General features: G+C 42.2%; 7 protein-coding genes and 1 long non-coding RNA gene across 13 annotated transcripts; 3 read left to right on the forward strand and 5 right to left on the reverse strand.

The window, feature by feature from the left end:
- Positions 1-21,795: 21,795 nt before the first annotated feature.
- On the forward strand, positions 21,796-58,819 carry znrf2b (zinc and ring finger 2b). 2 transcript variants are annotated; one of them, XM_076737154.1, is made up of 5 exons: positions 21,796-22,735; positions 39,352-39,447; positions 52,876-52,981; positions 53,532-53,604; positions 53,705-58,819. In XM_076737154.1, the coding sequence occupies exons 1-4, from the start codon at positions 22,324-22,326 to the stop codon at positions 53,587-53,589; spliced, it is 672 nt and encodes a 223-aa protein (XP_076593269.1). In that variant the 5' UTR covers positions 21,796-22,323; the 3' UTR covers positions 53,590-53,604; positions 53,705-58,819. The 2 variants fall into 2 exon arrangements, with proteins under 2 accessions (XP_076593269.1, XP_076593270.1); XM_076737155.1 differs by having other exon boundaries at positions 21,832-22,735; positions 54,143-58,819.
- A 79-nt stretch (positions 58,820-58,898) lies between these two features.
- nod1 (nucleotide-binding oligomerization domain containing 1) lies at positions 58,899-66,367 on the reverse strand. Of its 3 annotated transcripts, XM_076737150.1 has the most exons (12): positions 66,251-66,367; positions 65,372-65,570; positions 65,053-65,227; positions 62,299-64,111; positions 62,108-62,191; positions 61,939-62,022; positions 61,748-61,831; positions 61,387-61,470; positions 61,214-61,297; positions 61,043-61,126; positions 60,859-60,942; positions 58,899-59,306 (listed from the first exon to the last, which is right to left on the reverse strand). In XM_076737150.1, the coding sequence occupies exons 2-12, from the start codon at positions 65,546-65,548 to the stop codon at positions 59,234-59,236; spliced, it is 2,826 nt and encodes a 941-aa protein (XP_076593265.1). In that variant the 5' UTR covers positions 65,549-65,570; positions 66,251-66,367; the 3' UTR covers positions 58,899-59,233. The 3 variants fall into 3 exon arrangements, with proteins under 3 accessions (XP_076593265.1, XP_076593266.1, XP_076593267.1); XM_076737151.1 differs by lacking the exon at positions 61,748-61,831; XM_076737152.1 differs by lacking the exons at positions 65,372-65,570; positions 66,251-66,367 and having other exon boundaries at positions 62,299-64,107; positions 65,053-65,098.
- A 2,125-nt stretch (positions 66,368-68,492) lies between these two features.
- Positions 68,493-94,184, reverse strand: enpp2 (ectonucleotide pyrophosphatase/phosphodiesterase 2). 2 transcript variants are annotated; one of them, XM_076736156.1, is made up of 25 exons: positions 94,122-94,184; positions 93,443-93,548; positions 88,832-88,987; positions 87,025-87,150; positions 86,045-86,105; positions 85,729-85,826; positions 85,492-85,571; positions 84,749-84,868; positions 84,161-84,216; positions 81,572-81,637; positions 80,421-80,493; positions 80,137-80,245; positions 79,912-80,037; positions 79,602-79,633; positions 79,268-79,395; positions 77,172-77,247; positions 76,901-76,988; positions 76,598-76,770; positions 73,578-73,623; positions 73,030-73,169; positions 72,232-72,367; positions 71,714-71,791; positions 71,416-71,548; positions 71,064-71,217; positions 68,493-70,297 (listed from the first exon to the last, which is right to left on the reverse strand). In XM_076736156.1, exons 1-25 carry the CDS (start codon positions 94,137-94,139, stop codon positions 70,127-70,129), a joined length of 2,550 nt encoding a protein of 849 aa, XP_076592271.1. In that variant the 5' UTR covers positions 94,140-94,184; the 3' UTR covers positions 68,493-70,126. The 2 variants fall into 2 exon arrangements, with proteins under 2 accessions (XP_076592271.1, XP_076592270.1); XM_076736155.1 differs by having other exon boundaries at positions 73,578-73,713.
- A 1,294-nt stretch (positions 94,185-95,478) lies between these two features.
- On the reverse strand, positions 95,479-118,854 carry taf2 (TAF2 RNA polymerase II, TATA box binding protein (TBP)-associated factor). The gene is made up of 28 exons (XM_076737784.1): positions 118,576-118,854; positions 118,350-118,499; positions 118,149-118,203; positions 117,560-117,720; positions 116,943-117,061; positions 116,604-116,745; positions 115,215-115,446; positions 114,237-114,421; positions 114,011-114,124; positions 111,746-111,845; positions 110,676-110,761; positions 110,413-110,548; positions 110,140-110,294; positions 109,408-109,522; positions 108,293-108,402; positions 108,011-108,076; positions 107,615-107,741; positions 107,385-107,510; positions 105,308-105,448; positions 104,627-104,737; positions 104,314-104,507; positions 103,752-103,891; positions 103,319-103,388; positions 102,399-102,508; positions 98,047-98,276; positions 97,131-97,295; positions 96,867-96,969; positions 95,479-96,755 (listed from the first exon to the last, which is right to left on the reverse strand). Exons 2-28 carry the CDS (start codon positions 118,397-118,399, stop codon positions 96,457-96,459), a joined length of 3,642 nt encoding a protein of 1,213 aa, XP_076593899.1. The 5' UTR covers positions 118,400-118,499; positions 118,576-118,854; the 3' UTR covers positions 95,479-96,456.
- A 4,865-nt stretch (positions 118,855-123,719) lies between these two features.
- Positions 123,720-131,396, forward strand: cndp1 (carnosine dipeptidase 1). Its single transcript, XM_076737015.1, has 12 exons — positions 123,720-123,828; positions 124,303-124,413; positions 124,775-124,918; positions 125,436-125,598; positions 126,509-126,597; positions 127,246-127,443; positions 127,604-127,688; positions 128,192-128,352; positions 128,433-128,597; positions 128,703-128,844; positions 129,941-130,088; positions 130,792-131,396. Exons 1-12 carry the CDS (start codon positions 123,754-123,756, stop codon positions 130,868-130,870), a joined length of 1,560 nt encoding a protein of 519 aa, XP_076593130.1. The 5' UTR covers positions 123,720-123,753; the 3' UTR covers positions 130,871-131,396.
- An 881-nt stretch (positions 131,397-132,277) lies between these two features.
- Positions 132,278-161,017, reverse strand: LOC143324478 (uncharacterized). The gene is made up of 3 exons (XR_013077467.1): positions 160,590-161,017; positions 146,662-146,728; positions 132,278-133,689 (listed from the first exon to the last, which is right to left on the reverse strand). It is a non-coding gene; the product is annotated as an uncharacterized LOC143324478 (long non-coding RNA).
- A 54,734-nt stretch (positions 161,018-215,751) lies between these two features.
- On the reverse strand, positions 215,752-224,960 carry abhd5a (abhydrolase domain containing 5, lysophosphatidic acid acyltransferase a). The gene is made up of 8 exons (XM_076737489.1): positions 224,919-224,960; positions 224,268-224,348; positions 222,569-222,654; positions 221,467-221,842; positions 218,413-218,567; positions 217,822-217,933; positions 217,500-217,686; positions 215,752-215,988 (listed from the first exon to the last, which is right to left on the reverse strand). Exons 1-8 carry the CDS (start codon positions 224,948-224,950, stop codon positions 215,899-215,901), a joined length of 1,119 nt encoding a protein of 372 aa, XP_076593604.1. The 5' UTR covers positions 224,951-224,960; the 3' UTR covers positions 215,752-215,898.
- Positions 224,961-225,193: 233 nt separating this feature from the next.
- ano10a (anoctamin 10a) lies at positions 225,194-259,241 on the forward strand. 2 transcript variants are annotated; one of them, XM_076737486.1, is made up of 15 exons: positions 225,194-225,233; positions 226,771-226,836; positions 229,027-229,179; positions 229,273-229,470; positions 231,258-231,392; positions 232,778-232,897; positions 233,210-233,394; positions 233,596-233,980; positions 234,952-235,007; positions 235,130-235,204; positions 235,398-235,583; positions 235,719-235,910; positions 236,291-236,419; positions 248,368-248,484; positions 257,877-259,241. In XM_076737486.1, the coding sequence occupies exons 3-15, from the start codon at positions 229,047-229,049 to the stop codon at positions 257,916-257,918; spliced, it is 1,953 nt and encodes a 650-aa protein (XP_076593601.1). In that variant the 5' UTR covers positions 225,194-225,233; positions 226,771-226,836; positions 229,027-229,046; the 3' UTR covers positions 257,919-259,241. The 2 variants fall into 2 exon arrangements, with proteins under 2 accessions (XP_076593601.1, XP_076593603.1); XM_076737488.1 differs by lacking the exon at positions 225,194-225,233 and adding an exon at positions 252,191-252,207 and having other exon boundaries at positions 226,706-226,836; positions 257,877-258,080.
- The last annotated feature ends 6,401 nt before the right edge of the window (positions 259,242-265,642 follow it).

A 265,642-nucleotide genomic window follows, 5' to 3' on the forward strand; every position in this document is an offset into this window, starting at 1 on the left:
TGATACTGAGTGCTGATTTTAAGATTAGATGCTCATAAAGGTTACAATAGCAATGACCTTTAAATGTGTGTTAACTGATCAGTATTCAATAACTTATAAGTGAGAAATCATTTTATTACTAGAAAGTACAGAATCAGCAAACTTGAACCATATTTGTTTGAAAAGCACAAAAGAAATCACAATAATATGAATTTCTACAGATATCCTAATCTGCATAATAGAGATTAATTCACTGCACTGCAGTGTGTAACTGTGTCATTGTTGATTCTACCACCAGATAGATGTTCACCATTTTAATTTAGCATGTTGACATGCATTGACTGATAAGCACTAAACATCAGTTCCAGGTGAGGTTGGCGGGCATGGTTTGCAGTAATAAAGCCATAAAGTCATAAATCAAGGTTTTTAAACTGAGATTTTGACATCATGATGGCTTCATCCTCTTGGGACCATGAATGTATGTCCAAAAATTTACGATAATCTCTTGCTGAGATATTTCAGTCTGGTTAATAAAACTTTTGTAATTATTATGTTTTAATCACTCGATGAACATCAGATGACCTGTGTTCAACTGTGTTACTCTGGTGTTGACCGTCCATGTCGAATACACAATGCACAAAGGCTGGGATTACTGGATTACTGCAGAATGGATTTCAGGTCAGGGAAACAGTATACATGTGTAATGCACAATGCTGCAGGGATATAATCTCTACGAAAATATCCATACACTCCTCATCTCTGATAAAGAGAGGGGTTTCCAGCAGAAAGGTCTTGATAAACCTGCAGTCCACCAGCTGCTCAGCATGGAACAGCTGACAGACAGACAGGAGTCACCGAAGACCAAATCAGAGCTAAAGGAGAGAACACTGCTAACACATTTGCCATATCGACCTTATAGGCCTGTAATATGTTTTGTTTAGAGCTGTTCTGTTGCCTCCAATTTTGAACTTCCATTTGTTATTTATGGCCTGACATTGACCCGCAATGCCCACCCATCCACGCCAATTTGTGGTCAATGAGCATTATACTGTATATATATTAAATTAGATTAGATTAGATTAGATTAGATTAGATTAGATTAGATTAGATTAGACATACACAACGTGCCACGTTCTGCTTAGTTGGCTTTGGCCATGTTATGGGTGTTGATTATTTAATAAATGTTAATCCTTTCCATTGAACCGCGTGTCTCCATTGTTTTGTCATGGCTCACGATCCGGGTCATGAGTTAAACTCCCTTGTATAGGCTGGTGGTAGGGAGATCTTCTTTCTTGAGTAGAAGCCATGGACTTATAGATTGTTCACTCTTTGGGAGTTTACTGTTGAGGTTGCAGTCATCGTAGTGAGCTTAAGCTTGATTTGGTCTTTGCTGGCCCTCAGCTTGTCAGCTACTTCACTTAGAATGAAGGTTGAGTCGCTTTGAGAGTCCAGTAGCACATACACAAGGACTTCTTCCTCTGGGCAGGTTGTAGATGAGAGCCAGACAGGAAGTATTACAGAGGTGTGTGTGCCAGCCTCACCAGCGATTGTTCTGTGTGCAGTAGCAGCTGTGGTTGTTACTTCAGGAGGCTCTATCCGCATGCAGGCATTTCTTTGAGTGGTGGCCAGGCTTGAGACAACCAAAGCACAGCTTGTTTTCTTTAACAAAGGTTCTCTTGAACTTCCTCCTTCATGAACTTTCTGCATTTGAGCAAGGTGTGTCCATTCTTCTTGCAGAAGACACGTCATGACCTCCTTTTCACCTGAGCTTGTAGCCAGTACCTTTGCTCCCATGGTCCTGTTCCTTTTGCCTCTTGGGTTCTCCACTTCGCCTTGCTTGAGAGAGAGGTGATGGGGTGACAGCCAATTTTTGCTTCTTTGATTAGGAATGCAACAAACTGGCTGAAGGTGGGGAACTGGCCGCTCTGTTCTTGTAGTTCAGTAGACTTCCGATTCCACCTAGCCGTTAACCAGTCCGTTAGCTTGGAGAGAATCTTCCTGTGTTCGTTGCAATCATTCAAGATTTCCAGAGCCTTTAAAAATCAGTGAACGTTCTGAGCTCGAGGCTATCCGTAGGTCCCATCTTGGGCCACACGTGGAGCTTGTCTCTACACGAGTGTGCGATTGTGAATGGGTTTCCATATCTCTTGTCCAACAGCATCCATGCCGCAACATAGGCAGACACTGTGCCGAGTAGGAAATAGCCATTGATTGCTTTCTTTGCATCTCCACCCACATACCTGCGGAGGTAGTAGATCTTCTAGTCGATCAGCGTTTCAAATGACATTCTCCAGTCACTGTACATCAATGGATCCCCACTGAATACTGATGGTTCAGGGATCGGGATTCTGTTGATACTCACAGCATCTGCTAGCACCTTGACGAGCTCTGCTGTACTTTCATTTGGGGAGGTGACCACAGTCCTCGGTGAAGAGAACACATACGGGGATGGAGGACCCATGGGAGCAGGCTCTTGCTTGACTGTTCTCAACTCACTCTCCAGTATGATGTCTTTCTGTGACCTCCACTTGATCATACACTTGTATTCTTGCTTGTGCTGCATTTAGACCTTTCATTGTCACCAAATGCTGTACCTTTCTTTGCCTTCCATCCAGAGTCCTTTGGAGAGCTGTGTGTTCAGCTTTTAATTGAGCCTTGAGTTTAGCTTCCTCCTCTTCTCTCTGGATTCTTCTTTTTAGATTTTCTGCTTCTCGTTCCATTCTTATTTTCAACTCCTCTGCATCTGTTTCCAAACAACGCTTTACAGCTGCTGCCTCTTGTTCAGCTATTTTCTTCTGAGCTTCTTCTTTCAGTCACTGTATTTCCCGTTGTTCTCTTTCTTGTTCTTGTGACACTTTGAGAACCACCTGTCTTACAGTGGCATCAGCAGCAGCTTCTTGTCGTCTTTCAGTGGACCCACTTGTATGTAGCAAGGTCCTCTTCGAGTCTGAGATAAGAGAACCAATTGTAGAGTTGAATAGAGAACCTGCTTCAGGCCAGTCATATGCTTTGCTAACTAAGCTGCAAAATCAACAAGGACTTTTTACTAAACTTTGCACATCCAGAGATGCAGCTGTCAAGACAAGTTATGTCATACCCCACAAAATGGCTAGAAAAAGTTAACCATTTTTTGAAAAAGAAAGAATGCAGACATTGTCAGACATTCAGCCAGATTTCAATGCACTTGTTCAAGCCCAAGACAGACTGGATTTTTCCACTGAACGAGTAAAATGAAGTGAAAAAGAAATGAAGACCACGGCCCCCTTGAACGGGGAATCGAAACCATTTAGACCTGCAAATTTAATATTCATAATAATAAAGATTCTTTCGTTAGAGTCGCCAGTCCCTGGGGACTTTCTGGGATACGGGGAAGTACCGTCCACAATCCTACAGCGATGAAGCAATAATGTAGGAAGTGAACACACTTTTGAGGGTTCTCCTTCACCATTTTGCTTTCTTGCCAAACTGCTTTCTTTTTGTTTTAGGAAAGTAAGAAAAAAAAACAGTTAGAGGCTTTTAGCAGAGTTTCTCCCCATCATTCTGGTATGCTACACGTTAGGATTGGTGCTTCCTAGTGTGACCATTGATCATCTGAACTGCACGGATCTCACGCTGCCCCCTGTACAGGGGGCGCTGGTATATCAATTGTGTCCCACCTACCCAGGATGTTCAGCAGAGTGTAGAGCAAGCTAGATTAGAGCATATGTTATGAAAATAAGAAGACATCGACCATTACTCCAAAGCGAAAACGCAATAACTAATGATATGAACATATATTTTCTGTTTATGTGTATGTTTAAACTGCTGCTGCAACAAAATGCTTCCCTAAATTGTGATATGTACGGTAACGTTATAGTCCTTCACCGAATTTCCCTAACAAATGACGTCACGAACGCTGTGATCTCCTATTGGCCTTTACAATGCGTCCAAGAACAATAGGTGAATGGACTAAAATCCTCATCGCTACGTTGCAACATCGCTATTAAACATGCGTCGTGAATGTGTATTATTGTAAAATGTGTACATTTTGACTTACTGATTTGTTTAGAAACACCCACAAAACTTATGAGAGTCCTCTGGAACAACAGTGACCTAAGCTTTCGGGCTGGATAAATAAAAAAAGAAAAGAAAAGGAAAAAAAGGAATAAAATTTAGGCTTATGACCTCATGACCTTTAGAATAATTTGCATAACTTTTTGGTTTAATGACAAGAAACGTCAAGAAAAGAGCAACAAAATATGAAACTTACCTTCATAACCCAAGGTCAAACTCATCCCGTGTCTGCGGTCACTGTTGCCAGATCTCTGAGGAAAGACAACTCCAAAAACAAAAAAACAAAAACAAAAAAAACAAGAGGATTATTAATTTTTATAAAATTGAATTTGAATTTTTATAAAATTGAATTTGTGTCAGCATCAAGTTATTTGTTAATCTATGGTGTTACTTTTGGATTTTATTTGATTGAAAGGAGGGGGCGGGAGGTGGGACGATTGGAAAACTGTTTAATTGGCTTCTGCGTCATGTTTTTTATTTTCTCTAAATTTGTCTGTCCACCTAAAGAGAGCATCCATGAAGGACAACACGGCAGAAGAACGGGATGCTGAATTAAAGCGAGCCAAAGAGTCTCAAAGACAGTGGACCAGGGTTGGTAGACGCTGGGAATACCAGGAGGTGTCCTCCGTGTTTCCAGATGAAGCATCTTGCCAGTCACTGGTTGACTACCTGAAAAGCAAGGGATTCTTTGTTATTGGTGAACCAGTGGAGGACCTGCAGGGTGCAGAGCCCAGGTTGGTTATGCTTATGATTTGATTAACATTTAAGGTGACTCTTTTTTTTTAATGTCTCAAATGTACATGTCCTATATCTTAGTGTCTTATGATTGCATCTCCTATTTCCATCACCTGTGTGTCTCACTGACTCAGTCACACACACACACACACACACACACACACACACACACACACACACTGACTGCCTGACTGACTGCCTGCCTGCTTCACTCATTTACTCACTCACTCACTCCCTTTTTTCTTCCCAGCTTCCTGTGGTAGGCAGCGACTGACAGAGGAAAAAGTAAAAGGCATTGTGGCCAAGGAGAAGTGGGAAACAAATGTCCCATGTCTCCCAGATGTACTTCCTTAGAAGGCTGGCATCCTTCAACATCTGCAAAGGATGCTGCAGATGTTCTACCAGACTGTGGTAGCAAGTGCCCTCTTCTACGCAGCAGTGTGCTGGGGAGGCAGCATCAAAAAGAGGGACGCTACACATCTGGACAAACTGGTGAGGAAGGCGGGCTCTGTTGTGCGCACAGAGCTGGACAGCCTGACATCTGTGGCAGAGCGACGGGCGCTGAGCAGGCTCCTGTCAATCATAGACAATCCACTGCATCCGCTGCACAGCGTCATCTCCAGGCAGAGGAGCAGCTTCAGTGACAGGCTGCTGTCACTGTCCTGCTCCACTGACAGACTGAGGAAGTCATTCCTCCCCCACGCCATGAGCTCTTTAACTCCATTCAGGGGGGGAAATGTTAAACATTAATATCAACATTCCCCAATGCTCTCAATGGAATCTGTACAGCACTATGTTCAACATGTACCTTAACTTGCATTCTGTTTGCACTGGACATTTAAACTCTGGACATCTCGTTAAAACTCATTTAAATATTTGACATTTAAACTTGCATTCTGCTGCATTGGACATTTTTACCTTCAATTCTGTTTGTACTGGACATCTTTACTCTTAATTCTGTTTGCACTGGACGTCTGTACTTTTAGTCCTATTGCACTGGACATGTGGACATTTATAAAATTTTTTACCTTTAACTTTTAACTCCTTGCTTACTTAAATTTGTGGAATATGCTGGAACTTGTGAATTTCCCTTGGGGATGAACAAAGTATCTATCTATCTATCTTCAGGCGTGACTCTCCCCTTTAAAGACAGCCATTGAAGACAACGAAGCCATTCTCAAGTCAGTGGTTGAGCAAAAGTGGAAGGGGATCAACTTGAAGGATTTTGGAGAACCGAAGGGTATAGGTGAGGAAAAGACAGAAAAGGACAATGCAAACTTTCCTGTAATGACTTTGCCGTTGCAGCAAACAGCTGTTTATGTGTTTTTTTGTTTTGTTTTTTGTTTTTTTCTTTTGCTTTTCTATGCAGGTGTCATTGCCACCATGCCATTCTCCAAAGGAGATGTCATCTGTGATTTTCACGGAAAGCTCATCTCTGAATCAGAAGGGAAGAAAAAGATGGATGAAATGCAGGAGGGAACGATGAGCTACCTCTTCCTCATCAAGGGTAAGCTTGGCACCAAGCTCTGCATCGATGCGCAGACCTTCCCCTGCGAGTGTCATCCTGGCAAGGAAACCTTTGGAAGGCGCATGAACCACTCTGACAAGGCTGTCAGTTTGAAGCCTGTGGTCTTCCAGTTGAACTTTCCAGACAGACCCAAGGACCCTGTCCTGTTCTTGTTCAGTTTGTTCAAGTCAGTAGTTTAGTTCATTGCTCTTTATTGTTTACTCATTTGTTGTTGTTGTTGTTGTTGTTGTTGTTGTTGTTGTTGTTGTTGTTGTTGTTTACCGTCCTGTTTTGTTTTTGCCACAAAGGAGAACGCCTTGAAGTTTTGTTAACATAAGAGGGACAAAGAAAGGGTTACAAAAAAAAGTGGAAAACACAAAGGCACTGTCTTTTCTTAAACTCATTTATTTGAGAAACAAAGGGTTTAAACATTGAAAAAGCGACTGCAGGAAAAGGGCATACATTAAATACTGCATGTGAAACATTCCTTAATGATAAATGGGATAATTGTAATCACCAGACATGAGGATGGACACATTTATTGCCCTATAAACAGCTACAAGAACAAAGAAACAAATAAATAAATGAATGAGTAAATGAATAAATTAGTTAATGCTTAAGACAAAGAAAAAGGGGGCAGGTGCCACAGAATGCATTTCATTCTACAAGAGGCATGTCCAAACTATTCTGAAAAAAGGCCGTGTGGCTGCAGGTTTTTCCTCCAACCAATCAATAGCACACAGTCTGACCAATCAGCTGTCTGAAGACTGGGATCAGCTGATGAAATGAGTTGAGTCTGTTGTACTGCTGCTCGGCTCGAAAGAAAACCTTCAGCCACTCGACCCTTTTTCAGAATAGTTTGGACATGCAGAACAAAAAAACAAAGACAATGTCGAAGATGAAGCACTAAAACACTTTACTTCTGCTAACAATAGTCATTGATTGTATTTCTATTTGATGTGAGGTCAAAATCAAAGCTTTTTAATGGTTTGTAAGTGTAGGACTAATGATCGTTGTTACTTCCTAAGGTGGGTGCAATGACTTGTTTTGTCCACTAGATGGAGAAAAGTGACCACAGATCACAACAGTTGATCTGCGTCGAAGTCTAGGACCCACTCCTTAAGAACAATGAGATTCTCCTATAACACCTTGAGCTTTGACCTTGGACCCTGTCTTTCTGTCTCTGTCTGTCTGTCTGTCTGTCTGTCTGTCTGTCTGTCTGTCTGCCTGCCTGCCTGTCTGGCTGTCTGGCTGTCTGTGTCAGTGTGATCCATAAGTCCTGTGCTTTTTCATTGCCGCATATTTGAATAGACCAGGCTTTGAAACACTAATGCTGGACAGAGCAGAGTAAGTGTTGGATATGTTCTATATATTTTGAAAAATTGTATACAAGATATAAAATGTTGATGGGATAATGCTGCATTACACTCTTGTCATTCTCTTGCAGACAAACTCCTGGCTGCTCCGGTTGTCTCTGTCCTCGACTGTCTCATCCTCCCTCTCTTGTCTCCCCAGCCTCCTATCTGACTCTGCAGCTGGATCTGGATCTGGAAACAAATCTAAAGGTAGTCTTATTCCCATCTGTCCTTTGACCTTAACCAGCCTTCGATTCCCCACCTCCCTTCATGTTGCCTCATCCTAACTACTCTGTCTGTATCTGCCAGCCTGCCTGCCTGCCTGCCTGTTGTCGCCCCCTCCGGTGGCCGCTGAGGGGACCTGCACGGACCACACTTAGGATTTGGCTGTGAACATGTGCTACGCCCTGCAGCATATGTGCTGAGGCAACACATGTGATGCATGGGCCGGCCTGTGCCTGCCCTCCTGTGGCCGCTGAGGAGATCTGTTGCTACACACTACAGCATATGTGATGAGGCCGCGTATGTGATGCACCAGGGGGCCCCCAGGGACACTCCGGGAGCCGCTGAGGGGACCTGCATGGACCACACTTCGGATTTGACTGTGAAAATGTGCTTCGGCCTGCATGCAGCGTATGTGATGCCCACCTCAATATCCCTGGGAGGGAAGGCCGCCACCACTCGTGCTTGCTGTCGTTTTTGTCGTTTTTGCGCACCAGGCTTTCATCCCTCTGGCACCTTTGTGTCAAAAGGTATTCACCAAAAACAGCATGCACCCGGGTGCATTCCTTCTAAACCTCCTATCCCTAACCCCTTACCTAACCATCCCATTTGACCTTTGACCTTACCCTGTCTGCCTTACCCCTAACCCTAACCCTATTCCCCACCTCCCGTCAAGTTGCCTCATCCTAAACGCTCTGTCTGTGCCTGCCTGTCTGCCTGCCACCCTGCCTGCTTGCCTGCCTGTCGTCGCCCTGTCCAGTGGCCGCTGAGGGGACCTGCACGGACCACACTTAGAATTTGGCTGTGAACATGTGCTACGCCCTGCAGCATATGTGCTGAGGCAACACATGTAATGCATGGGCCCCTATCCCTTCAGCACATTGCCACGCACTGCAGCATATGTGCTGAGGCAACACATGTGATGCCTGCCCTTCTGTGGCCGCTGAGGGGATCTGTCGCTACACACTGCAGCATATGTGATGAGGCCGTGTATGTGATGCACCTGGGGGCCCCCAGGGACACTCTGGTGGCCTCTGAGGGGACCTGCACAGGCAGCGCTCGTGCTTGCTGCCATTTTGAAAGCCTCTCCTCCAATTGGGGTGGGGGGGTGCACGCCAGGCTTTCATCCCTCTGGCACCTTCGTGTCAAAAAGTATTCACCAAAAACAGCGTGCACCTGGGTGCACTCCTGCTAAAACCCCCTATCCCTAACCCCTAAACTAACCATCCCATTTGACCTTTGACCTTACCCTGTCTCTGATTCCTCACCTCCCTTCATGCTGCCTCATCCTAAGCACTCTGTCTGTGCCTGCCAGCCTTCCTACCTGCCTGTCTGCCTGCCTGTCGTCGCCCTGTCCAGTGGCCGCTGAAGGGACCTGCACAGACCACACATAGGATTTGGCTGTGAACATGTGCTACGCCCTGCAGCATATGTGCTGAGGCAACATATGTGATGCATGGGCCAGCCCGTGCCTGCCCTCCTGTAGCCACTGAGGGGATCTGCCGCTACGCACTGCAGCATATGTGATGAGACCGCGCATGTGATGCACCCGGGGGCCCCCAGGGACCCTCCGGTGGCCGCTGAGGGGACCTGCCGGTGGCCGCTGAGGGGACCTGCACGGACCACACACTTAGGATTTGGCTGTGAATCAGAATCAGAATCAGAATCAGAAAAGCTTTATTGCCAAGTACGCTTTTACACATACGAGGAATTTGCTGTGGTGAAATTGGTGCATGACACATCCACTAAAATAAGAGCACAAAATATAACAATTTAAATATATATACACAAGTCTGTTTTTTGTTGTTTGCTATTTTCCGGAAACAGTCTGTTTTTCAGAAAGAAGTCCAAGTTGAGCGTTAATGTAACGCATAGAATTATATTTATATCAATGTGACAGAATGAGTCTGAGGTGGAATGTGAAGAGTGTCGGGGGGGTTCCGGGCCTTGTTGATAAGGCTGACAGCAGACGGGAAAAAACTGTTCTTGTGGCGTGAGGTTTTGGTCCTGATGGACCGCAGCCTCCTGCCAGAGGGGAGTGACTCAAAGAGTTTGTGTCCGGGGTGAGAGGGATCAGCCACAATCTTTTCTGCACGCCTCAGGGTCCTGGAGGCGTACAGGTCCTGAAGAGATGGGAGATTGCAGCCAATCACCTTCTCTGCAGACCGAATGACACGCTGCAGTCTGCCCTTGTCCTTGGCGGTGGCAGCAGCGTACCAGACAGTGATGGAGGAGGTGAGGATGGACTCAATGATGGCTGTGTAGAAGTGCACCATCATTGTCTTTGGCAGGCTGAATTTCTTCAGCTGCCGTAGGAAGTACATCCTCTGCTGAGCTTTCCTGATGAGGGAGCTGATGTTCTGCTCCCACTTGAGGTCCTGGGAGATGATAGTTCCCAGGAAGCGGAAAGACTCCACAGTGTCAACAGTGGAGTCACAGAGGGTGATGGGGGCAGGTGAGGCTGAGTTCTTCCTGTTGTCCACAACCATCTCCACTGTCTTTAGAGCGTTGAGCTCCAGGTTGTTCTGGTTGCACCAGGTCACCAGATGGTCAACCTCCCACCTGTAGGCGGACTCGTCGCCATCAGAGATGAGTCCGATGAGGGTGGTGTCATCCGCAAACTTCAGGAGCTTGACAGACTGGTGACTGGAGGTGCAGCTGTTTGTGTACAGGGAGAAGAGCAGAGGAGAGAGAACACAGCCCTGGGGGGATCCGGTGCTGATGGTCGTAGCGTTGGAGACGTGTTTCCCCAGCCTCACGCACTGTTTCCTGTCAGACAGGAAGTCTGTAATCCACCTGCAGGTGGAGTCAGGCACGCTCAGCTGGGAGAGCTTCTCCTGAAGCAGAGTTGGGATGATGGTGTTGAAGGCAGAGCTGAAATCCACAAACAGGATCCTAGCATAGGTTCCTGCGGAGTCCAGGTGCTGGAGGATGAAGTGGAGGGCCAAGTTGACTGCATCGTCAACAGACCTGTTGGCTCTGTAGGCAAACTGCAGGGGGTCCAGGAGAGGGTCAGTGATGTCTCTGAGGTGTGAGAGCACAAGGCGCTCAAAGGACTTCATGACCACAGAGGTCAGGGCAACGGGTCTGAAGTCATTAAGTCCTGTGGTCCTTGGCTTCCTGGGAACAGGGATGATGATTGAAGACTTGAAGCAGGCTGGCACGTGACATGTCTCCAATGAGGTGTTGAAAATGTCTGTGAACACTGGAGACAGCTGATCAGCACAGTGCTTCAAGGCAGATGGGGAGACAGAATCCGGTCCAGCTGCTTTCCGGGGGTTCTGTCTCCTGAAGAGTCTGTTGACGTCCCTTTCATGGATGGAAAGAGTCGTCACTGAGGTGGGTGGGGAGGGGGAGGGGGGGGGCCTTTAAGGTGGACGTTGGTGGAGGTGACTGGAGCTGGAGCTGATGTGAGGTGTCGTGGGGGATGGTTGCTGGACTGTCCCTTTGTTTTTCAAAGCGGCATCAGAACTGGTTCAGGTCGTTGGCTAGGCGTCGATCGTTGATGGAGTGGGGGGCTTTAGGCTTGTAGTTTGTGATCTGCCTGAGCCCTTTCCAGACAGACACAGAGTCGTTAGCTGAGAATTGGTGTTGGAGCTTCTCAGAGTACAGTCGTTTAGCCCCTTTCACCGCCTTGCTAAACTTGTACTTCGACTCTTTGTATCTGTCTTTGTCCCCACTCCTGAAGGCCTCTTCCTTTGCCAACCTTAGCTGCCTGAGTTGGGCTGTGAACCAGGGTTTGTCATTGTTGTAACTCACCCTGGTGCGTGATGGAACATAGCAGTCCTCACAGAAGCTGATGTAGGACGTCACAGCCTCCGTGTACTCATCCAGACTGCTGGTAACAGTCCTGAACACATCCCAGTCAGTAGAGTCCAAACACGCCTGGAGATCCTCCACAGCCTCGCTGGTCCACTTCCTTGATGTCCTCACTACAGGTTTGCAGAGCTTTAGTTTCTGCCTGTACGCAGGAATCAGGTGTACCATGACGTGGTCAGAGTGGCCCAGTGCAGCACGGGGGACGGCGTGATAAGCATCCCTGACTGTGGTGTAACAGTGATCCAGAATGTTCTCCTCTCTGGTCGGGCATTTGATAAACTGTCTGTATTTAGGGAGTTCGTGCGAGGTTACCTTTGTTAAAGTCGCCAAGGACAATAACTAAAGAGTCCGGGTTGGTCCACTCCACACGCAGTACGGACCACACTTAGAATTTGGCTGTGAACATGTGCTACGCCCTGCAGCATATGTGCTGAGGCAACACGTGATGCATTGGCCCCCTATCTCTACAGCACATTGCCACACACTGCAGCATATGTGCTGAGACCACGCATTTGCTGCACCCGGGGGCCCCCGGGGACCCTCCAGTGGCCGCTGAGGGGACCTGCACGGACCACACTTAGAATTTGGCTGTGAACATGTGCTACGCCCTGCAGCATATGTGCTGAGGCAACACATGCAATGCATTGGGCCCCTATCCCTACAGCACATTGCCACGCACTGCAGCATATGTGCTGAGGCAACACATGTGATGCCTGCCCTTCTGTGGCCGCTGAGGGGATCTGTCACTCCCCTATCCCTAACCCCTATCCCTAACCCCTAACCTAACCATCCCATTTGACCTTTGACCTTACCTTGTCTCTGATTCCCCACCTCCCGTCAAGTTGCCTCATCCTAACCGCTCTGTCTGTGCCAGCCTGCCTGCCTGTCTGCCTGCCTGTCTGTCTGTCTGCCTGCCTGTCATTGCCCTGTCCAGTGGCTACTGAAGGGACCTGCACGGACCACACTTAGGATTTGGCTGTGAACATGTGCTACGCCCTGCAGCATATGTGCTGAAGCAACACATGTAATGCACTGGGCCCCTATCCCTACAGCGCGTTACTACGCACTGCAGTATATGTGCTGAGGCAACACATGTGATGCATGGGCCAGCCCGTGCCTGCCCTCCTGTAGCCACTGAGGGGATCTGCCGCTACACACTGCAGCATATGTGATGAGACCACGCATGTGATGCACCTGGGGGCCCCCAGGGACACTCTGGTGGCCGCTGAGGGGACCTGCACGGACCACACTTAGAATTTGGCTGTGAACATGTGCTACGCCCTGCAGCATATGTGCTGAGGCAACACGTGATGCATTGGCCCCCTATCCCTACAGCACATTGCCACACACTGCAGCATATGTGCTGAGACCGTGCATTTGATGCACGCGGGGGCCCCCGGGGACCCTCCAGTGGCCGCTGAGGGGACCTGCACGGACCACACTTAGAATTTGGCTGTGAACATGTGCTACGCCCTGCAGCATATGTGCTGAGGCAACACATGTGATGCCTGCCCTTCTGTGGCTGCTGAGGGGATCTGTCACTACACACTGCAGCATATGTGATGAGGCTGCGTATGTGATGCACCCGGGGGCCCCCCAGGGACGCTCTGGTGGCCGCTGAGGGGACCTGCACGGCAGCACTCGTGCTTGCTGCCGTTTTGAAAGCCTCTCCTCCAATTGGGGTGGGGGGGTGCGTGCCAGGCTTTCATCCCTCTGGCACCTTCGTGTCAAAAAGTGTTCACCAAAAACAGCGTGCACCTGGGTGCACTCCTGCTAAAACCCCCTATCCCTAACCCCTAACCTAACCATCCCATTTGACCTTTGACCTTACCTTGTCTCTGATTCCCCACCTCCCGTCAAGTTGCCTCATCCTAACCGCTCTGTCTGTGCCTGCCTGCCTGCCTGTCTGCCTGCCTGTCTGTCTGTCTGCATGCCTGTCATTGCCCTGTCCAGTGGCTACTGAAGGGACCTGCACGGACCACACTTAGGATTTGGCTGTGAACATGTGCTACGCACTGCAGCATATGTGCTGAGGCAACACGTGATGCATGGGCCAGCCCGTGCCTGCCCTCCTGTAGCCACTGAGGGGATCTGCCGCTACACACTGCAGCATATGTGATGAGGCCGCGTATGTGATGCACCCGGGGGCCCCCCAGGGACACTCTGGTGGCCGCTGAGGGGACCTGCACGGCAGCACTCGTGCTTGCTGCCATTTTGAAAGCCTCTCCTCCAATTGGGGTGGGGGGGGTGCGCGCCAGGCTTTCATCCCTCTGGTACCTTCGTGTCAAAAAGTATTCACCAAAAACAGCGTGTACCTGGGTGCACTCCTGCTAAAACCCCCTATCCCTAACCCCTAACCTAACCATCCCATTTGACCTTTGACCTTACCCTGCCTCTGGTTCCCCACCTCCCTTCATGTTGCCGCATCCTAAGCGCTCTGTCTGTGCCTGCCAGCCTGTCTGCCTGCCTGTCGTCGCCCTGTCCAGCAGCTGCTGAAGGGACCTGCACGGACCACACTTAGGATTTGGCTGTGAACATGTGCTACGCCCTGCAGCATATGTGCTGAGGCAACACATGTGATGCATGGGCCAGCCCGTGCCTGCCCTCCTGTAGCTACTGAGGAGATCTGCCGCTACGCACTGCAGCATATATGATGAGACCGCGCATGTGATGCACCCAGGGGTCCCCAGGGACCCTCCGGTGGCTGCTGAGGGGATGGAGTTACTATGTGGTGAGATTCCACTTGCCACATATAAACTCATCTCACGACACAGGAACTTATTTGTCCTATGACAATTAAATGCAGCACCCCTGTGGATAAGGGTCGTGCATCCCGGGGGGGCAGCAGCAGTCGGATCTTGCTGTCTTCCCGGTAGGTGCATGGGTTATGAGCTCTGGCATGTGCCATATCAATTACTTAATTTTAAGGGGTGAATTACGTTGTCTTATATAAAAAAATATAACTCCCGTAAGGTTGAGCACGTGTCTTTTGTTTTTTATAAAAAGTTGACTGTTTCTCTTTTTTTTTCGTGTTCACGAAATTGGCTAGTGCTACACGTGTAGCTAACCTGCACTTTCTTTTCATTTTTCATTTTCTAGATGTATATGTGTGTGAGAGAGAGGACCAGGGCTGACTGTGTTAATTTTTCTGCCAGGTACATTATATTTTGTTGTTGATAATTTTATGTCAATTGTAATATTGGATGAGCAGTCGGATCTTGCTGTCTTCCCGATATAAAATAAAGGGCGAGTTGCAAACAGTGAGGGTCTTCATTAGATAAGTTACACAACGCAACGAGAGGAAGGGAGTACCACACCGCTACACCTGCACAGACCACACTTAGGATTTGGTTGTGAAAATGCACTCCGGCCTGCATCGCATGTGATGCCCACCTCAATATCCCAGTTGGCTGCTCTGTACTCCATACTTGCCCCCCTCCTTCCTCCCCTGGTCCCCCCACATTATCTCCTTCATCCCAGACTCACCCACTGACAGACAGCACTCAACCACACTTCAGCAATGTAGTTTTACCATGCAGTAACACCATTTCACTCTCTCCATCAGCAGATACTGCCACCCGCAGATGGTAGCACGGTGGCACAGTGGTAACACTGTCGCCTCACAGCTAGAAGGTCCCGGGTTCAATGCACTGTGGGCGTTGGGGGCATGTCCTCCATCATGCCTTCAGTGCCTGCTGCCCTTTATCTCGAGGAAAGGGCCTTTCTGTGTGGAGTTTGCATGTTCTCCCGTGTTCACCTGGGGTATCCTCCATAAAAAAATCCCACTAAAAACATGCAAAGAGATCACCACCTGACCGAATGGTGACAAGAAGGAACTGCGTCCCCGGGCACTGCTGTCGGCTGGCCCACCGCTCCTGGTCTGCTGCAGAGGAAGAACTTACCAGATGCGGAATGCGGAAGAACAATTTCACCGAAGCATGCCATGTGCATGTTATGTCGTGTGATTAATAAAGTATGTCTTAGATACATCACTTCACCACGAGAGGGAGCCAGAGCTGCTTGCTACAGAGCCCTGTGAGCCAACACCACACATGGAGCTGGAGAAAAAGGCTGTGAAGAGAACAGTGAACATGAAAAGTCATGAACTACCTTCACTCACAACATCTGAGCCTTCCACCTCCAACTCCCACAGGGCGTCTGTGGCAGCACCTGGCTCCAAACACAGATTAGAACCACACGGACACACATGCACATTCAGAAAGCTGTAAAAATGGTCGCTGGAGGTGCAAGGGGGGACCCTGGTCATCGGCGACTCCAACCTCTCCCGCATCCCACCCTTCACAGATCCCAACATACAAATTGACAGCTATCCCGGAGCCACCTGTCATAACATAACAGAAATTTTCAAAAAACTCACCCCACAGACACAAGTACATGCAGACAAAAGAGAGACTGTCCCCACACTTTCCCGGCAATTTACTTTAAAAGTGAGCCAAAAGTGAAAACGGTAGTGAAAACACAGTGTGGGTTTACTTTTTATCTGCTCTTTCATTGGCTGTGTCATATTAATAATAGCAATAATAATAATAATGTCTTTCCCTGCAGTGATGCTAGTTACACCATTGAATTACGTACATTGTTAAATGTTAAGACATAAAAAAAATTAGACTTGGAGACAAACATTGTCAATAACAAGCAAATCTGTTTGGACAGGATCGGAGACACTGTTTTTGTTTCGTTAACCCTCCTGTTGTCTTCTTTTTTGTTAACTACCTTTGTCCTCCCAGTTCCCTTCTAGCAGATGATAAATCCATAAATATATATCTTATCACCTAATGTTGTGTTTCATCTTTTTATCAACTCAAATTCTTGTGAACAACACCAATTTTGAACTTCTATTTGCTATATATGGCCGGACATTCACCCGCCACGCCCACCCACCCACGACAATTTGTGGTCAATGAGCATTATACTGTATATGTATTAGATTAGATTAGATTAGATTAGATTAGACATGTTGTGCTATTTTTCACAGATTACCCAGTTTCAATGTCTAACAAGGACTTTTGTTTTGAAACCACTGAAACTGATTAGATAGTGCAACAAAATACCATGTTCCCGATCAAACCTGACTGGTATGATTTTTAGTAGAGAACAAAAGCACACAAACAAAATCGAGCCAAAGCAAAAAACAAATCTTCTTCTCTGTTTCTCTGGGTCCTTTTGAAAAAATGAAAAGCAAAATAAGATAATTGCGAAAAATCTTCACAATCTATGACGTCACGTGTTTCATTTTCATCTCCTGATACCTCCTCGGCAAAAGTATCTTCAGTGTCATTGTCCTCCCCTCTCCCCTCCTCATCAGTGTCATGGTCAAAGATATAATCTGAAGCTTCAGCCATTGTGCTGCCACAGAATTGAATTTAGAGACAGGCCTCAAAAAAGCTTTATATACAAGATCTGCAACAATGTTCGAAACAGGTGTGGTTCCCACAGGAAAGCAATCAGACCGCACATACACACAGTACACACACGTATGCGCTCACACGTGACACACACACGTAGACACATACACACACATGCCTCTGTTTTATACACTGATCATAATCTTACCCATTCATTTTTAATGACCGCTCATTTTCTGACCATGAAGACCAAGGGTGTACAAGTTCAACACAAACATCAAAAAAAAAAAAAATCTCAAAATTCATTTTGTGTGTTCAGATGCCATGTGTGAACAGAGTCAAGGAACCTTATGACAAACAGATGAAATTGTCATTCAGTCAGATTTGACCGTGAAGATGACAGGAGGGTTAACCTTTATGCACACAAGGGTTTTTGTGGCTGAAGCATAATCGATTTCGTCTGTGCTTAACAACAATATGAATGTAGAGTATGCTGCTTGGCACTGTGGTGATATCATCTCTTATGGCTTATGTGTTTTAAATTGACCTCAGATCAAATAAGTTGCACATGGGCTTCTGGGCACAGACTTTTATTTCATTTACATTTATTTTTGAAGGTAAGACATGAGAGAGGGATGAAGTGGTCTGTGCTAACAGCTCCATTATGAACTGTTAGTACATGGGCGAGTAACAAGCGATGTAGCTTGTTACTCGCCCATGAAGGGCTTTGTGTACAAGGAGCAGGACCTTCAAATCACGTCTGAATGTTAGGGGACGCCAAATTAAACTGAAACTATGAAGGTATTGAACCTTCACAGAATACTGTCACATTTTAGAAGCCAAAAACATCACAACACAAGTGAAGACACATAAAAAGACTCAGACCTTTGTATGTTCCGTTTATTTATTTAGTGATATTTTATTTAGGAATTTAAATGTCATTTTTGACCCCTGGGAATTGCAACACATGCTCTTCATCTCTGCATTAACACTGTACAGTGGTTTGATGACTTTTTCCTCTGAATAACTGAAGAATCACACTTGCGGACATTGTCATCGAGCTGCAACATAATGAAAATGCTGCTGTTTTATTAGATCTGATCATTGATTAGATTAGTCTAATTCCATATTTACTGCAGGTTGACTTTGTAAATACCGTTCTTAGAATCCTGTGTCTTGGTGGACAGTTTTACTTTGTGTATCCAGTGATTCAGAAGCTTCCCAGCACAGACTAAGTCCAAAAGGATTCCTGCCATCCACCACCAGCAGCACCAGAACAATGCTACCACACTGACAGCTGATTCAAACAAACACAAGCCGTTGAGGCTAATGTAATTGTGGTTTTGCTGTGTGACTGCTGAGCTGCCCCGTCCTCCTCTTCATTGCGTAGGTGGTGATGGATGTTGATCGATAGACATATAACCCAAGCTATTTCCACACAGAGGAGATTAGAGGGATTAATGCAGTCGAGGGTGAGAAAACCATTCACCTCGCACATCGGCTCTGTCAACCTTGCTGTTGTTGACAGGAAGTCATTCTGTGCTCAAAGCCATTAGAATCCCTCAAAGCCGGCACTGAAGTTGTCCTGTTGACTTACCGCAACGAATTTATGTGTATTTAGTGGTTCATGTTTTACAGAAACAAAACCATGTCAACCACAAACAAAACAGCCAATGAGAAGCTGTGTCTTTGACGACTGTTTTACCATTTGTGACAGCTCAGACCAATCAGATGCACCGCAAACACAGGTGGAATCTGCCATTTGAAAGCAGAGGTGAACTGTGTTGTCTGGTAGTACTTACCCTGTCTCAGTGGGAGCGAACAGGACTTTCTCACAGGGCACTCGCTGTCCTGTTGTGTTTCCTGTAAACACAAGCTGCTTCTATTGGAGTTGTGTCCTCTTTTGAATTTAGTGGATAGTATATCGAGCATCGCAGCACAACATCCTCCTCTGCTGCTTGCATCTGGGAATTGTTTTCATTGTTATGTGTCCAGGAGGTGTGCCAAAGTTTCACTCTCAGTTAGATGTCCACTCCCCTTTGCATGCATATGCAAGAAAGATGAATGTCTGTGTAGCAGCTTACTAGGACTACTGCATCTGTACAGTGCAGCACCAATTTAATTATTGGAACACAAGCATTTAAAAGCAATGTATTAAGTTACAAAGTCATATTTGGAACCAGAGAAAGCCATTAAGAAATTGACATTTTTAAGCAAATATCTTTGTGTGAAATTTGACCTCTTTTGTGTACTTAATGTTGAAATACAACAGAATATGTTAATTTGAAACAATCTGTCTAAATACATGACACATGACTGACAGGACATAACCTGATAGGTCAGAGGTCCAATCAGTTCTATGCATGCATGATTGCTTTATTCTTGGCAGCTCAAATGTTCATGGTTGCATTTTTGATCTTGAATTGTAGTGTTTATATTATTGTAATATTATATAATTCAGATAGGTGGTTCTCAGTGTGAAATATTTCATTGCTTAGCAGAAATCTTTACTGTCTTTCTTTACAGCCATCAACCAATCTGGGCTCTTTGTGTACCATAACATCTGCAGCCACAAGAACGTTTCCTATAGCAATAACTTCCATTCTGCAGGAGAGACTGTGATTTAAAGTCATTGTGCAACAGATTCAAACAACAGGCAGCAAAATTAAAAGAGGTGAAGTAAGTCCTGGACTGAAGGTAATAACTGTTGACATCATTTGATGGATGGAATTGCAAAAACAAGATGGTAACAAATAAAAATTGTATAATTACGCGACTCTGTGCCAATAAAATACAACAAGAATTCTGCTTGTTGTTATCTGCTTAAAAACATTAGAGTGAGGAGTTCAGGAGGAAGACCATACATGTAGGTGAGACTCTGGTTGTTATTGACGTTGTTGCGCTGCTGCTGACGTCATCAGACGCCGAGGTCCGAAGTTGATCAAGTTTCCGTATGGATACACAATCACGCCACAAATAATCCCTTTGGATTTCAAACTAAAAGCACGACTTGCGTTCCGGTGATGATAATGACGGTAGATTGAGTTGCACGGTATAAACATTGCATCATGTTGTGCCCTCTTCAGAGGAGTGTTTACATGAAATATGAAGTGAAATGAGTTGTGCTAGTTACAAAATGTCCTTTTAAAACACAGTATACAGTACCTTTTACAGTATGATGGAAGATGTCTGTTTAGAAACTTGATAAGGTTGAAAAGTATGCATAAACTGAGAGGCATGTTTACTAAACATAAATGCGCATTCAGTCTTCAGCAAAGCGTGTCAATAAGTTGCTACGCAGCTGAAATTAATTTTGTGTAAGATTGCAAACACACTGTAAATACTGATATCCATTGTTTGGACAAAGCAGCAGATTCAGTCCAGGCCGGTTTGACCTTGATCTGCGAGTCATGGAAGTCATATATCTGTTTTTCAGAGAGCTTTTTACACATGAACCAGACAACTACAAGTGCTGTAGAGTGTTATTCTTTGTTTGTATCAAACTATGCTGAAGAGTCTGATGTCTTTCTTGTTTATGGTGATATAGACATACAGTGCAAATGTTTCTTCAAGGTTAACCTGTATTGTCACTTAATGTAGCAGTAGAGATCTGTACAGCCTACCATACATACAAGATGACATATGGTGTATGTGGCATCGTGCAAGGCCCTACATCAACAAGAAAACTACAAACCACACTCCATTAGCAATATTACATTCTTTTTTATCATTGGATCAAGAATTTTTGCATTTTTTTAAGTTTAAGAATGATTTATAGTTCACATCTGCTCACACTTTTGCAAACCATGTCATAGTGTTTCACATTTTTCGATGTGTTTTCTCTGCTAACGAGCTTGGGGTCATGGTAATTCGTCTCAATAAACACGACTGCTTTTATTGCTGTTATTTATTGCTGTGTGTTGCAGTTAACATGCCGGCTACATTAAATGTGCCTTACTATGAAACAATAAGTGACAGTAACAACAATAAAAACACTTATGATAATCATTGTGATAAATAATTATCTAACGTAGGTTACAAGTCTACGGGTGTATACTGCTTTATTAGAGTCTGACTGATGTGTCAGCGCATTTTAGCTTATCACAGACATATCTGTATCAGCCAATAAACAAGCAGAAAGCAAAATAAAAATGTCATGTGTTTGAGGTCATTTTGATATGGTGTTGGTGTTACATAGTTCATCCACCAGAAAGCATTTAGCCTGTACAGGGCCTCATGTTGCACCTTCTACTGAAATTGTGTTCTCTACTCCTATTACACTAATTAGCTAATATTAGCTAGAGTAAGTTAGCGTCAGCATCTTCATATTTTAGTATATTGATGTTAGCATTTAGCGAGAAGTACTGCTGTGTAGTCTCACACAGTATCCGTAACATGGCTGTAGACTTTTGGCTTGTTCAATGTTGAAATGTATTGCTCAGTTTATTAATATTGATAACAGTATTGGCTTCCTGGCAGTATAGGTGTCCCTGTTTATATAAATTAACACAGAATATAAGAAACACCACTCAGTGTAGAGACAGCACCATAAACTACAGCCTCTAAGATGACAATAAGCAGCACCTCTCTAAAACATTCTTTTTTTGAATCAATGAAAACTACAGCAGGTAGGATTTAACTGTCAATGTTTTATATTGAAAATTGTCAACGTTAACATTGACAATGTCAACGCAGACAGTTTCCAGTATAAACCACCGCAATGGCTTTATTTTGAAACCTCTTCGCGGAAATACTACTCAGCTCAGCTAGCTTGACGGCTAGCCTGTGCACCGAGTCTCCTTGGTGCCGCTGAAAAAAACGGTTTTGTGCAGTGCTTTCTCCTCTATCACTTCCTTTTGAGCAATTTGTTATCAGGCGGGGAGGTGTGAGGAGCCCGACTCGTCGCTCCTTCATGCTGCTCGGGAGCCATGGCGGAGCGGACCCTAAGGAGGAACCAGCGGCCGGAGCTCAGCGGGTTCCCAGCAGCGGCTCAGACGAGCACGGATCCCCGTTAACGTTACCTGCAGCACGGAATACTATGGTGACGGCTCCTAAAGTTTTACACACATCTTTAGCTCTTGTCACAGATGGCCGGTTCAACTTTTCACTAACTTGTATTTCCCTAATGTCGACGGGATCGTAGCGGCGCAGAGTTAGTTCTGCTTTTCTTTTCTTCCAGTGTCAGTCCTGTTAACCATCTGCCTCAGGCGTAAATCTGGCGCACCGTCCCGCAGTGGCTCATAGGACGCCTCTTTAATATTTCAAAGCCGAGTCACTGGAGGTCAAGATGGGAGCAAAGCAGAGCAGCCCGACCGCTAATCCAGCTGCTAACGGACGGACCAGAGCCTACTCCGGCTCGGATCTGCCCTCCAGCACGTCCAACAGCAACGGCAGTAACGTGAGCAGGACCACCGCCGGCGGTGTGAGGTACCACGCGTACAGCGCGTCCGGAGCCACGTCCAGCACCAGCCAGCACCTCGGTGCCAGGGCGAGGTCTGTGGGGGGCTCCGGAGGCTCCGGGACCAGACCTCAGTCCAGTATCAACATTCCGAACAGCAGCGGAGCCTACAGCTCCCAGGAGTCCGGCGGCAGCAGCCCGGAGGAGGCGGCGGACAGAGAGCGCTCAGGCGGAGGGCACGAAGGTCCGCGGCTGCTGATCGGATCACTACCAGCACACCTCTCGCCTCATCTGTTCGGAGGTAAGAGGGCAGAGCCCCCGCGGTGTGTTGACACAGCTCAGTGACCGATGATGGTTTACAGGCTTGAGGATGGGGGCAAACATTTCACACAGTTAATATCTGCTAAACAGCTGATTTCAGAGCAGCAGAGTGAGCACTGCGTTCAGACTGATGTCATCACGTGACAGCAGACCACACATGTGCTCACCAAATAAAAAATGAAGACAATATAGCAGAACTGGAGCTTAGATTGCTGAGGTCATGACCCCGAGCAAGAAAGTCTGCATTGGCCAGGGAACGCTGGAGTCTATATAATGTCTTTAAAATAGTCTTATGTAAATAGACTGAGCCCAAACGTAGAGGAATCAGCCAATAAGATATCCAATGTGTGTTCGTTTTAGGAAGTTGTAACGTGTAAACTCCCACGGATGAATGCTCAGATCATGACCTGAGTGACAGCTCTTTGCTGAAAGTGTTCATCAGTTCCCTGATCAGGTGTCAGTCAGGCTGCTGCTTTCCTCTCTTCACACTGTACGTTGAATACTTTGGGGTTTTGGACCGCTGGTTGGACAAAACCAGCAACTTGAAGACATCACACCAGCTCTGAGGATTTGTGTTAGGGAATTTTTAAAACAATTTTTTTTGTCAGTTGATGTCGATGAAGCATTTAATGCCACCTTTTCAACTTGATCCATACTCAAAAAGCACAAAGGTCCACCAGGAAACAGGGTAGTGTTGATATAATGTCCACAGACAGTGATGGAGAAGCCAGCCATTGAGCGAGTGTCCCCCGCTGCTTTTCATGGCATTCATATGTGAGGACGATGACTCACACGTGCGAGAGGAGCCAAACATCGTTAAGATAAACAGTGTGAACGTCTAATTGCTGATTTCATCGATTAGCCGGAGCAGCTGCACTGACCGGAGCCCTCTGACCACTGAACACATGGTTGAGGCCCTAAAGCTAATCAGGTGACCCTGTCATCTGTTCTGATGTCATTACCCACACCACAACAGCATCCACGGCTCAGCCACAGCTCTCCTCGTCGCACGCTGAGGTTATCCAATCAGAGGGCAAGGCTGTTTTTAGGTGGCCAATCAGTGCTGCACAGGAGGAGTTCCTCAAGTAGACCTGAGATGTTTTTCTGTTGTCGAGCTGGTTGTTCATGTATTTTGGCTTTTTGTCCACACGCATGCTCAGTTTGAGGTCACTGTGAACGGCTTCCAGTGTGAAGATTGTCACAAGCTGATTGCAGAGTGTTGACGTGTGGACAGGGAGAGCAGAACTTTTGGCTCGTGATGACCGAGTGCGCGCCGTTATCTCCTTTGTTTGACGTTGCATCGTTATCTTCTCTGTTGACGTGGGGGCAGTTTTCTGCAATGGCCGATGTGGCCAAAATAGTGCTGGTGCTAACTGGACTTTTCATATGTTTACACATGAATGCACACTTTCATTTTTATTGAGGAACAGAGGCATCGGACGGTTCTGCGGAGGTCACTGCTACATAATCCAACCTGTCCACCAGTGTCACCTCTGGTCCAAGGCTGTCTGTCTGTCCGGTTATGGCTATTTTCAGGCTTCTGATTGGCCAACATGTCTTTAGGGTGAGGGTTGTATCACCACCTGTTGGTTTTGTTCTTGACAGCACTTCAGATGTTTTTATTTGGCTGCAGATTTTTTTTTACCAGTGCTCTTCTGGATGTTTTTTTTTTTTATTGACAACAATCAGCGTTTTAGAAAAGTTGTGTAAAAAAAAAGTGGACTGGGCTGTAGTTTCCTGTTAAACTGATGGAAAAGTGATGGAAAATCTTTGCTCACAGAGGAAAGATAAAAAACTCTCCAGACTCTTAGAGGTATTTTAATAGAAGATGAACGATAACAGGCCTGTTTGAGATAAATTCTGCCTCGCTTGGAAAGTGGATGAGAGCAGGTGGTTGCAGCCGGGAGACGTGACAAAAAGCTGCAGCCATGTTGGACAGTTTCCAGCAGAGTAAAGAATATACAGGAAGTCACATGAACAGTGATCAGATCCTGAGTGAAGAAAATGGGATTTATGACACCAGTCTCTCCAGCGTTTACTGAGTCACCAATAATGGTTGCTCAGATGATGCTCTGCTTAATATGCTAATAAAATGCCTGATACTGAAAACAGTTAAAATGTCCTCACAGTGAATGAAGAGAGGAGTACAAGGCACATATTCCCAGTGTTGGTTTGTCAGGTGTAATTAGACTGTCAGAGCTTAACCTCAGTTTGTACAAAGGCGCTCTCATGTCGCTCCTGTGAGCAAAACTTCAATTCTGTCTCATAATACAAGTATACTTACAAGAGTGAAATAGCAGAGAGGTTCTGGTGTGTCTGCTTTGCCCTCACATATCTAACAGGCGTTCATTTTGCGTGCTGACGTGGTGATTATAACCTGCTCTTGTGCAGCAGTCAAAGGGCAGGAATTTCATGCCAACATGTATTTTATGTGCTAAAGTTCCTGTTGTGAAGGGGGCTTCTCTGCTTTTAAGCCACTCTTGGAACACTCACAGTTCACAGCTGTGTGTGAGGTCTCCGTTAGCGTTGCCATTGCTAAAGCGAGAGCACGTCTATATGAACTTCACGTGAGATGTTGCTCATCACACAGTCCCTTTGGTCTGTTTATTTTATCATAGTGCATTAAGGGCTTAAAAAAACGCTGGTAGGTATTTATGTCAATGTTGATGCAAGTGAGTTTTTACTAAAACAAACACTCTTGCATGCACAGTACTTGCACATGCGGCAGGCTGTGTACACAGTTTGTTAATTCAAGTGTGAGTCAGCAGACAGGCGCCTAATAATTAACTCAACCCGTCAAGTTTCCTTCCTCTATAATGGTGCATGGATGAATCAATAGTACACACTCACACACACACACACATATGTGTCTGCAGGCTGTGCTAGCAGGTGGCGTTCTCTCTGTTAATGGTGCTGCTTCTTAATTTAAAGACTCAAGATTTAACAGTCTAAATAGTCTTGATGAAAATACAGCAGAGCAGCTTTGTAGTATTGGAGCCAGCAGCTCACCGATCGATCAGTTTGTTCAGTGAAGTGTGCTGAACGCTGACGGAGCACGACGCCTCTGAGAAATACACAGATTAGGTTTAAAACCACGCCGGATCAATTGTGCACAACAACCTGATGAACGACACAACACAGCCTGTATTTCACTGCATGTGCGTGTGTGTGTGTGTGTGTGTGTGTGTGTGTGTGTGTGTGAGGGAGCGAGAGAGATGATGTGTTTGGAGTTGAAGTTGTCTCCACCCAAATATACTACTACTGCTGAGGAACTACTTTCCCCAGAAGAAATAGTCCCACTGGAAAGTGTTGACACTGTGTTCTGTGGATGAACAGCGACAGTCAAATGAATGAATGAATCATGAACAGTCAAAAGTGAAAAGTGAAAAAATGACCGGCTCTCAGTACCAGGCCGTCAGATACCGCTGTATACAGTGTTTGAAGCCCAGAGCAACTTCTCTGTCTGTCCAACATGTCCTCATCCCAGAGACGCACCAGCCTTTCTGACAGGGTTAATGTGGTAAAAAGGTTTCAGTTTGGTTAAGTTTAGGCTTCAAAACACAACAGTGTACAACTGACATGTGTGTTTACAGATACACACTCTCTCTCTCAAACACACACACACACACACACACACACACACACTCATTAAATCTTGACTGTGCTGTCTCGTCTTAGTTATTGAAAAAAGGTAATTGATGAATATATTTCATCCTAGTTTTCCTCGATTCATTTAACACTAATGTTGGCTTTGGCTCTCTATTTCCATCAGGAGTTGGTGGAGACCAAAACAGAGCTAAAAAGAGAAAAAGTATTGGACTATGTGGACAAAAACGTGACTCAAAGTACTGAACCTCTCTCTATCCTTGCTTGTGATCGACTGAGCCTTTCCAGGAAGCCCCTTTATACCCCATCATGATACTATCACCTGTTACCAATCAACCTGTTTACCTGTGGAATGTTCCAAACAGGTGTTTTTGGAGCATTTCACATCTTTCCCAGTCTGTAGTTGCTCCTGTCCAACTTGTTTGAAACGTGTTGCTGCATCAGATTCAGAATAAACAGATATTTACAAAAATCAATGAAGCTGATGAGGTCAAACATTAAATATATTGTCTTTGTACTCTTTTCAATTCATTATATGGGGATTAGCAAATCATCATATTCTGTTTCATGTTTCACACAGCGGCCCATCTTTTTGTATAATCTGGTTTGTTCGTATCTAGATTATCTAGATATTTAGATTAACATCTCTAGAAAGGCACACCGTGCCCTCAGACTGACACAAAATGGTCTGAGTTGATCTCTGAATGTTTGCAAATCCTTGAATCAAACCTAATCATAGAATTCAAAAACCCTGGGAAAGATTTATGGTGTGCCTTCATTTCCTGGACAGGCCGTCTTTGTGCACAGTAAGATAATGAATGTCACAGTCCAAAGTCTGTAACCGTTATGTCTGGGCTGTTTGCAGAATTTCCGTCCCTGATAGACCGTCGGCTCATGATGGAAATGCTTTCCTGTTGTCAGTGTGTGATTTGAATGGATACAGCTTCCTATTGCAGAGTGTGAGAGCAGCTCAGCGGCCTGCTTCGGATGGATACAGTTCGAAACTGTAGCAAACGTTTGATTTCATGGCTGTGCTCATAGAGGATGGAGCTCGGACTGACAAATTGGATTTAAGGACCTAAGTTGCTGTTTCCCTACGAAAAGTAATTACGGCTGGGTCAAATGTAAAATAAATAAATAAATAATTCTTTAAACTGTATTCTGTACATATCGCTCTGCATCACAACAACACCAGCTGCAATATTCTTCTGTAATATGCATTTAATTTGACTCGATATCCATTCTATACATTTGTATGGTGGCCAAAAGCCATGCAAGTAGGCACAGCGTGACAGGCAGTCACACCTCTGCAGTGTTCTTACCCGTCGCTGATTACTGTGAAGTGGCACCAGCACATATCGGGTCCCTGGACACCACGCTCCATTATCTAACAAGCACATTTCCATGATATTTGCTGGGCATATTCAGTTCTCATGGTGATCCACCCTTTTTGCGCTCTTCCTATAGCACCACCCTGAGAACAAGCATTTCATTTTCAGACCCCTACTGCTGTGGCTCAAAGAACCACAAAATGACTTGGGACATTCTGTCCTGAACATTGGTGTTCTCAGGGAGCGACGCTCGAGATGGTGAAGAAGCTACTGGTACGCTACTCTTGCCTTAGTGGCACATGAGTGATATACCCCGTTGACTCTAGGCTGTTTGAATTGGCCAAAAATGACATTGAAGATTATTCCTTCTAAAAGAACACAAAGATTCCAACCACTATAGGATATAATGAATATCTGTTTTTGTGCATAATGTCGATAAGGAGGCAAACGAGTACGAGAAACATACTACTAGTGTATTACGATCTAGTAGTCATCCCAAGATTTTAAGAAAATCAGAAGCTTTGAGTCCACACACTTTGTGAACTGTTTCTTTTGTTGTGCTGTTGGTGTCGAGGAATAAGTCTTGTAAGGCACATAAAGGATTGCTACAGAATCTTTCTAGGACTGAATCCTGAAGAACTACAAAACAGAAACACTGTAGGTAGATTATTACACAAGGCCAGACTGCAAACAGCATGCAGCATTTGTCCCTGTTTGACCTGCGGTTAGACAGCACCAGCTGTCTGCTCTTGTGGAATACTATAACTCACCTTACGCTGTCTTAGACTGTTAGTGTGACGGTGAGCCGCAGCACCAACCATATCAATGATTACTGAAGTTCTCAGTTTAATCATTTGTGAAATGCACTATGAAGGATTATTTTTGATTGAAGTTGTAATATGGTGATTCTGAATCAGTCAGACAAAACATTCCAGAAGCAATAATAACCTGATGACACTGTCAATGATTTAGCTCCTCTCAGCTAATTTAGCGGTAACATAATGTGCACATTTCCAGGTTCATACTTTCATTTGGGTGTGTACTAGAATAAGTTTACAAGTGTCAATGATCAAAAAACTGTACGTTGCTGCAGCACCTCTGTTCACCCTCTGTCTGAAACACTAGTTTTAACTCCAAGGCCCCCTCTCAAAAAGCCCAGGCTGTTCTGATTGGTCAGGTCCCACAGACCTGAGCCAGTACTGCCCGTCATCCGCTCTGTCAGTGTTTTTGCAGCCAGGAAATCACTATAACTGAGTTTAGCTGTATTTCTTCTTAAATATTACCACAATAAACGCTTGTAAACTAAAAACTTCACTGCCAAACACGTTAAGCAGGAATCTGATCTGTATTAGCTTCACTGCATGTTGCAGCTGATATGGTTACATGGTTACAGCTGATATGGTTATGCAAACATTACAGCTGATATTACAGTTATGGTCTAAGCAAGCTTGTCGCTGGGTGCTAATCCAAGTTCTACAGCGTTGCCAAGCAAATGAATTCTTGCAGTTTTACTATTTATTTTTCACACAGCCGTATCATTACCTTCAGGGCATGTCCATGAAGCAAAATTACATGCAGCAGCAACACACACACAAACACACAAACGCACATCCTTATGACAGCAAAGCTAATGCTAGCTCAACATTCACTGCAGTAACGTTCTAAACTTCAGCAGAAAGCAACATGAAAAACAATTAGCAGCGTCCAGCCTACTACTTTCAATGTTCAGCTCCCTTCAAATAGGGTTTGTTTTAGCGTTATAAATTCAGAGTGTAGAGCCACAATATTTTCACATCTGATTTGGTGAATAAGGGTTTATTTCAACCATACCAGAGCTGGTAATTGTTGGAACAGTGGAAAGACTAACGAAGATGGTTTTGCTGAGTTTTGTGTTTTTAAGTGTGTTTTATGATGATCTGTAACGTAGAGTTACTGGTTTTGAAAATGAGTTCTTGTGGCTTCAAGGAAAGTGAAATAATGGCTATTTCTAGTTAAACTAAAAGGATCTTACTCTTTCACAAAAAAGTCCATCTGTGGAGATATCCTTTCCATGATGTTGTTACGCTTTTAGAATAACCATCTGAGCCTGTCTTTTAGTGGATGTACTTTGATGGCCACTGTTGCCCACCAGGATTATGTGGGCAGCCCACATTGCAGCCCATTTTGTGACTGCTGGCTGAGGCAGTCTACTGAGCCAATTCCAAAACCTTTTGTACCTGTTAGTCATTTAGACACCAAATTAAGGCACAGGTTTAAAAATAGTTGTTATTATATTACAACATTGGTCGAACACATGCCCCAGACTGTGAGTGGCTAACTGACAAGATAGACAATAAAACAACATACAAAAGGCAAGTCAGGTGACATATTTTTCTGAACAACCGTGAAAAAGTGTATTTTACATTATATATATGACCTCTGCTTTGCAGACAGTCAATAGTGAAGTAACTCACTGACAACTTGGGTGATTTTTGGTGTGACATTTTCAGTTTCACATCTGAAACACCTTCAACAACTGTTCTATGAGCCTAAAGAATAGTCACCTGTGCGAGCAATGCCAAGGTCAATGTCAAGTATTGTTGATGATATCATCATTTCTGTCTTGATGGTCTGATTCCCATCTGTGGGTGGCAGCTTGGGTGACAGTCACTGGTATTTTGTTTGTTTTTTAATGGTCCAGTCACTGCAGCGTTTGAAACAACTAAGTTTTAGAGCAAAATCTATTTCTTTCAGTATAATCTGTGCAGTCATCTCATTTGTTTACACGGTCAGAGTAATCCATGAATAGAGAAAGCTAGTATTAGCCATTCCAAAAAAAAAAAGCAGTGCAATGGTTTTGAGATGAATCAATGGTACAAATACATCTTTTGAATAAACTGTGTGAACATATGAACATATTGTCCAATTAGTGACTGTGCTAAGCAAGCTTGTTAGCTCAGAGAGCTTTATTTCTGCTCCACAGTTACTGTTTTATTGAACAAAATTGTGTATAAGAGAGAGCTAGCGGTTACCTCGCCAGTTACAGTGGTTCACCAACTGGCGAGTCGTCACTACGCCACCAAGCTTCTAGGACTACAATATTTCACAAAGATGGTTTTCACTGTCCCACTCACTGGTATGCATGGGTACATAACCATACAGGAATATGCATGTCACAATATTGCAGGCTTTAATACTCTGATACAGTTAAAAAAGAGTTTGGGGTTCTGTAATAATCAATGAAGGTGTCCTCTGCAAAGCTGCCATGATGGAAGTTACACGTTCCACATTTTCGTACATATGGGATCAAAAAGGTTGATTCATATAATAAGTTTGGATTTCCCATGAGATATAAGATCAAGCTGTAACAATTGTATACCATAACTAATGAAGTGTGTTGTAAATACAACGTGGTCATTTTGTTTTTGTGTATTATTTTCGCACACAGTAGCTGCATTGTTTCATTCCTTTTGATGAAAATCAGCAGGAGGCTGTTTCTGCTTTGTGAGACAGTTCAAAGATGCTGGCTGATATTGTCCATCTGCAGAGCGAGGATGGATTTGTTGCTAGTCTGTTTCCTGTAAAGAGCTAAAGCCAGATTGGAGCTGTCAGAGAGGCTAGTGAGGAGACAAAGCACTGTCTGGCAGATTTTTACTGTTCCTATCATTATTCATTAACAAGGAAGCAGTGATGCCTGCCCACTCTGTCATACTGAGAACGGTGATATTGTGTCTTAGTGGCGAAATGTCCACAGGTCAGTGTGAGGTTCCAGGAGATCATGCACCACAGAGCTGAGCTATGATGGCGTAAACGGTGGTCAGTCCAGGTTAGCTGAAATCTATCTTGATGAGATAAGCCAGTAGCTACCTAACCTGCTCTCCTAATCTCCGATGCAGAGTCCCTTCATTTGAATACTGCAGCAGACCTGCTGATCTCTCACTACATGGATGTAGCAGCAGTTGCGACATCACAAACAAGTTTTTAAAGAGATGTTTTGAAGCTTGGGTTTGGATTCACTTCTCGCTTCCTCAGATGACACAGCTAACATGATAGCTTCCCTCCATTTTGGACTCTGGTTCTTCACAGGTCAGCACTGTAAAGGTTGTTAGCAATTGGTCAGTGACAGACAATGTTGAACTCTACATGAAAGCTCTTTGCAAGCCTGCTTCACTCCTACAAGGAATTCCACTGATCATGTTCCCCAAAGTTTGCTGTTGGTATGACCAAGCCCTTAGTCACTGACGTTAGCCAGTGCTAACTCCTCAGTGTGTAAATAAATGCCCACCTAAAGAAACACATCCTTCTATACTTGTGAGTTTAAGCCACCATGAGCTCATTAAATGACGAGACCAACACTGAGACAGAAAATAGCTGTCCTGTTTTGAGCCACATGATGCACCTTTTAATAAGTTAAATGATATTGATGTTTGAAAGTATGTTAACAGACTATTTGAGAAAAGCAGAAGAGAGAAAGCTCACACAGAGAGTAAAGTAAAACTGAAAGTCAACTTAATTTACTTTATTTACTGTGCCATATTCAATTATTAGTGAAGTGTATGAGACTAGACTGCAGAGTGGAGTGTCTGCCAACTAGATTCATTTGTTTGATGGTGTGATAATGAGTTCATAATGAGTGCTTAGTGCAGTAATTGATTTTCTTTTGCCACCCAGGGGCAGTTGAGTAAGGAGTATGCAAAAAATTAGCATATTATCCCCTAATCGCATTTTTAGTACTACCGTGATTGCAAACAGTTGCTTATTTGCAGATCCACTAGACACACGGAAACATTAGCAGTCACTTGAAGTTGTGTTTCTGGCCTCCTGATGAATGTAAGTCCAAAATGTACTCTCCTTTTAGTTCTGCTTTGGTCTCTTAAGCTGCTAAATGCTCCACTCTTTTCACCAGCTGGTCTCTAACGGTGTCTGTCTGCTGCTTGGTGCTGGGCAGATAGCATAGAGTGGGTTCATCAGAGCTCTTTCAGTGAAAACAGCTGCCTGCTGCTGCTGCTGCTGCTGCTGCTGGAGACAAGGTTGATGAGAGCGCTGAGACAAGTTACAAGCCTCACAACCAAAACAATGAGCTGAATGATGCCAAAACACTTCACAGCACTGAGGAGAACTGCAGGTGAGAGTTCTGTGTAGGTGCATCACTTCCAGCCCCACATACAACTATTGTGTCTCATGTTTACCACTGTAAAACATATAATGTATGTAGGTGAGAGAGTATAAAGGTGTGTGAGTGAGAATGATGGTGTTTATGAGTACAGTGCTGTTGAGATGAATCAGGATTTATGCCCCACACATCCTCTGATAGTTTTTGATTATCATTCAGTCAGCTGTTTTCAGCTGTTTTGTGTTCCAGACCTCCTGCTGACCAAAGCAGACCTACCACACACAGTCAGAGTAAAGGCACAGCAGGTAGTGTATTTTCCACACTAACTTGGCTAGGTTGACTGTGAGTGTATTCAGCGCCTGTTGTGGCAACACTCATACAGCCATGCCCCATCCACATGTACAGCATAAAGAGCCAGTCAGCAGGCACTTAAAGCCTTTGGTTTGTTTGCCAGCTGACTGTTTTTTTTACCCCCCTCCCACCGTTTTTCCTAAGTGTCCATCTGCCGAGTCTCAGATGGCACATGACTAACAGCACACACCGCTTGGTGGAACCTTTACTGTCACTTGCACTGACCACAATTGTAGAAACGGGAACAGTAGAAACAACTCCGACTCCGAAGATGACACTGATGTTTTTCACACTTCCTCGTTATTACGGTCTGAACGAACAAGGCGTATTGACTGTACTGCCGACGGGATGTGGTTAGCCTAGCTTCGCATAGCAACAGGAGGAAGGGGGGAACAGCTAGCTTGGCTGCGTTGAAAGTTCCAATACTAATACCTCTAAATTGATCATTGGGCTGTAACTGTTAAATCTGTACTCAAACACAAATGTAAAAACTACAATTAGTGGTTTTACAGGTAGTAATGAGCTCTCACTGTTTCTTGACAAGAACCAGGTCATCAGTCCATCCAGCACTTGTGTGAATCATCTCCAGCCAGATGTGGTCAGTTTTAGTAAAGGTCTCTGTCCAGGCTGCTACAAGTAACTACAGCAGGAAGCTGTGCACAGTCACTCCACCCAGATGTTGTTCGCCAAGAAACAGCAACAGCATCTAACAACAAATTGTTCTTACATTTATGCAGTGTTGGATTGCAATGGAAGGTGTTATTTTCTACATGACCTTACTTGGACCTGAGTAGGATATTTTGGTCTTTCCACGGCTGCCTCCTGGTGCTCTGTTCGTGTGTGATGCTAATGTTTACTGAGGGAGAGATGGAGAGACCCACCAACTGACGGAGGTAGAAGGCAGTGGTACATTAGCCTGACAGAAGGAAGGGCTCCCCTCATTTACCCTACTTAAACCCATTTCCCAGCAACTGAAAGCACATTTATTCAGCCCCCTCCCTCCGATTCTATTTTCACTCTACTTCCTTTTTTACCCTCTCCATGTCCCTTGGAGTGCAGGTGCCAGTAATATGAATTATACAGGCCAACTGTTCCTCAGCTCAGCTATCAATGGGATGACCCTCAGTGGTCTCCTGCATCAACTCAGCTCCCATGTCTGTTTAATTCCGTCTGGCCTACAGAGCAAAAGTGTCATTTACAGGAAAAGCTAATCTTTATTTTAACCGGTGGTGCATAGAATCAAACATCATCAGGATCAGAAAACCAAAATAATATGTCATTGGAACAACCTACAAATATTCATTCTGTTCACATTTTTACCTTTTGCCTGTGCTTCAGAGAACCTCAGTTTCCTGTAGTGCTCATTTACCAAACTGTCAGCAACACATGGCAGAGAGGAGCACTGCAGAACGAGGAAGAGAGGAGGTAATTTAGTCGCTCTTGATTGATGTCTGCCCTCTGAAAGACCTACCTACTCCTTATCTAAGCAATTTTCAACTCGAGAATTTGCCTGCCTTCGTAAAAACGAAAGCAAGAATTAAAGTGATTCTAAGAACCTGTGTTCGTGCATATGCTTGTAGGTGTTATAGGTGCTGGGATGGGTTGCAGCCAGGCTTGTCGATGATCACTGAACTGATCGATAAAATGATGATTCATAAATCCCATTTAATAGCATGGAGTCCAGGATGTGCTGATTCAGGGGCTGGAGGAGAGCTGAGTTAAGGACAGTGGATAATGAACACTGTACCCTGGGATGCTCTCAAAACAGCAGATAAGATAGGGATCAGTGATGTGGTGCTTATTCAGTCAAAACTCTGAAGAATCCTGATTGTGTGTAAAGTCTTTAAACTGTGGCCAAGTGGCTGTTGGCTTGCTCGCAGAGCTTTCAGCAGAACTGTATCTGTGTTTGTCACATTGGGGTTTTTTAGCACGTAGAATACAATGGAGGAGGAGAAAAGTGAATTCATGGAGTAGATAGGTTTGCTTTAACCTGTTCTTGGCGGCCATTTCATACACATCCTGATGTATTTCTTGTTATCTTTTAAGAAGAAGAATGAAAAAGAAAACAAAAAAACACTTCTATGAATTATTATTAGTTAGGACAGCCCCCAACTCTTCCCTCCACCAGTTTGGAAGTTCCAGGCACTTCCAGACCGCTTTTCATTGAGATAGCTTGACAGCTATTTAAGAGATTAGTGTTGTATTTGGAACACACATTCACGGCCCCCTCAGGAGGAAATGTAAAAACTCTGATCTCATCACCTTTCATCATCAGGTCCTCGTTTCTGTTTTCTCAATACTTTCCCATCAGCCTCAACTCTCATATGTTTTTAATGCTAATTTGTGAACGTTAGCATGCGAACATGCTCAGCTTAGTAAGCATAATTTCTGCTAAAATCTCTGTTAAATAACAGCATCCTTGAATTACCATTGTGAGCATGATAGCATGCTGATGTGTGCAACTCAACTCAGAGCTGAGTACAGCCTCATAGAGGGTGAAGATGGGTGTAAATGTCTTATTTCTGCCTCATCAGCATTTAAGGCATCAAGCATGATGCAGATAATTTACCTCATAAAGTACAATCGCTGCAGCATCAGTAGTTGAAATAGTACCAGCAGTAGAAGAGACCCTGCCATGTGGCGAAACCTCATCTCATTCATCATTATCCAAGATCTTGTACTTTTTCGTTCTGTTGGTGTTCTTTCAGTCTTTGTAGAGATGGAATTGACTGTTCAGTGCAGTCACAGCCACACTTGTGGGCTGTAAGAAGAGAGAGGACAGTGTAAATGTCATTAACTAGGGGATGATCTGCTTGTCAGTATCATATTTTGTAACTTCCCCAGAAGACAGAGTCCTCAGCGGGCTGCACTGTCATGTGCAAACATGTTGTAACAGGAAATGGCTTCCCTTTTTTAAAAATTTGCCCAGCTTTGACTTTCTGCCAGCAGTATTGAGAGTCGGTGGCTATGCTTAACGGTACATAAACCTCACCAAGTCAACACAAACTTACTTTGTCCTCTCTATTTTTTCATCTATGACACACAGCATTTCTGACTCCACTGATGAGATGCTGATGACATTTCAAAAACTTGGTTGCATCTCCCACACAGCAAATTAGAATAGATGTTTGATGAAATCTGCAGCTTCCCTCACAGATTCACCTCTAGGACCATTAATATATTCTATGTTGGATTTTCCACCAGTCATGTGGAAACCAGACGCATCTTCCCAAATGTTTTCACTCACTCACCCTAATGAAGGGATGGCCTCATTATTTGTGCACCCAGTCACTATGGAGCACTACAGATTATTACACAATGGTCTCGTAGACAGTGCATTTGTAAAATGCATCTGCAGTGAGGCTTGATATGAGATGCAAATCTTTGTTCAGATTTTTGTGACTGTTACAGACTGACCTGATGCGATTCTTTTGGTGCGAACAACATACTCACTGTTTATTTGGCCTAACTTTCCCATTTAATTCTCTTCGTCCCCTGTGGCAAGTAAGGCCACTGTGAGCTCCCTCCCATTGATCCCGATCCTTGGCAAGATGTTGAGCCTCAACCATACTTAAGGTCATCTTGTCAGGCTTATTCTGTGCCAGGTCATTCCTGGTCTTTCAGGTTTTCTTGTGCTTGAAGGAACCAAAGGATAACAGTTCCATCTCTCATCACTTGACCACAGCCACCCCATTCACATGGGAGCTTGTTTTGCCTCTGGTGTCACATACATCTGGTTTGGACTCCAACATGGTTTTTGGCCCAGAGTAGATTCTCGTTTGCACCCTGGCCTCCTGGAGGATTTTACCAGGGGTGGGCATACAGTCACTTGAGACTTCTCCTGAGTGATGAGAATCTGCTGAAGGTCCAGTGCTTGTTGGGCAGTTCTTTTTAGTTTCTGTAACAGAAGTTTTTACTGTGGGGCATTGTTAGCATCATGCCAAACCCCCAAAGGCCCGTTGCATGGATCTTGCACCTGTCTTCTCAATCTTACCTGCACACAAGCAAAAGAATTCCAAGCCTCTCTAAATCTGAAAAGCTGCATCTTCATCCATGATGACTGCACACATCCTCCTTGGCTCTTCAGTCTGTGGTACATCTGACCCAATTACTTCTTCAACCATGTCCTTGAAAAACATGCCAGCAAACAGATTTGAAAGATTTTCAATTTCAAAGACAAGAAGAACGAGCAACAAGCTCACATGCAGCTCCTCCTGCTTTTATAGACCGCATGACTTTGCAAATGTGTACATATTATTGGTTGTTGACAGTGTGGACATAGCCACAGAGCAGGGGACGCATGATTTAGTGCAGGGAGCATGCTAAGCCCTTAACCAGGACTGCTGTGGTGCTCTTTCATTTTAAACCAAGCTCCCACCAGCCTAGCTGTCAGGGTCTGAGACACAAGACTCTCCACCATTACAAAGTAACTGCAGAAGGAGAACAATGCTCATGTCTAACAAAACTGCCCTCTGTGACATGAGATGCGCTGCATGTAATTGTCGTTGAGTGGAAATCCAGCGACTCCAGTGTCATAATTGGTCTTCCTCTTTTGTTCTTCCTCTTCTTACTGAACCTAAAAAGATGCACTCCTCTCCTCAAGCAAGTGAAAGATCTTTTTGTCCCTCAGTATGTTTGATCCTCACGCTTTTATCAGAGCACACTGATGATGTTTAACTTCCCCAACCTTCAATCATCTGCTTGCATGAAGAGAGAGAAAACTTTTTAATGATCATCCTATTGCCTCATCATTCAAACATTTCCACCTTTATTCAGTGTTTTGGGAATTTACAGCTTTCATTTGTTCCTCAAGGCAGCAGATGTTTCGGATTGTGATACTTTGTTGTCTTAATTCACCAGTTGTTTCCAGTAATTCTGTGGGTATGAACCCCAGCAGCAGAGTTTGCTGTAGGGCAATAAACATAAGAGGAAACTGAAACATAGACATTGCTCCAGGGTGATAAATCCCACTTTTGTCATATTTCAGCCTATGTGAGTGATTTTAGGAGAAAGATTCTTCTAAGAGGCCAGAGTTTTAAAGCCACCAAGAGCAAGCATGACTGACTGACACACACACACACACACACACACACACAGCAATTTAATTTCCTGGACAGCATCCCATACAGTTTACCGGTTGAGTCATCACGGGAATACAGGTCGTGCTGAGTTTTCACTTTCAGCGTTGTTCAGAATGATTTTTGGAGTTGTGCAAAGCTGGAATTCCTCTTTATCCCTCTCTGAAATGAATGCACCTAGGCTATACATTCCTAATTGGCAGCAGATGGCCAGGAGATCTTGAGAGTTGGCATCCTGTAGATGCATATGTGTGTTTGTGTGTTGTGATTCACTTAAATAGGTCAGACAGGCAGTAGACAGCCTGCTTCTGGCTGCACTAATCTATTTATCCCGTCAGTATTACGACATGTGGACAGATTTTACTGTACTATACGTTTACAGTCGTCCGTCTGATGTGTCACCTGTCAGTGCGCCCTGTTGCAGAACTGTATGTAAACAGCTGATGGATGATGGATGTGGGCTGCTCTGAAGGTCGTTTGTGACATAGGGCACAGTAATGTCAGTGATAACTGCAACAACAAAATTTTGATAGAAGGGATAATTACAACCAGTTCTGTAACTGGAAACGTTTAGGGAGGATAATGTGTGTCATTATTCAAATGATTATCAATGAATAAATCTACGCACATATACGATCAGTGATGGATATAAAGTTGCTTTTTTTCCAATAAACTCATTCAATATTAGAATGAATTTATTGGGAAAACATCTTAACTGTGGGTGATTGCTGTTGTCATACATACTCAATGCACAATGCTCCATGGTAGTATTTCTTATGAAACGCATTTTGTAGCTTGTTATTTCTGATATACACTATTTTTCAATAGTGCTTCAGGTGGCTTTAAATTGTTTGTTACCTTTCACAACTATATCAACAAATCAGAAAATAAGTACCAAGCCAGTGAAAACTTCTACAAAGTTAGAATCCTTAAAGCTCTACAATGATTTTTTTATGGAATCATTAGCTACTGAGGCTAATACTGCCTACTACTCATATTAGCTATTAGTGTGCTGTACTGCACAAACTGACAAGTGATCACTGAAAATGTGGTGCAAAAACACCACAACAAATGGGGCTGAAAAGAGAAAGTAAAAAATTCATTCATTCATTCTTTGTTTGTTTTCCCTGTCTTCCAGGCTTCAAGTGCCCTGTGTGCTCCAAGTTTGTGTCTTCAGAGGAGATGGACCTTCACCTGGTCTTGTGCTTAACCAAACCCAGAGTGACATATAACGGTAGGACAGACGGTTACTTCTTAACTTACTTACAGATATAATACGAAGAAGGCAAGGACAAGCGATGCGTAGCTGCAGAACAATCAGTCAGCAGATAAAAATATAATATAAATCAGCATACTTTAATTAGAGTTAACTGAGAGTTCTGTATCCTAAACCAAAAAATCAGTATAATTACACACAATATATGACTGTATTGTGTGGGTGAGCAGAACAACGACAGTACTGTTACACTGAACAAAGAAAAACAGAAGTATCTGTAAATTTATGCATGATATTTATGCAAGATATTATGTGCTAATAACGACACCCTCCAACAGCCTTATAATTATCCTAGAGATGATCATCACTGTTGCATTCAAAAAATGGCTAACTTTCTCATGAAACTAGACGGTCACAGCTTTCTGGTTATGTAACTTGATCCTCTGTTTGCAGTCTGCTTCCCTGTGAAATCTTGTGTAATCTTTCTGAAATATTTCCAAAACTGTAGACTAACACTGTGGTTGCCTGAGGGCAGCTTCTTATTTTATTTATCAATGATCTGTTATACTGCTATGTATTTAAGGACACCACAACCATGGTTAATGTGACAAGGGGAAAATTTCATCACTCTGCTAAGTGTTCTTTTATTTGTTTGTTTATGTTTTTGTTGTTCTCTCTGCTAAACCCCTCTACCCTCTCCTCTTGAGACCCAACTTACAAATACAGGCTGATGTCACAGATTTGTAAGGGTAATTTAAAAAATCCCCACACTGAAGTTAAAGCCAGTATGATACAATCACGTTTTATGGCACATTTTATAGATTGCTCAGTCAGATGTCCCAGACGTGCAGAATGAATTCTCCAGTCAGACATGTGAGATGATAAAAATATATGGCCCCTTGGTCTGCCTCTGCTTTTTATAACACATCTGAACCCGACACTGATGTTGATATTTGAGTTCAGTCAATATTTGTTTTTCAGTATAAAAGCATAACCCAAAAATGTTTTAATGGTTAGCAAGGTATCCCAAAATCCAGTCACATTTAGTCACATTTAGGAAGCTAAGTTAGCTCAGTCTTGGAACTGAGCAGCAATTGTATGATGACAATTTAACCTCTGGGATCAAAGTCCGATGTTTTGGGGTGTCTGATGGAGCCAGCGGATATCTGGGTAACAAATAACACATATCCGGGCCAAGACTTCCTCTTCAGTCCGCTAGTCAATGTTTACAGTCTGATAAGCAATGTGAGATGCGATGGCAACATTTCAAGTAATCTCCATAAACACATATCTGCATATCTGTGTGTCGCTTTGGATAAAAGTGTCTCCCAAATGACTGTAATATGAATGCAGATAAATTGTAAATAATAAACAAATTGCAAAGGTGCAGTTAGGCTGTGGTTGTGCTAACCTAGCTTGTAAAGAAAAAAAAAGTTAGTACTGTCACTAAAAAACAACTATATTACTGTAAATTTTCAAATAGTGGCCAGGGCCTTTATTTACCTCAACTGGTATTTGTACATCAAAAAAAAAAACAGTTTGTTGAAACATTAAGTTATGATTTCAAAGAGTTAAAGGCATTTAACTGGTGAAGGACAAGATGACTATTATTATGAAGTAGTCAGGGTTCTAAATTAACTGGTGACCTTCTAAAGTTACCAGCCAATCAGAATTTCCACTAGCCAAATTTTTTCCCGGTGAAAATAAGAGAGATTATGAGTGCCACTTAATGCATTTGATCATTTTATTTACATTGTTAGCATGAAAAATGCACAGAAAGTACAACACATTATCATATACATGAAGCCACTGTTAGCGCCTACAACACAGTACATTTCAGTGAAATTTTTTTCTTTTTGAATACCCCAAACGTAAAGTTCCCTCTGTGTCTATGGAAGCATGTAACGTTACGTCACTCTATATCGTATTAAATGCACTGATTCTGAAATATGTAAATAGTAACATTCATTCACTTACTCACACATCCATGTGAAGTCAGTAAAAGGCCTGCCCTTTTTTGCGATGGCGTGGGCATTTCCCACGTCCCAACCACCGCAGCATTTAGTTTAACTTTACTCTTTACTTTTAGCTAGCTCAGTCTCCTTTTTTACAGTTTATACGCCACCGTTCATTCTTCTTCTTCTTCTTTGTGTTTGCGTTTCCGTGGTTTCTCGCGCGGGTTGCACTACAGACTGTAGTGTGCCTGCGCACAGCCAATGGGCGTCTTATACGTCATCACGTAGCATTACGACAGTGTTCATGGGAAATGTAGGACGGACTATCAGGGGGACAAATGACCAAGAACTGTAGAGCGGCTCTGACTGACATGATTGCCTAATGCATTACCGGCCAAATTGGCTAGTAAGTTTTTATTTACACCCGCCAATATGAATTTTAACCCCCATTTGGCGGGTTGGCGGGTGTTAATTAAGAACCCTGGAAGTAGTCACAGGTAAGTTTTACTTGTACTTACTGCTATCTCTAATCAAAAATGTGTCTAACAGTCAAGACAACGGTCATTTTCGGCATTTTGTGACAGTAGATCAGTTTGAAATATTGTAGGGAGTAATGGAACAAGAAGCGAGCTGTTAAGAGCTGCAGGTGACAACCTGGAACCCAACTTCTCAGCAAGGTAACAAACTTTTAGTTTTACTGTGCCCTGCTGTTCACTGACTTATGCAGTTTGTGGCATAAAATCAGGTCACAGTTGCTCACAGAATTGTGGAAAAGTGACAATTATGGCCCGGCTCCATTATTAAAATGACAGTTCTTTGTTTTGCTACCCCCAGACTTATGTGACCTGACTCACATTTACAGTCAGCACCCATAACTACAGGGGTTACCAAATCAACCATCTTCGAGATTGCCACTTTAACACACATCCACCCACAGTGACTGAAATTAAACGATAACACTTAAAATGAGTAATCCAGAACAACAAAGTGTTGAATATAGCATGATTATGTTGTTGAATTTAAAGAGATGGAAATCTACATCATGCCTGGTTGGCATGCACATTATATGACAGGCACCAGGAGTTTATCCATCCTCTTGGCTTGAGACCTGGCTTTTATTTGAGCAATACGGAAATTCATATAATTATGAAGTTTTGGTTTACCTTGATAGACAGAAAGGGGACATGGATCGATCGTAGGGATGGAAGGGGACAGGAGACCTCAGGGAGGGACACATGAGGAGAAAGAAGAGATTAGGTAAGGACGGGGCAGTTTACAGGCGAGGGGAGCAGGAGAGAGAGAAAGATGAGACAAGCTTCCAAAAAACTTCCAAACACAGGAAGTCTGGATGGGACCCAAATTTTCTGCATTCAGCATTTCAAATAGTTCCGGTGTTGTGCTGACGGCTGTCTCCCCAGTTGGAAAAACAACTGAACCAACCAGGCCTTTGTAGGTGGGATTACAAACAGGGAAATCAGCAGCCAGAGCCGGAAAAATGACACCAAAATGGTGACAACCGTGGGTCAAGACAGTTGTACAGGTTGTCGTAAGTTGGTTACTGAAAGAAATTTTTTAATTTCTTTGATATGAAAAACATTATGTTAACAGCTCCAAACTACCAGGTCCACGGCTTCCCTGTGAAAAATAAACCTTCTCAAAATAAGCAGAAAACTACCAACATGAATCTGATTTCAGACTGAATAATGAAGTGAAAGTGGCAGTTCACTCTGATACACTGGCTAATTAGCATCCCTGTGCTGAAGAATTCCATATGTGTTCCTTCGTAGTTTGGATGTCTTCAGTATTAATCTGCAATTTAGAAAAAAATAGATAAAGCAAAACCATTGAATGAGAAGGTGTGTCCAAACTTTTCACTGGTACTGTGTATCTATAACTAACTAAAAACTGATGATAATATTGTCCTTGCAGACATATTGGTTGAGCTGTATATGTAATTTCAGTGAACACACCAGAGTCATCAGAGATGTGTTCAATTTCACCGTTTGATTTGCTGAAGTCTTTTTCACTCCACAATTTGGGTTTTAAAGGGGAACTCCATTGATTTTACATATCAGTCTGTTTATGGAAGGGTACCACTGTGAGAGTGAAACAAAGTGTGTGACCAAAGCTGCCCATGTTGCAGTTTCATGTCTGTGTCTACATGTTGGTGAAAAGCAAGCATATCACAAGGCTAATCGCTGGCTGTGGCTTGAATCTGATGAGACGTGTGGGGATTCTGTCTGTGCTAAGATCATTTGTTTGAAATCACCTTGTCCTATGTTTCCTTCTCAGCATGGGTGACCTAGAACTCTGTGTAGAAATGTCATGTCTGCTCGAGAAAATGTTTTGAATATGTCAGTGAACAAGTTATTTGTCTCTACAATATGACCCAGTGCTCTGAACAGAAATACACAACTTATACATACACACTTTCCTCTACATTTCCTTCGCAGCTGAATGTTTTGGGGGGCCAGTTGAGTTCCTCTTTGAGTAAGCTGACTTCCTGTTCAGCAGTCACAGATTCCTCTCTCCTCCTGTCTACTGGTCATATGATGATCATGGTCTGATTGGTTCCCTGCAGTAGGGAGAGCACCAGTCAGCAAAGGATTGAAGTCAGTGAAAACACTGATATTGTCTTTGAGACACAGCACTTCCTCTAAGATGCAAGTTGCTTCTTAGATTGTGTGATAGATTAGGAATCTGGGGACTGTTCACAAACCTGCTTGTTTTAAGAGTTGGTGAGTGTCTGCGTTTATGTTGCTGTCAGTCCAGGTTTTTAGTGAACACTCTTGCTCTTAGCTGCCATACAAGGATACCATAGAACTTTTTCCATCACACTGTGTCCTGGAAAGGTCTTGCCCCACTAGTGACAGGGTTGACCATTACCTCAACAAGTCACCATGAAACATGGGTCAGACATTCTTGGTCCCCAGTGGAAGAGCTTTATGTATTTGGATATAGCTTGTGAAAAACATAGTGTGTCAAATTTAGGCTGCACTTATTATTTCAATGTGCCAGCTAACAAGACAACAGTTCACACTAACTGGAATATGATGTTTTCATGTATATTAAACTACTAAACAGCACTGATAATATGTATTTTTATTAAAGTAAGGTCTTGAATGCAGGACTTTTACTTTTCACAGTGTGGTATTATTACTTTTACTCATAGGATCTGAATGCTTCTTCCACTGAACATAGTCTGTATCTTTTATCATCAACTGAACCTCTGCTGTCTGAGATTCCTCAGGCCTGATACCTCTGAGGAAGATTAGCTTAGCTTTGAAAATTAAAAAATGGCTGTTGAACCAACAACAGGACAACACACTATCAACAGTTTACTGGGCCGTGTTGCTCAGTGCTTCAGTGATGATGAGATGGGAGCTGTCACCAACCTCTCGATTCTCTAGAAAGTTTGCCGTGTTCGGCCTTCAGGTGCTTTGCTAAATTCGTTGTTCTTTGTCAACCAAGACCAGACGCCAAGACTCTGCACTATAAGCAAATAAGCAAAACCTGCAATGTACCACTTAAGCTATATTCAACCAGAGCAAATGAGATGAGAGACAAGAAGAAGACATCACTGTAAGAGAGTGAGAGGAGACGGGACTATGTGGACACTCACTGTCAGAGACCAGAGCGAGAAAGTGCAGCTGGTCCAGCAGCAGATCCATACTGTGGAAAATGAGCATTGAAACCCTTTAAAATATTCAAAATCGATACATACTGAAAAATGGATATTTTTGACAACTGGACTAATCATTAAAATGTCATTAAGTTTTATTACACTGTCAAATGCTCTTGTAACACTGCCATGAACTTCCTCAAGCTCAACTATAGTGCAACATTTTAGACTTGTCATTAAGATGTCATTAAATGATATGAATTGGGAATATGGTAATTTTACTGCGATGATTTACAGATTTCCTGGCAGACAGTAGTTAGCAGTTAGCCGTCCAGATAGCATTTCTGTTAACGTAGCTGGCTCAGTCATGGGGAGTGCCACAAGCCAAACCCAAAATGGCTTCTCTGTCAAACTGGCTTCCATCAGTCTTGGAGGCTGTGTTCAGTTGTAAATTCACGTTCCTGTTCAGTCTAAGCACCAGATGTGCTTGGCCTGCCAAACTGGCCTGGGGAAATGCTTTTGGACATGGTCTAATGCATTATGATTGGCTGTAGGTTCAACAGTGTACAGGTACTGGATGTAATGGTACAGACGCACTGGATCCAATGAATGACATTCACATTTTCAATGGACAATGGATCTCCTGGTCTCCATGGAAAATGAATAGGACTGGACATCCATCAACGGATCCATTATGTCTTTATCTTAACACAGATTGGCTGTACATCGGAAAGTGTAGGCAGAGTAATGACAACAAACTTCATTTGCGCATGTACACCACATGGTAAGAACAAGAGGATTTTTTCTGCATTTGTTTTCTTGTCGTTTTCGTGCAACAAGGTAAGAAGAAGATATATTTTCACAGTTGTTTTCTCATTTAGTTTTCTTGTTGTTTACAAAATTAAAGCTTACAAGTGGCTGTGCTTTACCAGGTTTTACCATCATAATATTTGATGGAGAGATCTTTATGATTAAGATAAGATAAAACGTTATTGATCCTCCTACAGATTATGAAAACGTTAGTAGTTAGTCCTTAGTGTGATAGCTAAAGTTAGCTAGCGTTAACTAGCGAAGTAAACTAATTCACCATAAATGAGTATTGTCCTTTACAAAATCAATTGCTCAACAATTTGAAATTGATGTTGCAGAGCTTAAATTAACTAGATTTCAAAAACATGTGAAACATCTTCCACTTACAGGTGACTACTACTAGTTTTACTTTGACCTGACTAACATCTGTGCTTGTTGTAGGTGCACCTCTCCCCCTCCCCAACCCTTTGGGTTTGGGGGGAAATGGATGTGATGAATACCCCCCACACACACTTCATATGTGTCTCTGGCTTATTTCCCTGCATATTGGTCTCAAACAATGGCTAATGTGTAGTCTTGATGCTGACCCCATACGACACAACCCATCACTGAATTGTAATCAAGAAATTGGCCCAAAAAAGGAAATTTCTCCTGAGCGCATTTGGCATGAAAGCATCCGTGGCTGAAAGAAATCGTGTTGCACTACAAAGGTATTATTTGCTAAGCTAACAGTAGCAGAATTTGTTGTTCTGTTTTTTGATATGATTTTTTTTTTTAATAGAAATGTTTCTGGAATTTCTTATTTATAACTTGACATTTTGTCGCCTGGAACATTCAAGACCCAAATCACTTCCTACCTCATGTTACCTGATAGCCTGTTCCTATTTTGAGAACGGGGAGGTTAAAGGTGTCACTTCTCTGGGCAAACATCATTTACATGAGAGCCTTTTATTTGTCTGCATGCATGCATATAAGCTGCTTGAACAGGTTGAAAGGGGACTTTGCTTCCTGTGCTAAGTGGTTTCATCACAGGGAAGTGAATTTTGATCAAAAGACTGTCAACTGGGTCAAAAATGTTCAATGAATGTAGGCCCTGTTTGGCCCTTGGTTATGATTTTTTTAATACGGCCCCCTTAGTGTTTGAGTTTGACACCCTTGGCATGACATGTGCTGGAACATGAATAACATCAAAATGAGGGAAAAATTGAAAGATCACACGCTTATACGATATGTTTCAGCTCTTGTTGAAATGCTTATGAAAGTAATGATTTTTACCCCATTAATCAATTCAGACTCGACATTTCATCCTCTGAAAAATAAAAACTAGAAAGTCGTTGGACCCTCAGCCTCTGTACAAGAGGGCCATGTGTGTATTTGTTACTGAAATAATTCCAATTCCTATTCCTTCCATTGAGTGTCACATTCGAGATAGGAAGGGAAAACTGGTTCAAGGAGAGACTCTTAATTAGTATATTGTATTAATAGACAGTTGGTGTGAGATATGAATGCTGTAGACACAACTGAGGTTTCCTTTGTGAAGACAGGGCAAACTACTGATTTGTCATGATTTTGTAGCATGTTTGCCTTACTGAATTCCATTTGTTGGTTGGACACAGCCCATGTCCCAGGCTGTAGCAGTGCATTATGGGTAGCATGGAACTATTTAAAGAATTTAAGAAAAAAATCTATCTGGTATTCTATTTTAAAAATATCTGTACAGAAAGATTTTTATATTCAAATATTTCCATTGATATCTTTTCTAATAAATATTTGCCCCAGACAAGCATTTATTCCCATACCAGTTAAACCATTTACCTGTGGAATGTCCTGAACAGATCCCCCACCTGTTGTTCTGAACATTCCACAGTCTTTTGCTGCTCCTGTCCCAACTTCTTTGAAAAATGTTGCTGGCATCAAATTCAGAAAAAAAAAAAAAAAAAAATGTGTGTGTGTGTGTGTGTGTGTGTATATATATACACACACACACACACACACACACACACATATATATATATATATATATATATTTTATTTATTTATTTTTTTTTTTTTTGCTGGCATCAAATTCAGATATATATATGTATATGTGTGTGTGTGTGTGTGTGTGTGTGTGTGTGTGTGTATATATATATATATATATATCTCGGTCATTCCATCTTGCTGGACAGAATAAAGCAGTGGGTTGTCATACATGGAACTGCTGTCAGGTGGTTTTCCTCATATCTTACAAAGAGAACTTCAGGGTCATTAACAATTCTGTCTCATCATCATCTCATTTGTCATGTGGGGTTCCTCAAGGTTCAATTCTTGGTGCCTTCTTGTTCAGATCCCCCCCTCCCCCAATTTACTTGCTTTTCATGCTTTGTGCTAATGCGTTTATTTTTATTCTAAACTGTGAAGCACTTTGTAACCGCTGTTTGAAAAGTCCTGTATAAATAAAATTTTCTTACCTCTCACTTCCCTGTAGTCAAACTGTCCTTATAACATTTAATAGCATCTTAATGACAGGTCCAAGTTATACCACTGTAGTTGAGGTCAAGCAAATTATTCATGACACTATTACAAAAGCATTTGACAGTGCATTAGAACCTAATGACATTTTAACGATTATTCCAAATTGTACCACTGTACTGGAGGTCAAGAAAAATATTCATGTCACAATTATAATGGTCTCATAGAAGCCAATGTCAAAGCCAACCACATAGTTATATGTGGTTGGCTTTACAACACATTAAGCTAAGTACTTTCCTTATGTTTGATAATTAGGTCTGCTTTGGCATGTTTATGACAGGTCATGTTATCCTGGCCATTGCCAAGTTGTCATAACAAAGACATTGACAGGTTATGTTGTCTTTTTTAATGTCAAGTTGTCATAACAAAGACATCTCAATGTCAGCTTTGTATTAAAAATGACACAATTGACCAGCTGACACGTAATGACAACAGCCACAAACATGCACAAAGATAAAATTCTTATAGAACAATTCTTACATAACTTAACTCAGCTGCATTTGTCATCCTTCATGTCCATGGCCTGTGTCATGGCATGGTTATGACAGTGTCATGTCAGTCTTATGCATACACCTTCAAATAAAGTGTTACCGTGTTTTCTCACATCGTGAAGTGAGATCACACCTGCTCTGTGGTGTTTGTGGCCATTCCGGTAAGAGGATCAGCCGCTCAGGCCTTTCTGCTATCTGCCTGCATGCTTAACACACACGTACACACACACACACACACAAGGACACTCATGACCCTGAAGATCTGTAATCAGCATGCTGTTGTTTCTCACAGTTATTTGCTTTTAGTTTTCCAAGGACAGCCCCCCAACACACACACACACACACACACACACACACACATACAGAGTCACCAGCATGTGCAATATATCAGTTGTCTAATCGTTTCCAAACAACACCACATGGAGTAATGCTTTCTCTTGATAAATGTAATCTCATATGTTGGTCAAGTATAAACTGCAGCTTTGCTCACACTGATATAATTTGCTGACAATTGACACAGCTAATCTCAGTGACACTGCTGGAAACCAGCACAGCAGAAACAGGAAATGATATAGGTGAAAAGTCCCCAGACCTCACGTCAATACGACTTGTGGTTTGGCCTTGAAATACTGTGTATTTTCCCGCGCACGCACACACACACACACGAACCTCTGGTCCCTAAATATATCCACCACTGGTTCCTAACACAGACGCACACAAACAGCAGCTGTCGTGTGTGCATAACATCACAGCTCCCCCTGTCTGTGTGTGTTTCCGTAGGCCTGCTTTATAAAGCCTGAGATTTTTCCTGACCTCCATTGCAGATTTCTAACCTGCTGTGAAACAGACTGATGACACTGTCCGAGCCATGTTGTTCTTTCTAGTAAAGCCTAGACAAAGAAACAGCTCAGAGCTCAGTCTGCTGCAGTAAAAGCTGCTCTTTAAAGCAGCTCCTCCTCCATGATCCCTGGTCCTTCATGCTGGGGTCATTACAGAGGTCAAAGGTGACTTTTTTTTTAACTGCTCCTGTCTGGGTTTTTATCTGGGTCACCAAAATGGTTTTAGAAGGGAAGCAGTATCAATATTTTTAGACTGAATACACAGGTACATGATACTGTGTGAGAGTAATTAGTGGTACGTTAGAGCATTGTAACACAAAGCAGTTCCAACGTTTTAAAAAGCCTCAACACCATCATCAGACAGTAAAACTCCTCAGTAAAATAATAATGACATTCTTGAAGGTTTCGCAGCTCTTTATCAATCGACAGGTCGGTTGCAGATTCAGTTTCAATGTGCAAAGACAGGAAACAGGAAATATTTTGCATGTTTTCTGTCAGAATGAGATGGAAAGATTCAATTTGGTCTTAAGGAAGTGATTAGCCTAGCTTAGTACAAAGGCTGAACACTGCTAGCTGTTTCTGCTCCCCTTCCAGCCTTTATGCTAAGCTCAGCTAACCACATCCTGACTGCCGGGCGTTGAAACATTTACTACAGGGCCACAAGGAAAAAAAAAACAGAATTATAATTATGTAACTTAGCTCTGCTGCACTTGTCCTCATCATTCCCTGACATATCCAGGATTTTTGCAATAATTGTGAACTGGAGGAAGTCTTTTGGGGCCAGTGTGCATCATGTGATCCTGCAGTACTGACTGCATGTGATCCCACAATCAGACACACACCACACCTTCTGTCTCACTGTGTTTTCCTTTGTGTGTATTGACGGGGTGTGGACAACAATAATACTTAATACTTAATCAAACATTTTTCACAAAGCAAATATCAGCACCATACACTTGTTCTTTGTCTGCCTCTGAACATGTGAATGAATTACTGACCGGCACTGTCAGCGCGTTAAAGATGTTTTCCCTTCAGCTGAGCTGGATGCCATGTGCTGCAGCCCATAATAACTGGCTTTTCCAGGCATATGTGGGTTAATCCACTGTTACATAAGGCCAGTTCTAATGACACTGTGCGTTTTGCTGCAGGTGATTGGTTTAATGGCGCGCACACTGACTTCCACTTTAGACACAGACCAGTTCTGTGCATCACAGGAAAAGATGAATACTGCTGAGTGTGTATACATACACACACACACTGTTAACACACAGACTGTGTGTTTTAGATTTTAAAGGGAGTGAACAAGTTGATGCTCCCTTCAGGGACCTTTTGGAAATACCAGAATTACAACTTCAGCATGCATAAACAATATAAATAAGAAGGTGGTGCTGGAGAAATACAGTGTTTTCTGTTATCTTCAATTACAACAGCACACTTGCACCTTGTCCTTCAATGAGTAAACTTTATGTACACTATTCTAAGGAAGTAGTGGTGACATATGCACATTACTTTTTCTTATTTATACATGCATTTATACATACATATACATTTATAGCAATATTAAATTACTACTAGGTATTATTAGTGTATTTTTATACTATGTTATATGCTATATATGCTATATATAGACACACACACAATATTTACACATAGGACATATGAAATTCAAGTTCACCACAATCTTGATCAAATTAATTGTTGCAATAATCATCAAACTATGCTTAAAATGGCACTAAAACATACTTCACCATGTAACATTTTTTTTAGAGAGAGAGATAAGAGAGAGGACACGTTTATTTAGCGAACATCCTTTTTAGGAACTTCCACTCAATAAGAGCTGTTCTAGACGGCAGTCAGTTTAGTGATTTATCTTTTGCCAGGCGTAGGATAGGAAGAGAGGGACCGCACCGCAAAGTGCTAACGTTATAACATTACATCCCACCAGATGAAGCAAATTTGTAATATAGCTACATCGCTAACATTACTTGGCTAACCTTAGCTAAATTAACTTCAACGTCTAACTTAACCAACATTTAACACCGTGTTAGTTAAGTAGTAACATTCAGTCATTTTCGCTGGAGTTTGGTGAACAGAGCTGGATGGTGGTCACAGAGATAAGGCTGAAAATTGGAGTTGTTGGATTGGGGGACAGATACCTTTTTCCTGCAGGGTCTGCAGGTGGGCATCTCTTCTCCCTGTCTTTCGTTAGTTTGGAATCCATGGAATTTCCACACATTCCAGTTAGCCTTTTCTTGTGGGGGATATAATGGGAAAGACAGGCCTTCAGCCATGATGACAGGCTTGTTTTGGAACGACTGAAAAGATGTGAGCTCCCCCCGTGGCAATTCAAAATAATTCAGCAAATCAGCATAGGCCTGCGAGTTAGCTAGCTAATTGTATAGTACATATACTGCACATATAACACTTGCATGTATATACGTACATACACCGATACAGGCAGAAATATTATTGCTTTGTTATTAAATATGCACAGTTCTCTGTAGTCCAAGGTACTATAACATATGGTATATATTGTGTATGGCTTTTTAATATCACCCCCTTTATTTCTTATTTTATATGTATTTATTTCATACAAAGAAGTGTCTGTCTCTTGGAGTTGTATCAGCAAAGTTGGATCAGCAGTCTTTTACGTGATTTGCCAGAATTTATGTCTCATCATATTCCTCAATCTTTTGCAAAATCTGACTTTCATCTCAGTATTAAACAAAGAAACAGTGTGTGTCCTGAATAATGAAGACATTGAGTTTTTGTTCACTGTGTATTGAATATATGATGGTTGAGTATGGGTGTTGGATGTGAGTATGTGGACCTCTCATGATGGGCCCAGGCCAAATTATTAAGGACTACCACCCCTTGACGTACGGATCCATCTGTTTTATACACTGCATACCATATCTGGACAACTGGCCATGGGACCTCCATGAGCTTTGCCCCAGCACCACCCCAGGACAAAATGGGAACTTTGCACATAGCAGCAAAATTTAGTGAGAAGATTGCAATGATAGCTGTATACGCTAACTGTTTTGACAGCCTCCACCCTCAAGGCAAATATTATATTACTTTTTCTGTTTGGCTGCAAACTGACATGCTGAACTAATGGTAAATAGAGTAGTTGTAATGGCATACGTCCCTTGTTTGAAGTGTTTTGTTATAATCCTAATGCACGTCCATGCTGTGATGTGTCTGCTGTCTTACAGAGGACGTCCTGACTAAGGATGCAGGAGAATGTGCAATCTGCCTGGAGGAGCTGGTACAGGGAGACACCATCGCTCGCCTGCCCTGCCTCTGCATCTACCATAAAGGGTATGAAGCTCCATTTAGGAAAATGCGGCATCATTTTATTTCTCTCCCTCCACATGAGAAAGACGTACTTGAGTGCTTTTTCTCAGCATTAAAACGAAAATGCTTCAGTTTCCATCAGGAGGAATCTGGTAGAATGGGAGGAGAAAATCCTCAGCCCTCATTCTGTGTGAAATATCTTCAGAGTTTATCTGAAGATGAGGTTTTAGTTTTTTTTAGTTAGACAAACGAAGTTGGTGTTTTTTGTTTTACTGTCCCTCCAACACAGCTCAGCACAGACACACAGACTCTAACTTTGGATGTGGATGTCCACCTGATTTGAACGAGCTTTTAGGTTGCATTAGTTTGACCTCAATCAGTTATAAACATTCCAAATATAAATGCTGTATTATGACCTCTCTTCACCACTAGGTGTCACCAGATCCAACAAAACAAACTGATGCCACTCTGAGCATACAGCACATTGTGTTCTGTGTTATTATCTATCAGTCTGTTTCACACCCTTCCTTTTGTGTGTGTGTGTGTGTGTGTGTGTTTTTTTTTTATTTTCCAGCTGTATCGATGAGTGGTTTGAAGTGAACAGATCATGTCCGGAGCATCCATCAGATTAAAGCTTTTTTGCACAGGTAACGTGTTTCCAAACATGTCAGATGCTGGATTGTGTTCTTCGTGGTCACTTGCTGATTGCTTTTTGCTTAATGTTTCCTGTTGGTTGTTTGGTGACAGGCACTCTACAATGAGAGTTATCCTGAAAATGAAGTGTGGGTCCAGGGAGACTGCTGGATACTGTGACCACTGTGATCAGTTTAACCCCGCTCCCCTCCCCCCAACGATGTAGTACCACAGTGTGCCAAATCTCATTTAAGCAATCTTCAGGGATACAGACTGTGTTTGTGTTTATGTTTGAGTTGCACATCCACGCTCAGTCTCAGACTGGACAGACTGATCTCCACCTCACATGCTCTCCAGCCCTGACACTCAAAGCCACATAGGACGTTATGACGGGCAGGGCTCTTCTTCCTGAGTGGCCATTGGACAGCAGATGTCAGCTGATTGTACACCAGGACACTGGCGGAGGTGGACATGGGTCGGAGTGGAGGGGGGGTCAGGGCAACATGTGGATTAACCCTCCCCTTCTTACTCTGTCCTCCCTTCCTCCTTCAGCATCAGTGTCTACCAGTGCCTTGTTGTTGTGATGCCCAGCCACAGCAGGGCGGGACGGAGGAGTCCAGACTGTCAGCCGAGCCGTCTGGACCAACTGGACGGACCCGCAGGACCATCTCACCACAACTGCCATTCTACCAGTCCAGGAGAAACGAGCCAGAGACAGAAGAGCGGCAGAAATATCTGCCTGCTTGAGCAGCTCGGACATTTGCCGAACTGAAGCTACTGCAAAAATGGTGCCAATCAACTGTGAATATATTCCACACACACACACACACACACACACACACGCACACACACACACACACACAATCATCAGTGCTTTTTAATCATATACCATGGAGTAGAGGTCCTCAGGTACAAAAACCTGTCCCCAGTCCCGAGAAGGATCCCTGACTGTCCGGCCTGAGCCTACAGTAGAGTATTGTATTGCTGCCGCCATGACAAGTACTTGCTCAGTTTCTTGTTTTAACGACATTTTTGCAACATAACAACATACGGAAGGTTCTCGTTATAACAACTTCTAATGTTATAAGGAGAATTTTCCTTGTTTTAAAGAGATACGTTGATTTTGTGTAATAACGAGAACGTTTTGTGATATAACAGAATAAAGTGACATGTTGTTATAACAAGAAAGGTTTGTTCTTAAAACTGAGTCGTTGGTGTGTAGGAATAACAAAAGACACATCGGGACGTGAAAACTGTAACTCCATGCAATGAGTAGGAGCTCATAAGAAGAAATAACCAGGAAATTACAATTTTTTTGTCTGTTTTGCCCAACTGTTTTGTGTTACTTCATGAAAAAAAATAGCGGCTTTTGTTTCCATAAACTCTGTCCAAGGCAGATTTGAATAGACCGTGTATGAATTATTGCATTTCATCATACTTCAGTTGCCACAGATGACGATGGTTCCCACTCAGAGTAAAAAAAATGTGTTTAAAGTTCATGTCTGCTGTATCTTTCTTCTTGGGTAGAGCAGACGGTTCAGCCGATCCTTCCCTCAGTGATTATCACAGGTCAGCGGTGTCATGTCATAGAAATGGAACACAGAGGAGATTACAAGGAAGCTTCGTGGCTTTACACTGAAGTGAAGTAGGGCTAAAGATATAAATAAAAAAGTAAAATGAAACCTAAAGATAGATATAAACAATCGTCTTTTACTGTAAATCCACATTTCTAAATTCATTTGTTTCTTTGTCTTTCCATATTTCCTAACTGTAAACTTCCTCATGGTGTTTTTTTTTTTTTTTTGACCTCTAATGGACTTGGATCCATTTTTTCTGAACATGCACGTAACCTGATATAGAACCCTGCAGATAGGAGAAGGAAAGAAGAAGAGCATAAGCTAGTAAACACGAATGGAAACAAGTCAGGCTCTGCAGATGTTTCACAAGAAGGGAAACATATTCAACACGTTTGAAGAGTAACACTAAATGTAAACAAAACTCCACAGAGCCTTTACTGTAATCCTGTGAGGTTTCCTTGTAATCTGCTCTCTGTTCCATGTCTGACTGTTTGCTTTGTTCTGTGCCACCAGGACACCCTCGAAGACTCTTTCTTTACTCTGAGTGCAAACCAGTCTGCTGTTGTTAGAGCTGCACATTGATCCTTCAACTTTTGGTCCCCTAGTGACCATCTGTTCTACTGAAACTCTGTGGAGTCAGCGTCTAATGGGAGAAGTATCTGTGGTTGTCGTCATGCTGGAAGCCATTAACTTGCATGACTGTTGATTGGTCGACAGCCGATTGGCCTCAGGTCCTGGCAGCTTCAGTCAAATCTTCAACCAAGTGCATTCCTTCATACGGACCGAGCACCAAGTAAAGCTGGCCCGGGCACAGGCACACTGGGATGACTGGACCTTGGGTTTTCATGGGGTCAGGTTTGCCTGAAGACCTCTACCATGGAGGACCTAGAGTGTACAGACTTTTTCAAAACTAATTGATTTCAGTGATCATAAACCAGAGAAAATGAACTAATCAGTGAAATCACAGCGTGGATCCCAAAGCTCCGATGGAACTTGTCACCCTTTTCCTCCACAACCTCATTTTTTTCCATGACTCAGAACCCAGTGAACCACCGTGACGACTGTTTTTATACTGCAAAAACAAATACGAAGCTGCTTCACTTTCTTTCTTAATACCCACTTTGAAAGCAATTTTATGTAATATGAGCTTCATGTGAAGGTTCTTACATGAGGGCATGATGAAGTTTTCATTCAAATAGGTTGGGTAATGTGAGATAAGTGGCCTCCACTTTCTCGTGCTCTCTGTTCTCATAGCTCTCTGTGTGTCTTTAAAGCTACCTCTAGATAGGAACATGCGGTGATGGAGGAAAGGTATGGCAGAATATTTGGAGATAAGCTATCACTACCTTTTTTCTATTTTTAATACTCCAATTCTGAAAGTGTTTGAGGCATCTAGTCATGCAGTTGCAACTGTGGTATTTGCAGTCAGTGTATTAATCATATCATGACTGTTTCAGATAGAGTATATGGTACATATCAGTTTTTTTCATCCACCCAGTTGCATGTGTGTACAAGGTTTTTTTTCCAACCAGTCATAGAACAGCCGACTGTCCAGGTCAGTGTCCGATGAACTAAAGAGCTGCTAAATCCCAAATCCATTTCTCCACTATCTGAAAACTGTTCCTTTGCTCCTCCATTCTCAAAAACACACATGCTCTACTGATAAGTGGACTGAACATAAAATATGAATCATTTTATTTCAAGCCGCTTGAAAATCTGCTCCGTATGAGTCATTTTCATGTTTGGTCCTGTTGTCCTAACACGCTGGCGTCTTACTCTTTAGTTAGCTTAATGTTCCAGTTTCTATTTTAGAGACGTTGTGTTGAAATGAACCTTTCCCCTCTCTACCTTCCATCCTACGTGACAGGAATGTGGCATAATGAAAGATGCTATCAAACTGTATCAGGGACTGTAGGACAGTTATTTGGGTGCAGAGGGGGATGGATCATATATTTGATTTCATAAAGAAGGTCCTTGCCAGTGTTTTTAATATTTTATTTGGACCTTCCCCTTTGACTACAACACCCCCTCCCTGACTCCGATCTCACTAGATCTCACAAGGAAATACTGAAATAAAATCAGTTCAGGAGGACCTCCATGCTCTCTGCGATCACAATTCGCTGTCTTTATTTTTCAAGTTATGCCAGCTCTTCTCTGCTTGGGATAACAGCAACTGATCCATTTCTGAGTCATTGGAGGAAAAACTGAGACTGGAGTTTTGGGATCCACCCTAACAGCCAAGATCAGCTGACGCCTGTAATACTGTCCCACCACACAGTGGTGCTACAGAGTCACGTTCTCGGCTCGCAGCCACAGTCTGAACATTTGGCTGATTGATGGACACCTCACAGGGCTCACACTGTTCCTCCATCTCTCACTTTAATCGGACTTTTGCAGGCAATTATTATTCATCAGTACTTTCATGGCGGATCATACAGATGATTTCTGTGAGCAGGTCTGACACTGACTCGCGATGACTTCATTTCTCTCTGTGAATTTTAGAAGAAACATGCAACGGATCTGGCCTTAAGTAGATATGATGATGACATCCAGATATCTGTCCTTGTGGTTTCTATTGTTTCATTGTTTTTTTTAACAGCTGCCTGCGATAGCACAATGACTCATCTACCTACAGTAGCAAAAGAGAAGTGAGAAAACCTTTAAATTTATGAGAAAAATGAAGTGGTATACAGAAAAGGTTGGCGTTAAATTAAACCAGAACCAGAAAGAAGGCGTTTTAGAAAAGGTTCAATGCTGTGGTGTGAGAACATTTTAGGAGGTTCAAACTCTGAAGTTTTCAGCTCACATGGCCGTCGGAGATGTTCTGTTGTCATGGACAAGGTTTAGTAAATGTAAGATTTATAATATGTTGTTCTTGAATGTCTCTCCGGGCTTGGTGAACGCTTTCACTGGTCAACATGATTCTTCTGTTCTACACCGTGTTGACACAAATGTGTCATGTTATTTTGCAGTTACCAGTCAGCACTTCCCCTGTTTGCACATGCAGTGAGAAATTTCATGTAAGCAGTGTTGTAGGTGTTTGAGCCACAGCGCAGTGAGTTGAAACACAGTGGTGTATTGGCTCAGGTTTGGTTTTATGTCCAGTTTTTGTACTGGGCCTGAGACACTGAGGGTACAGTCCTGAGATAAGCCTTATATGAGCTAATTTAGAACCAGTGAAGCACTTTTTAGCGTTTTCATAATTTATTTCATGCCAGTTCTGAGCCCCACAAATCTTACTTAATGAAATGTAACAGAGATTGTGTGCTGTTCAATATGTGACTGACAAAGACATAAAACCCTAACAAACACAAAATGTGATGAAATATTTATTTTATGTATTACTATTAAGAGACAATCCTTGGGATGTCAATCATTCTCTTGCACTTATTCCATCTTTAGCTGATCCAAATTTTGAGCAAATCTCCAGCTGTCTAATCAGCTTGAAGAGGGTCCTGTTCTAGTTATTTTTCCAAATAGTTTGCTCATCTAAAGGTTGATGATGATTGTGGTCGTGATCTAATTATCCACACCAGGGAGGTGAATTAAAGGGGCTCTTCATTTGATAGCAAAAGTCAATTTACTTGTCATTTGTAGTATTACTCAGTCTTTTGTGGCCATTTCATGAGGTTCTAATGGGCTGGATCACTGTCATACCGTCGCATACTGGAACACTTCAATGAACAGAGTTGAACATTATACTGAACATTCATACAAAACAAACATGCACATAAAGTCTATACAAAGGTTATTAAGAAAAGAGTCAGTGGTTTGTATTCTTGTTCATCATTGCTTCCACTTCCTTTTTTCCTAACAGTCACTCAGGTAAACATCCCTTTTTTGAAACATGACACGCAGGTTCCTTCATGCAAAAATGGCTTCATCAACAATGAATGATGCAATTAAAATGCAGGATTTCCCCTAAAGCTGATAGTGTGACTGTGTGCCCCCAGTCAAACAGCTGAACTCGTACATACACACAGTAAACATACACACTACTTCTTCTCTGTCATACAGACATTACTCAACAACACGTGACATGGACATGTCTCACAGGAGTGGCCGCTCAGTGGAACCGAAGCCTTCTCTCTGCCACAAACTGTCGCTCTTCCTCTTCAGAGAGCTGGTTTCCTTTCACACTGCAACAACATGATCACACATCATCAGACATTCCCATTCCAAACACATTCATGGGCTCAGAGGAGAGTACAGCCTGTGAAGCATTTTTCACCTCCATGATTATTACAAATACTACATATTGTTTCATTAATAAAGAAGTGAAAAGGTTTGGCACTTGGGATTTATACTTATCATTTCAAACCATTCAGCTTATGTTTTTGTGTCAGTGCCACTCTTGGTTGCCATGACTAAACCCATTTAAACACCTGACACCACCTACCCTGGCCACCTAAGACTGACCAGTAGAGCAGTGAAGAGGGGGAGGCTTGTTCTGGAAGTCTTTTTCCCGTGTTCTGATTTCCATTTTCTTTTTTTGTAAATAACATCCTCAATGTTTCTTTAAGTCCCTTCCATTCAAAAATAGTTTTTTTTGTTCTTGTTCCTAAAGTTGAATGTCTGATCTTCCCTGTGCAGAATGATGTATTCCCATACATCATTCTGAAAGTCAGACACTAGAAGGCTGCTTTCAGTTTCATCTGTAAAGTGGAAACTTTCTCTGCTCATTGAAATCCAGTTTTAAAGAGGCGGACCTATGAGCTGGCTGGTCCAATATTCAACTTACAGTGTGTGATGTGGAAACTTGAAGCCTCCACTGCACAAACACTGAGAATGGACTTTACAGTGAAATGGTAGACATCCTGTGTCCAGCAATAAAATGTGTGAAATGAAAATCTTTTGCATGCAAGGTTTAATGTGGTGATTCTACTGATTCCACTTTTTCTTTTCTTTTTCTTTTATTTTTGTAAACAACCATGTCAGACACACATTAGGCAATTTTTATGTATGCCTTAATAAATGTGTGGAGGGGATCTTTAACATAGCTGGTTACAGGTTATTGGCATCAATTCCAATGATTTCAGCTTTGTTTCTAATCTTTACCATTCACACAAGGTTGGCAATGCCTGTCACATAATCTCAAGATTGATTCAGGATGTTTGTTACTGAAATGCACCTTGGAAGTCGTAACCACGTCCAATGGCTTCTACCTTCCATTTTTCTACCACAGTTGTTCGTCTTTCGTACTGACATTTCAACCAGGAGAGTTTCAGGCCCTTCCATGCCGTACAAGTGCTCCAGCTGTGAGGCACAGTAAATGAAGGGGATGTCTGCTAATGGATCAAGGGCTCCAAAAATAAGTCCTCCCACTTCACGACTCCACAGGAGAGTAGAATACATGTTGGCTGATTTTAGCACAATTGCATTTTTATGGAAGGAATTTATTTCACAGAATCATTGACACTATAAATGAGTAAGCTTGTGGTATATTTATCCAGGTTAATAACTGTATTGACATTATAATCTGAAGGATAATATAAATCAATACATCAGTATCAATGTATCAATATCAATCAAATCAAAATAAAATATAAATTGAGTCTATAAATACCAATACTCTGTTCCAATGAACAAGGAGACCCGCAATAAAAAGCCGTTTCAACAGTCGACATACTGTACATTACATTAAGGAAGTAAACATGCATTTTCACAGGCAGAAAAAGTTTCCTTCCTCACCATATCTCTTTGAACGCTGTGTTGTGAGTGAGGGCCTCCGCGAGGTGTCTGATCCCATCCACAGAGAACCGGTTGCTAATTAACCTGCAGACAAATACAAAGCAGGTGATTGTCTGAGCAGGGTATTCAACATGGTCTCATCCACGGAGACATCATGTCAGTAAATGCATTGTGCTTTCCTTACCAGAGGTGAGTTAAACCTGTGCTCGCTTTAACCAACTCAGCCAAGTGTGGAGCAGCATCATCAGTCAACTCATTCTGCACTAACCTACAACAGCAGAGACGTGTACTCGTATACAGAGCAGTACTCTTACAACAGTAAAATCACTGGGCTTAAAGTAAGTGACCTGCCTACCAGAATATTCTGAGGACGCTGTTCTCTTTCAGTGCTTCAGCGAGGCACTTTCCACCTTTCGATGTGATGCCATTGGCTGAGAGACTAGAACACAGAAACACAGAGGTGACTATTTAATCAGTGAGCTTAAATCAGTAGGCTTTTATTTTCTTAGTGGGTAGCTGCCCTCTCACCTGAGGTTGGTAAGCTTTGGGTGGTGCCTCAAAGCTTCTGCAAATGCTTCTGCTCCCTCATCGCTGATACTGTTCCCCCACATTCTGCAAGAAATACACCACACAGCAGCATCAGGAAGTGTCCAAACACAAAGTGCCTGCCTTACTCAGGCCAGCAGTGTCCTCAAAGAGAAAATGTATTGTTTTCATGCTTTAATTTCACACACACACACACACACGTACTTCTCTCCTTGTCAGGACACTCACTGACATGATGCATTCCCCAGTCCCTTAACCTAACCTTAACCATCACAACTAACGAATCTGGCTGCTTTCGTGAGTACAGCAGGATGAGAGAAGTTTCCCAGCGGTCAAGTCTTACCCCACATCAAATATAGAAGTGCTCTTCTGAATTGCACAGGCCAAGTACTTCCCCCCAACAGCAGTGATCTTGTTTTTACCAATCCTGAGCACAAAAGAATGTCAGCATCATTTTAACAGACACAAGACCATGACAATTATTACAACTATCATAATATTCAAATTTTATATTTGTACAAGTTCTAAACATACTTGAGGATCCGCAGCTTTGGACATTCCTCGATTATCTGAGCAACTAGTTTGGCTCCAACATCAGTGATGCCATTGTTGTACAGCCTGAGGACAGGAATATGAATTATGGTTAAATATTGCATTCCAGTACACTTTTCAGTATACTGGAAAAACCGACATGTATACTCACCCCAAAACCTCCACAACTTTGTGCTTACACAGCTCCTCTGCAAGAACCTCAATGCTGCTGTCAGACAGGCGATTGACACTCAATCTGAAGATGAGCAGTTTGATTAGATGAGTTGTGTACATGAGAAAATCAGCCTGAATATCCCTCATTAGAGATCAGAAGGTAATTAAAACCACGCTCAGACTTGTTACCTCACTATTGTCATCTTGCAAAAAGAGGGCTTCAGCTGCTTCACCCCATAGTCACTGATGTTGTTGTTGTCCATGTCAAGCCCTAAGAACTTCTGACGGTGCTGCAGCACAAAGTTCAGGGCAGTGCAGTCACCTGAGAACACGTTACAGTAACCCAGCTTGATGTAGCCAGCCGTGATGCCTTTCGCTGTCATCTTAGCAATGTCTTTGCTCCCTGTCTCAAAGATGCACCTCAGCATCCACAGGAAGTTGGGTAAAACATGGACTTTCTTGCCATCATCACTTTGGTGGTGAGGCAAGCCTTGGAGGTGGGACTTCACACTGGTGGAAAGGTAGGATTTTAGCAAGGCCTGTTTTTTCTTCAATAACGTGGGAGATACCAGATGCTCCATCAGGTTGGTGTGAACCTTGGACAGCAGTCCACACAAGAACAGATTAGTGTACTGAAGGTGTTCATTAGTTGCATATGGATTCTTTTCACTGGGCTTTGAAGAGCCACTGTTACAGAAGACACAAGGCAGACAGGATGGTTCTCTTTTCCTGCTGCACTCTGTGAAGAACTTGAGGATGGAGCTGGCAGCAGCCTGCTCATCCAACACAAGAGCAAATGCTGCCAAGAAAGACTGGAGGGTGATATGGAGGAATTCAAATGTGGAAGGGCTTCCACTGGCATCATACCCAGTGATGGGTCTAAGAAAGCCCAGGGGCAGATCCTCCTCTGTCAGGCCACACACAGTGGTCTCCTCCTGGCAGAAAATGAAGCTCCCTCGCTCCATACCCTGAAGTGCTAGTTTGGCAAATGCTGCGAGAGGCCTGAGCCCCCCTTTGAATGTCTCTGAAGCACACCGAGTGCTTTTCTTCAGCAGGGAAGGTGCAGGTGAGGATGCGTGGCTGAGGAACACCTCAGACAGCAGGAGAAAGATGTCGGTGAGTGTGACGCAGGTTTCAGGCAGATGAAAACTATCATGCATAGTGTGCAGGTGCCTAAAGCTCTTGAATACAATCCAGCAGAACAACGGTGTGGAGCACAGGCCGCAGAGGTGGGGGCTAGCGTCCAGCTGAACTGACACCAGCTCTCTGTGCTCCTGCTCCTTAAAGTGCAGATCTATGTAGGTCTTCATATGAGCAGGGGAGAACCCCCGCAGAGCCACCTTCTTTCTGATCACCCTACTCTGGATCTCGATCCCTGTCCGGGCAGTCAACACCTTCTGGGAGCCCTTGAGTAGTTTCCCACAGAGCAAGCTGATGAGGAGCTGGAGGGGGTGTGCCTTGTCTTCTGGGGACACCACTTCAGGGACATTCATCAGGTCTATATCCTCCTGAATCTCATCATAGCCATCAAATGTAAAAACAACCTTCTCAGGGAAGCGCAGGATATAATCAAACACCTCATTATCTGGATCGTGATCTGGGTAGCAGTTGTATTTGAACAAAAGGTCTTTGAGAGAGATCTGTTCTGTGTCCTTGAAGATGCTGAACATCCTACAGCGGAACTTAAAGAAGAAGATGGCATCCGTCTGCAGCTCTTTCTTGGACCACAGGTTCTGGAGCTTCTGCAGGAGGATGGATTTGCCCACACCGGCATCCCCCATCACATAGATGGTTTCACCTTGGGGATTGAAGACTGCATGGTCTCCCAAGAGCTGGTCCAGACTCTCCAGGAAGCCCAGACTCTCATTGCAGTCATTTAACAGTTCCATCAGTGTGTCAGTGTATAGCTCCTCCAGGCGGGTCTCCTCTCTCTGGCCATACGACATGATGAAGGAGGTGTCCCGGCTCATCTCATACCTCAACTTCTCACAATACCTGCTGACTTAGAGGAGGTCGACAGTGGATTAGTCCAACACAGAGTACAAGCTTTTAGTGGTCTTATTAGAACCAAAGTTTGGTCCAGTGAGTCATATTTATATTTAGGACCAGACAAATTTAATTCAATCCAATCCAAAAATAGAAATGTTTTTGTCTTTTATGTTTCTACCTTTTTGCTTTGCTGCAAACAAAGTGTTGCTCAGGGTGAAAAAGTTAAATGATATTACTAAATTTTAAAAACTTGATTCAAGTATCACATTGATTTTGCTTGCCCCGTATTCCCCCAGAAAGGCTAATGAGTGCAAATTTCCTATTTGTGTATTGTTTCACACTTGCATTGTTGCATACCTTGCCCATCTATTTATCAGACAGCTGTTAAAAAATAGACACACTTAAATGGATTTAACTACCCAACAGTATGTTAAATATTCAAGTTACAATCACCTCCACCAGTTTCAGCATTACATGTTGGTGCATCAGTAATCTTAATCCAATAGTATAATATATATTTGCAGAACTTTTAATTTTAATATTTAGGTTAATTAAACTGCTTCTGTACACAAAAGTTATAGCACCCAAATTCAACATTAGAACCTTCAAGATGAAGGAAGGATTCACTGCTGGGCAGCTGTTTTCCACTGTATTCCATTTCTCTAGGTTTACCTAATAAACTGTATAGCTAAGTGTATTTCCAAGTAGTTTGTAATCTCTAACAATTCTAGCACTTTGTTCATCCAAAACATTGTCATTTGCTGTGACTGATGGTCACTCACCTAACGATAGTCTAACAGAGCTAAACTAAGACTGCTTTAACTCTTCCTACCAGGCTCACATCTGCACATCAGACAAATGGGCCTTCTAGTGACAAAAAACATGTGACATCTAGGAAGCATGAAGAAGAACATTTCAGTGGCACAGAGCAGCATCAGTGATTGTAATACTTACTGGGATCTGTGTTAACCACTGTCATCACCGCTACATCATTGCTTGGGTTGTAGTTGATCTCTTTCAGCCATGGCTGGAGGTCTATGTATGCGTCACATACTTTATATATGATGTAAATAAAGTATTCACAGGCTTCCTCCCCTTTGCATTGGACTAGCTCCAAGATTTTGCGCACCTAGAAAATAATCACAGGAATAAAAGTCTGTGTTGGGTCGAATCTCACACACTTTCTAGTTTATTGTGAGTTTTTTTTTTTTTAATCAGCAGACATTTTACAGAAAGATAGAACAATGTATATTGCATTTTCTGGTTTTCCTACCTGATCAGTCTTGGTGACAGTCTGCTGGACGATCTCAACATCTTCTTCACAGAGGAAGCCACAGGCCAACAGGTTGTCCAGGATGCACTGAATACTCCTCAACCTGGACACCAGCAGCTCTCTGTGGTGGGTGAGGATGTTAAGGCAGGACACCCTGGCTTCATCCATGTGACCCATATTTACCGCAGAACTCTCACCTCTGTGGGACAACAGATGGCAGGGCACAGGTACACTGTACTGTGAGCTGCTTAAGCAAGACATGATGCATTCCAGCCACAGCAACTCACCACATCTTACAACAACATCCAGTGATGATACTTGTGTTTTGACGAGGTGGTGCATTCATGTGTGAATCAGAATCCTCATCAGGCAAACAGACTACATGACCTAGTCTGATGCAAGAATGGACACTACCTATCAACACACACTAACACAATGCATCTCTCACTGATAGCTGTTCAGTGGTTGTTTACTGGCTTTGACAAGTTTATCTTGCAATTATCCTCAGCTGGTTAACCCATAAAGTAATAACCAATATTTGAACATAATCCTCCCTCTTCCCTTTATGTGTGAATGGTTACTTTGTTCAGAGGACACGCCTCAGTGAAGAAGGAAGGAGTAGTTTCATATTGAATGAGACAGCAGCTTCATGTGGCATTACTTGTTTGCATTACCGATCAGCTGTCACTGTTCATAATGATAAATAACAATAAATTCCCTCTCTGCGAACGCAGCTCTGGAGACTTTGAGGGAATTTCAGGAGAACTCCAACTACTGAAGAAACAGCAGCTTCACCAGCTGTGTTTGTAATCTGTCACAGTAAAAGCTGACTGAACTGAACTCCACGACAAAGAATTCAGAATGAAGAATAAATCCTACCATTGCGTTGGCTCCACACCGCAGCGCTGTAAACAGAACATTCAGATAAAGACGGAGTGTTAAAGGAACTGGTTACTGCTCAGTGTTACGGTAGGCTGCTTTCTGTGCACTATGGCGACTGGCTGACACTTGTGGCTGAAGTTTTTTCGTGGAGGAAGCGAAAGTGCTCAGTGACGATTCGTCATTTCTCTCAGCCGTTTCCCAACCTGCCCGCGCTGCGTTCATGTTACCACCGAAATGTGGGAATTTAAAAAAACACCAGGAGATTTTACACAGTGTGAATAACTATTTACACATCGTGAGTTGTTTTCTTTTTTCTTTTTTTTTCTTTGTCTTTCTTCCCCCCACAATGTTATTACCAATTCAAAGGCTGCATGTTTTGGAGTTTCTTTTGCTCTCATTTCCCCATTGTGCCACTGCAATGGTATTTTACTTTTGTTTTAGAAAAACTTGCAGTATCAATTAAGGGAGTCCTGCATTTGACCTAATATTGTGTGACTGATGCTGACCATGAAAAAATGCCCCAAAACACTTAAAAGAGAGAGATTTATGGTTTCAGTGTATGGTATTCTCATATGGTGCATATTCCTTAATAAAGTTGTGGTAATCGAGTGACCTCACAGTGACTGACAGAAAACCTGGGGCGAGTCGGTCTCAGTCCAGCATGGCCTCTTTTTGCTTTAACAACACTCATGTTTGTGTTTATTATGGAATATAACATGTGGTCCTGATATTCATCTTTGGACAAGTTTGTTGGAAAGTAGTTGCAAAAACCATACTAATTTCCATGACAATTGAGCTAATTCTGTCTTCTGACTGAGGCTTTGAGACGTGGCTGAAAGCTCTTGAAAATTTCCTAGACCTTTATGTGTGCCACAAATTTGTGGTGAAAACCCCTAATTAGGGGGTTTTAAAGATGGTGGAAAGTTGTTTTAAATGCATCATGGGCTGCATGATGACAGACTCAGAATCATTAAAACACAGTGACTATTGTTAGTTATAAGGTCAATATAAGATCAGACTCATAATGATATGTGTAATATAATGCTGGATGTGCTTTAGAAACACTATAATGAATAGAAAACTACTTTTTTCCCATATCCATACACACTGATCTGCAATGAAGCACATGCAGCCTCTCTGCGCCTTTCATTGAAATGCACAGGCAGATCTAGAAATGAAAAAGCACTAACAGGTGAAGGAGCGTGGTCAGTCTCCCTCCTAAAGGGCCTGTGCTGAGAACATGTTGGCTCACACGTGCTGAAATATCCATAAACAAAATCTGACCTCACTGTGGTCTAATGAGATGGCTACAAATGACTTACTGTGAGGAATATAAGAAAATACTTCCTAATTTATTATGTATTTATTCACCTAATTACTGTATTTGTTCCCTTTCAGCTCGTATAAATCATGAAAACATGTTTGTGTGTGTTTGTGTGTGTGTGTGTGTGTGTGTGTGTGTGTGTGTGTGTGTGTGTGTGCGCGTGCAAGAGCAAAGAAATGTTTCAGCTGAGTAGTATATAGACTCTCCTCTATTATTATTTTACTCATTCAAATTCTTGTTTTTCTTACTATGACTACTTTTTACTTACTACTACTGCTTCTGACCATTCCAACTTCACACACAGACTCCAGAAAACACATCCCTCTTGTTTTATTCAGTGAAACTTTCTGACCTCAAATTTCTCAATCTTGTGGGAACTTAGATGCGTTTACTTTGGCAAACAGACTCTAGGAGTGTCCACGTGGTGGCAGTACTGGGTAATGGGACAGATCTTACATTGTACTTTTGGTGGCTGGCTCATGCGGAGGGACATGAAGCTGCTATTAATTGGACTTTAATAGACTTCCTTTCATCATGCAGCCATGTAGATGGACTGGTCATGTTCAAGCTGCTCCACTACAGCTGAGTTAGCATTAACTAAAGTGTCCTTTTATTTCACTTCATTTGAAGTGTATTTAAGTATATTTCCAACACATTTGTGATATAATACAATTGAACTGCAAGTGTGTCTTAATGCTCATGGATCACGGTTTTCACTGGTGTACTTTAGTACACTTAAAGCAACTATTTACACTTCAGGTATACTAAAGTATTACTCAAGTGGTATTCAAGGACTACTTGAATACACTGAAGTATAAAGTGTACTTAGTACTTTGTTCAAAAAGTATAATTAAAGTATGATCTTTTTTACCTGGGAAGCAGTTGGACCAACTTAATATGCACCACACTGCATTTAATAAAAACACTTGTTTATTGTGATGAAATTTACATAAAGCATAAATAGGTCAGTCTCACAGGTGGTAAATGCTTCGGAGAAAAAAAGGAATGAGTCATCATCATTGACATGATTGTTATTGTGCATGGAACAAAAAGTCAACATCACACACAAACACACACAAACACAAATAGAAAATATTTCAAATTCAATATACACACACTGTACACACACACACACACAAACAACAACATTGCATTGTCATTTCATGGAAAAACAGACACAATTTCATGTTAATCACTGAGCACAGACACACTGTTCAATGCAGACATAGTGTAAAGAGTAAACTTAACGTCAGACTGAGTGGGTCAGTATCATGGGAGGAACTGAAAACATGCTCCCACTGCACTGCTTTTATAATCCTGCCTTCATACTGATGACATGTTTTTGTCTGGGCCTGATTGTATTGACAGCTTTGTAGTGCAATTCAAAATTCTTTTACATCTTTAAAATGTGTCACAATTTTTACACATATGGGACATTGTTTTCTTTTTCACAAGAAAATTTTTGTGTTTTTATGTACTATCCAAAAAAAAACAAAAAAACATGTGCAATACTGCCAGCAGATAAAAATGAAAATATTAGGGAATGTAATGAATGTGAAACACTATATGTATATGCAGACAGGGCAGCTTGACCCTCAGGGGCCCCAAAAGATTTGCATGTCTGTTGCATTTTGGTATGATGATGAATTGCTAATTTATTTGGAATGTGATTTTAGTTTTTTAACGTGGTACCATGGTGCTTTTCACTAAAAAGCCATGTTTAATCAAACTGCCTTAAAACAGAAACCCTGGGGCCAGATAGTATTCCAGCACAGGGTTACTGTGGCTTTCTTGGTCAGGGCAATTTATCCAGCTCCTATGTGTCTGCTGTGTGCGCTGTACTAGACAGGGACTGTGTAAGTACACAGTGTACAGAGGATGGGGTTGAAGGGAGGGTGGTTGACTAATAGGGGCCTATCAGCAAAGGTTTGCCCCATGGGCCCCCCTGACAGGTTGATTTGGCCACACTGCTGGAGAGAAAACATTTCTGCTAAATCATGACATGAGGCAAAGGAAGCATGAGAAATCTTACAGGGCTGATGATGATTAATGGCCTCTCTGATATTTACACACCATGACGCAAAATTACTGGTATGGATTCAATTTGAGCCCTTGGTATATATAAACTGCATAATAAAATAAGGCAAACTAAGCACTGTGTTTGAAGTGGCAGAATGATAGCATATGTAGGTCCGATTCTTGATGTCTTTTCACTGAAGTGAAACAGTAACACAGAGCAGAGGATCTTTTTTGGCTTCCTACTGCTAAACAGAATAACCTGACGAGGACTGTACCACAGCTAGTAGCTCAGTGGTGTTGAAACTGTATGTCAACATGTGGATGAAATGAATGAGACAAAACCAAATGCTCAGTGAAAGGGCCACAATATGGATGCTGCAGAGCAGCTGCAGTGCAGCCATAGCTTCCAGCAAGAGCTAAAGCTGCTGTAGGTCAGTGTAATAGAGATGATTGCATCTCTTCCTAGTACCACATACATCCACCACAGTTGAAAAAGATCACTAACATAATGTTAACAGAGCCAGCAGAGATCAGATCTCGCTCTCGTAGGTGTGCATGTAGGTCTTGAGTGAGAGGATTTCAGCGTAGCTCCGGGTGGTTCTGCGGTACAGGTCCAAGCCCGTCAGGATCTCCACATCTCTGACTCGAGCTGTGTGCATCTTCATCAGGTCCTCCACCCAGCGAGACTCCTCCTCTGAGCTCTGCAGGGAGGCAGTGAGCAGCACAGAACCATTAGCATCTTCCCCCTCTGAGGGCTTTGAAACACTTCATAACATGCAACTCGGATGAGATTCAACTTTATGGAAGCATTCACCATAGTTCACATTCTCAAGAGATTGAGATGAGTCAATCTCATGTCTGTGTGTTAAATACACAGCTGGAGTTAACATGTGGTTAGCCTAGCTCAGCATAAAGACTGAGAACAGGAGGCAACAGGTAGCATGGCTCTGCCCAAAGTCAACTCACTAATTCACATATTATAGCTTCTTTTTTTTTTTATCTGGACACCAACAGAAATGTAAAAACAACCGTTTGTAGTTTTAGGGGGAGTTACACACTGGAACTACTTCTTTGGTGATCAGCCTGGCTGGTGTTCACAGTGATGGTGTCTAACATCACAGAGTTTTTCACAGTGAGGTTGCCAGGTTTGGTACCATTGTACCTGTGGAGAAACATGTACCAAAACCTGTGCTCACTGCTGTATCTGGCAACCCAGAGAGGGAGACACGGCACAGATGTGCTGAGCGGATGGATACTGCTGTTTGTCAAACGTGATTTTTTTACTGTGAAATCTCTTCTGGACAAGCAATCAGCTGCATAGTTAGACGCTGCTTAACAATCTTCAGAGGGATGTTATGTTTGGGGTGATAAGATAATGCAATATTTAGCCATACACTGTGTCTATTAGACTGTGCTCAGAGGGTAGTTTAAGGGTGACGACACACTGAAAGATGTGAAGTTCCTTACTTTGCAGGTCTCGTCATTGCTGGGTCGGTGTGGCAGAACGAAGGCAGCGCTGTTGAGAGGGCCGCTGCACGAGTCTGCAGCCTGTGTGAAGTCTAAGCAGCTGGTTAGGACCACAAAGTAGTGTGTGGGGATTGGTATCGTCCCACTTACATACCTGCAACAAAGGTAAAGCATAGGTGAGCCAGCTAAACTGATAATTATATTGATCTTAATGAAAACTACATGTGACACTGGAATGTCAGTTATCAATTTAGCAAATAATTTGTTTCCTTTTTATTTGTAATCCTAAACCATCTCAAATGAAAACATAAAAAAGTGTTAAGTGAAGTGTGTTTTGAAGTGAAGCTCTTACTCCCTTATCTTCTCAGCTGAGTCCCTGACTCCATCATAGTCGTAGTCAAATATGGGTCCAATGAGCACGTTCACCCCGTTTCTCTCAGTGGCATATTTCTTCACCAAAGCTCTCTGGAAGTAACCCCATATTTCTGAGAGAGAAGGATGAAAGAGAGTGGAAACAAAGAGACAGACAGAGAGGGACGAGAGAAGGGAACAGGAAAGATGGGATGTGAGAGCAGATCATAACATACAAGGTATCAGCAGGACCCCTGTCATCTAGCTCTTGAAGAAGCTCTATTCACTGACTGACTTACTCTTGAATGCAGGATACATGGGAACAGTGTTGGTGATGAGGACAGCGTCATATTTTTTGTCTGTGGTTGAGGACAATTCTGTTAATAAAGAAAGAAAAGAAACATGATTCAAACTATTTCAGGCGCAGTACTGTGTCAGTAATGTCACTACAGAAGAAAGGAATGATGGGAAAAACTATGAAAATAAAACCCGGGATGTAAGAAATGGGAATTTTCTAGCACGAGACCATCAGCATGAGTTGTTTTATTACTGTAGAGCTTTTGTTGAAAATTGATAATAATATAAAACTACAAATCAAAGACCTGGGTAGACATCCTTATTCTACCATCAGTTAATACATCATTTATTTTCCAATGTACTGATTTATCATTTAGTCAAAAATGTTATTAGGACAAAAGCCTGTCACAATCATCAGAGCCAAAATTGTGAATTTGTCTGATCAATAGTCCAAGACTCAAAATGTTCAATTTCACATGCATATTAATAAGACACAAAACAAGCTATGGTGTCAACATACGTGGTGGGTAGAGGAAGGCGTAGGTGATCTGTTTGTCTGCTCTGTAGTTGGTGCAAGACTGACTGTAGGCTGGAGGGACTCTGGTATCAGGTCTCACACAGTTAGAAAGGGCTTCAGGTAGAGGAAACAATTCTACCTGGATCACCACACACACACACACACACACACACACACACACACACACACAAACAGAGAGAACATGGGTCAACTGACATCTAGTTGCTATTCAGTTGTTCAACAGTCGTATGTCTTATCAGACCAGAGCAGCTGTCTGGTAGGTGAGAAAGGTGTAAACTGTGTACGAGAAGAAGCTGAGCTGGGCATGGAGTGTTTGAAGGACAGAAACAGAATCAATCCCATAAAACTTGATCTCTGATAGGCCAAGTCATTATTGGGAGAAATTGTTTCACATATTGTTTGTAACGAGTTGAAAACAAACACACAAACATGAAAAATATAAATCTGGAAGAAAATGCTAATAGCCACCAGCTATTAGCTGGTTAGGACATGACAGTAATAATTAATTTCATTAAATTACAGCAAATACTGTAATGTTGTATTTTGGGATATGTAAGCATTTTAGAAATGAGATGAATGGCCTTGTCTTTAAACCCAGCCATGCTTACATACAATGTTCAAAAGGTGGTGCTAGTTTTTAAGGCTATCTCTGGCATGCTGTCCTCCAAATGAGGTGCCTTTGTTGACTGTTTACTGATAGCTGAAATCATAAAATATGACAATGTAGGATAAATATGCACACATGAAGTCCAACCAGGGTGAGCGCAGGACGAGCAGTACCTGTCTGCTGACGGAGTATGATGTCCAGAGAGGCATAGAGAGGGCCTCGCTGTAGCCGCTGATGTAGTCACTGTGGTGCAGGATGGAGTATTTGGTACGGAAGAGCACAGCAGGTCGACCATACGGCAGGTTCCTGCTGTCTGAGAGAGGAAGAGCACAGAGGGACACAGCAGAGGAGATGCAGGTGTGTAACGGGACACCTTTAGAGAACACTGGAATTCAACGTGAAGTGAATGAACAGCGACAATCCATGCATGATGATCACGATGAAGGTTTACTGAGGAAACGGTGGATGATGTACTGTATATGACACATGACCAGTAAAGTCAGTGTAGACCAAGTATACATGCATTTTACATAGAGTGAATGTTTGGGTTGGTTAAATATGGTTGCATGGCTTTAAGTGTTGCTTTGGTGAATTTACTGAGGTACTCAAGAGGATTCATATTGTGTTCTAGTTATTTAACTGATTATGAGTTTCCTCGTTCTCCTAGGCTGATGTGCTGTATAAAGACAGGTCTTATTCAGGAGCATCATCAAAGACTGACCATCAATAGCTTGCCTCAGTCGCTGGTTTAGCTCCTCCACTTTGTTCTGTAAGAGACAGAGCCAGAGTGACTCCAGGTTATAGCCTCGTACAAGGGTCACTTTCAAACCTCTCTGGCCTCTACTTTTTACACGCAACTGCAAAAAGATCGGAGATTGAAACAATCTCTTGCCAGAGATCTACATGGGAATCACAAACACAGTACAGACAAAGTGACACGCTGCAGAGAAGGGCTGGGTCCAACTCACTTCCAATCCAAGCAATTCAGGAAGTGGATGTAAAAAATATGCTGATGTCTGTGCTGAGAAGGTTGTTAAATATGGAAGTAGAACCTCGATGAAATACAGAATTCCTTTTTGTTTGCAAATTAGCTACAGGCTTTGCTGAAATGAATTGACTGACTTGAAGGTGAATTGACTCCAGCTCTGCAGCAGAAAGCAAAGAGACAACACCGCTATTTCAGTTTCCAAGGAAGCTGAATAGAAGAAGCAATCAGGTAATTAGACACATTTTTACAAGTCAAAGAGGCTCATTGACACACTCACAAACAGACACGCATAAATGATCAAATAATCACAGATGATTGGCCCATGCAGATGATTCTTTTTACAGGTCCGCTGTGTAAAAAGACAAGTTTAACTGCACTGCAGAAGCAAAACTAAAAAGTAAAAACAGCATCTGTAATGGAAAGCCCTTCAGTCACTTGCTGTGCCATGTTTGGGATGTTTGATTGCTGCTACAAGAACAACACCCAGCAGGCCTTTCCAAACCTCTTCTCCAGACACAGTCTGCTCTAAAGATCAAGGAAAGACCCACTCATTTCTGTATTTGCAGCATTTGAAAACATTAGCATGATCCATTGATGTCAACTGAATGCTGCTGGGGACAAACAGACAGTGGTCTGGAGTCAAATCAGTTCCAGATTCCTCTTTCTGTGTTGTGACTGAAGGGTTTGAAGTGAAATAGCACTAAACATGAATAGAGTTACTACTGTGTTTTCTTGTGAAAAATACAGAGGCCCCAAGTTATGTTTGGATTGCATTAGATTCCTTGTACAAATACTTTCTCATAATTGTGACAGTGAACCTGTGAGGCTGCATTACAGATCCAGTGAAGAGAATCTCACCTCAAAGTTGAATCAAGAGCATTATCACTTGTACAACCCCGATTCCAAATAAGTTGGCATGCCATGCAATGCCTCTCCAGGATGCCCCTTTCATACCCAATCATGAAACTATCACCTGTTACCAATCAACCTGTTTACCTGTGGAATGTTCCAAATAGGTGTTTTTGGGGCATTTCACTACTTTCCCAGTCTTTAATTTCTCCTGTCCCAACTTGTTTGAAATATATTATTGCATTAAATATGACGATGATGAAGTCACACATTAAATATATCATCTTTGTACTGTTTTCAGTTGAGTATATGTCAAAGGGGATCAGCAAATCATCACATCCTGTTTTTCTTATGTTTTAAACAGCATCCCAACTTTTTTGGAATCTGTGTTTCACCTGAAGTACAACAAACATAATCTCAGCAAAGTTTCATATATCTTGATTTGAATTAGTTTCCCTTCTCATTTGAAGTGAAGATTTTCATTTTCATTCAGGATCAGCTGCGGAATGAGTGGCTGGATCAGCTGTGAACAGGCTTGTGCACTATTCCTTAGCTCTTAGTTACATTTAAAAGAAACAGAATCATTGAACAAAAGTCTTCACATCAAATGATCCTCATATTTCATCTTTCTCATCTCAGCCCAATCTAAAGTCTTTGGACTAAATGGAGGGATGATCTTCCTGTTAACATGGGTAGATTCTTACAGCTCCCTCCTATCTGTAATATGACAGTAGTGTCATTAGCATCCAGGCTAATGAGGTCACAGGCGGAAATTAGCTTTTAGCAATGCCTGTTGAATAAATAAAGTAAGTTACAGACATAGGTCTGATGGTACTGACCCTCCCTGTGAGAGCACAGGGAGTCTGAGCAGTGCATTGGTTCAGCACATGTTAAGTAGTCTCATGGTGAGTGGCCTCGGGCCAGCCACACAGTCAGGTTAGTCACACTTTGCTGAACTTTTTAAGGGCTTAATTTGGCCTGAGGGAATCACTTCAGTACCATATAAATCATATTTGACTGTAATTACAGAAGAGGGAGCTGTAACATAAGGTGCAACCCTGGAGGTCATGATATACAGGAAACAGTCTGAGAACATGCTGACTGGCAGTTTCACCAACATTTATATCAACAGTATTTTAGCGCTTACATACGCTGTAGGGAAATACTGAAAGCTAGGCGACAGCAGCATTTGTGTTGTAGACTCATCGTGTTATGATTCCGTGGCAGCAGCCACACCTTCTCACAACAAAACTGCCATGTTGCATAGACTCAGAAAGTTGTCCGTGCATATTATCATCACATTGAAGTAATACATCATCATTTTTGGAGATTGGCTTACTGACCGACTTACTTAGAAGTGATGAACACACAATCGACACCAAAAGTATCACCGTTAGCACCAGTGCTCCGTGCCAACGATTTATACTACTTAGGGAGATTTATTACATTTTTTTAGTAACTGAAACCTGTCTTCATTACATGGCCTCAAGATTTATACTGTTAAATAAATGAAACCTTATCCGCTTCACAAAGTGAATGCTGTCAGGCGTGCAGTAGGTTTTACTGCACACTCATGGCCCATCTATCCTGTGGAAACAAGGGAAAAACTCCCCGGCAGTTTAAAATAGTGAGGCCTAAAGAGGAGCATGCTTCAGTCAGGGACAAGTTATGTTGAAAACTGCTGTTACAACAATGAATCTACCTGCTATCACCCAACCTCATTTATGATAAAGTGTCAGCACGGAGTACCAGGGTAGGTGATGACCAGCATGTCTTTGGTTTCAGTGTTGTTATCACTAATCTAAGTGAGCTGACAGAGAAGCTAATCTCCTGAAGACCAGCATTCCTTTCTGCAGTGTACAGGAAGCTGGGCCCAGGTCTGCCGCTGAGTCATCATGGCTGACCTTGTCTTCGCAGCTGCAGCCCAGGTCATCTGTTCCTGCAAGAACAGGACCAGAGGTTGCCACTGGCCTGGAAATCTCCTCTGGCATGGTGGGTCTGTAGGGGGGGGCTCTCAGCAGGTGGTTCAGACTGCCACGAGTTCCATTATTCGGGGCTGGTTTCAGGCCCAGAAGATCTGAGAGGGAGACAAATCAATTTCATTTTGGCAAAGTGAAGAAATGCCAGTAACCACACATGTAACACAACCAGCGTTATGGCTACTCAACTCACATATTCATTAAAAAACACACAAAAATATGCCTTACCACACATGACATTGTAAAGCTCAATGTTTTCAAAGGCTGGAACTTTGGTCTTGAATTTAAACGTCGGTCCATAGCCCAAGAAAATAGTCTGAAAATGAAAGTTGAGAGCACATATCAATTGATTTGTCACGCCAATGCTTAGTATATATTAAGTGCAACTGTCCAACACTATGAATACTAATGGATTTTAAAGTCTAATCTTTTTTACTGCACTGGATATCAAACATCAGCCAGGTGGCTTCTTTATGCCACAGAAGATAATCAAGAGTACCTGCATGCTGTTAATCTTATTGTCATATCCATGGTCACCAGAGAAGCCACAGTGCCTCTTCCCTTCAGGAACTTTCCTGTAATGGAGAGCATGAGCCATACATTAATATTTGGACACTGTAGTTAGCCGTAATTGGATAAAGGTTAATACGTCGTCATCAAAGTAGTGATCCAGCATTGAAGTATCTCCATAGATATTAACAGATGCATGTTTGTTATAACTCATAATTCAAAATAAAATCTGTTTCAGTTCAATACAAATTCCTATAATGTAATACTATTGGTGCAGTTATATTCTGGCAGTGGTTCAACTGACAGTGATTGTAAAAGAGGAGGAAGACGAGGAAAAAAAACAAAATGGTTTTGTTTCTGACCGAGATGCTGACTTCCAAATGATCACCGTGTGCATGCCACAGTTGTCACACAGCACTTCAGAAGATGAAAAAAATCAACAATGGCTTCACAAATTATTATTTTAAATAACCTCATAGGTGCCAGATATCTGGATGATTCAGAGAGACCTGATGCAGTACGCCATCAGGTCCACACAGGTTTGAATGGGTTAAACTCGTGTTTATTGCTTATGTTAAATACAGCTGACCTGTATGTCCACCTACTTTAGCCCTCAGCCCAGGACTACCACTGCTTCACGCAACTCAAACCACAGTCCTCTAATTGAAAAACAGCCACTTCTTATTAAGTGTCCATTAAAACACAGCTTCCAGTTATACATCTTCATATATATGTGTGTGTGTGTTTGTGTGTGTTTGGCTGTGCAGGTCTAGGGGGTGAAGCCACAAGCATGTTAAAAATGTAACTGACTAGCCGACGGGGAAATGAGACAAACTCAGTATTTCATTTGGTGCAAGCAGTTAGTTGGTTTGGAATTTATTGGCTAATGTATATGTGCCAGCACGTGCATGTGTGTGTGTGTGCGCATGTGTGTGTATGTGAGTAAGTGTAAATGCTCCGACACTCTGCTCCCTGCTCCAGCGCCACTATTAGCCCGTCTGTCTATCTGAGCTGCACAGAAACCTCAAAGATCTCTTTCATTTCGCAGCCGTGTGTGTGTGTGTGTGTGTGTGTGTGTGTGTGTGTGTGTGTGTGTGTGTGTGTGTCTATGTGTGTGCACATCGTTAGCTGAGCTGTTTGTTTTCACTTTCAGTCGTGACTTCATGGTTTACTTTGTCACTGAATCTCTGCAGTAAGACAGTGTTCTACATCAAACGCCTGTCAGAGTCCATTTTAGCATGTCATTAACGTTTCAGCAGCTGCACTTTGAAAAAGACTGAAAAGGATTTCTTTTTTTTTTTTTACACAAGCGTGAATCAGGACAACACATCTTAAAACCTTTCAGCACTACATGTGTTAATGATGCGTTGATGGCAGCCCACATTGACATAAAATGTGTTTTTAAGTAAATCAAGATGTGCGGTAAAGAGCTTCACTGATGGGTGGGCTGAAAATGCCACATCAACACTGACTGTACACAACAGCAGAGCACGTTCCTGGTAGCAGATGCAGCATCAAATTGAAACTAAATTAGTTAGAAGTTCTTCTCCTGCACCCAGTCCACTGGTTTGGATTTAACCCTTTGAACTCTTGGCTGTTTGCAGGTGGTTTTAGCTCAAATCATTGACATTAGACTTACACTTATGAGTCACTGTTTGTCCTTGCTATGGTTTTTATGTATAATCATTTCCTCTCAGAAGTGCCATCACTTGGCCTCTGATTGGTACAGCGACAGATTTTATGATAGAAATGATGACACAGATTTAATTCTGTGTTTTCTGTCTGCATGTCCACAGGTTTGATAAATGTCAATCAATATGAGAAGCTTGTTGATAGACGCTTCACCTCTTAGTACTGTCAAAAACCACTGTGATGCAAAGCAGACTACTTCCTGCAGGTATGTTCCATCAGAAACATCCAAGACTTATTCAGACTATAAAATTTAACACAACAATGAACGTGTGCGTACTTATGTACACTGTAAGTCCATCTGACATGCTGAAAGGTATTTAAGTTTGTACAGTTGCCTAGTTCAGCTTCAAATCACTGGATGTTTAACTTCCTGTTGTAGTGGTGACGCTGTACCTGGCAACATGCCACTTCCTGTCCACCAGCAGGTGGATCTCCTCAATGCGTCGGCTGTTGGCGTAGTGCAGTCTCTTCGGCAGATGTTGCTTCATGTACGGCTTAAAGTGCTGGTCTGCCTTCCTACACTGGAACAAGGAAACGGTTATTAGTATTTTGATCTTAGAAAGGCCAGTCAGAGAGGTGACACACCGATCACCACCCAGTATTGTATGTTCAACCATTTCTGTGCTACAATAGTATGATTCTCTTCTTATTACATTTTACAACATTCTCCATCAATTCTTTTTAAGTTCACACAAGTTCTCCTTCTTCATGGAAGCCTGATACTTACAGTTAGATTTGCAACTACAGTCTTGGGGTCATCTGAAAACAGAACAGTGGTCAGACCAGTGGAAACTTTGGCAGTTGCAAATGAATACAGACAATGAGCAAAATGTCTATTTTGTAGGAACAAGATAAAACAAGGTTCATTTGATGTTCATGTTTGTTGATAATGAAGGTCTGGAGCTAAAAGTTCTGAATACAGTGAAGACTACATGAATAAAAGGGCAGACAGCCTGAATAATGTCAAATAAACATCTGTGGAAATTAACAAGAGTAACCAAAAAAAAAAGGATGAAATATTTCTTTCTGTCTCTCACATTTAGGATTGTTGGGGTATCTCGAGCGTATTCTGCCCAGAGACCCCGGGATGAGGATGATGTCATCAACACTGGTCATGTAGTTACTGAGGAACTCGGTGCGATCACAGTGGGCCTCCTCCATACCTGAGAGCACACAGGAGTGTGAGTGAGAGCAGGTGTGGCTGCCTGATCAAACCCATGATGAAGTGAATGAACAATGTTCTTCTGTGAGTGTGTCCGTACCATGATCCCCCACCAGGATGATGTTGACACAGCGGTGCAGTTTCATCTGTTTTAGTCCATCCATCAGCTGGCCAACAATTCTGTCAATCATCCTCAGAGGGTTGTTCAACTGAAACACACAAAGGGAGTCAAAGTCCAGTGAGTGTGTGTTCTGATGATACTTAACACTCACACACAGAAACTTTATGGGTGTTTATGTGTGTCTGGTTTGTGTGCTTTACCATGTACTTTCCATACATCCCCACACATCCCAGTTCACACACACAAACACAGATAGTACTCACTTCTGTGCTCATGGGCCCCACTTTGTGTCCATATGTGTCCGGCTGTTCAGAGTGCATGGCGTAAATGTAAGGCCTGAAACAAGATGCAAGGATCTGTGTGAGTGTGGAAGCTGCAGTGACTGTAATGATGACTAACGATAACTTTAGTCATGACGCGCTTTTGTCCAACAGGTTTCAAATAAAAGGATACATTTATAAAATACAATCCATTAAAGACGATTCGGATCTCCTACAGAAAAAAAGAAGCAATTTCTAGTTGGGGCCCCTTGTCGCACTTCAGATGTCTATGAGTTGCTAGCAATTCCTCCAAAGAGACATTTCCTCTCTAAACTTTTCACATGGTTTCATTTCAGGCATCGTTCCAGGCCCAATGAGGACAAAATGTATACATTTGTGCATTAGAAATTTGTTTTTTTCCCTTTCTCATCATTCCGTCATCTCACTTCCCGTCAGGTGTATCTTGGGGCCCTTTGGAGGGAGCCACTGGCCTATGCTAACTGTATATGAAGTAAAAAAACTCTGTACTGTGACAATAAAATGCACTTTGAACATTGATGTCAGTATTAACAACCTGATACTGTTACAGGCGACATTTCATTGCAGAACAAGTACTTTTACTTTGATACTTTAAGTATATTTAGCTGATAGTACTTATGTACTTTTACTTAGTAGAAATTTGAATGCAGGACTTTTACTTGTAATGGAGTATTTTTCCATTGTATTTTTTAATTACTTTTTTTTACATTTTAGGCATTAATGTATAGTTGATCATTAAGAAGCAGACATGCAACAAGTCCAAACAGGGGCACGGCAGTAATGTGGCACGTATTTGAACAATCTGACTACCAGGGCAACCCCTAATTTCACTTTCAGAACAAGCCTGGTTTAGGTTAAAACTTAATTTCAAGATTTTCAGTTTCAATGCAGAATACTATTTTGCTCATTTGCACTCATTAGCAAATTAACAGCAATACATATTTTCATTCCGAACATCCAGCAGTGTTACTGGATTATGAAACAGCTAACAGGATATGGGGATACTGTTTTTTTCCACTCTTGCTAAGCTGTGGCAAGAAGCAAAAATGAAGCATGAGAAGAGTGGAGGATGAAAGTCAATGTGAAGCACACCAAAGAAGAAAAACTGATTTCACCTCTCCCCTTCAGGAAGGTGGAGCCACTGCAGCATGGTCAGTATCCGCCTCTCCAGTGGAATAGCCCTGGAACACACACACACAAACACAAACACACACAATGAGAGCCACACTGGTAAACATCTGAAAACCATAGCTGTGAGTTTGAAAAAGCCAAAGACATAAACACAGACTTACGGTAACAGACTGGGATCCTGGTACCCTGTCCCCTTCTTGAACCATTAAACTCCAAACTGCTTCTTTAACTCTCAAAGAGCCTCATAAAGTTGAGGGTTGCAGAGGAGAACACATTTAAAGCCCCCTGACTGTTTAAAGTGTCTGAAAGTCAAAGCCTGCCTGTATGCTGCCTGGGAAGTGATGAGGCCACCAACCAAGCTGCTGGCTGTCATACAGTCCACAGCTGTCAACCATCAAGCCCAGGACCAAGGCGCTGAATGGGGCTTGATGTATGAGGCAGTGGGGGGCAGCACGGAGGAACAGGGAGGTGTGGTTGTGCTGCATTAACGCTTGACAGCAGGCTCCCTTTCTGTTGCTCTATGTTCATATTTTAAACAAAATGTTCCCCCTCCTGCTGTCTGTTTTTATCTACTCTCCCTTTCTTTCTTCTCCTCTCTTCTTTCTATCCTCCCTTGTTCTCTCCTTGTGTTTTTTTTTTTTTTTTTTTTTTTGGGGGGGGGGGACCTCCCACAAAGCTGAACCCAACGCAGACCTTCAACCAGCCTGCCATCTTAGCAACAATCCCTGGTCCCCATTACCATGCCAATCCCACAGTGGTGCTATAACACTAAACTATGTAATGTGTTATATGAAAAGGCTTTCTCAGCACACACTCTCTGCCTGCCTGTCGTATGTCCACCGCTGTCTCTTTCCCCTCGTCTTCTGTGTCTTTCTCACGTGTGCCAAGTGCAGGAAAAGCACTGTAAAGCACACTCTGGCCGCCGTGCTTCTATAGAGTGCTACATTTGTGACCCCGGTTCACAGAAGAATCCTGCATAGTGTAAACAGGCCCATTTGCACAAATTGCTGTAAAAACAGCCCAGCGCCATCCCTCTGCTGGGATCTGTCTCCTGCTCCATCAAAGCCGTCTCTGTGCTGATAGATGTGGGCTCCTTTGTGTGTCACAGGCTGCAGGTTTAGTGCAGCGGCCTCAGCGAGCAGCGGGAACATGAACGGGCATGTTCTGATGACTTTCACCACCAAATAATTTACAGTCCCTGAACGATCAGTTCTACGGTAAGGCATCTGCAGTGGTCTTTAAGGCACATTAACAGCAAACATGTTTATTTAAACTCTGGAGAGTTTACTTTTTAGTGCAGTTTGTGGGCAGAACGGAACATATGGGCTCAGGTGGTACTCCCAGTACCATGACCAGGCTCCAAGTAACCTGCAGTGCTGTTCAAATAGTAGTAGGGACATAATTCAAACCAACAGGAGGAAACAGCCCCATAACACAAGGTTTTATAGGTATGAGGACATTGATGTTGCCATCTGATAGGCAGAAATTACTCATGGTTGTGGAGCTTCCAATATCCATATAGGTCACAGTGCTCATTTGTGGCTTTTTATAAATGTGTTGTTAGCCGCTGCCAGAGTGGATAAGTACAAACAAATGGTGCGTTCAGTGTGTTAAACAAGCTGCAGCTGACCAAAAAAAAACCTGTTTAGAAGTACTGTCAGGTGAATGCATCAGATGCTTGAGATTGTGCTGTCTAAGGAAGTTAGTTTCTTCAAGTGAAGAGAGACTTTGATTGTGGGGGCAATTACAGGATGAAAATGACTGCCATGGGGAGGGGGCTGAACATTGTGTTTCACTTTTGTACAAAGCAAGGCCCTCTGCAGCATCATTAATGTTTTCTTCAACTCACAGATCTCTCACTATCATTTCATATTACATTTACATCACATTTTAACACATTTTGACTTCACAGGACTTCTGCTTTCTGTTTAGATGCATGAGGAAATGAAGGTAGACTTTTCCTTACTATTGATTTAAAAGCCCAAAATGCACCAGTAGCAGTAAACGTGTTGTTATCAAGCTGTCGAGATGACAGGTTTCCATCTCCAGAGAGCTGATCAAACCATAGAGATATTGCGGAAGGGTGCTGAAAGGTAGCAATTGATGCATGATGTATGCATCACTGTCCCACAGCTGTTCTGATTAAATGCATCGGTGCCGGCAAACACCAGACCATATTAGATCACATTGCATGGAAACAGCTTCAATCCCAGTGACTTCGATCAGAATGAAAAGTGTGCATGTAACTGCAGCAGTAGAGCCATCTTTCACCATTGCTGTTGTTTAATCAGGGTCAGAGAATCATCCATAATGGAAATGCATGTAGGAAATGCATGAAGTGTGGAAATGCATGAGGGTCTGTTTGGGGGTGTAACGAACAAGCATTGTGTGGGTGTTCTGCATGGAGTGAAAATTTCAAATAGTCTGTAGAAGTAAATGATTCCATTATTGATCTTACTGGGAAATATTCACTGAACACAAAGCATTGATAACAGAAAAATACTGTGCTGACAGAGCAAGGCTGTGAAATGTACTCAGGGGGAATACTTTGTGACTGAAAGCAGATGACTTACACAGGCCAGAAGAAGGTGGCAGCCTTCACTCCCTGCTTGACTGCTGTGATCCAGATCTAGGAGACAAACATTGGTCTCATTATTATAATGGTCTGACATAGTTCAGGAGGGTACTGCTGCAGTGTTACCCTGGACACAAGCATGAGAAACCCAAACCCATGGTGTACAGTAGGCTGCAGTGAAGATATGGAGTTCCAGACTACTACTACTACTACTTCATTTCAAATCTTTGGACTCACAAGAACTAAATGTGACCCCAACCCAGCTTTCATGATCACATATTAACAACTGTTGTTGATCAATGGACAATAAAGCCTATCAGACTTCGTTTGTGAGATCTGAGTCCTGCCATTCCTACTGTAGTGCTTCAAAGGAAAAGTCTTTCCTGCCTTTGTTGGCCTCTGATCTGTGACCTGTCAAATTAATTAGAAAAATACTAACGTTCAAAACCACCCACAAACATTATCCATCATCAAAGCAAGAAGAAAAAACAATCACAGCATTAATGAAGTACAGATGGTAAAAAGAAAGAGAAGAGAAGAGAAGAGAAGAGAAGAGAAGAGAAGAGAAGAAACAGACAGTACTTACTGGTTGTCCTCCCCACCAGCGATGATTGAGTTTCTCTCGGCTTCTCAGGGTGAAGGTGGCATCAAACACCGGGTCATACATGGAGTTGCCAACAATACCATGAGACTCTGGGTAGAGACCCTGAGAGAGATTCAAAGTGAGACTAGAGTACAGCCAATAATATTTGTCATTTAATAACCTGGTGGTGAACTGTATATTCACATTTACTCAAACACTGCTCTCATTTTTGACATACTTATACTTTACTTGTGTATGTATTTCAAGCTACTTTCTACTTAACTACAGTACACTTCTACTCTTCTACATTTAATAGTCATAGTTTCTTTGAGCTAAATGTGAATGTTAGCATGTTTGCTTATGTTACCACAAAACAGTTCAATGGAGCCTTGGTGCAGTCTAATCACTTCATATCGTACAGACCATAACTATGAGCAGCTAGGTGGCAACAACGAGTCATATCAGCCTCTTAGGTGCCACTGCAAATCAAATGCATCAGGGTGTTCTTACAGCTGCAACACTGGAACAACCACTTGGCAAAAAGCATTAATAAAATGTCAGCTTTACATCTGTAAATGTGAGCATACACTCATAGGCATGCTAACGTACTCAGCTTAGCCTCAGCTGCACTTTGAGCTTAACGCTACTGTTAGCAGACCGCTATAAGATACAGCCCAAACTATTTCTTATCACATGGCACTGACAACACCTGAAAACCTGACTGTCAACATCAGAGTGTGCCGTACCGTAGCCAGAGAGTAGAGGTTGGGGAAAGTTTTGGATGGGTAAACAGGCCTCATATATGGAGCGTGGGTTCCACATGTTCCTGAAAAGAAAAACAGAGCAAGCGGAACTCCCAGATTAGCACAGAGACACCCACTAATAGCATCAAATCAGGTCTTGATTGCCTGATCATAAACATCAAAACACATCAACATGCCGAGAGGAGAAGGTAGAGACCAGCTGAACCAAATCTCTCTTACTCAGTTTTTCAATGTTGGGTATGACAGTCTTTCCTCTCTTCACATAAGAAGCTCGAAATCCGTCCACTGACAGCATGATGAGTGGTGGGCGCACAAACCTGGACGCACAAACCCACACACACACACACACACACACACACACACACACACATCAGAGGAGGCTAGTTTAGTTCCCATATGGCATATAAGAACTTTTTAGAAGAAGAAAGAAACTGCACAGTGGTGACATGAGAGCGTGTCTACACCGAAGCTTTTCATCAAAATCACTTGACTGATTGATTGATCACTTTATCCTCCTTTACTGCTGTAAACGTACCCAGCAGGACATTCAGCCGTCTTGATCTCCTCACACTCATCCTGCAGCCATGAAGTGTCTCCTGAAAGAGCGCAGTCAGAGGAGGCAGTTAAAGAGACAGAATGATTTTGACTGGCACAAGCTGGTCCACGGCGGGTTTGGAACAGTGACAACATTGCAAAAATTGAAGTTGATAGTACAGTATTCATCAGAAACGCTCCTTTAGCCCCCGAAGCTGTGAGTGAGCCACTGAATGTGTTTGATTGACAGTTGAGCCAGCAGAGACGACCAGTGTGTTTGCATGCGTGCAGTGATAGAAGATGCTGCTTCCTACACTACTACAGACATGACACTCAGAGCCTACAGCTGACAGCACTAATGTGCCTGAATTCAACAAACTCTCCATTGTTTAATAGTGAAAGCAGACTTATTTAGACTTCTAGAGGTACTTTGTGTTGAGTTTCAGTGTTAGTCAGACATTGGATGGCATTATTTTAAATACAAGGAAGCTTCACTCCACACCAGCTGCTAATTGCTTGTAAAGGAAAAAAAAAAAAGAAGTCATTTAGAAACCTGGTTACCTGGTTAAAAATTGCAGAAAAATCAGCAGGCCAAAGCAGGTTTCTCTAACCCACTATCTGATTACATAAACCAGGTTTCTTTTTTACATGATTTAAGAATCGCCTACTGGTGAAAGCTGACCTGAATTCATGAACTTAAACTGTAAATAATCTTGGCCTGTTCACTGTAGTTTACAAGCCAGGAACAGACAGTATTTTGATCATGTGTACTAAAGAAAAATACCATAACCATCAGATTTAGCATCTAAACTGACTAATGTTGATAACTAGGTGAGAGTTTTAAAGTTGTTCCAGGTGACAGCTTGCTAGTTAATCTGCCCGAGGTTAGTTACGTAGTTCTTGGTGGTACACAGTATGTGCTGCAACATATGGAGCATTTAAGCACGCTGCATATAGGACAGTATGTTTACAGCTGCAAACCTTTACACAGTGTCTTGTAGTTGGTACAACAGTCTCCTCGGGCCAGACAGTCATCAGAGCAGTGGCAGGCGTGTTGTTCATTTCGAGTCTCCCCACAGCGATCTTTGCTGCACTCATAGCCTCCCTCTGTATACAGGAGCACAGCAGGGACTTCAGTTCTCATAAGAAGCAGCAGGGAATAAAAACTTCAAAACCAAATCTGATAGATTAGTGCTGAAACCACAAGCACTGAGAAATGAAAGCTGATATATTAATGTAACGGCGGTTTGGCTGCATGCTTCAGAGCTGAGCACTCCACAGTTTGGGACAAACACTGACAACATTACATGTATTCTGGCCAAAGAATCAAGATGAGAACACCAGACGACATTTGGAGCTTAAAGCAGGATTTGACACCATCAGGGTAAAAACCAGAGTAGAAGTATATCATCAGATTCAGGGTCAGGGAGGGTTACAGTGGTACGGCAGTGGTAAACCAAAGACCGCCAGACTGAGGGAGAGGACATCAAATCAGACCACCAAGACTGGAAGTAGCAGAGGGGGAAATGTTGACAGAGAGAGAGGGCAATACATGAAGAGGGAGAAACAGCAAAAAACAAGTACAGCTTGCATAATCAGTAAGAAATCTGCTCAGGCCGACATCAAGTACATGCATATTAAGTACATGGCTCATTTCCAGCTCATTCAGCTGAACTGCGCAGCTGGACAATCAGGCTTAAAAACGATATCCAGGTATTTATAAGACTTGATTAAAAGGCTCGGCAAAAGCACTTTGAAAATGAGAACGGTAATTAGCGTTATTAAGCCATGTCAGGGCAGGAATACACATTTAGATCCAAAATAATCAGGCTGCGTGGCAACATAGTGCAGACTACAGCTGTGACCAGCACTGAGGCAAGCACATCATCAAAGCAGGCAGGAGTGAATGGAAGCTTCAGACCCGTTAGTTGAGTAGAAGAAGCAATACCAGACTGTATAAAAACCCCATTACAAGTCAAAGGCATTCAAAATGAAACTTTAATACAGGTACCTCAGTGACTCTAGTTACAAGAAGTACTCAATATAGAAAATGCAGAGAAAATGAGTGTTTCATTATTATATCACTGGATTATTGTTACTGGTGCATTAATGCGGAAGTAGTAGTAGTAGTAGTAGTAGTAGGTACAGCTGTCAGATAAATGTAGTAGAGTCAAACGTAGTATTTCCCTGTGAATTGTAATGAAGCAGAAGCACAATGTAGTATAAGGCTGAAATACTCAAGTAAATTACATAGAACTTGAGTAAATCTTTGTAGTTGCTTTTTAATTAGACAACGGAGCTTATCCATGGACTTTTTCTGCTTCCTCCTCAACTTTCAGAGAACTGTCCTACTGTTCATGTCTGTGCTATGTGTAAAATATCTGTTGAAAACATGTAATAATGCGGTAAATCCAGGGCATCCTTTCTTTTCTCTCTTTCACACACAAACACATTCAGCCGAGTCGCAGCAACACATAAAAGTCACATTACATGGCTGATTTCCCAAATATTCTTGACCACCTGATGGATATTAAACACCAGATGTCCAAGGATTTCCTGCAGCTTAATGACAAAAAAAGAAAGAAATGTGAGACTGTTTGATTTGTCCTCTCTGACCTGACCTGCACCATGAGGTCAAGGAAGGCCTCTAAAGTTAAACTGTGAGTACAGTCTAGTTTCATTAGCTTAACTTTGCTCTTGAAGATAGAAGTATTAAGACAGAGGGGATGGAAAGCTACGCAGAAAGAAAAAACTGATGAGCAGACGAGGAGGGAGGACGATGGAGTACCTGTCCTGAGGCAGAGCTGATCAAAGTCCCAGCAGCAGCCGTTGTAGGTCTTACACAGGTTGTCACAGCGACAGTTTGGTGGCTCCTGCTCCGCCAGTTCAAAACACCTGTTCCTGCAGGAGCCGGACGTCGGCACATACTGAGACGCAGAGCGAGCTGAGGACCAAAGACACGCACATTCAGTGGGTGTTTGCAAGAATACGCTTTTCTGTTATTTGGATTTTGAAGAAGCTCTGCACAATCTTTATGCTTCAAACACTGCTGCTGCAACAGCATCAGTAAACTGCTGAGCAGAGAGCTGTCCATGTCAAACATGAGCACTCTGGTAGTATTTGAACATAAGAATCCCTCAGTTTTCTGATCATGGACAATGTTAAAACACAGCTGACGTCTCATCCTGAACTCTTTTAGTCAATGTATGTGGTCAAATGTGATCTGAGACAACCAATCACATACAGCTGCCAGTATTGACAGGCCTTTGTAGGATATCTGATCAATAACTGTAAATAACTTGTAAATAACACACTGATATTCTTACCGTATCTTTTATAAAGTATTGATTAGACGTTTGTACTAAATTATTAGTGTGTGTATGTGTGTCTTAATATACATCTTAATGTTTTTTCCTGTAAGTGTATCCCCATATATTTGAATGTGTTCAGATGATTGTGATGTCATCAGATATATATACTGTATATCACTGTACATGTCCCTCATTTCCTTTCTGTGGGTATTAGCCTAATGATCTGTAGTTGGCTAATAAAATCAAAGGGAGCCGTCGCAATTGTGTTGACACAACCTAACTTTGTTAGCTCGTGGGTCATGGTAGCTACTGAGGAGATATCAGGCCTGTGCATTCCCTGATTTCCCAGTGGTGCCCCAACGTCACTGCTGATGAACGCAACAAATTCCACATGTGAGTGGGATGACATGTTGGCATTCGGCCAGTGGGTGCAGCAATAACATCAGAGAGATCATCTTTAAAGTACTGTATGTTGTCCAAATATTGAATGACTGAGTGCATCGTCTTTAAAGGAAATTAAACTAAAACTAAAAAAGTACTGAAAATAACAGCAATTGAATTGTTTTTTCTTTGAAAATAATTAATAATAACTGTGGTAAAAGCTCTGTAAGCCCTGTGCCATCACTAAACTTTAAATCTTCTCCTGGGACCCAGCGGTGGTAATTCTATCACTCTATGGGGACACTGGGGTTCTACGCAACACAGTAATGCTCCTGTCCACTTCTGAGCCAAAGGACAGTGGTCCAGTTTGGATCCCAGCACACAGTGTGAGACGCCCCTGGCTTAACTGAAGACATCCTGGGGATCTGAATGTGAGACAGAGTGAACTTACTGCCACATTTCGAACAACGTGCTCCTTGTCCACTAACCCATGAGAAAACAGCCTGGCTCACAGAGAGAACCAGAGGATGCCAACAGTTTTTCAGCACATGTTTGTGTGTTCTCTGTGGACATGTGTGCGTGTGCGTGCATATGCACTATGTGGAGGAACTGAGGTGTAACACTTTAAATGATGTATGCTGCTCAGCTCGTTGGCACAGCGGTGTGGAGCGTCAGTCCCCTCGTTCCCATCAGCCTCACTGCTGCTCTGTTGCAGTGGGTGTGGACGACAGGTCAAAGGTGAACACTTTGGATGCAGTGTCCTCTCAGCTTGAACTCTAACTTCAGCCTTGCTAGTCTTCCTTTTGACAGGCAAAAAAGGCTGCACCCAAACGGAGGCTGAGACATTTTGAATTTCTAATCTGTGCATTTTAAAAGCAGAGTGAGTAGGAGTTTCCTAAAAAAAAAAAACAAAAAAAACAAGCAATGCACAGTCATACAGAAAGAATCTCTGTCAGTCATCACTGATGACCACTAGAAGCGTACAGCCGTGTCTGTATCTGCCCTCTGCCCGTATTTTCTTATTTTGCTGTGTTGAGGACGTTTCTGGACATCAGCCGTTGGGCAGTGGGTGTATAGCCCTCAGCCAATAAAAGCGTGCAGGGTGTGAGGGCGGGACTCCATAAAAACGTAGCGACCAGGCGCCAGATTGAAAGCAGCATCCAAGAGGAGCCCTTGAGTCGGGGAGGACGGAGAACTTTGAATGGAGTGTATACAAACCATGTGTGAAATAATCAGACAATGGAAAAACTCTTCACACTTACTCTTTAGGAGCAAACATGACGTTATCCACACTGACAGGTAACTCGACTGGACAGTTTTGGTGATTGCCATCCTGCATCATCAGTACTCACATGAGGAAATCAAATTTCAGTGACTGACAGAAGAAGTTAATGCAGCACTTTAATGCTTCTAAGTACATTTGTGTTCTTCAAGTAAAAGCCAAAGATGGTGCAGGATTTCTTTTTCACCCCTGTCAGCTGTGCTGCTCAGCAGCAGTGCACTCAGTGCTGCCTCTGCAGGCTGCTTGGTGTCTATGTTTTTTTACTTCATTGGCAGAAACCTTTCTGCAGAGCAAATTCTGTTTAACATTTGTATTTTCTCTCTTCTTACAGGTGCTGAGACTGACTGTAGCAAACTGCTTGTTATGCAATATGTTTGCATTTTTATCATTCACCATGTAACAAATTGGATGATCTGAGTGACTGAAATGTCCAGATTCTGACGGGCATCCAGGACTGTGATATGTCATCCTGCATCAGAGCTAGGATTATCCATAAGTGTTCAGAGATGGAAGAGATTTGAGTCTATTGAGCTTCAAAATAAATGAGTATAGGATCTACTATTTCATTTTCTAATGAAAAACTGACCTTCAGTCTGTTTGTGCAGTATTGTATTTTGTAAAAACAACTGCTCTTGTTTTGGAGTTATGGTGATTGTTTTTAGGAGTTGTGCAACTCTGAACTCTTGCAAATTCACACTCATGGTGTGCACATTTTTTTGGTAAATTCCTCTCATGCATAAAAGCAGCAAAATTAACAATAACCATACTCCAGACTGCAGCCACGGCCCGTCGCTGTGACAATCTACAGCACAGTGGAGCAAAGCTCTACCGTCTTGTGCTGACAGGGCTTGAGAATCTGGAGCAAAAAATGAGCTCCAATGCTCTCTTAATATTGACTCAAGGTAGAGCTACACAAACACACTCCCTCTCTTCATAAAAACACACAGGCCGCCCAATCACAGCCTCGCACAGTGATCCGTTGTAACTCCACCGCCGCATACTGCTGCTCGCTCATTTCATATACGCTGGCAGACACTTCATATAGAAAATAACCCAGCAAATAAGCGGAGCAGAAGAAATTCCTCTGGAGCTGCACTTGTGGAAAGTTGCTTCTCATCTAATTGCATGTTGTTCACGTTCAGAGGCGCGATGCTGGAGAGAGCCGGGGTGGATGTGTGTCACTGCGGTTGGCGTTGGGGTGACTGATTGCGCTTGAAGACTCACATAGGCTTCAAGATTAACTCGGCTCTAAAAACAACCTCAAAAGTCGTTTTCTGCATGTGTCCTGGAGCTGGAGCGTAGCTGTAGGCATGTCCTAACAACGCTTGGCCAAGATACATCAACGCAGGTCCAAAACACACTTCACATGGCCTGTGCTCAGACGCTTTGGCAACTAAATGAAAGTGTGTGACTTTTTGTGGAGATGCTTTACTGAGCACATGTGTTGTTAATGTGTGTTGAACACAGTTCTGAGAAGTTTCACATGCGCTGAATGCACCTTTGTTTTGTTCTCAAACATTTTACAGCAGAAAACCTCGCAACACTTCAGTGATGCTGGACTGCAGCTGACCATTATTTTCAGTATTAGTATTAAATGTAGTCCAAACATGCCATCACAATTTCTCTGAGGCCAGTGTGACATCTTTATTGATTTATCATGTCACTGGGATGGAACGATTGTTGATCTACTGTTGTACATAAAACTAGAGTGCACTTCGACTGAGGACGAACTACAGAGTGTTTCCTCCACTGCGCAGCGTTTAACAGCTACGTTCCATAAGTTCAGTTTTCTCTAACGCAGAACTGAAACAATTACTTTGCCTTTTGTGCTAGTAAACAAAATCTCTGGCTTTCTTTGGACTGCAGACCAAATGTTTAATTGATGAATCAAGAAAATTCTGCTCATTTTTGAGACTTTTCTAAAACCTTTGCTTATCTTTGGTGAAATGCTGGAGAGTTACACCCCTTCACAGCTCTAGAAATCCTTAAAATGTTCCAGGCTGTCAAGCTAAAATCACTGTTCAGTTCAACTGCTCACAGTTCAGACATGTAGAAGATGTTGCTACCACACATATCACTATAAAGGGGCATCAGCCGCACACTCTATTAAATAATATACGGCTTTATTCATGTCTAGAAGGAAGGAAATGCTCGTTTGGCTGAAATTCTATCACACCAAACTTCACAGACAGTCTAGATTCACTGCTTTCTCTTGTCAAAGTAATACTTCAATGATTCTTGTAGGAAAAGGGAATCAGTAAAACATCTCATGTTCTTTCCAGGTCAGAGATCAAGGTCAGTTACAGAATAGCCACCCTTAAGGTGGGAGGGATTCAGTACCTTTTTCAAGGCCGCCTCAGCTGTGAGACTGTCTGCCAGCTCAGGGTCAAGTGGTTCAAAGATGCTTGAAGTGCAGCGTACTCACACTCTGTCCTGGCTGAAGTCCTGTCCTCTCCTGAGCGTCTGGGCCGGTCGTAGACAAATCCTGAACACACATCAGTGCCACACAGGACTGACAGGATCCAAACGACCTGAGATAACAACACATTAGAAGAGTCATGTATGTAACTGCTGCATGGGCTTATCAAAGGTCACAAGGTTTACCCTCCATTAGAGAGCTGACACAGCAGGCAGAGACCGCATACTGTAACACGTTTTCAGTCGTCTTACTAAATGATGGTCAGGTGCTTTGGCTACTTTCAGATAATGCTACGGTTTTTTTTTTTGGTTGGTTTTTTTTTCGTATTTTGGTTGGCTTTCCACTTGGTGTGGATGCCCTGTCACACCGGTGACCGGTGCTTGACCGGAGCTTGGTTCAAAGTGAATAGGGACCACCCGCATCCGCATGACAATCGCCTTTGATAGTTTGACGAAACGTTGGCCACATGGAGTTGACAGACGAATCTACAATTGTTTTGCAAATGTTAGCGGCAGGAAGGGGGGAGGGGGCTATTAGGAAAAAAGAACTAAGAAAACCTGGAAAATGCCCTTTGGGTCACAATGAATAACGCAAAAACTATCAAAATGCACCGTTCAATGCGCGCTTAGGACGCACAGAGTGTCTGTGTTCTGAAGCGAGCACAGCGACAGGACTCTTACCGTACCAGTTTCTGCAGCAACATGCTCCTCTGTCGGCCTGAGCGACGTCCTGTGCTGGAGGTCTGAGAGTGAATGATGCTCACTTCGAAACTGACGGACCACCAGAGAGGCGGACCGCTGGAGAGGTTTGGAGCGGGAGGGGGAGGTGACTGAAAGGTGCGGACCGGCTTCTTATTGGCTTCGCTTTGGAGGAGGGCCCTCCTCTTCGCCAGGATTTAGATGAAACAAGGGCTGCAAGAAAGAAGGATGAAAAGCGGCAAATGCAGTATGCAGTCCGCGTTAGGAGCGGAACTTTGCCAGCTGCTCCGATCAGCCACAGTCCCCCATTTTTAATCCAGAATGTTTGACATCCAGACAGTTGAGTATTTGGAAGGAGGTGAGAGCTCATGGCTAACGGACGCCTGTTAGTGAGTTCAGTCAAAGAACCAGAAGGATTCCCTTATGCAGTTTGCACATTCTAACCACATGTGCAGTGATTGCACTCGGTTCATTTGCTGCACTAAAATGAATGAGAAACGGATTTAAGCCGGTGACTGATTTAATATCATCAGTCTGCTGAAGAGTGGTCGTTTGGTAAATGTCTGATGTGTCTGCACAGAACACGGTTTGAATGAAGTCAATAAATACAGTTGTATTAACAGCAATACGATTTCGCTGCAGCGTGGGTGAAAATAAGAAAATATTCTGAATGAATTACGAGTATATTATAGTAAATCTGAAAAGACACAAGAATAATAAACAAACTATTCCGATTCTTAGCCCCGTTATTATCTATAAATACTTATATCCATCCAGTGGGTTAAATGGGACAAGTAGCAACACATTCAAAGCAGCCAGGGAGGCTAAAAGTAAAACTAAATGTTTCCATGTAGCTCAAACGTCGCTCCAACCCACTTTCCACAGTCATCAATACACTTTGCCTTCTGGACAAATAGAAAAAAGAGATACTGTACTTTAATTCCATTTATTTGAAAAATAATAAAATCAACAAGTCAAATAAACATGACAATGCTGAAAATGTAAGAACCAGGTTCCTTTATGAAGCTACATCCATCATTTTCCTGAACGCTTGTGAATTCTGCATTAAACTGTTTAAACTTTCAATCTACTTTTCTGTCACTGCTGCTTTGTATCTACGGCATGTTTGTGAAAACAATAATGGCTCATAGCTTTTCGTGGATTATTGTGTTTAACAAGGGGAACAACACCCTTTAACTGTTTCTAATCCCAACAAGGCAATTTACACCCATCAGGGGAAACCTCGTAACACAGCGGAGAAAAGATTTTCCAGGATAACACATAAGTACTAAATGGGAATAAATGCTGACATTGACTATTTGATCAACGTCAAGACTCTTGAGATGAATGTTGAGACTTTGTCTTTTACTGTTTATTTTTAAGCATGACAAGATGAATTTAGGCTGATTAGATAAGAAACGCGTTTTGTAACACTTTGAATCACACTTTTAATACTTCTGTGGTTGTCTAAGGAGGGAATATAGAATTCTGCTTGTTCTCTTCGTTGTTTAAAACCACCTCATAAAGCTGAAGAAACCCAACCACAGATGTCTCTGAGGAGCTGAATTCAATCTAGTGAAAACATTCATGAATACAAAAGCATCTTTAATCAATGATGACAGTTTAGAAACAATAAGCGTTAAAAAAAAAACACTAGTATTACTTGAGTTTCAAAGGTACAGCACAGTGAAATCCCTCGGTTTAATTTTCATCTGCGAGCAAACAGGGAAAAGTCATTCGCACGATGTTAAAGACACCGGAGGCACAGTCCAAACAGAATGGTCAAATCCACACCACCATCAATCGACTTTCCCCTCAGAAGCCGCACACTGAATGTTGGGATTGAGCTGTGGGGATGAGGCAGACCAGAGTGGTGTCTTTTTTTTTTGGGGGGGGGGGGGGGGGGTCTGTGAGGTCTGTGGAGGGAGGTGTATGTGGTTGCACGCCTCAGACAGCCTGGAACTCCCACAGGCTGTGTGTCTGTGTGGCGTGAGGACACACCTCTGGAGGATTTACCTTAATGACACTGCAGCCTCTGTTCAGACTTCCCTGTTTCCTGTCTCAGGCCAACACTCACTGCTGTTTCTGCGGAGGAATTCAGTGCTGCCATTTATCTGAGTACAACGCTTGAACAGCATCCCTTCTTTCCACACTTTGTCCAAACACGTCTTCCTGTATGAAAACACTACTCAGTCATGAATATTTAGATCAGCTAAACATATTTTGCTTTACATTTTGTCTCTGTGCTCAACAGGGATACAAGCCTGCTACTGTATGACAGATGAGCGAAACAAGTGAAAACCAAACTCCCCTCCAGGTGTTTCAGTCAGACAAAGAAGGCGAGCGCAGGGACCTGCCGCTGGCCGGGCTGTTGCTGTAAGCATGGGAGTTGTCCCTCTCTCTGTCCTTCTCCTTGTCCTTGCTGTCATGCTTGTGCTTATGCTTGTGTTTGTGCTTGTGCTTCTTCTTCTTCTTCTTGTGCTCGTGGTGGTGGTGGTGATGGTGGTGGCCATGTTCGCCGCCGTGTTTGGAGGACAAAGAGGTGGTTTCTTTGGAAAAGGATGGCACCGGTGTGGCGGGCATGGAGAGCATGGACTGTTCGACTGACGGCGGCTCTTTACCTAAAAAGAGAAAGAGGACAAGCGTGTGAGGCACCAGGATTTGGGTAGTGTTTTCTTTTCCGGAATGATGTCAGGAATATTCTGTATTTGTGTGTGTGTGTGTGGGCTTACCTGGTGTAGACGGTCTCTCTAGTAGATTGAGGTGATGGTGAATGAAGGCCTGACTATCATGAACAGTCTCCATATCAATATCTTCATCTTCCATTGTGTTGAACTACAACAAACCAGAACTACACATTAATACGGGATAACAGAGCATCATTACTGTAACACAACATAGAACATTTCAGTAAAACAGATGTCCAGAAATGATCAGCCTGGCAAGTAAAGTAAGCAGGACTGCACAAAAAAAAAAGAGTCAGAGCAGTCTGTTACCCTGATCTTGTAACGCCCTCCACGTCCATCATCATCCTGTTGCTGCAGGATCTGTCCTGGCTCTGGAGGGGAGCCCAGTGGGGTCTCAGCCTTCCTCTTCAGGCCCAGAGGGGGCTGGCCCACCCCACACACCCCTAGTGAAATAGGATCTGGCTCTTCGTCCACCTGGAAGACACAAATGAAGAAACCTAATTATGTGGCTTAGTTTTTTTTTTAATAATTTCACTTGCAGCACATTGAAACTGTGCGTTTGAAACCACTGAGGGCATTTTCTTTAGCAGAACAATTGAGTAAGAATGAATTAAAAACCATCAAGTCAACATTTTTGAGAGCTTTGCAGTAGTTTCCAAAGTGTTGTCAGTATTGTCATTTCAGCCTGAGCTCAGGGTGACTACAGTGCAGGAGATGATGCTGCTTCAATCAGCTGCCAGAGAGATGTACTTATGGCCGTAAGAACAGTGCTTGACATTGATTCTGGGTACACCGGTGATGCAATGGGAATGAGGTACAGCCAAACACTACTGGCAGCTCTGTGGTACCCATAATTACACAGATCCAACCTAAGATAACACCATTTTATGAAGTAGTTGATATCCGTGTGCCATCTGAAAACTTTTTTTGTGGCAATACTAAATCAAAGACACTCAAAGAGAAGGAAATAAAGACCACCGAGCAGCTCACTGATTACATCACCACTGGCACAGAAACCAATGGAACTTGAGTTGTGGCGTGATGTAGTAGGTCTTTAACTGATGTGTTTGTTGGCCAAAATGACATGTCAAATTCATGGTCAAAACTACAAATATTGCCTGTCAAGAAATGACTTGAAATTTAGTCCATTCAGTAGTTCATTAAGTGCATTCTCCATTTACGCAAACTGTCCTGACATTTGCCACAAATGTCCCACACCACTTACAGCTGCGTAGCTCATGCCAACACCATGGATGCCTATGCTGGCAGGAGTGTCCATGATGGTGCCGACCCCCAACTCAGGCTTGATGGTGGGATTCAGAACAGCTTTCTTCTCCTTCAGGTTGAGCACGAGGCCTAGTTCTGGCAAGGGCAGGCAGGAGGGCCGAGTCAGGCCGAACAGCGCGTAGTAGAGGTTCACGGCATCACAGCGCAGCCGCCAGTCATGGGAGGTACCTGAGAAAAGAAAGGGCGAGGTGAAAAGGAGGTACAGACTGACAAGCAGGGGGTTAGGTAGTAAAGGCTCATTGTGTCACTTTGTAGTTGGAAGGATGGAAGGGTGGAGGGAAGTCAGAGGGAGGCACGTCATGAGAATGTCAGATGATGATGGACTGCATTTCAGTGCAGCCACCAGTCATCGGAGGAACAAACACAACAGCCAGCAGAGTAAGAGGGTCAGTATACAGCGCTGACCACGCTGAAGAGCGCTGACCGGCGAGAAAGCTGACAGGATTTGAACATCTCTCTCAAGCGCTCAACTTAGATCACTTTTTGTTTGTAAAAACCATGAACTGTTCACAAATGTGCACTGACATCTTCATTTGGATGATGATCACATCTTGGCGCTCTCTATGACAGCAGGCTCCTCACCCCATGTTTGTGGCCATTCCAAAAAAGCTATCAACACTTTTGCCTTCAGTTTGTGCTATAAGCCATTTCTTTACAGAGTATACTCCAGGGATAAATCCTGAGCTGCATGCTCTTCAACCACACATTATATTTGACATTCCCACAGAGACAATGTGAGCACAACTAAATCCAAGCTCTCAATCACACCAGAGCCAAAAGCATCAATATATGAGTCATCTGAGTAGCAGTGCGTTGAGAGCTGGAATGAATTCAACACCAATTACTGCTGAAGCTGACAATCCAAAGGCCAGGCGCCTCGCATGGAGGGTGGACTGTGGCTTCAGAGGAAGGCTGAAACAAATGACTGAGCAGAAAGCACTCTGCGTTTGTGTGCTTCCAGCACTGACCTTCAGCCAGTGACACATCATCCTGTGTGAGTGTGTGTGTTTAACACGTGGAGGGCTGTGGTTTATAACACATTTTCATAACATAGTATTTAAGGTTACCACACTCTGGTCACTCTTTATTTAAACTGGCAGCGCAGTCAGGTTGTCCGGCAGCCACCCGCGCTGACTGACCGGCAAACAAAAGTTCACTGGAAATAATGATCATCAATATTTTTCTTCATCCTTCAAGCCTGTAAGTCAATAAATGAAATAATACATCGCAATCAGAGCCCAATGGTCTTCAGGAATGGTGAACATATACTTGTATTTGGATTTGGAGGTGGCGTGTGTTTGGATTGGCACACTGAACCACAGACTGGCCTGGCAAGCGAGCTGAAAGACACATAGGACCCCCTGGAAGAAAGAGAAACAATGAAACCCGAGGACACAATAGAAGGCAGAAGCGTGTGCGTATATAGTGCAGGCACAGCACCAAAAAGTAGAAACTAACCTTGTTCAATTGACGACTGGAAGAAACAACCAAATAATAATGAAGCAAAAAGATGAGGAGCTAAATATTTCATCTGAAACACACCAAACCTGCTGTGATCCCACCAATGACAATGAACAAGAAGGACAGTAGAGCCAGTAGGAAGCCCACCAAATGGCTGTAACATGACATCTCCCAAACACACACTCATTTGAGAAAAAAAGACAAAAAAACAAACACCCTGCAAAGGTGTTGACGTCCTGCAGGAAGGACATTCTACAGGGCTTATACTGTAACCACTTAGCACCAATGATGAGGATGTGCACAAATCTTGAAACAAGAAAATCCATAATAGTCATTTATGAAAGACAAAAGCCAGATATTTGTGCCTCCAGGCTCTGCAGACTTGCTCTCTGTCTTACATCATTGTTAGCGGAACATCTTTTGTGGACTGCTGGTTGAATAAAACAAGTCACCTCAGGCTGCGGAAATCGATGATGGGCACCTTTCAGTACTTTCTACATTTTATGGAACAAACACTGGAAATGAACGTGCAGTCATGTGTATGGAAGTAAGCAAGCACATCTGGAGGTAAGCCAAGACTTGTAGCTATTCGTCACAATTCCACTCCAACAACAACACAATTAATAAGAAAAAGGAGAGAGAAGCAGTAAAATGTTGAATGATGTGGAACATAAAACAGAAAAAATTCAAAGTCAAATTCTCCTTCACTGCACGATGAACTGTAGCAAAGCCTGAAGGTTTGTCCTTCTTCTTCTCTAACATGGAGCAGAGATCAGTGCAAATCTGGACACCAGCTGACTGAGCCATACAAGCGCTGCATTACTCATTTGAAAACAATCATTTCAGGGCAGAACCGATTTTTTCACTGCGATTCCTTTAAAGCTAATTCAAATATCCTTGTGATCGATTGTAGAGGATTACAGAGGATTACAAAATCCAGATTGTGTCAGTGAGTTGTGCAACAGCTGACCATTAAGCAGTCTGACAGAAGCGTGTCCAGTCAAATACACGTGGCAGAGGAGACTAATGTACCTCTGCCTTTGTCCATCTGAAAGACAGAAAGCAGTCCGTTATCACCTCTTGATAACTGTCAGGGTAAACATACGCCTGAATAATATGATAATACTGTAAGGGGCTGTGGTTGGAATGGAGGCTGTAGCAATGTAAGTGCTTCTCTCTGTTTACTCAACATTGGGAACACAAGGTGTTTATGATTTTATTTTGTTTGTTCTTTTGGCAGCAGCACAGTGGCTCACTGGTTAGAAGACACGAGGTTCTGAACCGAGCAAGGTCCTGGGTTCAATTCTTGATCCTTTCCGTGTTGAGTTGCATGTTGTCCCCAAAGCTGGGTTTTCTGTGTCCGCTCTGCTTTCCCTCACCATCAAAAGCATTATTGTTAGGTTGATTCTCCTGTGAGGACGCTTTGACCAAGGCACTGAATTAGAACTGGAGTTGGTCCCTGGGCGCTGCACAGTTGCTGCCCACAGCTCCTAATACTTAAGATGTGTTAAATGCAGAGAATGAATTTCCTGATACATTGTACTGTGTATGACTGTATGTGTGACAATAACCTTGATTTGATTTGAAACAATTCAAACTGAATAAGCAGGTGTGGAAAAATCAGGTCCCTGTATGATTCATAAAGCCGAGGGGTGGTGGTGAACTAGTAGTCTTTGTCAACCTCCTTCCTGCCTGGTGACTGAGTTGGAACTCAAAGAGGAACCCTGGTGGTTCCAAACGTCCAAGTCACAGTGAAGGAGCCAACTGTGCTGCTGGGGTCTTTAAAGGCTTTACAAGTTCTTAAAAAATACTTTAAATGAAATCCACAACACAACATGGCCATAGTGCTTTTTGAAGCCACTCTGCTTTTTGAAAACATTCAGACAGCGCCAGCACTTCATGAAATATCCTCAGAAGTCTGAAAGCAGAAGTGAACTGGTAAAATGAGACTGGCTCCTGTTGTGAAACGTGCTGTTTTTCAGTGCCATGGCAAATAGGAACTGCTGGCTCTGACAGACAGGAAAACATGTGTAACGACCGGATGGTACCTACAAACATATCAGGTCTCTGTAGTAGTCCCTCTACAGGGAGAAAGCTTTCTACCTCAAATGGATTTACTTTGTGTCAGATGAAACCAAAGAAAATACGTTGGTGACTAAAATGTTCTCTTGGTTCTGGTGCATGCACTGTGTCAGTGACTGAAGCTCTGTGAGAGCAGTCCTCGCAAGAAAAAACTGGACGTGTATTAACGAAACTCAACTGTGTGTTTCGCCTGCTTGTGGTTGGATCAGCCCATTTGTGGTAGAAGGAAACTCAGCAGTAATTTGTTCTTGAGTGAAAAAGCCAAAGAGCAACTGGCCAAAACCTTTTGATCATTAGATGCATTTTGAATCCAGTATTAAGTTATACTATATTCCCTAAATCCATGAGACAACCGAGCAACCTTGGAGTTGAGTAACTCTAATACATATCATAAAAATGAGTGATGTGAGTTTGTCACCACAGACAAATGGGTTCATGTTAGTGCTGGAAAAAGGGTGATATTTGTTTTTGATGCCACAGTGTGCACAGGCTGGCTAGCACAGCATTTCTAATACACTTTCAATTGTGTCTGATCAATCATATGAATGACTTTTACACTGTTGAGTCATATACACTCACAAGCTGCTCCCACCAGCATGGCACACTACACATACAATAGTACGGTGGGCTTTTTCACTCTGTTATAAGTACTGTGCAGCGTGACTCAATGACAACAAAACGTTCTTAAGGATTTTACATGTTGTCTTTCATAAAGAGTGCAGGAATGTGTGTGTGTGCGTGTCTCACCTGAGTTCATTAGCTTCCAGAGCTGATCGACCAAAGCTTCGTTGCACAGAGTGGAGTCTGTTGTCTTAGTGAAAGGTGGGTTCTTACAGAGCATTCCCAGGATCTCATGTCTGATTGGACAACAAACAAGAAATACACAGAAGAAGATGATAATCCACGCTAGTAGTGTTTCTGTCAGCTGTACACTCTTTAACATTACAGCAGGTGAGGCTGGTCATTTAGACATACCAATGATCTCACATTCAGATGGAAAATACACTACACGGAGAAAACTGGAATCCATAGCTTTGCCTGTGCCAGACAGAGGCTGCATATGCAGTGCCACTTAAAACCGTGGATGCACCTTCTCATCCAGGTGTGTTCGCCTTGAATGGTTTTCAATTAACAGTTGTGCCTTGACAAAAGTTAATTAGTGGAAATTCTTGACTTCTTCATGCATCTGAGACCAGCAGTTGTGTTGTGCAGAGGAAGTGTTGGTATACAGTAAACACCAATCGACTGCTGTGGTAATCCAGATTATGGCAGGAACTGCTCAACTAAGTAAAAAGAAACCACAGTCCACCATTAGGAAGGAAGACCAAGAGCTACCTCTGCTGCAGATGAAAAGTTCATTACAGCTACCAGCCTCAGCAATGGGCGCACCGTAGATTAGAGCCCACTGGTATGACAGTGTCTTATGGAAGGTCAGTGTCCAGTTGAAGAACTTAAACTGTCAAATGTATTTATACATGAAACAAAGGCTGTGGATTTTCTCCCTCTTTACTAACACTGAAATAGTGTGTCATGTAATGACATACAAAACAAGAAAAAGAAAAAAAAACCCTGAGGTGAGATCGCTGTAGTTACAGTGAGAAAGAGTGTGTGATGCACAGCATGAGAGTGTGTCAGATGGTGCCTGTGTGTGCCAGCTGTTCGCAGACCTGACGTAATGAGCTGGGTCATTCTGGACCATGTTGAGCAGCCACTGCAACTCTGCTGAACTTCTTTCAACTGCAGGACAACAAAGCAGACAAGAGAGTGAGGTATATTCAACTGAGCAGAATACAAGAACATGTCACTACGAAAAACATCATCGAGACAGAACTGCAGGAAAAAAATCCCCACCGTGTTTCTTTCAGCGACACTAAATTAAAAACTGGGTATTTGACAGTAAAGCTCAGAGAAATAAGCGTATCATGCACATCCTATGAACACACAGACTGACTTAACTGGCTTCCCCAAACCTGTAACACAGACTTCAGCTGATATACAAAAAAAATCACTTGTGATGATCTCTGTCATCTTGATCAATGAGCTTCACAAGAGTGCTAATAATTCTCACAACAGCGAGCACATTTGTAATACATGTTTTACCTCTGGTATAGTCCACCAGAGCCTCCAGTGCAGCGACGCGAACATCAACAAAGTGTCCGTACTCGGCGTAGGACTTGAAGAGTGACGCGTCGCTGGGAATATGGCCGTTCTTCTGAAGCTGACGAATCGCTCTCAGACAACTGGAGAGTGAGAAGAGGAGGGTAACAGAGGAGATGAAAAATGAGGGATATTCCAGTTGTGTGTGAAATGAATGGAAAAGATGACTAACAGAGCACATTGCGCCTTTTCTATGGCAGATGGGTGTGTGTTAATTAACAAAACTAAAACGGATTCCACCTTAAAATGAAACTTATGCTGAAAGTTCACTTTAGGCAAACATCCTAAAAGAATTGTGGCTGCTTATAGTTGGAGATAAGATCACTACGTAAATATGTGATTAGCTGGAAACTGGACAGGATTCTCTGCTCTGCTGTGCAGCAACAGGAAGCAACATACCAACTACACTGTCATGTAAAAGTGAGATCAAGAGCTGCCAGGAGACGCATGCTTTAGGGGAACATGCGTGAAACAGATACAGGCACACACACACTCCGCTCTTAACCTGACAGTGATGGTGTTCCTGAAGCTCGGCAGCAGTTTCTCCATGTTGAGGAATCGCGTGATCTCCTCCAAGATGAGTCGGACGTCAGCATTTAAATTGTCCACTGTCCGCACCTCATTGTTGATGCTGATGGCTGGGGTCAGAGAGTTGGTCAGTGCTTTAATCAGATCTGCACGGTAGTAGTTATCTGAAAACTGAAGACAGAGACAGAACACCTGAAAATCAAAACTACTGTTCAAGGTTTTGCCCAAAGTCATCACTGATTAAGAGTCACAATGTTAGAGAAAAAGAGTGTGTGAATGTGTGTCTTTACTTTGTTTTTTCGGTTGTCGTTATACTTGATGAGGTCAAGGATGAAGTTGAGGACATCTTTGGGACAAAGGTTCTGGACATCTCTGAGTAACGCCATGGCAACAGGCATCGTCTAACATGAGAAACAAAGACGAAACAGAAATCCTCATACAATTAGGATGGAGAAATGCACATTGACAGCTCAATTTTACACTGTGCTTAAGTCCATCATGTGGCCATGTAGTTAAAGCCCAAATGAATTTTGAGGCTGATACCAACATCTGAATGGAGATAATCCAGAAACAATATAACATTTTTGATAATAATATTTGGTGAGACGTTGAACAGCTGATAAATAAACATGTCAGGTCTCTCTTATGGACAGAATATGCAACTGAAACGCTCAACAAATCTGAAAACATATTTGTGGTATTCTGTACTGAAGGTCCTTGTTACTAATCAGGCAAAACATACACCAACTCTGATCAACAGTGTGTGTGATGAGCTGAAATTGGGTGAAGATACTGCCTATGTTGATTTATCTGTGGAGCTCTACTTGTAAGGCCAAAACAACGGCTTTGATTGAGAGTTCAAGTTTGTTTCTACAGTCTGTCAAGAGCGACTTGATGGTTAATGAAGCTGTTAGTGGTTATGGGGCTGAGAACGAGTGTGTGTGCCTTCCAGTGTTGTTTGTTTGATGTACCTTTTGTAGGAAGTAACTCTGGAAGTTGATGAAGTTGTTGGTCTTGACGATGTTGGGGCAGCTCTTACAGCAGAACATTCGGGTAAACAGGGACTTCATAGCTGGCGGGCCCTGCCACGTGCTCACCATAGAATTGGCTATCTGCGAGGTTTACGTGCACACACGAGAAGAGAAGAACACATACTGTAGTCCATTACGTTTGCTCAGCTCTGTTCAAGCTGGACACCAACTGTCAGCTGTCCTTCATCGGCTGCCATCACAGCATAAAGCTGCACTCTCACAAGCTGTGCGAGTTGCCTGAGAAATGCTGCACAGAACACAGAAGAAGTCAAGAATGTTCTAGCTTGTATAACATTGTACTTCCTGTCCATTCAAAATTTTGTGGTGAGAACTGAACAACAAAGTTAAGACTAATGTACACATGAGCAGCACACGAGGTTTCCACAGGTATGAAGACCAGTGGCTCCAGTGGTGTTTGGGCTCCAACAGGATATTGGGGAATTTATGTTAATGTGGTAATATGGGGCTAAGGGTCACTGGCACAGGATGTTGTCATTTGGTAAGATAAATAAAGGGGGGCCAGCACACCGGAATGTTTTTGTGTGGTGTGTGTGCACACATTCACGAACACATCTGTATTTTTTGTGTGTCAGAGTTTTTAACATGTGCATGCGTTTGTCAGTTTTTATGTCCCCCCCTCACCCACCACCCCCCGCCGCCCCCGATTGTTGGCCCCAGGCTGTTCCTTCTTCCTCCCCACATTTTCTACCAATAACAAGCACGTAAATGCCATCCCAACCAATAATAATGCAGCCAACTCCATCTGAGGGTTCAAGTAAACCATATTTCACTTTGTGGTCAAAGTGGGTATGTAAGTCTATGAGTGCATGTGTTTATGTGTGTCTCAGAGAGTGTGTACATCTCTGTGTATGAGCTTGTGTCTCCATCTGTGTGTGCGTGGATGTAGTATATACCAAAGGCCATTACGATGGAGTCTGTTGGGGGTTCTGTTGCCAAATACAGCAACTTAATGAAAAAAGTGAAGTGCTGCCATTTCAACCTCCACTCAGTTTATCATGCTGTGAAAATATTGGTTCAGGTGGAGCCCGAATGGCAGAAATCCACTGAGGTTAAAGTTTGAATAGACCAAATCCAGAGAATCGAGAATTTCCTGTAGCCACAGAATAGGATTATTCAGTCAACTGAGCTTCAGCACAGCCAGGGATAAACTGGTGGGTGGCCTTGCTGGCTGGGAAGTTCTATGTTGTTCCCATCATGTCGCCCTTTACACAATATTTTTGAACTAAATGTTTTGTAAAAATGTCGATTTTTTACCATAATAATAAGTGAAAAGAGATGGAGAGGAAGAGGAATTCAGACAGAGCAAAGCAGAGTCATGATAGTTAGAAGCTCTTATATCTCCAGATGCTACTTTCCTGATTTTTCTTTACTGCAATTTTGAAGGTCACTGATTCCAGAGCAAATTAAACAAGCGAAGATGAGAAGATGAAAACCAAACTCAGCATGGCCAGATTGTTTTCCCACTGAAGTTACCCGCTGGCTGCCTAAACCATGTTTTTGTGACCTCTGACACATTTAATGAGTGGAAGCAGAGAACCAACACAACACCAGTCCTCTGCCTTTTGGATCCACACTTTCAATCCTTGAGATCATTTGCTTTACAGGAGATTTGCAACTGTTTAGCAAAAAACAGGCTGAAAACAAAATGTTCTTAGCGGAAAAAATGAATAGTGTCTTTTAGTACAACTGAACACTGAACAAAACATTCTTAGGTGATCAAAATGTTACAATTGACTTCCATGAATTGAACATGATCAAAGTTGTAGGACAAAAACACAGACATGGCATGGATACACACTGCTACACCTCTATCCTGAGTGACAGGTTGCTGTAGTAGTGACTACACCCTAAAGCGCCCCCTGCTTTATCATCTATTTTCCTCTAAATGGCACCATAATTTAGAAAAAACCAACATCTCTCACTCACTCTCACACACACACACACGCACACACACACACACACACACACACACACACACACACACACAGGTACCTACCTTGGCCAAGCAGAAGCAGGCCTGCATGCGGACTTTGTAGAAACACTGTTCTTGCTCCAGGATGTCTGTCAGAGCCAGTCTGGAGGCAGGAGTTGGGAACTTTTCCAATGCTGAGATGGCCTCCTCCTAGCAGAGAGATAAGGTCAGTGGTGGAATGTAACTAAAAGTACATTTACTCAAGTAAAGTACAATTCTGACATACTGGTACTATATTATTGCCATCAGCCCACCTGTGCAACTACATCCCTCTCATAGCGCAGCTGATACTGCCACATGAAGTCAGCCTGCTCAAACTCCACCTTCCTCAGAATGGACATGTCTGGGTCGATCCGGATCCAGAGGAGAGGAGAGTCAGCACTGCAGACGGAACAGGAGATGAACACTTTGAGGGAATGAAAAGAATCTTAATTCAACTCGTGCAGGTGCCTCCTGGCAACATGTCCCCAGACATCTATCTCACAACATTTCATCAGAACAACATGTGAGTGACATGAACGATGGATGTGAAGGCTAAGCAGGCAGAGGCACTGTTCCTTTCAGCTGGAAGAGTCAAGTAAGTTCTCAAGAAAGGACAGTAACTAAATTCTTAGGGAATACATCAAATTGTGACAGCAGTGATGTCTTACTCCATGGCTGACAGATCCATGTCAACTTCCTCTCCATTCATCAGAGGGATCTTCTTTTTCTTGTTTCTGGGAAAAGAAAACAACAGAGCAATCGGTGATTAGTAAACCAAGAGGTATGAGAAAACTCTGTTGCCTTAGTTGCTAAACATGTCATTTATAACACATATTAATATACAGTGCAGTACACTGATGTAATAATATGGAGAAATACAAAACATATTAAGTGTAAAAAAATATAGAACAGACTAACCATTAGAGAAAGAATGAGGCTACCGTACGTACCGTCTGCTCTTGGAGTGACAGGGGATGTCATGTTTGAGGCTGTTCTCCTCTATCTGCAGTGTGTGGTTGAAGGAGCCATCCAACTCCTGCACTGTCACCTTGATGGGACCCTGCATGGAAACCAAACAGACCCTCACAGATATGGAATCTCTAACGTTATTCTAACCTGCAAACTACAAACCAGTGAGGGGGAAAAAGGCGACAAGAATGACGATTCTTTTAATCACAATGTGTAACACCATGGAAGATGGGCCATGGGACAAGCTGGCACACTGGTGGACGGACACTCAGACAGACACACACCCACACGAGACAACAGAGGCCCAGAAGCAGTGCTAGAAGAGGAAGAGACAGAGCACGAGTGAGAAAGAAATGGAAAAAGTAGAGACAGAAGAAGGAAGAGAGAGGCACAGAGGGATGAGAGGGGACGAAGAGGCAGAACACACACCATGCCCCTCTTTCATTTTATTTTATAAGTCTCTTCACTCACAGAATCGTTTCACATGCATGTTTGCAGGCAGTAATAGCACACTGCAGAGAGACACTGTCAAAAGTAAAACTTCTGTATTGAAAATGTTACTAGTCCCAAAAGCAAAATTATTTACTATGCAGAATTGGCCATTTGAGAATAATACATATCATATTTATGGATTCTAATTACTGATGTTGATGATGTGATTATATTACATTTGACTATATTTTGTAATGTTAATCTGACCTTGCAAACTAAATAGTAACCAACATGTCAGATAAATGCAGTGGAGGACAAAATGCAATATTTCTCTCTGAGGTGTCGTGGAATAGAAGCAGAAGTAGAAATCTCAAACTTGTGAGGTGAAAATCTGAAAATAAAAGCTCACCTCAAGTTTAATAGACCCAAAATGAACCCACACAAAATGGAAGAAGATTTTATATTGTTTTTCTGCTGCTCTGCACTGTAAAGCAGTCTAGGTTTGTGACCAGATGTATATCGTGATTAGAATTGCAAAATCTCATCTGAACCTGTGCATTGCTATAAAAAAAAAAGCCAGCAACCAGCTTCTACAAACTGACTTTCATCTGCTCTACACACAGACAGCACACGCAGTCCATATGCTGTATCTCTCATTACTCACCACATATTTCTGAGTTCCAGATGATGTGTAGTCCTGACGGATCTCCAACTCTAGCACATTCCTCTTCCTGTTGAAGGCAAAACTGCCAAAGAATTTCACCACAGCACTCTGGTCCCTGAGCACAAAAAGTTAAGACTAAAACATGCAGATAACCAAGAACAGGTGGGGAAAACATAACCATTTAAGAGTGGAGGTCTCAGCTTAAGGTGGTGGTCAGTTACTTATTATATTACAATGATGCTTCATGATGCTGTAGTAAGTCAATCTATTCAAGTCAAGAGTAAATTATAAACTGGTTTCAGATTTCTTTTAAGTAACCTGGGCTCTGCTTACTTGCAGTTTTTGTTCAATTCTGGTTTAAAACGTTATCAACAGAATGTGAATAGTCGACAGTTTTGACGTTATGTCAAAGACATCTGTGTATTGTGTTGCAGAGATACCTACTGAGGTTAGCACAGTAGACTCCAGTCAGCTAATAGAGCCACTAACTGCACGGCTAACTGTGATAGCTAGCTAACGCAATTAGTAGCTACAGCCACAGATAGCTACAGCAAAGAGTAGGGTGAGCAGCAGTTAGCAGTTACTCCCCGTGATATGAGGCCCCCTGTTTGTTTGGAGTGACCTTCAACAGGTGGCCAGTTCTTATGTATTACACCTTTAATGCGTAAAGTCACACAGTACAACCAGTTTATCATCACCACAAACTAAGATCCATCAGAGACAAAAGGATACACCCATTGTTTGATGAGCGGGCCGATGTCTTTGCCAGAGACATTGGAGATGGACTTGAGGAAGGCGTGAGTAGACAGAAGCATCTGACTCCACATTTGACTCTGGTACTTCTGGGATGAGGCTGTGCTGGCCAGGCTCAGAAGCTTGTTGAAAACCTACAGGGTGGAAAGGACAGCAGAAAACAAAGGATTCACATGAAGACTAAACCAGATTCTGTTATGAAGTCAACTCTAAACCATCACAGACGCAGAAAACAAGAGAATGCTGGTTAACCTGCAGCATGAACTCCATGCTGATTCGGTTTTCTATCAGCCTCATCACCAGGTGGGCCTTACACTGGAACATCTTGTAGTACTCCCAGGACAGTGTGTGAGGGTGCTTGATGGAGAAGTGAAGGTGTGGAGTTGGACTGAGGAGAAAAACGATTGGTCAGCATGTCATGATCCAGAAAGTGACTTCTTATGGAAACTTCAAACATGAAAACTAAATGACTTCAATTAATACAGTGGGATCCAAACTGAAGCTGAATGTATTACTTGTCCTTCTCTTTGCCTCCACTGAAGGTCGGGTGCAAAAGAACCCCCCCCATCTTCAGCTCATAGTCCACAATCTTGTCCAACTCCTGGAAACAACAGAATAATATTTAGTGACATTTATGAGAAGCTCAGGAGGAAACGTCATCATCTAACTTTAGTTTTAAACACAATTCTTCTTGCCTTCTTCGCATCTCATGCACATCATTTGTAGGGCTACAAATAATGATTAATTTCATTATTGATTAATCTGATGATTATTTTCCAAAGTAAGTTGTCCATAAAATGTCAAACACTGAAAGGTGCCTACTATAATTTCCCCAAACCAAAAAAACGATATATTGAAATTGCTTGTTTTGTTCTAGTCTAAAACAAAACAAAAAAAAAAAACAAAATACAAATCTATATATATACTGATTAACTGACAATCAAAACAGTTGTCAATTAAGTTTCTATCAATCAAATAATCAATTAATTGACTTATTTACGCAGTTCTAACGAAATGTCAAAAAACAGTGTCCAAAACACAAAGATATTCAATTTACAATAAAACAGGGTGGAGAAGAGCAGTGAAGAAGCTGGACCCATGGACCCATGTATGAACTGTCGGGTCATTTCAACTATTTTTACTGCAATGATTGAAACGACTCATTGATTATCAGCATAGTTCCCTGTAAGCATCTAATCATATCAGCTCTGATCATTTCTAAGATACCTTACCTTCCCATGGCACCTTAACCACCAGTTCTGAGAGCGTTCAAATCATTATTAGAGTTTTATGAAATATTAGGATTATTATGGTACAAGGAAAATGAGCAGTGGCACTGTCACACAGCAAAGGTAAACTATTAACAGTTTCAAGGCAAAATATGAACTTATCTGTTTAGATTCAGTTCAGCAGGTGACTAATTGATTGATACCATGACACTTCATATTGTTTGGGGAAAAGAAAGTCTCCGTTTTGTTGGGAAAGTAACAAATACTGATGACAAAAACAGTGAGTTGGGCTGTACGCCACCAATTCCTTAGGGAAACCTTGTAAGTGTCATGCCAGTGGAAACAGGAACGGTTACCTCTTTGATCCAGTGCCGGTACTCATTGACTCCAAAGGTCTTCTTCAGGTAGAGGCCGTAGATGTAACCCGAAATTCCTTTCAACACCCACTCATCAGCCCTTTAGAAGGAACAACACATCATGTCACTGTAGCCGACACTTACTAAATAGAGATCATTAAAAAACATTAAAGAATTCATCCATGATGAACTTAATTCCCCTCATGATTTATGGTATATGGTCAACCTTTTAAGGAATTACTCAGACTGAAAAGCAGACAAACTGCTCTTTAACTCCATGAATTTAAGTGAATTATTCAGACCTCATTTACGCTTTCCAGAGCCTATTTTTTGCAAGTGATTTATGGTGAAGAAGTGTGCAGCCTTTTCAAAATGAAGCCAGTTTAAATTACATTGTTCAATGTTCCCCTTTCTCCAGTGGTGTGGTGTGCAGTTAAAGGCAGTTCAAGGCATACGCTATTATGAGAGTCAACACCTTGAAAGAGACTTGGCTGTAGTCTGACCATCCATGCCAGCTGCCCACACTGCTTTGTGCTCTTTGAAAGTGGCCTTAAATGCTTTGAGTAAGTTTTACTGTGAGTTTTACTCGTGCTGCGTTTCCAGGAAGAAACTTGGCATGGCAAGCATCTCTCATAAATCTATCAGCCTGGATTTATTGTATTGTATAAATGGAGACACAATACGCTGATTCAACCTTGGCGGTTTCACCACTTAAGGCTGAACTGAATGCACTATGGCTTATGTAATTAAGATGATGTCATCTGTTTAAGTGCATAATGGAGAAAAGTTATTTTCCTACAAAGATTTGATCCACTTGCCTTAAAACTCTATGGATCATATCATATAATTGATCAGTAAAACCTGTGAAATACAGTGAAGCTCTGAATTTCCTTCCTTTCATGATCTCAACTCCCCAGATGTTAGAAACCTTTCTTCAACAGTACCCCAAGTTCAGGGTTGGAAAAAATGCAAAACACGGTTAAACACAGCAAACTAGACAACAAAACGGTCAGATACTATAGATCAGGTCTATCTTCATGTCAGCAGACATTCATGAAGAAGCAAACCTGGCTCACTTTCTATTAGACAGACACATGAGGCAGAGGTTAAACAGATATCCAAGGTCTTGTTTTTCTCAAGCTCACAACCACCTACACTATTTATCAATACAATTTTACAGATCTGGAAAGGAGCAGTTTCTCTTTTTTTCTTCTGCCTTCTCTTTCAAATGTCTGACAGGCTACTGAGCAGGGCCTGTTTTCAATTACAGGCCCCAGTTAACTCCCACTCTGATTAATTGCTAGCAGGCAGTGCCATGCTTTGCTAAAATCAAACAGATCTGACTTCGCTGAGATCTTTTCTTACACAACACCCGCCAGCTCAACAACATCAGCAGACCAAGGCTCCACATCTGATGTGTGTTTAGAGGTCAGCGAGGAGAGGAGGAGAGAGAGGAGGAGGATGGAGAATGAGATGAGGTAAAGGAAGGACACGCATGCATGTCACTCCACAGGACGAGCAGCTCTAGAGAGCGTTAAAAGTCCTTCTGATGGGCCTCTTAACACAAGCAAGCCCCCTGGATTATTCCCTCAGTCTCTCACACACTCAGACCACATTGGCCAAGTCGCCAAGCAGGAACACATCGATCCATCACGCTGGAGAATACAGGCCAGTGCTGGACTGACTTCTGACTCTTAGTACTGACAAAAGAGCTTAGTTCTGTTGTAAATCTCTCATCACCGGCCTTATAGGAAAAGCTCTGAGGGCTAAGTGTTACCATACTTCTCAAAAAGACCAGAACACAGTGGAGAGAACTTCTGGGCTCTTTGTCTGTTATGTGAGCACAGTTCCAAACAGTAATGACAGTACTTTTCCATTACATACAAATCTGGCCTCTGAGGTTAATCAAAGTTACTCAGTCACAGACCACTTTGAACGAACTATTAACATGCCATCTGATCACATCTGAAGGCAAAGGTATTCATACCTGTTTTTAATGACCACATTCAAAGGTGGGCCTCAAAATATTTTGAAAATAGAATTTGTAGTGATTTTAACCCATCCAGAAACAACAAGCAGGAGCTCAAGGACATTATCTCTTCAATACATGCCAGTCACATTGGTGAATCATCTTTCAGGGATATCAGACCCAGTGATCCACTGCTGGACACCACTGCGATGTTTTCATTGATGTAACATCTCTAGTTTTGTTGCAGCTTTGTTCAGTTGCAGACACCCTGTCTCAAGCTTGATGCTGACTCTCACCATGACATCCTGGAGATGAAACAGCCAAAGAACTGCTGAGCCAAGGCCTGGGCCAGACAGCGGCGCGTCTGCGGGGTCTGGTCTATGATCATGGCGCTGTGGAGCAGGTTGGTACTGAAAAACACAGGCAACAAATGAAGTTGAGACAGAAAGAGATGAATACGGTGAATACATACAGTATGACTAGATCAGAGGCAGAGTTGGGCACACAGTATCTCATGCTTACCTGAAGATGCTCATGGAAGCATAGGTGGACACTTGTACATAGGCCTCATCCACAAACACAGTCTTGAAACAGGCATAAGGGTAGCGGCACGTCAGGATCTCCTCATAGAACTCAAAAATCTCATGCAGGTAAGACATCGAGTGTTTGAGCAGCGGCAGCAGTTGTGGCAGGCAGAAATGGGTCACCTGAGAGGGGGCAGCACAAAGCACAATGTTGAAGTTGTTAATTTGGCATCTTTCAAAATGTCAGGAAGAAAAACATGACAAATACCCAAAGGAAAAGGCTAAAAGTTCAAGGACACTCTATTTACACAACTGTTTAAAGTTAGCTCTCCACTGAGAACACAGCAGTAATACTAACATCTGTTCTCTTCTGTCTACCAGTCACATTAGTACAATACCAAGGGTGTCCTTTTGTACTTCTTCAACTGCATGTACTGCAGTTAATTAACACATAACTTAAGTGGGGTGGCCATAGACCACTTCTTACTTCACTGGACTAAAATAAAGTGGTTTGCTAGAACCATGGAGATTTTTGCTATTTTCTCATTTTGAAGGGCTGTTTGCAGTGAAGGAAATGTGACCTTCAACACTGTTACCTTGCGTTTAGGGACATCTAGTGGTCATTAGTAGAAGCTACAAGTATGGACACATAACTGGTACATCACAACAGACTTGTAGTTAATAACTATTTGATGAATCTCGTCATTTATTTGTTGAAATAAAATACTTATTTTCCTCTTACTACATGTTTCTGACTGTTAGACGAGCATATTGGAAGCAACTATGTGATTTCTTTGTACCTTTGAACCATAAAGTCTAAGTGGTGCTGTGCTCACTGTTTGATTTCCTATAGCTAAAATGAGACGTTTCAGAAAATGAATCCCAAATAATCAATACAGACATCATAAACAGTGACATGAGGGATGGTGTTTCTGCATGTTCCCAGACGACATGCAGAAATATCACTCAAACCCACCTCATGCATGTAGGGATCTACGAGGATTTCAAAGGGCCCCACAGCCAGGGAGATATTGGGGGCCGCAGTTGGGATGGGGAGGACATAGTGGAATGTCTTTTTCCTCATATCATGGGTGTAGATAGTCTCCACCAGATCGCCACAAGACACCGCCACCATGGAAGCATCCACAGTGAACTCCAGCTTCCAGGTACAGAGCTCTGAGTAGGAGTCTACACAGGGGAACCAGAATCTGGAGGATGAGACAATCTAATGAGCTCTGAGCATAAACACATAAATGAATGCACTCACAACTGCTGTTGTGGGCTTGCTGTATAAGTGTGAGTCTGCATGACAGCACAGGCAATGTCCCGAGAAAATACTGAGAGAGTAAATAGCTTTAAAAACTGTGACATGCTAACAGACTACAAGTAGGAGGCTTCATTACCACGTAATTAAGACAACAAAGGTTTGAAACTTTAAAAAATGTCAGACCCTGATTGGCAGTAGCACATCTAAGTCAAAAGAAATGAAGTGTTTTTCATTGTTAGAGCCTCGACGTGATGTTGGACAAGCTGTAAACTTTCTGAGGATTTCGTCCATTGCTGGATTTCTAGCCTCCTTTAAAGGTGGAGCGACGATGACGATGTTTTCAGTCATATACTCAAACACAGGCTGTCACGACCAGACGAGCGGAAAGGTGCAATGAATTACAATGCTGCAGTCTGCAACATCCTGAAAACCTGACAGTTCACACCAATGTGACTGGATGAGACGGTGTATTGTCTCCGTAGCAACGACTTTCGGTACTTCTGTACTTACTGCCGGCTTATATAATTTGCGGCATCTTAAAATATGATTGATAGTGAGATACTCGCTTCAGCTACATGTCTAGGGTTGATGAAACAGTGAAAACATAAATGGTGTATGGGCACAGTGTGTGGTTGAGCTCCTGAGAGAGAGCGAGCAGCAAAGAGTGACGGTGAATGCGAGTGGAACAGAGGGAAACGTTGGAAGTTAAGTTGTCAGTTAAGCTGTAAAATTTAATTCTAAGGCTCATGTCACACAGACGCGTCTGTTCCTCAAACGAAGTGATGAGGTGAACATCTCTTTCCTCCATCCAAAAGTCAACCAGCTGACAGAGCAGACCAGCTAAAAGCTGTTCAAACAGGTGACGTGTCTTATGTTCTAACAGCAGCCACTGGAGACTTGACAAGCTGAGTCGCAGGCGACACCATCAACCAGCTTGAGTCAAGCTGATTCAGGGCAGCTCACACTGCTCAAACATTTCCCTGGAAAGCTCTAAAACGGGTTTGTTTCGTGGTGAATCTCTGGTCTGAACTGGGCGTTACTGGCACTATGGAACTGAAGAATATGTTGTTATTTGGCTGTTCGGGTTAGTTTCTAGACCTGGTAGAGTTCTGGTATCCAAAGGAGAACACATGAGCTGCTCTCTCCGCCATGCTGCCTTCCACATCAGGGACAACAAAGTGGAGGCCTCCCTTTGGCTGGTCCAGAGAAAATTCAATGTACACCTTCAACACTTTCAAATCTGCAAACACAAGACAGAGAAACACTGGTATGTCAGTTATGATATGACCATAACGATTCAAGCTATCAGGCAAGGAACTTTATTCAGGAAATGTTATATTTCAATCAAACATATTAAAGGGAATTCTCTGCATTACACACATTAAATGATCGAATAATCCTGTGTGCCATCCTATTTTTTGGTGGTCACAGTCTTACCATCTCCTTGCTTCCAGAGTTCAGAGGGAACTTTGATGACCAGCTCGCCATGTCCTGCATCAGGGTCCACAGCACTCACTGCTGCTGTGTAGGCACTGGAGAAATAGTTGAGGTTCCTCCTACATACACACACACAAAGCATGTGCAGAAAATGATCATAGTGCCTCCACACTGTACAGTTCCTCAGACAGTGATACTGATAACATGTCCAGCTCTAGTGAAATGTTACAGCTACACACGTCTAAATGTGAGCAAATAAGTAAACTGTTTCTTTCTAATGCAACCAAATGCATTTCCTATTTTCTCAAAGCTAATCTGGTAATAAGGACATCTGGAAATTCAAATGAGAACGCATTTACTGATAAAATAACCTGATGGCTATGAAGCAATTTAATACTCACACAAATCAAGATAATTCATCACATTGACACAAAAATCTTGTAAATCCAACACTGCCATAAAGAGGTCTATTAATAAGTACACAGTGTTGAGGTGACAGATCTAATGCAACACAATAGGATTTTGTTTGCAGAAGCTTATGTCACAAATGATAAGATATGATTTTATAACTCCAGATGCCACTAAGATCTAAGATGACAGTGCACTGATATACTCACTGCTTGGACTCATGGTGGCACACCTCCAGAGTGGGATCATTGTAAATGAAAGGGGCTTCGAGCTCATTGACTCGGACCCTGTAGATGCGGCACTGTTTACTGTTAAGCTTGATCCTGTTCAGGTTGACCACTGTCGGGAAAATGGTCAGTTCAACATAGCCCTAAGGGATGCAAGAGAGAGAATGTCAGTGAAAATTGTAACCTGAAGCTGAGGTGATGTTCACTGTGTGGATTAGAACCCCAAGATGTGCTGCATAGACCGGTTTGTTCACCCGAAATGATCAAAGTTTTTCCTCGCCTTTGTGGCTTTTCTTACATTTCACATAATTCTGCAGGGCTGTAACACATTGAGTTATTAGACTGACTATGTAATAAACACCTTTAAATATATATATAAATTACTTTTTAATGCAATTAATGATTGAATTAGTGTAACATGAAAACAGGTGGACAAAACTGAGGAAACACTATTGTCAAGCCGTTATCACCAAACGTCACCTATATAACAAGGAGTACTTGTGTGGACCCTAGGAAGCTAAATTCAGAATATTTATCATTCTGTGATAGTCTAACTGTGTAGTGTACTCACAATGACGGACTTCCTCTGGAAGTTGATGTTGTTGATGCACACAGTCTGGTGGGTCGTGGAGGCAGAGACAGAGTAACCATGTCAGTATGAGATGACAGTCTGAGCTACGAAACATGTGTCTGTGTGTACTCAAGCAACTTTGCTATCGAACATTCATTCATTTCACGCTACCAATGACTAAAACATACAAAAGATACTTATAATTTAAAGGGGCGCGGACTCTCGAAGCCTTTATCCTTCTTCCTGTTCATCCTTGTTTCTTCTTGTTGCGCCTTGACAGAAGTTTGAACATGTCGCCTCTCCGCTCCGTGATCGCTCCTTCTCAGCAGCCCTGCTGAGCTAGTCTGCTGGCTGAAGAGGCAGAAAGCTCATGCATTTGCCAGACTCCATAAAAGTTAAGAAAAAGACCCCCAACACTAACACTTACGTTATATAGTAATAAACAACCAGCGCTGTACTTTTCCCTGTGTAATGAGAGCTGGATCTTCGGTTTGCAACCTCGGAGACTACCGTAATTGTTACACCGTTGTTACGGTAACCACAGTGTACGTATCCATGAATGTAAGTCAGCCATGACTGCCAGACGATATTAAATACAAAAGAACAGGCTCATACGATGATTGCTGCAGTCGCGGTGCCTCAAAACATCCAAATATATCCTCTCTGTCCGGCGGCTCATTGCACCGTGAATGGAACATCAGCGTGTGCAGCCATTTTGTTAGTAACCTTTGAACTCCCGCGTAAAAATGACAACAAATACATATTTGTTTTTTTCAAGAGGCATGCACGGAAATTTTTATCACATATATATTACAGGTCACATATAGCTGTTTATTAAACAATTGCAAATTAATCTACTTTTAATGTGTAAAAACTGGAGTTGCGTCATACCGGGGCGTAGCCTTTTTTTCTAGGGTGGCGACGGAAGGTCACGTTTGTTCATCCAATCACAGCGAACACGCCTTCTTTGACGTCAAACTCAATTGGATAAGCGGCTTTGAATAGGTTCCTTATGATTGGATGCTTTCGTCGCCGTCCTAAGAAAAAAAAAAAAATTGCTGCCGGGAAGTGCACAAGGTCCGCGGGAGCGCGCACTGCAAAAGCGTAATACATGGGTTTCTTTGAATGATATCAGAACGATAAGATACTCTTCAGTGTTGGCGAATGATACGCCTTTCCCTAAGTATGTGGACACAGGAATCAATCAGTTTAATCAGCACTTTTTAAGACTTCTTTGGCTTTTTAGGCAAGTAACGTATTACTGTTTTCCATTTTTCTGTGTATTGTCATATATGGTAGTTTTTTTATGATAACTGTGACCCGCGGGTGATTTAAGTAATTCGTGCTATATATAGTATTTGACTGATTTTTTTATGTATCGGATGTAATGGCTGCATAATGTTTCTCTTGATGTTTTTATCTTTTTTTTGCCGTATTCACTGAGGCATGCTTTGTCCCCTAAATAGGAGTGTCAGACAGTATTGTCCACCTCTTCTCTGATTGGTCCAGTCTGAGAGTGGATTGACTCTCAATCATGCAAATCACATGAATGTCTCAATATATTGCTTGCTCTGACATGTGATGGTTATTTGACAATGCCTGATGAGGATCTCTGTTTGATTGAAACACTATTAAATTTTAATTGCTGGGAATTGCAGATCTTTTGTCTTATTTTTTCCTTTTGTAAGCCTATGGATCGTATCAGGGAATATGACCCTCTGCCTCTTTATACATAAATGCAGGGAGACACAAGACGTGGCAACAGACAAACAGGAAAAGCAGGAACAGTGGATGTCAGGGACAGAACAACTCAAAACATGGTGAGTTGAAACAGAACATGTGCTCATAGTGCAACAAAATGCATGGAAAAAGTCAACTTTTTCCAGCACCTAACAAAAGATGCAGAAAGTGTATGGGGCACTTTGAGGCTGCACGAAAAACCAAAATGTTGAGTGAAGTGATGGCAGTGAGGGACAATGATGACACATTTTTTTCTGGAAGATCTGATAAAGCCAGAAACTACTGTGATGCAGTAACCTGATTCAGATGATCAGTGGCTAGTGACACTGCCAGTAAATAGCAACCATGTGGTGCTCAAGATAGAAACTGCAGCTGACATCACCATAATGTCTCAGCATACATGCAGTAGACATCCACAAAGCCCCCAGTTGATCAGAAACAGATGCAGTGCCAACACCCTACACAGTGACGTAAAATGCATTGGTAAATTCTTTGCCTCAACCTCGAATGCCTGAATGAAGTGGTTAAGCATGAGAGATACTGAAGGAAATTACTCCGAAGGTAACTGGTGGCAAAGTGTTCTCCACATTGGATGCATCAAGCATCTTCTGGAAAATCCCTCTTGCCCCAGTAGCCAGAAGCTGACCACGTTCATCATTAATGATGACAAATGCCCAACCTGCTAAAGAATCCTGATGGAGTCACCATCACCACCAGACGACATCCTGTTATTTGGGTTGATCGAGGAGGAACATGATCGATGTGTGAAGGCAGCCTTGATGACCAAGTGTCATTTTGGCAAGTCAGAAATATTCTACTTCAGGCACGTAATCAGTGCAAGGGGCATAAATCCTGACCTGATCAAAGTGAGGGCCATCATGGAGATGCCATGTCTTGACTAATGTCGGGGAGTTGCACCAAGTACTTCGGCTCATCAGCTACTTGGGCATGTTCCTACTGGGTCTCTCAACCACACCACACCCAGTCACTGAACTGCTCAAAAAGGAGAGTGAGTGTTCATGGAGTGAACTCCAAGAACAAGCACTGTAGAGCACCAAAGCTATGCTCTCATCAGCAAGAACATTTGCCTTATATCACTTCAATATGATATTCAATATTCAGTGCGAAGGTGGTTGGCACAGCTCAAGTGTTTTGCCAGAAATCAGTCAAATTGGCTGCCAGTGTTGCGACCATAACTTTCTGTTTGCAATCTCATAGACGTAGCTACAAATGGTAAGATGCCTGACTGTTACTGCTGACTTAATCATGCATGAATTGTATAAAACATGTTCAACAGATTAAGTTACACTTCTGGGGAAAGTAAACAATTGGATCAAAAACAAAGACACGTAAAATGGGATCTGTGCATTTCTGATTAAGAAACTTGTCCCCACAGGAATTAAATCTTGACAAATATTCATTTTATACATAGAAATGTCATCCCCAGCCTCCACCTTATGACACATTACTGAAGTATGTGGATCACTTTAGAATTCTATCCAAGTACAGGTTTTACACCAAGCAGAAACCACTCAAATGGCAAATACATGCTGTTTGCAATATCAGAAATACATCAAAGACGCAGATATGCAAAAACTGTGTATAGCAAACACAGCATTGGAAAATTGGTGACCCATTAGGTTTTAAAATATGTGAACCAAATCCCAACAACACAGTTTTTTCTTTTGTTAGGCTTGTAAATGTGAAATATTTTGATTATCACTTTTATGCATATTACTCACACTCTTGTACTAGGAAGCCACACTGTTATAACACATGCAAAATGTGATTTGGCATTGTCTTGCTAGAATAAGTTGGAATGTCCTGAAAAAGATGTCATCTAGATGGCAGCATATGTTGCTCCAAAACCTGTGTGTACCTTACAGTATTAATGGCGCCTTCATAAATGTGCAGGTTACCAATGTCATGGGCACTAACATGCCCCCATACCGACACAGATGCTGGCTTTTGAACCTTGTGCTGCTAACAGTCTTGATGGGCCTCTTCCTCTGTAGACCAGAGATCACAACATCCATGACTTACAAAAACAATTTGAAATGTAGACTCATCGAACCAGAGCACGCTCGCATCAGTCCACCTCAGATGAGCTCAGGTCCAGAGAAGTCAGCAGCATTTTTGGATGTTTTTGATGTATAGCTATTGCTTTGCATGGAGAAACAGCAATTACTGCATTTACTCACGAGGTTTTTCTGAAGTGTTCCTGAGCCCACGTAGAAATATCGTTTATACAACATATAATGTTGTCGGTTTTTAATGTAGTGCTGCCTGAAGGATCAAAGGTCACAGGCGTTCAATTTTGGTTTTCAGGCTTGCCTCCAACATGCAGAGATTTCTCCAGATTCTCTCACACCTTTAATGATATTATGAATTGAAGATGGTCAAATCCCTAAATTTCCTGCAATTGTGCATTCAGAAACACTGATCTTAAAATAGGTTTTCGCGAAGTGACCCCCGCTCCATCCTTGCTTGTGAAGGACTGAGCCTTTCGCAAATGCCCCTTTCATACAGGTGATAGTATCATGATTGGGATACTTCCACCTGTCACCGGTGAACCTGTTTACCTGTGGAATGTACCAACCGGTGTTTTTGGAGCATTCCACTACTTTCCCAGTGTTTAGTTGCTCCTGTCCCAACTTGTTTGAAATGTGTTGCTGCATCAAATTCAGAATAAACATTACAAAAATCAATGAAGCTGATGAGGTCAAACATTACATATGTTCTCTTTGTGCTGTTTTAAATGGAGTATACGTCAAAAAGGATTAGCAAATGATCACATTCTGTTTACACAGCTTCAGAATTCTTTTGGAATTGCGATTACATATTAATAATATTGACCTACATAATTCTTATTAAAATAAAGTTTAGAAATGACTAATATCCACTGGACACACTTTAAACTTTATCATTCATGGAGTTTTGTTTGTATCCGATGGATGATGAATGTTTGATTTGATTCAGATTCAGAGGAACAACAAGTTAAAAATCCTTTTCATTGTGCAGGGGATGGAATATTTACGTACATATACACAGTGTGTGTGTGTATCTATCTATCTATCTATCTATCTATCTATCCATATGTGTGTGTGTGTGTGTGTGTGTGTATACACACACATATATGTGTGGGTATGTATGTATATGTATGTGTGTGTGTAGCAGCTGGGTTTTTTTTTTTTTTTTTTTTTTTTTTGAAGATTTGGTTCTTTTTTTGTTTCAAATCCATATTGTCAGTTTCTTCATTATTAGTTTCTGTATCCATGCACATACAAACTCCAACAATACACATTTCTAAACAGTTCCAGTTGCCAGCTCAAAGCTTTGGTTTTTTTCACCCCCTGTAAGTTTTATTTTCATGTGAGTGTGACAAATCCCCAGGCTCTTGTCCTGTCTCACACTGGGACACACGGAAAGAGACAGGAAGTTTTTACCAAGGACAATTTATCCAATGAACATCAAGAGGTGATGGGATTAAATATTTTCAATTATTTTCAATAATCTAATGTCAACTAGGAATGCTTACAAGTAGCTCAATGTTAAGTTCAGCACAATGGGACACCTTCCTAATATGGAAAAAAAAAAAAAGCTGCTCCACTTTTCTGTAACTGGGGGTTTGCTTGGAGATTCCAAAACACAAACAACAGGAATTTGTTCATTTCACCATGCTGCTTTTGTTCCTGCTGACCCCTGGTGTGCATTCTTGGAGCGGGATCAATAGATTGAGTGTAATTCTTGTGCCTGTCAGCAAGAAAAATTTAATTTGTCAGCTGTCTTGGCACTGTGTCAGGAAATGTTTGACTGTGTGACCCCGGGGCCCAGTAGGAGCGTGATATGAGGGGAGGGTATATAAATGTCCACGGAACAACACGGGACCACAGTCTGCCTGCCTGAGAGGACTGTCACACACACCTCCAGCAGAGAAAAGGTAAGACCACAGGCCATCCACTGAGTGCAGCTGCTTTGAAAATATCCACAGATGAGTGTGATGTTCTGTAAGCTGATGAGCTGATGTGTGTTATTTGGGAATTGTGGAATTTCAAAGACCTGAGGAGGGGTTCATATTCTGTCTTTCCACATAGATTCCAGAGGGTGGGCTGTGAGGTTGATTTGACTGTTTTAATAATAATAAAAAAAAACAGGCTACACCAGTCTACATTATATCCTTCCTATGTGGGGTTGACTTGGAAGCAGCATTTGGACTAGAGCTGGAGTGATCAGTTGACTAATTGATCAGTCAATCAACAGAAAAATAATTGACAGTCATTTTGATAATCATTGATGATTGATAATCATAATGATTCCATATGCTGGGGGAGCTTCTGTATAGTCACATGTAAGTGATGAGCTTTTATAGAGCCATCTGCAGTATCAGTGATTCAGTTTCTGACTCTTTCAACAGATGGATCTTCTAGTTCTGCCCTCCATCCTGCTGGTCATTTCTACTGTCCATGCTTTCCAGTACACAGAGCTGGTGCAGTACGTTGACAGTCATCAAGAAGAATATGTGGAGGTACGTTATCTTCTTCATCCTACACTATTAAGAGTCCAAGCACTAGAGATGCGGAACTGTAGTTGTTTTTATTAGGATTAGATGAATCCATTGCACATGGTAATGGAAGTCATTGTGGACTGTGGGTGATAAGCACGCTATAGCTACTGTTTGCTACGTGAAGTCATTTCATCTAACTATTTTTGGAAACTAGGCGGTGCTGTTCCTTTCCTGTCTTTAATTCTCCCACAAAGTTGACAAAAATTCCTAAAAAGTTTGCAAAAAGCATGTGGTAATTTTGTGGATCAGGGATATCAGACATCATTTTGACAATACAAACCATGGTTATGGCACTCACTTTGTGTGTGTGTGTGTGTCCTAGGCTCTGCGGGATTGGGTTGCAATCGAAAGCGACTCCAGCAACATCTTGAAGAGACCAGAACTACACCGCATGATGGAGATGGTGGCTCAGAAGCTGAGGCTGATGGGAGGGACTGTTGAACTGGTGGACATTGGAGAACAAGAGGTCAGTGACAGAGCAAACCAGCGCTTCCCTGCCTTTCACACATGCTGCAATGCTGAGATATTAGAGCTTTGTATATAGTCATCACCTTAACTGGTTAGTAAATACTCTGTTTTTAAAACGAGCTGCTCACTTTAAAAGAGTGACGGAGCGGTCAGGACCTCCTCATTACTGACTGAGACACATCAAAGCTGCTTCCCAGACTCATTAAACATACATAGTGTGTATGAGGTCAGAGTAAAGGTCAAGAATCTCAGCTTTTCATCAGTAAATAGGACCAACATAGCTTGAACTGCGTTATGCTGCCTTAGTAAATGGTAAAAACAATATCTGATGACCTTTTGACATCAGACTACATATACATATACAGTGCTCAGTGTTCAGTACTGGTCAGTGGCAGGCTTTACTGTTGCTACTCCTAAAAACAGCTGAGGGTGAGTTGAAGTGATTGATAGAAAAAAAAACATACGTATTACTGCAGCAGTTCACGCTGATGTTAGCTCTCCTTTAACGTCTGCAGCTTCCTGACGGGCAGATGTTAGCGTTGCCTAAAGTGGTGACAGCTCAGTTTGGCAGCGACCCAAACAAACACACAGTGTGTGTCTACGGTCATGTGGACGTCCAGCCAGCGAAGCTAGAGGACGGCTGGGCAACGGAGCCCTACAACCTGACTGACATCAATGGTAACAGCCTTTCAGCTATGAGTCACCATTACTAATTCATGCTGTGCAGCTCAACACTGTTCAAACCCACAGAACTTCATTTCAAATTGTAGTGTTTTCCAAAGTTACCAAACACGTCAGGCTGTCTTGGGTTTGAATATTTCAGTCAGTGTAAACATACAGCAGCTTCATGCAAGAAATGGAACTATCTGGTACACAGTATGTATGTGATACTGAGAAAATCAAATGATTTTTCTATCCTTAAAACTACTTAAGGGGAAATTCAAGGACACGCGATGTTTACTTTCTCAGTGAGGTTACTGCTAGTTAACTTCAATCATGATAATCTGATGTGATGCTCAGGGATTAGCAGAACCAGTGAGGGTCTGACTGATGTGGTTGTTTGAAGACCAATGTGGATATTTTCTATGAGCGTTCAAATTGCTCCATGTTTCACTCCAGAGTGTTAAAGTCTGTGAAACAGCTTTTTTAGATGCTACACGGCATTTTTTTTTTTTATTATGCTTTGTAATATCCTGTATTTTATCTCCACCTTGAGTCTGAAATAAAGTTTGAGCTGATATAAAGTATAACAATAATTTAAACAGGAACAGTATCAGTCAGGGCACATTATAATGAAGAATTCATTTTAAAAGGGTTACTTTACATGAGTGAATAAATGGGCAAGAGTAACCAACACTGAGCCGTGTTGGCAGCTTATATATATTAACAAATGGGAGTGAGTCGGTTTAAGACGTGTTTTTATGGATGATCCTTGATCACAGTTAGTCTCAAAGGGCTTACAATGTCTACATTAATTAAGGTGTACAGGTCAGCGCAGCGGCTGGGAGCATTCCATTTAATATCCAGCTCAACATCACCCCTGTCCTACTGAGAAGCCGTACTCATTCACTGATTGTTGTGCCTGTAGGTAACCTTTATGGGAGAGGAGCATCAGACAACAAGGCCCCAGTTCTAGCCTGGATCCATGCGGTGGAGGCTTATCAGGCCCTCAGTATGGTGAGAGTAAACTGACAATACCACTGTACTGGATAGTTTTTCATGCCACAGATAAATAAAATCACAAATGTGTGAGGGAGTCAGAGCTGCAGAGGGCTTGTGGGACCAAAGGACAGATTTGAGCATTTATTTGCAAATCATCTTTGTCTTGAAAACACTTGAGATAAGAGAGAGACGCCTTGGGCAAGATCGACCTAGAACATAACTCCCATTTATTTGAGCAGACGGTTTGAGTGGAATAGAATACTTGTGCATTTAGTGGGGACAAAATGCATACCCTCAGGCTGGTAAGAGAGCAGCGCGGAGCTCCAGCCAAGCTAACGTGCACAGTCACTGCTGTATTTTGCAGAGTCACTGCACCAGTCTATTCCTGCTACCCTCGCTGCCACTTCGTCTTGGGAAAAAATACACAGTCGAATGTGCACATCAAAAAGGCATCAGCCAGATGCATTAAGGGGAGAGGAATTCTGTAGGTGTTGACCAGAATACTGTCATTTCACACGCAGCTAATGGCTCATGATTTTTAGAGCCTGTAAACCCATTACAGTTTATAAAAGGCATTCTAGGCAGGCTGTTTTTCTGATGAGATCCTCTGAACAGCTCATCCTCCATAGTGCAGATGTAACCGTCTTCCTTTCTGTCCACCAGGAGCTGCCCGTGAATGTGAAGTTTGTCATTGAGGGCATGGAGGAGACAGGCTCTAACGGCCTGGACGCCATGATCCTGGCCCAGAGAGACACCTTCTTCTCTGACGTAGATTTCATCATCATTTCAGACTGCGGCTGGCTCAGCCCACGGCCCGCCCTCACCTACGGCACCAGAGGCAACTGCTACTTCTATGCCGAGGTTGTGTATGCACACATACAGCAACACAAATCCAAACTGAAACATTCGGTTTCCAAAGAGCTTTGTCTGATTCTTCACTCATACAAATGCTCTGCAGCCATGTGTCATTCAGCTTTTCTTGGCTGTCTCACTGTGCAGACTTCCTCTGGTGTGTTTGCAGGTTGAAGGACCTAAACAGGATTTACATTCTGGTGTTTATGGAGGCACTGTGATCGAACCAATGACTGACCTCGTTGGCATTCTTGGTAAGTGTATTTTTAGGGAGTATACATTTAATCGTTCATTTAGTCAGTCACTCAGAGCAAGCTAGGTCACTGAACCAAGATCAGGAGGGCCTCAGCAGTATGCCAGGTACCATTCATTGAAGTGTTATTTGAACAGGAAATGTCATGACTTGGTTATCTCTTTATAAAGTGAGATTTTTATTAGCAACAAATATCATGAAAAGACGAAAACAAGCATTGTATTAGTCGGTCTCTGAAGACTTTCTGACCTCCCTACCCCGTCTGTGGCACTCAGCTCCGAGCATAGTTTCACTTTTCAAAAAAGGCTCCGCAATTTCTTTTAACAGCTGGACACCTTTGCTATTATCAAACATTAGTCAAACACAAGGAAAGAGTATATTTGTGTGGGATTATTTTCAGTGGTGGATTAATCCAAATTGGTAGGACTCAACTCAGTTATATCTGACCTCCAGACAGTGTGAGATGAAGCCCTGTCAGAACCACTTCATTCTTTTGTGTCTTAGACACACTGATCAGCCCCAGTGGTAAGATCCTGATTCCCGGGATCAGGGAGGCCGTGGCTCCCCTCTCTGATGAGGAATGGAAAATGTATCAGGACATCCAATTTGACATGGACAACTACAAGAACAAGATCGGTGTCACCCAGCTCATGTACAACAACAAGGTAAGAGCATAATCTTGAAAAAGGTCAGAAAAATCTACTCTGAGGCAACATGAAGGATTGTTGTTGTGTGTTTCCTGTAGGTGGACTTGTTGGCCCACATGTGGCGCTACCCCACTGTCTCCATCCACGGCATTGAGGGGGCTTTCTCTGACCCTGGCACAAAGACCGTCATCCCTGCTAAAGTTACTGCTAAGTTCTCCATTAGACAAGTTCCCAACATGGACCCTGCTATGGTCAAGAAACAGGTAAAACTGAATGGGAATCCTCAGCCTCAGCTTTTTTTTAGAATTAGCTAATATTTTCTTCTCATAAACTAGCGCTGCTCTTATCTCGTTGGCTCGGTGCTTTAGGTAACAGACTACCTTCACTCGGTATTTGCCAAGAGGAAGAGTCCTAACAAGCTGAAAGTCACCATGGTGATCGGGGCCAAGCCTTGGCTGGCTGACACTCAGCATCCTCTCTATGAGGCTGGGAAGGCTGCTGTCAAGAGAGGTAGAGAACACAGCAGGCCCCTCACACTAAACACCCATCAATGCATCTGACACCTTATACTGAGAGTCAAGCTGAAGCTGAATCTATAAAAATATACAAGTTGTAGTACTACAAATGCTATTAATGTGTCATATTCTGTCTCCTCTCTTTAGCCATTCTCACAAGAATATCAAATGTCAGTGTCAAGTCTTAATCTGCAGAACAGCCTCAACCTACAGCTGTCATGTATACAGAAGATACCACAGGGTACAGCAATCTGAGAATGGACAATTGAATGCACAGGTTTACTAAAGCTGAAGCCCAGTGCCTGAAACTGCAAGTTGAATAGTTCCCAAAATGGAATTACTCAAGTAAGGTACCAGTACCTCATATTTGTACTGAAGTACTTGAGTGAATGTACTTAGTTGATCCCAAGTGTACAGTGCAGCTAGCAGCCACTTTGCAGAGCCTAACAGAGATCCAAATAGAAAATAAAGTATGCAACTTATCACATGCTGCAGATGTTTTAGAATAGAACACTCATTCAGGCCTCTTAAACATTTCTTTCAAATTGCAGTAAGCTTTGAGTGTTCTTACTGGAGACTCTTAGTTTCTGTAAGAAGTTTTGATTTTTCTGGTCCCTTTGAAGGCATGACTTGACTTGAACCTTTTCACCTGTTCAACTGCATCTTAAGATTATTTGCCAGGTTCCTATTGTTTGTTTTGTTCTTTTCCATTACGGCTCAAAGGTTTTGGAACAAGCTGCCTGAGGATCTTAGGTGGCTGTACACCACATTTTATGGAGGTGGTTTTATGGTGTTACTTTTCATTACTGCGTTTGGCTTCTCTTTCATGACTCTTAGATTGCATTTATAATTCTTGGTATATGCCTGATTGATTTTATTTTAAATCTTTATTAAGTGCTTTGTCACTGGGCTTGAACAGAGCTTGATGCACTGTGTGCAAGCCAAGCAGACACACACCCAGGACCGCTGTGGGAAGTGACACATGTACAATAATTTCCTGTTCTAATGGAGAGAGCTCTTTTATTCTGTGGTAAGATACCTGGGAGCTCATTTCTACCACAGTCTCATAGAAAATCTCCTACTTTCTCCAGTTTTTGACATGGACCCTGATCTCATCCGTGAGGGCGGCACCATCCCTATTGCCAGAACCTTCCAGGATGTGACGGGGAAGAGCATCATCATGATGCCCATCGGTGGCTTTGATGACGGGCTGCACTCCCAGAATGAGAAAATGAGCAGGTCTGACTCCTCAAACTTTCATTTTACAGGACATTTCAAATAATACCTTTAATGGTTACTTTTGTATTGAGGCTGTTGGGCTGTTGAGATGAACACAAGGTCCAGGAGAGAAGCTGAGGTTTAATCAGAGGGAAAGAAGCAGGAATGTAAACCTCCAGGGCTCACAGTCTTCATCCACATCCCTGGACTGAAACAATCCTTTAACATAATATTCTCCACAGATAAGACACACATGACTGCAAGATAATGGGGAAGTCAGGTTACAATGAATCAAATTAAAGATCGGCATGCAAGAACATTAAGAGTGTCACAGAAAATAACAGAAGAAAGTCATCTAAGCAGAAACGGCTGTAAATCCTGAACCGAAAGCAGAGCACTGCAGACACGTTTAAGATCTCCATTTGATGTTCTGTTTTCTTCAGCTCACAGCCACACGATAACACACAACGTCACAAAGACAAATGGACGGCATCTGAAGAAAGAACAGATCGGATCAGATAAAGATCAGATCAGATAAACTATACAAGGTCACAATCACTCTTTCTGCTTATAACACAGCATCCCCACTGCGAGGCCTCAAGGGCACAAATGAAGACTGGATTTTTTATGCTTTGGCAGCTTCTATAAGAAGATGTAATGTACACATCCATTGCTGTGAATAATGGTGGAAATGTTCTTAATGTGAGTGTCTTTCTTCTGCCAGATACAACTACATTGAAGGAACCAAGTTATTCATTGCCTACCTGAATGAAGTATCCCAGCTGAAGAAGACCAGCGTGTAATGTTTCACGGCATCATTAAATGACCTCCTAAACCATTCCAGCTGCAGTGAGCTCTCCCTGACATGAGTCTGCTTTTATATTGTCACTGTGCCTTTATCTATCTTTCATCCATTCCTCTGTGCCTTACCAAGTTTTATTTATCTGCATCTCAAGCATCTCTCCCCTCCCTCTCTCTCTTTTCTGCTATTTCTCTGTCTTTCAGGCAGTGTAGTCAGTAAAAATATGTTGAAATGACGCCTTTATTCTACTCGTGAATGTAGACAAAAAGAGGAGCAAAAGAAAGTCTGTCTATCTATCTATCTATCTATCTATCTATCTATCTATCTATCTATCTATCTATCATTTCGACATTGTGAGTGAATGCACGTGCTACTCCTTCTGATTGGTCGAAATGTCTGAGGCGATCTCATGTTGCTGTTGCCGTCACTCACGTTACATATGTGGCACATGTTTATGCTCCATATAATGTCACACAGTACTGTAAGTGTGTGTGTGCGTGTCATGTAGTAAAAGCTGTTTAATGCAACCTCTGTGTACGTTTTTATGTAAGAAAGCGTCACCACGTTCTTTAATGAGTGCTGATAATGAGACAAATGCACAGGTTTTGTTTCCTCAGTCATGAGATGTTTATTTACCACTCAAACATTTACTGAAGGCTCTTACTTGTATGGTGACTCATTTCAAAGCCGACACTGAAAATCTAGATGGACGGACGCTGCACAGACAGATGTGCTTCTGCCAGCAGTGGCTGTTTGTATGGACAGAGTCCAGCCATTGTCCACTGAGAGAGCGCCGTACCCAAGACAAGGTCGTGTTCAGGCAGCGTAACACTGTTGCAAAAATATCCAAGTGAGCTGCAAATGTGTCATTAAAGATGTATTTCTTATACTGTAACACAGGAAACAGTAATAATAATTCCATTTGTTTGCTTTCTTTTTCTCTTTTCTTGAAATGAGTGTCGCTGTCTTATACAAAACAAGACGGACTAAGACAAACAACTGCTATTCTTTTTTTAAAGGTTATTTTTGGCATGTCACCTAGAATCAAAAGATAAGCTTATTATGACCAAATAACAGACACTAATATGGAGATTTTGTTATTGCACATTGAAAGTCACCAGTAGTTAAATACATTTGGACACACTAGTAAAAACATAAAGATACAGTATCCTCTTTGCAGATAGGTGTTAGAGATGATTACAGGTGCCATGTCAGCTGCAGCATTCCTCAAAAGAACATATATTTGCTGTATTCTAATGTACAGTCATTGAGCTAACACATTTCTGTTATCTTGCATGAGTGCGTTATATCCCAGCAGGAAGTGGTAGGGAGGAACCCTGGTGTTGTGAAGAAGCCGTGTCTGACACTTCAGCGGCCTGATTCACAACACCAGCTGACCCTCCCCACCCACACACACGCACACACACACACACGCTCACAGTACTGTGGTGCAGCACAGAGGCAGTGTGACGGCTGAAGTCAGGAGTTCATCTTCGGTGACTCAGTGGCAGAAACAAGCCACTGACGAGACACCACCCAGTGCTTCATCGTTCTCAGAGGGCGACAGGTACAGTGGAGCCGCAGCAGTAGATGGAGTGTCAACCATCTCCATAGAGACCATCAAGCTGCGATTCTGCATTAGAAGTAGTGAACTGATAATACTCACCTCGTCTCTGTAGTACCTCTATGTCCTCTGCTGACTGCAGTGGGAGTGACTGTGGTTAACAATAAGAAACACTCACTGCACAATCAGGCCAAACCAGGACAGAGAGCGGCAGGGGTGCAGTACACACTGTCTCCACTGGAGGGCACTTTGAACACAGCAGCTCTCTTCTCCACTGGCTCACTTTGAACCTGATGATCCAATGCCAAGCTGGTCACACACCATAACTTAGCTGGCAGAAAATAAGACATTTAAATCTGGAAAATTTGCTTTCAAGTAAATACAGGGTTTGAAAATTAGAGATTCAAAACTGTAGGATTTGACCAATGGAGAACCTCAGAAATCACATGGAACTCACTGAAATATCTGTAAATTGCTGGTATTATCCCATACACAGTAAGTAATTATCTTTAGCAAGACTCTTCCAGAAACTTAGCAGGTCCGCACGGTGAAACACAAGACAGTGCTCAGATGTAACAGTGCTCTATTTGGTTGCCTATTTATAAAGTCCTTTGGTATTGAGGACAGGGCCGTGATGGAGCTGAGAATAACTTTAGTTTCACAGCGACAAGCCTTAATCCACCTTGAAGCAGCCCGCTGTGTATGCAAACTGAAATCATGTCATGGGAAAGTGGGTTTACAGTAAAATGATCTTCAAGCATCATTTCTCTTCAGTCCAACATGCAGTTTCAGAACACAGATCCCCCAATACGTCTGTGCACTGAGATTATCAATAGAACCATTGTGGACAAGTTTGTGTATTGGGGTCAGGCTGCTATGATTTATGTCCTGAATTGATGATATCAAATCGCCAAAAGCAAAATAAAGTCATCTGATAGAGCAGAATTCATTCTTAGTCGTTCTATCAAAAGGAGAGATAACAGTGTTTTCAGTTAGATAGATTAGATTACAGATACACAGCTTATATGCAGCAGTGTGTCCTCTGCTCCCACTATACTACTGACTGCAGTGGCCGTGACGGTGCTTAACAATAAGGAACACTGACTGGACCATAAGGCCAAACCAGGACAGAGCAGCATGGGTGCAGCACACACTGTCTCCACTGGAGGGCACTTTGAGCACAGCAGCTCTCCTCCTCTGGCTCACTGAGAGTCTGATGATCCAACTCCAAGCTGGTCACACGCCATAAACTTAACCTGCGGGAAATAAGAGAGAAACAGGAAAATCAATTCATATCTGGAAAATCTGCGTTCAAATAAATATAATGTAGGCTGCTGTGATTTATGAGCAGAATTCATGACATCAAAAAAACACGAGAAACATAAAGTCATCTGAGAAGACAGAAGTCTGAGTCATTCCATGAAAACCATCCGTTAGATTAGATTACAGATAGGCAGCTAACATGTAGCAGTGTTTATATATTCAGATTGTTTACTTAAGTACCAATAACACGACGTCAAGATGCTGAATTACGAGTTGAAGTCTCGAGTTAGTAAAAGTCAAAATTAGTGGCCTAGATCAACCAAAGGGAGCCTGAATGTTACATTCTTATCTACATCTTAGTGAATGATATTGAATCATTACATCATGGGGTAAGGGCACCTGAGCGGTAGTAATGATTGATCTTTACCACAGATTTATCGTGTCATTCCAGTGATCGAACAGGCAGATTTCCAGGCTCTGATTAGCACTGTGTTTTACATGCCGTTAGATTGATGAGAAGCATTTGCTGATGAAATGTGGTGAGGCACTAAGTAGCATGAAATGAAAAATCTCAAGTAAAGTGACTCAAAATTATACTTAAAGCTGTATTTAAGTTTTTTTCGCCACTTAGTTGCAGGGCAAGAATGAACACAGCCTGACATATGATCACCTTATAAGGTGGACTGAATTGTCATTAGCATTCATGTGGAGTGGTGTCCCTGACCACCTGAAGTCAAATATTCACCCTATTTCAGTTTTCTTTTGGTCCACCAACTCCTGAGGTCGGCCTCTTTAGCTGCTAAATGCTGCACTCTGCTCACCAGCTAGTCTCTGACTGTGTCTGATGTGCTGTTTGCCGCTGAGCAGGTAGCGCTCAGTGGGTTTGTCAGGACTTTTTCACTGATAACAGCTGCCTGCTGCAGCTGGAAAAGAGGTCAAAGAAAGCATAGTGGCAGGTTGTAAATCCAAAACAATGAGCCATAAAGCCACAGGATTCTGCAGAGCTGAGGGGGCATGAAAGGTAAGGACAGTCATTGGATCAATCCAAAAACACAGATGGACATGTAGCCAAGTTCCACAACTGACATTTAGTATTCAGCAAACTGTATAACAGAGTTGTATATTCTTAAACCTCATGTAAAAGCCACTATATAAACAACGTAACTCCTCCTTTATCATCCTACTAATGACATGACTAATGACTCGATATTGTGCTGTTGAGGGTTATTTGTTCGGATCTATGCAAACAGTTCTGTAGCTCTGAAGCGAACCACCAGGATCATCACGAAGATTAACGAGGAAACAAAGAGCTGAATATCTAAAAGCATTTCAAACATTTCCTGTTTCCTCACAGTGGGCAACTTCAAATGACCGCCAGCTGTTGGGACTACAGGTGAGTCAGGTAGTTTACTGTACCACTGAGATGGACCACTGTTCGCAATGTTCCGCAGCTCTTGTTGTGAAATTGGGTTTTAAGCGTAGCCTTTGACCACTCCATTAATCATGCATTTGTCCTTCTGCCTGACCAATCCAGGACGGGTTGCTAATTCCTTCACAAGCTGCCGTGTCACACTCAACATAATATCCCAGCAATACATTTCTCCTAATCCCTTTTTATCAGGTTCGCTGGCCTTTCTGGTCAATCTAATTGCGACAAAGCCCACATAAGGGCTTTTGTGCCAAAAGAAAGTTCTTTTACGGTTTCAATTAAACGGCTGGGCCGGCCCAGCGGAAGCTCTTTGCCGAACGCCGTGTCCTTCAGACAAAGAATGTCACTGCGCATAATGGATAGAAACACTTCAGCGAGGAAGGAGGAAAAGAGGTGCAGAATGTGGGGGGAAAAGAAAACCCACCCAGCCACTCGCCTCACAATTTAGCTCATTTCAGAGCCAAAGGTTTCAGAGTTTTTTTTTTCTGGGGGAAGGAGCACAAAGATTTAACTAACAATCAAAACTAGCCTGAGGGATTATGAGCTGGAGCTGTGTGTGTGTGTGTGTGTGTGTGTGTGTGTGTGTGTGTGTGGTGTTTCGGGGAATAGAAACAGAGAGGCTCAGTTAAAGCGAGTTGTTTGAAGAAGTGCATCCCAGTTTCTGAAAAGGCGAAAGCAGTCAAGAATGTGAGCTTGCAGCATTTTGGCCGATGGCTTATTTAAAGGCTTTCATTGATTTCCATTGTGTTTGATGCTCCAACAAGTCCTAAAATTCTTCCTTATTCCTTTTTTTTTTTTCGTCAGTAAGGTTTGTCCTTGTCTTCAGCTGCTTGCATTAAATCTGCAGCCTACATATGATATGTTAATTGCAGTTTATAATACTTTCTTATTGGTCATCTGACTGAACTCAGCGTCACCATAAGCAGAGTTCTCATAAAGACCCTTGTCCAGCCTTCCAGATTTTGTTAGAGAAGCATATTTTTTCTTCATCCACTTGTTGATTCTCTTGGATAATAAAGTCAAGGATGGCAATGCCTTCAATACCAACAGCAAGATTTAAACAAATCACAACATACAAGAGTGATTCCCATTCATCCTGATGTATGTGTAATGCCATTTTTCAGCGTCAGCGCCTTTAATGTGCTGCAGAGAGGCGGAAAATAAGGGTGTGGAGGTCAATGAAATGAAAGAATGTGTGATTCCACTCTGATAACTAATCCTCACAACCTTTCCTTATAAACTGCTATCCTGTCTATCAGTCTTTAATGTTATGGATTGATAACTGGACATCCTGGATAACATGTTATTGTCTCACCTGGAGCTAAAGTTCTCACTGTCCCTCACTGTCTTTATAGAGTCTTTTAGTTGTTTAACCCTAAATTAAGTGCCATAACCAGGAGAATTCTGAGAGCAGGAAGCAGTTTGAATGAAGGATTGTGTATTTAACATGAATTTTCTGCTTTGGTCATCTAATTTGGATTTATTTCTTCTGCCTTGTTGGAACTGAGTGTAATTTCTTTATAGAAAAGCACTTTGCATCAAATGGTTTGTGCATACAGTACGTGCTGCATTTTGGAAGCGCAGCCAACTGTGTTAAAAAGAAGCTAATTTGAGTCACCAAAAACATTTAAATCCACTCCTTCTCTTGCAGTCCCACAGCATCAGGGCAAAGAGCAACGCTGACATTACTCCGCATTCAGGCTACATTTTCACATGCATGCTGTGTTACTACATACGGTCCCTCCAAACCTACGTCATCCTCATCTTATCCAGTCTCCCTGTCTGCTGGATCACGCCCAGCTGTCTGTCTGTCTGTCTGTCTGTCTGTCTGTCTGTCTGTCTGACTGCAGTGCTCTCGTCTCTCTCTGTCTGACAGGCCTGACAGCTCTCCTGCTGGTTTCATCTTCGTTCCCTTAATCACAATATTTTGCTTAGCAGACACCTTTGGAACGATGATTCCCCCGGAAACAAGACAATATAGGCGTAACACTGAGTGAATTCATTTAACAGAGGAAGTGAGGAACAATGTATTCCAGAGGAGACGATGATGCTTATCTTATGCACTCACTGCAAAAAGGACGACATACGGAATAAATAACTCAGGTATATATTTTGCACTTAAACTATACGTGTCCCAGTGTTGCACAGTGCTATGTGTACGTCTTGTCCCCAGTCTTTGTTTGACTGCATCTGAATGACGTTTCTCTTTCTTTTCTCATGTTTTTAATGCTGGCATTATGTCTTTTGTCTGAATGAAGTTACAAAAATGGATCATTTTTATTTATTTATTTTTGCACACAATGAACATGCAGCCCATCCAGATGGTATCTATTTTTTGGTTTTGTTTTTTGTGTCTTTCTGTAGCAGAGGATCTGCACCTCTTTCAGTGAAATATGGAATTCACTGTTCAGTTTTTCCATTCAAGTGTGGCAGCTGGAACGAGAACATTTTGTGCCCTTGTGTTTTTTTTAAGCAATATTTCTAAAAATTGTTGTCTTGCAGTGTCCTCTGTATGCAGTTTATTGTGTTCTGTCGAATACTCTTTAAACAAATTTGATTTGACTTTGAGAAAGAGGCTCTGAAAGTCAAAATCAAATGTCTCATACCAGTCTAACCTACTCCACTACAGCTCTGTATGACATTCAGAACATTAAACCTGCTGCACACTAAACGGCCTTATTGAAGGTCGTCAACACGGACTCCATTTTTTTTTCCATAAAGGAAAACATTCCCAGTTGAACTGAGTCGAGACAATTTTTGGCACTTGACAATAAACATTGGCAGGACAGGATGCCCTTGAGCAGACCACTTAATTCTGCTGCACTGCAACTTAGGTCTTAATTTTGTGGTTTCGACCATCGTGTGTATCAGTTATGTTAACATGGTACTCACTGAAGTCATCCCTAAGATCTGGGAACATGGAAACATCACTACCATGCAGCCCACAGGACAGGTATGGAAGCAAAGGAAGGCCAAAAGGATTTGAATCGTACAAGCAACCAACTTCCACAGTTTGTACAATAAGGATTTGTTACTGACATTTCTAGCGTGCTCTGCTTTACCTTTAAATAAAATGGTGAAGATCAACTGAATAAGCTGTTGCCTTTTCGCAGCTTCCCAAATGTCTGACTGCTCATGTTTTTGTCTGTGGAATTAAAGAAAGATAATAATTTGAATTTTTGTAATAGACTGAGTACTGAATTCTAAGTTTGAACCCCGACCTATAGGACCTGTGGATTATATTGAAACTTAGATACCACTGCATTTAGACAGTTTGCTTAAACATTTTAACCTCAATAAATCTCAACAGAATATTTGCGATTGAATTTTTTTTTTTTTTCCTTGAAATTGTTCTTTTTTGTAATGTCAAATATTGTCCAAGCTTGTTTATTATCTATCAGAAATTCTGTTTCTGATGAATTTGTCATCTCGAATTTTGGTGTCTGAATTCACCATTTCAATGGAGGCCACTTGATTTTTTGACTCAACTTGAATTTTTAGATACAAAAATAATCAATCTAAGCACCTTCAATAGAGAGGAGTAGTTTATTTAAAGATTCAAATCCTGATGGCCTTTTTTTACTTCCATATGTGCTGCTGTTGAATTACGTTGTTGTAACATCCCCATGTGGCCGGATTTCAGCATTTTTGTTCATACAATGTAACCATTACTGGTAGAAATTATATCCAAAAATAAGACCCAAGTTGCAGTGGTGGAAGAACATTTACTTAATGGCTACACTTATACGTTTTGAGGGAAACATACTGCTGACTGAATTATGTTTTGTATTAACATAGTGAGGAAATGTTGATACGGCACCTGCAAGTCAAAAAAATGTTGATACTGAACATGTGTTCACTGACAATGTATTTCATTTGATTTGCACCGAAATAGGCAAACCTGCACTGTACTGTCCACTCATAGTGACCACTGCATTATTCAACTTTTTCTGCTTATGTTTAGGCACTGACAGCAGTTGGTTAATGTTCAGGAAAGATCATCTGTTTTAACTCAGTCAGCAGGAAGAATGATCTTTCTCTAACTTTAACCAAAGTGCTTTAGACGACCACAGTCTGGATTCTGGTGTCCAGACCTCCATCCACCCGACTACCTGCCTGCGGCTCAGCACAGTATGCAGATGCAGTGTTTCAGTCACTCACACAAATGACTTTGAACATAGTCCAGGCAGCAATTACATTTGTCAGCACAACGTAAATACCAATGAAATTAGTTGTACCTATACTTTCTAGGAGACAGGGTTGTTACATATACTTCTACTCGACTATGTTTCTGAGGGAAACATACTTATTATTTTTCACACCACCGCATTTACTCGACAGCTACAATTGCTAGTTAGCTTGGAGATAAAGGTTAAACATACAAAACATATTATCAGATATTATATAAATGCAACATACTGTTATAGATTTAACTAGTCACCAACATAAAATGTAGTTAAAATTAGCTTTACATGGACTGGCTACAACTCAAAATACTGAGTATACAGTGATACATCTCTAATCAGAATGCGATAATATAATACCTAATACTTCACTGTTAATACTTGAAGTGCATTTTGCTGTTAATACTGATGAACTACTTGCAGTTGAGTAATTTTACTTTGTCTTTGCTGTAAAGCATCTGAATATTTCTTCCACCTCTGCTGAATTGCATCAAATCAGAATTATCCTGTAAGAGTGGGACCTTTTAGCACCTTGACTGCAGACTGTGTGTTCTATAGGGGGATCCCCCCCCCCCTCAACTTTCCCTCAAAAAGTAAAAGGTAGAAAAATCAGTGTAGCTGGCTCAGTTCTTTTCAACAGGGTTTTGACTTCATGGCCAACAGCCAGATGCTCAGTGGCAGCGCTGCAGCTTGGCCACAGCTTCTCTGAGTGCAGCCAAATAAAAAAACAAAACAAAACAAAACTGGCCATACCACACCCAGTTAACATTGCTATCCCCCGGGTCCATGTCTCCCCACCTCTCCCCCCTCCTGTTAGAGCCGTCCATCCTTCACGCTGCTTTCAGACAGCTGTGCTTACTCTGCACTACACAGAGAGGGTGGGAAAGAAACAGACGGGGAGAGAAATAGAGTCTGCCTGCTGCTGGATAAAAGCAAGCTTTTTGTTTCCTAATGGAGCCTTGCCTATTTTATTTAGATCAGTCATTCAGACGGCGCCTGACATTGGCATCATTGATTTAACATCATTCATTTTGTAAGGAGGAGGAGGAAAATGAGGAGATGAAGTTGGCTGACACTTCTGAGAAATGAGGAGAGCGACAGATCTGCTGCATTCAGTCAAGTCATTCATTAAGTTACATTCTTTTTAATAAATATATAAATTTAATGTATGCTCTATAAAATCATAGTCTTTTGATTTAAGTTTGCCACCATTATAGGCTCTTTTCATTGCCAGAGCAGATGTTTTCCTATTTTAAGTTTGTCTTGTGAATTAATTCTGACTGAAATTTCCATCACATGCAGCTTATTCTTCAGCAGACTTGCAGGAAAATTGAAGCTATTTCACAGCCGCTGAGAAAAAAATAAATAAATTTAAAAAAAACACACACACACACACACACACACAAAAGAGATTTACAAACAAGCTCGTTCAGCTTTGGGCCTGACTGACTGACTGACTGACTGACTGACAGCGAGGAATATGGGCAGTTTGTGAGGAGACAGAGAGAGGGGCTCCGTGATCGGCGGACAGCCAGATTGAGTCGAGTATTTTCAGCCCCAGAATAAACTCAAGTCTTATCACAGGAGGAGCAGCTGGCTGCCGAGCAGGACAGGTGACAGAGATGATGCTGACAGCAGCCCGGCCTGCCAATCCAACATCTCTCTGGATCCCCAGAGCGAGGGGAGAAAGAGCTCCGCTGATAGACGTTTGAAAGATGCCGTGCAGTTAGAGTAGCGGTCATCGTAAAGTCACAGCTATATGAACGATTTGGAGATTGGCTGAGTTGCATTTGCTAAAATTTCACAGGTTGTGTAACCTGGCAAATGCAAAAGCTGACTTCATGACAGGCATGATTTAATAGGATAGAAGTCTAATTATACAAATGATTTGGATAAACAAGCTGAAATCTCTTCTTGTTTTTAAACTGTGGAATACAGCTAAGTACAGCTACTGTGTGCTTAACTACTTTATTTAACATATAATCAGCCTGTACAATATGATTCATTGTTACAAATCAAACTATTCAACAGTATATAATGCAGACAATAAAATGCTACTTCAACATTGTGCATCAGCACCAATAATCCAATAATATAATGCATAACAGCGTAACAATCACATGGACTGTTTGCATAACACTCTTATTTACTTTAAGTACACTGATCGTGATTTTGCTGCTATTGTTAATGCACCAATTAATCTTTACTTGTAACTTTTTGTACCTCATTTTGGTATTTTGCTTACTAAGTAAAAGATCTGAATATTTCCTTGTTTTTAGAAAAATAAACAACACTTTTTTGTCACCATACTAAGAAATTGTGGACCATACACTCAGCCAGCACTGTTCTTCTGAATTTTCACCAATTGTAACTCGAATATGTTGAGAGTTGGTGAGATAAAACAAATTACAGATACACTAAAACCTAAACTAAACCTAGAAAACCACCCAAAACCAAAATGTAACTGAACTGCTGCAGCGGTAATATTCTTCCATATATTTGATAATAATGCATAATACAATGATAATATTACGATGTAGGTGGTGGTGATAGTAGCAGGCTCTTGAGTGGGATTATCTTGTCAATCTACTGTTTTCCAGGCAAAGAATTTACATTATCTGACAAAAATGTAACAGATTGTTACTAAAAACAGGCAGGTGAATTTGAAATTGTGACATTTGAATAAATATGCACAAACTGGCTCACCAGCATGAGAAAATGTTGACTTTAAGACTTCAACGTTTGATTGAAAATCCCAGATTTTTTCTGATAACTGATTTGTTGTTGTTGTTGTTGTTTTGTGTCATGCAAAAGTACCAATAATGGTACTCTGGTTTTGGAATTACGACGGGCATTTATCACTATTTTCTGACATTTTGTATAGTGAGAAATTAATCTGCACATTAATTGACTAAAAGAATAGTTGTTGCAGCCCTTGAATGATACATACTGTATGCATACAAAGCAAAGTCACTAGTTTTATGCTGACACTTTGAAAGTTTGAGCAAACAACTGCATATTGACTCGTCATTCTCCAGGCTGTGTGTCTCCAGACTGAATATCTGTAAATCAGCATGGGAACGATCCACATTTACTTTCCAAAGTGAAGATGACAGTATCTCTAGGTCCATCAGGACGGTGGCAGAGCAGCAGGAAGAATAATTAATGCCTATAAATAGGAGATTGTTTCTTTCTGGGCTGGTCGACAGTCCAAATGTGAACCAGCCTCAGCCATTACCAGACTGTATCTGAATGCAAATGAAAGATAGGGATGAAAAAAGCTTTTTTGTTCCTCAGAGTAGTTTTCTTTGAGCTCCGTGTAAAGCTTGACTTTCTTGTCTAAGAAGGAAACTTTTAGTGCTTAATTAGTTCATAAAATCTTGTAGGGTGTGCCAGCCTTGAAGCAGGGTCCCCATGGCAGACCAACAACAGTCTGCTCATTAGAAGAAGCCACTGGTCTGTGTCTGTCGCTCTGCATGGGCTGCTATCAAAGTCTCTGTGGCTTAGAGGAAGCTACAGATGCACTGAGGAGCACACACACATAAGAACTATAGGTGCATGTACGCTCCTGCGCACACACAAAACCTTGCCTTCAAGGATGATGTTCTATATTTTTCGCATTGGAAACAAATGTCCTGAAAACCAGCAGTGAGTTGATCCTACTAACGAGTATTGTGTGTCTATCAAAGCCTGATATATGTTATTCCTCTGTGCCATTGAGCTCCACTGTTGTCCAAAAACACGTAAATGAGCCACACTGGCTGACATGGCCCCTCATTACCATGAACACACACTGCAGTTAATTTTGACTCAGTCCCACATACTCTCTCTTAAACACTCATTCGAGCATCAAATGTGAATTAATCTACTGCAATAGTCTCTATAGGTCATGCAGTGAATTTATACTGTATATGCACATGACCATAATGTAACTAAGTTACTATTAAGAACTACTTTTTTACCATTTACTGAAACAATACATTGTGACATGTTTTTACAGATATATATTTTCAGCAACAATCAGCTTGGTGCTGGTGCCACAGACAGTGTAGAGAAGTGAAAAAGTACTGAGAAACTGACGAACATATCGTTAGTTTTGATCACTGATCCATCCTCTTTGTGTATTTCCTGCATTCTCATTTAAATCTTCCTGTCTACGATTTCTTCCCGTTTCAGGATGTCTGTGTTTGAAGCCCTGTGAGAGCACAGCACCATCACTGCCACCTGTGCCTTCAAGAATATTACAAAGTGACGTGTCACTTAATGGCGAGGCAAGGCCGTGGAGTCTCTGATAATTTCATGATGGGGGAGCTATTGTATTGCAGCTGCAGAGGGAGGAAAAGAGAGAGAGAGAGAGAGAGAGAGAGAGAGAGAGAGAGAGAAGTGGTGACTGTAGACTGGTTCGCCTTTTAGACTGGATGTTTGGCAGGCGTGGCACACTGCAGCAGCACTGAACCAGCTGGCATCCACAGACAGACAGACAGACAGGAAGAGAGAGAGAGAGAAAGGAGGACAGGGGGATGCAAGAAGCAAGACAGCTATGAGACAGATGAAGGGGTGGAGAGAGAATGGGGAAAGGTTAAGATGGATATAAATGGAGAGAAGAGGGGGAGACAATCACTCCATGCACACACACACACACACACACACACACACACACACACATAGAAGGCTTGTTATATCTCGCTCTGACTGACAGTGCAAAACCGCGCTCTGCAGGGCCGCACCATCATCTCTCCTCCGTCGCAGGTGGTGCTACCGAGCATCACATTTTTCTGTGTGTGTGTGTGTGTGTGTGTACGGACCCCAAATTGAGTTGTCGTCTGCAGAGCCAGTGGTGCCGAATTACCGGCACCTATTAAATTGTAGCTTTTCCTAATTAGCTTCCATGTGAACTCGGCGGCTCTGCGTCCCAAAATGTGTGTCACTTTTATAATCCTTCCCGCAGAATAATTTAAATTGGAGGTAACTACCTTTAGGCTGCGCCATGGCTGGAGTCATTTCCAGGCCACATTAAATGATAAGATCTGTAATAAGACTGAAATATAGCTTAGTTGATTGAGTCAGGTGAAGGAGAGAGCTCTTGTTATATTAATCCTAATGTGAAAATGATGGAAGAAAAATGAAGTCAGATAGTGATTAAATGATTAATCCCACAAGGAGCTGCATGTGTGAGTTGCGTAACTAAAATTATATTGGTGCATTTATGCAATTATGTAATTTGCTAAATACTTCAAAGGGTGCAAATGCAAATTGAATACAGTGACTCATGGCTACTAAGCAGGTGCGCACAAGTAGAGGCAGGATTATCAGATTGAATCCTACCCAGAACTCGAAACTAATTAAAACATTCTCAGACACAAGAGCTTTATCTCTTAGTCTTTATGAACAAGTTTGTTGTATATTTAGAGGAGATTTTGCCAATAAAGTAAGAACTTTTAAGGATAAGAGTGAAAGCACAGGATTATTTACAGGAAAGAAGAGGTTGCTATGGCATTCCTTGAGAGCTGTGCAGTGTGGCCGACAGTTTGCTCAATCCCTCGACTTAACTGAGTAGGATGTCTGCCAAGCTCCTGAGGGACTGTGTGTGTTTGTGTGTGTGTGTGTGGTTTTGTGTGTAAGTTAGAAAAAAGAGAAAGGAGGGAGAGTTCCAGTGGGGCAGGATTTGCTGAATGGACAGACTGATTTCCAGAGACGTCCTCTGTGCCGCCTGCACGCAGCCACACCAGAGGATGGCCCGACATGTTTGGACTTCGCACCTCAGCTGGTTGGAAAACTCAATTTTCATACTATATGGGTGAGCACTGCATGTCCGAAAGAGAGGGGCCACTGTACTATGTAGGTCACAACTCGGGAAAACAGTACAGTAAATCTGCAGAACATATTCAGATACACGCTTGCATCATTTACATGATACAGTTGACAGCAGAAAACTCACCAGGAAAGTAATTTGTGTTTGCTATGAAATGCTCAGAATGAATGGAAGTCAATGAGAAAATCAAGATTTTTTTTTTTTGTCTGAAAAGGCTTATCAGAAATACTACATCAAGCAGTGGGTTTTAGCTCATTTGTTATGTCTGTGTAGCTGTTACTTCTTGGGACATTCCCTGTACAGGACTATGTAACTTGTGTAGGGGACAGTGTTCTGTTTTACTGTTGGTAAGTACCCAATCACTATGATTGATTGATTGACTGAAGTGAGTTACAGTGGTTTGCAGTCTTTACTTTAGACCTCTTGTCACAATCACTTTCAGTTGGTACCTGCAAACCAAGCACAGAGTGATTTTGTCTCATTAGAGTTGGAAACCACTCTTGGTTAGATGGAAAAAATGGACGAGCACAGGTTGATGGAGTGCAGAAGCAGCCGTTGTCATCGTAATTTAATTCACTGGAAACTTTTATGGTTTGTGTGTTTAACTGAATATTAGCATATTAGGTTCTGTTCTTCTAAACCCTATGATGAGAGAGTACAGTACTTACCGACAGTACCAATGGAAAAATTTTACATTTCCCTTTTCCTAATCACATTTTCAAATTACACAGCCTGCAGGAAATTGACTAAGATCTATCAATTACATACCTGCTTCTTTGTGGGAAATTATGAGGAAAATTTGCAGGAAATCAGCAGGAAAACACAGAGCAAAGTCATTTTTAATGAATTAAATTTCCTTGACATTTTGATTCCAGTCAGCATTTTTCTCTCCGTCAGACTTTAAACAGTTCAGTCTCCTTCAGTCTCCTTAAGGTGGTTTGTTACTGTTACTTATTAATAATAATGGGACAATTCCAAATGTCAGAGTAACCCTTAAATAGCTTTCATGCCTTATTTCTGATGAGTCATATGAGTTGCCGGGACGAGAAGTCATGCCACTGCTTCCGCACACTATCCTACTCAGTACTGAAAAGAACAAACAGAGTTTTATGTTTCCAATAAACAGGGCGAGATGGAGAGAGCGACCTTGACCTGCTTGGCAAAAACCAAGGACAGCAACTGTGTAGTTTTCTGAAAAATGCACAAAATCTAATTACTTCATGAATCTTAAATTGTTAAATATATAGAAATGTGGCTTGATGTTAGGTCAGTAAATTCAAATGAATTCGTCCACGTCGTGCTTTTTTTTTTTTTCTTAAAATAAATAACATGCAATTACATATCTTTAAGTTAGAAACATGCTTGGTTAAAATGTGCCAGGGCTCCTGGAAAGCCTTCAGGAAACTGAAGAACAAACAAATTTCAGTCCCATCAAATCAGTGCAATCAAACCTAAATGAAGCTGACCTTCTTCTGCACACCGCTGAAGTAAACAGGCAGCAGAGAGGCAGTAAACACTTTAATTTGCAGTAATTCCTTACCTCTCAGCTGATTCCAGGCCTGCAGGTAGAAAACTATCTGCTCTCCAAATAAAAGCTGACGGCCGACCTGCAAGACAGCAAATGTCAAAGTAATTAATTTGTTTTCCTTTAAGAAAAATAATAAAGGGTCAGTGGTGTGTGTTTCACAGGATGGACTGTGACTCCTCACACACACACACACACACACACACACTGACACACACACACATTGCAGCTTTTATTAATTCAGTGTTGCCAGTGAATACATACGGGCATTTGATGCATATGTTTGTGATTTTGCACGTACAGTATATGCTTGTGGTTGCTTGCACATTCATTTTTTGTGGGTATAGGTGTGTGTGTGTGTGTGTGTGCGTGTGTGTGTGTGTGTGTGTGTGTATTGTCCCTATAGCCCATCTGAGCCTGCTGCCTGTTGACTGTGTCTCTCTCCCAGGCGGTGCAGCTGTGATGAGGTCCACTCTGCGTTGGTAATAAGCTCATTAATCATGCAGCCATACGGCCCGCAGCTCCCCGTCTATATCCCAACTATGATTATCAGCATTGATTGGCGCAGTGGAAAGCAGCCGCTGCCTCTGGACCAATGGAAGCAGAGGTTGTTGGGGTGTAATAGCGGACGAGCGTGCGACTATTGATTTAAACATGAAAGGAGACTAAATGGAATCTGAACGTTTTGCCTTTGAGATGAGACAGTTATCAGTAGCACTTGAGGTGTCAGGAGGAGATAAATCCACACAGGATGGGCTCAGTGGGGGTTTTATTCAAGATATATCAGGACGTAACTGAAGGCACATGTCCTTTAATATTAGTGCGTAATGGCAACCTTAAGAGGTAAGTTTGAGTTTGACTGAGGCCTTAATTGCATCTGAAGTGCAGAATTTGTTCAGAATTCTTGACAAAGCGAAGGCAGGATGCATTTCTGAAGTTCTACAACACAAATCTCCTTAAAACTATTTGGATATCAAAAAAATCCTTAACTGAAAATGAAGAGAATAATTCCTCGGCACCTTATCGTTCCAAATTATTTTCTTCTGTTCATTCTTCTACGATAAACACACCAGACAATAAAATGAGTTGCATATTAAGGATTTTGCTTCAAAATGACATTCTGTGTAAAGGCACAGCTTCCAAAACAGGGGAGAGAATGGGTGATGACGGTTTGTCATCAGAGCCAAAGTTCAACTGAAGACAGAAATATTCATGGAGGGAGGCTGAAATATGCAGATAAACGTTAATAATGTTCTTTTTAAAACTATTTTCAGAATTATTTGCATTCTCTGTAACAATCATCTCTGGCCCGACACGACACAGACCACCACATACACACCACCACACTTTATCTGGCATTTTATGTATTCATACCCTGACTGTACTGTCACTGCATTGATTTCTTTGCTATATAATCTTAATGCCGATACGTTCTGTCCTGTTGTTTTACGTTTCAAATATGTCTTATGTCGTGTTTCTTTTCTTGTTGCATCACAAAAAAAGATCCCTGTGGGTTGTTTAAAGTCTTCCGAGGCAATTAATACTACTACTACTACTACTAATAATAATAATAATAATAGCAATAATAATAGTAATCTTAATTATAATAATAATAATTGCAGCTCAAAGTGCTTTACAGAAAAGAATAAAAAAGACAGAATGAACATAAAAACAGGGATAGAAAATTAATGTAAAATATGATGAGAATAAATCTCACTTTGTAATAATAGTGAAAATTAGATAAAACTGAGGATGAAAATAGAAACATCTCTCATTCCTTTAATACAATGGCAGCCAGCAGTTTGAGAACCAATAGGTGAGAACTCAGAAAATAAAAGTTAATCATTATTGTTCAGCAAATAAAGCATAATAAAACATCCAAGATGTCTGTAAATAAGCTGCAATAACTGAACTCATCAATACGCAAGAACTGCCACAATCATACCACTGAGCCTTCGCTTACCCCACGTCCGAACAGCAACTGTCCAATCATAGCTTAGCGAGTGTAACTAGCACCAGCAGGCCTGTCAAACTTTGCATTTCACTTCATGTTGATGTGGTGTGAATGAGGCTGGAAGAGGAGCGACGCTCCATATCTCAAACATTTGAAGGGAGATGTCTTTTTTTTTGTAGTTTTCAAAAAAGCTAAAATAGCAAACACATGAGGACTTGACTGGTGAGGATGATGATAATGTTATGCCAGGGACATGTAGCTTTAGCCTCAGTCTTTTAGCATTATATCATATATGCAGCCATCAAGAACATATTTCAGATCCTTTTACATGGTTCTCATTTTAAAATGCCTCACATCGAAACGTCAGCTGGGCACACACTCCTCAGCTGACTCCACAAGTGTAAGCATTAGCATTAGCTAATGATGAATTTCAATAGTAAATCTGCCACACTGTAAACTTTATATATACAGTGCAAAAACGGAAAGCTTGACAGACGTAGCAACATATTTACATGTCTTTGACGTTTCCAGCCTAACAGTCAGACATAGTGAAATGTGCTGTTGTCCCAGTCATACACAGATCATCTGACTGCTCACACACACACACACACTAATAATTGCATTTACACACATACGCAGGGATCAGTTGAAACAGTTTACAGAGGTTTTACACATTACCAAGCACACACACAAAATTTCTATATATCCTAATAGCTGAAAGTGCTTCCATGTTACTAAAACAATTAAAGAGCCAAATTCCACATGAAAGATGTCTGCTCACTTGCACATGGTGCTCTGCACTCACGCACACGGTTTTGGTTTTAGTTTGAGAGAATTCTGCTTCTACCAGGATCCATAGGGAGTGAGTGGAATTTAGTTTGTGGTTTTTCAGAGCATTCAAAACAAATAAAAAGTACCTTGTCATTCTTAAAACAAAACGGGATTATCCATGTTATCCAAGTACTTCCTTCCTCCTTCCGTCCTGATATCGCAAACCTGAGCAAATCCAGTTAAGTGAGAGAATATGTCTGTTCATTATTTAGGTGAACTGACCCACCTACTGAAAGTCATCCAGCTATATTCAGTCCATGAAATATAATAAAGCCTATTATGCAGCACGTTGAGGTGCATTACGTTCGAATGTATCTTCGGAGAAGTGTGTACTTTGTGTTACAACAATCGCTCACCTCCTCCACGAGAAATGAGGATATGGAATTAGGGCAGCCTAAAAAAGAGATTGGAATAGAAAAATGAGCGCCGAGGGTCTGGTCAAAATTACCTCAGTCTGCTCCTCAAAAGAAAGCAAATGTGGCCTCACAGCTCTGCTAAAAGCACCACACAGGGGCTGCTCACTGGCACACACACACACACAGGCCTTGAATAACACAGTGCATTAGCTTTCAACCGCATCACTTTGATGTGACAGGAACATTCGAGTATTGACTCCCAAACTAGTTACTTCGCGATCTGGGCATCACTCACGGTCTTCGATGAAGAATAGCTGGAAAGATAGATTTTTGTTCTTCCTTTCTGAGGTGATTTGAACTGTGTTAGAATCTGAACATTTCGACAGAAATCATTCAAGTCTTTAGAAACATGACAAACAAGGGCCTTCTTAAGCCCCCGAGTGGTTTTTCAAAGCCCTCTGATTTCAAGTTTGTGTTGGGATCAAGAGGCTTTTCAGACAGCCATTTATGCTGATGTTCTCGATGTAATCGTGCACCTGGTTCACCTCTCCTCACCCTCGAGCCTCCAGCCTCCCACGAGACGCACAGCTCGACCAAACATGGCGAAAACCAGCAGAGAAAGGCAGACGAAGAGACAGAGAAGAAGAGGAGGAGTGCAAGACCACACACATAAATCCGCTCTTTCTGCGCACATACACCCTCTGATAAAACCCACTAGCAAACTCTGTCACTCAATTAATGTCTGGTTTTATCTGGTTTTAACATACCTGCCATCCTCAGCTGGAATTAAAGCCTCACCTCTCCCCCTTCCCCCCAACGCGCACATTTTTTCCTCTCTAAGTAGCTAAGCACAGTGTGTGGGATTAGGCGCTGTGGTAATAACTTCCATATTGAAAAATGCAAGATTGGGCTTCCTCATGTTCACAAAGACTTGAGCTTTTATAAATAGAATTGCCTTACACATCGTATATACCCGCACACTTAAACCATGTCGGCCTTTTTTAGTTTTATTTCCAGTTTTATCAGGTTAAAATACCAGCATGCTGTTTTTATTTCAAATTTTTCAGATGCAGAGGGTTTTTTTTTCTTTTTTTTTTTGGGATTCCATGATGCCAAGCAGGGCTAATGCCGTGAACTGTCTTGTACAGTGTTTTCCACAGTGTTTTGCAGTTCAAATGGTGGATTGGAAACTGCTGACATTCCGGTGGCAGATATTGCTCTCTTGCCCGCCAGCGCCCTAAATCCCCTGTTGCGAGGAGTATGGTGTGAAATCCATTTACCACAGATTCCTGCAGAAAGCTTGTCATCTCATTGAAAAGATCCCCCTGAAATATGGAAGAAGCCTTTACTGTAGATGTAAAAAAAAAAAAAAAAAGGGATGATATTCTTCTCTTGCCATATTTCTCTCGCTCTTTGTCTATCAGTCTGTTTCTTTGTCTCTTGTTCAATTTCCTGTGAGAAAGAGGTGTCTCCTGGCAATAAACAAAGATGGCTGCTCTGTCACAGTGGGGTTAATCTTTCATAAAAGGTGTCAGGAGACTTTACACAGTTCTGGTCCCTGAGGCATAAGTGAGGGTTTATCATTTCTTTTATTTCAGTGTGAGTAACTGCTGGTGCACTCAGGTCCTAGCAATGCACCCAGCATTTAACCTTTGATCGATTTGATAAAAAAAAAACAAAAAAACACACGAGTGCATCAATCACATTAGTGTCAGGTTATTATTCTGGTCTCATTTTAACAAAATCCTGCACAAAATATAACTTTCTTTATTGTCTGGGTCTGCAAACTGCCCTCTATTAAGCCCAAAATGCTGCATTTACTCTGAATCTATACATATCAAACCTTATTTTCGCTGCCCTCAGGAGTCGCTCCGGCTCTGGTTTCTGCATACAAAATTGGAAACAAAAAATTGATTGCTGAAAACTGTGCATTCAGCCTAACGATTCATTCTGTGTCTCTACAAGAATCCCGGCGACAGTCAAGTCACATCGCCTCAGGAGGAGCGGTCAGAAGTGAGCTGGTGTGCTGTCTAGAGTCAATACTACGTCTTTTGTCAGAGGAGAAACAAAGGTCTTGTACAGCACCATTATCATAAGTAATGTCAATAGAGTCTATAAACTCTCTTTCTAATCAGACACATTATTGACAATTTCGCTATTCAACCAAAAGCATTGTTTGACGGTCGTAGTTTTCTCCAGCATCAGCATGAAGCCCAGTTTAAGCCAATCAGAAGTGGTCCTGATGAGAGTGTGAGTGCGCCGTGCCTCTGCACTCCAGCGCTATTTCAGGTCCGGATGCCTTTGTGTGCAGCTATATGTCAAACAAAGGGCCGCTACGCCTGCCTGCCGTCCATACACCCGGGCTGGGGGGAGGGAGGACAGAGTTGCAGTCTGTGGGTGTGTGTGTGTTTTGGTTTGGATTGGGGGTGGGGGGCGGGGGGCTGTCGGCAGGGAGCAACCAGGCGTGTGAAAATACTCCACACTGACTCTCTCGACTCTCTTCTCCTCCTCCTCCTTTCTCCATCATCTTGACTCCTTTGTGCTCTATTTCTTTCATATCGCTGTCCTTTTCCTTCATTTTCATGCGCTCACCTTATCTCCACGACCCTTTACCTTTCACCCTCCGCTCTTTCTAATGTCTGTCCCCCCCCCCCCCCTCCGTTTCCTGTTCTCCCTCTCTGTCCCTCAGATGTCATCCAACACACACCCAGGAGCTAATATTAGCCTGCAACAAATTATAATGGAAAGTTTACCGCCCATTACAGCTCCTTTGGTGGGAGACAATCTTTGATATGGAAATGCTGCCGCTGCTTTGTAGGATGCATACATAAGCACTACATTTGATTCTACATTTGTGCACTTCTATGTGTGTGTGAGAGAGCTGAGCGTGGGAAGACAATGAAAAATGGAGGGTGTATCCTCAGGGAACCCTGTCGTAAACCGTTTTGACAAATTGGGACTGAGGGTATGTTATCTCTGAGGGTTTGTCGCAGCCCACAGCCAATATACACACACATCAAACTGACACATGACAAATGGTAGGTGTGGATGATGGAGTTACTATGAGCCAATAAGCTCTTTAATGTATTCAAACCCGCTTAGCCACACTAAGTACCTAAGTGCTCAAAGTAGAGGAAGGTTAGCGGGCGCTAACAGTAAGTCTGGAGACGGGAACAAAGAAATATGAGCGTACAGTTAACATCCATTGCTTTAATAGTTTGAACTCAAATATCCAAGCAGAAAGAACCAGTAGATGAAGAAATCTAATGTTGGAAATTTAAATACATCCATGTCATGATCAAACACTGTCAATCACTAAAGGAATCCAGCAACACAAAGACAAAGAAAGAGAAAAGGGCTTACCTTTCAGTTCCACAGCTACACGTGAGAGTCCATGGCTTTTCACACACATGCACACACACACATACACGCGCACACTCGCACATACACACAAATACACACAGTCATCACACATGCGCTCCCATGCACTCAAACACACCGTTTGCGAGGAGGGAGAGACGAGAACCCATCATTGTTCTCATAACCCCTCCCACACGGATGCGTAGCTCTGTCTGGATGGGAACATTGTAGGAGTAGCACTCTCTCTCTTGCGTGCACACACACACACACACACACACACACATTCTCACAATGTCTGGCTAAAAAACATGCAGCATCAACAGTCTACCTTGTTGCAGCCTCCCTCTTCTCCAGGAATTCCAACACACATACACACCCATACACACTCACCCTCCACTCCTATATGCTTACAGCACAGAGCACACAAAGACTCCCACTCACAGACCATGTGATCATGTGATGTGTGTGTGATGCTCGACGCATGCATGCATGTGAGAGCATGTGGTGTCTTTCCTCCGCCTGTTCCTTCTCAGCTACTTTGTGTACTCTGTGTGCATTTGTGCACCGTGCTGTGATAATATCTGATGTGTGTTTTCCATCCATGCATGTGTGCATCACTACACGCTGTAATAATGCCACAGCTCTGTGCCCGCGTGTGTATATTCACACATATGTGAGTGTGTGTGTTTTTCGCCAAGGGGTTAGGTGTTAGGATAAACAAACAGGCACCCTTAAAACCCCTCGTTTTGCACGGCCATCGGGGAGGAAACAGCTCTCACATCCGTTCTATTTGTCCCGAGGGGCAGTATGGCTACATGTACTTACCCCCTGTGCATTATTGATGGCTGGTAATGGTACCATTACAACAGCATAGCAAGCTGGTGGTTGTTTTAACACAGGCCTGATGAGGACGCATGAGGCGTCAAAGTCCACTTGGCTTGGCTTGGCCAGTTTATGCTCTTTAAAAAGGGAGGGAGAAGAGGCAGACAGAGGTGCTTTAACAGGGGATGAAGGATGCTACCAGGTCCAGTCAGATATTGGTGGGCCAGAAGCATACTGGACCAGGCTGCTTCTACTGATTACACCATTATACAAGATAGGAAACTGAGAAATGTTTTAGTATAGCAGTATAGAGGCACAGAAGGGCAATCAAACTGTATGATAAGTTGTACTGGTCTGAACCAGGCCGGTCTGGGTTACTTTGTGCTGACTGTAGGTGTTTGAGTCGAGCCAACTTGCCAACTTAGCCGTCTGTATTTTCTGATTGCGCAGACTTGATGTAAATCTTAAAGCAGCACAGACAGACATAAATCTTAAAAACAGTGAACTACTACCTTTAAACAAGAGTGTGTGATGGTGAAAATGTGTGCGTGTGCGTGTGTGTGTGACAAAAATCCTATTTGGCTTCTTGTTCAGTCCTGCATAACTGCTGTGTTTGTACGGGGCGGGAGGAAAGAGCAGCACTGCCGTGAAAACAGAAAAGGTCACAAGATCAGGATTCTGTTGGACCAACATTTACAGACATCTGTCCAACTAATTAAAATATATATATATACACTAATGATGTCACAAGACCAGATTGACTATTAAAAAAATGATACTCGATTCTATTTTTTTAATTAACTAACTGCACAAAAAGTCACTGAACACACACCAATTTGTAATATTATTTGTAATAATAACAGGTTGATTTTCTTCCCTCTGTGCAGCCTTGTGTTCAAAATGTGATTGTAGATCGAATATATAACCGACAGAGAATGTGTTGTTTCAAACATGTGGTATTGAAAAAAGCATTCAAGTACTGATACTTTTGACAACCTTAATACACACATGCACAAGCGTAAACACACACACACACACACACACACACACACACACACACACACACACACATGCACACGTATGTGGTGTGCATGCATGGACACTTTCGCTCTCATTCTCTACACACACGCACCACATACATAACATCCTTCCTAGCACCAGAGTACGTTGCCGTTTGGGGGATTTTACTCTAACTGAGGCATCTATCACTGCAAAAAGAAAAATATGTCTTTGCCTTCGACTTTATTTATTTTACATATTTATTTGATATATACTATTTTCATTTGTCACGTAAAAAATGCACTGAAGTCTTAAAGTCTTCAGCATGAATAACTTTGATTCACATTTTAACAGCTACATTGTTGGAATTTTATTTTTCAATTATAAGACTAGATTAATTGTGTAATAATTAATTAAGCTGATATGCTTTGCTTAATAGTTTTGTTAAGCAAGTTTTCAAATGATATGTAATTAAATCAAATAAAAGGGTGCAAATGAAGTCACATTTGTAATTATTAACACTACAGTTAAACTGGCATTTAAACAATTTTACAACATGTTTCAGTGTTCACTAAAGCAATTTGCTTAACAAAAGTCAGAGTCCAGATGTGGTGGAACACTCATTAAAAATCTAATTAAATTTGTTGGTAACTGTCTTTTTATCTACTCTGTGATGGAGAACAAAGGATTTCAACGTCCTCTAAGTGGCACACACACGCATGAAAACACACACACACACACACACACACACACACACACACACACACACACACACACACACGTATGCCCAAGTGACACATCTGTCTGATGTGTGCATTAAGTTACTGGTAAAGGGTAATTATTTGCCATTTGAACAGTAAATGCATCATTTCTTGTTTGTTGTTTTATTGCACTTTTACAGTCATTTCACTTGCAAGTATTTAATGCAGCAGGCTGGTAAAATAGTATTAAAGGCTACATTAAGCATCACACTGCTGTTCCCCTTGCGTCTGCCACCCACAGCTGTAGCGGAAAAAACATTTTTCACTTTTCATTTTGTTGCCATACTTATCTGGAATTAACTTCTTTTTTAAAATAAAAGCCCAGTCACTTTTGTATGTACGAGTTTTGCTATGTAGCCTTTGTCTCTGGGGGTCAGACTCTGAACAACTGGAAGTGTATACTGTAGAATTAAATGCTGATGTAATAAAAGCTGATGTAATAAAAATTTAAAATGTGACAAATAGATGTATTTTGGAGTATTTTTAGTAAAATACCATACATTTATCTTATTTGGTCTTTCTTTGTAAGAACCCTCGTCATTTCCACCGCACTATGCAAAAAGTAAATTCAGGAAGTTCCTCCAGGCTTTGTATGCATGATCATCAGTGAAATGGTCTTGTGACAGTGGAGTGCATGGCTAAAGACAAGAATGAGTTTAATGGTAAGGAAATGATCTTCTCATTATTTGGATTAGTTGTCATTTCCACAGTACATAAATAACGTTTCACATTGTGCAGCTGATGGACTGAATATTCAAAGCTCACCCGAGGAGAGACACCCGGATTCTGACATACAATGGTATTTTCTTTCTTAAAGAAATGTGACAATACGTTTCCACCACAATCTCTTCTACATTCTACACTGTGATGGAAATGAAGCAAAAAGAAAAAATACAATCATATTGGTAATTTCCTTTCTGTTAATACTGAGGCATACTGAGTTTGAAAAGAGGAAGTGGTAGTTTGACAAAAAATCTTGGCTGAAGGTCCACTAATTAGCTTTTAGTGAAAGACCGTAAGATGCAGCTGAAAGCTCAGGAAAAAGCCTGCAAGTGGGCAATGAGGTTTTTTTTTTTTTTTTTTTTTTTTTTTTTTTGCTTCAGTTTTTATTCAAGAATTGTATTTTTAGGTTTAGCTAAAACTCCCAACTCCTTGATGAGGTGGTTCACCTGTAGAGAGCAGTGCAGAGGCATTTAACTACTGTCTGAGAATAAATGTGAATTTATACATTAAAATCTGATTTTCACTGACAACAAGATTTCTTGTCAAAATCACTTCCAAATACACTCAAGATGAACCTGCAATGCTGTTTGTCATTTCCTTCTCCAACACAACACTCATTTCTGTGTATAAAATGTAAAAATATGATCGTCATATGAAAAGTATTTTTTTCTGCATTATTGGATAATATAAAGTCATACATGTAGAAAACAACAGTTCATTCATTTATTTAGTAATTCAAAAATCATTCTAGGAATCTAATGTGCTGTCTGTACTGAAAACTAATGACTAATGAAATCTGGAAATATATATATATAAAAAAAAACCCTCTCATGATATATATAACTTATCAAAGTATGTAATTGTGTTAAGACTTTTTTGATCTGTTGTATTTTTTTCTAGATTAAAATGAACCAAAAGATATGACCCTTGAGCCACTTGACAAATTCACTATGGATTATTTTATTAACACACACCATATGAAATTCATACCAAAAACCACTAGGATTATGTGTGTATATATATATATATAAATATATATATAAAACGTGTGTGCGTGTCTGTGTGTGTGTGTGTGTGTGTGTGTGTGTGTGTACATATACACTCGTAACCAAACATGATTCGAGCTGAAAAATTCAACTGATTAAATCTCTGTGTATTTCACAGCATGGACACACACACGCTGCTGTGTCTTAGGGTTTTCTCAGTGAATGCCACACCCAAGTGCCCCTACTCATGCACAGCATATGGATAACAGACTCTTACCTCTGACTGGCCAGCTCACACACAGTCACAGTAGTCAGTGGCTAGTGCTCCTATATGAAACTTAAGAACCAGGTCCGTGTGTGAGAATACTGCTGTACCCTCACATTATTCGGTGCTGAGAGAAACCACAGCCCGGCTAACACGGCCGGCACCTCGCGGCCTCTTGGAGACGGGGAAGGATGACCAAGCATTCAGCAAGAAAACCAGATTGAATTACCGCTGATCACATCAAACCAAACAAATTGAATTGGGAACATCTATTTTTTTTCCTCCTTTGATAGTAACCCTTTTTTTTTTCGTAATAAATCACTTTTTTGTTAGATTTCTAAAATTCACACACAGTCTTTCAACCAACTCAAGAGCCCAGGTCTGTTTTCACTCACTAAACAGATCTCGATGACTAAGCAGCAGAACGAGATGAACTACGAGGATGAGAGAATATTTTACAGTTCGAGTTTGTATGTGTTGATAATGATTCACAGCCAAGGGTGGTTTGTTGCATTACACGGTTGCATACAGTAAGTGCTTTGTGCATTTAGATATTCAAATTATCACTTGCTTGCTGGCATGTAAGAGCGCAGACCCCTCAGGCCATAAAAACTGGCCAGATACACAAACTTGTACGGTATCCGTGTCAGTGTTTTGGGCAATTATTAGCACATGAAAGAAGCTGCAAAATGAAGGGGGAAATATACTGATCACCACTAAGATAAAGGCTGGAAAGGAGCAGAGAAAATGTGTGTGTGTGTGTCTGTGTGTGTGTGTGTGTAGGTGTGTGTGTGTGTGAAATAGAAATATCAGCCCAGATAGCAACCTCGGAGGGGTGGGGGGGGGTTACATGTAAAGTACCTGCTCTCTCCTGGCCTGCTAATGAGCTACCCAACTCTCCTTAATGGCAACTCACACACACAAGCACACACTTCCTCCTCTCTGTGCTATTTAATGCAAATAAGGAGATTTCCAGCACGACGAAAGCTGAAAATCATTTCAAACATGTTTAAGATTTCGCTGTCACTTTCTCATGATACTGGTTCGGATTTAAACAGTCAAAAGAGGTCAGATTTTAAAATCTCTTTGGTAAAATCGCTACCTTTTCCTCCCGTAAGAACCCTCAGATGCTTTTACAGCCGTGTATTTGCATAAAGGGTTAAGAACTGCTTTCTCTTCCAGTCTAAATGCAGTCAAAGTTAATGAAAATAAGCTGCGAAGCCTTGAGGGTGAGCACAATTTAGCGTAATTATGGATCAATGAATAAATCCGCGAAACATAAATGTTAATACTTTGTCAATGAGAGATATCAACACCAGCAGAAAGCTTTTTGATGAAGCACAAACCTCAATCAAAGTAAGAAAAAAACAGCAAAAATGAGCACTGACCCCGCCTTTTTTGACAAGCGACTATGGCTTTGTCTTATGATGTTGAATTCCTTTTTCTCCGTGTAGCAGCCACTTGGAGGAAAACAAGCGATAAACAGACTCCAGCACGAAATTCCACAGAGGAAGAAAAAAAGCAGCTGCAGGTAGAATATGAGCATAATAGTCTCTTCAGACCAGGTGAGCCCCATCCACAAGGGTCCCCACCCACTCAGCTACATCACCACCACATTCACAATCTCCATGACAACCACTCACCATGACGACCCCCTTCACCATGACGACCTCTGTCACCCAGCTGTCCTCCTGAGACCTGTAACGGAGCTAATATGGCTGCAGTGGACCCCTGTGAGACAGAGACCACCACCCTCTTCTCCTCCTCTCCTCTTCCTTCCTGTAATTCCTCCACCTCAGGGGGTTAAAGCAACTAAATCTGAGGAAGTGCCTCTCATTCAGACGATAAAACCCACTCTATCTTCATGGTTCCAGCGGGTGAAGCGACCCTTCGCCTCCTGGCACAGGAGTCAATTGGATCTACAATGTCGCTAAACAAGGATTTAACAACTACCTGGAACTGTGGCTTCTTTTTCTTCAAGCTGGAGAAAATTCAACCCAAGACTCCTCCGGCCTCAAGGCTGCTAGAAAATTCCTTGAATGACTGAAGTAACTTGGTTTTGGGCCCAATTGCTTGGTTATTTTGAAATTCAGCTGTTTGTGCACAAAAATGACAGGAGGATTGTTCGCTACAGGAATGTGTGTGCAAATAAGTGTGTATTCGAGCCAAAGTGCAACCCAAACACTTGCATGAACACACACACACATACACACACACACAAACGCAAACACAATCACACATACACACAGAGCTTCTTAAAGCATCTCTTTGTCTCTGGGGGTTGCATAATGATTCCATGACAGCCTGTCAGACATCATATGAAATTGATTCCATGCAGCCAAAGCTTCCCTCTCCCTCTAAGCCATTATCCGTATCCCCTGACTCTGCTCTTGATCAGTCTGTCTTATCTCTATTATCTTATAAAAAGGCCCACCTCCTACTATCTTTGGCCAACAAAGAGAAAGAGAAGTACAGACACAAATGCGGGACGTAAAAGTGTAGCAATCATCGTCAGGACCCCTTTTAGAGCGTAAGTCCAGCTATTAAAGCGTTACCTTTCAGGTCTTCCATCTTTAAAAGCACCGTGGAGCTTTTGACCTGCAGTTTTGGCCAGATCAGAACAGCTCTGCTCAGCGGTGGAAAACCAATTAATCTGACTAGAGCGATTATCATCCCAAGAAATATATATATATTTTCTACACCAAAGAGTCTACAGTCAAGTGTCCACTTTGTGTGAAATTCAGCCTCTAGGCCTCACAGAAAAGGGTGTAGTAGACATACATTAAGATGCCGTAGTGTGTAAGTGCATGAATGAGTGTGTGTGAAGCGGTGAATGTGTGTGTATCAGATGCACATGCATGTGTAGCAGAGTAGTGTGTGACTTACCCCCGGCTGTCCCTGAGGGTTGAACATGCTCTGACAGCGCTGATGCTTCTCAGCGTCCTGCTCCTCTCAAAGCTTTCATCTACAGTATGTTTGCTATCACTCAAAACTCCCTCCTTTTTTCCCCAGACACTCTCTCTTTCTTTCTCCCAGTCCTGTCTTCCTCTACTATCTCCATCCTCCCTTCTTCCATCTTTATCCTTCTACCTCCCTCTTCTTTCACATCCTCCTTCTTTGTTTCTTCGTTTCTTACTCTCTTACTTCCCATGCTGTGCATCTCGTACTCTTTTTTCACTTTCTGCCTCTTTCTTTCTTCTCCACTCATCTCTCCCTCTCCCTCCCTCTCTCAACCTTTTCTTCCCCTCCTCTCTGTCGCCCTCACCAGCGCTCCAGGAGCTTGGTATCGCTGTCTCTCGGCTGGCACAGAGAACAGGCAGACACATGGGAGGGCTGTTTTGTAATCCAGCAGGTCATACCACCCTGGCACAGGAAAGGGGGGGGGGCTGATGGGATGCAGGGAGGGAGATGAGGGGGAGGGAGGACTGAGCAGGCCTATACTACTACCTTCCAACCTATACCTTTGCTGCATCCCTCCGTCTGCGAGCTGATGGTCTCTCCCTTTTTTCCCACCGATGACAGGAGGTCTCGCCTCACTACATCGTCTGTGCATGTTGAGGTTTTAGGAGTTAGCAGTGAAGGGGAGGAAGGGAGGAAACGAGGAAGGGAGGAGGGAAGAGAGAGAATGGGAGTGGGAGGAAGTGTGGGAATGAAAGGAGGGATGAGAGAGGAGAGGAAAGGGGAGGGATAGGATGGGAATGAAAGGAAATATGAATAGGGGGGGGGGGGGGGGTACCTTGAAGGCTTGTAGACTGAATCAATGGCACCTCTTAGGTATAGGAATAAAATGTTTGATTTAAAAAAACAAAAAAACAGAGAGCCCAGTAATGAATCTATGATGCTGTGTACTTTAGGTTACAACACAGCTGCACAGTTGGTGCCACTGATTGTGTGTGAGAGTGTGTCTGAAACAGACAGACTAGCAGAGGCAGAGAGAAAGCTAGTGAGAGACAGGGGAAGACGGAGGTTAGGTCTCAGGGTGACTGACCGGCTGTCTGCCTCGCTGCGAGCTGTCATCTCTCCCACAGATGGTCAAATTGCCATCCATTCATCCTCACTTTCACCTCAGTGAGCTCTGGAAGACGCTGTTCCTCAACAGTCAGAATGGTTTGGATATAAGAGGTTTGCCCAACCCTATAGCCACACAGAATGTTGACATTGGACAATTCTGCAACACCTGGGCTTGCTTAATAGCAACTTTTTGTAATGTCAAGTTGCACAAGGAAAAGATGGTTAACAGTGGTTAAGGCAACTACACTTGAAAACTAGACAGATGTTTGCATTCAATGAATTTATTGTGTACATGTTCATTAAATGATACATTCCTGATAGTTGTACACAAACTTAAGAATATCCCGATTAACTAATTCATTTATGTTGATTCATTGACACTGAGACACCTCGAGAGAATGACTGATATTGCTAGCTCTTGTGTATGCTCCACGCCCACTGGATCCCCAAAAAGTTTCTCAAAACGGGAGTGGGACATTGGGTGTAAACCAGCTTTTCTATTTATTTCTATTTATGCTTGGGGTATATGTAACAGGTCTAACACTGAGAACATATAAACAGATGAGATTGCTGTAGAAACAGGAGAAAGAATGATACAGGCAATGGATGCTTCTGTTCAGCTTTGCACAGCAGAATGAGGAAGCAGCAAAAGTCCACAGGAGAAGCAAAGCTCCACACTTTCTCCTGCTCACATTACCAGAATGCTAAGTGCCATATTAAGAAGCCTCGTAGTCTTGTCAACCATTATTAGCCATTAAGCTCACATTAGACTATTCCTCTTACAGAAATAGCATTCCCAAAATAAAGACATAAACAAAATTACATAAAATGTGACCATGCATTTTGTATGCATCAACCCCTTTTTCTAATGTTACGCACAAAGACATGGTTATCTGGTTCAAGGACAACACTCTCCATATTGCAGTCATTTCTTTCCCCGCAAACTTGAGTTCTGACAGTGGATGGTCGTGTAGTGACCCACTCCATGCCAAACCATAGAATGAAATCATCAAAGAGTTTCTCTGCAGCTTCCCAGACTTGTTTCTGGTGACACAGGCTTGTGCAAACCCGGTAAAATTATCTACAACAACAAGAATGTACACAAAGCCTCCCTTGCAAGATTCAAAGTGAAGACACAAGATTGAGGGCTGAGCTTGTGGTAATGCTCCCCATGGGCTCTCAGATGTGTGATGAGTTTTTTTTTCTGCTTGATGCAGCGACACTTTCTTATCACATGAGCCTCAACACTCCATTTCACGTATGGCCAATAAAATCGGTCTAGCTAGGCCCAGGATTCTTTCAGTTCCCATATGACCCATATTATCATGGAGGTGTGTTAGGATCATAGGTCAATACTAGTCAGGTAGGACACATTGGCTCCTCTGACTGGTTTTCCTGTATAGCACTTCTCCCACCCCTGCAGGAGTTTCCTTCTGAGACCACTGGCTCCCCTTCTCATGTCACTTGTCAAGGTGTCAACAGGGTCATCTCAATGAGATTTCACAAGGTTGTCATGTCTTACGGTTGAGATTAGCTGCGGTGATTGTAAAGCCAAACTATTTTGCAAGTCAGGACAGTGACATAGGAAACTTCTTGTTGCCTTGCAGTTCTGCTGACTTCCCATGTTGCCAGAATGGTGTCCATTCTAGACAAGTCTTGTATGCATGTCCATTGATAGCTGTGGATACCTAGTAGTTTACAGATTTCTCCAACCTTGCTGAGGTTTTAATCTCTCAAGGCCTGGATGGCTTCTAGAGCCTTGGGGTTGATCCAAACCTCATCAGCAGAAACCAGCCTTCCCACATGACAGACCTTTTTCTTGAAGAGCTCGTACTTGGTTTTCCTGAGCTTTACATTGTGTTGATACATCTCAGTATCTTGACATAATCTTAAAATGTCTTCACGTAGCAGAGTATATCATCTGAGTATGGAAAGCAGTCTTCATCTCACAAGGAGTTGAGCATTTCTTTTCTGCTCCTCTGAAATGCAGCTAGGGCTTTTCTAAAGTCCAAAAGGAATGCATTTCCACTAGTACACCCCCCATGGAGGCGATGAATGCTGTCATGTGTTGTGACCCCAACAAAGCCATGATTGGCTTTTCCCCAGTTCAAAATTGAGAAGAAACTATATTAACCAAGCAAGTCAATATGATCCTGAAGACATGGCAGAGTGTGTCCATCTGAGACTGTCTTTTGGTTCAGCAGCCTATAATCAATTCATAGTATCAAGCTACTGTCCTTGCATATTCAAACCACAGGAGCAGAGTATGGGGACTTTGATTTTACTATCCATTTCTTTGCTTCCTGGAAGTCCTGGATATACTCCTTGACTTTTTAGCTTGGCTTGGGGATCACTGTGTAGGATCACTGCACTGGAATATCATCCTTCAGAGTTATGTTCATTTGGAGGCTTGAATACACCCTATGACATTATCATCCTGGGTGAATGCATTTGATGCCTCATAGAGAATTTTTTCCCCACTACTTGTTGTTCCTCTTTTAAATGGCTTACATCAATGGGGTGTGCCGCAGCTGGGACAGTTGATCTGTTTGATCTTTGTCATCCTCCCCGACAGGAACAGCTGAGTTGACACTGTTGACCTCAATGCTACCTGTCTAGTCTGTGTCCACTATCTTGGCAATTGGCTGATGCTGTGTGATACATAAAGCTGCCCAACATACTGTTGTGTTGGGTGTGATTGCCCACTGGGATTTTAACATTATGCCACCCAGTATAGTGGACCTCAACCAGGACATCACCAAGATCGAACTGATTCAGTCTCAGGTTTGGATGGTTGACCTCAAACAGCACCACAAGTGAGGTGAAATCAACACCTTACATTGGATGCGGGCAACCTGGCCAGAGAGGATGAAAATGCCATGCTGACCAACTCTCACCAGTACATGGTCATGAGTGGGCTCCTGGGTCAGCATAAAGTTCACAGTTGCTTTAACTTTATCATTTTCAATCTACATGGCCTCTCTCAGCAATTTAGCGATAATAATGACAACTTCGATTCCAGCATTATGTCCAAGGATGAGCTCTTTGATTATGTCAAAGTCCAATATCGGTCTCACAGTGCTTACACAGCTGACCAAGAAGGATACTCAGACCTCTTCATAGCTTTGCTGCTGCTGTCACATTTAGCTTAACTACATGTCTCAAGGCCTGCAATTGAGTGCTCAGCAAATGAATTAGATCATCTTAACAATGGTTTCTGCGCTACACCTTTCTTTGTTCACCTCACTAGTGTTGACTTCACTCCTCTGAGTGTGAGCGATTTTGGGGCGAGAGCCGTGCCCCATTTGTCTCAGTCATCAGTAACTGTAGGATCTGAGAGGAGATGCCTTAACCCCTCCCTGATATCATCATGCTTCTCACTCAAGCCCTGATAGACTGTGCAGAGGAACATGGTCTGTGCCATTTGTACCTCATACTTAATATCTGAATCAGTCTGTTTGGATGAGAATACCAGTTTTTGTTTGAGCCCCATCATTCTATAAAGAAACTGCTGTGGCATTTCGTGCTCATGATGTTTGGCATTCATCAGCTTCTTGCATAGTTCAGTGCCACTTTCTCTCCTAAATGTAGTTGTAATTTAATTCTTGCTGGTCAGCATATCCTTGAAGTTGCCAGGCTTTATGATACAAAACACAGTCTGGTGATTTCACCCACAGCGTATTTTTCTTTCAATCCTTGATCAATCTGATTACTGATATTGCGGTAACTCATATCAGATGCATTGTTCCAGATTTCTCCACCATGGATTTTGAAGACCTTCCTCTGCAAGAGGAGAAGGAGGAGAAGCGATTATGCTTACAGTGGTTTGGGGGGAATGTCAGTCAGCAAATATGAATATAAGCAAAGAATGGTAAAGATTGCTTTGGTCTTGACAGAGGTCAGGCATACAAAGGTATTTCAGACTCTGAAAAGTCAGTCCAACTTTATCATTATTATTATTATTATTGTAACTAGTAATTCGGTGCTAATACACTGGTAATTTAATGTAATCTGTGGCTATGCAGAATTGTCTGACATTGATTGTCTGGCACCAGGGTTAGTGGTTGAGCCATGGTTTAGGTTGGGTAACTAGAATGCTTTGTAATGGTTGGGGAATAAAGATCATGTTTCTAGGTGCTATGAATGGTCACAGTTGGAGGTAGGGATTAAAGCCTGCTACACAGAGAGGGACAAGATGTGATTATGATGTGGTGTATACGTCATCATACATCATAGCAATCACACAAAAAGTAGTTGTGTGAAGAAATAAAATTGCGATGTAAGAGAGGTGCAGAGGTTTCATAGGCTGTTTGATGATCTACCAAGCACAGATGCCTTTATCCTTCATTTATCTCATTTTTGGTTGAGCTGATGTTCTGAGCAGCTCACCTCATGCAGGCAAAACTGAATAAAGTGATTATGTATGGACATAAAATCACACTTATTGATGCCTTAGATGAGTGGTTCTAACCATTAAACAGACTTTCAATGTCAGGTACTTTCAAACATTATTCGTTTTTTTTTTTTTTCCATCATGAAGAACTTGGCTTTTTTCAACCTGTTATACAATTTCTTTAGTGATCTCAGTTTTCTTCTCTACACAATTGAGACTAACAATTATATAGCATTAGAGATAGTTCTTTATGCTGTTTTTTAAAACTTTTTTGAAAGACTGACACTGTTGTAATTTCATGCATTTTCCACATCACTTTATTGCAGCTGGGAAAATGGGGCCATAGCCAACTGAGCTAAACATAACTGCCCATGTTAATACATGTAAGCACATTTTAATCTGCTGTAATTGACTGAGCTTTACCTATATGTTACAGTAGGCTGCTTCTAAATGCTGGAGTGGGATATGCTAATGTGACTGTGTCAATGTGTGTGTGTGTGTGTGTGTGTGTGTGTGTGTGTGTTTGAAAGAGTGAAGTTAGTGTGATTGAATGAATAACCACTGAACCATGAAGGAAGGTGAGCCAGAGGTGTGTGTGTGTGTGTGTGTGTGTGTGTGTGTGTGTGTGTGTGTGCGTGTGTGTGTGTGTGTGTGTGTGTGTGTGTGTGCATCCTGCTCTCTTCAGCTGGTTTGAACTGTCTGCCTGGTTAAGTGTTCATCTCGTCTCAAAATGAAGAGCAGACAAAATGGCTGGATCAGCAGAAACACAAGCTAATATATACACAGGCTTATCATGACAATTTAGATTTCTGTGTTTTCAACTTTATGTTCTTCAATTAATGAAAAACTGAGAAATATCCTTCTGTGACATTGAAATTGTGGTTTTTGTAGAGGGAAGACACATACTGGGAAAATAAATCTATGTATCAGATGATCCATTTTCTAATGTATTCCTTTTCAGTGATTCCAACCCTTTTTACTAGTGACACTTTTTAGATAATAATCACCATAATTCCAGATTTTCTCAGTGGCATTAAACTGTCAAGTGGCAGCTAAGAAATACGCATTAAATCCAAGCATTGCTGGTTGAAAAATAGAGTGAAAAGCATAAATGCAGCCATAATGGAGGATGTAGGGTAGAGTATGATGCTGAAAACACATAAGCAAACAGTCTTTGATGTAAAGACGGTTCTGTCTGTGGTGGATGAAAGATGTTAATGGGACAAAAAGCTCACAGCGTCCACGCCTCCATCCTCCATTTACCTCTTAAACAAAGCCGACGGCTTCCAGCTCGAACTGATTTCAGTAATGAAGGTAAATTTTGGAGCATATGAGTGAAGGCTTTCTCTTCTGTGCCTCTAATATGCTGCACTGGAGTCATATCACTTATCAAACCTATGTGCCACATATGGATTGATGCAAATTCACAGCTATTGTTGAAGTAGGTTAGCTATGCCTTTGAGATGAGGTATTGATTACCTTTCTACCATGGGCTGTCACAATGGACTGTGAAATTAGTGCTGCCTTCACCATATGTGTAACTGACAGTCTTGAGCTCTTGTACATATCAACAAATGAATCCCACTGTTTTTTCATACACTGGAATCCAAAATGGTTTGTGGATACACAAATCAGGGACATGTGGATTCTGGTGTTCACAAATTTATCTTCCCATCCTCAGACAAATACAACCCAATTTGAATTAATGTCATCATAATTGTGGCCCATCCACTCTTTAATTTGCTCCATTTCGGGTTTTGTGTTAACTTCTGGTTGCTGATCCAAGCCGTAGGGCAAATAAAAAGTTGCAGTCTTTATCAATTTACACAGCCCCAATTTTCCCAGGGCCTTCAGCGCTGTTCTCCACTTATCCACCAGATGCCTTTGGTTTTTTTCCCTTTTCCCCAACACCTGGCTGTCCCACCCAACCACACCTGCTCTCTCTTCTCTCTGCTCTGCAGTTACCTTACCTGCAACTCATTCCATCATCAGTCACCCGCCATATGTACTGGTCTACTTCCTTTGTTGTTTCCTTGTGTTTGACCCTTTGCTTGTATATTACCCTGTGAAATCCTGCCTGCCCCTTATTGGTTTTCTTTGTTTGTGTTGGACTGCCTCCTGGTTTTGACCTATGTACCTCAGTTTAAGTTAATTGAACTGCACTAGATCTGCCCCAGCCATCTGCATTTGGGTCCATCCCCTGCTACGTTATACCCATCACAACTGCAATGCATTTCTCAAAGTTGAAAAAACTTTTTTAAGGAGGTTATGTGACCTGACACCATGGCCTCTACCACAGATATTAGATTAAAAAGTCATTTTCCAGTGCAAAGCTCAGTGTGTTGCAGTGGCTTTCTGTGGTCAGAGTTCTCTGATGCTTATTATCAGTACGATGATGCAGGTTATTAAGTTATTAACATTATTTGATTTATTCACAATCAATTTACAGATGATTTTCACTTTGTGGTCTGTAATTTGATTTATAAACATGAATCGAAACACATCTCTACACCCAACTATGAAATATATACACATATATTTGATTGATAATTTAATTTGGAATAATTAGCTTGTTAACTAATAATAAGCTCGTGTCATGAAAAACTTCACTGTGTGCAGCAGTGTCACTAACCAGATGAGATTAAGAAATATTGTATTAACACGTTTTGAATGGTCACACTGTTACAATTTCACATACAAACACATGATAAAACATAAGTAAATCTTTGCATTTGGGAAGCTGGAACCAGAGATTGTGTGGCTTGACACAGGACATAAGTGATTAATTATCAAAATTGTTCATTTCAGTCAACTGTGTTTCAGCGGTTTTAGCTCTATATCCTTTTGCAAAAAATCAAATCATCAAATCATATACAATAGATATACAGACAGAAAACCCTCTTTTTTAAGCCGATGCTGAAAGTCAGTGGACAGATTCTCTGTATGTCTGTGCTTTGCTCAACACAAACACGAGTATGCATGCAGCAGATTCCTGCAGCTTCTCCTTCTCCATACAGCGAGGCTAATGGGTGCCGGGGCACATATTGACAGGCTGCATGATTGACAGATGCACAAAGAAGCCCTGCAGTCAAGGCTGAGCACGCTGCAGCCATATTCTATGCAGCCCCATTTACATGCCGCCATGTGGAGCAACGAGCAGCTCGGAAACCAATTTTTACCGCTACACTTGTGTAACAAATTGAATCATTAACCTATTTTAGCTTCATGAGCAGCATGGTAAGCTAAGGAGCTCTCGTTGATCAGGCGACACTGCTGGATGCCACTCAAAAATGTGAAGTGTTTCCTAAAGCCTTAAATTAATTTACACAACATTGCTGCAGTGTTCTGTTGCAAATGGAGAGCCGCAGCTCACGGACAGATAGCTTTTCTATACAGCATTTTGAAGAGTGTGTGAGAAAATGTGTATTTCACAGGTGTGAAATCCATGTGTATTTGTATGTAGCTGTGTCAAGAGTACATCTGTTGAGAGTGTGGTCCCTGCCTCTGCCGCTGTTCTCAGCCTTTGTCTTGGTCTGAGTGAGTCATTGAGGGTGAGAGCAGAGAGATGAGGCATTCCCTGCTCCCTCATCCTCACATCAGCTACATGGATCAGTTTGTGTGTGTCCATGTACGTGTGTATCAATCTGTGCATGTACTGTACGTGTGAAGCTGTCAGATGAGCATGAATGAGAGAATTTTCACTTCAAGCATTGTGAGTTGGCTCTGGGAGCTTCCAGATGTGATGTGGTGTGTGTTTGTCTGCTCCCTGCCCCAACTCACCTATCTGCACACATGCATTTATTCAAGACTGGTAAAAACACTGCATTAAAATCTGGACATAATGTGTACGTGACTCACAAATGTAATGCACAGACCAGACGACAATTATAGACATTTTCTCAGGGAATCAAAATAGCGTATTCTGCTGAATAAAATAAAGTATATGCCTTTATAGAAAGTGCTACCGTTTGAATACTACAGTCTTATGACACATCCACACAGAGGTTGGCTTCGTCTTTGTCAGAGAATTATGCAGACTGTGCATCTGCTCCAACAGTGGGGGTGTACCATCAGCTGGCTCCCTGTTTCTCTTTGTGCATAGACCGTGCTCTGACACAAACGTACACATCAGGTGATGTGTATCATCGACAAAAACACTTTAATAACCCCCCTGTCTCAGTCACAGAAATGTGGAAAATTGCTTACATGATCACATAAATCCATTAGTTAAGATGAAACAAAGATTTGATTTGGATTACATGTTTTATATTTGTAAAAATAAAATCAGTGAGAACTGGCATGATGTGCTACTGACTGGACTGACTGTAAACACTACAAAGAATATTTTCCTCACATTAGCCATCAACCATTAGCGTGTTCCTTTGCAACATTCAGCATTCAGGGGGGCCCACTGGACTGTTTGTATAGGTTCCACTCACAAAATAGAAGTTTTCCAGTCTAATTTGCGAACGTTAGCACTGATTCAAGCGTTCATTTTTGCAAAGATTTCAGCTGCTCTCGATGGGACTTGCAGGAAACACTGACAGGGGAAGTACACCAGAGAACTGGTTAAATTGTGACAAATTACATTTTTTTCATTTTGCAGTTTAAATATTCACTGTTTTAAACGTGTACCTATCATCATTCAAATATAAATCAAAGGACGATGTACATACTGTATCTTTGTTACCTGTCTATCTTTTTTAGCTATATGTCTGTTTCTATCTTCTCGTAAATTGTTCCTGGAACTGCGTTTAAGTGCACTGAGAGCAACTTAGAACCAGAGTCAGATTCCTTGTATGCGTACATGTACTTATTCTGATTTTTGTGCATGTTATTTCTCAGCCATTTGTTGCTCATGCACAGTCAGTGCATGCATTGCAGAAAGAAAGGCGGGGGTGTTAGCTAATGCTAGCTGTCTTTCTCTTGTGCATCCACACATGGTGATGGTAAATAACCTTAAAAGACAAATTTCAATTGACTTTTAAATTTGACATCTTATCTACTCTTATCTCATTAAGTGTCACATTGACACTTTGTTTCGTAGAGCCACTACAAATGATTTGTACTGGCTCCTCTCCTGCTTTGGAGAAGGAATGAAGATTGGCAGAATAAGGAAGAAAATAGAAGAGAATAGAAAAATAGCAATGCAAAACATGATTCAAGTCAAGTATAACAAGATCCGGACAATCCAATAACTGTTTAAAATCATTACTGATTGTGGTGTTGTATTGCCTCTAGCATGGAGATCGTGTCATGACACCTACAGGCAGAGAGCAAATGATGTTGAGGAGGCTCTGAGTATGAGGAGAAGAAGAGAGACAAAGAGAGGCGTTCTTTTTGCACAAACCGTTGATGTTGTGTCTTCGTAAAATCGCACCAACACACAAGCAGTGCAGCCATGTTAGCAAACTCTGAAGTCCAAAGAACGTTATGTGCGTCAATCATGTTGTGCTTAATGTGCAGCATTAGCTTGTGTATGTACCCACATTTCATCTTATTATTATCCAGGAGATTTACATTGATGAGGCCATTAGGAGGCTGTAATCCCACTCCTCTGCCTGTGTTATGATTACATAAGATAGCTGCTATATTAACATACTCAACAATGCTAATGGGACAGAGAAAAGAGCGGTGAGACGCAGAAAGATTCCGCTAACGCTGCGATGATGGACTGCCTGATGAAGGGCTCTTTACCAAATGTGGCTTTTAAATAAAAATAAGTGTGTTGTTAAATTGGTTACCTGGGTTTTGTTGTGTTTACTACCGAGCAGTCTAAAAGGCTTTCTTTATTGAAATGAGTCATTTCTCGTATTGAAGATGGTCAACGGGTTTACTTTAGCCTCAGTGCAAAAACAAAATGTCTGCCTTTTAGAAAACGAGCCTGCAACATTTTCTTTTTTTTTTTATTTTGGTGTTTCCATTCAATTGATTAATTTGCTCCCTAATATCCCTAATAAAATATCATGCCAATGTTTGAACTAGAAGTCATCCTAATGGGGCACCATATTAATAAGAAAATGATTGTGTGCTAAAACTCGGTCTTCACTGAACACACTGTGGTCTCATGAACCCAGTATTGTGAAGGAGTTACTGTATGCTTTAGTAATTTTAAAGGAAATCAATTTTTTGCTCATTAATATGCAAATGTAACCATCAGGGTGATCCAAAATCCAATCAGATTATCTCCTCTGTAGGGAGAGCATGAATTTTCAATCATGTATTTTTCTGGAGTCACTGTGTGGAGGGTTGTGTGTGCGTGTCTACACAGACACATATACAGACGCCACCATGACGACATCATCCAAAGAGATAATTCCAGGGATGATGCTTTGGGACAATGAAGCAATATGAACACCGCCCAATGTTATTTGTGAATTTTTTCCCCTCCATTTTCTTGTTCTTGATCTTTTTTTTTTTTTTATTTCAACCAAAGTGGGCAACTGCCCTATGGCCCCAGGTGGCCCCAAACTCACCATGCTCAATCTGTGCCAAGTGTTCTGTGGCCATTTTGTTCATTTTCATTTTGTTTAAGAATATGGGGATGTGTAATTTTAAAGTACATCAGCTAATATGATAAGGGTCATAAAGTGGGTGTTGTTTCTTCACCTCATCTTGAGTCACTGTCTTGAAAACAGGCTCTTTGTTTAAAGACCTTCATTATCTCAGATGATATTATGTTTACATGGTGTTATTCCTAAATTAATTAGTGATTTATCAAATTACTGGGGCCATGTAATATTATACCAACATGGGAATACTATACACATTTCACAGGAAAGGGGCCCGTGTTTGCCCGAGGTCCCATCCAGCCATGACCACATCTTACCAGTGGAAAAAAAAAAAAAAAAAAGACCCTCCAAAGTGTGTCGATAGTCATATTACAGCAAATCTGCTCTCGTACTCTTCTGGACATAAAGAGGTTGAGAAGAAAAAATAGGCAGGAATAAAACCTCATCACTGCTATTCATCAAGGCTCGAGTATGAACCGACAAGAGGCTCTTCACAAAGTCTCCACAGAGTGGCTGAGTCATACAGGACACACAGGAGGAAGACTTGTAAAAGCTACATGGGGGGGGGGGGGGGCAAGGCCACTGACATACCAATTAAAGATGAGCACAGATAAACTGTAGCAGCATGAAGTGGATGTCTTCATCTACGTGATCTCTGTCTCATATCCTACAGGGCTGCAGGCAGCAAGCAAACAAAGGACTTCAATTACTTTTTCGCAAGGTAGATTAGGGGTTTGTGTATTTCATTGTATTTTCTGGTCTTGTCTTAGTTTCACGTCACCGACGCAACGACAACACGGGAATCATGTCAAAGTATTTATATTATTCAGTGTTGTCTGTGTACATATGACAAAATGATAAATGAATAAATATATATTTAAATGAGCTGTTAGCAGTTATAGACCACCTGAGAAGCATATTATGATATGTATCCGTGGCGGGCGGGGACAGTGTAGAAATGCTCTCTGTTTCACTGTAGCCAGCTGTAGCAAACTAGTTTACTTTCACCATCCACTGACGTAGTTATGACGTCAAGGGATGGTGGCAGAATGACAGGGGGAGTGCGGCTGAGATTAGTCTCATCTTCCCTTCGAGGCAGACTGGAGGGTCTGACAGACACTCCACTTAGTGCACACACATACACACATCATACATACTGTAGTTTACAAATATTACCCATCCAGGTCTCATGTACGTGTTATGAAATTATATAGACTCTGTTCATTATAATGGATTTTATCTGTTCTCCAGCTGCATATTTTGTGGGGGGTTTTCTTACCTGACATTGACATAAAACTACTTAAACTTCTGAAGTTTTGAACATTTTCAGCGTCCCTAAGGTGGGCCCATGTATTGGATATTTATCCAAAATGGAACTGAACTGAAAGCCAGAACTGTGGCCTTGACTTAAGGTTCATCATGAAGTAAGAGAAATGCTAACAGAAACCAAAACACTCTGCTGCAGTGATTCTCACCATAGATTGTTAGTTTGTGTTGTTGCTGATACCAGCACAGAGGGAGGGCTGGTGAGACCATGGGGGGTCACAACTTTCCTCAAAAATAAATCCCAAAAAACCAAAACAACAGTCAGTAGGAAAACAGCAGCCTTTGACTACAGAATAAGTGTTAGCAAAGCTACTTCCAGATGCACAAAAAGTAGCCATTAGTCCTCAGAGCTCAGGGTGTGTGGTAGATTTGTCACTGACCGGTGTTGCCATTACAGTTGCTGGTCCAAATGCATACATGATGGTGGCAAATCTGAAACTTGGGTGTGCACAGGGGCATGAGTTGTCTGTGGTGTCAGTATCTGTGTTATACTGAGCATCCAACATGCAGCTGCTGGTTAAAGAGTGAATACAGTCAAGTACTCAACATATGATTGTTTTTATGAAATGACATACACACACACACATATATATATGTACATATGAATTGGTAATATATCAAATGTACAGTATATATGTACTGTATTTGCCCGCAGTGGGGTCATCACATTACTGCTGCAGGTGTTTCAGGCATTCAGGCTTAGTGGAAACACTATAGTCTCCAAGCCACATCAGCACATGTTGATAATTGCCCTTCTGGTTAACATAAAGTGTTTTCATTACATTCAGCTTCCATGGCCTTTTAAATGGGTTTTATGATTGTTCATTACACTGTAGTTTAATAAATGATTACTACAGTGTAAATGATTACCACAGCGCTGTGTTATGGGAGGATAATGTGACCAAACCCCCCGTCATAAAGTTGACAGTAAAACACGGAGAATTACATCAGCTGGACTCATTTCAGATGTGGTCCCTGGGCCAAACTGACTTGGCCCTTAACAAGGACTCATTACGTCCCATCAATACAACCCGTGCTTGTAACTTTCTGTCAGTGTTGCACAAGCCGTCATTGCAAAAAACTGAAACCGCTTATGTGTACTTGTGTTTTGCAAACACCCCTCCATGAAGACTGCAGGTGGAACTTTCCTGTATCTCTGAGTCTCTGTCGTCATTAATATGACAGCCACCAGACACCAGCCACCAGCTGTCCACTTGTCATCTCCTTTACCTCCTTACCTACCAGTGAGTCAGCCTCCCCTCTCAGCCTGGATCTTTTCATCTCTGTCTCCCCTTTCTCTCTGTGTCCAAGCACGCCAGTCTCTCTCTGAGCATGTTTTATCATTATCACTCATACAGTGTGATTCAGCCTCAAGGCGGTGATCAGTGTAATTGTCATAAGAAATATCGGTATTGTCACTATCATCATTATCAGCATAATCAGCATTACCAACAACAGAAACGACATCATTCATGAGTCAGGTCATTGTGTCATCAGACTGAAGAATACAGTGTGCTCAGTTTGGACTTAATTAAATAAATGCACTATAAATAATTGGATGTCTTATTCACTCTTGCAGGACAATGACAGCATTGCTCAGACACAAACCATGTGCATGTTATAACCTGTGATGTCATGTCCAGTTGTGTTTTATATCAAAATCTGTTTCCCTCCATACATACTTACAAGTCTGCTGATAAGGCAGATATGACACAACATCCTCCTTAAAAAATCTATATAGTATATATTACAGTAGTGTTATTCAAACTATTTTCCTCATACAACATTTACAGATTTCTACATGTCACAGTAGGAAAAGCGCAGGTGTGAATCATGGCAGAGTGGCAGCAGTGCCAGATTAGCCTCTTTTCAAAATGCTGCTGTTGTTGTTCAGTGTTTTTTTTTTTTTTTTTTTTTTTTGACCTTACTTCACATCCTCATATACTGGCCCCACGATTCATGTGCTTAGTGTAGCTTTAATTTTTAAAGACACAACCAATGCTCTGAAGTAATGCAGCATTATGTGAATTTGTAATCTGAAGCAAGTCTGACGGTTGGCAGAATAACATGCTCTTGCATTTACAGTGTACAGTACATGTGTCAGCTGATCTCCACTGTTGGCAGCTCATCTACCGGACATGGCTGATTTCAGCATTATCACATCTTAATTGGTTATTATAGAATTAGAATTCCAACAGAAGATAGCTTGTTGTTTGCGTGTCAGTCTAACTTCATAGAAGTTGTATCATTGTGGCACAAATGTCCTTTGCAAAAAGCAGACAAAGGAATACTTTCTTTAATCCCAGATAAGTATATACAGTGTGTATAAATTACAGAATAATTAAGTGGTCACTGAGTAAATCAATTTCGTGGAGTAAAGCAAAGGCTTTTAGTGATGTACTGAAAGTGCTGAATAAATATTTGAGTGTAAGAAGGTACTCATTAATTCCACCAGCCACACTGCTTCTGTGATGCCTGTGTGCATAATCATTGAAATCAAACATTTACATATTAAAAATATAAACATGTACTGAAACAAAATGTTCATTCTGATCATTTATTGACCATAGGTTGTCCTGAATTGAAAAGTCATCGTAAAGTGGGAACCATATACCTTTGTGACATGTTATTTTGTCTGTAACTGCAGCAATCAATGTCATTCAGAGACTTGAGATATGTTGCATTTCCCTGTTTCATGCCTGAATGTGCATCAAGAAACACCATGGAAACAATCAATCAAGTCTGGCAACACGCAGGGCTGCAAATTACCCCACTGTGAAACACACTGTGTTTGACTGCATCTGTATTTTTCATGATCTAAACTGTCAGTTCATTCGAGAGAGACAGCATCTCCAGTTCCATCCCTGAGCTCATTTTACTGGCGCTTTTGTCTGTACTGGATTAAGTCTTTCCAAAAAGACAACAAAAGCACACAGGAAATGTTGATGAATAAATATGTCAGATATCCCTGCAAGGCAGATATATTTTATTTGCTTTGAACATTAATATTATGGTTTTGCAAGTGGTCAAAATTCAGAGAAGCCAGACTGTACAGTAATCTACTAAATGACTAATTCTCTGGAACTGCCTCACTGACAGTGCTCGGGAAACTGACTTAACAGAGAGCACAAAGTTCATCTGCAAAGTCACTTCGCAGATGAAATCTCTCCTGTTCTATGATATAAGATAGCATATGAAAAGAATAGCACACGTACATTTTATTAAGGTATTTCCCTCGGTGCTGTGTTTCATCTGTTTGTAACTGCGAGGCTTCAGCGCGATTTTGAGAGACAGGAACGTTGGATCAGTGCGGGTGGCTGGCACTGAGAAATGGCTGAATCACTGGAGCATGTCTGTGGGCCAAACACGTGCTGGAAATCACACACACACACACACACACACACACACACACACACATACACACAAATATATGCATACTATGCACACTATTATCGAGCAATTTCTATCTTTTATAATCAAACACCATTAAAACACCAGTCCCTGTGAGATTAAGTTGTTGTGGGTGCAAAGGTGTCAGAGAATCCAAGAGGTCTACCCTCTTTATTTGGTTTTGTACCGAAGCAGAATATAAAGAATAATATACAAATGGGCCGTATTCAAATTAGACCATCTTAATTACTTTCGCTGGGCTCGATGGCAATGTGTTGATGGCAAAAAAATGCCCCAATTTGTGTAGTTTTTCTTTATAATGTGAAAAGATTCTCAATTTATTGAGATTTACACGTTATAAAAAGATACAAAATATACAGATTACAAGTTATTCACAGACTTTTGTCATGTTTTTACTGCATACCAAATCATTCAGTTTTAATAGAAAATTTGTCTTGGGTTAAGAGCTTATCACTTTATCTTATTATCTAATACAACATTCTTGTTATTATAAGATATATATCACAAGATCATGTTCTAACAATATAGAGATTTATCTCATTTAAACAAGAAACTTCTCATTATAAAATATTAAATTGGAATATTAGTATAATAGCAAACTTTCATCCATATGTTGTTTTAACTCTAGTCAATGCCTAAGATGGGACACTGTAGCCTAATGTGGAAAGGAAAATTGAAAAGTGATGCCGAAGTTGATACCACTCCCCTGTCTGTCCAGTAAGTATAAGGATACAGCCAGCAGCTGGTTAGCTTAGTTTACCATAAAGACTGGATCCAGAGGGCTGTGTAAAAATATCAAACTGGTTTATCGGAAGACATGAGTCAGACAGTTTCTAGGCTGGCCAATGCTTCCTGGAATCTCTACTGGTTGGATGGCAGACTTCAGGAAGTCGCTGCGCCCGGCCAAGAAACAGCTCAGCAACCCCCATGAAGCACAAATTGTCGTTTTAACACTTTGGTTATTGCAGAGATTAAACATGAGAATGAAGCATAACTTCTGTGTGTGTGTGTGTGTGTGTGTGTGTGTGTGTGTGTGTAACCCTACCCCCCCAAGATACACATTTGAAAACTTTCCAACAGATATGATTAAGATACTGTCAACAAGGGTCAATGCCTACAAGCAATAAACATCAATAAAAGACAGTAATTTATGACTGTTTATGGATGATTAAGGAGCTGCAATATTTCATCAACTTTTATTTTCTGTTACAAATCAATAAAACAATATGACAGCAAACAAAACACAAATCTCTGTCTTTTTTGCTCACATAAATTACAGAAATAAACTGTGTGGAAGATCCGGGATGAACCGCAGTCATGATCATAAATGTGACAGATGTTTATAGCGGCAACCGCCTTAAAAAAGCATGCCATCATCATACAGCAGGAAATCAAAAGTGTCGACATCACCAGTAAAAGCCAGAGAGAGACGGGAGGATGAGAGGATCAGCCATTTACACAGAGAGGGAGGGAGAGAGAGGATGGCTTCATGGAGTCCAAATTCACGAAGGTAAAGACAGACAGAAGAGAGAGGTGGAAGACACAGAGATAAAGAAAGAGGGAGACACAAAGAGAGATGGGGGAGGTGCAGCAGACTATAGGCTAAAACTGACTGCGGTGTTTAATTGCTGTAAAATAGGCAGTAAGCTTCTCTCCCCACCTACTCTTAGCGTTGTTAATATGCTGTTAGCCTCTTCTCCTCCTCCTCACCGCCAGTCCCCTGACACACACGCACACACACACACACACACACCAGCCTACTTACATGCATCCACTAATGCGCGCATGCATGCACAAACACTTACTATAGTAATCGCACGCATAAACACGGGTTTACGTGCACATTTATTGAAAGTCAAAAAGGTCATATTCACTTGCTCAGGCTCTTGGCTTCCTTTATGCACACATGCACACACTCGCGGAGCCAGCATTAAGCAGCTGGGGGTTTGAGAAGCTCTGACAAGTTTGGGCTGCTCAGTGAAGAGGCTGCTGCCTGGCTGAGAGCTGCTGCTTGCTGCCTCTCCTGTCTGCAGCCACCTAAAATCTCCTTTAGGTGCCCTCCTCGCTCTCCGCACACACACGGATGCACATTTACATGCATTCAGTTCTTTCTCTCTCTGTATCTTGTCTCCTTCTCAGGTTGCCTCTGCCATCCACGCTCCCTCCCCTCCCCTCCCTCCCTCCCTCTCTCCCACTACCGTGCATGTTAACTGAGCCAGTGGATGCTGAAGGCTTTAATCAAGGCAGCACAATGAGCACAGGGCTCCGTGGTGGAGATCGTTTTCCATCAGTGCTGCACTGCTCTCCGCTCATCTGTCTGGCTACAGTTGCAGCCATCTGAATTGCGAGTTGAATTTTGGGCTTTGTTTTTATCCTCTGTCTCTTGGCTGTCTGTGCGACATGGATCTCCCTGCATGGCTGTCAAAAAGATCAGATTTTCAGATAAATGGTGCATCAAAATTGATAACCTGAGGAGAGAGAAGCTACAGTGTTCATATAACCAGCCAACACAGCATTAAATACAGTATTTTATCATCTGTAGGCGATTAAAATCTAGTCCACATTGATGGAAATCATCAACCTTTAATCCTGTCTATCGAGAAAACATGAAAAACGCCAAAATCAACTGTTACATCATCCATTTTTACTGCATTACCTTTCTTTGTAATATGGGTCCTGCTTTTAAAATAGCACACAAACTATTTATAGAGATCCTCAGAACAGCCCCTTACTTTCAGGAAGAGCCTAGCACAGAGGCAACTGTCATTTTCTTCATTTCGCTAGGATTTTTGTGTCTGTTCACTGCTGTGCCACCTTCAGCCTATCTCCTCAAAAATTACACGCACATCCTCTTAATTTGCAACAGCAAAAAACGAAACAGGCCATGTTTACAGGACACGACCCCTGCTGTGTCAAAGTCCTGTCACCATCCACCCCAACCACCCCTACACATGTTGTGTGGTACAAGAATATCACTTGTGCACTGGAAGACATGCTGGCAGTGAATAATATTCCTAATCCCTGCAGCGGTTATGTGTCATCCAAAACAGAAAAGGCAAAACCATTTAGTAATTTTTTAAGGCAAGAATTGAGCATTGACCCTATTACTTTCAGTTTTCATGTACCTCTGTTGAATAACGCGTCGCCTGGCGCTTTCAGTCTTCCCGCTGGTTCACTCTCTAAATTAGAACAACAATCTGCATTTTAGGTTAACTAAAATCAAATATCTGCATGAAAACGCTTCAGTATAATATTTTCATGAACTTACGAGGGGCCGCAAATATGATACGAACACCTGATTTCAGGTGCACTGTGTCAGTGAAAATGTCCAGCAGCAAGGGGCAAAGTTGAAGTAAAATGCTCACGCTGCAGTGGTCTGATGGCAGCAACCGTTTCAGCTTCCATGATACTGCTACCCACTCCTAGTGGGTTTATAAAGCACTGCAGCTGGTTCCCACACATGGTGCTTAGGGGCGTTGGGAGGCAGGATGCGTTCACCATATCACCAAAGGGCGGATCGCATTCCAGTCAAAGACGCTTGGATCTGCTTGGGACCTGCCTGCGACCTGTCACAGACCAGCTGCTAATTCTAGACAGGTGCAATGTATTAATAAATAAAATTAACTCATCAATTAGGGTACAGATAAAGAATAGCACCACCAAGTCAGTTGTCTTGTGTGGCCATTTTACAGCTTTAACATTTCAACTAGATTGTATTTCACAATGGCAGATCAGAAATGTTAGAATACAGCATGTTCTCTATTAAAATGGTACACCACGTACAGCGATGGATACTGTATATTTCACACAACCTTCCAAAAACAATATTTTGAAAACAGATATCCATAACTTCCCTATGAAGGAGAACGCTTCATGCTTCCAGACTCCCTGGAGTGTTTAAGGACACTTCCCTTTCAGAGATTAATTTGCTGCATTTCTGTTTTATTGAACTGTTAACAGAAAAAATGACAGTGAATTATGAGAGAGAAGGGATGTACAGTATCAGAAAACAGGGCAGATTAACCCACTTAGGGATCCTGGGGCAAAAAATGAGCAGTGGGCCCTGGACACCATCAGCCTCTTCCTGTGCATTGTGTCACCTTCAAGTGAGCAGAAGAATATGCACCATCTAAGAATAATATCCTCTAAACTTCAATAATAAGGGTATTGAAAGTTGTTTTTGACACATGTTATCTAGATGAATGCAACAGTTAGAATTATAATTTGGTGCTGCATATGCAATACATACTTTCAAACGACAGTACTTCTTAGGTTTAGGAAAAGATCATGGTTGACGCTGGCTTTCTGGCAGAAAGACTCTCTTGCAGACGGCTGACAGCAAACCGCAGGCCAAACAGACTATTGATGCAACATATTACATTGATATCAGAATACAGACCCCCATCAGAGTAGATTTTTGTTGTTGGCATTTGTGCACTTTGAGCACGGCTGACATTTAGTAAATGTCAATGTTTTATGGTAGCGTTTAGTTGTATGTGTTTTCCAGTGTCCGGCCGCTGCTGCAGCCGGTGCAGCAGTACAAGGAGCAAAGATCTGAGAGGAATCAGTGAAAAAATTAAAAAAAAAAAAAGAAAGAAACAAAGATCCCTATTTGAAGTTACAACTAGGTCTTCTGTAGGTTCAATCTTGGGGTTAAGGTTAATAAACAGCTTTTTGAGGTTACTGTGTAGCTAGCTTATCCAAAAAGTGGCACTGCTCCTGCGTGAAATGAAAGTTTTCAGGCAGTCTTGAACACCGTGGATCATTCATATTCAAAGCTACAGGCAATTTAAGGTCACCAATTAAAAAAACCAAAAGCAAAAACATCTGACTTCCACACAGAAAGTCACCAGTCAGCTGGCAGGTTGAAACTCAAACCCTTCTTGCTGTGAGCCCACAGTGCTAAGTACAGTGCTGCGCCCCTCTAATATCCACATTTTACTCTTCTAACATTTAAGCCAGCAGGTACATTATTACAGTGCTTAATCTTTAATTCTCCATGTGTGGTTGGATAGTTGAACTATTATCATCCTCTCAGTCTGCTGTGCAGATGTCCATGTAATTTGCAAGTGATAACCACAGACATCAAACCGTTTATATGGTTTTATAATATATCTTCAATTATAACGTCCCACTTCAACTGGTTCACCTCTAAATAATTGTCCATCTGGTTACATAAGTCTTTTCTCAAATGTTGCATTGTTGCTACTGATTCGTACAGAATCTATCTCTGATATTTCATTTTTAGGCAAATGAACAGATTTTACTTCTGCTCATTATCCCTCTCATAACCAGAGATCAGAGTTCAGTTTCTAAGAACATACAACATACTGTAGCAGTCCTAACATACGGAACGCTTGTTCTCATTTGGTGAAAATGACACTTTCTGTAGAGTCCTACAGAACATGTTTAATATATGATTATAATATAAGAAAACCAGATTATATCTGTTACTGTAAATAGACACTTGAACCATTTTACATTTCTCCTTAAAGTGTCTAAAATGCATTAAGAGAGCGTGTCCCAAGAAACCTTTAGGTATGTGATAGCTGGCTATTCACTCCATGCTGCACACAGAGTATATTCTCTCGTCTAGAAAAGGCATCAACATGCTCAATTAATGCATAAATAAAATCTGCTGTTGTAATCTGGGTAGAAACCTGGCCATGACTCTACGGTTACCCACCACCAAAGCATGACCACTGCCCTCCAGTCAGATGCTGCTTTACATGAGCTATGACACAAAAACTGAGAGCAGGAACATTTCCAAGAGGGATTGGCTGATGCAGCAGGATGTATCCTGAAGAGTGGCAATAATCCTCACATTATTGTGTACTTGTGACACTTCATTTTGACCTAAACCACAGAGCCTTTGTTGTGCTCATCATCCTCCAACTTCCCGTCCCTCCCCTCCTCGTGCCTCCCCTCACCCCCGATCATCCCCCTCCTCCCCTCTGCAGCCTTCGATCACTTTCTCCTCATCTGCAGCTGTAACAAAAACAAGCCTTAACTCCCCGTCTTTAGTAGACCTCTCCAGGGAGAAGCCTCTTATTGTGTAACAGGCTGTCTGCCTGTCACAGTGCTGTGTGTAGGTGTAAAACGCCGCCGCGCAGGCCCGCTTGCATATATGAATATTTCACCACATACAAAAATTGCCCAGCCTACATTCCTTTTGGAAGGCAAAGTCAGAGAAGATGAATGGAGGTTAGAAAACCTTGGATAGGTGGAAGGATGGGGGGTTGAAGCGGAGGGTCGGGGTTAGGACAGGAAGCTGGGAGAGACATTTTTAAGAGGTCGATTCTCCCCAGCTGAAAAAATATAAAGTAAATACATCTCAAATAGCTCTAGTGGTATCTAGCACGCAGGTAATTTTGGATTTATTTGTGTTTGGCCATATCTTAAGATATCTGTTTGAGATTTCTGTCTCGTTCTCAGTATGATGAAACATTTAGACAATGTAAATTTATGTCCTTCCAGCATTTCTAACTGTGAAAATCTGGACCCAAAACAGTTCATTTTAATGTAACAGGTGCAAGACTTCTGTCACATGTGAATTCATGCTACTGGTCCAGAGGTTAGATGTTTTGCTGGCTTCTGAAGCATTTTCAGTAACTGTTATGTAAGAGCTGAATGTCAAAGTGCAGTCCTTCACACTACTCGTTGCTGACAAATGTAATCACATTACTGTACCATGTAACTAAATAAGGCGTTACTGAAAACACAGTTCCTCAGCGAGCGAATATATTTCACTATCTGGTGTCACATGACACTGGATCATCCTTCACTTTCAACACTCACTTCTACCAACAAAAACAGAGCATCAAGAAAACCTCATGATAATCGTTTGTTATTTTTTTAAACAGCTGCTATTTTTGTATTCACATTGCTCCTGTTTCATATGTAATCTGGTCTTCTGACCAGCTCAGCTGAATGTATGTCAAGCGAATGTGACGTTGTTCATCACAAATACTTATTTTCTTCGCTCTTTTTCAACTCAATAATGGTCTACTACTTCGATATGAAAGATTGTAATCATCACTGTGATGTCTGGGGACAGGCGGGAGTGTGCAGAGAGGCTTGCAGGGCACACTTCTGCAGATGACAAGACTCCTTTTAGAGAATACACTGTCTGTCACATACAGTGAATCCTGTCGGTTTATTGGGCTGCCAGAGGTATGGACGCTTCACAGTATTTTTCAGCAATCACATCTTTACTCGCATTTCTGCTATTGTGCTTGTGTGCACCATTTAATGTCTGATCCTATGAGGTGTGCCTGCCTTCCAATAGCTATATCAGGTTTACGCTCTGTAATGACCCCCAGACCAGCACTTCCCCTCCTCTTTAAAGCACCAGCTCCACTGCCAACATATTGGGCTGTTTCCTGCTTCATGTTACCATCACTGTAACAGCTGTAAATGTGATCGAGATGCTATTAAGATGGGATAAGTATTCCCAACGGTAGAGACAAAAACTTGACATTACAGACCCCACTTAGAGGAAATGACCAAGAATGGATTCTTCTTTGGCTCCATTGAGGCTCAGAGCCAGCAGTCCACGACCAACATCCCAATGCAGAAGAGGAGAGATCCTCTTGCGTGTTTCTCTTTGTTCACTGTGATGCGGGATGTGCACAGCTTGACTGAAGTGCTGTGAGACTCGAGTGAAGCACGTGTGACTCGAAATGAAAGAAATATTCCGTCGAGGATTTTTTTTCAGCAGCGCAAAATAGGCTACAACATCACCGTTCCCCTCTGAAGAGATGTGCCTGGACCTCAAACAAAGCCCTAACAATGCAATCCAAACACCATCACTTGTCTCAAAGCCAGCTGGTATAAAATGGCTCATTGCCTCCATGTCTGTATGTCCTGTATGAATATGTGCCATTGCACTCGCTCTTTTTTTTTTTTTTCTCATCATCTCACGGATCTCCTCTCTTTCTCACAAATCTTATTCACAGTTTGCATTCAGTGATCTGAAGGAAGATAAATAGAATATCTGGCTCCTCATCAAAGCTGTGGGGCCGAGCGAGCTGCGGCAGTGGTGCTGCCACCGCCGCTGCTGTGCCCGTGATTTGTCGCCATTTCACAGCAGCCGGGGCAGCTATTTGGGTGAAATTATGGGGCTATTGATTGCAGAAAGAGAGCAGTTTTACTGAGAGCAGCAGAGCAGGACCAGAGGCAGGCTGGGAGAGGAGAGTACTCCCACTTTATTAGCTTATAGTGTGTTAGCTAGACCGCCTCCTCCTCCTCATCTCTAGCCTATTTTTCTTCTCTTCTTTCCTCCTCTTCTTACCTGCCATCTTTTCTTTCCCTTTCATTTCTCCTTTCGACTGCTCTCCTCCCACCTCTTATTTTTTCCTGACCTCACATAAAGTTTCACAGTAGTATAATTCCTGCCTTCATTTGCTAAAACATCTCCTCTTCTTTCTTTTCCTTTTTTTTTTTCCTTGAAAAGCCATTATGATTCATTTGAGCCTCGGGACATCAGCTGTGTCTGTTTCATTTCCCTCTCTGTTGCTCTCACCTCTCCCTCCTTTTCTTCCCTTGTCTTTATCTCTCCTCTTTTACTCAAAACTTTGAAGCTGTAATTTGTGCATCATTTGGAAAAGGTTATCTTATTACATACAGCCTCTTTTCAATTTCTGTGTCTTTCTTTTCTCAGGGAACACAATTGCATCACACCTCAAGGTACGTGACATCGCTGAGAAACACACTGATGGAGACCCTCACACTGAGCCAAATGCTGTGACAGAGTTTATTGCGCCCATATTTTTTAGAAAGTGCTCCAACGCAATCACAGTATGTGGTGTTTTCTGCGATGGGTTGGAGGACTGCTTAGGGCAGCAGGGAAGCAGTCAGACAGACATTCTCTGTCAGTGTCAGATGTTGAAACCCAATTGTCTGTATCCTCCCAGATATTGCATAACATGCAGCAAGAGAGCTGGAGCAGCCGCAGTAATTAGCCCATTAACCCTAATGTGTCTAAATCATCTGGACAGGGAAATGGCTTACTGTAGAGCACAAGCAGGCGCACCACTTTACTGGGCCTACTTCAACCTGAAAACCCACATTATGACAGACATAAACTCATCTTTGTTTCATGTGAATTTCAGTTGAGATTGTTTCTCCGCATGCACAAGCATAATTGGTTGAGTAATTGATTCTTTTATTTGCAAAAATTTTACAGACAATAATACATTCGAGAATTGATTAATCAGTTGAAGGATGAGGCTCATAAATGTACAGCTTCATTTTTCAAAATGGCTCAGTGATTTCCTAAAGCAGCTGGACACCGTAGTTTTTAGCCAATGCTAATCAGACAGATGGAAACAGAGCCAATGTCGGGCGCTGTTTTCAGAGGCAGATTAATACACATTTGGTGCACTATTTGGGGCAGCAGGGCATTGTATGTGGGGATGTGTCTGACGTAGCTAAATGGAGTTAAGCCATCATTCATTTTATGAATTTCATCTGTGCTTTTTCTACTGTGACATGAAAATGTCGTCTGAGAAAAAGGCTTGTTCACATTCTACAGGTCGACACCTATAGAGTCAGAAAGGTAAAGGCTAAGTAAAGGTTTGTCACTGCACTTGTTATCTATTTGTTAAAATGCTGATGCGAGCCCATAGTTGTCTTAGTTACAGCAAAAAACCTAAGATTTAAAACTGTGCTTTATCTATGCATCCCTTTCACCACCTGTATTCAGTAATAACATATAAAGATTTTGTACCTGGATTTTCTAAACAAACCATCAAGTAAAAATCTCAAATATGAACTGGTTCCTTTCTCCTCAAACTTAAAATTACACTGTTTTTCTTATATATTTCCATTGTTGACAAATTAGTATCTTAGAGTTTGGGACCATGAGCATTATTTTCTCAACCATTACTTTATTAATCCAAAAACAATAGCTGTCCTAGCTGTCACTCATTCACACTTCAGCTGCTTTTTAGTATCTACAGCTGTAGCTTCCCAGTGAAAACTCACTGAGTTCTCTCACTTCCACGTTTCTACCACAGGGCCCTTTGAGCTGTTCTCAAAGTTATTAGCTGAAAAGAACAATGAGCCTATTTCCCTGCTGAGAAAAGACAAATTGACAAGCTTTGGCCTGAAATAGATGGAATATGACATCTGATGGAGTAATCTAGCCCAATAAACCCAATTACTTGAAAGATATAATCAACTTTGAATTGCATATCGATCGACACATCAACAATGATCAAGGTGCGTCTACTGTAGCAGAGAAAAGATGATAGTAAAACCTAGTTTCCTTTAAGTATTATTGCACTATAAGCTTCCCCACCCTTCTAATATTACACACACACACATTTCACCCCTCTAGTAATGTATCCATTTCCTCCTCCCTTTCCTCTCCTCTTAGTCGGGGTGTGTCCATCCATCTCAGTGTCTGGCCAGGCTCTTGGCGAGTAGCGGGGGCTTCCCATCGCACTCAACAGCGGAGCTGTCCAGCCAGCACTCTCCCTCATTACCCCCATGCTTCGTCTTCCTGAAAATGCACTTTTAAAGCACCTTAATTGCATTGGGGAGATAACCCCGTGGGCTCAAGACAGGAAGCCATGGCCATATAGAGCTTTAAGGGGCTGGATGAGTGGAGTGTGTGTGTGGTGTGTGTGTGGTGGGATGGGGAGGGTGGAGGGCTGAGGCTCTTTGCGTCAAATCAATGGCCCATCCAGAGGCTAATGCAGCTCTGGGCAACTCCTCAGGAAGCATTAAGACTATTAGTGCAGGCCTGGCAGGAACACGCACACACACTGATGGAGTGCACACACACTTTGCCTATTCTGTGATGCACACACTCTGATGCATTCACATCATTTGAAGATGCTGAGGAGCTGAAGCAATTTGAATGTTGGTAATAAATGCCCTTGTAACATGTGTTCATGCTTGTTCTTGGATTGTTTTAGAGTGTTTACGCGTGTGTGTGTGTTTGTGCATGTGCGTGTGTGTGTGCAGACTTGTTCACAAGGCCAGTGACATGCAGACAAGGCAATGAGGCCAAAGCTCAGCACAACAGACTAGACCTACATCTGCAGGGTCAACACTCACAGCAGGGATGGAGCTGTGGTTGCGTATTGTGAGCAAATGTGTGTGAGCAAATATATGTGTGTGTTTTATCTGTGCGCACAGAACTAAAATACAAGTGAATCTCTGTGTGTGTTTGTGTGTCTCTGCCATCTATGTGCTAGTGTGTGTGCACAGTAGTGTCTCTGTGTGTGTTTTCCAAAAAAAAAGAAAAAGCAAACTCCAGTCTTCTTCCTTCTGCAATTAACTCATGTTTGACAGCAGATGCTATGTGTGTGGGAACGTGTGTGTGTGTGCCGAGCTCGACACAAACAAATGTTTTAGTCTGTGATTCCAAAAGTGTATTTCTGCTGTAGATGTGTTTGCATGTTTTCAAAAATACCTCAAGAGCAAAAATCAAAATTCCTCCATTCCTCCAATTTCAAAACATTTGTGCCTTTGAAATGAAGTAAATAAAAACAAAACAAAGCCGTTGTCAGAGGTTGCGTTCCTTTGACCTGTGAGCCTTCTAATCAAAGTGTGATTTCTACCTTCTAAGACTATTTCATCTCTTCAGCCTATTCACAAGAAAAAAAGCAAAGATTAGGCTGTAAAAAATAAAAAACAAACAAACAAACAAAAAAGCTCTGCACAAATCAGCAGACTTTAATGAAGCAAAAGAAAAAAACAATTTCTTTTCCTTCTTTCTTGTTAATGATCATGAGATATATTGGATTTATCAGCAAGAGACTGAGAACCACTGACACGGATCATCAAATAAACATTGAAACCTGTCCGATATGTAACAAAATACTAAATACAATAAGGAAACTTGACAAATGAAACAATAAAAGCAGCTCCCTCAAAAAGCAGACTAAGTAGGCCCTGTGAGACAACACACTGCATAGACACAAAGGAAAGAGACTGAAAAGCATCCATAAGCAGCAAGGAAGCAATTCTGCAGTTAAATAGCTTTGTTAGCGGACAAAAGTCTGCAGATTGCATTTTGAATAAGTAAAGACTGTTACGTTTCCTGGTTATTTGTTCCCAATAAATGGTCCTCACAATCTAAGAGAGCGTCGCCAAAGAGGCCACGTGAGAAAGATGAGGTGAGCAGTGTTTGCAGACCCCGTGAGACAACAGCACATTTTTCAAGACAGGAAGAAAGACTTCATTCCATTTCTCTTTGTCTCTTCACACCTTAGTATGGATCTGAGGTAGTTTCACTTTGATCTTGTTGCTGTGGTTGGTTGCACTGATGGTGCATCTCTCTGCAGTGATGAGGTGCAGAACCTTAAAGTTACACTAATCAGCATTTTTACAGTGAGTCCAGTGACAGCCCTGTCTATGTTTATATACAAATATAATATATATATTCCAACACATTTTGAAGAAAATGTAATGCCGATTGAATTTTATATTGACATTATGAGGAAATGTTAATTAACATACCTAGGAAGTTGATACTGAATGTATTTCAGTGTATTTCATTTTCAGAAGAGGCAGTCTTGCAACGCACTGTGTACTCATATTGACTACAGCATTACTCAAGATTTTTAGAGGTACTTGGTTAATGTTCAGGAAACATCACATCCTATTTCTACTCAGTCAGCAGCAATGATGATCTTTCTCTAACTTTAACCAAAGTGCTCTAGTTGACCACAGTCTGGATTCTGATCCTGCACTTTGAACGCCCTCCATCCACCCAGACCACCAGCACAGTACAGAGATGTAGTGTTTCAGTCACTCAGATGCTGACTCTGAACATGGTCCAGTCAGCGATTACATTTGTCAGCACAACGCAAGTATGACTGCTAAATTACTTGTATATTAATGTAAATTTCTAGGTGACAGGGTTGCACTTGACTGTACACATATAGAGCTTTTTTTAAGCAGCTAAAAGGACAGATTTGTTTGTCAGGAGTTAATGTACATCAAAACAGGGATAGGCCTTTTCATCACATCTCCAAAGACATAACAACACATTAACCGCTAACGTTGCTCAGTGTTTGCAGGGTGGGCAGACAGGTCTGTTAACACATTAGTCATATCGACTTTATAAAGCCATAAAATGTTAAACGTATGACGTTCAGACTCATGATGGACAGTTTAAAAAATAAGGATCAAAATTGACGCAGCAGAACCAGAGATACCATCTATATCATCTATTTTATTGCTTGCTTTCCTCTTTCTTGTCAAAACCTGGCATTATTTTACAGTAAGAGAAATATGTGGAAGGGATGAAAGGTTGTCGAACATCCAGAACTTGGAGTACAGTGTACACGTATCTTAGCATGGTGAAAATAAAATAGACCCTGGTCGAGTCTGGATCCGTGTGCTTGTCAAATCCGCCAGCTATACATGAGCCAGAGCTGAAATCGGCTGTACCGGCTACCACCACACTGAGAGTGTAAAGACACAAAAGACAAATGGAATCAAGGCAATAACGTCATTAATGTATGGAAATGAACCAGTAATAATAATAGTGTCAGCCACAGTTTTTGAGAAAACAATTTATCAAACATCTTCCCCCAACTGACCTCCCAGGCTCCCGCTCGCAGGCCCCCTCAACTGGACAGTGATGCGGATAGATTTTAAGAAATGTATTAATTATAACACTTCCTTAAGCCTAATTGTTGGTTGTCATTTTTTTAAATCCTCATTTGTAGTTACCCTGTCAACAACTCCTCTTCCGAGGGTCCATATTAAACGCATTGATTCTAAACACTTAGTGGAAATGTCTCTCAGCGTATGTGTATGTGCATGTGCTGGGAGCCAAACCGGGGTCAGACTGCTAAGTGCCGAGCAGCCTCATCATGTCTCATTGTTTGTTTCGACTGGAAATTCTCACAGTCCAGTAAGCATCTCCCCAGATACCAGGCTACTGCCTGCAGTTTAAGGAATGAATCATCTGTTTCTGTGCTGTGTGCTGGTGTGTGTTAACCAGTGCATGTGCCTCAGTGTCTGAACGTGTGTGTGTGTGTGTGTGTGTGTGTGTGTGTGTGTGTGTGTGTGCTGGTGTGGGTGGGTAGGCGTTTTTCTTTCTCTCTCTCTGTTGGTGAATTGTCACCCCTTGTCTGAATCACAGCTCAATACTTGCAGTGTCGGGGGTTGCAACATAGAAAACCACACAGCTATTAAATATGGACACTGACTCACTGGCACAGCAAATTAATAAAGTCTGGAGTGTTCACACACACACACACACACACACACACACACACACACACACACACACAGAGTTGAGGGTGTTCAGACATTGATGTCTGGAGCTGCTATTTCACTTCCAGTGGATGAAACATTTTTGGAGCGACAGCGTTTCCAGGTTTTAGCTTTAAAGGTGTCAACAGGTGTGCTGTCATTCTGTTTTTCTCTCTGCGGTAAGGTTAATTGCGCATGCACACTTTTCTCACCAACGCTTTGCTGCACATTTGAATAGTCTCGTACTTTCACATCTGCCTATAGTGCAGGCATCAGACTGGAATTTTAGAAGGAAAGACATTTGTCAGAGCTGCTCTGAACAATGAAATTAGTAGCTTCATGATGAAGGTGAGCACATACAGACAATCCAACTTGAATTTCATGATGCTTCTGCAGATTCTTCAGTATAAAAGGATGAGGGGTTTGTATTTAATGCTGCATTAATCAGTGTTTTTGGCCACTTTGGGGGAAGAACTCTATGATAAACTGAAAATCGCACGTCCAGCAGACACAGACCATCATCAGCGATAATTATGAGTCCTGTTTCTGGACACCTGAAGAATGTAAGTCCAGTGTTCACTTCCTGTCATCCACTTCTTCTTTTTATTAGCTCTGTTTTGCTCTCCCCAACTCCTGAAGAAAGTATCTGACTACATAGAGACTGTTAATCAGAATGCTAATAAGAACAGCAGCTGGCTCTCCCCCAATGGTTGCATGGAAACAAACAAAACATAACACTTCTATACATGCAGGGTTTAAGGTAGTTTGGCCCCCTATAGTTAGCAACTAGGAAATAATTTGAAAGCTGCAATAGATATTTTCTAAAGAAGGACAGAGTTTTTCTCTTTCCTGAGCTTTTTTGTGAGAGTGCCAATCCAATGGTGAGCCACAGCCGAGCGGGAAAGATTGTTTTGCTTGTCTCTTTCACTTTCAACACACCCTCCTCAGCCAGTAGGCAATTCTTTCTGATTCTGACAGTGATGCCAGGAAGGCAGAGAAAAGATTAATGTCTTATTCTTTCCAGCATGTTGCATCCATACACGAAGGACTTTCTTCTCAGCTGATTAACTCTCTGTTCAGCCATCCAAAGGAGGCAGGTATGTGTTCCCTGTGCAGTCTCTAATGAGTGACACACATTGTCAAATCATTGTTACACATGCCAGATCCACAGTGGTGACCTTGATTAAACCCTGCGCAACCAGCAGGAAGCTGTTGGAAAAGAACCGTGCCAACTTCTGTGCTACACATCTGTGCGTATTGTCTATGTCTCAATACTTAAGCAGTCTGCAATTTCATGCTGTTTACGGCCCACCTGAATATACTGTGTCGTAGCATTTTTAAATCAAAACATCTGTTTGCAACATTTATATCCTCTGCAGGGTTCACATAACAGCACGCAAAAGGACAACAACAATAAATCACATGACACGTGCAGGAAAATAGAAATTCATACCAAGTCAAGATATGCAAGCATACAAATGTGCCAGGGTAGTGCGAGGAATGCGGCCAGTGTGCCAATTGCCATCAGTAGGGCTCGGGATGAAAGAGACATCGAGTCTTTCGCCAGTAGACTGGCTTGGAAACTCACCTTGTTTTATGCATAAAGGAATTCCCGAAAACCAGAGCAATAGTGGCTGAGGCTTGTGTATTTCTTGCGCGTCCAGTCAACAAGAGTCACATTCACCACATACTTTCCACTGATCTCCAGTCATCACAGCTGTGGTTCAGTAACTCACCATTTGACACTCTGTTCTATATCTGAGATGAATATTTTATTGCCACTGCTTGCACATAACCCTATTATGTTCATCAATTTGACCCATTTCTGCTTTTGAGAATACTTGTTACCATCTCTTTCATTTACTGAGATCCTTTGACCCTTCCTCATGTAAGGTCGTGGGCTGAAGTGTAAACTGTGGACACACTGAGTTACTGTGGAATTTCTGTACCAAAATTACCAAAATTACAAAATACAGTGATTTTTGACCCATTGGCTATCATGTAAAGAAAGAGAATAAAATTCTGCCTTTGTTTCTTTGGCTGGTTTTATTCCATTGACTGGTTTTGTTCCCACAATTTATGATGCTGCAAGAGATTTGCCGAGCACAGACACTAAAAAATGAGCTCTGAAAGACTGATGGTTGAAACATGCATCTGTGCAAACATGTGAAGAGGATCATTTGGAGATGTCAGGTGTTTCTATCATACTTTTTCTTTTATATAACTTTTAGCCATGCTAGCAGCGTAGTTCTGTGTTGGTCTGTTGGTCCACCCCTTTGATCCAGACTAGAATAACTATGAGATGGATTGCCATGAAATTCGAACAGTAATGGTCACCAGAGCAGCGCTCAAAGGAGCCCTGTACTCTTCTATATTTTACTCTGTGGTGTACCAGGACTTGCACACTGGCACTGCTCACAGGAGTCGGTACTCTTTTCTGCCAACTCCATATCGGGTTGTCTGGGGCAATTCATGATGGGCTTAAATAAACTGCATTACCAGAGGGCACTTGGTGACACTCATCTGTTCCCATCCTCACCTGGCTGCTTTTCTCTGTCAGTGCTTGAGGTGCTTTGTCTGTGTGACACACTAAAAAAAAGTATGCAGGGTTTTCACTAGTATACAAGGAACTAAGAACACCCTGAGCTGATGACTTTGAATCACACATTAAAGCTAGTGTACATAGTCAATTATTTTTAACTCTAATGATTGAAACAGGTGTCTCGTTGTGAACATCAGCAATATCTCCTAGTATCTTTATGCACTGAGGAAATTCAGAATGTAATACTTAGTGATTTGATAATACAGTACACTCACCAACATAGCTGGACAGGACATCGCTCTGTTGGTAGTTTGAGCATCCTCTTCCTCGACCCTGAACACCACCGACAGTTTTGGATGAGGCCAGGACGGACTTTTACCGGACATTTTAAGGCTTCTGATTGGCCAACATTGCTTTAGGGTTAATGTCATATCAACACCTGTTGGCTTCATTAGTGTTTTGTGTTTTCATTTAGGTGTAGATTAAAAAAAAAAACAAAAAAAAAACCAGTGCTCATGTGGACTTTTGTGCGAACAAATGAAGGAGGAAAAACCCTGATTCAAAAAATACCCATGCACATGTGGACAAGGCCTCAGCCTTTCACAGGCAATGATAGGCCAAGGTGCACCACTGTGTGAAACACATGATTGTATAAAGGATATTACTACACATCCTCATTCCTAAACGACTGCATAGGCCAATTGCCAATGACTCCCAAAACAACATGTATCACCACTGCAGAGTACCAGTGACAGGGCGGTACTTTGTCCTCATGTGGTTAACGCCGTGAAACGGTTGCAGTTTGCTTAGATTTAGCCGCCGAAAAACTAGGGTATGTTTAGCCAGCGAACTTCTACAAACAAACAGTTGTTTGAAGATATTCCTACATGGGATCTGGATCATTATGTGAAAGTAAGTAGTAAACACAGTTTGTTTTTATTGAAAATAAAAAAAAAAAATTGCATCAGATTAATAGAGGAATTATTTTCCATTTCTTCCATTTCTTTCTTCAGTTAAACTGCTACTGCTTTTAACTGATTCTTTGCCTATTTGTGAGTGTGTTTAAGCAGTGTGGGTCAATTTGACCCACAACATAATGTCCTTTTTTTTTTTTCAACATAATAGGAGGATTAAACAACTGAGGAACAAGGACCGTAAGACTGAAACATAAAGCATTGGAAACATTGACACAAAAACCTTCTGAGTTTTTTTATGGCTTTAAATCTGCTACATTGGTTCATTAATGTGCATTCTATTATAAACACAAAAGGCAATCCTGGTTTTTCTTGTTCAACTTCAAAAAAGTTGACAAAACAGAAGCAACCACTTCACCTGCTGTGTAGTCAGCGGGGAGTCGTACAGGGCTGTACGGTCTGTTCTGCAGTCAGGAGTTGCAGCGGATGTCGTCAGCACAGACCCCTCTGCTTCCATCAGGAGAAAGTCTTATCCTGACATCAAAGATCACTTTGACCCCTGGCAACAGTCAGCTTTTTACTTTAGAAATTCTTTTTCAATTTATCTTATTCTTTGGTTTGGACATGTGTATTTATGATCCTCAGTACATTTTGTCAACCTTTTCCCTACAATATGAGTTACGTCTCAAAACTGGCCAAGTTACAAGAATCATCCACCAATGCAAACTTTAAAACTGCTGTGTTTTGTCTAAGAGTGATTAGCAGTATTTGTTGCACAAAAATTAGCTGCTGCTGTGAATAGCAGAGACATTGGAGTTGAGTTTAGCTAAGTAAATATGTGGTATTTACTAGAGTAAACTGTTACTGACAGCTGTTTGATCTGGAGCAAAGAGCAAGCGAGGAGAGGCTGCAGATGGTATTTCATGACTGAGAACGTGAGCAGCAAGTTTTGACAGGACAGATTTACTTTGTTCATATTCTGAGACTCTGTGTCTACTGCCTGTTACAACTTTGCACCCGCTGCAGTATTCTGAGCCGCATTGGGGTGTTTTCGGTGTTCATCAGTCTTGTGGATCAAACTGAGGTGGTCCCTGAATGAGTGAAGTTGTCTTTGCAATGATTTTAAATGAGTGTTGATGAGGGATCAATTCAAAGTTGGTAAAGTGTTTTTTTTTTGTTTTTATGGTCTTAGCTGCTGGAATACTCTGCCGGATCGCATCAGATGAGCACCGACATCAAAATCATTTAAAAGCCCACTTCATTAGTGCTGCTGTTGTGCTTGTGTTTTTAACTTCCTTTCGTTGTTTTAATTGTTTGAGGTATTCTATGCATGAATACTTTTAATGTCGTTGAACTTTTCTTTAAAGCACATTGTCTCTCCCTTGGAATTGAATGTATTGCTTGCTTGCTTTCAGGGTACATGCACTCCACGTAGAATTTCTGGTATCATATCCTCCTTCCTAATTCCAAGATGTCTCCCGAGCTCCAGTGGAGGTTAATCTTCACTTAAGAGTTTTCCTTCTTCTTCCTTTTAAAATAATCATTTAACGGTTCCACCTGTTGCTGCTTTTTTCGTAGCACTACTAAGCATCTGCTAATGTGTAAGATTTTACACTGATGGTGAGGGATATTTATATTTTTAACCCAAGAAATGTGTTTCCTAACAGTGGCACCCAGACGCCAAATGACTATCAGTTGTCTCAATCGCAATTACTTATTCATATAGCAACCCTGCACACTGACTCAGGTGTTTTCAGTTATTCTGGCTGATTAGACCACAGCGGATCTACTCTGAGAATTATTTACTCACTCCACATAAGAGTAAGTGTGTTCCCATCCACCTGTTTTAATGCACATGAAAATAGGTGTGAAAAAACAGGTGCATATAAAAAAAATCTGAGTGGAAAGTCAAATAAAAGACATAGAAAGTTGGTGTATCAATAACACGTGTGACAAAGTGCAGTGGAAGCAGGCAAGGTGAATGAATGAAACATGTGACTTCCGGTGATGCCTCACCAGGAGAGCCAATGGGAGATGAGGAGGCTGTAACCTTCCTGAGATTAGTACATGAAGCAAACACTAATGTCATATTTCCATCATGTAGTCCTCGTGCTTTTCGTTTGTTTCAGATTTGATTGGCATTTTTTTCTGCCATGTTGTGGCCTCTTCTTCTTCAGTGGTTTAATGGCAGCAGACTGGAGATGAAGATGAACCAACTGTTAATATTCACATTCCAGAAATTTGATTTGTGCAACATTTGGACAGAAGTTTGCCTAATGAGAACGTGTAAGCTGGCCTGTCCTCACAGGTGCAGCTAAAGAAACAGGAAAGTAGATCAAAGATGTTGAGCAAACCACAGGCTGTATCCAAAACTGCCTACCATAGTGTCCATATATACTAATCCGGCCAAGATGTAGCATATCGTGTGCAAAAAAGTGCAAAATCTGCCGTATACTAAAAATAGCTGGATGTTGTTCCGATCTACAGTGAAGTAACACAAAAAACACTGGTGAATATGGTTCCTTCCAGTCGTCAGACAGGCGTTACACATCTCTCAGGTACATGTTCATCTCTCAGACAGTTCTGAAAATCCACATTTATAATTTCTTATTCTTCAGAACATGACAGGATGCTTCATAGTAGTGGTGATTTTCCATTAGCCGTGTTACTGTTTACTTCCACTGTCCAAAACCAGCTAAGCTTCACCTAGCACACTACAAAATAAATCGATTTAAGAGTTTCATCCTGCATACTACTATGAAAAAACACTATGCACTATGCAGTACATAGCGTCATTGGTAGTATGTAGTTGGAGGTTTTGAATGAATACAACCAGAGTCTGTACGTGCACCAAACACTCCTGAGAAGAGGTCTAATCAGGCAAACTAAGTGAAGACACCTGTGGAGCTGGCTGTGTGTGAAGTTTCACTGGTTTTGAGTGGTTGTATTTTTATAAAGATCCATTTCCTGATGTCATGGTCTAAATGCTGTTTCAAAATCTAATTTTGCTTACAAATTTCAGTTTAAGATGGAATGAAACTGATACTTTTCCTCCCACTGATATTCCATTATTTTTAATAGTTAACAACAGGACAGCAGTTATTACACGAGAGTGCCACCAGTAGAACATTATTCTCATGTTGTGTGTTAAGAATGGAGCTAAGAGGTGTTTAGCCTAGCTTAGTGTTAAGCATGGGGAAACGTCTAGCCTGACTTTAGCTGAATTTAATTGATATTCTTACGTTAAAAATGCAACCAGCGGATGAACGCAGTGGAGCATTTAGCAGCTAAAAAGCCAGATATTTTCCTCAGGAGTCAGTGAAGACCAGAACAGAGTGAGTACTGGAGTTATATTTGTTTGGTGGCCAGAAGCACAAGTCCAAATGAATGCTTACACTGTTCTGTTTGTGCTTGATGTATAATCAGTCATTTGTGAACACATTCACAAGAACAACTCCTTAAGATGCTAAGAGTTTGCTGCGATGCCCCCAGGCCACCAAAAAACTGAAACATAATAGAAAATGTTTGCCAAGAAATAGTTACAAGACATAACTTCCTGCTAACGCTTTCCCTTTGCTTCCTGTGTGTTTATGCTAAGCTAGGCTAATCACCTTCTGGCTCCAGCTCTAGTCATGACGAGGACATGAGAGCAGTATGGCTTGTCTCATCTCAACTTTGGAGATAAAGCAGATAGGCTTATTTCCTGTTGAACCCTTCCTTTACGGAGTGCCTTTTCATTGTCAGTGAATTATCTAAAGATGTCGACTCTAAAGGATGTGAAGATCAGCCTTTAAGACAAGCACCATATGTAATTTCTTCTGTAGACTGTAAACCAAAACCTAAAAGGCGTCCTGGTTGGTCGCTGCAGCCCTATCTGGTTTCCAGGCACAACTCAACGATTGCATAACTGTCTCGCCTGTGAACCTTAGTGAAAGTTAGAGAAGAAGAAAATGTTTTGTGACGGACGTTTCTCACCAGCTAAGGCTGCCTCTCTTATGTCTCTGTAGCTGCTACCTGTCTGACTTCCTTTTACCTGCCGATCTGTCTGCACACCTGCCTGTCTTCCTGTCTTTCAGTCACCAGCCAACATCTCTGCTTTCAGCTGGGACTCCCCTGGTTGCTATGGTAACCCCACTTGGGGGGGGGGGGGGCTCTCAGTACGCTTCACCTGAGCAGTTTTGGACTGACGGACAGAGACAGAGACAGACAGACATGCTGCAGGCAGGTGTGTATCAGCATCATCATTATCACCGCCAAGATGTCACCGTGGAGACCTGCCTGTACCTGGGCGTGCCGCCGTGGGTGTCGGGGAGTGCTGCCTCGCCTGGCAGACGCCGGAGTGGGTGACTACACACCTCCTCACCTATACAATATCATCGCCATCATGTTTTATGGATTTTTTCCCCCCTCCTTTGTTCGCCGCTCCCCTGCTGTCGATCGTAGTCGCAGGGTATTTTTAGGCATGTATTTCTGTTTTCTCTCCGCTTGCACATAACCCGACACAGCCAGCTTCACATTGATTTTGGCGTGCAAGATCTCTCCTGCTCCCCCTCTGCCTTCTACACACCTCCCTTTGCCTCTTTTCAGCATTCCCTCTCCATTTCTTCTCCTTAGATTTCCCTCCATCTGTTCTCCTCGGCCACCATCCCCATCTTTTCTATTCATTCTCTCCGCTTCTGGCACTTTGCAGTCTTTCCAGCACTCTGCTTTTTTCTCCTATTCATTTCTGCCTTTCTCTCTCCTTCCTCTGCTTTCATATTCCCTGTGCCATGTCACAGCAGCTGAGGCCTGCCATGAGAGGAATCTGTGGGTACCTGAATATGTGTGTGTTCGTGTGTGGATGTGTATTATTCATGTTGTGGGGACATAAATCCTTTTACACAGATTTATTCCCCATCAAAATGCAAATCCCTATAATGTAAATCATTCAATTTTAAGGTGGCGACTTGGTTTTAGGTTTAGGTTTAGGTTGAGGTTAGATGACGCAAGTAGTAGTTCTGATTATGGTTAGGTTAAATCTCCTGACTGTAATGTCCCCAAAACTGTGTGTGTGTGTGTGTGTGTGTGTGTGTGCGTGCGTGCGTGCGTGTGTGTGTGAATGTGTACAATAGGACCAGCAGTTCTGTGGGGTGGTAAGCACAAACAACATCTGCAGGGCAACAAACAGTATTTTGCCACTGCAGCTAAAACACATTGCCATTTGATGAAGAAAGGATGGATGAAAAGGGGTGGGGGTGGCAGAGGGAAAAGGTAAGAAAGAGAGAGAGAGAGAGAGAGAGAGAGAGAGGGAGAGAGAGAGAGAGAGAGAGAGAGAGAGAGAGAGGGACCCTTGGACTGTGTTAAAAATACACCTCTGTTCCAGGTGCCTTTTCTGCTTCTCTTAATTCTTCCATTGCCTGTTTGTGTTCGTGTTTTTGCGGGCATCTGTAGTGCTGTTCAAACGCACAAACCCACCCAGGATGGCCTCTGGATAATTTTGCCTCTTTTCACACTGCAACAGTCTGCACAACAGTAGACCACAGCTGTATTGATATCCATGCGTGTTGGAGTTAAAGGGAAAATCCAACTGAAGAAAAAACAGCCTTTGGGACGTACATGACGTTTTTGTTGTGTGCTGGTATATTTTCTGTCACATCACATTGAGACATCCCAGTGGAGGTTTCTGAGATGTCTACATTGTGTCTCTAAGCATGGCCCCTTTGGATTTACTCCTTGAGATCATAGAGGAAAGGTTTCTGTATAGACTCACGGTTTAGCTTGGACAATAATTACATGTTCAAGGACAAATCCATGAAAGAAGAAGCAGACATTATCCACCACTACACTAGAATGCAATGCAGCCAATAGAAATGCTGCATTTTGGTTCATTTCGTGTAGATATGTCTCGCCAAACGAGCGATAAACCACCTAAAAAACCAAAACAACCATGAGTCCCAGCTGCATACTAGTGATGGAGGAAGAATTCAGATCATTTAATTCAGTAAAATGACCAAAATAATAAAAATGGGACAAGTCCTGTATTGAAAATGTTACTTAAGTAAAACTATCTTAGAATAATCAATAATATCCACTAAAAGTATTAAAAGTAACAGTAGTCAGTACAGAAAAATGTCCCCTGTGACTGTTATACTGTTATATATGATATCATTAGATTATTATGACTCGTGGATTTCAGGATTTTACTGTTGTCCTTGGTTGAGATGGAGCTCATTCTGAACTGCTTTGTATAGGACTGCAACTAATGATTATTTTCAGAATGGATGAATCTGCTGATTATTTTCTCCATGAATCAATTGATTTGTAAATATTTTGAAAATAGTGAGAAATGTCCCAGAGCCCAGAGCAGCACCTTCACAATGCTTCATTTGTCCAACCATCAGTCTAAACCTCAACATTACTAACAATGAATGAACATAATTAAAAAGGAAAGTAGCAAATCCCCATATTTGTGAAGCTGGAACCATGAAATGTTTTCACACGAAAAATGATTGAAACCTATCAGAATAGTTGCCGGTTAATTTTAGTCAGCTAGCTGATAAATCAACTAATCGTTTCAGCCGTATTTATATATACAGCTTGGTAGTTTATTTTTACGGAGGCCCTAAAGGGACATGAAGAAGAAAAAAAAAAAGAAAGAAGATGCGTATCTCGAGATTTGTATCACGTTAGCACGACACAGCATTTCCAGTATTCAGTTCATACAGTGAAATGTGGCTAACATGTTTGGTTTTAGTTAACATAAAGAGCATGCAAATAAGTAAACGGCAGAATCCTTCCTTAAACTGTCTAATTATTGTGTCTGATATATTTCATGATTTTAAGAAACCATACAGGTCCACTCCTGCAGCCATCCTGGGCTCAAGAAGCTGCAGCTAATGGAACAGTGTATGAGCTGAATACCGGAAATGCTATGTCGTGCTAATGTGATAAATATCTTGAGCTAACATGATAAGTTTCTGGAGCGCACGTGATCTGTTGTCATGGTGAGCAGAAACTTTTTTTTCTGCTTGTTTTCCTTTTTTTTCTTCTTCTTCATGTTCCTTTAAGGGGTCCATATATTTTAGAACAAAACATATTTTAAAAGCTCTTCATTTGTTTTGTATTAAACATCTGTAAAGTAACTGGCAACTAAAGCTGTCAGATAATTGTAGTGAATTGTACGATATTTCCCTCTGAGATGTAGTGGAGTAGAAGTAGTAAGTAGCCTGAAAAGACTCAAGTACCTCAAATTTGTATGTAAGTACAGTCCTTCACTAAATGTGTTAGCTACATTTCAGCACTGCAGTATACTATTTCTTACTTTGCTTTAATTATGGAGTATATTCACATTTGAGAAATAACAAAATCAAGTAAACATTAAAGTGTATGAGCTGTGTAAAAGGGAATGTCAAAGTACAAATGCACTGAATGTGATTAACTACATGAATATGAAGGATATGAATGCACTTTTTGAGGGCACCTCAATAACAAAGTTCAACTTTATCTGCTACAAAAGACACAGCTAAAGGTGACCAAATTCGTGTCTTTTCTCTGGACATTTTCAAAGGGGGAAGTTGTTAAATGTATGGATAACTGAGGTAGAAGTAGAAAAGGCTCATTTAAGCAGCAGTACCAAACACAAGCTACACAAATTACAAACATTACATGGTGATGATAAAACTGTCTGGATTTTTCTTTAATCCTCTGACAGATGAGAGTTTGCTAAATCCAAGGCCAAGTCTGCCATTTTTCAGTCTGTGAGACTACTTTCCTCACAAACTTGCTGTCAACTTTCCACCCTGGCGTTTGCTGTCTCTGTTTACATTCAACAACTCGTCTCTCGGCTTTCTCTATAAAGCAGCCATCTGAATGTAAAACTGCAAAGCCACTGATCATTGCTTCAGCCATGCTGTTTATGCGTCTACCTACACCACAATGCCTCAGTGTTGATCCAGCTCTCCAAGAGGGCAGCAGGCCTATCGGCTCTTTAGAGAGAGATCCAGCTCCATCAGTCATCTTGGCAGGAAGAACGTCTCACCACCAGTGTCTGGACTCCATCAGGGGGATGGACTCCAGTATTTCATTACAGGGTCTAACTGGCAAAAGTCAGTACCTTCAACCATGTGATAAAACCTGGACATTTGGGGGGTTTTTTCTCTCCAAACACCAAAATCAAAGCTGTCTGCACTGAACACAAGATAGTGAATTGTTGACAGTTGTAAGAGACACATTTTCAGTTCTTTGTCAGGCACAATTAAACCTGGAGTTGATGACGCTAGGAATGCCAACAAGGGTAAGCTGAGTTTTGAGCCAAAAAGTCACATCGCTACCCTCATGTCTCCCTCCAAAGCCACTCCCAAAATCACATGAATGCTCATAACCTGAGTACAGCTGGAGGACAAGTCCAGGGAGAGGAGAAGTGATGAGAAGACCAGTTCTTTTAATGAATATATAAATAATAAACTCTGTTAAATGAACATACCTGTCAGTCTTTCACTCGGAATTGGTTACCCTGCCTGGCAGTTACTGCTCACTGCTGTGGGTGTGTACTGGAGCACAGCGCATCATTGTCATCGCTATTCAACCACCTCCTGTCTCATTCATAAGTAAAAAAACATTATCGTAATGAATGTAAACAATGAACATGGCTAGTGTCGATACACACAGCTGTCAAGGTAGCATGTTAGCATTGGGAAATTTTGGCTGCACTTTCTCTGCCGTTCTTGTGCGACTAGCTCGCTATAGCTTTAGCAATAAATCTGCCAAGCCCAGTGGAAGACTGTAGGCAGGTGTGCAGGAACACAGGCAGGTAGGCCATATAGGCTTATTACAGGCAACAGATACCAGGTTTTTTCTTCCTTTTTGTCAGAGCATTTGATTATTGATTGCTGTCTGGATGTAAAGAGAATTTCAATGAACATAACAAAAATGCTTCAGTAATACATTACCTACCTTTTCTTTGAATACAAGAATAGGTCTCTTTATCTGATGTGTCTTTGTCTCAGTATATTGTAACAATTTAGTCACTGTGGCTGACAAGACAAGACTGAGAGAAGTCTTTGGACTGAATTTAGTTCAGCATTCATCCTGCACAGGCAAACCTTCATCTCATCAAATTCACGGAAGTCTGGAGAGAATTAAAAAAAGACTATTGGTGTAAATGTTGGATGAGAGCTATGGCCTCTATGAAGTGACTATTTCCTTGCGATCAGCGTCTGGGTGCAGTCACTTACTGAAGTCTCCACTGACTGTCTGGAGACTTCACAGTGAAAACAAAACTCTAGAAGGTAATGAATGAGCTTTAGAGGTGTTGGTAGGCATCCAACATCAATTCCCCCTGCCTCCAGTCTTTATGCTAAGCTAAGCTAATCACCTCCGCGCTCAATCTCCTCATCTATCTCGCAACAAGAAAATGAATAAGCATACAGTATATAGCCTACCAAAATGTTGAAATATTCCTTTAATTTAAAGACACTCCACCATAAAAAATCTATTAATAGCTTATTTTTTATTCATCCATTTATATAATTTTTGGTTTCATTAGACTATGACTTGCATTTCATTGTACTGGCCTGTGTTGTAGATAAATAAATGAACCTTGTACCTTGCAACCATTTTGCATTTCAGTCTCTTCAGACTTTGAGTTTAGAGTCTGTTTCAGACGAGTTCCTCCTCGAAGGTCTCATATATTAGAGTTTGGCAGGTCAGTTACCAAGTCTCCTAACTAAAACTGTTAACTCTATCCTGAAGGGAATTTAAGAGGAACAGGTTTAGCATCTTCGAGACACTCTGTGAGCTCTGTGAGACAAGATGGGACAAGACAAGATGAATTAATCCCAAAAAGTAACTGACTCCAATTAAGTTGAAACAACACTTGCTTAGCCATTGAGAAGCTCCACTTCTTTAACTGTTGTGTTTCTAATGACAGTCTTCATATGTCTGAACATAAACCTGGTATTCTATTTGATGTCATGCTGAAACATAACACACAAACATGACCGCAGTATTGAATGGAAAATTAGAACTCATCAAGCAACTTGCCAAAAATGATGCAAAAATAGCTAATTATATGAAGTGTAGATATTCTTGTCAGAGCAAACAAGATGCAACAGGTTGCAGTGTACAGCACGGTTACTGATAATGGCTGCATACAGTATGAGAAGCAATACTGTGTGACAATTTGCCACTGACGGTACACACCACAAACAGAAACCATCTGCTTGAAATGGATGAAACCTGATAGAAAGTGACAGTGCGGCTCGCCAGCCATCCCGCTGTTTCCCTGTGCAGGTCGATGCAGAGACGAGAAGAGAAACTCCTGGATGTGAATTTAAATGCTTTTAAACACAAGTGAAAGTCGCATGCCACAAAGTCAAAGCTTAAGACAAGAGAGGGGTTTGTGTTTTTGTGTATGTGTGTGTGTGTGTGTGTGTGTGTGTGTGTGTGTGGCCAGTGAACTAATTCATTAATCTGGTTGACAGTTCTCTGTGAACTCGGCAGTACTGTCAGTGGTGAGGAATTACAATGAGACAAACTAGGCGTTGTTCGGTGGAGCAGTGATGCTCCCCTGACATCTCTGGCACCATTAAAGGCATTTAAAATGGCAAGATTGTGTTTTGGAAGAAGCGAGGAGAGACAAACATGAAAAGAGGAGGTAGAGACAGACACCAGAGAAGACTGGACAAATCTGAATTAATCTAACCTGATTATGACCATAAAGCTGTAATAAAAAACTACAATATACTGTATATGTGATAAACAAATCATCAAATGGAAGGGGTCGCTCTTTGTACCAAATCCTCAAGAGAATCATCACATGACTCTTCTTTGGCTCTGTTTTGTTTGGTCTTTCAGCATAATGTGATTTTACGTCCTCTATCTTTACTGTGTGGTTTAGACTCACCACTCTCATCAAGCCAGGAGGCAGCTGTTTTCAGTGAAACATCTATGACAAACCCAAGACCAAGTTAGCAGCTAGCTGGAGAACATCATGGAGCATTTAGCAGCGAGAGAGACAGATCATTCCTTCAGGAGTTGGTGACCAAAATAGAGCTGAAAAGAAGAATACTGGACTTTCACCAGAGCGCCAGAAGCAGGATTCCAAATTAAAGCTGGATGTGTTCAAAGGCAACTGTTTAACACATTAGCCATATTCAATAATTCAATAATGCTGCATGTCAAATGTGTGAGAGATGTTCACTTGTTATGCAGTGTAGCAAAAAAAAGAGATGAATGCAGCTTTAAAGTCTTAATCCCCAGTTTAAATGACATCAAACCCCCTTTTTGTTTTATTCTCAGCATGAGCATAGCAATGTAATGTGTTTGCATTCTGTTATTGCCTCACAATTATCACAAAATGAAAGTCAGTGTTGGAAGACACTGTTGAATGACTAGTTGCTTTTTTCCTGTTCCATTCTTGGCAGACTGGCTGCTCAAGCGCTGTTCGTTTCCCCCAGTGGTCAGTACATGTGTCGTTGTGACAGGAACCCAGGAAGCTGTATTACTACAACGCACTTCCTGTTACCAATAACAGGTGATGTCAAATCAACCAGAACTGAAATCTTAAGCATTCTATTGTTAAAGTTCCAAAGTATTGGACAGTATTCATAAAGTTATTACAGTTCATTGTATGTTGAACATGACTTTCACGTTGAAACATTTCACTCCAAAAAAGCATCAACCTGCTGGTGGCACTATAGAAAAAGTCAAGGAGTCAGCAAAGTCACCAAAGTCAGTATGGTTTATCCTCTGGGGATCATGAATGTCTGTGCTTAACTACTTCCGTCCAGTAGTTGACTGTAGAACTACATCTCTGCATTAATGTCACACCACTCCAGCATTCAATAACGTCCTCCCACTAAATGCAAAAGTAAATTGTTACAAGCACAACTTGCAAATTTCAAGGCGAATGGCAAAACAACCTTTTCTTTACTTCTAAATGCCATTAACAGTGGGTCTGCACACAACAGCTGGTCTTCCCTGTTTCAGTGCCATTAAGCAAGCTGCCAATCACAAGCCTAGATTACTGTTCATCTGTCATTTTTCTCTGAGAGAGGAACAAATACAAAGTCAGAAAATACTTCTGTGAACCAGGTCAAATGCGACAATTGACCTTGTGCGTAAGCTCCATCTGTACAACTACAGATGTGGGAGACCACATGTTGATGGCAGGAGTGTGAAGAGGTCAAAGCAGCTGGAAACTGAAGAGGAGAAACATAAGGTAGTGTTTTGAAGCCTGTCTATAATCTGCAAACATCAGTAATAAAGGTTCCACTTTCATTTAGGGGAGCAGCAGTTAATAAGTACCCACGTTATGACTTTCAGATCTCCAAACACTCACATGCGCGCACACACAAAAAGCATAAGCAAATACAGGCACACACAAAGACACACAGATGGAAGCACACCCACACCAGCTACTACATCTTCGTATTCAAATTTTGTTCAAGCCCTCAGTTCCCAGGGGGCATTACAGCAGTGGGTGGGTATTATTTCTCTTTTTCATCACCCTCTGATTCTGTCATACACACAGGGGCACCTAAGGGTGGTGATGATTCATAGGGACCCAAGCTGGGGTGGAATGAAACGGGTGAAGGGACAGCTAAAAATTCCGGTTTAACAAGCGTTTTAATGGCCTTTTATTCAGCCTGTTTGATGTTTTGAGGCTTCACATCTCATCTGGGGCTGGGAGCTGGTAACGGCACCTCTGGGCAACCTGCTGCCTCCCAGTTTGCTGTGTCACTGTGGCTGACAAAATGATGACTGAGGCTTATGTGCACACGGTGGTGCCACTGATCTCATTCTGCTGAGGTCACGATCGACTACACCCTTGATGATGAGAAGAACAACATTTCCCAGGGGGCAACTGTCTTCTTTCCTGGCAGCGGGACGTGGAGGGTAACTGTGGCTGACTTCAGTGTGATGCCTTGTACATCTTTTCCATTTTATGACTGTAGATTCCAATTATAATGTACATGCCAGGCTCTGTGTGACGGGGCAGAGGCAGGTTGTCGTGTGTGTGTGTGTGTGTGTGTGTGTGTGTGTGTGCGTGTGTGTGTGTGTGTGTGTGTGTGTGTGTGAGTGTGAGACAGGGAGAGAGACAGTGCAAATTATTCCAGTGATGCTTAAGCACATTTTGAAGAGATTATGAGTAAGGAGAGTCAGTCCACACACACCCACACTGTGTGTGTGTGTGTGTACGATATGAGTCACTGTGTTCTGCTCTAAGTGTTCCCTCATCACACAGCCTTTCATTTCTCCTGACCTGTGCTGGCCAGTGATGTGAGCTGCTGGGTGGCCGCCATCTTGAACAATAAATAAAATAAATAGATCAATCAAAAATGAATATACTGCTGACTTTCACACATACTATTCACACAAAATCAACTTTTAAAGATCATTCACAAGAAAGCACTTGAAACATAAGGAGTGGTGGGCCTTATTTTGCAAGTGATAACAGTGTCCTCTGTTCTGCCCATTGAAACACTGAGCAGGACAAAGGACAAGACAAACAGCATCTCAGCTGGCTAAAACATCCACAGCAGGAGCAGATGATGGCACTGCTTTTTTCACCCGCACATTATAGCTTAAATTCTGTCTTTTCTGTCCATGACGTGTTCTGACGTAGAGTCATAAATTCCCGCCTTGGTTTCACCCAGACTTGATTATTTGGGATTGGGGATGATAATGTGCATCACACAAATTAAGGAGTCACCAGCTGTGCGTTAATTCAAACATAGCTACCATATAATTTAAGTGTTTACTCTGTGGATTTATTGACTTATGCATCACTAAATTAAAGTAGTAGCAGAATACAAACAATTTCTTCCACAGAGTTGAGCTCTTGCTGACTACTCAAATTTACCAAGTGTGTGTGTGCGCGCTTGTGTGTATACATATACTATGTAACATGGAGTCACAGTGTACAGGCTCTGATGAATGTCAATGATGATGACCTATTGAGCAGAGTATTTAAATATACCAGAATCTTCCAGAAAGTTGTGACATCCAATCATCTTTTGTGCTGATTTGGTGAACTCGTCACCAAACAATTGCTTAGCACATGCTGCAGATATGAAGCCTGGTTATTATTGCTGATCATGTGTAGAGGGTTATAAGCTATGTTTCAGCATTTATCATTATCCCATCATGGTCAGCCAGCAGCTGCTGTAGCTCATAGTTACTGAAAGCTTAACAGGGACTTTATACAAAAACAAAATAATACGTTTGGGAAGAGCTGGCGCATCCAAGTCTGAACTTGTATTAGGTGTCAGCCCTCAGCTGCTGCAGCTTGCCGTTGCCCCTGTCTGCTCCAGTTTCGTTAAAGTGAGACTGAAACATGGGCAACTCCTGGAGAGCCTTGTATACATACTGTTTGTGATATGCTCAACGTGTTTCTGGCTGGGAGGAAAACACAACTTTAATCCCTGGCAAAGGCACTCACAAGCATTCCCTATGTACAGTATACGTCCTCTTTTATCGATTATCCTGAATGTGAATAATCATCGATCGGGTTGAAGATAGCGCTGGCGATGTTGAATAATTCAAACAATGAGCACAGCAGAGTGCTTTGTAGTGAAAGGCTGATGCATCAACATTTATGAATCTAGACTCCAAGAGCAAAGCAAGACAAAGTCACAGTCTAAATGGTAATGCAGTTTGTGTGTGTGCATGGGTGTGTTTACACGTATGTGTGTGTTGTGTGCTCGGTAAGTCACAGAAGGTCTGGCCTGCCTGAGGGCAGTACTCACAGATCGGTGTGAAAGATATGGGGGTGGCACTGCCGCACAGCCTGAGAGGATACGCTGTCTGAGGTCTGAGATGGAGGGAGGATGGGAAAGAGAGAGAGAGAAAGATATATCCACACATACACACAGGCAGCTGGGGAGCCTCATCGAGAGAGGGGGAACAGAGTAATAGTGAGGAGAGGAGAGGAGAGGAAGGGAGGGAGATAAGCGCCTTAGAGGGTGGGAAAGATAACGACAGATAGGGAAAGCAGCATGGAGGCCGAAAGTGAGCAAGCGAGACAGACACAGGAAGAGAAAGAGAGAGATAGCCTATAGAGGAGGCGAGAGGCTGAATTTAATAAATTAGATCAGGCGCCATGCCGGTTTCCTAGCAACCAGACAAGACGAGCCTGGTCTGGCCTGGTCTGTGCTCCAGAGTAAAGGTCTTTCTCCTCCGCCTCTTCTTCCATCTCCCTCTGCCTTTCTTCCTACAGCCCTCCTCCTCCTCCTCCTCCTCCACCTCCTCCTCCGCTCACTCATATCAGCGCTGGACACAATCACTGTCCCAGTCATTGTTACAGACGAATATATTTAGAAGCAGATTCATGTACTGAGGTAAAATGGTGCCACAGATTTACATCTCAGATACTGAGAGGAAGCAGGCTGGTTGTTTAAAGCGGGTCACTCTGGATTCATTAGTCTTTTCAAAAACAACATGACTCATTCGTCATTAGGAGCACTTGATACACTTATCAAGCTTCTTATGTTTCCATAAAGAAATATCACATATTATTACACTACTACTACATGGCATATTCATGTAATTTTGCAAAGAGTATATTTGCTATAGACTTATATTGATATGGGAAAATACTCGTCTCCAGCCCCATTACTAACTAAACTACTTTAACTGAAGTTGCACTGTATATGTTGTGCTGCTTGAGTCCAAAATAACTCCCAAGTTGATGCCGGGTGGGAAACAATTGTATTGTATAGAGTTTCAATAGTGAGTTTTAGTAACTCATATTTAAACAAGATTTAGACTAATAGTTCAATATTTTGTGAAATAAGCTTATTCACTTTCTTTCCAAGTGTTCATGACGAGACACCAATTTCACGTCTGCGTGTGTGGAGCTGGAGTCGGTACCGGCCAAGCTTAAAAATAAAGACTGGAGACAGGGCGACACAGCTAGTCATTCACAAATAAATCACAGTCTGTGCATTCTGGGGACTGTTACATAGAGTTTGTTTCCATCTGCTGACTTTCTCGGTGCTCACTTTAAATCTCAGTTTAACATGTACAGACATCACAACTGGTTTAGAAGTCCATCATGGTCCAATAGGTAACTTACAGTGAGGTAGGAGACCTTTTGTGTGCAGCAGGTAAACTTAACAGGAATTAACAATATTTAGAATATTCATACATTCAGATATTCCCCATGAGGCCGAGGGAGGAGATGTAATTTGGTAATTCTTAACATCATAATTAAGCATTTTTGTTTACTAATATTCCTCACATATTACATTATAAATAAAATGCATTTTCCCACATGTTGAGCAATTCCTTTAATTGCTGTTTCAAAGGTTCCTTTGCCATAGGATTAAATTTGGGGAAAACACACCTGTGGCAAATAATAATAATGCTATATATTACAGCACAGCCTCAGCATTATAGATTGAAAAATTATCAGTCTAATGCATCTGTTCAGTGTAATCCAGTATGACAGGTTGAGCCTCTCTGTGCAGGTAAACACACACTGAAAAAAACAACAACACACATTTCATGTCATTTTATTCTAGTCCAGTCACAAATATTATTATTTTTTAAAACAGTTGAAAATGTTTACTGGTGTGGTGACATAATTTTAACAAACAATTTGTGTTGGTAATAGGTTAAAACCATTTTTGTGCACTGGCAGATGGTTGTTATGTTGATACATGGTAATCAGTAATGCACAAAAAAATGACTTGATGGAAACCTCTGGTTGTCATCAGACTGGCTAATAATGGCTAAGGTTTGCATGTGGTGTGATCGGCAGAGAAAGAAAGGGTCAGGCTGAATGCATGTTTGTTCATATATGTTCATATTAGGTCTGTCTTCACCTGATCGTGTGAGCGTTGGACCTGCACAGAGAGTCACAGCACAGCACAGCACAGCAAAGCAAAGCAAAGCAAAGCAGGGCAGACTGTGGCTCTGATCTGCATGTTACAGAAGCTGTTTGAAAGTCGTCTGCTGGAGAAGCTTCAAGGCATGACACAGCAAAATGGACAATTTCTAAATGTCTGAAACTGCTGCGCTTTGCTCAGCTCTCCCCAATGGCACCAGCATTCAGACACACACGCTGCTCACTGCTGTGCCTACATACCTGGACCCTTATTACCTCAGAGGATCGGTGGCCTTCATCTGGACCAGATTCTGCTTCAATCTGATGTGAATGTAACGGGGCGAGTGTTTGAAAAATATAGCTGTTATAATCAATTGTGTGATTCACCGGTGGGGTATTCTCAGGCAGTGGAGTGACTCACAGGTCTATAGTGGCCCCACCCTGCCACGTCGTGTTTAATGCTCTCGTGTCAGAGGAAGGATGGCATTGCTGTAGCTTTATAGTGTGCAACATGAGACATCTCCAAGTTAACTGCTTGATATTCAACTACTGCCAGGGATAAGAAGAAGCTCCAGTTTTGCAGTCTTAGTGGGTGGGGGGGGGGGGGGGTCAACTGAGGCTTCAAATAAACTCTCTCACTATGAGGCAGATATCTTGTATGTTTTTATATTCTTCCACAAATCCATAGTCCTGATGAACTTCCTTCATGACATGAATGAGATTCCCTCTGTTTCCACGGCTAATCAACAGCTACTGTACCACCAAGAGGAGACTTCATTACACCCACCTCAATCATTTTCCAAACAGCTGAGTGGGACAAAAGTGCCCCATCGGCTCCATGTGACTCGGAAATGCTTTCACATGAGCTTGCATATTTCCCCCAAATCGATCAAAGAGCGGAGAGAATAAAAACAGATAGGATGTCTTTTACGGTCGATATCTGTGTTAATGTGGAGTCCGGATCTAAGGGTGGAAACAGAAGGGGAAAAAAACAGCGTACATCCTCAGTCCATTTAACGCTCCATGTTCCAGAGCAGTGTTCACTGCCCTTCCTCTCTATCCTCAGAAGCCCTTTTGGCAGCTGGTAGTATGGAAACATGTCTCATGTTCCTTTCAGACTGCTTTCTCTGTAAATTGAATTAAAAAAAAGGTGGAAATGAGTGGAGATGTTAGTGCACTGAGGACATTTCCACAAGCTCCATATCTCCTCATCTGCATATGAGTGCTCTCTAGTGGCGGAGAGGGAAAACTGCAGAGGTCCTCTGCTGAACACGAACACACAGGAATCATTTCTCTCACTGGCAGAGGGCTGACAGCTCCGAAATGATAAGGGGAGCTGGAGGAGAAATATTGATTCATCTGGCTCAATTAAAATGAAAAGCAAAAGAGGGAGAGAGGCCGAATCACAGTGTTGCGTCGCAGATTAAACATACGAGGCAAACACAAAGTTAAACTGACATTATTCACGAGTGACACAAGACAGAGAAGCGAGGGAGCCATGATGGTACTATAGCACATTTTATTTGTGTTCACATTTAGAAATATGTTAGGGAGACTGTCACAGGATGGAGCATTTTGGGGAGAAAAATAATTTGAATCATAGGACATTTTTACATACACGTTTACAATTTGTATCAACTTGGTAAAAATACTAAGACGTGTTTCCCTGTGACACATCAGCTCTAACATCAGTGCTGCTGTGCAGACACAGTTCTCTGAGGACGTCCATGAAACACTTCACAGCTGTGCATCAACGTGAGTTTCTGCCTTTCATATTATAGACACAGACTGCATTAGAGCATTTCAATTGGAAAATCAGCTGTCAAAAGAATTGAATGGATTTAAATATATTGTTTATAAAGTAGCACCAGAAGAGGTAGAGACAGATTCCATTGATCCTGTATCGAGGATTAGCAGACTTTCCACTGGTTTCTTTAGTATGTAGATGATTTAAATTAACATCGAAATACTGCAGTTACTGAACTGAAGGCACACTCCAGAGAGACACATTTAAAAAAGGATGGGCAAACTCAATACAGCACGTCAAGACATCCTGATGTTCAGTCCCTAGGGGGCGTCAAGCTCTGAATCACTCGATGCTACACCTTCCACAGCGTAGCTCAGTAACATATGCAGTCAAATCTGCAACGTACAAGCCCAAAGTGAGATAACCCTGATGACATCAACAGCCAATTTTTTTTTTCATAGCGAAGCAAAGTGAAACTGGATGTTTAGGGATTTGTTCCAGAAGTTTAAAAACATGTATTCAGAAATACATTGATATTTGTAATAATGCAAATGACCTGCAGTGCATCCAGGCTTGGGATAAAAACCTCGCTCCACAGTACGTTCACCTCATGTGTCTAACTGCAGCTGGTAGAGATGAGAAGAGTGTTGGTGGATATCTGAGCATTATATATCTGCCCCTTACTGTATATATATTACCCCTTATTGCTACAGACAACAGTGAAGCATGATGTCTGAAGTATGTGTACATGCACCAACACATCGCACATGGCACCAAAAATGAAACCTTGTTCTCAAGACAGATGTCTGTGTCAGTACAGGCTGACCCGCGCAACTGAAAGCCAATCGGCCAATCGTATTTCTCTAAAATACTTTCAAAGGATTATTTTTAGCATTAATCTTTATCAGGGATCGAATATTTAGAGTAAACAGTGCTATTGAGAGTTAGAAAGAAAAATCACTGCATAAAAAAACATTGTTATGATAATACCGTATGGATTCAACTCTTCTCAGTAGAAACTCTATGGCACCAAAAGGCTGACACACTATCACACTTTATACAAGAAAAAACAAAGGCAATGTTAAAATTGCAGCTTTATATATGTGTATATATATATATATATATATATATATATATATATATATATGTACATATAATATATAATAAGAATAATGCATGTGTGTGTGTTGGAGACAGCAGTCAAAAAGGCCCAAGGGCTGTGTACCAGCTTTAGTGTGTAAAACAGGTTTGCAGCTTTCAGTTTACCACTTCTGCCTTATTCTACAGCTGATCTGGGACAACAACTATAATTGATGCAATCTAAATGAACCTCTGGCTTAAAAAAACAACCTAAAGACATGCACATACAAAAGATTATTATTAGCTGCACACACATCTATGGCGGTTTCCTGGTGCCGATGCAGTGACGTGCTAAGGAGCGTGCTTCCTGTGTGTATCAGAATCATATGGAAAAACCACAAACCACAGGTCGAGCACTACACAGGAAACTCCTATCACATGACACTGTGAGTGAACTTTTTGAATGCAGCGACAATTGATTCCGTTTCAGCGTGATGTAATTTAAGATGTATAGGTTTTAGAAATATTAGAAATTATTTTCCTGACATTTGGAGTCAGTGAAAATATGCACACATTACAGGAATATATTGACACTTGAAGTATCCTCACATGATATAAAAATACACCTTTTTCTTTTGTCTAGTTAAGTTATTTTTGCATGTTTGGATCAAACCATTACGGGAACTATCAAAAGTGACTTGGCGACAATAATGCACATTCACTGAACACTGAGGCTTTGTGTTATGTTCAGCTATCTGGATTTCAACATGCCTCCGCTCTGAGCTGCACTTAAGAGAGGCAATTCTTAGAAAATACAGTATAACTAATGCTTCAATCATGTGATCAAGAGGCACCACTGAATGAATGTGTGTGCTGCACAGTGTAATGTAAAAGGAGCATGTGATGCAGGCTCTCAGCCATTATTTGATCATTGTAGGAACGCTGGTAAAAAAACATTTAAAAGGGGACTTGATAAGCGATGTCAGCTCAGAGCCTGTAGTTTCTATGAATATCCCTGAATCAGTGGTCAGGTGACATGTGAACTGCAGCCTGTCATAATGTATGAGTCAAAAGCATGACTAAAAGGCCTCTTTCTGAATGTTTTTTTTCACATACTCACACTCCTTGCTATGAGGAAAAGGGATCCTGTGTCTCCAAACCAGTGATGTCTGTTAATGGTGCTCCCCTTTTTTCTCCAAAGTTCAGTTATCACGCTCGTCTCAACCTCAGTCCACTTCATCACACACTTGCAAAACTCTGTGGTTGAACTCCTCTGCCTGGTCAGCATATACATAGTGTCCGGCTCCACGGATCGTCTGCAGGGAGGATCGAGAACAGGAAGAGAAGCGGGTGATTAAAAACAGGAGGCAATAAACACAGAGAGGCCATAAAAGGAAGTAGAGAATTTGTTGGAGCGCACTGCGTCTTTGGTTTATTGCTTTTATAAAACAAAGGTAAAAGAAATGTTCAGTTTGAAACCATTTCAAGTAAAAACAGTTACGTTATCACAAATCAGTGCAGAGGACAGCAGTTAGTTTCATAAACCTTTATGATCACATCAGTACTTTTCATTAACACCCTGCTGAGAATCTGTATGATGGCACAGCATATAGAGGAAGTGAAAATTCATTATTCAAATATGGAGTTTCTTTATGAAGTATGGATCATTATGGATTGGAAATAGCTTGTTCGCAACAAAGATGAATTACATACCAAATTCTAGATTATAAGTAAGTGAAGAAGGGGTCAAAGAAAATATGAGAAAAGGGAGTGGAGATAATTATTATTTCTTTTTTTTAAATATTACTTTGTAATCCTTGGTAAACCCCTTTTTCAGTTTATATTGACATTTTCCTCTCACTGTTAGCTCGGAGGCTCTATTTGGAGCGTGGCAATCGTAATCTAAACTCAAGTCCCACAGTTGTTCCACTGTTACGAGACACCTGAGCCGACTCTATTTATTGATGATGACGATAAGACACAGTTGAAAGTTCAGGAAAAGTACACTTTTAAGATGAAATACGATCATTAAAGTAAATGAAATTAGAAATCTTTTACCAGGATTCGTCATAGATGATAAAAACAGAAGATGTAAATAACTAGAAATGTGTTTACTCCAATGATCTGATGAACAGCTGCTCTTAAAACCACACCATCTTTGACACCAGGACAGCGCTAAACATAGAGAATCATTTGATCCTGTGTTTACATCTGCTCACTGGTTATATGGGAACATATGACCTCTTATTAGTCTTATCTAACCTGTGCTGACTATAAGTTATTAAGTGAGTCCAGTGGCAGGAATGGAATATTGCATGCATGCAGCCATTTTAGCATGTTATTTCTGAGATTTAAGGAACAGCTAAAGATGATTTAGTTTTAGTTATCTGCAAGAAAGTAACTGGAATAAACCACAGTAAGTGAAAAGTTCAGTTATATTACTGCAATAACAGCAATTTACAGTCTGACTACAGTTTATCTACAGCAGCTACTTGGAAGCGTTAATGAGGTTTGGAGGAGGAATATTATTCCCAGGAAACACTGGGAACTCAATTACATCGTAAGAACACAAGTTCAAAAGGGTTATGTGATGAATTTCAACTGATGACTCAACAATAATAACCACAACCCTGCAAGTAGAGTTGGCCTCTTAAGGGCCTATAAGCAAGTGAAGGAGGTGAAAGCAGAGGGGTTAAAATTCAGAAATCTGGTGAATCCAACATGAACTCATCCAGGAGAAAAATGGAAGGAAAAACTTGTAAGAGGGTACAGAGAGTAAAATGCATGAATTCCCTTCCCTCTCTCATCCAGTACACCACGAACTTACTATGATCTCCACATGAGAGCGTGGCCTCATCTCTTTGATGGTGCTGCCTGAGTTGCTGTCGATGCTGGAGCGGGATCCGTAGATGATGGTGATGGGGATCTCAGGCTCAAGCTGCTCCATTCTCTGCAGCATTGGTCTCTTAGCCCAGCCATAGGGAATGGTCATATTCTTAAAAGCTGTTTCCCCGCTGTGACAATACAGAAGAACACAGCACAGGGCAAATGTTGACGACAGGGTATAACATTGGGTAGTAAAACTCTCCAATGGCTGCGCCAGAGGTAATGGATAAATGGCTTTCATCGCAGATATTAGAGAGACAGACCTGGGGGTTTGCACGTTCAGGTGATAGATGTACTCTGACACAGTGTTGTCAGTGAACATGGACAAAAACTTCCTCTTGAAGTCAGGTCTCAGAGTCTGGACCAGAGTGGGACCTGTAGGGGCCAGAGAGGAGACGCTCGAATATGTCAAAACCAACCATGTAGCCATTAAAAGACGAGGCTCCCTCATTACATTTTACACGATCATTAACCACGGGTAGGGTTGAAGGGCACAAATGGAGCCATGGTTTGACTTGATTCCTCTGACTGATGAAAACATTACCACCATGCCCCCGTTCGTCTGTACAGAGCCTCGATTCAACACTATTAATACATTTTCATCCATCTTCTCTCCATATGCTCCACATACTCAGCTACTGTTTTCAGTTTCATATTATATGTGATGCTACTCTATTTGCTCTGCTGTTACTTGGAGACCCATTTAAATCCATTGTATCCTGTTGTGCTGCAGCCACTACCCGGCCCCCCCTCAGAGATCATCGAGGTCCATCTAATGTAATTGATGAAAACAGGTTGGTAGTGTCTGCTGTGGTAATGTGCTGTCTTTTACCACCTTACTGTCTTAGTCTTACCCAGCGGTCCGACCAGTCTCAAGCCAGCCAGGGGGTTGAAGGGACTAAACATGGCTCCTAGGGCTTTGATCCATACCGGGATGGGACGGTCTGCCTCCACTGTGTCTGGGCGCTCGGGGAAACCCCAGGGCTCCACCAGCAATATGTGCTTTACTCTGTGGGCCAGAGACAAAGAAATGAAATACACATTCACCTGCTACGTGTGTTATTTCATGTTTTGTTAAGTCAGTGGATTATACAGATCCACACATATGGAAAATTGGCTTATTTGCTTTAATGACAAGAGTTAGATGAGAGGATGGATTCAACACTCAGTGTGGTGTTAATCTTAACATCTAACTCTCAGCAATAATAAAAAAAAAAGTATGTTTCCTACTACATGTAAACATGTACTACATGTAAAATATTTCTTGTATCGCCATTTTACATTGGCACTCATCAAGTTATGATACCATTTCACACATCGGTCATATTAGCAAGCTAGTAACATGAGCAATCAGATAATCAGACAGCTTGTTGCAAAACCTCAGATTAGTTCAGATTAGCTGTTGATTTAGAAAACAAGTGTGAACACATCAGAATTACCAAAAAATCAACAACAAAAAAAAGAACATGGCTGCAAGCAGAAAATCTATTTTCAAGCCCTTTTATGCTCAACAGAAGGAAGCAGCTCAGTGGGCCAAGATGAAAGACGTGAGCAGCAAGGAGCAGCTTTCAGGCTTCACGGAGGTGAGCAAAGTCACTTCGGCTACTTTCATTTTCTTTAAACAAGGAGTGTGACCAATCACACGCTTGTATCATCATCACAAACCCTGCAGCATCTCATTCATTACACTCTCAAAGTTCTACCATCTGTCCCCACTTCGGATCGGGTTATAACCAAACTCTGTGGGATCGTCAGTGCAGGAGGTAGCACAGGATGTCTGCAGTGAGCTTCAACAGGATTGCTCAAAGGCATCTTGACTTATGAGCAAATATGAGCTGGGTCATGCCAACTTGCACCAATAACTATGGCACTTCAGATTTTGGTAAATATTTGGCCCCAGAGCATGTACCATTAAATTACTGAAATTCCATCTACTGAGTTCAGAGACAAACGTTTTTGGTATTTGACATGTCCTCTATAGCTCAGCATGCTTCCTGGACACACTGAGCTGGATCTCTGTCAATCCGACCTATCGTGCGAGGGCCACTGCCTTCAAAAAGCAAACTTTGGGCCTTAATTACAGAGCCGGCATGGGCTCATACTTCTTGAGAAACACATGCACTTCATTTCCAGTGATAATGCCGAGTTTCATGTTTTTAGCTCATTTGAGTTCAAGGCAGTTTGAGCCATTTGACCTGCAAATGAAGTGCTGAGGTTAATTTGGCTAAACCGTCTGTTTATTCACAATCTGTCTGCCTGACAGACTTCTGTTCCCTGCCCTGTCTGAATTTGTTGTATTTATGTCACTGTGCTCCTTCTTTGAAGAACACAGTGGTATCATAACTAATGGAAATAATGTTCAACGCTACGGAAATAACTCAGAATAAAGCAGAATTATACTTTAGGAATGAATGTATAACAGCAAATTCATCTTTTCTATCACGTGCACTAAGTGACAGTGAGGCAACTCTGCTGTTAGACACTCTGCCTCTGCACCAGAAACAACCCAAATCCATGCCAACAGGATGACACAGTCTAATATAACACACAGTACAAATTGTTTTCAGGCCCTCTAGTTGTAATCTATTATGTTGTATTCTAAACTTTCTCTTTAGGCACTAAGGACATACATTATGTTCCTGATTAAGAGCATCTCGTGTTAGAACTTAAAGGCCATTTGGAAGACTGAGATAACAAGAAGAGGACAGGAAGAGGGATTTTTTTAGCATTAGTGATGAAGGAGGGTGATAAGGGATTGAGGACATTTTATCAGACGTCCTTTGGGGAGAGGCGGGTGCCTGCTGGAAGCTCGGAGCTGGAGACGCAGCGAGAGGAGATGATTCAGGAGAGATAGAGTCTAGTGGGAGGACAGAGGCTTGGAGCACACTGCTGTTATCACGGGGTGCCAGCACCTACAGGCACACTGCTACAACTATATCCTGTACGCATGCTGGCATGTCCTGCTGCAGTCATGTTCACGCTATGGGCAGACTCATTATTCAAAACGCTGCTCAATTCACAGTCATTTTTCTCCTGGGCAGAGTCTGCTCCTTTGTTCGGTGTCTGCTAACAGACGTGGTTAAAGGATAATTCTGGTTTATTACAACAATCTCTACTCAAGGTCCACTTACTGATTCTGGGACAATTCTGTCAACACAGCATTGACATATCATCACCTTTTAAGTTGACAGGGAGAAGCTGATGGCAAACGGTTGCTTATTTTTATATCCAGAGGTTCGGAGTAACACTATGAATCATTTGGAGCTGCGTTCGTGTCCACCTGATGGATCTAAGTCCAATACTCGTCCTCTTTTAGCTAGCAAAAAGCAAAATGCTCCACTACATTCACCGGCTAGTCATTGACTGAGTCTGCCTTCTGGTTGGTGCAGGAAAGGAAGTAAAACACACAAACATCATCTCTGTTCTGGTCTGTTTTACAACATTTTAAACTGAATATCTTTAGGTTTTCTGTTGTCCTTGGTCAAAACAAGCAACCAGGGAACTTTCATTGGGTATTCATAACAATCTTCAAATATGTCATTAACCTTTCTGTGACTTTTACCACAACACTGATTTTGTTTCCACCCCTTCATCTAACAATTAATTTAATGATATATTTAATGAACAACGATTAAAATGTATTAATGAAACAGTCTGATTCTGATGTCAAAATGTCATAAAAGCGTGCCATCTTCCACCTCTTAGTGTCAGTCAAAAAGAGTCATTTGCTGAATATTTCAGATTGAACTGCATGCACATTTCCCTGTTTTGCCCTTGGTATAACATCTTTCACACTTAATGCAGCTCATATCAACAAGATCAGCACCACAGGATAAAAGATCCCATTTAAATTAAAAACAACACAAACCCTACAGTAAGATAAGAGAAATCCCATAATCTGCACCCACCTGCCTGGGTATTTAATAGAGTATGACACAGCCAGGTATCCTCCAAGGTTGTGTCCCAGCAGTATCATGGACTCTAGACCCATTTTAGCCCTCCACTGCTCTATAGAGTCCACAAACTGGTCCTCTGCCTTCTGAGCATCTGTGGCAAACAGAGGCCTGCTACTCTGTCCGAAGCCCAGCAGGTCCAGGGCGAAGACGGGCCGACGCTGGGAGAGAGCATCCAGGTTCTGAGCCCAGAGGCCCACGCCACCTCCAAAGCCATGGAGCAGAACCATGGGGGTTCTGTCTTTGACACGGCCACTGCTAAAGGTCAGAGTCCACAGCCGGTCACCGTTGGTGATGGGGACGTACTGTTTGGAGAATTTGCCTTCTACACCTGAGACGAAAAGGGAAGCACAAGGAAACAGAGGAATGTAGAGGGCGAATGTGGTGGAATGTAGAGATAAAAAGAAAAGCTACTGTGATTTTTTTTAACTGAAAGAGAGAAATTAAAATGGGCCATACTGATACAAGTATACAATCTCACTCTTAGGTGATGCCATTTGTATTAGTTCTTACTATTTGGGTGATTTTATATGTATGGGTATGAACAGTGCATTGGTGTATATTGTATACTGGTGCATAAATATAAGATTTAAGATGAATTTGTGTGGTACAGTTGTTCTTTAGATTTTTAAGCCCTTTGAAGATAAACAACATGTGTATTCAGAATACTTCTAAAATTTTGTTTTTATCCAAACACTTATGAATACAACAATATACACAAACCATATTTGCACAGATCATCATTACTTGCATGTTCATTCATTCCCAGAATGTTAAGAATGAGGAAACATGCAAACAACTTACACACACTGGACTTCTAGATGCAACACGTCCTTGTCTCTGCTAAAATTGTCAACTGTGTAACAAGTCAGTATGTGTCCAGTGTGCATGGGTGACCATGTGAGTGAGTGGCCATGGCTGGTGAGTATATGGCCATGGTGACAGTTCCTGCTCTAACTGTACAAAAAGTATAATCCAGCTGAAATGAAGTTTTATCGTCTAATCATGACTGTTTTCAATTTTATAACTAACATAAGTTAGAGGGGCTGATTCTTACATCGCAGCATCATGTCCTCTGCGGTCTGTAGCTGGATCTGAGAGGTGGGACACCATGACGGCAGCCAGCTGGGGATCCAGCACCACCTACACACACAGGAAAGCTCAAATTCAATCATCAGGTTTATTTTTATGAAACACTGAGGGGACATGGTGTCACTGCAGTGTGGGACAATACTAAAAGGATTGAGACAGAAACAGAGAAATAATGAAATGTTGGGACGCTGATTAAAACATAAACTTAAAAAACAATGCAATGATATGCAAACCCTTTTTGACCTATTTTCAAAGTGAGGACCTGTCTGTAAAAGACGTTGTCTGGATGGCAGCATGTGCTGCTCCAACACCTGTATGTACCTTTCAGCATGAATGGTGCCTTCACAGATGTGCAGGTTACCTATGCCACAGACACTAACACACCCCCGTACCATCGCAAATGCTGGCTTTTGAACTTTGCAGCAGTAAGAATCTGGATGGTCCTTTTCCTCTTTAGCCATCCATGATCCATGGTTTCCAAAAAAAAATAGTATTGACAGTATATCGTTTTTGCTTTACATGATAGAGTCTCAACTTGCATTTGGAGAACATGTAGTTATATTCTTCATACAGTATATGTCAGTTCAATGCAGTGCTGCCTGAGGGGCTGAAGGTCACAGGCATTCAATGTTGGTTTCCAGCCTCGCATTTATTGCGTTTCAGAGCGTCACATCTGATAAACATTGCATCAGCTGTTCAGTGTGGGTTAATCCATATGAAACAGAGGGTACTTTACTAATTCTACAGGCAAGCACTGTTGACGCAGAGGGGCGTAGGGGACAGATCATTACAGACCATTAGAGAGAGCAAAGCAAGTAAAAAAAAAAACAAAACTTAATTTTCAACAAAATGTTCTCTTTGTATGTTAGTTCATCAGGCAGCCCTATTATGAAACCTCTGAGTGAGCAGAGATGTCAACATGGAGTCTTTGGCAGAATAAAGAAATGAGGATAGCAGAAGTCCACACTCCACATATGTGGCTCTGTTTTGTCCAGTCCACATACTTTTGTCAAATTGGCTTGGTTGCAAAACTTTTTTGTTTTCCTTTCATACACTGGCCAACCTGACTGGATGAACTACCTGGAGTTGAGGATCTGTGGATGTGTGGTCTCTGGTTTCTTGCATCCTACGTGGTGTAGTGTGGACATGGCTCATGACTGAGTCTATATGTGCAGCCACAATGTCAGTGGACACCTATCTCATGCCCAAAACTCTGCACCTGGCCCTTGGACAGAGCATCAGTTACTGCTAGTGTCTTCGATGGAGCATACACAGCTTCTGCATTAAAGTGCATGAGTCTCATCAGCAGCCTCTGGCACCCTACTGGGACATTGTCAAGGTCTTTACTGTTCATTAAGGGCACCAGGTCAGCGGTCAGTTTAAAGCTGTCAAGTCCACACAGCGCGTGTGCAGTTATCAGTAGATGGGGACGGTAGAGGGAGGGGAGACTGTCCACTGGATAAACAATCATGGATGCTGCTGTTCTCACAGGTGGACAAACAAATAGAACCAAAAAAAAAGCTAAAATTGGTCACCAAATATACATTGATGGCATTAACACACCTGGATGCCCCACCAAAATACAAACACTTGAGGCATCTGGTGATTGAGGGGGATACACCTTGGGCCTGCGGGGTCTCCATCAGGTCTGGGACCAGACTCACCTTATTGTGGTGTCCACGTAGCCCCACACACTGCTGACCAGACTGTGACCACCAGCCACAGACAGCATTCTCTGAACCACCCTGAACCCAGAACAAGATGAAGCAGACAGTGAATGGGGCGAAGCTATTACAGGCAAATGATGGCTGTCAGTGTAACAGGTGGCAGATGTGTCACACATCAGCACATAGCATAGCTCAGTGCCCTGTACTTAACAGTGACGAGGATGACATTTAAACTGTTATCTCCTCTAAACCATTATCTACGGCTGGTACGATTTTTTTTTTTTAACTTAGCGTGCGTAAACAGCGTAAAAGTTGCAAAAATATTATGTTCGAGGTCGACACGGGGAGGGCAAAAGCTGTTTTAACTGACACCATGTTTCTTGTTCAGCGTCATGTAAAAACCTCTTGGCACCATATTAATATGTGTGTTTACCTGAACTTCAGGATAGAGCCGAACTCCTTCAATGTTTAACTTTGTTAAACATGAAGTCACTGCTAGTGTATGACAACAACATGCAGGTATATTCAGGAGTTTCACAGAATTTTACAGTATCACAGTAATGGCAACAGATACGACATACTGAATATCGCCGATAATACTGTCAATACTTTTACAAACAGAAACGGTGGGTTCGAGGAAATACTCACCCTCCGTTCGCTGTCACCGCTTGCTCAGCCATAGTGCTACAACACATCAGATTCTACGCGCGGTCACGTGGCCTCAGGGACTCTGACGTAGAGTCAATGTGATTGAACACATTTGATTTGTTGTTCACGAAAGCTTCACCGAGCGGCGTCTTTACAGCTGAACTCCGCACGGAGGTCCACGGGGCTTGTGTCCCCGCCCAGCGCAGCGCTTCTTTAGAAAAACAAGCGCACCCAGCTACAGGGCATGAGGCACTGCGGAAGTAGCTTCTCGGTCAAATATCAAAATACTGCTCCACAGCGGATGAGGGAGCTTTGGTAAGTAGCTAGGGGATATTAATACTTCTCTTTTTCAAATACTTTGCGCATTCTAAACGTTACAAAAGGTTATTTTGTTTGTACTGACACCTTTTGATACACACTAAAATGTTACATTTTGAACAAAACCTCGGTCTTATGAGTCATGTCTGTAAGTCCTTCAAAATGTTAGAAAACACTGTTTGAAGTGTTTGCTTGAAACATTTGCAGAGCATATCGTCTCCAGCAAAAAGCACTTTCCGGTGTTCATTTAACTAAATAGAAATGTTTGAGTCATTGATAACCTTAGAAACACAAATACGTTTAATGTCTTATAATTTACTATAAATAAATAGATGTCATTACAGTCTGCCTAACTTAGGACTTATGTATTTATAATGTGCAAATAATTATTACAGATACAAACCATGTAGTCGGGGAGGTTATAGTATAATTTGTACTGGAAAACCTCATAGTGAAAACTTCACACAGTAATTACAGTATGAGAAACAATTGTGCAAACGTTCTTAAATATATTCTAACACTTCTTTACTGATTACCACAATGACCACTACAGTTGCAGGTGTTTACTTGTTGATTCACTTATTTGTACAGATGGAACAATGTGTGCATTAAAAGGGGAAGTGGGCCCACTGATGCTGCATATATACAGGCCCAGATTTTTGTGCAATGCCACTGATTCAGGGGGCCCTGAGCTGGATAAAGGACCTGGAGGATGCCTGGAATCTTTGTATTATACTGTAGATGATATTTCAAGGCTCCCAATGACCTGTCGTCAGGGGCCCGGAAATTTTTGCATCACAAGGAATTTGCCTTAGTGTTTGGGTGAACAACAGTCACAATAAACTTAGTACGAGAAAAGAAAAACAAGTTCTGCAAGAAACAAGGATGGATCAATTCTCTGGTCCCCAGAGAATGAGTCGTATTGATTATTGCCTCGTCGACCTTTGATCAAGCACTTCCATCAAGGCATCTAGTGAGTAGAATCGTTTCATTGAGCACTTTCTTGTTCAGTCTTTCTAAACGACATATTATATATTAATAAAAACACAATAAAATACAGTTGACAAAAACAGAATGCATTTTTAAATATTGAGAATATACCATTTCATTCTATGGATCACATTAAAAACAATGAAGTGTCAACAGGTTTAATAGTATTTTGATTGGTGCGTCACTGTGGGTCTATGGCTCTCTTCAGAAATGCACTCTTTGTGATATACATTAAAACAATGACAATCCTGCTGCTTCAATAAAAGACATCAGTGTCTTTAAGACGGAATGATCCATGTTTGTGGACGTTTCTTTTGCTCGTGCGGACAGACTAAGCTTTTCTTCACTGAAGTTCAGTCATAGCGAGCGCGAGGCGGCGATGATTCCTGCGTGCGTCCACCGCACGAACAGAACCGGACGGGAGCGTCAGTGGGTGTGACAGCTGAAGTTTGCTGCGCAGCTGCGTCGTGACGTGGAATGCAGCAGCCGACAGAATCCAAACTACACAGACATGTCGCTTAAAATCTAATCTGACTGTTCGCAGATCAGCAGGGCGAGCCCCCGCCCCGAGGCTGGAACAGAGCCGTTTCCTGCACAGACACAGATCTGGGTGAGTACCGAGGCGCCCCGACACTCACAGAAACCTCGATGAACCGGGGATTAGCGACAGAGCAGTCAGTACGGATTTGTTGTAGCAGTCAGCACTACTTTTCCACTAATGCCTGTTCATCACACGTTGCTCGTACACAAGCCCCTCCCGCTGTGTGTGTGTGTGTGTGTGTGTGTGTGTGTGTGTACGTGTGCGTGGGTCAGCTGTTTCTGTCTGTAAACTGTATCTGATCTGCAGGCCACTGCCCTTACAGTATGTGGGTCTGTGATACCTCCATTTACCCTGTACAGTAGATCATAGTGGTAATGACTGCACTGGAGCTCATATGATCACTTAGTTGCTGGAGTACACTGCAGAGTTCCGGAGGTGGAGCAGCTCTTGACACACTTTGTATTTCCTCTGGACTGTTTTACTCAGGACTCTGGACAAATGTCTTTTCTTTATGTGGGCTGTTTAAAGCATCCCTCTCTGATATTGTTAAAGCGCACAATAGCGCCCCCATTCCCAAAATGTCTTGGAACATGTGCCACAGAACAGGGGCATAAGCACTGAAACAGACGTAGGCCTATACAGTTGTTGTATGAGTGCTTGAGTAAAGTTACAGAATGTTGTTTTGGTCTGACGTCACCCACCACTATGTCTGCATGCATAATGAACAGGCACATATTGAAGTACACATGCTCAGATTGACACATCTGATCTGACACTAACATTCACAGACAACAGACAGAGCCTGTTTACACATAAACATACAGATGAACCAATAGTGGACAACAAACATGTCATGTCCACTTGTGTCAGGACGTCTGTGCGTATGGCTGCACATGAAGTCATTCAGCCTTCTCTGTGTCATAGCTGAATGAAGGTGTGTTTTAATATGGTGAAGTGACTGGCATCATGAAAAACACTTTCAAACAGTTTGTGCACTTCTGACTGCAGTTCTTTGGCCGCAGCATTCATCGCTTCACTTCTGAGCCTCACTGATGTTTTTTCAGGCTTGGCTTAAATTGCTGATGTCTTAATGATGACAACATCCTCAACTGTGCACGCAGATTATCACAGTCAAAATCCTCTGAGTGTACGGACGTTATAGAAGACGGGGGAGTCACCTCTTTACCAGAGACAGCTGTGACCTGCAGCTTTCCACGTCCACCACGACCTCCAAGTCTTTCTGATCAAAATGACGACTCAGGTCACTATTCAGCAAGTCTAATACGTCAAGGTGTCGTTACCCGTAATACTCTGATTGGCTCTGAAATGCGTGCTCACTAGCCCCGCCCCAAACTCCTTTGGGGAGTCTCTGTTGCCTTGGCAACCTGGGTCTCTGTCAAATCCTTGAAGGTCTCAATCACTGACTTGTCAAATGCATCATCTGACCTCTGCCGCTGAGTAAAAGCTTGTGCTACAGCGACTCGGGCCGTTTGTAGCATTGTGTCAGTGGTCTTGGATTGGCGAGGCGCAGACTGAAATAGGTGTTGAAGTTTTCAAGCGTGGCTGGAACGCCCCCAGCTTCCTGACCACTTTCATCATGGGAATTCTCTGAAAACTCTTCCATCACAGCGGCGAGCTCAGAGTCACTGACCGACTTTAAAGTGCCAGCTGTCCCCGTCCATCGTGTTGGACAGAGTGTTCACAGGTTTTCTGGTTTGGGTTTTGTTTCATTTTGTGGAGACTTGAATTCACGGTTTTGTTTGGGGGATTGCTTGATCAGGCAAATATTGATTCAAGATTGTGCACCTTAAAGTTTGGAGTGACTCCCTTCAAGTGGCCTGTCATGGTCATGTTGGTAGCACCGTTGTATATCTACCCTCTGCACAACCAGGCAATATATTGCACTGTGTCAAAATATCATTTAGCACAGTGAAAATTGTGTGAGCATCAGTTTTAGGCAAAACAAAAAGAACAACAAAATCCTGACAAACAGCAGATGTGCCATCCACCCTGTGAAGCACCGTAACAAAATGTTCTTTGTTCGAATTGTGTCTGGTTTCATCCCTGAGTACAGCATAACATCCATCCCAAACAGGTCATAGAACTTTTCCTAAAACATAAAGTGAAATCAGGTCAAACTAGTATATAATTTATGAGTAGCACATAAATATAAGCAATATGCATAATCCTCTCCTTCTCCATCTGGAGTACCACAGAACATTTTCTCTGGCATTCATTTCTCTGTCATTCCTCGTGCAGGTGCTGTGGGAGAGGGGAAGATGCAGCAGGGTTCAGGAGACAGCAGTGGCTCCAGGGTCACTCGTCTGGTGGTGGTGGAGCTGGCCCCAGACACCAAAGAGGAAGCCATTGCATGGTTGCTGAGCAGGATAAGAGACAAGCAACAGAATGGAGGTATGGACGTTAGAGTTTATCCACTCAACTCTAATATTTGTTTCCACTGTTTGCCATTACATTTGGCATTATTAATCCTGTCATTTCTCCCAGGTGCTGAGCTGCTGGTGGAGCAGTTGGGCCCTGGAGTCGGAGCTCAGGAAAAAGAAAACCCCAACCTGTTCCTGGTGGGGGCAACATGGCAGAGGCTGCTCTCTGGTGCTGAGGAGGTGGGCCTCTTCAAGGAGTTCAATGATGGATCCATGAGAGGCTTCACCTGTGCCAACAAGCACAACTTCACAGGCTTTAAAGGTACAGTCCAGGAGGAAGCTGCATGAAGGCAGTTTGCCTTGTGGGTATTTTTCGGCAGTAGTCTTATTTAAAGTGCCTATTATCAGTCATTTTATAATAGCAATATACAAATGAAACTGACTGTGGCTGACATTGCAACTTGATGGGGCAGGAGCCCAGTTTCATTAAATCAAATTTATTCAGGGAGTCTGGGGGATAATTCTGTAAAATACTACATACTGTCTGTGATGTAAGGTGATAAAATATCCAGTTCTGCTGATTTGCAAAAATGTGTAGAATCTTTTAGTCCCCTGTCTCTCTTTTATTAGCAAAGAGTACATACACTACTCACAAAAAGTCAGGGATATTTGGCTTTAGGGTGAAATTTATGGAAAATGTAAAAAATTCACGCTACAGTGATATTGTATCATGAAAGCAGGGCATTTAAGTAGAAGCATGCAATGGTCATTTCCTTATCTCAAACGGTTTATTGAAACAAAAGCCAACGACAGTGGTGGGTGTACCACAACAAAAAAAGTCAATGTCTCAATAACTTCTCATGTGCCCTTGAGCATCAATTACAGCTTGACAATGGCGTGTCATGCTGTTCACAAGTCGACTTATTGTCTGCTGAGGCTTGGCACCCATCTCTTCTTGAAGGGCAGCCCTCAGGTCATTGAGGTTCTAGGGTACAGAGTTATGAGCCTCTACACAGCGACTCAGCTGATCCCAAAGGTTTTCTATGGGATTCAGGTCTGGAGAAGGTGCAGGCCACTCCTTTTGAGGTACCCTAGTCTCCAGCAGCCGTTCCTTAATGATGTGACCTCGATTAGCTGGTGCATTGTTGTCCATGATGTTGAAATTAGGCCTGTGTTGTTCATGCAGGGGCACAATGACTGTATAAATGATGTTATTCAGGTAGTATGGGCTTTGCACTCTACCATTTACAAAGTGTAGGGCAGTTCTGTACTGACAAGACACACCTGCCCACACTGTAACACCACCACCACCAAAGGCTCGTCTGCCTCTCACCTCCCTTAAATGTGCCTGGAGTTGAGTGGCATTCATCCTCCGGTTCCACAGGGCAGGACTGCTGATCAGTTGTTAGCTGTCATCCTGGTCTCATGATGTCAAAATGTAATCAGCATGATGAAGAGGACTGTTTAAATACCAATTCTAATTGAACCAGGAAATGTATTGGACGATTCATGGATCAAACACCTGTTGTGAGTTTTGTCATTTAGCTTCTTGTTAGAGAACAGCAGGCTGTTCAAAAAGTACTGAAACACTGAACCGTTGGACATTTGCATTCAAAAGTTTAGAGAAGGTCAAATTAAGTTCACCTGTAAAGGTTATAGTGCATTTTAGGTTCATCCTGAAATTTCACCCAAAAGCCGAATATCCCTAACTTTTTATGAGTAGTGTATGTGCAAACCATCATTTAGCTAGATGTGAAATGTGTCTGTCTTTTGAATTAAACTGCTACAGTATTTAAGAGTAGAGAGTCCAGCATACATGTAGAGAGAAGTCCAGCAGACCTGAAATGATTACTTGATCACTCCAGTGTGTTTTCTCTGTTTTATAACTTTGTAAACTGACATTTATTTTTAGAGTAATTGATTAATTGTAAACAAACGGCAGATAAATGAATACTGAGACTAACAGCTGTGAAGGTAAATGAGGAATCCCAGTGAAATTACTGGCCTCACTATCAGAGCCTTGGAGCTGTTGTGGTGTTGGTGTTCAACATGCCTTTGTTGTGAATGTCACAGCGGCTGTATGTTTGTTGTTTGTGTGTCCATCTCCAGGGGACGGGGACAGCTTTCTCAGCATGGCTGAGTGTCAGTACATCATTAAACATGAGCTGGAAACATTAAGAGCCAAAGATGAGACCCACGTACCGGGACACAGCCAGGCCAAGCTGTACCCTGGGAAATCTATCAGTGAGTGTCTGTCTACTCTCGCTCTGCTAGTGTCAAACTCAGATTGGCTGATCCGTTTAGTGATAAAGCTTTGATGTGTCAGGTGTTTAACTGCCTGGATTAGATAAAAGCAGACATTTCCATCTGGTTGTTTTATCCAGAAACAATTTCTTAATTGTGTGGGTTCGTCGACTGACAAAGTTAATTGTCAGCCATGTTGATAACCACTTACCTAATAATCTGATTCAGTTATTGGCTGAAAATGCCAAACTTTCTGGTTCCAGGATCTCAGCTTGTGAGCAGCATTTTTCTTTTTACATATTCATATTTATTGAAAATCTTTTTTGGTTTTAAACTGTTTGACAGACAAAACGAGCAAATTAAAGACGTCACCTTGGAGACTTTTGAGAGGTATTTTTCAGTAAACCATGAATTGTTAAGTGGGAAAATAAGATTACAGATTAACTGAGAGTTAAACTGATGATTAAATGCTAACTTAAGTGTGTGAAACCAAAGCACATGTTGCTTAGTGATTAAGTTCATCATAAGAACCCAATTTTAAAACAGCAGTGATAATTATTATGCACATTATAAAAATGGCAGCCGAATATAAACGATAGCCACCGAATGCTGAATTGTACTTGACATAATCGCTGTGTTCCTTTCTCGATCAGATGATTATTTTCTTCAGGCACATTTTCATTTTTCCTCCTGCATATCATCAAGTTTCGTAGTAGTAGTGAAATGTTGAAGGCAGCACAACTCTGCTTCCACCTCCATCACTGAACTCAGCACGTCTCCGTCAACACTGCCCCTCTCTCTCTCTCTCCCTCTCTCTCTCTCTCTGTGACTGCCGTATGGAAACAATAAATATGCAAATGCAGTGAAATATTCCCAAAGTGAGATAAGGAAATGAACTTGCCGTGGAGATAGGGTGCCTCTATTCAGCGCCTGTGTTTGACAAATCGTGTTAAAGCCGAATGTAATCATTTTCGACAAATGATGCACTCAAGAAATGGCAGATGAAATGATAGAGCTTTCATGTGCTTGTATTCAGTCACTCTGTATTAGACAATAGGAATTGTTGCTATAGACAGTGCATTGTGTACAATGGGCCGGCTCCCAGCCATTGTTTGCTGTCCTTGTTTTAGAAAATTAAGCTGCATGTTTATTTGGTTGGCAAAGTGACTTCAGACAAACAAAAGGGAGGGATAAAAATGCAATGAAGCTGTTTTTATGTCACTCAAAAGTCAGTGAAACATCTTCCAAATAATTCAAACTTTGAACAAATGAAGCTACCTGCTCTATACACACTTCATCCATCGTGACGCTGTTAAAGCAGAGCAGTGTGGGATGAAGGTATGATAACACTCAGAGTAAAAGCTGTTTTCTTATTTTGGTCTTAGTTCGCAGACTGTTGTCCAAGGGGATCCTGATCCAAATGTTTCCTCTCCACGAGCAGGAGGAACTCAAGAGACTGTCGTTTTCTTGGTACAAAAAGGTGAAGTTGTCCTTTCAGCCTCTCGGTAAGTGGAGGAAGCACCAGTTATCTCTCATTGTGTTTCTTGTGAAAACCTTGTGAGATAGACGCACAGTCCTAATTATCCCGGATGAACAGTAGCTTTGATGTACAGGAGGAATCTGTTCAGAAACGTTTCATTGTTACTTCCTTCATATGCTTTAATTCTCAGCCTTTACAATGATTATCATAATGCTCATTTTGCCTTCTAGCTCAGAGTTATTCTCATACTTTGTAGATGTATTATTTTCCTCTTATTTTCAACTGAATTGCAAATGCTCCTTAATGCACCACTTTCTTCTCCATCCTCTATGCACAGATGACATCAGACACTACTATGGTGAGGGTCAGGCCCTCTACTTTGGCTTCCTGGAGTACTTCACCTTTGCCCTAGTGCCCATGGCTCTCATTGGAGTGCCTTACTACCTGTTCGACTGGGAGGACTACGACAAATATGTTGTCTTTGCTGTGTTCAACTTGATCTGGTGCACTGTGATCCTGGAGGTATGCACTTATTTATAAACCAGAGTCAGCTGAAGTAGAATTACAGTTTAAGGGACTTAAATAGAAAAAACCTTGACTATTAAGCAGTTTGTAAGAAATGAATGGAGTCATGCAGCCAGATGACTGACATTAGCATGATAATACTGCACCTCAATGAATAACAATGCAGTGAAAGCTGAGTAAACACCTTTCCTCCTCCAGTTGTGGAAGCGTTGCAGTGCCTCACTCGCCTACCACTGGGGCACACTGAGCAGGAAGAAGGCCTTTGAAGAACCTCGTCCCGGTTTCCACGGCGTCCTTGGATTCAACCCTGTGACGGGCCGCGAGGAGCCTCTCTACCCCAACGCCAAGAGGCAGCTGCGCGTCTACCTTGTGTCCCTGCCGTTCGTCCTGCTCTGCCTCTACCTGTCCCTCTACGTCATGATGATCTACTTTAAGATGGAAGGATGGGCACTGTTAGTCCACGATGAGGAGCCCACGTTCTGGACTGGAATACTGTTGTTCATCCCCAGTATTATCTACGCCGTGGTCATAGAGATCATGAACCTCATCTACAGATATGCTGCTGAGTTCCTGACTGAGTGGGGTGAGTAGTGGGTATTGATTTATGTATATCACACAGGCATGTGCTAAATCTGAAACAAATAGTCTATTATGAAGCAGACAGTCAACAATCCATTCATTGTTTAAGGCAGTTGGTTGCAACATCAAGCAGTTTGCAGAGTCCGCCTTAAGCTTTTTTCTTTTGGAAATGTTATAACAACTATAACAACTGATTCATTGACAGTAACAATAATGTTTCATCGCAGCCTTAGATCAAATAAATATTTCAGCTACGTGACATTATGTGACACAGTCATTTAGCAGATGCTTTGGTCTAAAGTAACACTAATACTTGCAAGCTTTTTCTTCTGTCCCTGACAAAAATGGGACTCTGTCTTAACTGAAATGACTTAAGTCAGACTATGCAATATTATTTATTTCTGTCAAGTGACCTCATTTGAAATACACAGTAGTTGCAGCCCTGTTTGATTCAAGGTTTATTTAGCCTCAAAGCGTGGTCAAAGTCAGTTTACGCGTCACAAGGAGACTTACTCATCCTGTGAAAACAAGTCTCACAAAATAAGGCAAGCGACGTCCCCGGGCCATCTCAGCTTGGGCTTGGAGACCGCAGTTTCTAATCAGTTTCTAATGCGCTCCAAAGTGGGGGCGTGGAGTTCCAAATATGTGTGTTCAGTAGAGAGTGAAATGAAATTGATTTTCATTAAAGGAAATGTAGGATCCACCACTTTCCCACCAGGTTCTACTGCATTGTTTCTTTTCAAACAGCCACTAACCAGTTCCTCATTGACTGGACTCACCTCTGTTCAAACAGCATTGTGACACATTCATAAACCTCATCTAAGGAGCCATTTTGACATTTTCCTGTTTCCTTCTGGATGTCAGACAACAGGAACTGAAATGCAGATGGGAGGCCTGTGATTGGCTGTAGGCTTGCATCTTGTTTATTTGTGTTACTGACAGGCTCTAAATTTGTTTTCCCCTCTGTGAATTTAGAAAATCACAGGCTGGAGTCGTCATATCAGAATCACTTGGTCCTCAAAGTATTAGTGGTGAGTATGAACCACATATTTATGTTTTTCAACATTTCTAATTTCATCCTCCAGTGATCAGATTGCAGCTTTTCTTGTCAACTCTCCATTTATCAAAGTTGTCCTGACGCTTTTCTTCACAGTTCAACTTCTTCAACTGCTTTGCCTCGCTGTTCTACATCGCCTTCGTCATGCAGGACATGGTGCTGCTCAGACAGGTAGGCCTACTGTCCTTCCTTTATTCCTTCCCTCTGTTTCTTTGTGGCTTTTATTTATTTTCCTTTTCCAGTCATCCCACTCCCTCCTTTACATAATCATGTCTTTTCTTCTTTTACCTTCCCTCTTGCCATCCTTCCTCCCTTTGCTCCACCTGGTGTCTGTTGTCGTCGTCTGTTCTTGCCTGTTATCCAGAGTCTGGCCACCTTGTTGATCACCAGTCAGATCCTGAATCAGTTCATGGAGGCCTTCCTGCCTTACTGGCTCCAGAGAAGACGCAACAAGAAGATGATCCGCAAAGTCCAAATGAGAACCCTGCAGGACAAAGAGCTTCCTCTGGCTGAGCAGGTCCGGCTGGAGGCCGACATGAGCACATACCTGGTAGGTGCACATGGCCTTTTCACTCGGATTTGGATAAAACCTGGATGTCACCATTTTTCTATACAATCATTTATTTAATACGCGAGACAAATGATATGACAATTCCATGTCTGTCGGTGCTTCTCGCTCTCTCAGGGTACGTTCGATGACTACCTGGAGCTGTTCCTGCTCTTTGGTTACGTCAGTCTGTTCTCCTGCGTTTACCCTCTGGCTGCTGTCCTGGTGGTGTTGAACAACATCACCGAGGTTTACTCTGATGCCTTCAAGATGTGCCACGTGTTCAAACGACCTTTCTCTGACCCGGCAGCAAACATAGGAGTCTGGCAGGTGAGACACATGACTGTTAACTAAGTCATTTGCTGCAGTAACTTTTCTGGATTTATCTGACTTTTCAGGCGCTCGATGTTTATTTTTAGGAAATGAAGAGCTGAAGACATGGCCTGACCAAAGCAAAGGTTCAGATGTTATTAAACAGCAGACCAGTGACTGACACACATCCTCTCTTGTTGCCATAGGTCACCTGTCTGAAAGGATATCTTAATACACTGTCCGTGAGAGTATTACACATCTACAGGGACAAAATACTGTTAGTCTTATTTTTAACATGCTTTCTTAGTGCCAGTTGATTAGGAACAAGCTGTCACTTACTCTACACTGTGGCCAGCTGGCAAAAAGCTGTCACTGACTGTTGCTGTCTCTGTGTCCAGCTCGCCTTCGAGGCCATGAGTGTGATTGCTGTTGTGACCAACTGTGCGTTGATCGGCATGTCTCCACAAGTCAAGGCTCACTTCCCCGACTCAGAGATGCAGCTCATACTCTGGACAGTGGCTATTGAGGTAATTCATGCACACACACTTGCACAAAGACACTGCTTTTTGCAGGATCCCAGACTGTCTCTATCTGCACAGTAACAGTAGTTATGGTCGCACAGAATCTGCACTGTGTTTTGCAGCACATCAGTGGTAATCTACTGTAACTGCTTTGGTGTGACTTAGAACAAGGCTCGGCTTGTCTGGTGTCAGAACAGCATGACCAGCCTGTAGGGAGAAGGGACAGGTCAGTTTGTCAAAATGAGGATGTTGAGAGCCAATGTGCAGGATTGTTATAGGAGCCAATCACAGATCTTTTTTTTTTTAGTATTTGATTAGTATTGGCTATGTAAATACTGATCTGATCTACCCCTGCAGTGTGTTGCATTGTAACTACTGGAACCTAGAATGGTATATTGGAATAACAGCCAAATCAGCAAACGTATCTGTCCAGCGGTGGGGAACGTCTGGCCTCTGGCCCGTATACAGCTCGCCGGAGAGTTTGGTCAAGCCTATGAGGCAATTCATAAATACAATGTCATTCTACAACTTTTTGTTGCTCAGTACAAAAATAACACTTCCATGGTTCTCATTTTCCATGCCTAATCTACAAGAGAAGTCTGTCTGAAATATCTTAAATTACTGTGATTTTAGGGTTCTTGGATACACAGAGTTCGTTGTTAATGAGTGACATTCAGTCTCTGCTTGAACAGCGAACTGTTAGTGTCTCAGAGCCACCAGTGCTTCTTGGCCAGCTTTACCCTCGCCAAAGTCTGTGTCACTGCAGCCAGCTTGTGGTAAAATGTAATCCCTGTCTCTGGAGTCTGTGTCAGGAGGAGCAAAGATCTGGTGGATGTGTGTATTTCGCAGTCAGAGTGTCTCCAGGAGTCGTCTTTCTCTGTGTGGCTGTGGACTGGATTGGAACTGAACTGCTTTGGGGTCGTGGGGAAAGCAAAATGGACTCTTTCCCAAGTGAATTGAACTCTGGGACTGTGGGACTAGTGTTTTTTACACACACACACACACACACACACATACACACACACACACACACACACACAAACATTGCTTTGCCTGCTTGATTTAATGCACTTAGTGAAAACTGAACTGAGTTGTGGTCTGTTTGTTTTTGCAGTGCTGGTTTTTGCTTCTTGCTCTTTGTCTTGTTTGGTTTGATGGAGCTATTTTATTTCTATTTCATAATTATTTATCAGATCTCACTGGAACCCTCTTCATTTAAATGTCCTTGCTACAAAAAGGCTTTAGAATGATTCATTCTTTCCAAACAGACTTATTCAAGTCATCAGGTCATCATTCCTGTGTACAGAAAAAAATATCACAATGGCAGTTTTTTTCAATGTTGTGCAGCCCTGATGAAGGAAAGCTTGAATATTTGATTAGAACATGTTATCAGCATGATTAGACCAGGACTGGGCAGTGTTCACACTTCACAAGAGCCAGCTCAGAGTTCAGCTCACACAGATTACAATGAACTAGTTCACATTCAGTTCACAACTTTGAATTTTGAACCAGTCACAATCCCAAATGACAAACTACTTCTCAGTCACTTCTTCTGTTTTTCTTAAATGAGCCGCTAAGGATGCAGATCTTCGATGTAGTCTAGTACAAGTTTGTCTACTTCTCAGCAGTAGAAGTAAGAAATTCAAGGTACTTGTACTTGAGTTTGAGTTTGAATTTCCATTTTATGCAACTTTATTTTTTCTACATCATTATGTCTCAGAAGCAAATATTGCACTTTTTACTCCACTACATTTATCTGACAGCTTTAGTTACTAGTTCTTGGATTAGCTGGAAAATGCACGATCACAAAACTGAAAAGAGGGCAGTTTTTCTGAGTTAGAGATATGCGGTTCTCACAGGACAGTGATGCTCCAAGCATATGATGATCTTATAGAATATGATGCGCCGCTGTAGATTAAACCAGCCAACAGTATATGAAGTAGTAAAATTAGCTCAGCCTTAAAGATCTACAGCAGTTGTGGCTGACATTCAGACTTGTTTTTTCAGACCCGACGGGCATAATTTGCATAAGATGTGAGATTTTTGTTCTCTTGGAATCTCTGCTGATTACACAACACTGGCTGGAGGTAGTTCAAAATGTGGACGGTGGTGGCTTTATTGAATTTGGTTGAAATTGAATAAACCTTTTTCACAGCAGACGTTTTGTCTTGTCATAGCACGAGGAGCACAGGTGAAACAAATTTGGTTCTGATGGCTCAGCTCCATTTAATGTCTCATCGGCTCCCTGAAAGTAGCTCACCTAAATGACACGCAGGCATCAGTTCCACCTGTGCTTTTCCTGTTATGACATGCCAAAGTGTCTGCAAGAAGAAGGTCTAGTCTCAGTTCTGTCCATCTGCAGTGTTTAGTGTTTCAAATGCCAATGAGAGAAATAGTTTTTATGTACAACTTTTTGAAGTCTTCAAAAGTTGTCTTGCCTGAACAGGTGCGACAGTGGAGTGAAAAGATGTCAATCAAGCACAGTCTATACGCTCTGACTGAGCCCTGATGGAGGGACTATGTCTCGCCCTGCTCGTCATTGCAATGAACAGGGAACAAAATCTACTCTGACTGCACCTTGACAAGAGGCCTAACCAGCTAATTAAGTGAAAACACCTGCGTGGGTGTACCACACATACGAATACGAACGTGGAGGCACAGCCCTGCTCTGTGCTTCTACACAGTGTGTGTCCTCCACCACACTTCAGGAGACAAGGAGCTGATGAAGATTGTTCATCACTAGATGGAGCCAGAGTCCACACTAGAGAGAGACTGAGGGGCGCTTCAGTGCGTGTGCATAAATGTTTCTTGCGCTGTGTGTATTCCTGTCAGCCCATCGTTGTTTGGGCTTTTGCGTGTGTGTGTGTTAATTCCAGCATTCCCACTCTCGCTTTTTCCTCTCCTGAGTCCACCTCTATTAACGTAAGCATCAGCCGGCTCTCTTTTTCTCTGTGTTCTATTCAGCCAGCACCAACAGTTGAGAAACACACACACACATACACACACATACACCTCATGCCCCCAGAGAAAAAGCTTAAAATAACAGCGCAAACAGAGAAATAGCAAGGCTGTAGTGAATAGAGGGGGTGACGCAGCGAGGAGAGGTTTCTTTAGGACAACCACAGAGAAAACATTTGTATGTTTGTGGTGCTTTAACAAGATCCTGAGGGATGATTGTCCTAACTATCTAGTTGTGTCTCAGACTGTAAAACACTGCATGAAGTCGTACTGTACTTCACTCTGTGGTGCGTCTCTGCTGATGCTGAGGCAGAAACTGGGTCATATTGATCGCCTGTGTCTGCATGTTTGATTGAATGTGTGGTCTGCACACACACAGCTGAATGATAAACTCCACTCTTCATGGAAAAGTTGTTCACTACGTGTGTTTGATCTTCTTCAGCCGAACTTTTGTGCTTCCTTTGGAGGGAGTCCTCATTTGATGAGAGGCAGATTGAGTTGTTTTAGGCTCGCTCTGCCTCACAGACCTCTGCGGGTTTTACATCACTGACTAATTTAGTCCCAGGAACTCCACTCTGGGCAAACTTTTGTCACTGCTATTTTTGTAGTAGTGGCTGTTTACACTGTAAGTTAGATGGATGGTTAGAGTGAAACCTATTTCGTAGATACTGCTAATTAGGAGCAGACAGGGCAATGAAGCTGATCCTCATTTTGCTGCAGACTCCTTGGGGGCCTTTATCATGCAAAGGCTACAGCAGTGACTGTCGACAGGTGGTCTGCAGGCTGAATTCAGAAAGGATTCAGAAAATGCATGCGCACATCTAATGTTACTCAGCACTGGAAGAGGCCCAGTCCATCCTAAGAGTGTTAGCGTGCCAAGCCCTGACAGCGAGCCAAGTGTACTCTTCTATAGAATCTGACTATTGTTCAACTCTGGCCTCTCTACTCCGTGGACTCACCGTCAAACCTCTCGACTCCCAGGCTGAACGTTCCCTGGAGCCGCCAGCAGAGCCCGGACTGGACTGCGGGAGGTAACTCCGGAGATGTCTGAGAATCACTAAGCTTGTCTTGGGGTTTATTTTTATGGGCCAACTGTTGTATTGAGTCTCAAAGTGAGTAATTTTGTTTGCTGACAGCATTTTCTAGTTCAGTATCTGTATCTATACTGTGTAGCTGGAGATCATCCACATAGATCCTGTTCCCAGATTAAGGTGGTTTTACTGTGACTTATTTCCCTATGGTTGACATCGTTGTCATGGCGACATCAACAGCTGGAGAGTCTTGTGTGTTGCTGTCGAGGTGAATTTGCTATCAGCTCCTCAATCGCAGATACAGAGTCTGTCTCCTTTTCTCCAGAACACAGTTTATCCAACTCGTGTGAATGCATTGGTAAGAATCTGCCTGAGTCACAAATAGATGTGGACTAACTGTCTGAGCCTTGTCTGCCTCAGTTTCATGCTGGCCTCACAAGAGACGTGATGTTAATTAACTGATCAAATGTTATTTTTGTCATCACCAATCGTTCCAGACCTCGACCTTAAAATGAGGATCAGACCTTCGAGTGATAAGTGTGGGAACACGTGCGTTAAAGGATGAACTCCAATGTTTTTGGCGACCCACTGACCTTTAACCCGGGACCAGCGTGCCAAAGTATCAACTCGTACACAAGAAATGTCATAGATCTAAAAGGCAGAATTCAATGAGCACATTAGTCGTTCTCAGAGACGACCCTCCAGCTCCACTTTCATCAACTTTAACATGCCACATGCCAAAACATTAACTGAGCCCATTCTGCTCCCCAAGGGGGTAACGTTTTTAGCATTTTTATGACCCCATGACCTTCAGTGCCATCCTCAGGACATACTTAATATTTTTAACCTTACTGCTGTAAGAATAATCAAACACCAGTATGTTCCGTCCATCACGTGAGTATTGAGCGTAGGAGCTGCCAGCCGAGCTTTAGTCCTGTTGATTAAAGGGAAGATGGTAGGAAAGGCACACACTCTGGTGCTAACAGGGAGCATGCCACCTCTCATCCATCCCTGCCTCCTTCAAACTGTCTCCTGGGCTGAGCAGAAGTGAACGTGACTTTTTATAGCAATCGACTGCACGCTGGCCCCAGGGAGGATTTTCTCTGTTTGACTTATACTCTGCCCCATCACCTGAATAAGGAGAGGAGATGGTGCCGCTGCGGCGAACACAGAAAAAATGAGGGCAGCTCACAGCATGTGTTAGGCTATTACTCCCCTTTTTCCGTGTGACTGTGTTTGTCAGCAATTCATCCTGCCGTGGCATCCTGCACATGACGGCACACTGGATCAGTTAGACCTGTCCGTGCGCCCTGTATGTTTGTGTGGGCTCTGCTCTACACACAGGCCTGTGATAGGAGGCTCAGATCAAAGTGGGGATAGGCAGAGTGAAAAACAGTCAGCAAATGAAATGGAGGCGCAAATAGACTAAGGGAGGAGATGGAGAAACAGTCAGGGAGGAAAGGGTTGTGGATAGAAATGATGAGGAGAGGGAGAAGAAGCATGATGGATTAAGAGAGAGAGAAGCAGTGCATGCGTTCGTATGATGAACCTGAGTCACGAGCTGATTGTACATCTAAGCACGTTCCTCCCTGCTACCATACAGCACATTTCCTAGAATAGAGCAGGCAGGCTATTAAAGAGATGGGACAACAAGAATAATGAGAGCCAGGTTTTATAATGTTTAGTGTACCAAGCGGGAGCTACACACACACATAGATGTTGATTATTGACACAACATCCAATATATTGCCACTGGAGAGGCACCAAAGCCATTAACAGGCCTGTGAGTGCATGCATTTTTTAAGTAGAGCCACCTCCAGCGGGAATGGAACCTCTAACCCTGTCTCTATTAGTGCTGGGCTTCAGCCCGACAGAGGACCACAAATGTGTTTTTCATCTAACAGTTTCAGATTTCTCTCGGTCAGGCGTCCTTGCGGTCGTTTTAATGTCCATTCTTTAAAGAGAGAAAGAAGACGCGAACAGCTGAAGGTGAAAATCAAATCGTGCAACCTCTGTTATTTTGGTTATGGGGTTGGGGTGGGATCGGGCGGGAGGGAGGGCAGCGCCTCGTCGCTTTCTTGCAGCGGTGCTATGATACCTGGGTAATTACTGTATAGGGCTTACACACATCAGTGAGCAGTAACCAGGCAACCGGCCAGCCTGCCACAGAAACAGACAGACTTTCTTTCAGAGTCACGGGTCTGTCTGTTATAATCTACTCATTTCAGTGCAACATAACAACAGAACAGGGACTCTGAACTGTGCCTGCTCACAAAGCCCCAAAAATGAAAGGAGACAAAACATTTACAACAAAGAGAATCTGGATTTTATGATGGATTTATCGCTTGTGTGGTATAATTGCATGCTGTGGAGATGAATTGTTGGCCTCCTGGACTGTTTGTCCACCAGTGACGCACCTTAAGACCTGCACGTAGCACAAGTCATGCATGTCAACTACCTTCAAAACCTGTCCAGTGATCTCTTTGAGATGTAAAAATGAAGTGAGCAGTTCACCAAAGTGAAGCCTTTTTTTTCCTAGTCCTCAGACTATCAGAGCCTTTTGACTTAAAGCCATGTTCACACATCCAGCAGATGCAGAGCAACATTAACATTGTTTTGCAGTCCTGTTTCTGACCACCTGATGAATCTAAGTCCACTTTTCACTCTCTGTTTTTGGTCTCCACCAACCCCTGAGGGAAATTTCTGTCTCTTTAGCTTCTTAATGCTATGTTATGTTATGATAATCATAACTGTACCTGGTAATAAGGGTGCCTACAAGTACCACTTTCATGTGGGTTTGTCAATGTGTGTGTTTGTCCAAGGTTATTTTCAGCAGCCCACCACACAGTAACCTCATTAGACTATTTTTCAGGTAACCATATCAGCTTTCCCCCACTGGCAACTGCGACAGCATCACACCTCGACTCACCAGTTCACTCGCTGAGGCTAACATCTTACTATGTCCTGCGTGTAGCGAGCGGGCTTGGAACTCAGTGCACCAGCCCTCTCGCTACAGGTATTAGTTTGTAGGGAAATCATGTTTGGGGCCTGTTTTTTGTTTATAACGTTAGATTAATGTTGGCGTAGGGTCAGTAGCATTCAGAGGAATCTCATTTTATAACATGAATAATTAATTTTGAGTGACATTTCCCTGTAGACTCCATGTAACCATAACAGAGGAATAATAGTTCTTTTATTAGCAATGAGAGGTCTACTGTCATTAAAGCTGCACAAAATAATTTTCTCTTTTTATTACACTATCACAAATAGCTATGTGTGATGTAACAGGTGTCACTCAGTGACAAACCCACTTCTGACTGTGCAGTTCCCCTGAGCTCTATGCAGCATTTTAGCATTTGGTTTTGGTTTTTGCTGCCTGACACTTAAATGCTTTGGTCTTCTCTCTGCTCTCATTTACCTCATTTTCAGCAGCTGTTTTCAGTGAAGAGAAATCCATTTTACGCTACCTACCCAGCAGTAAAGATCAAACAGTGGAAGTTAGCAGCTAGCTGGTGAACATAGTGAAGCATTTAACAGCTAAAGATCCAGATATTTCCCTTGTGCTGGTGGAGACTGCACGTGAGCTAAAAGGAAACATTGAAGGTACCAAGAAACCCAACAGCAAATTAATGCTAATGCTGCTCTATTTCAGTTGGATGTGTAAATAAGACACATTCAACATCAATTTTATTAGATAATGATATGCCAGTATTGTGTTTACAGCTTGTTCTGCTGACCACAAGGGGCCAAATAAAATCAGTTAATACAGTTTTAAGTGACACCTTATATATACTTCAGTTAAATGGGCATGGAAGTCGGCAGTGCAATAACCTATATAGTTTAGTACCCCTAATGGCATCACACAGTGAAGTCTTTGAGGATGAAAATCTTCTTAAAACCCTGCTGTAAAATTCTTGTTTTATATTTAAGGATCTTTATTTTCTGGTGTCCTCATGGCTGGCCTCTTCAGACACATCAGGGCAGGTTTGTAGGCGCTAGGATCAGTTCCATAATAGTAATGATAGTGATAAACTTTATTTGTAGGGCACCTTTCATACAGGAATTGCTGCTCAAAGTGCTTAACAAGAAAGACATCTCATGCACCAAGAATGGACATAAAAACAGATATGAATGTAAAATAAGATGAAGGATAAAACCCACTTGATAGCATAAGCAACAGTGATAACTCCACATTGTAATATGCCAGAGAGTCATAGCTTCAATGACATATTGTGCTCATGTCAGATCACACATGGAATGGCAGCATTAGTAGTTCCTCATCAGTTGGATTGATGGTGGATTGAAATGCTAATTTTCCAATTAACAGTGAAGGGGTGCCATGGTAACAGCATTAAGTGCTGAATACTGAAAAGTGGAAATAGCAGTTCGTCTTGATTTAAGACAGCCTTGTCAGCAGTGTAGCTGCAGATTATAGTCTTCAGTTTATGACACCAGCCAGGTCTGGGGATTATTATTCTCATTAGCAAAACTGTTAAAATAGCATTTAGGATGGTGCTAAGGGCTCCCGTTTGCATCAGTTGGAAGCTTTGTGTTTTGTCTAGAGGAGAGCTCAGCCGTTGAGAATGCACAGGAGGAGACATGGAGGGTCATATAGGTGAAGGACAAGATCAGTCAAGTTCCCTGATCCAGCCCAGTGTATGTCCTCAGTGTAAGCGATGACAATGAAAATACCTTTCAAACTGAGCATTTGAAGTTTGGTCACATCCATTATGTCAAGCAAAACAGAATTTATTGTCGGACCTTGGAAAGAACAACAACATTTCAGAAGTCACATTCTCCTCCCTCTCTTAAGAGGGTGTCCTCTCAGTCTCAGTCTAACCTTGTGCTGCTGAACACTCACAAATATAAATTAGACTTGAATAGCATTAGCAATCAGCTAAGAGCTGGAGTGTTTATTGTGCACTTTCAATCAATATGACAAGTCACTAAGATCAGGGATTTCTCTGCTTGTTAATTAGTGAGGCTGCTGTGCTGACTGGAATGACAAAACTTCTTCGTCTGTGCTTCTCTCAGCCAGAAATGCTGCACTTGTCCTGTAAAATTCTTCGTTTAAACTGCAAAGACTAGACCTTTATTCATTAGCAGGGCTCTAAATCTCTTGTTACTAGGTCTTCTTGGAAACAAATTGAGGCACGCTAATTGTTTCCACAAAACCATCATCTATTGTTACCTGTACACAAAAATAATGTAACGTTTCTGGCTAAAACAAGAAGAGAGAAGGATCACTGGACCGCTCATGTGGATCCGTTTAGTAAAATTAAAAGTGGAATTATGATCTGTGACTTGAAAGAATGGTTTCTACATTTACATGAAAATACTTGGTGGAAGCTAATATTAACAGCAGCGTTTGCGAGGATTGCAATGCTAACCTGAAAAGAACAGACCTGAACATGTTGCCCCAAGAAGCTCATAATCATTTGTCTTATCAAAATCACTTAGTTTAATAAGCCTGAAACCCAATTCTGTGGACCAGTCTGCCCTCTTATCTGCTCCCAGTCTTGCACCATTTGTCCCATCTCCTGTAGCATACATGAGTCCATTACTATGATGAGGAAAAGGGTACTGAATCAAAGGAGGTGATGGCAGTTGGCCATCCTGCAGATGGACTGGCACAGTTGTGTGCGTGTGTGTGCGTGCATACACCCGTGCACGTGTGGCACGCCGCTTTACTCTAAGTAAGTATTTGTCTTCCTTGTGTGTGTGGTGGCCAGTTGAGAACTGTGTTTGCTCAGCATACGTGTAAGTGAGTGTGTGCAGTCATCTTCATGGGAAAACGCACTCCCTGCTGATTCAGATGTGTGCAGGTCAGCTGTTTCTGATAACCAGAGCTCTGACAGAGGAGGGAAGCTGGGAACTGACAGCAACATGTCTCCCCAGAGAAGACATTTCAGAATCAGTATAGGAAAGGCAGGATGCAGTGGAGCATACTGCAGAGGATGGTTTATTGTGATATCTTGACTCTAAGAAGTCATTTGGAATATTCACAATGGGACAGTGACATGTTTTTCATTATGTTGGCTCATCAGTCAGCACATTTGATTGGATATAAGACGGTTCTTATGATATTTACATCATGTCTTAAACTGTGACACAGCAGTGTTTGCATTATAATGGATTTCACAAATAAAACATGAAACACCACTTTTGCTTAAAAGAAAGGTAGAAAGGATTAATGAGCCCCGGTGATCAGATGTCTCTCACAAAGACAAGAAGACAGCTGAGTTAGAACAAACCAGTCTGATGTGTGTAGAGGTGTGTGTGGCTATTTAGTAGGAGCCTTGTGTCATTAGCATGTGATTTAATGAAGGTAAGCACAGTGGTGTCACTGCCTTCTGGTGCAGCACTATCGAGATAGAGATGGCTGCAGGGATTTAATAACTGAAGAAGAAACTTTTCAGAGCTTTGCTTTGACCACAGTAAAGTTATTTTTTATGCTGATTCACATCCGCTGGTTGGCGGGTGTTAAATTAAAATGGCTTATTTACATTTGAAGCTTTATTGCTGTTGATTTGCTCCAAGTATGTAGTTTGCTCTGTGCTCAACGGATGTGGTTCTGAGACGTTTATTGTCAGTGCAACGTCAATTTCTGCCAAACTACGAAAAACTTGCTTTGCACTGGTCATTGTGGTGCCACGAAAATATGGCCCAAAGTCGTTTTTATAAACAGCTCATTTGTTGAAGGCCAAATTAAATGCAAAAAGCCCCAAAACAAGCAAGAGAAGATGGCTGTAATTCAGACATAGAGCATCACCACTGAATAATGTGTCTAAAGTCTACAAGTCACAGACATCAGCAGACAGCCACTGACATTGACCTCATATTAAATATGCACTTTAACCTCATTGTCATTGTTTCATTTCAAATCTGTGTGGGAGTACACAGCCAACACATTCTGCTGTGTTTAACCAGACTGCTTTATTTCATGTCCTCATTCAGCTTTAAAGACATCTGTACGGAGACTGTCCGTCTGTCCCTGGCGTTCCCCTTCTCCTCTTTTGTCCTCTCTGATTTTACAGCACATGAAGGACACCATCCCATAAAAGGATAAGATAATCTTTTATTAATCCCACAGCAGGGAAATTTGCAGTGTTATGGCAGCAGTGGGGGTAGGCCAATAGTAAGTAGGATCTCAGCTTTCGTGTGTGTGGTCTACTGGGAGCAGTGTTAATTAGAATGTGTGACAACAGCATGAAGGAAGTGTCCTGCATGGGGGTGGGACATGTTCCCCATCAGAGATGATAGTTTAGCCATCATTCTCCTTTGTCCCACCACCTCTGCTGGGTTGAAGGGGCAGACAGAGCGAGCCGCTGCCAAGCAGACCCTCCAGAGAAGATGGCTGGTGCCACCACAGAGTCAATAATCATTCTCAGTAATGCCCTCTGCTCTCCAAAAGACCTGAATCTGCTCAGGTATTTCTTATATAGTGCCTTTGTGTTGTCCGTCCAGTTATTATTATATTATTCAGGTTAACACACGGGCACCATAAGATTCCACCATCTCAATGTCCATTCCCTGGATGTTCACTGGTGTAGGAGGAGAGAGTTTGCACCTGTGGGAGTTCGCCACAATCAGAGAACTTTTGCAGGTAGCATGTGTTAAGTCTGCAATGTAGAGAGTTAAGAGGAAGGGAACCAGGACTGTTCCCTGTGGGACCCTTGTGCTGCAGACAACCATGTTAGACTCACAGTTCCTATAACCTCACATACTGTGATCAGTTGGTGAGGTCGTCCATGATCCATGCTGTGGGGTGGTGGTCCACTTCTGGGCACTCCAGCTTGCCCCTAAGAAGTGTGGATTGTATGGTATTGAAACACAAATTGTTGTTGATCTCGCTTTCAAACCATGTTTTCACTACTGTACTTTAAAAACAGGATGCAAATAAAAGCTGAAAAGAACTGAGTCTAAAACATGTTAATCCCTGTGTTTGTTATTCTGTGATTTCAGCATGGGCTGCTGGCCTTTAAGTTCATCCTGACCTTCCTCATCCCAGATGTTCCCAAACACATCCAGATCAAACTGGCCCGCCTGGAGTTTGAGTCACTGGAGGCCCTCAAGAAAAAGGTAAAACTACATAATCTGACTACATAGTGTCTGTATGGACGGAGGCAAGCCTCCAGAGAAAGTCATTCTGCAGTAACTCTGAACACTTCATCTATTCAACAAGACTAATACATTCTTATGAGTGGTCTCTGGACGCAACATACGCATAGCACCGATATCAAGTCAGTACATCTTTGGCGACTGTCAATAAAACATAAGCAGATGTGGACAGACATAGACAAAGATAGAGATAGACAAGCAAGTGTTTCTATGTTAGTTTGTGAGGATACACTTGCAGTGATGAAAAGGCTGATATCAAGAGTCATTGCAGCTCAAAACCTGATAAACTGGATGAGCTGCAAGGACGAATTCGCTTGGATAAAGTCAGCGCGCTTTGGCGGAGTTTGGATGCCCAACAAGCAGCTTTCACAAAGACCTTATTGTGACAGAGACAGTGTTATGCAGACAGGTTTTGTTGTGAGCGAGCTAATGGCTAAGAAGCTGAAGCCTCATTCAGAAGGAGAATTTGTGAAGGAGTGCCTTGTTGCTGCTGCAGAGCTGCTAACAGCAGACGAAGTGTTTGTCTGGAAGGGGAAGGAAAGCCTGATGTGGAAACTCAGTCACAGAAAGCGTCTGTGTGATTTGGCTGACTCTCTCAAAGCCTCAGCTCTGCTCAAGACTGACTGAAAAAAAAACAGCTGAATGGCATCATCATCACGACTACTACTCATCCTCCCCTATCCTGTAATGGTGAATAGTTAAGTGAGTAGAAGATGGACTGATCTCCAAGCATAAAGTTAAGGATGAAACATCCTCTTCAACATTTTAAGCAAGAGAAGCGTGTCATTATTGTTTTGTACAATTTTAAATTTGAGCTCTCAGATAACTTCTACCAAAGTCTCCGACCTTAATTAGCTTGTTAGGGCTATGACTTGTTCCCAAACATTGTTAAGAAAGACCAAGTGATGCAAATCTTAAAGCTTTGTAAATACTTTAACTCCTCAAACCTTGTCCCAACAATCATCAGCCATGGGTTCCTCTAAGCAGCTGCGTTGCACTCTGAACATTAGAATAATTGATGCCCACAAAGCGGGAGAAGGCAATCTGAAGACAGCAAAGCGTTTCAGGTAGTTCTTCCCTCAGCACGTAATGTAATGAAGAAATGGCAGTTAACAGGAAGGGTGAAGGTCGAGTTGAGGTCTGGAAGACCAAGGAAACTTTCAGAGAGAAGTGCTCATTGGATTACTGGAAGTCAGAACTCCTATTTGACTGCAAAAGACCTTCAGGAAGATTTTGCAGACTCTGAGTGGGGGTGCACTGTTCTACCGTGCAGCAAATACGACCTTCATGGAAGAATCCTCAGAAGAAAACCTTTCTGTGTCGTCTAGCGGACTGATGAAGTTAAAACTTTTTGGCCGCAGTGAGCAAAGCTATGTTTGGAGAAAAAAGGCAGAATTTTCAGACAAGAACACCTCTCCACCTAATAAGCATGGCGCTGGATCCATCATGCTTTGGGCTTGTGTTTCAGGCAGTGGCATGGGGAACATTTCACCTCAGAAATCCACTTTGGATTTCCTCAAGAGATGCAGGCTGAAGGTTTGGTCACAGTCACCTGACCTAAACTTCATCAAAAATGTTTTCAGGCATTCAAAGGCTGAAATGTCGCATATTATAACCTCAAAATCTTGTTGCCATAACGCGGAGGCTTCCATTATATGTCAGGAGTTATAGCTGCTGTTTTGTTTACTTTCAGGTTCCTAGTTAGCATAATCAGCACATTTGTTGTGCTTTGTAGCATTCTTTGTCTTAGTGAAAGCTAGATCCTGTTTACTGTAAACTGTGCTGAACAGCGTCAGCAAGAAACACGAAGAAGTGCCTGGGAAAAAATCTGATGAGAACCTTAAATAAATCTGAATATCCATCATTTAAAGTCAATGAAAACCAAAAACAATGACCCCTAGGCATGTTATATTAATTACAATTAAAAGAACGATTACGAACAGTTAAACTCCCATGTTCACACAGACACATACCCTGAAATACAGTGACGGTGCTCAGCCTCTGATGGACAGCAGTAGGACATGTGGACTGCATCAACTGCGCTGCTCCAAAAAGCTCATCAGTATTAACACTGTGCATATGTGTGTGTGCATACGTACATGTGTGTGTGGCCTTGCTTGCCTCATCAGCATTATTATGCAGCCCTGATCACTTAATGACCGAAAGGCTTCTTCCTCACCCTGCTGCCTCTGGACCTTTGCTTAGTCAACATCTTGACAGATAAACTTTTCCAAGTGTGAGTTGGAAAAGTTTCTAGTTTCACTCGATACGTGCAGCTTTAAAACATCTGCACATCATTTTGTGAAGAATATATGAATCATGTCGTGAGTTCTCTTCATCACGCTCTCATTAATCCAAGCTGAAGTTCATCATCAACATACCAAAAACACTTTGCTTACTTCAAAGGAAGAAGTAATGTTGTATTTTTCTGCTGAAATCCAGCTCTATGCCTGTATTGTCTTATTGTCTTCCTATTTTTCTGGGGTCAGGTTGTTTCTGGGCTGCTACCTTTGGACACTGGGTGTGTAGCACCCAGCCAAAAACAGCGAGAAGGTGAGGTCAGGAGTAAAAAAACAGCAACCAGGCTGACGCTGTAATCTGTGTGGTCCGTGTCTGAAGCGCCACTAAGTTCTCCCGTCTGGACAGAAAAACAGCTGATTTTGCTGGGGCCTTGTTGACTGCTGTCTGTAACTCCACAGATTACTAGGCATAGTAATCACGTTGTCGTCATGACATAATTAACGTCTGCTGCTGTGCCACACTCACTGGCTAATTAGAGCCAGTAATCCAACTATTAGCATAGCTGTTTGTTCATCACACAATCAATGCCATTAACACATGATTAACAGATTATTTGATAAAATATTTGCACGAAACTCACGATGCTGTCTGTGATGCTGCAGGTGGTACTCTGCGCCGTGTGTGTTCTGCGGTCAGGAGCCGTGCACAAACTGAAACCAACAGTTCCTGCAGAGTATACCTTTAATTAGATTTTACCTTTCGAACAACTTACATTATCACACACACACACACACACACACACACACACACACATTTTGTTGGCTGTAATAGCTCCCTAGCCAAGCAACCAGCACACAACGGAGACCGAGTGTATATGTCCATTACAACATGCTGGTCCATAGCTTCCCATTTAGCATTCACAATGGGCTCTTGAAGCCTGTCCCAGACCACTTTACTGAAGACAAATGATGTGCCTTATGTTAATAGTATTGATATGGCTCCACAGTAAAGCATTAGCTTGCTCGGCACCGCAGCCATTTGTTTGATGTGGACTGTCGGGGCTGAGTGCCTCTCTGATGAGCTGTTAGTCTTTTGGTTCATCATTTCTCTCCCCTGGTTTTCGGTCAGACTTCTGCCGCTGCGCAATATTTAGCCATTTGACAGGTTTGACTCTTCACAGATTCCACACAGGTAGTAGATGATTTCAGGAATCTTTATCACTGAAGATCATGGGTTCACATTGTTACAGGTAATAAGAAATGTGTCCATCTGTGGGATAAAACTGCAGCTTGGATGCAGCACAGTGTTCGTCTCCCGTCCTGCGCAGGCCACAGTCATGTTAAAATGCTTGTCTTTTGTTTCCTGTTGCATCAGCCAGTTTTGTTTGGCTTGACCTGTGTTGTTCTGTGGTCTCTTGGTTCTGCAGAGACAGCTCCATGGAGGGTGAGTAGCTCTGGGTTGTGAGTTTGATGATGCTGGTTTGTAGACTGGGGTGATATTATTAAAGGGCTTGTGTGTCATAGATATTGACATCATTACTTTATGTTGCTGACTACTCATCTAATATCCTAACTCCATTGGTTTGGATGTGAATCTGTGATCTAACATGGGTTCTGTTTGAGAGTTGGGATATTTAGCAAGATCGCCTTCTCCACAGCCATAATTGAGACTAAAACGAGTTATTCCTCATCACACCTGACCTCATGTATGACCTTCTCAACATTAAATATATATGCTTGGGTTCAATGTTTTCCTTTTTGTCTGCCTGGTCTATCATCCCTGTTTGTAGTCTGTTTGACCTCAGACAGACAGAAAAGCATTCAGAGTGAGCTGGAGCCAAGTTCAGGTTAGTTAGACTGCTACTTAAAGCAAAGCATTAAAAAATGAAAGTAGACTGACATACATTTTAGATGGTTGGAGAACAGTTATACATACTGTGTTTGGGCTGTTTTGATTGTGATTTCAATTTAGTGGTGTTAAGATTAATTTAGCTGTAAAAAGCATTGGTGCACATACGCATAATGAAGACATGTGGCACAAGTGCACACTGCATATAGGACGTCAAGCATTAACACAGGAGTGATTAACTGAGCTCAGGGTTAGTGGGCCTCATGCAAGAATCACAGATTCGTTCTTGTAAGAGAATTTGTGGCGTTCACAAATTTTATCATGTTTAGAATTTTTCTTCCGTATGAAACTTGTGTGGTTCAGATAACAACAAATCCCACGAACACACCCGAACAATCAGTGAATGTATCCTAATGACAAGGATTGTGTGTGTATCAAAGCCGAATTTATCTTAGTCCTCTGTGCCATAGAGCTCCATTTGTTGACTATAAGGAAGCACTACAGGTAGAGGTCAGGAATAATGAGCACATGAATGGAAATGACAGCATTAATGTGCATTAGTTTGTCAGATTGCAGTGACTGAAGTGGTCCACAGTCCAAAGACACGCAGGTTAATTAGCAAGTCTAAATTAGCCATAAGTGTGAATGTGAGCTTGAATGGTTGTCTGTCTCCATGTGTCAGCCCTGTGATTGACCAGGGTATAACCAGCCTCTCACCCAGTGTCAGCTGGGATGGACTCCAGCTCCCTGCAGCCCTCCAAAGGATAAGCTGGCATGGATGGATGAATGGATGGATGGACAATGTCTGAATTGCAGTAGTGTGACAGACAAATAGATCGGCTTGATGGATGCAGCCACAAGTCAAGAGCTGTTTAACACACATCAAGTATGGATCCACCTGAAACTACAAGAGTGTTGCAGGATTTAATGATGCTGTGAGCTATAAGTATCTCTTAATTACATTTGAAAATGAGACTGGAGTGTTTGATTCAAATGCAACAAGCTGCCCTTTCCTCCATGTCATTCTATAGAATATTAATGTAGCTACATAAAGGGTCCACCAACATGCAGCCGCAGACAGTCACAGGAGGGTGTGTAGCATAAAGTGGAGAGAGAAACTTGTGGAGAGATCTCAGGTTCCCACAGGAGACACTCGATCAGACAGACAAGTGACTTTCTTGGCTGCGATTCACATGCTGCAAGTCACCTTCCTCTGCACTGCCATCTGAGCAGATCAATCACAGCACAACAGCACAAGATCATTTCATACCTTAACCCTGACTTCATTAGACAGAGAAGCGGCAGATACAGCCGAGAGCTTTCCGTGTGATGTCACGGCAGTGGACACGTGGAAAGATGGCCATCGTATCTTCTGAAAATATCACACATTGTACACATGCCTGCATGTCCAACGTAAAGTGCACAGAGATCAGTGCTATAGGAGTGAGAGTCGATTAGTTTCTGTCAGGGGGAACAAAGCTGTTGCTCAAGTCATCTCTAGTAATAACTGCGAGCAGGGGCGAGGTGTGTGAAGCTGTCTGTGTTGCAGCCGAGGATGGAAGGGTGCAAGAAGTGACGGCCAGAGGCTTGAATGTCTCAGCAGCTGTGAGTGAAAGGTTTAAGAAGAGAGTTGTGGCTTGTGGCAGGTAGACTTGTGCTGGGCTGTGTTTGTGGTCAGATGCGTTGACAGCTGATGAGTAGCTCTCTGGTTTTTGAAACGTTCGTCTGGAGGAAGTTATTGACCCATCTGAGGGGTGGGGCTTATTGTGTGCAATGCTTCCCCAGAGCTTTCTTCAAGTTGTTCCTCTTATTTTGTTCAGGTTTATTCAGAATGTCTGCCTCTAGCACCAACCTAACAAACCATAGCCTCGGACTTCCAGTGATCTGAACCTTTAAGAAGCTTGTAGGTCTTGGACGTGGCTATGTGTTACATTACCCTTCAGTAAGTTCCTGCAGTGGAAATGGGCTGTTAGAGTGCTTATAGTGCCGGTCCTGGATTGCTGCTGTGAGACTGTTAAGAATTGTCTTCAGTATTCATGTCACCTTGGGCTTTCAGAGATTATAATGGGAATTTTTCACTACTTTCTGACATTTAATAGACCAAACAAATAATTGATGAATTGGGAAAATGATCAGCAGATTAATTGAGAATGAAAGTGATTGAAAGTTAACGTCCCCAGTGCAGACTTGGACGAGTCGTTCCAGTTCAGCGGTGTAAGGCTGCAGATCCACTTGTTTAATAACCACACAGTCACATAGACAAGCAGCTGCAGCATGAACACAGTTACACTTTGGGTGTTACTGGAGGATTCCACTAGAGGGCACACCAGAGAGATCAGAAAATTTTGGTATTTGCATGATGTAAACAAAAACCATGGCAACACATGAGGAGGTTTTTATGGCCTTGGTCTGTTAGCTTGTCTTTAAAACTTTGTGGGTGCCTCCTGTCCCTCAGTGCTCATACAGCTCCATGACTATTGGACAGATTGTAGCTGTTAATTAACAGATCTGACAAGTAATCAGTGAGGAGTTGTGACACACACACACAGGCCTGACAGAGGACCTCTTTCCTTGTCCAGGCTGGAGCCTTACTAATGCTGACACAGAGGACTGTAACCCCAGCGGACCCACACAGAGAGTTTAATAAGCCCAGACCTACACTAGATGGATGACTTTCTGTGCGTAAACAGATCTGCATATGTGCATGTTTAAGCTTTGTGTGTGTGTGTGTGTGTGTGTCGGTGTGTGTGTGTGTGTCGTTGTGTAGGTGTGTCGGTGTGGAGACACCGGACTCTGGTGTGGAGGATGAACATGGTCATTTAAATTCTTTTCTTTGTGTGTAGGTGTTTGTTTCATACCCAGGTGGGGTGAGATCCCCATGGGTCTAGACTGCTTCTTAAGACATAAGAGTTGGTTTTAGGGTTAGGCTTAGAATTAGGTTTAGATTACAGGTAGGGTAAGGGGCTAGAGAAGGCAATATGTCAATGGAGTGTCCCCACTGGGATAGTGATACATACCGTGTGTGTGTGTGTGTGTGTGTGTGTGTGTGAGATAGATGACATGAGGCTGTGCAAACCTCTGCTTCCTCTCCTCTCTGATCAGCCCTGACATGTCAGGACAGTAAACAGGACATGTTGAGCAGAGAGTGTCTCTGGCTGCACAGACGAGCCTCTGAGGAGAGCAGGGTGAGCGTGAGGTATGATCCAGAACAAGCCGTGAGGTTACTGAAAGAATACCACACAAAGACGGAGCTACAGGTTTTCCTCCTCTCCCAGCCGCATCCTGGGCTAGAACTGATCATGGCTTCCATTATTGACTGATTCATTGGTCCTGTAAATTGTGAGAAAACTACAAAAAAAATGCTCATCGCAATTTCTCAGATCCCAAGATGCCATCTTAAACCTGGTTGAACCAGCAAGTGGTTTCTCAACTGGTGTCTTATTAAATCATTCAAAATATGTGACAGTTAATCAACTGATTGTTTCAGTACGTGTTACCAGTATTCAAAACATCAGTGATGCTTGTTCACTTTAGCAGACTAAACTCCATGCTTCATCTGAAGGTACTACACCCCATGAAGCCAGCAGGAATTGATTTTTTCTCTGCTGCCGTGCTGAAGCCACTGCTCAGCCAGTGTGTTCACCTAAAACTCCACCAAGTCGTTTTTGTCAGTGAGATATCCAGTTAGAGGAGTTACTGGTTCATCTCCGCTCCTGTGCTGTCTTTCTTGTTTGCAAACTCCTCTGCTAAAAATCACTAAAGACAGAGTGTAAATAGAGGCTGTAGACATCCTGTTCATCCTCTGGAGGAAGGATCCGGTCTTTGTGCCTGTTATTGAAAGGATTTAATTGCCCCTTTATCTTCCTCGGGGAGTCACTTTGTGTTTAACCCCACTGCTGCCCCTGAAGAATCAGCTCTGAGGCTAAACGGCTGCCTCAGCACAAACCTCCCGTGGATCAGTCTGTGGGACAGAAACTTAATAACATCCAATTTGCCTGCTTTGCGTCCAGCTAGAAGCTTGATTAAAAAGTAAGTGTGCCAAGATCAGCATCTAGGGAAGAGCGACGTCTTCAAAGTCATGGACTGTGATTTATTAAAGAGCAACCCAGAGCTGTTGGGGAAGCGTCATCGTGGCCAACTGGAACCGAAAACTGTCTGTGCAGTCACATCTTTAGTTTTACACTAAGAGTCTCTCTGCTCCTGTCTGACCTCGTGGAAAAATCCCAGCAGGCTGACTTCTGGTGTTTGGACAGCTGTGAAAAGATCCGACCTGTGTTCCAGGATCAGGTTTTTGCTTACAGTGTAAGTCAAGCCCACATCGATGGCATGGAGCTCCGCTCTCCTGCTCCCGATGACCCATGATCCCCACTGAGATTTGTGCTGTCAGCAGAGCGCTATAGGCCATACCTGCCTGCCACACCTGTGTGTCTCTGTACGATCCAGAGATCCAGTCCAGAGACCCTGACAGACTCCCTCTGCCAGAGACTGTCCAGACCCTGCAGCCTGCTGCAGAGCTGCCGTGCTGCTCACATGTAATGCTATTTTAAAACCTCTGCTCCCTTCACTGCTCAGGACTTAATGTCATTTCGGGAAACAGAAAGAGACACTCTGCCTCTGGGCGACTTATGAAACAGGTAACGGCAGCCAAAGAAGAGGTGTTTACATGAGCACTGTTCATGTCTCAAAGGCTGTGCACAGTCGACCCCTGAGGAGACTGCAAAGAAAACTCGTTATTTCGAATATGTATTATGGATTTCTCCACCTGTCTTTACTTGTCAAGTATACCTCAACATTTGGACCCCAGAAGCAGTGTCTCTGTGACTGTGAAAAGAAAAAGTCAAACCAGGACATCAGCCTGAACTGTGGTGGATGTCTGATCCCAGTCATTCACTTAATGCAGTGTGATTATTAATGACACAAACGAGGGCCCACAACTACAGAAAGATGAAGAAAATTGTAATAAACCACAGTAATCCTTTAAGGCTATGAAGACAAACAGCCAAGCCGTCGGTGTTGTCCTGTAAATAGTGCAAGGACACACACAGACTCCCCCCTCGGGTGCTCGCACATTATCACATACAGCCAGAAGGTTGGTGGGAAGGTGGGTTTCTGCTTCTTCTTCCAGTAAAATGCACAGCTAACAAAGCAGGATGGATGCCAAATGCTCTCACCTCCTTTGAATAAATCACACACAGACACACACACACACACACACCTTTCAGCAGTGAAACAATTCCACATGAATTTGTTGCTGTGTGTTTCAGAAAATGCTTGAAGCCTCGGAGCTCGGTAAGATCGTCCAATGAGGAGGAGAGGAGAGCCTACAGATACTGATGGACCGCCGCTTCGCACAGCTTTAACAGACTGCTGTTTACACTCATTCACTTGTATGTATTTCGACAAAACCAAGTTATTTTTGCAGTTTGTTTGTGCTATTTATCTCATCGGCCCCTTCAGCGGTGCAGTATTTTCACTGCATCGCTGAAGGGGCCGAGTTTCTGGTAGAAATGGCGTAAACAGTGATCGAATGGCACTCCTTTAGATACATAGCTGTGTGCCAGATGTTTTATGTTGGTCTGTAAATGAGATGCACTGTACTGAGGTTTTGTTTTGGGGTGGTGTACACATGGGGGGATCAGTAGGTTAAATTTGGTAAAAGCCAGGTGTTCAAATCACAGAGGAATGCTGTATTATGACATATTATACTGTAACAAATATTGATTTTATATCCACGACTGTTGATTAAAGTTCTGTTATGTATGTTCTGTTCTTCAGCCACTGAAGTCACTTTGGCTCGGGTGTAATCAGTACTGTGTTTTGGGATTATGTTTATTTGAAAGTTTGTCCATCTATTAATGAGTTATAACCCTGCAGGATGCTGGTGTATGCACAGTTTCACCAAAGCCTCCATCGAATAACTTTCAGTATTAAGCTGCTTGTAATCTGACAAAATATTCTTAGTTTGAGTTGAGCTCTACAAATATTCAAGTGAATAACGGCCATAAAGGTTTAATTCTCATAACACCTAACTGTAAAATCGAATCACTACTGAATACTAAATCAACTCCAATGAAAACATCATGTCACTCAAATCAGTGTTGAAAACATGAGCTTGAACAGTGATGCTAAGAAAAGCACTAAAGCCTGAGTGGAATCGATTGGATTGCTGTCCTATCAGGTTACGCTCTGTCAGTCATGTGGACACTTGAGTTTTCTCTCTGAATTTGTGAGTTTTTCACAAAGCAACCCATGAAGGCGCCCTTTGGGAACTGAAAGTGAAAGGTTCAATTTCATCCACTTAGTGGTTTCATTTTCTTTCTTTTTTTTTTTTTTACTTCCATCCATGAGACCATGACAGATTTTGTTGGCTGTCTTTATCTTAGCATGTGACCATCTTATAGTATCAGTTAGTAATTATATCAGTCTGTTACTTGAAGTCCAACCATGCACTCCAAACACCCCTTGGTGCCTTGAAATGCAATACCTATCTGAACATTAGTTTTCTACGCTCTGCACACACAGTCCTCTGGTATGCACCTGATGTATTGAAACTGTTATGGAGAATAAAGTAGATGGAAACTTTCGAGGCTCCCTGCATCTTAAATAAACGTATGAAGAAGGAAATGAAACGTGTGTCCGGCTGTGTGTTTGCGGTGTTGGTGAAACGTGTCGTAACGCCGTCAGTCAAAGCACTCGTAGGTTCTGGATGGAACTCTTCAGGGTTTGTTTGAGGAAATAAAGTTCATAGAAAGATCAACTCTGAATAAACCTCAGTGTGCCATCTGCTCTGGAAGCTGCTGGGTTATTTGAGTGGCAAGCAGTAAAACCTCCTAAGTGTCATGTAGCATGTTAATCACCAGCGACTGCTTTTCAACACCTTCAGTGAGCTGGATCGCAGCCTCGTCTCTGACCCACACGGCTGAGTCTGTGTCTTAATCACACTGCCAGGCTGAATTTAGTGCCTTAAATCGGCAGGCTCGCCTAGTGAAGCAATCTGTTGCCCAACTCTGTAGTTCCCCTCAGCTCTATGTGGCATTTCAGTGTCCTTCAGCTCATTGTTCAGCTCAGCTGCTCCCACACCATCGTTTCCAGCAGCAGCACGAAAAAGCTCAAAAATCCCACAGTCCGCTACCTGATCAGGTAGTGTAACTAACTCTCTGCTACAGGTGTGCACATCTCAGTCTGACCCCACTGCTTCTTCAAAGTCAGAGTCTACTCCACATGCTATCCTTAATCCTTCAGACTTTCACAACAGGAAAGGTCAAGCATTATTCAGCGTGAAAAATCGGATCAGCTGAAAAAATCTGGTGACAGAAACGTTCCCTGACATCGTGCTATTACTTGGTTAAGATGCACTGGGAGTGATTCTGAGGTCGCCTTGGATGAGCATGACCTTTTCAGGATGGATAGAAATACCAGAGGAGGAGGTGCGACCATTTGTACTAGAGCTTGTTTTACTGGTGCTGTTCTTAATGCAGTCACAGTAGAAAAAGGCTTTGAGCATTTGGCTCTGAAAGTGTGTATCACACAAAATGATTTTGTTGTTGTGACTGGAGTGTAGAGACGCCCTCCTGCTTCCTCCTCAGCTGTTGATGAGATAACTGATCCTCTAGCAGCTCATAGAAAAACTCAGAGATTTTGGGTGATTTTAACTTAAATTGGCCGAGTTCTGTCTCGAAGTTTGTAGCAATATGAATCTTTCACAGATAATTACTGACCCTACCAGGCCAAACGTAGAACCATCTCAGACTGACTTAATTTTAAGAAACAGAAAAGAATAAATGACTGACTGAAGAGTGTTTGAGCTCAGTTGTAGTGATCACTGTCCAAAAGCTTGCATTAGACATACCATTATGAACAAACAAGCTCCACATATGGTGATTCAGCCAGAGAGGTCTGTGCAGCTTTTAAAAAGCATTTTGCTCCTGCTGGCAACCTGTTCAGAGAAACCTGACTGGACCCCTTCTGTCCACACTACTGATCGTGAAGCCCAGATAATGCCAAGGTCTCGTTTTACCTTCCAGCTGTTCTCTTCTGCTGGCATGGCCAAAGCATTACTGGCTATAGATTTAAAGAAGTCCGTTGGCCAGGATGAACTCCATCCCTGCATTTTAAAGCATGCTGAACCAATTATAGTCAGCTACATGACACATATGTTTAACCTTTCAGCTTTAACCGGTACAGTAAGGTCTGGAAGACTGCTTATGTAACTCCTTTACATAGAGGCAGTGGAACAGCTGAATTTAACCACTACAGGCCTATTTCAAAGTGCTACAATCTTTAGTAAATAATCATCTTCAATCATTCCTCTCAGCACAATCTATTCTAAGTGTTCAGCAGTCAGTTTCAGAGAAAAGCACAGCACTGTCACTGCTGCCACTCTTACTTGAAATGACATGTTTGTAGCTTTGGACAGAAGGAAACACTGTGCAGCTCTTTGACCTTTCAATGGCATCTGATATGGTGATTTTCACTTTTCTCTGGGAATTTGACGAGCTGACCCATTGCAAACCCAAACTGTGGAAAGATAACTGTTGGTGAAGTGAAACTGGAAAAAAATCTACTGAAAAACTTAATGGCCCTTAGTGGACCCTAATGAACGAGGATTAGCTGCTGATGGGAGTCGACCCTGAGCTGGACAATAACCGTGCAGGTAAGACAACTTTTAAATGTATTTGATCGTTGCACTGATTCATGGCTAAAGGCAGTGGCGTTGCTCGGGTCTCTTGGGGCTCCAAGCAAGAAATCCCTGGGGCCCCACCCCACCCGTGCACACCGCAAAAATTTGGTTTTTGCACACATTAATGCACAATTTCTGCGACATTTGAGATGAATACTGAAAAAATAGATTAAAGAAATAGATTAGTGGTTCTCAAAGTGATGTCCAGGAACCAACAGAGGTCCCTGAAAGCCCAGGCCTATCAATAATCGATGTTGTAAATAAGTGGCTGGGGCCCCCCCAGTGGCTGGGGGCTCCAAGCAACTGCCTGGCTTGCCTGTCTGCAAGCCCCGCCCCTGGCTAAAGGTGGACAGTTCACACCCAAGGATGATGATAATGATAGTGTCTTGATTTGAAAACACTGTTATTTTGATTATGAAGACGTCCAATTTTGCATGGATGAACGAAGTCTGACTGTTTTAACCTACACCCTAATTTGTTGTAGTCAGTCACCACACAGCATGTATTTGACATGTTGGTATTTTCATGACATTGAAATGCTCTTTCAATGCACATGCAGTCTCATGTGCACGCCCTGCCTCCAGGGTGAAACTACAAAGATACTGTTTTATCTGTACTGTTGATCTTACTTGTGTGTTGGTGGCTTAGTGATACATATAGTATAGTTTTAGTTAGTATATGGGTACTTTACTTGGATTGTTGCTTATCTATTCCGAAATATCTAATGTTATGAGAGATATTTACATTTTTAAATTTGCCTTAACTTTTTCCCCATAAGTGGTCTAAACTACATCATGAAAGTCCTGCAGGAGGTGGTCTCCCTGAAGTAAGCAAGATCTCTCTGTCTACGACATCACAGCTTCCAGTGAAAAACTGAGGCAAACAGCACGTCCAGGGATGTAATCTGAGGTAAACGCCTGTATTTGATTTGTGGAATAGATTTTGGCACCTTTTTAGGCTGACAGAAATATGGATGAGCTATGAGGCAGTCATCTTGAAGTTCTGGAACTTCAGGCAAAGTGTTAAAAGGAAAAAAAGAAGCTCCTGAAAATACTAGGAGTAAGAGACACATCTGAGATCGTACCTCAGCTTAGATCAGCTTTACTAAACTAACTTAAAGCTTTTCAAGTCTCAAAGAGTTCAATATTGAGCTCAAAGTTGATGTGAAGACTCCACAGTTCAAACTGAAGTGTTAGTGAGTAAAGGGATGTTGATATAGCAATAAATAAATACACTGTTGCTCACTGACACACAATTAGAGACATATAGTGACTAACTATGTCAACAATGTCACTGCTTCACTGTGTGCAACTGCATCAGCAGTTGCACACAGTGAAAGTATCTAATAAGTAAATGATGATATCTTAAACACCATTTCACATGCAATTAAAAAACAATACATAACATACTTACAAAAATATACACAGAAACACAATACAAATGTTAGTTACATATGGTAACTCCACATTCTATGACTATACGCTTAGCCTTCAAGAGCTGCCAGTATGGGGTTTACCCCAACATGTATGGCAGTTGTGGAGATTTTCTTTCCTGCTACTATACGATGTACAGTTGCCTCTCTCGGGTCCCCATACGCAGTGTTTAACACTGTCAGGACCTGAGTTTTGCTCCCAAAAGCTAGTATTTTCTTTAGCTAATACCGGTGGAGAGGTGGACCAAAGTCCTAGAGGACTGCGCCTATACACATAGAATCTGGAGTTACAGTACATAACTAAAGTTAGATTTCGTATCAGCTTTGCCTTCTAAGAGCTGTCGCTCTGGGTTAAGGGTGAAGCTGATGTAGTCAGTATCCACTATGACACCAAAGTCCACAAGCAGATAACATATACCAGTTCATAGCCTTGTAAATGTGACGTGTAATAAGATAGGGAGGCACTGGCTGTGCACAGGATAACCATGTCAGCTCTGTGTGGAAAATAGGGGCTGAGTGACATTACACTCCCTTCACACAGCACTGCTGCTGCAAATGGGTGAGACATTGATTATGTATCGTGATGTTCCCCTTGCAGCCCATCAGTCTGTGATGGTGGGATTAGAGGGGCATGGCATGTGCATAAACGCACCAGATCTGCCAATGCATTATCTGCTGTTGACCTTTTAGTGGAAGGTGGAGGACTGGGTCTTCCAACTGCGACAGTACATCTCTGCACCATGGGAGATGCCGCAGTTTTCCCAGCAGCAGGTGCACCGTGCTTGGGAATCAAGACATACTCATGTGTTCTGCTGCCACCATAAAGACCACTAGATTCTCCTCCTGAATGTGTGGAGGTAAGAAATCAGGGAAACCTGGGGAAACGGGTAAAGGAGAGCTCTGCACCACGCCCGGTGAGAGACAGCATCCACTCCCAGTGCAGGTTTGGTTTGTGCATTCATGAAGAACCACAGTGCACATTGTGCATTCTCTGGAGAGGTGAACAGATCCCCCTTGGCCTTCTGAAACCTGTCCAACATCTGAAGTGTGGGACTCAGTTTCCACTTGGGAGGGACCTCTGCCATAAACCCAGTCTGCAGCACAGCATCTGTGTGACCACAGTTGGAGGCTCTTGGCTACCTCCAGTAGGATGAGCACACATCGTCCTGATGGTTGATGTATACCACCACTGTCATGTTGTCTGTCCTTACTACAACATGTCTGTTTTTCAGAGGCAGAGCGAAGTATTTAAACACTTTCAGTAGTGTGGACAGCCCCAGGCAGTTTATGTGGAGCGATGAAGGATTCTCCCATCTTTTCCCCACCACATGAGACTCACACATCCCACCCCAGCTGGAGAGAGAGACATCTGTGTTCACTGATCATTCCCAGAACAGAAGCAGAGAATTCCTGACAGTTTATGGTGAAACCCAGTGTTTGTAGATGCTCTATGACTTCCACTGTCTGGAGTACAGCTTTCTCCAGGGAGGGGGTCATAAGGGTTGTCTTAGTAGAGCAAAACCCTGATCTCGTTCCTTCATAATGGCTCCAATGCTGTTTCCATACACTTGTGGAAAGGGTGCAGACCTGAAGAATAGCTGAATGGTAGCTGATTGTACTGGTATTGTACGTCTTAGAAGGAGAAACGCTGCAATTTTCTGAGCCTGGTAATGACAGGGATGTGGAAATATGCATCTCTTACGTCAATAGAAGTGAACCAGTTGCTGGGATGCATGCATTTCAGCACGTCTGAAAATTATGGAAAGGCTACTCCATAATGTACCTGTTGAACCGGCCTCATCCTACATGTTTTGGGAGATCTCTTTCTCCCCCTGAAGTTAAGCTAGCTCTGTCACTAGGGATGTTATCTCTGTCCAAAATGACATGAGTGTTTCCACCACATGGAGAAATGGGAGGGGGAGGCAAATGTGCAACCTTTTTAAATTAGACTTGACATCCACGAACTCATTGATAGCAGGCTTGCCACACTGAGCAGTGCTAACTGCAGAGCGTCTGTTGACACAATCTGGAGCATGCTCGTAGCTCTCTCCACCGTTCTCGTTCATCACCGCCCATGACAAGGCCGTCTCGAAAGGGCTGGTGCTTTGGTGTTTGGAACTCATGACAGTGACAAACAGGCAGGTGGTCTGCTGGCATTATGATGCCCTTCAGATCTTCTGCATTCTTGATTATGCCCAGCAAATCCTGGAAAAGTCCTTTGGTGACTGGCATACTGACACATTTGAAGGAGCTACTGCAGAGCTCCTTTGCAGACAGGCAGGTGGAGTTAGTGCTAGCCTGGCAGCGGGGGGGAAGGTCTGCTGGCAGGATATAGCCAATTTGACAGGTGGGGTACAAGCAGACCACATCAGAGCAACTGGACTTCTTCATCTTCACTTCTGTGCTTCACTTGTTGACTGCCTGACGCTGAAGAATATTTGGGAGCAGAGCTCAGGTCCTGTCAGTGTTGTATACTGTACCTGAGGGTCTGAGAGGTAACTGCACAGTGTACCGTGACCGGAAAGAAAATCTTCATGACTGCACATACGCACAGGGATAAACCAAAAGTGACAGCTCTTAGAGGGTGAAGCCTTTACAAAATAGAGCATACATTCAGCTAATAAATATATTGTCTGTACATCTGGGGGAACGAATTACTGTTTTTAGGCACTGCATGCTGCTTCAAAGAGCTTAATAGTTTTTTAAAGGTCAGTTAAAAAAACAAAAGAAACTGAATCTCATTCCTGCTGGTTGACAAATTTGGCCACCCTCAAGCAACAGACAAAGGGACTAAGCTAACATCAATGATGCCAACATGCTGATGTTAAACAGGTTTGTTAACCATGTTCACAATCTTAGTTTATCACGTAAACATGCTCACAGTTGCTAATTAGCAGTAAACACAAAGTACATCTGAG

Source organism: Chaetodon auriga, chromosome 8 (genome assembly GCF_051107435.1).
Source record: "Chaetodon auriga isolate fChaAug3 chromosome 8, fChaAug3.hap1, whole genome shotgun sequence".
Taxonomy (NCBI): domain Eukaryota; kingdom Metazoa; phylum Chordata; class Actinopteri; order Chaetodontiformes; family Chaetodontidae; genus Chaetodon; species Chaetodon auriga.

Excerpts from the sequence above, each read along its gene's own strand:
- znrf2b (XM_076737154.1), top strand. The coding sequence starts at position 22,324 with ATGGGAGCAAAGCAGAGCAGCCCGACCGCTAATCCAGCTGCTAACGGA. Across the intron at positions 22,736-39,351 it reads CTCGCCTCATCTGTTCGGAG|GCTTCAAGTGCCCTGTGTGC; the intron begins GTAAGAGGGCAG and ends CCTGTCTTCCAG. Across the intron at positions 52,982-53,531 it reads CTCTGCATCTACCATAAAGG|CTGTATCGATGAGTGGTTTG; the intron begins GTATGAAGCTCC and ends TTTATTTTCCAG.
- nod1 (XM_076737150.1), bottom strand. The coding sequence starts at position 65,548 with ATGGGTCACATGGATGAAGCCAGGGTGTCCTGCCTTAACATCCTCACC. Across the intron at positions 65,228-65,371 it reads CTGTCACCAAGACTGATCAG|GTGCGCAAAATCTTGGAGCT; the intron begins GTAGGAAAACCA and ends ATTATTTTCTAG. Across the intron at positions 61,832-61,938 it reads CCAAAGCTGCGGATCCTCAA|GATTGGTAAAAACAAGATCA; the intron begins GTATGTTTAGAA and ends TTTTGTGCTCAG.
- enpp2 (XM_076736155.1), bottom strand. Across the intron at positions 85,827-86,044 it reads ACGGCTGAATGTCCTGCTGG|GTTTGTGCGCCCACCACTCA; the intron begins GTACGTTTACAG and ends TTGTGCGTCCAG. Across the intron at positions 71,549-71,713 it reads CATGTATCCTGCATTCAAGA|AAATATGGGGTTACTTCCAG; the intron begins GTAAGTCAGTCA and ends CTTCTCTCTCAG.
- taf2 (XM_076737784.1), bottom strand. The coding sequence starts at position 118,399 with ATGAACAGGAAGAAGGATAAAGGCTTCGAGAGTCCGCGCCCCTTTAAA. Across the intron at positions 111,846-114,010 it reads TTCATCTCCAGGATGTCATG|GGCTGATGAGTGGGTGTTGA; the intron begins GTGAGAGTCAGC and ends TTCCTTCTAAAG. Across the intron at positions 104,508-104,626 it reads ACGACAACCGAAAAAACAAA|TTTTCAGATAACTACTACCG; the intron begins GTAAAGACACAC and ends CTCTGTCTTCAG.
- cndp1 (XM_076737015.1), top strand. The coding sequence starts at position 123,754 with ATGTCCACGGAACAACACGGGACCACAGTCTGCCTGCCTGAGAGGACT. Across the intron at positions 128,353-128,432 it reads AGCTCATGTACAACAACAAG|GTGGACTTGTTGGCCCACAT; the intron begins GTAAGAGCATAA and ends TGTTTCCTGTAG. Across the intron at positions 128,845-129,940 it reads GAAGGCTGCTGTCAAGAGAG|TTTTTGACATGGACCCTGAT; the intron begins GTAGAGAACACA and ends TACTTTCTCCAG.
- abhd5a (XM_076737489.1), bottom strand. The coding sequence starts at position 224,950 with ATGGCTGAGCAAGCGGTGACAGCGAACGGAGG. Across the intron at positions 224,349-224,918 it reads GCGGTGACAGCGAACGGAGG|GGTGGTTCAGAGAATGCTGT; the intron begins GTGAGTATTTCC and ends TTCTGGGTTCAG. Across the intron at positions 215,989-217,499 it reads GCTCTCATGTGGAGATCATA|ACGATCCGTGGAGCCGGACA; the intron begins GTAAGTTCGTGG and ends TCCTCCCTGCAG.
- ano10a (XM_076737488.1), top strand. The coding sequence starts at position 229,047 with ATGCAGCAGGGTTCAGGAGACAGCAGTGGCTCCAGGGTCACTCGTCTG. Across the intron at positions 229,180-229,272 it reads AGACAAGCAACAGAATGGAG|GTGCTGAGCTGCTGGTGGAG; the intron begins GTATGGACGTTA and ends CATTTCTCCCAG. Across the intron at positions 235,205-235,397 it reads ACATGGTGCTGCTCAGACAG|AGTCTGGCCACCTTGTTGAT; the intron begins GTAGGCCTACTG and ends CCTGTTATCCAG.